The sequence below is a fragment of the Dipteris shenzhenensis genome, chromosome 13 (assembly GCF_047967505.1).
Source record: "Dipteris shenzhenensis isolate YYH24624 ecotype China chromosome 13, Dip_SZ_1.0, whole genome shotgun sequence".
Taxonomy (NCBI): Eukaryota; Viridiplantae; Streptophyta; class Polypodiopsida; order Gleicheniales; family Dipteridaceae; genus Dipteris; species Dipteris shenzhenensis.
The window spans coordinates 20,987,933-21,276,290 of record NC_141608.1 but is presented as its reverse complement, the minus strand read 5'-3'; the positions used below and the strand labels follow the sequence as shown (position 1 = coordinate 21,276,290).

At 43.9% G+C, this 288,358-nt stretch overlaps 3 protein-coding genes across 6 annotated transcripts; 2 read left to right on the top strand and 1 right to left on the bottom strand.

The window, feature by feature from the left end:
* Window positions 1-13,599: 13,599 nt before the first annotated feature.
* On the bottom strand, window positions 13,600-53,069 carry LOC147895155 (putative potassium transporter 17). 2 transcript variants are annotated; one of them, XM_087384050.1, is made up of 10 exons: window positions 52,836-53,069; window positions 52,139-52,188; window positions 51,873-51,974; window positions 35,430-35,948; window positions 16,118-16,363; window positions 15,755-15,805; window positions 15,302-15,562; window positions 15,163-15,215; window positions 14,661-15,030; window positions 13,600-14,489 (listed from the first exon to the last, which is right to left on the bottom strand). In XM_087384050.1, exons 4-10 carry the CDS (start codon window positions 35,455-35,457, stop codon window positions 13,600-13,602), a joined length of 1,899 nt encoding a protein of 632 aa, XP_087240176.1. In that variant the 5' UTR covers window positions 35,458-35,948; window positions 51,873-51,974; window positions 52,139-52,188; window positions 52,836-53,069. The 2 variants fall into 2 exon arrangements, with proteins under 2 accessions (XP_087240176.1, XP_087240177.1); XM_087384051.1 differs by lacking the exon at window positions 52,139-52,188.
* Window positions 53,070-82,726: 29,657 nt separating this feature from the next.
* Window positions 82,727-232,896, top strand: SEC8 (subunit of exocyst complex 8). Of its 3 annotated transcripts, none has more exons than XM_087383654.1 (26): window positions 82,727-83,092; window positions 88,525-88,737; window positions 88,967-89,140; window positions 126,782-126,886; window positions 145,612-145,721; window positions 149,818-150,000; window positions 152,570-152,753; window positions 173,816-173,922; window positions 175,046-175,371; window positions 175,550-175,713; window positions 176,034-176,149; window positions 187,601-187,668; window positions 208,986-209,116; window positions 209,919-209,968; window positions 210,103-210,203; window positions 210,460-210,572; window positions 211,848-211,955; window positions 212,234-212,443; window positions 212,541-212,626; window positions 230,172-230,361; window positions 230,497-230,574; window positions 230,667-230,768; window positions 230,895-230,969; window positions 231,952-232,047; window positions 232,190-232,239; window positions 232,455-232,896. In XM_087383654.1, exons 1-26 carry the CDS (start codon window positions 83,030-83,032, stop codon window positions 232,546-232,548), a joined length of 3,297 nt encoding a protein of 1,098 aa, XP_087239780.1. In that variant the 5' UTR covers window positions 82,727-83,029; the 3' UTR covers window positions 232,549-232,896. The 3 variants fall into 3 exon arrangements, 2 of the variants coding, with proteins under 2 accessions (XP_087239780.1, XP_087239779.1); XM_087383653.1 differs by having other exon boundaries at window positions 187,598-187,668; XR_015541993.1 differs by lacking the exons at window positions 230,172-230,361; window positions 230,895-230,969; window positions 231,952-232,047; window positions 232,190-232,239; window positions 232,455-232,896 and having other exon boundaries at window positions 187,598-187,668; window positions 230,667-230,699.
* Window positions 232,897-258,926: 26,030 nt separating this feature from the next.
* On the top strand, window positions 258,927-287,778 carry LOC147895153 (uridine 5'-monophosphate synthase / UMP synthase (PYRE-F) (UMPS)). Its single transcript, XM_087383655.1, has 6 exons — window positions 258,927-259,817; window positions 277,436-277,519; window positions 277,682-277,764; window positions 277,853-277,940; window positions 278,079-278,333; window positions 287,096-287,778. The coding sequence occupies exons 1-6, from the start codon at window positions 259,011-259,013 to the stop codon at window positions 287,225-287,227; spliced, it is 1,449 nt and encodes a 482-aa protein (XP_087239781.1). The 5' UTR covers window positions 258,927-259,010; the 3' UTR covers window positions 287,228-287,778.
* Window positions 287,779-288,358: the final 580 nt, after the last annotated feature.

Below are 288,358 nucleotides of genomic sequence, written 5' to 3'. Positions count from 1 at the left end.
TGAATAGTCAAGGACTTTGAAAGGGGGACCTTAATAACATTATAGGAAGAAAGGGGGAGGGGGACAGCAAGGAGGGAAAAAGAGAATAAATAAAGAGGGGATATATATATATATATATATAGAGAGAGAGAGAGAAGGGAAATAATACATATAGATATAAATTGTAGAAGAGAAGTAAGGCAGGTGAGAGCGTGAGGCAAATAAATGGAGGGGGGGGGGGGGCAAGAACTAATAAAGAAGAACTTGAGAGTCCATGTTGTGATGAATAGGTAGCACTGAGAAATGAGGTGGAATGAAAGGGTGCATCGGCGAGGTGCTACAATTGAAGCACGATGAAGACTCTGAGGAGAGGAGGTCTGCAATGGAGTTGTCCATTAATGAGAGGAGGTGCATTACAACAATGATGATGTGAAGGATGCAGATGGGTTGGAAATTACTATGCAGGCTTGCAATGGAATCGATGCAAAGCCCTATGTAGCATGTGGGGAAATTGTGTAGAGTGTAGAAGAGTGAAAGAGGCTTAGGAAGGTAGCAAGCATGGGTATGGGCGGCACGGATTAATGAGTAAGCATCAGCACAGTCGTTGTAGAGTGCAGAAGTGCAAGGTAGCATGCAGTGCGAATTGAGGGCAGGACGGTATAGGTAATCGAATGGGGAAAAGAGATTTAGGTTGAAGTGTTTGAGGTGGGGAAGGGGGGTATAAATAGTAAGTTGTGTTTTAGTCGAGAGGGAAGGGAGGGAAGGGAGAGGAGAAGTAGATTAGGAGGCAGGTAGTCGAGGAGTTTGGTAAGGATAGTTAGGGAAGGGGGAGAGACGAGCTAGTGTGTAGGGAGGTAGTTAGTCAGGTTAGGGATAGGAGTAGGTTAGCGTTCATAATAGGTTAGGCCAAAGTGGTTAGGAGATAAATTAGGAACAAATTCAAGAAGAAATCAATAAGACAGTGGTGGCGAATTTGGGTTGGGTTTGGGAGGGATTAAGAACAATTTTAGGAATAAGTAAGGAAAAGAGATTAATTAGGGAAAAGCAGGGGGGTGGGAAAGAAAATAAGAAAAAAAAGAAAATTAAGAAAAAAGGGGGAAATATCTTTAAAAGGTATAAATTAGCAAAATAGAAAGGAAAATAAAAGGGAATAAGATAATAAATAAAATTGTGAGTGTAAATAGATATGCTTAAAGAGTGTGAAATGGAATGAAAAAGTGAAAAATATAGGAGAAGGGGGAGGTAGAGGATTAAATTTCAGATATAAGAGTTTGAAAGAGAGGGAAAATTTTTTGTGGGTTTGGTAGAGTTTAATTAAGGAGAGTAATAAAAAATAGTGAATAGTTTGAGAGAGAAGGAGGAAGTGGTAAAATAAAAGGCAATTAAGGAATTTTAGGAAAAAAGAAAAAGCTTAAAGAAAAGTCTAAAAAAGAAGAGAAAAGTAAGAAATATTAAAAATTAAAAAATAGAAAATATAAGGTTAAGAAAAATAGAAATTTAAGATAAAAACAAGGAGAAAGGGAAAAGAAACAAGAAAAGAAAAAATTTGGGAGAGATAAATTAATAGGAAAGGAAAGAAGATACGAAAAAATTACAAAGGGAGGTTTAAAATGAAAAAAGAAAAATTTCCTTTAAAAACCAAGAGAAATTAGATTTTTTTTTACAAAGGGAGGTTTAGAATGAAAAAATGAAAATTTATTTTAAAAAATAAGAGAATACAAAACTTGGAAAAAATAAGGAGAAAAAGAAAAAGTTTACAAAAAATAAAAAGAAGACAAGAACTTTACAAAATTAAGAAAATAGTAAACAATAGGAAATATTAAAGAAATTTTTAAATAGGAATAGTCAAGGACTTTGAAAGGGGGATCTTAATAAATTATAGAAAGAGAGGGGGAAGGGGAAAGCAAGGAGGGAAAAAGAGAATAAATAAAGGGGGGAGATATATATGTATATATATAGAGATAAATTGTAGAAGAGAAGTAAGGCGGGTGAGAGTGTGAGGTAAATAAATTGGGGAGGGGCGGGGGGAGAACTAATAAAGGAGAACCTGAGAGTCCATGTTGTGACGAATAGGTAGCACGAAGAAATGAGGTGGAATGAAAGGGTGCATGGGAGGGGCCCTTCAACAGTCAAAGCACGATGAAGACTCTAAGGAGAGGAGATTCGTAGTGGAGCAGTCAGTCGTCAATGAGAGGAGGCGTAGTATGATCATGCTATGAAGGATGTAGACAGGCTCAAAAAGACTACACAGTGTCATAATGGAGCCAATGCAAAGCCCTATGAAGCCTATAGGGAAATTGTGTAGAGCATAGAAGAGTCAAAGAGGCTCAGGAAGTGAGCAAGCATAGGTATGGGTGTGGGGGATTAATGAGTAGGCGTCAACATAGTTGAAGAGTGTAGAAGTGCGGGGGTAGCACACAACGTGAATTGAGGGTAGGACGGTATATAACCGAATGAGGAAAAGAGCTTTAGGTTGAAGAGTTTGAGGTGGGGAAGGGGGTATAAATAGTTAGTTGTCCTTTAGTTGGGAGGGAAGGGAGAGCAGGCATCAGTTGGGAGGCAGGTAGTCGGGGAGTTTGGTAAGGATAGTCGGAGAAGGGGGAGAGACGGGCGCTTGTGTAGGGAGGTAGTTAGTTGGGTTAGGGGTAGGAGTAGGTTAGCATTAAGAATAGGTTAGGTTACAAAGTGGTTAGGGAGACTAGTTAGGAGATAAATTAGGAATAAATTGCGGAGAGAAATTTGAGAGAGGCAATTATGAATAAATTAGGAATAGATAAAAATAAAAGAAAAGGAATAAGGAAAAAAATTGGAATAAAGAAGAAGAGGTGGAAACAATAAAGGGAAATTAGAAAAAAAGGAAATAATTAGGGGGGAAGAGGAAATAAATAAGCGGGGGGGGGGATTGGGCTGGGTTTGGGAGGGATTTATAAAAATTTTAGGAACAAGTAAGGAAAAGGGATTAATCAGGGAAAATTGAGGGATATAATAAGGGAGATAAGACAAATTAGGTAAGGGAGAAATGGACAAAAGAGAGGGTTGGGGGGATGGGCAAGAAAATAAGAAAAAATAATTAAGAAATTAAGAAACAAAGGGGGAAATGTATTAAAAAGGTATAAATTAGTAAAATAAAAAGTAAAATAAAAGGGAATAATTGGAGTAAAATAAGAAATAAAATTAGGAGATAAGGAAGATAAGTAAATTACCAAGTATAGAATAAGGAAGATACAAAAATTAGAAAATAGGAAAAAATTAAAAAAATTGAAAAAGGAAATTTTAAAAAACTAAAAAAGAAGAAAAGGGAAAAAATAATAAAGGAAATTAAAGAAAATAAGAGAAAATAGGAAAAAAAGAAAAGATTAAGGGAAAAATTTAAGGAAATAAGGAGAAACTAAGGAAAATAAGAGGAAAGGGAAGTAAGAATTTTTTTTAAAAAAAAGGGGGGGAGAAGGGGGGGGGGGGAGGGGGGAAGGGAAACTAGAGAAAAAAAGAAGGAAGGGGTAGAAAGTGTGTGTGTGTGTATGTGAGGAAATCAACTTTGGTCTATGAACTGTAATCCCAAATGGTGGCATAAAGGTTGAAGCAACTATGGTCCTACAAAATTCATAGGTTTTTCTATGGAGAGTGATGCTTGGTGTTATTCCTTGTGGCCAGCTCTTGGAACACAAACATATTGCTCTTGCTATTAGTCACATATGTCTGGCTCCAAGGGAATCTTTACTTCATCTTTTTTGGCATTGCCCTGACACTCGTGACTTTTTGCTTTTTCTCCAATTGTGCCTCCGGGCTCGATTTCCTAATGGGAGGCCTTTTTGGATTTTCAGCATTAATCCATGGACGCGTAAGTTTGATCATTTTTTTGTCTAGGTTCGATATTGGGGCCTCTGGACTCTGTGGAAACAAAGAAATCACAATATCTTTGTCGATCCTACATTTTCCATGTTTCACTATTTTTGGATGTCACTTAGGCAATCTTTTTATGATTGCCTATCTGTTCATCAGATAGATTACTCAGTTTTCGTGTCTTATAATGAGATATTATGAGATTGTATGTGCATGTCTCCTCTTAGGTGACTGCTTGTAATATAAAGCTACATGGATTTCACCACACACAAAAAAGTGTGTGTGTTTGTGTGTGTGTGTGTGTGTTGCACTAGTCAAATGTGTTTGATCAACCCCTTGCTTTGTAGGAACCCAAGCTCTCATATTTTATTTCATCCAAAGGGATTACTTCAGTTGACGATGTGCTTCATGATGATGGTATTCTTTTGCCTTTTCCTTTGGTGGCTAGACGGTATGGTTTGGGAAGGCATTATTGACCCCTTTGGCACTATCTTTCTTCGATGCTTCATTGTTTTTACTGTACTCAGATCGAAGCTTATGTATCACCCCATTGATTGGAGTCTTACATCACCTCATGGATTGGACCTTACATCGCTAGGGTTCAGCTACCTGCCCTTTACACCTGCCTGATATCCATGGCTAGTTTGTATAGGGTCTTGATGCCCCCTTCTTGGATTTCGCATCATGGCAAATCACCTTTGGTCCTTCAATCATAATGCCAAATGGTGGCATAAAAGACTGCAACAATTTGGGTGTGGCAAACTTCCTCTTCGTTAATAGATTTTTCTATGGCGTATGATACTTGGTGTGATTTGTTTTGGCCAACTCTTGGCACGTAGGCATATTGCTCTTACCTTATGCCACAGCTGTTTGGCTCCCAAGGAATCCTTGCTCCGTGACTTCCTGCTGCTTCGTTTCTAGTACCTACAGGCTTGCTTTCCCACTACTTGCTTTGGCAAACATTTTTGGATCTTCGACATTCAACCACGGAAATCTCTTTAGAGAGCCTACTTCTTCCCTGTTCTACTTTTTCTATATGTCACTCAGGCAATCCTTTTATGATTGTCTGTCTGTTCATTAGATATATTACACTGTTTACAATGAATTTTTTTTATCTTGTATTTTGTTGCCCTCCACTTTGGAGATAGCCTCATGTAATATAAAAATATATGGATTTCACCTAAAAACAAATGTGCGTGTGTGTGCACGCGCCCTTGTGCATGCATGCATGCATGTGTGCACATTGCACACCTGCACGCACGTGCACACACACATACAATTTTTTTCTTAACCAAGATGGCACACACTATTAGTATCGAGGTAAGTATTTAGCCTTATTGACCTCCGTTCCCACATTGTGATTCTAGATGAACCATAAATTATACCTCTTATCTATTTTGGGCACGCCTCCCTACTAGCTCACCCTCTACATTTATGTTCCTTTCAAATACCATATTTAGTTGACCCCCTGTGCGATATATGAAGTGTGAGAATGAGATTAAAAGAATTACCTTGTCCTTGGGATAATTAAGCTAATTACCCCTAGAACCACATGCCTTCAAGGGCGATATTAGACTAACCTTGGGGATTTTTTCCAACATAGCCCAACATGCCCCTTGTTAAAAATTATTCCCCCCCCTAATACCCCCCTTAACATCATGGTCAAAGGCATAGTGCCAACAACCATTGATATCTTTGCATTGTCACATGGGTACACATCACCTTGTGGTACCCCTTAGTGGCATCGTCAGTGGTTAGCTAAGTGCTAAAATCACCTTTATTAGTAGCAAGTGATATTAGCTAGGACCCTATTTGTGCTTAAACCTATTTTAACAAGTCTCAAGGACCTAGGATCACTCCAACGGATCCTCACATCATTGTATCTTCGTTATGCCCTCACCCCCTCACATAATATCTTCCCCTAAAGGTGGGTTCAGACCACCCGCCCGCCCATGGAGGAGGAAATAGAATTGGAGGATGGCCGTTGAGTGTGGTTTGTTCACACCAGCAGCAGGCGGTCATCAATCTGCTAATTTATGTCACCAATGTGTGATTGGTGAGGAGATGGAATGGGCCAATCATGTAGCGATTGGAGGAGCTGGCCATGGAGCAAGGGTGGGCTTCATGGGCTTGATACCAATCTTTCATGTTAGTGTCCGGGCCAGCCCCTCTTATTGGGCCAAGTAGGACGTCAATCTTTCACACCTTTTGTGAGAGTGCTCTCAACGAAAGCAAGAACGGAAGAGGGAGAGAGAGAGACAGAGACAGAGAGCCACAAGTTTTGGTGGGTGCAGAACCACCCTAATCTTCTTTTTCATTCATTTATATGTGTTTGAGTATTGTACATAACCGGGGTAAAGGCACAGTGACCTTTAACCCCCACAACCTCCCACTTAAAGGACAATATGCCTTTAAGGGAGAACAACCAGTGAGCATACTATCCAATGCCCATCAATACATGACAATACTCAAACCGCTGACTAGGTAGACTCTTCGTCAGCATATATCTGTAGGGTTATCATCTGTATGAACCTTGACAAGCTCTATGCACTTGTCCTCAAGTACCTCCCTGATGAAATGGTACCTAACCTCAATGTGTTTGGTCTTTGCATGAAAGACCGGATTCCGTGCTAGTTGAATAGCACTCATGGAATCACTATGCAATGTTGGTACACTTGTATGAATCCCCAAATCTCCCACTAGCCGATCAAGCCATATAGCCTCCTTGTAACCCTCTGTGGCTGCAACATACTCAGCCTCTGTGGTAGACAAAGCAATGCACTTCTGTGCGCGAGACATCCATGACACTGCACCACCTGCAAAGGTGAACACATAACCAGAAGTGGATCTCCTACTATCCACATGCCCTGCATAGTCTGAATCTGTGTACCTAAGTACACGCATGTCTTCTTTACCAAAGCAAATGCACATCTCCTTGGTACCCTTCATGTACCTCATGATGCACTTAACTGCCTCCCAATGCCTCTTTCCTGGATTAGCCATATATCGGCTAACAACTCCCACTGCAAATGCAATGTCTGGTGTAGTAGCTATCATAACATACATAAGACTCCCAACCGCTGATGCATAAGGAACCTTGGCCATCATGGCCCTTTCCTCATCTGATTTGGGACTATCTGTATGACTTAGTTTCACATATGGAGGCAATGGAGTACTCATTGCCTTCCCCCCTTCCATATTGTACTTTTGTAACATACTCTTTTTGTGAAAGCCAAAGGAGTTTCCTACTCCGATCACGCGTGATGCACATACCAAGAATATGACCTGCATCTCCCAAATCCTTCATATCAAAGGCCTCATGCAACTTGGCCTTTAATGCATTTAGCTCATAAGTATTCTTGCTAGCTAATAGCATATCATCCACATATAGTGCCAAGATTATCAGGCTATTATTCTTAGCCCTTTTAGTGTAGAGGCAGTGATTAATTTCACTCCTTCTAAAACCCTGGGACCGAATAAAAGCATCAAACTTATGATACCATTCTCTAGGCGCTTGCTTAAGACCATAGAGACATTTCTTCAGCTTGCAAACTAAATGCTCTTTGCCCTTTTCTTCAAAGCCTTTCGGCTGCACCATGTAAATTTTCTCATGCAAATCCCCATGCAAGAAAGCTGTCTTGACATCCATCTGCATAAGCTCCATATCCTCTGATGCCACTAGTCCAAGCATGCATCTAAGTGTGGTCATCTTCACAACCGGAGAGAATATCTCATCAAGTCCACACCCTTCTCTTGTTTGAATCCTTTAGCGACCGAACGAACGGGCCTTGTACCTAGGCACATCATCACCTGTGACCTTCATTTTGTAGACCCATTTACATGGCAATGCTTTCTTTCCATGTGGCAAAGAAACCAAGTCCCAAGTCTCATTCTTCATAAGTGAACTCATCTTTGATTGCATAGCATACTCCCACTTGCATTGATCCTCGCGCATCATAGCCTCTATGTAGCAAGAAGGCTCCCCGCAATCAGTAAGCATCACATAGTCTACCCTTGGAACAAACCTATCAGGCGGTCTAAACACTCTAGATGATCTTCTCAAGGGCATTTCAGCTTGCTATCCCACTTGCATATCAGCCACATTTGGCTCATCATTTCCACCAATAGATGATCCATCATCTACCCTTGATTGTATACCTGTGGGAGTACTTGGTGGTACCATTTCTTGCACATTTGGTGCATGGACAGCTTGCTGTCTATCAACATATGTAGATGATCTTCTCAAGGGCTCATCATTTCCACCAATAGATGATCCATCATTTACCCTTGATTGTATCCTGTGGGAGTACTTGGTGGTACCATTTCTTGCACATTTGGTGCATGGACAACTTGTTGTCTATCAACATATGTAGGTGGATTCACATCCTGGAAAGTGATTCTCCTCATTTCCACATCCCTCATGGGTGCCTTATGCATCTTCTTCTCATTGAAGACTACATCATGGCTGCGTATGATCTTCTTTGCTTCTGGATCCCAGAGACGATAGCCCATCTCTCCACTTTCACCATAACCCAGAAAGATGCATTTCCTTTGGGACTTCCCCCTGAATTGTGATCTGCCCCTTTGCACATTTAAGGCTGCATCCTGCTTGTTGCCATCCATAGACTTCCGTCTAATCTCCTCGGCCAACAAGCTACCCACAACATGATCAAATTTCAGTACTCCACCAGGTGCAGAGTTACTGACAGCTGTACGAAAGGTATCCCATGAGGATGGCAATGAACATAAGAGAAATATTGCCTTAGTCTCTGCATCAAAAATCATTTTTTGAGCCTGAAGCTAGCTGAAAATAATATTGAATTCATTCAAGTGAGAAGCAATGGAGACCCCTTCTCCGCATCAAAATTCATTTTTTGAGCCTGAAGCTAGCTGAAAATAATATTGAATTCATTCAAGTGAGAAGCAATGGAGACCCCTTCCTTCATCTGCAGCTCAAATAACCTCTTCATAAGGTAAACTTTATTAGAGGCAGTTTTCTTCTCATAAGTGGCACACAGTTTCTTCCACAAATCTTTCGTAGTCTGCTCATTTACTACTATGAAATAAACTGACTCTGCAAGATGAAGTCTAATAGTAGACTTTGCTAATGCATCCAACTCATTCCAATCATTCTCAGACATATTTACAGGCTTAGCTTCCAATCCCTGCCAAGGGTTTAATCTGCTTCTTTTGAATAAGCACATCCCTTATTTCTTCTTTCTACAAAGAAAAGTTTGTCCCATCAAACTTTTTAATGCTGAAAAACTCATTTTCAAACATGGAAGAGGATGCCATGATACAAATGAAACAAAATCCCAAATGCTAGTGCCTGCAAGAGAGAATCACACCAAATACCAGGTGCACCCAAATGTGTATGCCACAATAGAGTGAAATATCACCAAAACTCAAAGCTCAAAGCATCAAAAGATGCATCTGACTCATGTGCATATACTATGCATCCATATGAGCAAATTTGGCCCAAAAGAAAATGCCAATAAGTGCTAAATGACTCAAGCATAAACACCGTCCACTGGCATATGCATCAATAATATCTCATCCAAGAGAGCATAGCACTATCAGTGCATCACCTGCAATGTGTCAAAGCTGTCTCTCAGCATAAAATAGCATCCATGTGCAAAGCGTCCATAAAAAATAGCATCCCACAAGGCAATTTGGGCCTATTAGCGCATCCAATAAGGACCGTAATGCATCCAAATGGCCTATAAATCATCCACTGCAACCCAATGCATACCACGAATGAGCACACACTGCTCAAACACACTGCTCAAACTGCAACCAGAGTGATCTGCATAAGGTATACTCAAGAAATCATAGTCCCACGGTAATGACCGCTACTGAAAATAGAACCTGAGATGCCTCAAAACATGGGCGCCATTGCATAATCGGACTCAGCAAGAAAATCTGCAAATACCTTTCTTCTACCAGAACTCCAAAATCCCAACCGATGAGTGAGAAATGGGAGTCAACACTTATCCACTGCCATGTGGTATAAATCTAAGGTTTTAAAACCTTAGAATGAAAAATGCATAACAGAGAGACGAAATCGAATACACAGAGATCTATAACTCTGAAAATCCTCCACCGAATCGCACAAGAACTAACAGGTAAGGGTTTTTGGGCGTCCGGAACGCAATGGGATGGACGGTTTTGAAAACCGTGGTCTCAATCACTAGGTCCAACACACGGACTGAAAAACGTTTTTGAAAACAGAGCTGTTTGTAAACTCCACCGGAGTGCGAATAATGAGCAACATAGAAGTTTTAGGACCTCTTGAGTCCACTGGAACTAACTGATCTGCAAATGGTTGCTCCAAACTTGAGTTCCAATACCCGGGCAAAAACGCAGAAACTGACACAGTGAGTCAGAAATCCAATGAAATGATCCCAGATTCAAGAATGAAGGTGTTTCCAAGCTCCTGAAATGAAGTGGACACCAAAAGCAAGTAATAATTGCCTCTACAAGTCAATATGGAGTCTCTGTCATCGAATGGAATAGGGAAAAGCTCAAAAAACGACTTTTTCTTTGAAAACTCTTAACAGGCTCTCAAAACCACTTCGCAAAACCAAAGTGACTTTTCCAAAGGTTCCTCCAAGGTCTCTGCATACTCGGATGCAAGTAAAGTCACCCACAAAGCTTCCCACATAGCTTCTCCTTCCTCCCACAGAGCTGCTGAGCTTCAAGCATTCACGCACGCTCAGCTAGATCACCCGGGCTCTGATACCAGTTGAGAGTGCTCTCAACGGAAGCAAGAACGGAAGAGGGAGAGAGAGAGACAGAGACAGAGAGCCACAAGTTTTGGTGGGTGCAGAACCACCCTAATCTTCTTTTTCATTCATTTATATATGTGTTTGAGTATTGTACATAACCGGGGTAAAGGCACAGTGACCTTTAACCTCCACATTTTGGAGAATGATGGCTAGGTGGTGTGAACCCAACCTAACTCGGCTCTCCCATAAGATTGGGTCCTTCTATATTTGAAATTGTCATTTCACCCTACGGCTTCTCGACAGTCGACTAGAATAGGTCTCTACACTGACAAAACTTATTTTCTTACCTACTCCAGTCGAGAATGTAGTTATTTTCTAAAGGTTATGTGTGGTGTTTCAAAATAAATAAATATATAAATATATAAATGCCGAATCTATTAACAGGGTGGTCAACCCCCAAAAAGAAAGACCTTACAAAATTTGGCCTAAAAGTATGAGCTGTGGCTCACAGCCTACGCTAGACAGCTAAAACAAACCCTGCTAGACATAGAAGAACCTTTGAGATTAGTGGGTATTTCACCTTGACAATCCCACTCATACTTCTGAGGTTCAGACTGAAAGAGTTTAGCATGATGGTTGGTCTCAACCCAATTTTTGGGTCCATCGCAAAGACCTCTTAAATTCCTACAATCCCAAACCGAAAGGAAGACAACAGCCCTAATACACGACCAACTACCCCTTAGCGTCAAAGATAGACCCAAAGAAGGATCTCCTAGCAAGGGCAATCTCCAGTTGGTGGCTCCCATAGCAAACTTAGCCATAAGCCCCGCCTGTCTAACTACTAGCTGCACCTTTCCACACTTCTTTCACCAACAGGACACAACCAGGATAGATGCCTAATCGTCTCCTCAGAACCGAAAACTTCCATGTAATGGGGACATGCTCTGACAAAGCGGTGTGGAGCAGGGCTTCCCATGCATCGGAGCTCTCATCCACCACCCCTCCTCCGAAACGTAGAATCTGTCAATTCTTTCGACCCTAAACGAGTCTCCCGTCCTTTTGTTCGACCAGGTGAACTCCTTGAGACCCTTCTCTCCCAATTCTGCACAATCAATCAGATTCAAAACAAGGTTCTCTCAAGCCAACCTCTCCCCAACACTAGGCATTCTCCTCGGATGAGAACGATTCCCATCTTCCTCGGCAAAGTTCCAATCACCACTCAACACCCAGCACCCAGTGATTGACCACCATCATTTCTTTGATCCGCTTCCAACAGGATTCCCCATCACAGGCTTGATTAGGGGCATACACGCTCGCAATTCTCAACTCACCACCTTGATTGAAACCGCCATGATCCAGCCATCGGCATCCCTAAACAGTTCCTGAGCTTGTAAAGCATTCTTCACCACCACAGCTGAGCCTCCCCTACCCCTCATTGGGTAGTTCATGAACACATCATAGCCACGCTTCTTCGAGGCAAACCACCACGCACCACACTTAATTTCTTGCAATAAAACGATGTGCGGTCTAGGCTTGCTGATCACTTCATTGCAACTTTTTTGCATGATTTTATGACACCCTCCGCTTATATTCCATGACAGAAGAGACACTGAACTCCTGGCACATCGACTCTTGCCCTTCACAATGTAATTACGGCGCCAAGACTTTGTATGCATCAGAATCGTTTTTCCTTACCATTTCCATTACCCCACGCCACATCTTTGAGCCGTTTGGTGATACTGCGGTTGGAATGATTGGCATTTTATCCTTCCCTTTCTCCTCTCCTCCAGCGAACCTGTCTTAGCATTGGCATCCGGCTTATCCACCTCTGGGACTTGAGTAGCAGATGGGTTGGCAACTTTCTCGACTCGCTCCTCCACTTTCCGATCTGCATTGAATGACTTGTCTGCATCTGGAAAGGCACCAAACCGGACCTGCTAAAAGAAGGTAAGACCATCAGGAAGACGTATTTCCACGAAGTCCACAAGATCCAAGCCCTTCTTCGTCCTGCGGGGTTGTTCGTAGCTCGTAATCCCGAAAGAGAAACTCATCAATGGACAACAAAGGACTCCAAGGGAGGACAAGTACAGAGGACCCAACAAACACAAACGACCTTCCCACCAAGTCATCTCGCAGTGCCTCATAGGAGGGGCCATCTGAGTCCAACTAACGGCGATCACAGATTTTTTTGCTAGTGACTCGAGCCAAAGGCGATAGGGGACACGATGCAAGTGAGACCCAAGAGCACAACACGACAAACTCGCTCTCAAGTAACCCCTCACATGAACACCACAGATAGCTCCTGTTGACTATATGACTTGGGCAGACAAGCCACTTCCCAGAGATTATAGAGGAGGAGAGGGACCTAGACAAATTGATAGGCTGAGCATCGACAGCGCTCTATTATTAATTTCCTTCTCTGTCAACACAACCCTTACCAGATGCAAAGCCACTGTCGGCCGAGATCATCTCTTCTATCCTTAGCCAACCAGTCATTTGTGTACTCTCGCGCAACGATAGTGCGATGTATCTCTCTATTGATATTCTTATCTGGTTTCTCCTTTTAGACATAAGCCTTGGATGTGGGTGCTTGTTTTAGTGGCTCCTCATAGACCACTGCTGAGGAGCCATGGGGAGGAGCAACGCCCCCTTGAAGCAAAGCAGGAGGGGTCCCTTCTCACTTCTTAGAGTTGAAGCAATCCTTCTCCATAGCATTCACGTTACAGACAATTGTTAAGTATGGTTTTTTTCATTTCTAGAGTTTTTAAATGCTTTTATCACCTTAGGTTGCTTTGGGTCAGTGGAGTGGAGATTTGTCCAGTAAGAGGGTTTTTTTTCCCAGAAAATTGGAAAAAAAGGTTTTAACTTTATTATGTCATGAAATGAATTAGGAATTAATCACAATACCTGAGGAAATTAGGGCTGCAGGTTTAAATAATTTACATATGCATACACCACCTTTCTTAAAGCTCAACTATGTCTCCTGGTATACTCTAAAATTTGATTAGTGGTTATGCTCTTCTAAATGTATCGACTCATTACAAAACATAAGTTATATCTCAACAAGCATGCCCACTTCCAGGAAATTCGAATGAGGTATTTTCCAAGTATCAATGCTGGACCTGCAATTGTTCATTAGGAATTGATAGATGCCTATGACAATGGTATCAGTCCAACTTGTGCTGCTGGTAGTTCTGAGTATTGTCTTCCCCAAAACAAAGACAACACCTGAATCCTTTGCATTCTCTAGCTCAGCTATATCGCCCGATGTAAAATCTTGTACGTCTCCCATACTATATTCCAACTCGTGAAGGAGCTCAGAAAACACATGGGCCATTTTAGACTCAATGTATTCTTTCAAAGTCCCAACTACCAGAATTTTGAAATCTTCTGCTTCTGTATCTATGGTATCCATGTAACCATACTGAGCTATGCATCTGTATACCCCTCTGTATTTTAAGCGACCCACCAAGAAACGTTCACTTGGTAGCACGGTCTTCACAGGTATATATCTGATAGACATAAATACAAGGACTTGATGCAAAGAGCGCACATTCTTCACATAATGGCTAACTATTGGTGGCACACCATGGAGCAAGTCACTGTAGAAAAAGCACAATCCTGGAACACGCTGAGTTCCAGTAGAGGAAATAAGAGACCCCAGGTCCTCTATACTCATCATATTTTCCACCTCAAAATCATATCTTTTACCCCTGCCATGCTTCCAACTTAGCATAATCATCACCAAAATTACGGATACTGCAAAAGGGAGCCACCCACCTTGAGGGATTTTGGTAACCACTGCTGACATATACACCCCCTCAACAAGGCCAAATACTGCCAGGAATAAGAGGACAACCACAACTGGGGTGTTCCAGATTATAAGCATAACAAGGCACATGAGGAGAGTGGTAATCAACATAACAAAGATGACCGCAACTCCTGAAAGGGGAAATTAAGCCATTAATTTATTTGATTTGTCTTCTAAACCAACATTTATCCTTGAAAAGATCTAGGATTCTTTCAATATAATTTTCAGATGTTCAATGCAGTAAGCAAGCATAGTGACTGCTGTTTCAGGAACAAGATCCCTATGAGAAAATGAGCCTTTACCAAATGCATTGCCAATTGTTGCTGAGTCCTGGAAACCAAGGGTGACAGCTATACACAGAAGCATGAGAATATAATTCACTTCAGGAGAGTAAACCTGCCCTTCCTGAGACTTAGAAGTGTGAACCAGCTTGACTCGCGGAAAATAATGAAGGGATACTGATTGCTTTATTATGGAAAAACTAGCAGAAATCAGGCCTTGACTAGCAACAATTGCAGCCAATGATGCAATGATGAACATGGGCCAATAAACAGGTGTTGGAAGGCTTTTGAAAAATGCATTTTTGTGATCTTCAGGATGCTTTATCAAATAGGCAGACTGTCCAGCATACTGCATTAGCACACTAGGATACACAAAGGCAGAAAAAGCCACCTGCAACCAGCTACAAACTTTCAGAGAGCTACTTTAGGGGCCAAAAGTGGTCACAATCCTTTGCCAAAGGTGAAGAAAATTATTCGCTGTTTGTAAGAGAAGAAAGAAATTTAGTATGAAAAACAAGCGTACTTGAATGGATAGTTTATTGAAGTGCCCCAAATCTGCAAACATGGCCTCAGCTCCTGTTGGAAGAAGAAAAGATTTGAAGATGCGAGCTTCTACTACGTGACTGTGCAAAACAGAAATCTTTGATAAGTGGGTGTGATACCTGTTACACACAGAACTGTGCCACCCAGCATATTCCAAGCATCTTTCCCTTTCCTTGAGAATAAAGTCACAATGTAGTGAGGGGAAAAGGCTTTGAAAACTCCAGGATAGTGACAAGCGACATTGTAAGCTCCGACGAGGGCCGTCGTCAATAACCATGTTGCCATTATAGGAGAGAAGAGAAAACTCACTCCAGCTGTACCTACTCTTTGTGCCAAAAAGATTGCGACAAGGATAACAACTGAAATAGCTATGACAGCAGCTGCAGTAATTAAAACAAAACCCATGATGCACACTATCAATAATCCTTTAGGAGAACACTCATTAGCTCTAATATGGTCTCTTTAGATAGAAGATAATTATCGTTAATTATTGTTATTACATGCTCCGTGAATACCAGTTTTTCCTTGTTCATCAAATCCTGAAGGTTCAAGGATTTAGTCTGCAACCTTACATTTAGTTATCAATGATGATGCAAGCTGAATCCCTTCAATGGATGACAAAACTGTATATAACATCAAGTGCAGCACAATTAGTAAACATTTCAAACACTTGTTTCTTCATCATCCAAAATAATAAAGCTTAACATCATCTTTGTCACTTAGACAGAGGGCAACATGATGCTCCAGGTAACATAATAATACTTATGTACACTCACATACATGAGAGTTCTGATTCTTTGCTTGACAAATGAAAATTTTGAGCTAACTTCACACATTCAATATCAGGGCGAAAATGAGGCAGCTTATGAATCTAATACAAAGATTTCGCTAAGTTCAAAGCTTCCTTCATATTCTATTCTGTGAAATCCACTCACCTGATATGGAAGGTGTCAAAATGCCATCACCAATCAGCATGCAGGTACCAAGCATCACCAGGAAAAGGATTAGCTTTCTTGCTACCGTGCTATTTTCAAGAAGATCCTTTGTTTTTGACTTCATACGAGCGTGTTTGCTGAAGTGTGATAAGTGTATATCAGACCTTAGGTCAGAGCGCCTTCTTCCTGAGTGTGCACCAATCTGAGCATGCTGGCAAAGTAATGAATACAGAGCAAATGTTCCACCTATTGCAGACAAGTAAATCTTGCATTAGAAGCTTTCTTAGCATTAGAGAAGTTTATGGAAAGGCACTTTTTTGGCTTGACACTAAAATCAAAGAGCTAAAGGACAAAAACCTTCAGGCTGTGGTGACAACCCTATTTACCTTTCTACAGAAAAGAATATAATAGTTGCCATACCAAATCACTTTATGCTCATTTGTCATCATGGTGTTCCTTTGGTCAGTTTGTCTGTAGGCATGTAGCTTTAGGCATTCCTACGAGACTTAATTCTTACAATGCTTTCGATAGTTTGAATTGTTAGGATTTGCAAGGCTACTTTGAATGCATGAAATTAACTTTTACACACAGCATGGAGATCAGTATATGACGAATATGATATTTCAGTTTGTCACAGCAAAGATCTTAGGTTGCAACACCCAGGTACATGTGATAATAAAATGAGAGGAAAACATAATTCTATTAGAAACTGACTTGACAGAGAATGTCGCAACTGATCGACTCAACCCTACGGGGTTTGTTGCCTTTAAATATTGTGTAAAGAATTTGTCTATGACCTCTACGGCTTCTAGAAGACTATGAGCAGCTGCTCCTACATGAAACACTAGCTGAAGATCAACAGACTCCACGTGACTCTCATCGATCTATACAAGCTTGCGGCCTAGAAGAGAAAAAATCTCGAACTTGCCTCTGTGCCTCCTACATTTGCGATCGAGGTTCCAACCTGCAAGATATTGCATATTGTTTTCGTTGCTAAGCAGCAGACACGGTTTTGTGGGTTTTCCAGATCGTTTGAAGTCGTCGGGCTTTTAAGGAGGAAGCTGCAAACCATGTTAGCAGCCGATATATCATGACGCTGGGCTTAGTTGCTTCACCGGCTTGTTTAGTTGTTCAGCCAAACTTGACCTTGCTTTCAGGGTGGTGGTTGTTAAGCAGGCTCTGTTGGCCACGACATGATTTGTTCGCTCTTGTTGGTTGCCATTCTAGGAATTGCAAAGAAGCCTATAAGGAATTTTCTATGGAGTGGACTAGATGGTACAACAGACGCTTTAGCCAGGGTATCTTGGGAGACCTTGATCCTTCCCACAAGGGAAGGGAGTCTCAATATCATAGATCCAGACTTACAATGTAGGACCTTGCTTTGCAAGATTGTGGTAAGGGGACTTATGCATGTGCAAGAGCCATGGAAACATTTCTTTATTTGCTGCATACAGTCATGTACTTCTTTGGGTGGAGACTGGATGGATAGTGTATATCTATCATGGCAAAAGAGGTCTGCAAATCAGCTTAAACGCTGCAATTTGCTGAGTAGATGGCCTAGTGATAAGCATGTTTTCCACATAAAGAATAAGAATGAGCAAATCTGCTCCATACTTTGGGACACAAAGTTTGTTGTAGTAGGGCTGTTATGAAAACCAAGATGTAACAGATGTACATGAATCATGGCATATCGCCCGAGGTGCTTACTTCAATCTATATAAGGCTGTACACAGCTGGAATACCAGACTTCCTCAAGCAAGTCACCATGAAGAAAAGCAGTCTTGAAGTCTAGTTGATACACTTCCCAATGCCTGTGAGCTGCAATAACAATGAGACAATGGATGGTAGTGATGCGTGAAGTGGGGGCAAATGTTTCTTAAAAAGTCAATGCCCTGCTACTGAGCATAGCCTTTGGCAACAAGATGGGCTTTGTAGCGGTATATGGTGCCATCAGCTCTCCATTTCAATCTGTAGGCTCACTTCGTGCCAACAGCACACAACCAGGAGGCAAGTCACACAGCTCCCACATAGCATCCCTCCATCTTTGCTGTCAAAAGCATCCTTGTGCCATAAAGGCTCCTCCATTATAAGTTGTGGCAATCAAGGCAACATCTAGAAAAATGGCCATGCTTCTGGCGTTATGCACCTCTAGTATGGGCAGCAGAAGGTTCATCCTGCTTGCTATCTTTAAGGGTATCCAATAGCCTTTTGGGACTGTTTTGTGCTGTCTAATGCAGCCCTTTCAACTACTTGCTCAACAGCATTGTCATCTTAGCATCTTGCGGAGGCGAATCAAGCTGAACATGTGCATCAGGCTGAGGCTGAGAATTGGGAGAGGTAAATTCTACAATGGCTGATCTGAATCTGTACCAGACTTAAAAAGGATCAACAATGAGTCAAAGACATCTAAGGCATTAACAGAGGCTGTTTTTGACAGTCAAGCCAAGGCAAAGCTGCTTCTCAACAAAGATAACATCTCTACTAACAATGCCTTTTCCAGTGCTAGGTTGGTACAATCTATAGCCTTTACTTTGTGAGCTAGCCAATGAAAATACACTTCACTATCTTGTCCTCCAATTTGTGCCACAGCTGAGACGGGACATGTGCATATGTTAAACAACCGAAGACCCTCATACAACCTTGTACTCCAACTTGTGCCGCAGCTGAGATGTGACATGTTGCATATGTCAAACAACCAAAGACCCTCCTATGTGAAATCACTGGCTTACGGCCTGTGCATGCCTCATAGGGAGTAATGGTCTTCAATGCCCTGGTTGGTGCTCTATTCAGCACGTAGTTGGCACAGATGATGGCATCCAACCAAAATTTGTTGGGCAAAGACTTACCCTTTAGCATATACCTAGCAAGTCCAGCTCTTCCACTCTAAAACTCATTTCGATGCTATAACTGATGTATGATGCCCCAAGCTGCTAAAACGTCAGCAACCTCACGGGACATGCACGCACCTCCCTATCAGTGCGGAATGTGAGGAGCTTGTGTCTGCTCTCATTTTCAGACATGGCAAGAAAATGCTTAAAACTAGCAAAGACATCTGACTTGGATTTCAAAGGGTAAACCCAAGTGTGCCTGGTAAAGTCGTCCAAAAAGGGTACAAAGTAAGAGTAGCCTCCAAGAGACGCTGCTTGCAGATAGGTATGAAGAGTGCCAGACTTGACCTATAAATGACAGAGATCCAACATGCAAAGTACTCCTATCACTCCTTTAGAGCGAGGTGGGCGCAGCAAGGTGATAGGATAACATGGCAGTTCTTCCAGATCATGGGCAGCAGGGACACAGTGACAACAGTAGAGATGAAGGGGCCAAATCTACTCTCATCCACACGAGATCCTAGGGATGACTACCTCCTTCTAACTGCAACTCTTTCAAGCAGAGGAGACCTCGCAGGTGCTAGCAGGCCATGAGGATATCTGGGTCTACATTGTTGTAAAAACTGAGCATTACAATTTCCCTTTATGTTCACTTTTATATTTTCCAGCCCAAGCATCCCTCTAACTATTTCAAATTTACAGTGCTCAATGGTTTTGTGAAGATATCAGTACCTACTGCTTGCAGGTGCAAAAAATTGAGGTCCTAATGCTACCACATTTTCCCTAATACTCCGCATGAGACACAAGATTTTTGACCAACATACGCAGCTGATTCTACCACAAAACACGGCTTTAGATTTCACTATGGCATCCCAATTTCTCTAAGTAGAAGCCTTGACCAAGTATCTTCACACACTACCGCAGGTGTACATTGTACTCTATTTCAATGGATGGTAATGCAATTGTTTCTTACTTTTTACTCCATGTTATTTCATCTAATTCAAGTGACAATATGCACCCTATGGTTGTTCTTCTTTCATCCACAGAAAAGTGTCATTTCTGCATTAGTAGAGCATGAAGAATGACATCTATATCTCTTCATAAGACTAGAATATATCCAATCTTACAAACTATAATGTTTTTCTAGAACAAAGGAAAGAAGGGAGTTTGTAAGCAACTCTAGACAAAACTATGAGTAAATTCCAAAATCTCTTTACGCTTGGTATAAGCCATGCCAAGATCAAACACAACATCTCTATTGATTATGAGTTTTCTCCTCTGCATATCATACATCCTATATGGCTTTTGCACCTTTGCATAATCAGTGGATATGCAGTCTGGTACATGAACATAGGCATGCAGCCAAATACTCTAGTGTTTCACCGAGGATTAACCCCTATGAATGACTCTTTTGGAGTCATATCCTTGATAGTGCTGGTAGGTGCTCGTTGAAGCAGACACACAACTAGGTACTCCCTGAAGCTTACACACAGCTGTATTTACATTTTTGGACTACAACATTTCAGGCACGTTTTTATTCCTACGTGTTACTCTTAGTGTACTCTATTACTGTCCTATTTTTCCTTGTGCTTCCTATTACTCTGTTACTCCATTTTTCCTTTCACGTACCCAATTTTGGTTAGCAGTTGGCTGTTGTATATTGCCTCTTACTTGAAAGGAAAATGAACACAAGTTGGAAGCAAGAAAGCTCGGAAAGCATACATAGATATTGTTATGTGAATATTTATTTCATGGCCTTTGTGTTGGTTTGTGGGGGTTTACTGTCATTGGTGCGGGCGGTCGTACTGGGATTTTATAAAGCCACCTATGCTAAGGAGTCCAGAGGGAGGTCATATCAATTGGGTTACTAGAACTTGCGTTATGTGATTGAATTGTGTTGGGATTGTTCAAGTCCCCAGGCAGGCTAAAGTGGTTAGATTGACGTAGGAATTAGGTCTGGTGTAAATGGAACTAAGGGAAGGGTCTTGGAGATTAGGGAATCTTGGGAGAGTTCTAGAGAGAGGTGGCAGTGGACAGTCTAGCGTTTGTCAAGGGAGTATCACTTTTCTTGGGGGAATGTTCATGGTGACTTTGCCTTGTTGTTTAGCAAGCAAAGTTCCAATGGACAAGAATGTGTTAAGAGTTCTCATGTTGCTCAAGAGGATCAAGCTTGGTCATGCCCATATACACTACTTGAGAATGAGGGTTTCCGTGCATATTCGGAGAACGAGGTGAAATGCATCTCTTGAAATGGTAAATGCATTGGATGCAACCTCTAGAATAGAGGACACATTAGTATACAACACAGAAGCCATGTCTACTCATATTGTACCTGGATTTTGTGTACCAAAGCAAGCTACACGGAGTGGTTGTGGAGTTCTGTTCGGTGATGTGTTTCATAATAGCATGTGGGCTTACTTGGATGATGTGACCAAGTTTGACAGTAGTGTTCAAGAGGAAATACTAAGGGGTGGAGTCTTGAATGGATTGTACTCAATGGAATATATGCAAAAAAACCTCCTTAAAAGAAGGAGGTGGCACTACATACAAGCTTCTACATCGATTCAGGGTGACAAAAAGGCTAGTGCACTTGCTGAGCATGCGTTGAATACTTGGAAGCTGGGGGGGAATATATATGTGAAAAGCTTATTTCATGGCTTTTGAGTTGGTTTGTGGGTTTTAGTGTCACGTGTGCAGGAGGCCGTACCAAAGTTTTATAAACCCACCTTTGCTATGGAGTCCAAAGGGAAATAGGGAGTCTTGTGGGCTTCCGAATGTGACCCGTTTCATGTCAATCGGGTTATTGGTACCCGAATTATCTAATTCAAATGCCTTGGGCATGGTCGAGACCCAATTAGATTGACGTAGAGTGGCTAGATTGATGTAGGAATTAGGTCACGTGTAAATGGAACTAAGGGAAGGGTCTAGGAGATTGGGGAATCTTGGGAAAGCTCGAGAAAGGCAGTGATGGATGTGACAGGAGACTCTGGTAGTTTGTCGGGGGGAAGATCACGTTTCTTAGGGGGATGTTTATGGTGGACAAGATCCTTGTACAATTTGAAATGGAATCAAATGGGGCTTCGTTTGTGACGAGATTGGATTTGCTCTTCCTTCTTCCACCCTTGTTGGAACAGGGAATCTCAAAAATGAAAAAGCATGTTTCAATACATATATGCATACATGCATACAACAAACCAAGACTAATGAGACTAATGTCCACTAAAGAACACATGGCACTGAATAAGGGTCCCAAGCATAGGCATTGAACTTGGGAGAGTGTTCTAGAGAAAGATCCTTAAAGGAAGAGGTCTCCAAAAAGGAGACCTAAGGATCCCTATTGTTGGGGATTGAAGAGAGATCAAGGCTCGATTGGAGTAAGCAAAGATGAGCCATTGCACGTTTACAGGTGTTGTTATAAGGTTTCTAACTTTTATGAAGTTGTAACCACCTAACATAAAGGGGCACCTTGTTGCTTATGAGCCCCTTAGCATGTGTAGTATACATTTTTTTCAATGGATTTGTAGCCTTTTAGTATTACCTTTTAAGAATATTGTATTTTCAGATAATGTTCTCTACTTTTGAAATGATATGCTAATTGGGCTCAGTTAAAAGATATGACTCATGAAAATTATCATCATTAGCTTAAAAAAAGGTTATCTTGCAAGGAATGGAGATAGGGAGAAAAACTATACCTTCACCATGATCATCAGCTTGAAGCACTATGCACACATACTTTACAACACCCACCAATGTCACGCTCCAAAAGATGATGCTCAAAATCCCTAGGTAATCTTCCTCAATAGGATTTTGAAGATTGATAGTTGGATAGACATAGAGTGGAGAAGTTCCAAGATCACCATAAATAACTCCGAGTGTTTGGAAAGCAAGCACAAGGGTTTGCCATTTTGTTTTATGAGCCTAGTCAAAGAGAATGCAAATTTAATTTTATGGTTAAATGCTATTACCCATACTAAATAACATGTTGATTATTGTTCAATCATGTTGCGGATAGTAAAACAAGAAGGCTTGATCGATTTTAGTCATACATATAATAAGTTGTTGATGGCATTTATAGAACTTTTTTGATGTGAAAATGCAATACGCCTATCCCTATTTCCAATGATATCATAATAGCACAAAGGATCATTCAATGGATTCTCATTCCATCTAAATGAATCCTCTATGGATTTAATGGATAACTATAAATATAGGGAATGCAGCAGATTATAACTTCCCCAGGGAGTGCAGTAGGTTCTCACTTCCCCAGTCCTATAATTATTAAGGCATTATTGACCATAATAATCAAGTCTTCACTAAAGAATTATGGGGCTCTTTGTAGGTGGGTCTCTTCTTGTTTTTCTAGGCTGCTTTCTCCCCACCCCAAGCATGCCAAGCCTTTTGTACCCCTTCCTATCTTGTCCCTCCTTTGACTTGGAATATCTCTTCCTCTTTTTGCATTCTCCTTGTCTTGTTCTTTTGCACACTTCCACTCAGCTATTCCGTGCACTACTTTATCCTCCCTTTCAAATTTGTTTTCCTTTCATTTGGTTAGCAACTACATATAAGCTGTCCTTTATGCTCTCACATCTGATTTCTTGTTCCAATCCCTTTCACTCTCAATGTCCTCTCCTTTTGTTTACGAGCCCCTTCATAGCATTTCTTCTCACCTTCACTTTGTCACCCCTCTCCATCTCATTTCTCTTGCTTCTAACCTCCTCCTTGCCATACCCCCCCTTCTCTTGGTCCAACCCATCTTCATTTCTTTTCCTCTTCCTCTACTAACTCTATTTCAAACTCCCTTCACTTTATTCCCCTTCCTCCTCTCACTTCATTTCTTATCAATGCGCAGTAGTTCTTTTACTCTTTGTTCTATTTGCCCTTCTCCTTTGTCTCCTCCTGTTACTTTTTTTTTATCCTTCTACTTTCTCCTTCTCTCCATTTGGTTCTTTGTCCTCTCCACTTCTCTAGCTTAAATCCATTTGGTTCTTTGTCCTCTCCACTTCTCTAGCTTAAATCCCCCATGTTTTCAATAAAGACAATATAGCTTTAATGGAAGCATATCTATACCTAACTATGGAAGTAGGTCAATTCCTTTCAAAGAATACAAGAATGTGGCTTGGAAAGATCACTAACTCTCTATGTTAGAATAGTTAATTTGATGGTCTCATGTGTACATGGATTAGTGTGTTCCAAGATAGTATACTAGGGCAAGGGAGCTAACCCTAATCCCATCCTATATCTCTAATAGATATATATTTGTAGGTCTACGTGGGATGGTCTATTTTGTGTCCTCCCTCATACCTCCAATTTCCACATGGTATCAAAGCAAAGGAGAGCGTGAGCCTTGAGATACCTTGAACCATCATCTTCTACTTTTAACATAGTCTTGAGCTTGTGACGAAGTCGTAGAGGAGAGAAGATAGAGAAAGAAGAAGAGGAAAGATAGAGAAGAGAATTGGAAAAGCTCAGATAAAACAGGCTGCAAGAGCTTAGTAAGGTCAGTCCTTGAAGACTTGACTTTGATCCTCATTGTAAGAGAGTGTCTACTCAAACATGGTCCAAGATAATACCATTTAGTCTGAACAACATCCACTCTCTACTTGAGCATGCTTTGAATATTCAAGCCTTATTGCTTCTGTTTGCTTGAGGAGAAGCCTTTGAAAATCTTTGGAGGCTAGTAGAGGCCTTTTTATTGGTTTGGGTAAACAAGTTTTGTCCATGAGGAGATGCTTAAGAAATTAGACTACTGGCGAATAAAGCCTCACAAATCATTCAAGTACGAAATGATGCCTTAAGGTTGATGTGATAAATTGTAAAAATTCTTTAAGAGGTGGTTAAATGGACCTTTTTACCATGCTTAATTTTGTGCCACGTGGGAATATGGAGATTTAGGATAGGCTCGATGGAGGGGTGACCCATGCAGTGTCATGTGGCAATCAAGAAAATTGGCATGCACCCTACAAAGTCCGTCACCGTGCCACCAACCATCACCCTCTGTCGCTAGATCACATTTGCACCTCATTTGTTGCTCTGGTGCTACCCTAGGGCTCTTTGCTTAGTCTATCCTTTGCCCAAGGATGTCACAATCCCACGCTTGTGATGTTACACACAACAACTATTCCTACTGCAGATCACGAGAGCAGCACCGACGTTAATCCACCCAGCCAAATCCTGCTGAAGCTTTTTTTTGAGCTGACAGAGAGTTACGAATCAAAAACATACGTGAAAATCACTATTCTCTTCTCTCTCTAGCTTCAACAAGCCCCATCTCCCTAGATGGATCTAGATGCCACATGTCATCATCACAGGGCCTTCCTAATGCAACATTTCACCCCTCTCTTGGGATGCATTAAAATCCTTTGCCCCTAGGCACATTCCTTGCATTAGGCCCTTAGCCTTAGATCCACCTAGTCTGGTGCTATCAACCCTCACCTAGGACCTTGACATTAATTCCCTCCCGATCATTTACATGAAGTGCAAACAAATAATTACAAACATAGATCCTTTAGGGGAAATGTCGACTGATTCTTCCGAGGTCATGCTACCTCGGCTAGAGCGTAACATTCCTTTCCTCTTCAGACATCAGCATCCTCGATGATAAAATCTGGGAACACTCTCCGCAACTGGTATACGGATTCCCAAGTCGCTTCGGATAGAGGCTGACCATGCCATGCAACCAACACCGTGGGTATCTTCCGATTTCGTATTTGCATTGTTCCTCGGTCCAGGATTCTTGTTGGTTTGCGTCTCGCATTATCCTCTATCTCCTGAAACAAAACCACACCTTCGATTAGTAAGTCACCTGTATGTAAAAATTTCTTTAAGCGCGAAACATGAAAAACCAGGTGCACCTTACACCCCTGTGGCAATTCAAATTTATAGGCTACCTTGCCTATTCTCTTTAGGATTAACCACGGCCCACAGTATCGAGGTGATAATTTAGCACACTCTCCTGAAGTCAACGACTTCGAGTGCGAAGGAACTCTGAGAAAAACTTTTTCTCCTTCCTTAAATACTCTTATAGACCGGTTTTCATCCGCCTACACCTTGGCTCTATCCATAGCCTGGCGGATATTAGCTCTTGCAAGTGCTAGCATCTCCCGCATCTGAACCACAAAGTTCGCGGCACTAGGCACTTTCTGAGTTACTCCAACTATAGTTGGATTTGCTGGTCTATAACCATAGTTCAGCTCAAACGGACTGAACCCGGTAGAGGAATGTTTCCTATCATTGTAGGCAAACTCCAACAATGGCAACCACTTGTCCCATGTATGTTGCCTCAATGACACATATGCTCTCAGCATATCCTCTAAAGTCTGGTTGACTCTCTCCATCTGACCATCCGTCTCAGGATGATCCCCACTACTCATTCCCAACTCAGTCCTTAGTGTCTCGAATACCGCTGTCCAAAAATGACCGGTAAATCTAACATCTCTGTCTAACACTATGGATCTAGGCAATCCATGCAGACGAAATATATGTCTAATAAACAAATCCGCCACTTGCGGGGCACTAACAGACTCTCTAGTTGGAATGAAGTGAGCCATCTTGGTTAGACGATCAACCACCACAAGGATAGAATCATACCCTCCTTGCATCGTAGGCAGCCCTACAATAAAGTCCATGGAAATGCTCTCCCACTTACTTAGTGGTATCTCCAAGGGCTGTAAAAGTCCGGGTGGCTTCACCCGCTCGGCCTTACTTACCTGACACGAAAAACACCGTGTCACATATTCATGAATATGCTTTTTCATCTTTGGCCAAAAGAAATCTCGCTTCACGAGATCATATGTCTTCTCGACCCCTGGATGTCCCGCACATGGGCTATCATGGCACTGTCGAATGACTCTCTGCTTGAGATCATTCTGACTAGGTACTACAACCTTGCCATTTCTTTTCAGCATACCATCCCTTATGGTATATCTTGCATAAGTTTGGCCTTTTCTGGATGCCAGGTCATCCTTTTCATTTTCCCCGGGTTTTAACACATGAGCCTTAGGCCATAAGTTATGGACAAACTCGTCCACTTTTTGAGTTTCTCTGATCTCAGTCATTAGAGCACTCTCTAATACCATGAAACTCACGTTGTGCATAATGCGAGACAACGCATCAGCAACCTTATTATCTTTTCCTCTTCGGTACCGAATCGTTAAATTAAACTCCTGCATGAGCTCTGCCCACCTAGCTTGGCGGCCCCTCAAGTCAGGCTGTTTACGAAAATGTTTCAGAGTATCATGATCCACATCCACATAAAACTCTGAACCATACAAATAATGCCTCCATGTTTTCAAAGCATGGATAACAGCATACAACTCCAATTCATGAGTTGGCCAATTCCTTTGAGAGGGAGAAAGCTTCTTGCTTTCAAAGGCTACTGGCCTTCCCTCTTGAAGGAGAACTGCTCCTACCGCAATGCCACTTGCATCGGTTTCCAGGAACAACGGTTTCTGGGGATCATCTATTTTTAACACCGGTCCTGTGACCACAGCTTGTTTTATGGTGTTAAAACTTTCTTGTTGATTCTGTCTCCAAATAAAAGGTACTTTATCTGAGGTCAGATCAGTCAATGGCGATACTATTTCGGAATATCCTTTGATATGCCTTCTATAAAATTGGACAAATCCCAAGAATGATCGCGAACGCGGTCAGACTCTGAGGGATTGGCCAAGTTAGTATCGCAGCCACTTTCTTCGGATCCATTTCTACCCCCTGTGGAGTAATTATGAACCCTAAATATTCAAGCCTAACCATACACAATATAGTTTTCTTTTTATTTACATAAAGACTAGCTTTCCTCAAAGTACTGAACACTATTCTCAAGTGTTCACGATGCTTAGCAATACTTTTACTGAACACTCGAATATCGTCAACAAAATGTACTACAAACTTTCCGATATACGGACGTAGTAAATCGTTTATAAGCATGACGAATGTCACTGGAGCATTGGTAAGTCCAAAGGGCATTACCAAAAACTCGTAATGACCAAACCTGCTTCTAAAAGCGGTTTTATGCACATCCTCGGCTCTAATCCGGATCTGATGGTAGCCACACTTAAGATCTATCTTGCTGAAAATCAAGGCTCCATGTAATGCATCTAGCAAATCATCAATCCGAGCCATCGGATACCTGTGCTTAACAGTGATATTATTCAATGCTCTGTAATCTATACAGAGGCGAAACGTATCATCCTTTTTCTTCTTTAATATCACTGGCGAAGCAAAAGGTGAGAAACTTGGTTGAATCTGCCCCAACTTGAGGTATTCTTCCATTTGTCTACGCACCTCTATCTCTTCAATGAAGCTCATTCTATAGGGAGGTCTATTTACAGGTTCTACCCCCGGCATCAGTTCAATCTTATGCTGAACTTTCCGCTCTGGAGGTAACCCATAAGGTAGTTCATCCCTAAAACATTCAGAGAACTTCTCTGATATTTCTTTAGCCAACTCGGCCATTTTCCCATCTTGGGTAGCCTCAGTGCTAGTCGATGCATCATCAATCGACTCTACCGATGCGCTATACACGGACACAGAAACTCTTTCGGAGTCCTCCGAATTTCCATGGCTGAAATCAATGGTCCTCGAGGTAAATCCTTTTCACCTCGCAAAACATATTCTACCCGTTCATCTTGAACTGGTAAATATGTTTTTTCCAATCAATGGCTGGATTTTTCCAAAAATGCCAAGCCATGCCTAGGGCTATATCTGCGTCAGCAAGTCTGGTCAATTTAAAGTCCAGCTTCTCAACATAGTCCTGAATTCGAAGTTCCAACTGGGTAACCCTTTGGTCCCATACTTCAGTTGAACTTCCGTCCGCCATCCTGACCGTATAAGCATAGTCAGATGGACTAGTTTTCAACTTGAGCCTCTTAATAAGCTTCGAGTTGATTACATTGTGTGTTGACGGTGAGTCAAACAACACAATCACATCATGACTGGCTACTTGCCCTTTCATTTTAATTAACTCGGGCTCATCGAAAACCGTATACCCCGTTGCTGCGGGCTTTGAAAGGATGTTATCAGGTGCACCGCTTACTAACTTAGTAACAGACACACTTAACAACACAGGTACTAACCTCTGAGAAGGTCCGGCTAGCTGAATCTGCATCTCTTCCGCTTTGGGACTTCCCACCATCTCCACGTCGCATTCTGAGATCACCATCTCAGCCATCCGACGATCTTTGTTACGTGGACAATCCTTCCACTAATGAGGCTGAAGGCAACCAAAACATAAGCCTTCTCTCCTCGCTTTTTTCCTTTGTTCTGGGTTTAAGGGAGACTTAGACCAAGCCCGGGCTGCCATTGGGGTTACTTTCCTCGTCACTCCAATGGTGGTACTTGGTTTAGGAGTTTCAGCTGGTTTCGCCTGCTTGGCTTGACCACTCGGCTGAGAACCACTCCCTCTACTAATCCATTTCTTTTTAAACCCAGATTTCTTCGGATACCCATACTGGGTTCTGACCTATGCAAACCCACTTGGCCTGCTGCCCTTGGCATCTTCATAGTTCAGGGCTATAGCTATTGCATCATCTAACGCGTTCGCATACTTAGCCCGAACTTCCATTTTTATTCGATAAATCAATCCAAATATGAAATCTTTCACTTGGATTGATTGAGGCAGGGGTTCATCAACCTTCATTACACTCTCTCGAAACTTACCAGTGTATTCTGCCATCGATAAATTTCCCTGACGAAGGTTCCTATATTGATCCCAAGCTCGGGATGCTTCGTCGGGAGGTAAGAAGTGTTTCCTGAATTCTCTTTTAAACCCCTCCTAGGTAGTGGATGCTATACCATCTTTTTGTTGTTTAATCCACCACTGATCCGTTGCCTCACTAAATATGTGGGTGGCCTCACGGATCTTCTTGATGTCATTTTTGATTTCACAAATGGCGAACGCCTCATCCCATTTATGTAACCAGGTCTCAATGACATCGGAACTACGGTCGTTCATCCGACCAAAATACTTTTCTGGCCTATAATTGGCAATATTTGGCACTTTAGCCTTCCTAGGCTCGACCGTATGGACACTAGACTCCGGTTCCATTGGAGCCTTTCCCTTCTCCTCTCGAGAAGGTTTGGCAGACATACTGTGTATCGCTCTCCTAAGTTCAGACTCCCCTGCATTGGCCTGTAGCTACTGCGCTAACAACTATTGCAAGGCATCCTCCAGCAATGCAATCCTGCCAGATAAGGTATGAGCTACTAGGCGCGACACCTGCTGGGTCGGCCGGACTCCTGACTCACCAGGGTCCCTCCTGGAAGCCCCTTCTTCTGCCTCCATTCAATTCAATGGATGTTTTGTTTTGTTTTGTTTTGGTTTTTTTTAAAACACCGCTAGAAAACTGTATTTACAACTGACACAATTCAGTGTACTAACACTCTGACACAATTCCCTGTACTAGGGAATTCCTGCAATCCCAGATTCACACTAATTAAGCATTTGATACAGGCATATATCTCAAACAGCGCTTTTCCCTTTCCTAGGGAAGCTCCTGCAAACTAACTCTGACTGTAGCACATAGGCATAACCTCAAGCATAATCTGTCCCTGCTACAGCATCAAAGCCTCATGCAGACTGATCACTTACGAGATCCTGTCTATGAAAGTAGAGCATCAACCGACTAAATTAAGAGAAAAAAAAAACACGGAATTGATGGAGGTCAAAGAGAGCTCCCTGGTCATCAACGATTTCGTCACAGGGTTCTTGGTTTCATGCAAATCCAGCCAACAGTCTCCCGCACTATTCAAGCCCCTGCGCTCCTGCGACCAGTCTGCAACCAAGTTCTGAATCACGGCCAGCTGCTCGTCGAATAGCGCTCCACCCTGCGTCATGCCACGTTGCACCTTGGAATCCCTCGATACGTATCTCTGTTCGTTCGTCCGTCCGTCACAGGTCAGCAATAGCCGAATCGCTCCTAGTACCTTCCCTTGGGCTCTCCGTTGATCTGGCGTCAGTCATGGGCTATCTGCGTCGAAGGGTCTCCCCATTCACGAGCTACCAGTAAGCCCACGAATAGTCCTAACACACAGCAAAATCTTGATAGCGGTGCGGGAGGACCACCAATAGCGATTCGTCATCACGGGTAGCCTCCTCCAAGTTCGTCGTCGCCCCTCAGCGTCGATCCCATCTATCCATCGCGTGGAGGTCACAAGTGGTCGAGTCGCCACACCTACGCTCCACGCCTGCTATCAATAGCTTTGCTTGAGCGTCGCTCCAGTCACAGCTTACGAGTTTTACAGGTTCCCCATAACCTCCGTAATCCTGCGTCGCTCATCCCTGAATCATCGAAGGCCTCCCGTCGACCATTGCTGGTTCTGTCGTAGACCACGATCCCTCTCTAACTCCTAACCTGGCTCTGATACCAAATGTTACACACAACAACTATTCCTACTGTAGATCACGGGAGTAGCACCGAAGTTAATCCACCCAGCTAAATTCTGCTGAAGCTTTTTTTTGAGCTAACAGAGAGTTACGAATCAAAAACATACGTGAATCACTATCTTGTGATACATGCTCTGGTTGTTTGCTTATTTCCTATTGAGCTCCACATTGCTGCTGATCTCGTTGGTGTCCCAGCTACATCTTCAATTGTGAATTGGTAATTGAATATTTTCCAGGCTTTCCCCCTTTTTTTTTGCTTATCACCGGTGAGTGCAATTCCCTCTGCCGCTTGCTAGTGGGTGCTTTTGCCGCTTACCGGTGACCGAAGCTTCTATCGGTTCCTGCGAGGGAAAAGCTTCTGCCGAGGGAAAAGCTCTAGGTTGGGTTCTTCAGCGGTTCAACTAGCTCTGCCTAGCTAAGCCTTCTAATACTAAATTCCAGGGAATCCTTTGGAAAAAGCTTCTGCCGAGGCAAAAGCCCTAGGTTGGGTTCTTCAGCGGTTCAACTAGCGATGCGATAAAACACTCAAGATGGAGGCTTAATTACTCCTCCCAGGGGAACCGCTTCCTGTTTCCTATAGGGTTCAGAGTGGGTGAGGGTGCCTCCTGATGAAGATATGGTGGAAGCCACTCTCACTCTGACTGGAACCCAACGTGGGCCAACAACAGGTAACGGATGTGCAGTTGGTGTCGGACGATGAGACGGTGCCGAAGGTGCACTCTATTAAGTACGAGAGGAAGCCGTATTAATAGACCCTGCAAAATGTGAGTATACATATTTTTGCTAGGAAATCTCTACTTTGTGAAATTCTCTCCTACAAGTGACCCCTCTCCTATAGCAATTTCCCACCTACTCTTATTTCTTTCTTCTCTTCTAGAAGGAATTCTCCCCTATAACCAATATATGTCTTAACACATACTATGGATCTTGATGAAACTATATTACGCAATTGATAAACCCAAAATGATAAATATATGAGGTTGTGATTCACATTAAGGATTCATATTGCAAATTTGGACCATGGATCCGGGTAATGAATCTGGTTGAATTAAAATTCTAGTCCTTTGTTATTGTTGTTATTTCTAGAAGTTTCATAATGCACTCAAACTTCTTTTACTATGGAATTGTGTGACCATGTGACCCAGACTAGATGACTAGAAAGCATTACCTAGATGACCCAGACTAGATGACTTGAAAGCGTGACCTAGATGACCCAGACTAGATGACTTGAAAGTGTGACCTAGATGACAAATCATGGATCTTTCTAATGGATCTAAACTTGTGGATCTGGACTGATGAACCCAAACTAATGAACCCAAATTGTATGACCTAAACAATGTGATCCGGATGTTACCACGGATCTGGATGGATAGATATGGACTGCCAGATCCAAATTAATGATCCCAGACTATGTGACTGAGACTATGTCAACCACAAATACAAACTATTGGATCTTGAGTGAGTGATCCAAACTAATGGATTTGGACTAACAGACACAGGAGGTGCCATGTGTCATATTGGGAGGTATCCCATATGCACTTTGGTACTCTAATGTCTAGTATCTAGATTATATGAGGCTGTACTTGTGTTGTGAGTCACATCACAGTAGTCAAGCTTTCTCAATGTAAGTCTTTCATTTTTAGGATGCTCTTGGACTCTTTCTTTACTCTCAACATAAATAACAAGTAGCTAGAAACTCAACACCCGCCACCTTCCCATCGCAGACCAACTCATTGTTGTTTGCATTGGATGGTGATAGGCATCAAATCCTTGCTTTGGAGTATAGCTACAATTGAAGCACCTTTCTGTTCACTTACATAAGCTCTTTTTCCAAGAATTATATTATTGAATGCCATTTTTTAATAAAAGAAAGCCTTTTGGCTTATAGAGTCACCTTTCCAACATCTATGTGACAATGCCTTGTCTTAACAAAATCCACGAACATGCTGAACGTTTTGTTAACCTTCTGTACTTGGATAGTCCTCTTGGTAGCACCTAGTTTCCAAGGGCGATTTTCTAGAACTCGAACACACACACACACACTTTGCATGTCTTCACTTGCTACTACTTTAAGTGTCTTCACTTGCTACTACTTTAAGTGTGGTAACTTGTTGCTAAGTTTCAAAATCACATATATCCAAGGCTTGAGTTCTTTTGTCGTTGTTTTGTCGTCTGGATAGTTCGTAGCTCTTGTGGAAATACTTCAATCCAAGCTCCCTCTTAGATTGTGCAACAAAATCCATGAACATGCTGAACGTTTTGTTAACCTTCTGTACTTGGATAGTCCTCTTGGTAGCACCTAGTTTCCAAGGGCGATTTTCTAGAACTCGAACACACACACACATGCTTTGCATGTCTTCACTTGCTACTACTTTAAGTGTGGTAACTTGTTGCTAAGTTTCAAAATCACATATATCCAAGGCTTGAGTTCTTTTGTCGTCGTTTTGTCGTCTGGATAGTTCGTAGCTCTTGTGGAAATACTTCAATCCAAGCTCCCTCTTAGATTGTGCAAGCCTTACCATATTGCATCTCTGTCTCCATGATTGACGACTAATCAAGGCTACTACAATGGATGAGTTCTTTGCTGCGACTTAATCAAGGCTACTACAATGGGTGAGTTCTTTGCTGCTAGTTTCTATGCTCCATTTGAGTGATTGGATAAAGGTGGTAGCCATTGTATCTTGGTCAATTTCTTTTCCTCCATTAGTCATGCCATTATCTTTCCAGATGAACTCTTGATTAAAGTGGGTTCATCATTGCACAAGATAGCAAGGGTGTCTTAGGCCTTTGTGTGGACCTCGTTTCTCATGTCTGCAAGAGGTACCATGGAGGCAAACACATATCACATGGCCTACATCATATGGTGACCAGAGGTGGTTTACAAAAGGCAAAACACAAAACATCTAACATTCTTTTTGGAGTACTACTCCAAGCAGAGAACCTCAAAATTGACAAAGTGATGATAAAAAAGCTCAAAAGATAGTGTCTTTATTTTCTTGTACCACAAGGTTTGTGACTTCATTTGTTGATTAAGTTCTCTCTTCAACCAAATTTGCCATGCTTTTCTTCTTCTCATTGCAAAACTTCTCTGAATGATTGTTCTTGCCACAATAAGTGCAAGGATTGATCTTGTAGCAATCTTTTTCAAGATGATGGGTCTTTCCACAATGCTTGCATGCCTGTGAGTTACATGGGGTGCACAAATTAGTAGATCCCATCATTATCATGTTTTGTTCTTGGTTCCATTCCAATTGTCCCTCACCTTTCCTCAATGGGGGAGTGTTAGGAAATGGAGTCAAGTTGAGTGCGTTTTATGTGTGTTTTCGTCTAATTGCATTCTTTTCTTTTCTCTTTCTCTTCCTCTTCCTACCCTACCTCCTCTCCCTACTCCTCTATGCTCCAACAGTATGCACTTGGGACTCCTATAGAACAATTTAATTTCCCAGTCTACAGCTTTGCGATTATCTTGTATTGCAATAGATTGTCACACTTGCATGCTGCGCACTCTCTCACGAGGCAGACGGCCTCCGGAGAACCCACATCTCTACATATAACACAGTACCTTCTACTCCCATTTCAAGGTATCAACCGCACAAGTCTGTTTGTGGATAATTTCAGTAGATATGATACACTGTGAAAAGCCCAAGATAAAGTATACCACATATAGGCATAACAAACCTTTAAAAGAAGGCAAGAGAGAAAAAAACTAACAATAATAAATACACCAGGACTCTGATTCTAGTACGAGAAGCATCTATCATCAAACCAGCTTTGAGAAGCACTGCTGGCTATGGCATGGATGCTTAGATGTACAATATAATATATTGTTTTCAAGATTTGGGGTGAGAAAAACTCAAAAATTTGCAGTTTTTTAATTAGCAATTGTCAATATGGTATATACGGAAGCTCCCAAAGACAGGATTGAATTATGAGACAACCAAAAGGATTAACATCTTGCAATTAACGTTTTGCACCAGGAAAGTGTCCATCTATGCTACAAACTGAGCATGGTGATGATATTATTTTTGGCATGTTATCCTTACATATAACGAAAGCACTATACAGATTTCATATCATGATTTTTTTTACAATAGCGTCATACCTTGGCAGGTGGGAAGGAAGGAGACCATCCTTTGGAAATCATATCAGAAATAGAGTGCCGGATGTTCTTTGTCAAGCTGACTCTTGTTGATACACTTGCAAGGTTGCAGCTTTCATTTTCCAGATCCTTTTTGACATTTTTGGTTATTGAAATGCCGAATTCAGCACTCGAATCCTCTTGATAGCCAGAGGTTTCATCAACAGGATCAAAGTTCTCACTGTCGATTTTCACGTACATTTACATGATGAAATTCCTCATAGTTAGGTAATATATCAGAGAACAGCTTGCCACATGAAAATTTTAGAGACTGTGACTGTGGCAGGGTATCCTGTGCCTCATCCTCATTTGTACCAATATTCCAACCATGATCGAGTGGCAAGAATGGTTCTACTAGGCTAGAGTTAGGACTCAATGGCTCGTTCTAAAAGCTATGTTAAAATCTCAGAGTATCAAGGACATAAAAGCATTGAGCTTTTACCTTTCCTGAGAGTGATTGTTTCCTGTCCCTGGCAAAATGCACTGCAAAAACCCAACAAGGAGTCATTTCCAAATAAAGCTTTATTATCACTGTTTGATTCAAATATGTGTTATTTATTGGAAAACATACCTACAGTGAACTTGCTCATAGACTTGTGCACATACAAGAACAGACAGAACACTTTCAGATCTGAGAGGGGATATGCACAGTAAAGCCACAATAGATCTCATCTATAGAAACAAGAAGTGCAAGCGCTTTATATTGGCTGTCTGCAAGTCCATCTTCCCTTTTCCAAAACCTAACCAGACCTGTCCAGTAGCCCGTACTGCTGCTGTGTCAGCCACGTGTGCTGACCAAGGTGGCACAATGGGATGTCCTAAAATAACATAAGGATCTCTTTCTGCTACCCATGTGGCAGCTATCCTTGCCCACATGGAAGCCTTAGTCCATCCCCCTACTAAAGCATCTTTTACACCCATACATGCTAAGCTGTCAAGCCCCTTTGCACTCTGCACTTTGGGCGCTCACACGTGGGGCATTGATCCTATGCTTCCAACACCCTATCTCAATGACACACCGTGGTCTAATACCCACTCTATGGAAGAAACGCTCCATCAGCTTCCCTTGCAAAAGCCATTAGGAACATGTAGAGGATGCCTTCATCATCTGGTCCATGTTCCCGTACCTTCAGCGTCTACAAGTTTTGATCCACACCATATGCGAATAGTAGGATCCTGTTTGGGTCCAATGACCTGTCCAAGTCATGAACACTCTGAAGTCTTCAAGACACTTAGGCACCAACAGGTCCATCCAGTCATCCCTCTTAGAAATTGTTGGAATATGAAGCCAAAGTGAGTCAAAAATGAGTGTACTAGGTGTCTAGGGGGTGTTTTATAGTCTAGTGAGTCCTAGACATGCCACGTGTCATATTGGGAGTTATCCCATATACACTATGGCTTTCTAGAGTCTAGTGTCACACTATATAGTGTTGTACTTGTCTTGAGTCATTCACATCAGTTAACATCAAGCTATCTATTCATGTGAGTACTTTGGTTATCATTGCTTTGCACTTGTCTCTTCATTTCCAGCTTTTCCATTTCCTTTCCATTCCGTTCCTGTGCCATCATGTGGTATCAGAGCTAGCTTTCCTCAAGGAATGAGGGGGCCTTGAAGCTCACCTCAAACCTATGGAGAGGCTAGCTCCTCCATTCCCTTAGCCTCGCCATCAACTGTCCCTTCCGCTCCAAATGCCTCGCCAATGGCCAATCCTTTAGTCAGCCCTGAAGCCTCTTCATCGACCTACAAGAAGATCGTACAGCCCACTGCAAATCAGCTGTACAGCTTGTATGGCTTGCCTGCCGTACGACCATACCTGCACCGTCTACAACTGTTCATCGCCTATCTCTTGGGCTGATCTCCTGAGTATAGGTAGCGAGGTAGGCAAAGGTTTTCTATGTGGCTGCTCTGAGTTTGCATTATGCCCACGCTTTCCTCTGCAAGCTACCCAGTTCGTGATTACCCAATTACAAGATGAGCTGCAAGCTGGAGTCTAGATTCTGATCTAATGACGTTCCTCTTTCTCTATTTGGAGCTACGCTGTTGATTTTCTTCAAACGCCATCAAAATTGTGCCATCTCCAAATCTGTTGCTCGACATTTTGTTGCGCACTATCTCCTGGATATTTTGTGATCGATTAATTCAACATAGAAATTTGATGAGTTAGCTCCCTAAAATTTTGGGGCTTTTTTGTTTCTTGCCTTCCCTTGGCATACTTGAAGCCTCTGCTATGTAAATCTTTTGGGAATTCGCAAAATCCATGTAAAATCATCATTTATTTGTATTTTGTATTTGGGGATTTTGCCACCTTAAGCAAAATTAACCCCCATTGAGGCTTCTTTCCAACATCTGGTGATTCTCCGACTGGCATTTCGAGAGTCACCATGTGAGTGCTCCATGTAGCTGCCCCATGGACTTCACCGACACATATTTTGGGGCATCCATGCCTAGTGCTTCATTGACATCGTCATTGACTCGCAGGGATGTGCACACATGTGCATTAGCTACTTGGAGGACATCTCTTACTCCTAAGAGATCTATTTTTATTATTCCTACAGCTTGATGTATTTTGGGGTCCTCTGCCCTGGGTAGTCCCCCTAAAATGATATGTATTGAGTGTTTGAATTTCATTGAGTCTAAAGGTCCTATGCCTTGGATAGTCCTCCTAAAAAGATGTATTGGTTTTCCTATTTTTTTGGTGTGTGGCTTCCTAGCATGTCTTGTTATGAAGCCAAGGGGGGATATACTATGGGAGCCATATGTATTGGCTTTGATAGGTCTATTTGTTTATCAGGCCTGGCTTGAGAGTTCTAGGATGTTGGTGCATTGGTCTCCTAGACCTTTGAGTTGGTCATGCATCCATGCATGATGAGCCTCTGAGCCATGCTAGATGAGATTTCTATGTTATGCTCACTAGACTCTGAGCCATGCTCACTTGCCATGTCTAGTTCTAGATCAGCATGCACAGTTTTGATGACCTTCATTATCATGTTCTGTTCTTGGTTCCATTCCAGTAGTCTCTCACCTTGCCTTCATGGGGGGGTGTTGGAATATGAAGCCAAAGTGAGTAAAAAAAGAGTGTACTAGGTGTCTAGGGGGTGTTTTATAGTCTAGTGAGTCCTAGACATGCCACGTGTCATATTGGGAGCTATCCCATATACACTATGGCTTTCTAGAGTCTAGTGTCACACTAAATAGTGTTGTACTTGTCTTGAGTCATTCGCATCAGTCAACATCAAGCTATCTATTCATGTAAGTACTTTGGTTATCATTGCTTTGCACTTGTCTCTTCATTTCCAGCTTTTCCATTTCCTTTCCATTCTGTTCCTGTGCCATCAGGTATGTCCTCATATCATTTTCAGCAGAGGGATCTAGAGGCCCTAAAGGTGTTTTGCAGAGAGAGAGACTTGACAATCAACCTTGGAAAGTTCAAGGTTATGATCTTCAACACCTCACCTAGAGTACTATACCAACATAGCTTCACTTACTGAGGTGAGCCAGTGGAGCTAGTGCCTCCTTACACATACTTGGGGAAGGTCTTCATAAGGCCAGTTTTTACAATGCTCCATACAGCCAGGGCATGGCACGCATGACGATCGGGAGTTTTGCCGACTAGAGAGGCAGTGCTTTCAAGCACACTTTTAGAATCCACCAACGAAGGGCTGACTTTTCGACACCCTAGTGAGGCCGACTACCATGCAACACGTGTTTATCGAGTCTAGGATGATTCGTAGTAAGCCCTCAGTCCCATCAGATAGTACAGGCAAAGTTCGCCATGATACCACTCCAAATTGATGCCATCTTTCAGACAATGATATTCCTCCACAAAATTTGGGCCTTACCCAACTGGAGATTGTTGAGACTGGTGCTAAAGTCATCCAAATGGTTAGCAGAGAGCAAGGTCAGCATAGCATGGTATGCATGCATATACACTTGGTTTGTATTCAGATGGACCGGCTTCCCCCCTTTTAGAGTAGCATGGATGCACTGGCCGAGTTGATCCCACAAGGATTAACCATATCATACGGTTAGATCTCCTCCAACTCGATACGTCTCAGCCCAAGGTGAGACAAATAGAGTGGAGAAGGGGGGAGCCATTTATACGCCCCCATTAGCCTAGGCGGTCAGCTTTGGCCGGCCAATTAACCGACCGGCTAGGTCGCTTGACCCGACCCTGGTTGGGTTGGGTTAGGATTGGTTTGACCCGACCATGCAGGTCGGTTGACCACCTGGTTGAGGGGCCTAGTTTGGGCACCCAACTTAGCCCTAGCAACCAACAGATCTAGCCTAAACAGGCCTCCTCTATCCTATCCACTCTGGGTGGACACAACCACAACAGTAGGCCTCTCTCATTTTGAGATGCTTAAGGCTAAGACTCTCTCTGTAGATCATGGTGAGCACAATGATCCAAAGAAGCAAGCCGATGAAGATGCAACAATGGCCCTCCAGCACCGCGCCTACTGGATTCACCTTGGAGAGAGCACCACTCAGCTTGGATCCTCGAACCATAATGCTGCCTTGAACAACAAACGAGATGTCCTCAGTTGTGATTTCCCATGCTAGCCTGCATTGAGTTCCAATGGGGTATAATGATCAGTGGGACACACCACGACCTGTATCCTCCGGTGAACACATCTCGTATAGGCACCTCAAACAACAAACCCCCAAAACATACTATGTCCATGGTCTCTGTAATGTCAAGCAATGAACTCCAAACTCATCTGCTCCATAGCTCCATAGCCTTGCTTTGCTTGCTAGACTTTCAAACGATTGGGGCCGTTATCAGCCCACACTCCCTCCTACATGCCCCCTTCTGATTGTGACCCGTGGGGGGACCTGGAACTAATGCTAGAAGGCTGGGGTAATCTGGAGATCCTAGGAAAAAATTGCCTTGGAGCCACCAAACTGAGTCGAAGATGTATCTGATGTGGAATCCTGGTCCTTAGATTTGCTCTGAGACTGACAACCCTTGGCCAGATTCCCTCTCTTCCCGCAAGCATAGCACTTAGACTATCCTTTCGTCTGCACTGTCACAATTGCTTCACCACGAGGAGTGACATGGAGCTTATCCTGGGAGACAAGAACTGATTCCTCCTCAAGGAGAAGGGAGCACAAGACATCAAAGTCCAACTAACTTGTTGTGACCTAGCACCTCAAAGCTTGAGAAACCATATCATAATTTGGGGGATGCTTGGTTAGGATGAGTGACGCCAACTGGAGGTCTTTGCTGAGAGCAGCACCCGTTGCCTGCAGCTGATCATAGAGGACCTTAGCCTACATCAAGAATAGCTACATGGTACTCCCTTTTAACTCGAGATTATACAATTGTCCCTGCAGATTGACAGCTTGCATCGTCAAATCCCTCACGTAGAGATCCTCCAATTTGGACCATACCTCATATGGACTGATCAGTGTCTCGACAACCATTGAAACCTCTTTTGTGATCATCCACACCAAAGTAGAATGTGCCTTTGAGTCCCGCTCCTCCCAATCCTTGAGCTCCTCCTGAAACTCATCCTCCCAGGGCAGCATCCTAGTTCTTGGGACGTTCAGGCTTCCGTTAATAGCCCTGAACAATCTCCCATAAGCCCTTGTGGATGAACCATATCTTCATATTGAGCTTCCAATGGGCGTAATTAGTGCCGCCGCGCTTATCCTCCTTACTTTACACGGGGCCCCATGAAGCTATTCCAATCTGCACACCATTCTCTGCTTGAACCTGACAAGAGCAGCCCTACTAGGTGGAAAAGAAGTGAGGGAATGTTGTTCTGCTAACGTCTCCAACACGAACCCTTGTTGCTGTCCACATCTCAGGCAGGCTGTCCAACAGGATGCCGACCAGCAGGATGTGATTGGACCTAGGGAAGCTCCACCAAACAACGTCCTTCTTATCTCCTTCAGAACGCCTTGAGCCAGGCTGCTGCAAACCCTGATCAGCACGTTGATTTGCCCTCAAATTTCCTTGGCAGGCTCCTAGGAACAGCCACTTCAGTTTGCCTTTGGGAAGGCTGTTCCTGTTACCTTAAGAATCCGTGAACAGGCTGCCAGCAAATCGCTTTGTAGATGCTCTGCACTGCTGCCTCAAGTCAGCTTGGGCAGGCTGCTCCAGATCCCCTTGAATCAAGCTTGGGTCAAGTTGCTTTGGACCAGCCGACCAGCCCTACAATCAGCAACCAGCCCTCCAAAATCTACGTAGCAATGCCTCCCATATCTATGTAAGTCTTGAGTACTCCTTGAAGAAGCAAGCATGATCAATGCCTTGATTTTACTTGGATCCGGTTCAATATCTTTTTCAGAAACCACATGTCCCAACACCTTGATGCTTGTCCTTGCCAAGTGACATTTTTTTGGATTAAGCTGTCCACCACTCTCATCCAATCTTTGAAATACTTGATCCAGCTTCTCAATATGATCCTTATCGTCAATGTAAACACAAATGATGGAGCATTCGTAAGACCAAAGCACATCCTTCGATATCTGAAGCAGCCCCAAGGGGTAATAAAAGTAGTCTTCTCCTGGTCTTCTGGAGCAATACCAATCTGAAAATAGCAAGAATACCCATCACATAGGCTGTACATCTCATGACCAGCCACCCTATCCAATATATCGTCCAAATGAGGCAAAGGATAATGATTCCTTGTAGTCAAAGCATTCAGGTTTGTAATCCACACACACCCTCCACCTACCATCTTTTTTCGGTACTATCACCACAGGGCTGTCCCAATCAGAATGTACTACAGGATATATAATGTCAGCTTTCAACAACTTAACAACTTCCTCCCTCAATACCTTTGTCTGCTCAGGATCTTCTCATCCTCTCGCTTGCATTCTCTTTGAGCCGAATCTTTAATAGGTTGGGATACTTCCTAAGCATTGCACAATACTCCTCCTCCTCTTCTACAATAAGATCGGGGTTCAGAGTTTGTTCAACCAACTCTTGAATGGACTCTTGAGTGGTCCTAGGCTGCATAAGTCTTTCTATCACTTCAAACCGCTCCTCTTCTTTATTTATTTAAAGCAGCAACTTCACCCTCTTCTTTATTTATTTACAGCAGCAACTTCACCCTCCATCTGCAGATTTTTCACACCTCCAATAAAAGCCACAACAGTCTCATCACTCTCCGAAGTGACACTACTCTCCTCATCACTAAATGACCCACTTTCTTCTTCCCTCTTTCAGCATCTGAAATTTCAGCACGAGTAACCATATCAAATTTCAACTTTCTTCCTTAAGAAGCATGTACTGTAATGGCCCTTCTTTCCAATTTTGTATTGCATCCACTTTACGCAGCCATGGCCTTCCCAAAATCAGAGGATAAGCCCCCAAACCAATAGGCATGACATGACAGTCAACTTTATAGTGAGCATTAAAAACTTCCACATCCAAACCAGCCACTATCCCCAGGCTCTTAATCTTAGCATGATTAGCCATCCGAAGACAAAAATTAGAAGGAGCTAAAACCCTCAAACCCAATTTCTCAGCACAAGCTTGTGTGATAACACAAATCTGAGCACCTCCATCAATATACACCTCCCCAAACCCCAAACATTTGAGCCAAGCCTCTACTGAAGGGCAAATATCAGGTGGTTCAGCAAGAGACAATATTTGCTAGCTTCCCTCTGAGCCATCTTCTTGTTGGGATTCACTGCATGCCGCCATTCCTTCTTCAACTTGGGACACAAACTAATCATGTTATGCTCAAGTTGAGGCAACATGACCTCGGAAGGGTCGGTCAACATTTTCCTTTAAAGGATCAATGTTTGTATTATATTTGTTTGGGCTTTACGTAAATGATCAGAAAGGAATCAAAGTCAAGGTCCTTGGTGAGGGTGATATGGCACTAGACTAGGTGAATCTAAGGCTAAGGGGTCTAAATGCATTAAATGTGCCAAGGGGCAAGTGATTTCAATGATATCCCAAGAGAGGGGTAAATGATGCATTTAGGAGGTACCCTAAAATCTAGACATGTGGCATACTAGATCTATCTAGGGAATTGGGGCTCGTTGGGATTTGGCAAGCAGGAGCTTTCATGTAAGACGGGATTATGTGAGCTTGCTACCATCGAGGTTGGCTGGGAGGAAAATATGTGCCTATGCCCGTGATTGAGAAGAAAAGTTAGGCGTTAATATATTTATACGTAATATTTTGGTATCAGAGCAGACAGGTGATTGAAAAAAAAAGAGGATATGGACGATGATGCTCTACTCATCAACTTCCGTTCGTCTGTCGTCGACTACACTCCCGTTATTCCTGATGAATTGGCTGAGTACTACCTCAGTAGAAGTGGTTTCCAGTGTCCTGACCTCAGGGTGTAAGTCAGTCTTTTTGTCTCTGACGAGCAGGCGAGGCGTTTCGGGTGCCCGGTGAGAAACTTGAAAGATTGCACGATCATTATTGGGGCTGATCCTGTAGTTCATCAGTGTTGGTGCTCACAAGGTTGTCTGCTCGCAGACGTCATCGCAGTTGTAGGATATTAGGCTTGTGTACAGTCGTAGTGTACAGTCGTAGGTTCACGAATTGTTATATTCAGGGCTGCTTGACATCGCGGGGACTACCAGTCGTTATATTTTGGTCTACAATTACTAAGGAGCAAGGACGACGAGTGAAGAGTAGTTAAGCCTAGGTCTTGTGCCTTCGTCGTGAACGTCAGTGTTGAAACGATGACTTGAAGCGAGATAAAGCATAGCGATCGTAATATTTTAGAAGAATCGTAATCAACGAATTCAAGGCTTGACTAACGGATCTGGTAGTCTGCTGAGATACGTGCATTTTGCTGTGAACGAATATTGAGAAGCTTGGTTACATTTAGTCATATCAAAAGATTAATGACTGTGTTCACGAAGGCCTACGTGGTCAGCAATAGCCAAATCGACGTCACATATATGAATTCGTTCAAGGAGTCCGACTGAGAATGATGGAGTGGTTTGCAAGAACGAGTTGATCTCTTCTTGCAGCACAAATATGACCAGGGAGCTTTCTATGCCTTCTAAGTTTTGTTGAAGTATATGATAGTTTATTTGCCTCGGTGTTTGAGTTATTTGAGATTGCAGATATTTCCCTAGTATAGGGAAAAGATATTCATCTTAGTTCTCAGTTATATTCAGTTGATGGTTATGCCTATTTAGACACCTTTTGGGGTTATGAGATTGGAAAGCAGTCTGTCTTTTAGGCGGTGATTGATTGATTGATTGATTTATTATTATTATTTTTTTTTAAACACCCATCGGCCTAAATGGAAGTAGAAGAAGAAGCTTCTAGGGTGGATCTCGTAGAGTCGGGAGTCCGGCCGACCCCGCAAGTGTCGCACCCAGCAGGCCATACGTTGTCTAGTAGAATTGCATTATTGGAGGATGCCTTCCAACAGATTTTAGCGCAACAGTTACAAGCAAATGTAGGGCAATCCGAGCTCAGGAAAATGGTACATAGTATGTCTACTAGACCATCTCGTGAAGAGAAAGGTAAAGCTCCAATGGAGCCTAAATCCAGTGTTCATACGGTCGAGCCTAGGAGGGCTAAGGTGCCTAATATTGCCAATTATAGGCCAGAGAAGTATTCTGGGCGGATGTCTAACCGTAGTTTCGATAATGATCGAATCAAGATGGAAATTCGGGCTAAGTATGCGAACACGCTTGATGAAGCAATTGCCATAGCCCTGAACTATGAGGATGCCAAAGGGAACAAACCAAGTGGGTTTGTGCAGGTTGGGACTCGGTATGAGTACCCGAAGAAACCTGGGTTTAAGAAGAAGTGGATTAGCAAAGGGAGTGCCTCACAGCCTAGTGGTCAAGCCAAGCAGGTGAAGCCAGTTGAGAACCCTAAATCAAGTACCACCATTGGAATGAAAAGAAAAGTAACACCAATGGCAGCCCGAGCTTGGTCGAAGTCTTCTTTGAACCTAGAGCAAAGAGAAAAAGCGAGGAGAGAAGGCTTGTGTTTTGGATGCCTTTAGCCTCATCAGTGGAAAGATTGTCCACGAAACAAGGATCGTCGGATGGGTGAGATGGTGATCTCAAAATGCGACGTGGAAATGGAGGGAAGTCCCGGAGCAGAACAGATGCAAATTCAACTAGCGGGATCTTCTCAAAGGTCAGTACCTGTTTGTTATGTGTGTCTGTTGCTAAGCTAGTAACTAGTGCACTTGATAACGTCTTGTCAAAGCCTGCACCAACGGGATATACAGCCTTTAACGATACAGAGTTAATTAAGATGAAAGGGCAAGTAGCCAATCATGATGTCATTGTGTTATTTGACTCAGCGTCAACGCACAATGTAATTAACTCCAAGCTTGTAAAGAGACTGAAACTAAAGACTAGTCTATCTGATTATGCATATACAATCATAATGGCAGATGGGAGTTCAACTGAAGTAAAAAGCTTGCTCACGCTGACATAGCCCTGGGTAAGGCTTGGCATTCTAGGAAGAATCCAGCCATAGAGGAAGAATCCAGCCATAGATTGGAAAAAGCACATTTATCAATTCAAAATGAATGATGTGATGTATGTCTTACGAGGTGAAAAAGATATACCTCAAGGACCGTTGGTTTCCGTAATGGAAGTTCGAAAAGCTCAAGAAGAGTTTTTGTTTCTTTGTACAGCATCGGTAGAGCCGATTGATGGTTCTTCGGCTAGCACTGATGTTACCCAAAATGGAGAGATGGCCAAGCTGGCTAATCAAATAGCAGAGGAGTTCTCTGATTGTTTTAGGGATGAGTTACCTCCAGAGCGGAATGTTCAGCATAAGATTGAACTAATCTCGAAGGCAGAACCTGTAAATAGACCTCCCTATAGGTTAAGTTTTACCGAAGAAGCTGAGGTGCGAAGGCAACTGGAAGAATACCTCAAGTTGGGGCAGATTCAACCCAGTTTCTCACCTTTTGCTTCGCCAGTGATATTTAAAAAAAAGAAAGATGATACTTTTCACCTCTGTATAGATTACAGAGCATTGAATAATATCACTATTAAGCACAGGTATCCGATGGCTCTGATCGATGATTTACTAGATGCATTACATGGGGCCATAATTTTCAATAAGATAGATCTTAAATGTGGCTACCATCAGATCTGTATTAGAGCCGAGGATGTGCATAAAACCGCTTTTAGAAGCAGGTTTGGATATTATGAGTTTTTGGTAATGCCGTTTGGACTTACCAATGCTCCAGCTACATTCGTCATGCTTATGAACGATTTACTACGTCCGTATGTCGGAAAGTTTGTAGTACATTTTATTGACGATATTCTTGTGTTCAGCAAAAGCATTGCTGAGCATCACAAACACTTAAGAATAGTGTTCAATACTTTGAGGAAAGCCAATCTTTATGTAAATAAAAAGAAAACTATACTGTGTATGATAAGACTTGAATATTTAGGATTCATTATTACTCCTGAGGGGGTAGAAATGGATCCAAAGAAAGTGGCTGCGATACTGACTTGGCCAATCCCTCAGAGTTTGACAGCTTTGCGATCATTCTTGGGATTTGTCCAATTTTATCGAAGGCATATCAAAGGATATTCCGAAATAGTATCGCCATTCACTGATCTAACCTCAAATAAAGTACCTTTTGTATGGGGACAGAATCAACATGAAAGTTTTAACACCATAAAACAAGCTCTTGGTCTCAGGACCGGTGTTAAAAATAGTTGATTCCCAGAAACTGTTTTTCCTTGAAACCGATGCAAGTGGCATTGCGGTAGGAGCAGTTCTCCTCCAAGAGGGAAGGCCAGTAGCCTTTGAAAGCAAGAAGCTTTCTCCCTCTCAACGAAATTGACCAACTCATGAATTAGATAAAGTACCTTTTGTATGGGGACAGAATCAACATGAAAGTTTTAACACCATAAAACAAGCTCTGGTCTCAGGACCGGTGTTAAAAATAGTTGATCCCCAGAAACTGTTTTTCCTTGAAACCGATGCAAGTGGCATTGCGGTAGGAGCAGTTCTTCTCCAAGAGGGAAGGCCAGTAGCCTTTGAAAGCAAGAAGCTTTCTCCCTCTCAATAAAATTGGCCAACTCATGAATTAGAGTTGTATGCTGTTATCCATGTTCTGAAAACATGGAGACATTATTTATATGGATCAGAGTTTTATGTTGATGTTGATCATGATACTCTGAAACATTTTTGTAAACAACCTGACTTGAGAGGCCGCCAAGCTAGGTGGACAGAACTCATGCATGAGTTTAACTTTACGATTCGGTACCGAAGAGGGAAGGATAATAAAGTTGCTGATGCGTTGTCACGCATTATGCATAATATGAGTTTTAGGATATTAGAAAGTGCTCTAATGACCGAGATAAGAGAACTCAAAAGGTGGACGAGTTCGTCCAGAGCCTTTGGCCTAAGGCTCTAAGGCTCATGTATTCAAACCCGGGGAAAAGGATGACCTGGCATCCAGAAAAGGTCAAACTTATGCAAGATATACCATAAGAGATGGTATGCTGAAAAGAAATGGCAAGGTAGTAGTACCTAATCAGAATGATCTCAGGCAGAGAGTCATTTAACAATGCCATGATAGCCCATGTGCGGGACATCCAGGAGTCGAGAAGACATGATCTTGTGAAGCGAGATTTCTTTTGGCCAAAGATAAAAAAGCATATTCATGAATATGTGACACGTTTTTCGTGTCAGGTAAGTAAGGCAGAGCGGGGGAAGCCACCCAGACTTTTACAACCTTTGGAAATACCACTAGGTAGGTGGGAGAGCATTTCCATGGACTTTATTGTAGGTCTGCCTACGACACAGGGTGGATACGATTCTATCCTTGTGATAGTTGATCGTCTTACCAAGATGGCTCACTTCATTCCAACCAGAGAGTTTGTTAGTGCCCCGCAAGTGGCGGATTTGTTTATCAAACATATAATTCGTTTGCATGGATTACCCAAATCCATAGTGTCAGACAGGGATGTCAAATTTACCAGTCATTTTTGGACTGCAGTGTTTGAGACACTAGCAAGAGAGGGCTGAGCTGATGCACTTTCTTACAAAAGGTGAAGTACTTATCTCGGTTCTTTCATATGCTGTTCCAAGTGTTATATCCTCTTCAACAGGTGGTGAAGCATGAGCCCTTGAGATGGACTAGTGAACGTGAGGAAGTGTTTGATGCAGTGAGGAGATGCTTGGTCATGTATCAAGTGTAAAAGCACCTGATTTTTTCAAAACATTTTCAGTCAATCCTTCAACGGGACTTGATGCACTTGGAGCTATACTTTTGCAGCAAGGAGAGGTTTCAAGGTGTATGAGACCGGTTAATTATGCTAGCCGAGTTAAGAATGAAGCTGAAAGAAAATACACAGCAGCAGCTGAATTGACCTTGGCAAGTTTGATGTATGCATGTAGGAGGTTCTGGTCATACTTGATATCTCAAAACTTTGTAGTGCTCACTAGCTGTACATTGCTTCCTCAGTTGTTGAGTAGCTCAAGTCTTCAAGATGCATGATTAAATGGGTGGCTGAATTGCAAGAATATTATTTCCCTTTTTTGGTTGAGAACTCCACCAAAGCATCACTGGCTGATTTGCTTACTTATAAAGAGGCTTCCATTCTTGTGAAGGAAGTGGAAGATTGACGTTGTCCTACGTTATCAATAGAGCCCTGGTGATTGTTTAGTACTTAGTCATCGATACTGTTGGACTCTAATATTATCGATGTTGGTTCAATCTGAATTCTTACAACATTTCTTTTGATACATGTTCTCGATGCAAATAAGTTTCGAAATCAATAGTAGAGATGCCACATGGGATGTAAGATCGAAGGATAATATTTCATATGGTTGTAGTCCATGACACAATATTATTTAAGTTGCAACCAAGCATGAGTTAAGAGCTCGTATGAGCGTAGTCTTATTCATGTATTCGTTGGCCAAATCTTTGCACATCACCAAGGCAATAATAAAACTCTATCCCTGACATTTGCAGGGAGGAAATCATTCTCGATGGACCTTGTTGACAAGAAGTTTGGAGAATGCTTTTGTGTTCCATTTTGATGGTTCATTTAAGAAAAGTTTGAATCAAGCTACGGGTGGCATTGTGGTGTATGATCCAGGAGGAAAGGAAGTTCACAAGAAGGGATTTCAGCTTGAGGCAAAGAGCAATAATGAGGCTGAATATTCATCACCACCTGAAGGGCTGCAGGTTTGTATAAGTTTGGGTATTAGAAGCCTTTCAATCAAGGGGTATGCTTTGCTGGTTGTCAAATAGATTTTGGGAGTTGGGAAGACTAAACACCTTCATTTGAAGAATTGGGTGAATGATATCAAAAGGTTAAACAGTTTGATGTTTGGACACTAGGGCATGTAGAAAGAGCTCAAAACGCATCAGCCCATGAAGCTCCCCAGGGAGTAAATGACACTCAGGTTTGTGCAGTGAAAATTCAGGAATCAGTATATAAAGGAGAGAGAGCTTGGCCAATGTTTTGTTAACAGGAAAAATTCATGCAGATGTTCCAAAGCAAAGGAGGTATAGGTTTGTGAAAGCTTGCCAACCGTATTGTATAATTGGTGATGTGATGTATATGAGAGGAGCTGATTTAATTCTCAGAAGGATTCCATGGCATGAGGAGATATGTATGGCCTTCTTTGCAAAGGGATATTCGTCATTGGTGCAGGTCTTGTTTCCCAAGAGACCTCAGGCCAAGGGGGTTTTAATGCCAGCAACACTCTGGATAGCAAAGCCGCCAACAATAGTATGTATGGGGCTTTTCTCGAATGCACAAAAGTGAAGGCACGACAAGGGGCATCTCTGTTATCACTGCCATGAGCCAGGTCATGATGAGCAGCATTTGTCCCAACTTGCATCCCCGAGCTACTGTAGCAAATCATAGCCTCCCTTCTATCAAGGCTTGCCGTATCCTTACAAATCTTACAAGCAACAGAAACTCAACAGAAGGGACAACCTAGGAGAATCCACCAGAGAAGTTCTCATATGTTACGTATGGGGCTTTTCTCGAATGCACAAAAGTGAAGGCACCACAAGGAGCATCACTGTTATCACTGCCACGAGCCAGATCATGATGAGTAGCATTGTCCCCACTTGCATCCCCTTAACTACTGTAGCAAATCATAGCCTCCCTTCTATCAAGGCTTGCCGCAGCCCTATAAATCTTATAGGCAACAGAAACTCAACAGAAGGGACAACCTAGGAGAATCCACCAGAGAAGTTCTCATGTGTTACGCACAAGCAGCAGGATATTATTCCTTTTTATGGTAGCAGTACAGAGGATTTTCTCGATGACCATGGCTTGCTAGCTCGATCACAATCACACAAGGTCTCAAGTTTTGCAGTGTGTTTGAACATGCTCAGTAACAAATCAACACTAGAGCTGTAGCAAGGTTGTTGAAATACACATCAGTGGGATGACAGAGAAGCTAGCAGCCAGTCCATCTATAACACAGCACTAGCATCTGTCTTATTAAAAATGGCAGGAGTTGAAGGACACCAAGTTAGCCAGGGATGGGATATGGTGGTATATGCCAGACAAATGGGAGACCTTCAATCAGGTGTCGCCCATTGAATCCATTGTGTCCAAACCCTCTGATCCAACAAAAGCGTCTCCAGACCTGTCCTTTGTTCTAGGTCCAACAGAAAAGGATGCCGTGGGCATTCAACAGCCTGTGGCCATCTATTTAACCACAGGGAAGCCTCAGGAGTTGCTAAGCCTCAGCCAGACTTAGATCCAGCCACAGAAAACATGACAGCAGTCCATGCAGCAGAAAACAGGGCACGTCAGCCCTCCTAGAAGGCCACACACACAGGCAAACATTGGCACCTAGATAATAAGCAGCAAATTAGGATAATCCCTTTCTCAATTGCAGAAATTAGTGATAAGCCCTCCTCTAGTGGGTGCTACTTTTAAAATGGCTGACTTGTCCCTCCTCAAGCCATTGGACAAGTTGTGCAACTATTCCAATCCCCTAAGGTACCCAGCAATTTGAGTTGGGCATACAATAAAATCCGTCTTTCTAATCCGCAAAGGGGGGCAAGAGTCACATTTTTTCAGGAGAACTGGCTGGAATAATGAGAGAGTGAGGATGACACTTTGCAAAAGAATCTGATGTACTGCTCGCTATAAACCACTCACCCCAGATTGCAACTCAAGGGACCAGCTCAAGTAGGACTGAAGAGCAAGTAGATCCCATTCAAATTACCCCATGATGCAGAAGCAAGCGCTTAGGAAGTTAAAAAGGCTAGGCTTTGCTGTGAAGTGCCTCTCTTAGTATTGTAGGTAGGTGTGACGTGAAAGTGCGTGTTTCTTGTGTTTGATGAGCATATTTTTAAAGTAAGTTATCACTTCATTTTCTATCTTCATGATTGCATTGCTAAATTCACCTGAATCGTCAAAAACTGTCACAACATGGATTGTTAAGTTAAGAAACATTGAGCTGCAATAATCAAATGAATATCTCAGAATTGAGCTGTGTATACCTCAATTGCATCCTCATTTGTTATTGTGATCTCCTTCATTGTAACCATGGAAGTTGAAAAGCATAAGGGTACACATTACACTGCATGGGACTCGACTCTTCTCTGATCCAAACATTGAGAAAAATTGCTATCAAATAAAAGACAACGCTAAGACTGGACATGGAAATGAAGATTTAGAAACAAGATTGTATCTCCTACTCAACCATTTCAGCACCTAATGAATATCAGCACTAAGTCTATGCAGCTCCACTTTTGCCGATGCTTACCATCAAATAGTCATGCACTGTCGGGGGCTACCTGTTTGCCTTTGTATTAGCTGAATCAATTTCATCATATTGTTTTTTTAATTCATGTGAGTGCCATAACGGTTTAAAAATCTAAAAGCAGCATAGTAACTGACATTCCCACCACAACCATTCCTATATAGCACCACCCTCACAAAATTTATTTGGGCTAATCCTTTGTCATAGAATTTGACCACAAATTGCCACTTAGCACAAGTAGCCTTCGTCACAGAATTTGCCCACAAATTCACTTAGCACAAGATAGCCTTTGCTAACCTTAAAGGCAATGTAAGGTGAGAAACTCAGGCACGATCCACCTAGACAATACAGAGCATCAAATCTGCATAGTGCATATGTGCAAGAAAGCCCCTCCAAATCCAAAACATCAACTGTGCTAGGACACAAAGATGGCAATCGACAACACCGATCACCATTGGCAATCACTAGCGGCAGACCACACCCACACCCCAAAACGGTCTCTCTCTCTCTCTCTCTCAACACACACACAAACACGACTATTTCATGCTGCTACCGGTGAGTGTTGAAGTAACATGAAATAACACCTTTGGATATGAAGTAAGAGCAAATATAGAACATTGCATATGAGGCTCCCCCCTCCTCTCTCTTTCTCTCTCTCTCTTTCCAAATTGTGTGCTGCAGGTACACGGAAAGAACGTACGTGCTTGTACATGTTCTTTGACAATAGACCTTGTACACACACAGTCGTGACACAATTATGGATCTTGAGTACTGTCGTTTTTGTCGTCTGGAATATTAGTCTTCACTTTGGCCGTTACATGACTCGAAGGGTATCTTGTTATCTAGCGGTACAATCTTTTGAAAGGCTAACGGACAAAAGATTAGTTAACCGTAATATATTAATCATGCGTAAGAATTCAAGCGCGATTTTGGAGCAGGGATTGCGGCAGTCGGAATGTTAACAGATCAATTTGTACGAAAACGGTCAATTTGTACGAAGGTCGGAAGGTACATTGATTACGTGACGAATGCCTTACAAGGGCACATTGCCCACATGATTACATGACCAATGCCTTGCATTGGCCAACTCGTAAGTGACCATTGCCATGGGGTGGCCGACCCCAGGTGGTAGGTCCCAACTTACACACCAGATGGAGGCTGATTGAGCTCCTGATCAATGGTAAGGGTTCCTTAATAAGAGGCAATGGTTTAATCAACCATCGACTCAGCACCAACCGACCTCACAATAGAGGCTATAAAATGAAAGCCTCTGTAGCCCATCAAAATTCACTTTCTATTGCCCTTGTGTCCTCTACTATTGCCAACATGCCATCGAAGCTTCTTCAAAAAAGCACACGGCTAGGAAGCAGCTACCATCTATTCTAATGATTAATAATACAATTTCATTCTCTCTCTCTCTCTCTCTCTCTCTCTCTCTCTCTCTCTCTATATATATATATATATATATATATATATATATCGTCTACAAAGGTGCCATTGAAGCTTCTTCTATTTACTTAAAAGAGAGAATGATGTGTCACTCAATGGGCTATGCCAGCCACTTTATGAGAGATAAGGGTAGTGTGTTTATTATTACGTTAATACTGCGCATCAATTTGCGATTTTGGGGATCTAAAACCTAGCAAATACATGTAAGATTATAAATTGGACTCATTGATGTTATCATGCTTTGTTCTCTCTCTCTCTCTCTCTCTCTCTCTCTCTCTCTCTCTCTATATATATATATATATATATATAGGGGGGGGCATATTAGGGGAGGGCCAAACCCCCTTTGAAGGACATTGTAGCCTTCAAATTTAGGACTATATTGGAGCATATCATTGTAACCAATGGGAAACATTTGGTCCATCGGGGAATTTAGTTTGAGATTTCAATGGATCAGAGAGTCGTCCCATCATGCAAGCCACGTGGTTGTCATTGCATTGCAAGCCCAGTGGCCATTTAACTGCATGCAAGCCTAGTGGCTGAGAAATGAAATTAAGTCATCCCACAAATTCAAGCCAGCAAGGTGGCCCAAGGGCCCCCACTCCAAGTAGTCCTCACCGCACCACCATTGGACTATATAGTCCTCACAATACCATCATTTAAAGCTTATTAGCTAGGCTTTTTCCACCTACTATTATGTTATATTAGTGAGCTTAATATAAGCAATTTCGTTAAATTAAAGATAACCTTAACAAGGGAGTTACATTCCCATTGGTACACATTGTGTTATGCACTAAGTGCTCTTGACTCATATATCCAAGGCTTTTTGCCTATAGAATTGGTTTATTTTATCAATCCAACATCTTTTCTTTCCAATTAAGGTCATAATGGATTCTTTTTCTCAAGACCTTTCAAACGAGTACCCATGTGCTAAAAGGTGCTTGGAAGAAAGTGCTAAAAAGTGATAGAATATGCTAAAAAGTGAAAAAGTTCTCAACAAAGTGCTCACACAATGCTCAACCAGCACAATGGTTGCAACCATCACGCTGAGTGATATTTCAATCATCGTGCTAGTCTCTTGCAAAAGAATACCACCTCTCTCTCTCTCTCTCTCTCTCTCTCTCTCTCTCTCTTCCCCCCCCCAAATTTCATAAGATGCAAATGAAAATTAACCACGATAATAGAAGTAGACACGACCAACATAGTGGCTATAACTAGCATGATGGTTCTTATTTCAACCATCATGCTTGTCTTTTGCAAAAGAATATTACCTCTCTCTCTCTCTCTCTCTCTCTCCTGCCCCCAATTTCATATTATGCAATTGAGAATTAACCAATTTACTTGACTGATCCTCAACCTTTTAGAGACAATGTTAATGTGACAATGCCACTTTTTAGTGGAACAAGTAGTTCACTAAGACTACCATTGGCCCCTCTTCCTTCTACAACTATTCATCCACTCCCCGACAAATAGCTCTCTCTCTCTTGCTTGCAAGCTTCCCCATAATTCAACAAACAATCTTCCTTGGCCCCAGGTGCATAAGGGCTTTTTCTCTGTCCCCTTCCCTAACCATGTAGTGTCGTTATATATATATATATATATATATATATATATACGCACGTACCTACCTATGTACACACATGCACACATACATACATATATACCCACACACACACATACATACACACACACATACAGACAGATAGACAGACATGCATGCATGCATGCATACCTATATATATATATATATATATATACCTTCAATAGAGAAATGAACCTTCAAAGTGAAGTGCCACTTTAGAAAAAATTTCTTGTAGTGCCCTTAAAAAGTGATGAAAAATAGCTTAACAAGAAGGATGACTTGCAAATGATCCTTCAAAGCCTTGCAGCCACAACTCCTGGTTGACTTCCAATGTGGTGGCTTGGTGGGCTCTACCTATTTGAGTGTCATGCAAACAAGTGCTCATCGACTTCCTTTTATGCACACTCCTCCACCCTTGTCTCTTGCTTCATTTTCCTGCTCCACCCTCTTTCTTGCACCTCTTGCTCCACCCTTGTCTCTTGCTCTACCCTCATCTCCACACTTCCTAATACGGTCTTAAAATGCCAAAACTCGACCCCTAGATCCTAAACCCATGCCTAAATCTAAACCTCATAGCCGTAAACCCTAACCCTTAACCGACCCTGAACACTTTAACTCAAAATCCTAAACCGTTACCTTTGTTGTCCGAATGATCTTTGTCTTTGATATAACTGTAAATGTGTGAACCATTTTAGTTTTATTTTATTCAAGTTATTATGAGGGTAGAAAGTTATTGAAATTTGGTGTTAATATGTGATTGTTTTCTGTTGGCAAACAATCCTATGGATGAGGAAAAGGTAACTCTAGAGGCGTGGGGACACAAGCAAAAGATACAAGGTTTTCTATCTCTCTAGTTTACAATCATTTTTTGCATCTATATAGAAATGCTTACTCTCACATGTGTAAACAAGATGAGAAAAGGTGCAATCTTGTGATTATCAAGAGACACGACGTGACATGTCCATGAAGTCTATCAATTTTGAAGATCTTACCAAGATACTTGCAAAGAGTGCAAAAAATTTAAAATCCTAGAAGGGCAAGGTAGGGTGGGCAAAGGTGGTTGAGGGACGCAGTCATATCGATTTTGGGAAGAGGTGGGTGGCTGATGGAGGGAAGGTAAGAAATCAACCAAAGGGGTATAGAGAAACCTGGGAGGACGAGTGCTTTATGCTATGGCTTTATCACATTCGGCTTCAGTCACATAAAGAAAACAATTCGTTAGGGTAAGAGATATCCCAACATTCCCCCCAATCCATTTTAAAACCACGTTATTATTTTCTTTACTTTCAAAAAATTAGTTTTAGAAATTCATTTAATGTGAATCTAGAAATTTGTGGCAAGATTTAGATACACCTTTCCCAATGTGCTCGAATATACACATGATAGTAAGGAATTCCCACGATTCACGCAGGTAATCTTTAAATGATGCACATTTTGAAAGGAATTTTAAGACGTAAATTATATTTTGTGAAACCAATTGAGTGTAATTCCTACACAAGGTGAACATACTAAATAATGCTTTTACATTTTGGCATTCTAGTAAAGAGTTATGTGGGAGAAAATGAAAGATTGGAAATGAAGCTTTACATGAAATTTCATCCCTTTGTGTCACATGAAGATGTTCTTACCTTAGTGGCAAGTAAAAGTTTTAATATTCTATAGGTCCTATGTTCAATTCCCATAGTACACACACACACACAAAAGCGCAACTTCTACATGCTTTGTGACTTTGTCCATTGTCTACATCATGCGTCATAGTTTACTAATGCTCGCACTCTTTCTAAATCATTACCAAAGCCTTGACATACTTGCTTTCTATTCTGCACGTCAGTCCCGGCTACACCTATGCATTTGCCTGCCTATGCATCGTGCGTGCTTCAATACACTGCATTGCAAGCTTGCAATCCACATCTTACTTGTCATATCTTGTCTTTGATTGAGGTAACCCACATAACTACAGTTTGAACTTATCGCTTGCAAGCCCACTTCTTTACTTGAAATAGTGAGTCAAACTACTGTAATACGAGCATCCTTGGAGTCGGTTAACTTGATAATTCTACAGTTGTGGACAAGCTAGATTGTGTGGATGTGGAAATTGAAAGAAGAATTGTACTCATAGGAGCCATTGTTGTCCAAGAATGACACTATATTGTGAGAGTGGCATGACATTAAAATTCAACTAGTCCATGTATTGTTGAATATAGAAGGGCAATTTCTAGACTTGTGTTGTGTACTAGAAAGTAGTTTCATTTGCAACTTTATCTTGGTAATAAACATTATTGAAAAGATGGACTTTTTGGGAGCAAGAAGCAAAAAATGTCTTCGCAATTGGGGGCATAATTGAAATACCTATGGTGCTGATATAGTCATTGATAATAACTATTATCATTGTTAATAGTACCTACGGTGCTTATATATCATTGGTAATAACTCTAATCATTATAATAGGTTACTTTGTCCTTTTGTTATCTCTCTTACCAATGCCCACACAACAAAAAGCTAAAAAGGGGGGTTTGAAATACCGATATAGAAGGGGACTTGGGGGGGAAATTTGACACAAAAAAAAGGCGAGGGGGGGGGGGATACATTAAAATGATGGCGACAGTTGGGGGTGGAGTGGTGGCTAGTGGACAGGGGCACTGGCAAAGGTAGCACGTGGCTGGCAGATGGTAGAAGGCATCATTGGTGGCATCGACATGGGGTAGGGGGGTTGTGGGGGTGCATGCATCAGCATGCGCCACGTGGGGCAGTGTGGGTCTCAAGGCTGCGCGTTGTGTATCACGCACCACGTGGGTGGCCACGCTAGGTGCTACAACCTTTAATTAAGGCAGCGGCTACTACTGCATCTGCCAAAGGCAATGGCTGATGGTGCACTTCGGCATGCACCACGTGGCCCCTAGGTGGGTGGCTACGGCCTTGAGGTGGCAGTGCCTTAATGGAATGAGAGACTTAAACGGGAAGGCGCCATGTATGTGGATGGCAGTGATAAATTTTGGGAGGGGAATGAATGCGGCAAGGGGAGGATGCCACACACGCGGGACAAATTGTGCAAAATGCAGGAGCAGGAGAGAGAGAGAGAGAGAGAGAGAGAGAGAGAGAGAGAGAGAGAGAGAGAGAGAGAGGAGAGAGGGAGAGAGGGAGAGAGGGAGGGAGGGAGGGAGGGAGGGAGGGAGGGAGGGAGAGAGAGAGAGAGAGAGAGAGAGAGAGAGAGAGAGAGAGAGAGAGAGAGAGAGAGAGAGAGAGAGAGAGAGAAATGTAATGAAGAAGAGGGAAGGAGGGACCCATGGTTCTGCTCTTGATACTCCTGGTGATGTCGACCCCTGCAACAGCTTCCACATGGCAGTTTTACACAACCAGAGGATCAAGGATTTCATACCACTTGTCATGAACTTCAATGTAGGATGCTCATGTGTGCATGATGATGCAAAAATTGAGAAGCATTGGCCTCCAAATGGGGTGGAAGGAGTGCCCACGTGACTGTACTTTTGCTAGACTTCTCCTACATGGTTAGTACAAGCCACAAGTCCACATGCATGCAAATGTTCATACCACACACCATGAATGATGTGAGAGGGTACAACCCCTCATGCCTTTTGGGATCACATTCTTTGGGCATACCCCGTTATTCTACCCTTAGCCTATGACTCTTTTATGCCTACGATTGACTAATGCAATACCCGTGCAAAATACTACCCTTTCTTAACCTCGATCTTCATAGCCCAAAAATGGCAAAAGCTATGCGATGGATTGATCAAAATGAATGCCTACGTGGTGATGACTATCTCGGCCCAAAATGATGGAAAAAATATTTGAAAAAGTTTTTCCCTATAAATCTTTGCGTGCGTGAAATCTAGGTTCAAACCAGGTGCAACTTGGCCTCCAAACGGCCAAGGTACGGGCCCTTTAGGGGCAAAAATGGGCAATTTTTTTATAAAGACCCTTCCTCTCCCCTTTTTGTTTGGGGGGGGAAGAATTGGTTAGCCTAACGTCCCTCACTACCTATGAGTTGCCCCTTTTTTTAAGGGGGGGAAGGAGGTTCGCTAACCTAACCTAACCTAAAGTAGTTAATTATAGCTCAACTAAGGGTTAATTCCCATCCTCTATCTACCCCTTTCTTTTCTCTCTACCTCTCTCCCTGTCCCTCTCTTTTTCTCCTCTCACTCTCTCTTTTCTGCCTTCACTCTCCCTCTCTCCTGACACATACTCTCTCTACATTATCTCTTCTCTCTCTCTCTCTCTCTCTCTCTCTCTCTGCATCGTGTGAAATTTTGAGGGGCGACGGTTGTTTCAATGGTTCAGCGGTGGTGGCATGATGTGGTGCGACAAATAGTGACGGAGTATGGTGGGAGTGGTGGCTTGATGTGTGCGGTGATGGCGGGCGTAGGTTATGAGGCTGATGGCGGGGGTGCATGTGGAGCAACACCGCTACGTGGGCATTCTATGATGCCTTGGGCATTGTGCCACCATGGTCGGTGCGAAAGCACTGCCGCACTACATGGGCATGCGCTCAAACACATTGCGTGCCTTGGGCGTTGTGCCACTGTGGTCGGTGCAAACGAGCATCGCTTGCGAGGGCGTGCCTTGGGCATTGCATTGGCACAACAATTCGAACGAGCTTTGGGTGGTGCTATGCCAACGGTGGATGCGAATGTGTCATCGTGCTATAGAGTTCTAAGTGAGTGGGTTAGAGGGAAGAGGGAGGGGTTAGAGAGAAGAGGAGGGGGTAGAGAGAGAGAGGGGTTAGAGAGAGAGAGGGGTTAGAGAGAAGAGAGAGGTGGGGATGAGAGGAGTTCGATGAGAGGAGTTGGATTGAGAGGGGAAGGTAGAGAGAGGTTTGGGGTGGGAGAAGTAAAGGAGAGTTAAAGAAGAGTTAGAAGGGGAACAGAGAGGTGAGCGGGTGGAGGGAGTTTAAGGGGTTGGTGGGGTGGTGAGAGAAAGTAGTGTAGAGAGTGGTGGGGTGGAGAGAGTGGTGAGAGAAAGTAGTCTAGAGAGTGTTGGGGTGGAGAGAGAAAAGGGTTGGAGAAAGAAAGGGGGTGTAGAGGGAGGTAGAGAGATGGTGGGAGGAAGGGGGATGGCGGGGTGGAGGGAGAAAAGGGGATAGAGGGAGGTAGAGAGATGGCGGGGTGGAGGGAGATGGTGGTGTAGAGAGAGGTAGAGAGATGGTGGGAGGAAGATGGATGGTGGGGTGCAGGGAGAAAAGGTAGAGAGATGGTGGTGTGGAGGGAGATGGGATGGGGAGAGGTAGGGGGATTACCTTGAGTGATGGAGGTGGAGGTGATGGAGGGGGGGGGAGTTTGATGGAAAAGTGATGGTGGAGGGGGGGATGGATGGAAAAAGGGGAGGTAGTGGGGAGGGAGATGATGGCAGGTGGAGATGGATGTGGTGGAGATGGAGGGGGGAGCTTGACGGGAAAAGCGTGGTGGTGGTGGTGGAGATGGTGACTGGGAGGTGGAGGGGATGGGGTATCGACGTTGTGAAGTTTCATAGTTTCCCCATTTAGCACAATGGGCATAGTAAAGTGGCGGCCTAGCATGTGATGGCATTTCTCCTACTTAAGATCAAATGTTTAAATGGGAGAAACTGGTGGGGAGATGGGTGGATAGGGGGATGGGAGAATGGAAAGGGTGGGAAGGATGAGGGTGGATGCGAAAGGGGAAGGATGATAGGAAGGGTGGATGGGAAGGATAGGATGGGAATCGTTGGAAGGGTGGGTAGATGGATCCAACCTCAAGGTGAAATTTCAAAATTTCAAAGGCACAGATGATGAAGATCCCTATAGTCATTTGTAGGGTTTCTTGTGTCTCTGTCACATTAATGGTGCAACAACAGACGAAGAGTATATGGATTATTTTCCATGTACCTTGATTAAAATTGGTTTAATAAGTTCCCAATTGGATACTTCCCCGATTGGGATGTAATGTGTCCGAAGTGTTCCTGCGAAGGTTCAGGCAAGAAATCAATGAAGAAGATGTTCAGACGAAGCTAAGTGAGATGAAGCAAAAGTCAACCTAACACGGTTTATTGACAATTCTAACACCTGTTCCTCCATCCAAAATTACAGTGGCCTTTTTGTTTTGGTAGAAAATTGGGATCACAACATTCATATCATCACTCTCAAAGTATTAGCCTAGCTTGTTGATAGGTATCTTCAGCAAATTTGGCTCTTCGACGAGGGCATCCACTACCTCAGTGGGCCACTTCCTCCGAGGTGACCATTTGTCCATTCATCTAACCGGAGAGATGAGGTTCCCCTTAATAGGGTGGCTATGGGCATCTTTACCTCTATGGAAAATAATGCGGCTAGCCCTGCCACATCTCGAGGCTATCCGATTGGTTCTCGGTCTTCAGACTTTGGTTCTTCAAACTTGTAAAAGGAAACAGGGACCTCATCTACAGCTTGGTGCCAAATAGGATCCTCTTCAAACATCTTATGGTGTAAGTGTGATCTTCCTGATGATGTGCTATTTAAGACTATCTCATCCACCATTTCTAGGGTAGGCGAGGGCTTGGGAGCTCTTTTTAGGGCTTGATGATTGGGATGCATGGTGTCCATGCCCTTGTTAGTCCTAAGCCACTGCTCAAATCTTTTCTTGACATTCATTGACTAATTGTTGTGCCTTTGTGAGGCATTGTTTCTCACTGGTAGATCGGGGTATTCATTTTGGCCAATTGAACTTACGTCCCTTCTACATGGCTATGCTTCACTCACCCTATCATTTTCCTTAGGCCATAGTGCAGTAGGCTACTTTAATCACAATCGCATGGCCTTTACTCTTGGATTGAGAGAGGTGGCAACTCTTTCCCTCTTAGCTTGTTTATGGAGCTCCTTACTCATGGCCTAAGATTGGGCCCTCGTGATCACATTTAATGATATTGAGGACACTTTTCCTCTTTTGATACTTAGCAGGTTAATGTGGTTATAGGGTCAGACATTCTAGATGTTCTCATGGGACAATCCTTGTATAGATGGTCTACCCCACAACCAGAACACAATGGCCTGTTTGAATTACTTATAGTTGTCTCATGGTCATGCTTTTATGGATAGCCCTTAAGAAAGTGAGGTCCCTAGCATTATAATAGGCAATCATCTGATTGGCCACTACCTTATAAGGACACTCACTTTCATGGTGTGAACTTTGAGGTGTAACACTGGATAGCTAGTTTGCAATTTACGATGTTCATATGCTTAGCTCGTTTGCATTGTGGGAGCTGTCTGGTATACTAGAATATAATGTTTGCCTTGCATGATGTAATGGCTTATGTGACTTGTTTGAAACATAGAATTTCATAAGGAGAGGAATTAGATGCTGGTATGGCATAGTCAGCATCCTCCCACTCACTTGGTGTCTCTTCAATGATAACCTCATTTATGGGAGTGATCCCTGGTAGAGGGGATTGTGGTCCTAGGTTTGGCGGTGGCAATGGTAGGTTTTGAGCCCAAATTGGACCTTGGTTGTCCAAGGGGGATCCTGGGATAGCTAGCTAGCCTTCAGCATTAACAAAGCTCATATGATTGTCTTAAACCAAGCCGATGGTTGAAATTGTTATTTTGTAATAGTTTAGGTGTTGAATTTCCACCATTTTTTCTTTAGAGCCCCATTTTGATATGTGCTAGCATACATACAAAGTGGGCTTTGGATAGCCCCTATTTTCCACCCCCTTTTGGGAGAAATTATGTTTTCTAGCCCTCTTTGGAGCCACATTTGGATGTGCACTAAAATGGGCACAGTGGCCTCAAAACAAAGGCTCTTCAGAGCCATGTTTGGATGTGTACTAAAATCGGCATGCTATCCTCAAAATAGGGGCTCTTTAGAGCCAAAATTTAATGAGCATAGTGGCTCTTTAGAGCCACATTTGCATAGTGCCCTCAAAACAAGGGCTCTTTAAAGCCACATTTGGATGCGCACTAAAACGTGCACATCCAAAACATGCTGATAGAGACCCTATTTTCCGCCCTAAGCTAGAATATCTTAAGTGCATTGATTGGCTTTCAAAGAAGGTAGTATGGGGGTGAAAAATCCACTGGCATAATCTCAAGATGTCCACAACACATTGAGGCCTAGGAAAGAATCAATATTTTTGACCTCATGGGGCTAAGGAGCAAGAGGTATGATTTTCCATTTCCACGAAACCAAACTCCACAGAGCTACGAGGACGACAATCACAAGAGGAGCTAGAGCACTTGAGGTACGGCTCTGCCTCCGGAGCGCTCTCGAGTCCGTTCGAACTAAGCTTTCTACACTGAGCACTCCGGACCAAGCTTTGTCCACATTAATGTTCCGCAGATTTGGTGGCATCTTCAAGACACACTTATTTGGGTACCCATCGATCGTTGTGGAGCAGCGAGATTTCTCTTGGTTGACCAAGCAAGTTACTTTCGCCAATGCGGGTTGCAGCTTCATTGCAATCACGTCCCTTCTCCCCTCCCGAAATTGAGGCTAAAATAATTGTAAGCATCATTCTACCATGTGTATGTTGTAGATAGAAAATAGCAAGCAAAAAGTGTGGAACAAGCAAAGACACCATAAAAGGCAGCAACAACAATGACTAGCAAAGAAACAATGCACAAACTAGCGCATCGACATCTACGACAAGTACGCAACAAGCTACTAGCAATAAGCATAGTCAAATGAGACATACGCACAACCGAGTCACAGAGGAGGATAGATTGTCAGGTGCCAACAAGTAGGTCAAGAGGGAGAATTATATATATGTGTGTGTGTGTGCCTTATGGGAAGCGCTGGGGAGTAGCTAGAATATTGATTCTCAAAGGGGCAAAGAAAAAGATTCACTGGCACAGTGCATGCACTGATGCAAGCATGGGGGGGTAGGTCTCATGGGCATTAAGTGGCAAGTAAAAGGCTTCATTATAATGAATCATAAGGTGTCTAGAACTTTGGGGATGGATCTAATGGATATAATCAAATTTCAAAAAGGAGATAGAGTGCTAGAAGTAATTAAGAAATCCAAGTAGCAAAAACTTTATCTAATTTTTTTGAAAAAAAAAAAACTTTATCTAATTCTCAACAATGGTCTAAGACTGGAGGATACAACCATCTAAGGACGTTTCGAAATTCAAAGAGAACTTAAAGATTATCATGACTCTATTGGAGTTCAGATCAAGTATTGCAAAGCCATCCTATTTATCAAAGTTATTGGGCATTGCCTATAAATTTGTTGGTTGACAAGGAAATTATCAAGCCCTCAACAACTTATCAAAGTTCTATACTCATATTTTTTCACTATTTCCCTCATAACTCAAGCAAATGGATAACTTTCTTCAAGTTGATTCTTGGAGGCTCTTCTACTCCAACAACTTCATATTTGGCAACATCCAGAAGCCATAAAACTCTTGTCACTAAGCGTGAAGAAGGTTCTCTGACATATTGATAGCATAGTAAAGTTGGTATTGCGGATCTTACCGAAGACAATTTGTAACGCTAGTAGACACTCTCAACTTGGATGGTGAGAGCACAAGAGATAAGTAAAACGATTGAGTAAATTTTATTTTATTTGCTTTTATTCCCTTTCACAAAATGGCACAACATCTCCCACCATCTCCAACGGTTCAAGAGCAAACTAATGCACTTCACCTTCAACTTTTGCAAGAGAGAGATCATCGAGAGAAATTAGAGAAAAAGCTTGAGAGAACCAAGAACAAGAAAAGAGAGACATGCAAGAGATGAGAGTACTTCAAGATCCAATTTTGAGGGAGTGATTCGCAGAGCGATTAAATCTACATTGAGAGAAAAGAAGAAAAATAAAATTAATGGAAAATCTTTTACTTTTCAAAAATATGATGGGAAGAAAGATGCCAATTTTGTTTTACCATGGATTAGCCAGCATGATGATTATTTCCAGGGTGAAAGGTTTCCTAAAAAAGACAAAATTAAATGTGTTGTTAATCATCTTGTTGACAACGCGGCACTATGGTGGAATGTGGTCAAAAATAGTAAAAGACGACCAACTACTTGGAAGGAATTGAAGAAAGACTTTCTTCCGACACAGTTGAAGTCGAAAGTCCGTCAACAATGGGATGGTTTGCATTAATTAGAAAAAGAGACTGTTGCTTTGTATATTGAGAGATTATGGCAATCTCTCATTCAACTTCAAACTATAGATAGAATTTATGAGAAAGAGCAAAAGAGGAAATTTGTATGTGGCCTTAGGGCTAAAATAAAAGCCGAGATCATGTTTAATTCTCATTCCTTGAGTTCGGCTATATCACTTGCTACAAATTGTGAAAGAAAGAACAGGATACCCAAGGATGGAGAAAAGAATAAATTTTTAAAAAAAGGGACAAGAAGTTTAAGTTCTAATTGTATTCTCGTTTTACACCATCGACCACATCTTCGAAGGATCGCGACAAATCAAAAGAAGAAAAGAAGACTGATTTGAAGAAGGGAACTTGTTTCAACTATCACAAAGAGGGACATTATGCAAATAATTGTCCAGAAAAGAAAAAGGGACCAACCGCAAAGATTAACGTAATCGACGAAGTCAAGCAAGAGGGTAACACTTCTGACTCATCAAGTAAGTTTTCTCCTTATGCCTTGTTAAAAATGAAAGGAAAAATAAATGGGAAAGAAATTGTTATTTTACATGATGATGAAAGTACACACGATTTCATTTCTAAACAATTAGTAAAAGCAATGAATCTTAAAGTTTCACCAGCGCATTATAAGGTTAAAGTTGCTTTTACTGGAACTAGATATAATTGTTTGAATGAAGTAAAAGATTTAGAATTCACTATTGATCCATACAAAGAAAAGAGAAATTTCGTAGTGGCTCCTCTAAGTGGAAAAGATATAATTTTGGGAATGTCGCGGTGACGTCAATTTAATCTTGATATTGACTATAACACTCATCAAATGTGGATCACACATAATGATAGAAGAATTTGCTTAAAGGGACAAATAAAGAATGAAATGAATCCATTGTTGAATCACACACAAGGTAAAAGGGCTTTTAGGATAGGTGAAAGATCATTTTTAGTTTCGGTTAATTCGATTACAACCACACAAATTAAATCGAATGATGATTTCAAAGATCTTATCTCACAATTTTTGGATTGTTTCTTGGACGAATTACCCCCGGGTTTACCCAAGTCTAGACCTGAAGTTCATCACATATAAATTTTACCTAGAAATTAATCTCCTTGTAGAGCTCCATATTGAGTAAACATTTTAGAACGAAAAGAGATTCAAAGACAAATAGAATAATTTCTAGAAAGGAAGTTGATTAGACAAAGTAGCTCCCCTTAAGGTGCTCCAGTCCTTTTGGTAAAAAAGAAAAATGGCACATTTAGGATGTGTGTGGACTATAGAGCACTTAATAAACTCACTATCAAGAATCGGTATCCAATTCCAAGAGTAGATGATTTACTTGACAAGTTGAGAGAAGCTAAAGTTTTTAGCAAGATTGATCTTAAATATGATTATCATCGAGTTAGAATGACAGAAGAAGATGTTTACAAAACGGCTTTTAGAATGCAAACGGGTCATTATGAGTTTTCGGTTATGCCATTTGGTTTGACTAACACTCCAGCTACTTTTAGTAGAATGATGAACTGAATCTTTCTAAAGCATCAACACTGTGTAGTAGTGTTTTTTTATGACATATTGATTTTTAGCAAGAATATTAAAGATCACAATGAACATTTGAAATTGATTATTTCTCTTTAAAAGAAAATCAATTGTACATCAATCTTGAGAAGAGCCTATTCTTTCAAGATTGTATTGAATATTTGAGTCGTATCATTTCAAGTCAAGGTATTTAAGTAGACCAAAAGAAAGTTTAATGGATTGACAAAGCCTAAAGACATACATGATCTAAGATCATTTTTAGGATTATGTAGCTACTATAGGGAATTCGTTAGGAACTTTGCTCTCTTAGCAAATCCACTAACCAATCTCCTAAAGAAAACTACAAAGTCTATTTGGACTCCAAGCCATGATAAATCATTTCAAGCTTTAAAAGAAGCTTTAGTTAAATCCCCAGTACTCTAGCTACCAGACTTCTCAGGACCCTTCTTTGTTGTCATAACTGATGCGAGTGGAACTGGGATTGGAGCTGTGCTTATGCAATACAATCATTCTATAGCATTTGAAAGTAGAAAGCTTAAGCCAGCAGAATTCAATTATAGTACCTATGACAAAGAATTGATAACAGTGGTACATGCCCTAAGAATTTGAATGCATTATTGAATGGGCTCAGAATTCTTGATCAAGATTGATCAACAAAGCATTAAACATATTCAAACACAACCATTGATTTTAGACAGACATATCAAACGGGCTTCTTTTATTCAAAGTTTTCAGTCAATGATTAAATATTACAAATATGGTTGCAGATGCATTAAGTGGAAGACCATAAATCAACAACATTTGCAACCATTCGAGGCAATGAAAATTTATTATCAAGATGACTCTAACTTCTCTGATATATGGATAGGAGAAAGGACCAAGCCCCTGACATTCAAAGAGTTTGGGCCCTTATTATTACAAGAGGAAGCCCGATAGAAGTTGTACAATGAGGAAAACAATAAAGGAGTTTTGACAAAAGGACAAGCCTGGTATGGCCAACTCCAAGACTCCAAAGGCAAGGCTAAAGACTTAGAGAAGAAAAAGAAGGTAAAATGTTTCTACTGTGAAAAGCTTGGTCACTATGCAAAGGGTTGCCGAAAGAAGAAGGCAGACCAAAAGAAAAAAAAAAAGTCAAAGAGCAAGGAGGAGCCTAAGATAAAGACTTTGCTCCACTCATGTAGCAAGTGATAATAAGGAGGCTTGGTATGTGAATAGTGGTGCCTCAAAACACATGTCCAATATGAAGGAGTGGTCCAAGACCATGAAGGGCACCCATCCCGACTCGAAGGTGACTATGGGGGTAGCCGGACATGCCTGATAAAGATTGTAGGCAATATTTCCTTCATCACCATAGTGGGATTAAAAAAGGGAATATTTTGTGTGTGGTATGTTCCAAATATTTGCTGTAAGTTAGATGGATAAGCATAAGATGCCAATACTCTTTGAAAATGGAGGTGTCATCAACACTTCCAAGGAAGATCGACAGGTGGTGGCCCAAGGTGTTAAGGAGGATGGCTTATACCGATTACATTGTTCATGGGGACCCGAGCACTCAAAGGTGTGGCATGAAAGTTTTGGTCATGTCAATTACAAAACTTTGATTGAGATGCAAAAGTCAAAGATTGTGGATGGTGGTGATCACTAGCACAGATAAAGTTTGCCAAGTTTGCTTAGAGGGCAAGCATCACCGGAAGAGATTCCCAATTATAGCTCTTGTTGTTATTACCAAGCGAATTAGTTCTTTTTGTGGTGGGCATGCTCCGTGTAAGTCATGGCATCCTTGATGACATTCTAGCTGAGAGGCATGAAGCCCATTCCCATGGCACAAGAGACCAAGGTATGCAAGGTTATAGGTTGGCAAATGCTTTTGAATTAGTGGACTTTGCATATTTCAACTTGGAAGGGCTAGGTGGATAGGATGTAGAATAGTTAGGGCTGGATGGTCACAAAAAGCTCCCATATTAAGGGACCATTGGATTTGGTCCAATTCGACATTTGTGAACCAATGTCAATAAACTCATTTGCAAGTTCAAGGTATTCTCTTCTATTTGTGTATGAATTTAGTCAGATGACTTGGGTATACTACTTGGCTAAGAAGTCTCAGGCACTTGAGAAATTTAAAGAAAGGAAGGCCAAGGTAGAGAAGGAAACATGGAAGGATGTCTAAGCATTCCACACTAACTGAGGGGGGGATTTCACCTCCATAGAGGTTGATACTTTCTACAAGAAGCATGGGATCAAGCATTAGCTTCCTTGTGCCCACACATCTTAGTAGAATGGGGTTAGTTACTGAGATAGGATTAACCATGATCACAGGGAGATATCTCTTGAAAGCTTATTTGGGTGAAGTAGTCAACACTATAGTTCACATCCTCAATAGAACCAAGACCAAGGCCATTGCAGATATGGCACCCTATGAAGCTTATCGTGGTAAGAAGGCCACTATTTCTCATTTGAGGATTTTTGGTATTGATGTGTTCGTACATGTGCATAAAGATGATAGGTCAAATTTGGATTCCAAGAGTAGGAAGTGCGTCTTTGTCGGGTAGAGTGAAGAATCTAAGGCGTACCATCTCTTTGACCTCGTGATCTTTAAGGAAGCGGCATCTAGGAAAATGAGGAGGTCATCAAAGTTCTTAGAGTTCTCGCATCCAAGTTGACCACTACAAAAATGGAGAAGATTAAAGACTCCAAGGAGCTAGAGGAAGAGCTAAATGCACTAGAGCCACTCTCGAAGTCCACTTCTGGTGAGAAGAAGTTACTGACATGATATTTGAGGACCTTGTAGTATTCTCTTGGGTCATGGATATTCCCAAGATAAGTTTTGAAGTTCAACAGTCTCGATGTAATGTCTGTACCCTCATCCAACTTTGCCATGGTGGCTCAGCTTGACGAGTTGCAGACCTTCGAGGAGGCAAAGGATATATCAGAGTGCCAAGCTGCCATGAAGGTAGAGATGCACGCTACTCTTAAAAATGACTCTTGGGACCCAGTGAATGAGCCCTATAAAAGCAGAAGGTAATTGGTACCAAGTGGGCGTAAAAGCTTAAGTTCAAGTTTGATGGGAGCTTGAAGAAGTATAAAGCCAAATAGGTGGTAAAAGGCTGCACTCAATTAGAGGACTTGACTTTAACGAGACCCCCACACAATTTGCATGGTCAGTACTTGGTAAATGATAGCATTGGCTGCCCATCATGATTGGTTCATATTTTAGATTGATGTGAAGTCAACATTCTTAAATGAAACCCTGGAGGAGGAGGTATATGTGGATCAACCACTTGGTTTTTAGGTTCCAGGGTTCGCTTAGAAAGTGTGTAAACTAAAGTAGGCATTATACGGGCTGAAATAGGCCTCGAGAGCATGGTACTAGTGTAGCAATGAGTTCTTCTCAAAGATCGTGTTGAATCCAAGTCCATCGGATGCAAATCTCTCTCTCTTTTTAGAGGGGAACAAAGGATGGTTTTGGTCCTATACTTGGACAATCTGATCCTGAAGGAGTTTGAGATGACAAGACTTGGGATCTCTCCACTACTTCCTTGGGTTTAATGTCAAGTAGAATAAGGACAACATTTTCATCTCGAAGGAGAAGTATTGTCAAGAGATACTAAAGCCATTCAAGATGGAGGACTGCAAGGAGGTTGTGACATTGATGCAGGTTGGGTAGAAGTTGAGCATTCATGACTCTTTAGATCTGATAGATGCTAGTAGGTATCCATGGTTGGTGGTGATTTGCTTTATCTAACCAACATCAGAATAGACATCTCCTTTGTCATCGGGCTCTTAGATCAAATTTCTACAAAACTTAGGGAGAACCACTCAAAGGTAGGTCTATGAGTGTTGAGGTATTTGAAGGCCTTCATTTTCAACAACATTGAATGGGCCCACAAAGTCCAAGCTCTACTTTTGGAAAGGCTTCCATGGATAAGTTGATTGTAGGGGAATTTGATCTTGGAAGGTTGGCCTTCCAACTCATTGGCACACCTCACACTCTTTGTAGTGCTTCACTACATTTGAGTAAAGCATGCTCTACCATTAATGAGTGCCATTTAATTAAGTATTGTGGGTGATGCCATTATGAAATACTTATATTATTTAGTAGATGCATGTGATGACCATTTCTTATCATGTTGGTACTATGACAGGTAGTCATGAGTATTTTGGTGTATGCCATTAGGATGCTAAGTGTTGAAGGTATTAGTATTTAATATGCGATGCAATTATTTACTAATATGCTTTGGTTTCATGGGTTCAGGTGATGCTAAGGAAGATTGAAAATATTAAGGCTCAAAGTAACATTGGTAAGCTTTGGCAATTATTGGTGGCAAACATTTGAAGTATTAAGTCATGTGCCTCACCTTGGTATATTTGGTCATATGAATTAATGACCTTGATGCAATTGTTGATTGCAATTGATAATCGGCTCGAATGCCTTTTACATTTATTGGCTTATGATCTTGGAAGAGTGGTGTTGAATCACTATGGATTAGTGCTTTATGCCATGCAAAGGCTTTTGTAATAATGGCCAAGGGCCTATTTCAAAATGTAATAAGGAAGAGTGCTCTAAAGCCTTCCCATTATTTTTGGGCGTGTATTTTGGATGTGATAGACTCAATCGTGAGTGAAGGAGTGAAGAAGAGAAAAGTACGTATTAAAGGATGTACAAGAGAAAAGGACGGCTAAAGGCAAGGACATGCTTTGGCAATGAGAGGATCAAGTATCCTTGTATTTTGGCTCATGCATTACTTTTAAAATATTATAAATACTCAAGATGTGGGATCACGAGCCACACACCTTGAGGGGGGGAATTGTACCTAGTGATTGCCTCTTGTCTTTTCATAAGTTTCCATGCAATCAATTTGGTCACACTCTTGTGGAGGAAGAAGGGGGAAGCTTAATGAAAGAGATTGGATTTTGGAGACAAGAGTATCACCTGACTTGTGTGCATAATTAGAGCTAGGGAGTTCGCATCGAGAGATGTGCCCATACATGTGTTTTGGAGCCCAACAAACCTCATTGTTCGTGCCTTTTTCATAGTCCAAGACTCCAAGAAGCTCTACTATTTTCGATGCCAACGCCTTTACATATATCCTTGCTCAGGCCTTGCAAGGTCTGCATTATATTAGAGCACGCAGCGCCGCAATCCATTGGGAACTTTGGAAAATTGGGAACATCGAATTTGAGTCAGTTGTCGCATGCTCTGCATTCACATGGAATGTCTTCTAAAGCTCATGCCCATTAAATAATCCTTGGATGTTGTGTTTGCTACCACGCCTTCATGGATTCTAAACTTTGGAGTAGTCTCTGACCTTGGGGGACTGTGTCAAGCGCCATTAGCAACTGCAGCTAGCTGCCTTTATACATAGGGAGTCTTCCCTCTGTAACTCTACGCGCCTGTGGCCCATCTACAAGTGCCTCCACCTTGGACTTCATGTGCACCCGCTACAGATTTTGCACAGTATAGGATTTGCACTCCAGTCTCCATGGACTGCCCGTGCGCCAATCGTGCATTCTTGAATTCTGGAGTAGTCTCTAACCTTGGGGCTTGGAGGACTATATTTTTGTGCACCCGTCCACACTGCGCAACTGTAGCTAGTCGCGGATCAGCTCAGGCTTGCTCCTTCTTACTTGGGAGGCTTCCAAAGCCATATATCTTCCCTCCTCAACCCTTCTTTGGCAAATTTGGAGTTTCAACATGCAAAAACAATTCACGCACGTGGGAGGAAGAGATGATAGGGAGAAACTTTTTGGCGACAAAATCACGAGCGGGGTTTTTTAGGCCTTTGGAATGGATTCCTTGGTCCATTCAGGCTATGGTGGAGTAGTTCAGGAGAACCCAATGCACTTATCGCAGGAAGACAAGCTTGAAGACGTCATGAACAAAGATAAGTGCATTTTTTCAAATGATAAGAGGGTGATTTGTCTTCTGATAAGTTATCAAAAACTCCCAAGAGCTTATCGAGTCACACCCCTCTTCTACCCCTGTCCCATATTCACTAATTCTTTCATAAGTGAATATTCAGGTTTAAGTTTTAGAGTTATTATGTGCCTTTCATCCTTGCTTGTTGATTGAGGGACATAGACACGACAAATAGATTTGAGTTAGGGAGACTATGTCAATCCTCTTGCTTGGTTGTTTGGTTTGTGATATGAAATCCACCCCAAAATGCGACAAACTGAGCTTTTGGTATAGCTTGAAGTCCTAAAGCTGGATCATTCACCTACTCATGCATGGCTTCATGATTGTCTTGTTAATGAGGTATAAGAGTACTAAGTCAAACTAATTGCCGAGGAGATAGTAAAAAGAAATTTGTACACTATACACCATCTCTAGGGCCACCATTTTGGACTTTTAGTAGCTCATTTTAGTAGAGGAGAACATTTGGCTTGCGTAGTAGATGGGAAAATCCAAGGGTTGAGCCAAAATAGACCCAATCACCATTCCATGGAAATTTTTATTCTCGTTGGGCTTTTGCATGATCAAAGACTTGATTGCCATTCCTTGTAACATCTTAAACGCTTCCATCTCACTCATTGGCCCTTTCAAATTCGTCTCTAAACTTGTCAACTGGTGTAGTGGCTTGCAGCACCCATGAAATTCTTGATGGACCATTGATAGAAGCTCAATATCCCACAAATGAACATACTTGCTTGATGTTATTCGGTTCCTTCATCTTTTGGATGGCCTCTATCTTGGATTTTTGGGTCAGTATGCCTTTGTTGTAAATTGTGTGCACCAGCAATACTCCTAAGAACACATAGAACACATACTTGTATGGGTGAAGAGAAAGCCTGATTTAACTACTTTTTTTGGAGGCACTTTAGGTGTGCTCATTTTGTCCTATAGAAAAAACAAGTTGTCTATAAAAATTGCAAGGCCTTTGTCGATGTAGTCCTGGAATGTCTCCATGATGACCCAATGAAAACATTGTTGGCATGTTCTTCAATACAAAAGGCGTGACTTTGCTTGAGTATGCCCCCCATTTGGTGGTGAACAATTTCTTTGATTGGTCTCCTTTGGCTAGCATGATCTAGTTATACCTGCTGTCTTCATCCATGAACAAATACATTTCATGACCGGCCACTTTGTCTAGAATGGTATCCATGTGAATGGTAGCAAGAATGGTTCTTTGACTATTTGCTCTTTCAATCGCTTGTAGTTAATGCAGACTTGTAGCTTGCCATTTTACCAGGTAAGATAATGATTGAAAATAAGCAATCACTTTGATCCACTTGATATATGAATCTTGCCTTGAGCAGCTATTTGATCACCTTCATGAATTACACTAGTTGGGGTTCATTCAGTATCATTGTTGCCAAATGGGTTTTGTGTTAGGAATGAGTGGATTTGGTGTTGGATTACCCTTCAGGTCTATGCATTCCAAAGTAGATACTACTTGGTACTCTTAGAAGAGCACTTATGATGAGGATTTTGGTAGGAAGCTCGTCATTTATTTGAATAATCTTTGGTTCCTAGCTCATCCCTATGCTGGTTCTGACCTTTGGTGATTCATCCTCTACCATTGATTTAGTTGATTCAGCTCACGGGTCATGCTTTACACTCCCTAGTGGCCCCTTGCCGTTTTGAAATAGTTGCTTGATGGTTGCAGTGAAGTTGAATCAAGTGCAACAAAGTTCTATTGCATATGGCCAAATGGCTATTTGCAATAGCACTTGAAGACACACCTTAGATTTCTCCCATAATTGGGATCATGACCTCTAAATCTCATAACCAACCAAATCTCTGTTTAAAACCTCTTGCTTCTTTGTTCATTTGGGGCCATACTTGGCCTTGCATCATTGTTAAGAAGCTTCCAAGTTTTGCAATTATGTAATTTATGTTCATTGAAGGCTTCCAGTTGCACCAAACATTGATCATAAGTATTTTCTTGGCCATCTATCTTTGCAATAACACCGCAAAGAGTCTAGGTTTGTAATTCAATGGAAAATGGCCTCTATCCCATATATTAATTGGGATTATGCAAAACCAATACCTACCTTATTGGTTGTTTTGTAGGCCCATAAAAGTTTTGCCAAGTGCTTATTCCAGATGTTTTTTTAGGTGTCTATAAGCTTGCCTAGTGAAATGACTACAATAATTCATTAGCTTTCTCAACTAATCCATTACATCAGGGATAACATAGTGTGGATATGATATGACCGATCTTTCCAACTTCTCAATTAATTCTTTTTTCAAAGAAGTTCCTCCATCAATGAGGATTTCCAATGGACAGACAAAGCATTCACAAACCATTGGTGAACTTATTCTTTAATGAATATGGTCCTTTAAGTGGTGAATGCTTTTTTGATTTAGCTGCTTATACAAATGGCTATCGAATCTCATAACCAAATCTCCTTCCTAGAGAAAAGAACTTTCCATCAATGCTTCCATGATCTTGTTACGCAAAATCATATTAATTTATTGTGTGATAATCTCTTTTTAATCTTAAGTGACAACTATCGCAATATGGATGGTTATTTCTTGACAATAGGCTCATTCAAACAATATCAAGCATTGAAGCTGAAGCATAAAGATTTTAGATTAGAATTAGTAAGAAACTTAAGCTTAAAGCCCTTTCTAAACGAAGAAATCCTGATCGTATGCAAACTCGTTGGTTGATAAGGTGAAGTTTGGAGCCTAAGCAAAGGATTGAAAACAACAATTTTGATAGCAATGAGCTAGACAAGTTGTTCAAAGCATGAGATGTAAGTGATATAATAGCTGAGTAGATGTGGTTGAATATTTAAGGCACCTTGTAAGTATCTCAAAAGGTGAGGAACAAAACCTTTTTTTTCTTTTTATTTAAAAAAAAGCCGAATATATTAACGGGGTGGTTAGCCCATCAAAAAGAAAAAAAGACCATTTACAAAAGTTGGCCCAAGGTGGACGCTAGTCTGGGGCCTATGCTGCAAGTAGCCATTTACCTGGCAAGGTACCAACAACAGATTTCCAAGAGGGCTTTACTGAGGACGGGCTCCTTCAGGTGCATGATTAAAATTCTATAAGATTGGCTCCAGCTAGGCACTTAATTGCTTTTGTTCGTCCTTTGAAGTCCACCTTTTTCTTGAAGATCTGAGTATTCATGAACTCCCATATGGCCAGAAGGATCGTGGCTCTGGCATATGACCATCCAACCACTAATGTCAAAGGCATTTTCGAGGGGTTTCCTACCAAGGGAATCCTCCATCTTCCTTTGAAGTTTAGTTTAGATATCAGTCTTGATTCCTTTACGGCTCGTTCGAGGTAGCGCCAAACTTCGATGGTCATAGGGTAGTTCCAGAAGAGATGGTGCACCCTCTCTGTCACCATCTCGCAGATCAGGCACTTGGGGTCGACTTGAATTCTTTTGGCTAGCTTGCCCCTCATGGGTAGCCACTGATGGATAATCTTCCAAAGCAGGAAGCTTGCTTTTTCGATTTTGCACTCCTTCCAGATTCCTCTAAATCTACATTTCCACCATGCGGGCTGACATCTTAGCATCCACTTTTTGTTGAGATGGAGTTGTTGTGGGTCATCTTCTTGTACACTGTTTTGGCCGTGATTTTATTTAGGTGTCTTGCCCACTCTCCATTGGGTCACCTTGTTCGTTAGAGAGTTTGCTATGTTGGTGGGCCAGCTTTGGGGAATCCTTTCCATTATGGCCCTCATCAGATCCATTTCACCTACATTCAGTTGGTATCTGTGCTGGATTTCCTCCATTGCCAACCAGTCCACTTTGGCATTGTTCGACACGTCTATCCATTTCCTTATTCCTTTCTATCTATAGCTGCGAGCTTTGTGAAGATCGTGTTCGACAGACAGAGTTCTGCATCTCCCCGGTGCATGACTCCATTGAATTCCTTCTTGAAGACTAGCATCACCTCTTAGACCTTGCCTTCCGGATCATTCGGCCAAACTGATGCATCCCTTCCAAGCACCTACTAGCCTTGCTATCAGCGGCAACCCACTAATTTTAATCGAAAAGAGTGATAAGAGTTTGTTGTACCAGGACAAGTCCGACCTTGCATCCCTTTCCCTTTGACAGAAAGGCTTGCACTATCTCCACCCACGGTGCTGCGCTCAAGAAGAGTTGTGGGAGCCATTTGCAGATTAGCGTTGCGTTTTTCTTGCCCATGTTAGGCAAGCTGAGCCCCCCTTGTAGTGTGGGAGCCTTCATTACCTCCCATGGAACAATGTGGAGTCGCCTTTTTCTTGTTTCTTCGGCCCACAGAAAGGATCTAAGGTTTTTTCCCACCTCCAACCATCCGCCGTTGCTGAACCCCCATAGGGTCGCCACGTAAGTTGTAGACATGACAAGAATATGCTGAATAATTAAAATGCAAGCATTCCAACCCAAGGCAATACCACACCACTTTCGTAGTTTTGCTTTTAGTTTGTCCAGGAACTAATCGAACCTTTGTTTCATCGAAACCTCCATCCCAACTCGTGCACCCAGGTACCTTACAATTCACCCTCATGGAACCTCTCGGACTTGCAAGTCTTTAAGCCACTGGGGCGGGCCGTCCAGGCTTGTGTGCAGCATGAATGATTTTTGCCAGCTACACTTGGATCCTGACGCAAAGCATAATAGCTCCATCTCTCTCATGAGCATCACCACACTTTCACTGTCTTCTTGGGAGAAGGCCAAGGTGTCATCTGTGAACATTTGTACATTGATCTGCTCGCCCGAAGGAAGGCAGATGCCCTGAAGGCTGCCTAAGCTGATGTCCACTTTGATTCTATGAATGAGTGGGATGGTATCGATGGCGAAAAGCAAAGGCGCCAGGGGGCAGCCACCGATCTTATGAGATTGAAGCACCCTACTGCCAACCCATTAATAGCAGAGACATTCCCAAAGAGGCAATTGACAATTGTGCCGAACTCTTCTCAGAACCCCAACTTGTTCATCACTTCCAAAATGTAGTCCCAGTGCACATGGTCATACACTTTGTCTAGGTCCAAGCCGACGAATGCCACCACCTTTTGCTCCATGACTAGGGCGTAGTCCACCGTTGTAGCCATGTAGCCACATTCAGGATATTCTCAAAAATATATATGCCTTTCACAAAGCCTTTCTGCTCAGTGTCCACCACCGTCATGCAAATCTCCTTAATTCGGGAGGGAGTTGCTTTGGCAATAAGCTTGTAGGAGGTATTCAGCATTGTAATTGGGTGCTAGTCCCCAACTTTAGTCCTACTTGGTTTCTCAGGAAAGAGCTTCACGATTCCAGCATTTACGTCTTTTGACAACGAGCCTTTCCTTACTACCTCGTTGGCCATGCAGGTGAGGTCATGCCCCAGTATATCCCAAAAGTTTCTATAGAACTTAGTCGTTAGCCTATGAGGGCCAGGGGATTTGTCGTCTTTGAGGCACTTCAATGCATCACCCAGCTTGTCCATGGAGAATGGCCTAGGTAGTTGCCATCTGTGATATGGGTGTACTCTATCTCCGATGCCCTCCAGGATTCTCTGCATGTTGCCTCTACATCCTTGGTCTTGTTCTGCCGACTCCCCGACTATCGTGCTCAACTTAGTCTTAAAGACCTTTGCAATGTGCCAAAACTCAGTTATGATGTTACTTTGCTGGTCGAGGACCCGATCGATCTTTTCCCTCATGTGCTTGCGTGTTACTGATTGGAAGAAAGCCTTCGAGGGGTAGTCTCCTACAACAAGCCATGTTTGTATGTGCTGATTAGTCTTGCATGGTTGGCTTCCTCCCATTACCAAGCCGCTTGGGTAATTTTTGCTTCTACTAGAACAGTGGCCAAAAATTGCATTGGGTGTCTCTGCCAGTGCTGTGCATATGCCTTTAATTCTCGTCGTCATAGCATCTTTGAGGTCCTTTCTGCCGGCTCTATTTATCTTATGCTCCGCCCTTGCTAGCAAATGTACTCTTATGACTGTTGCATCCCAGCGATCCATAGCACTCACCTGTCCAACTTTGGCTTTAGCCCATTCCTCTCTGGTCAGCCATGCAAAACTTCTTCGAGTTAAGGAGCAATTTCTTGAATTTGAATGGGACACCTGGTGCAAGGAGTGGAAAGTCCACCTCCTCGGGGCATGGTCTGAGATGCTTGAAGAAGCTAAGTGCTCCCCCCCCATCGGGCTGCAAAGCCACCACCCTTCCTCTGAGACATACATGCTGTCTAGCCTCCCCACTCTGAACTCCTCGCCCATCCTCCCATTTGACCAGGTGAAGCCCGAAAGACCTAAGGGATCTAAGGTGGCACAATCCACAAAACCGTGATTCAGGCATAAGCTGTCCCACTCTTCTCTCTCAGCCCCCGAGATGGCCGCCATCTCATGAGATCTATCTCCTTCTTCTAAGGTAAAGATCCAGTGGCTATTGAGAATTGTGAAATTTAGTTCTCTCCAACACTCAACCCGATCTTGTGACTCGTTGGGAGCATACACGCTCACTACATTGTAGACAAGCTCCCCTAGGGTGAATGAAACTCCGATTGCCCAACCTTCACCTATTCTCAACACTTCCCAAGTTGCAAGATGCCTAGTAACCAAGACCGCTGAGCCACCCTTCCCCCTAACGGGGCAGTGGCTGAACACATCATACCTAGCCGATCACACGCGAACCATCAATCATCTTGAGAACCACACTTAAGCTCTTAAAACAAAATAACAAGGGGCCTTAATTTACGAAAAACTTCTAGGCAAGCTCTCTGCTTAATCTCTTATCACAACACCCTCGAACATTCCATGACAAAATACTAATCTCCTCCCCACCTCTCAGGGACCCTCCCCGCACTCTTCTATTGCGCAATGGCCTTGTATGCATCCTTGAGGAAATTGAACCTATTCTCCCTCCTTGCATTGACGCCCCTCGCCACTTGTTTAAGCCGTTTTGACAAGCTGCGGGGTGGAGTCTTACCTTTCGCACTACCGAAACTTTTTGATGCCTTAGTCTTTTTTTCATCGTGCACTCTTTTCCTGTGGTTTGCATTCGGCATTGTTTCTTAGAGGGGCGTTGAATTTTGATGCATGCCGCCACCTTCCGTCGTCTCGTCGTCTTGCATGTCGCCTGTATCAGTTGCGTCCAATTTGTTCTCAAGTGGAACCTCGATTCTGATCAGTATCTGTGTTTCATCAACCTACTGACTTCGACTTCGATTGCAACCCTCCCCTTTCTACCCACTGTCTTCCATGGTTCCATATTTGGATGGTCTCTCGGGAAATCTTCATGCATGCGCTTTGTCTTCTCAGAGGGACCTACATGAGGGTGTCGCCTCTACCTGCAAAATTTTCGCTTTATTTCTTGTCGTCCCTCCTTCTGGGGATTTCTCGATCGCTCCTGGTACCTTGCATGCCGCTGCTATATTATCACCCTTCTCTAGACAGTTCTTTGCATAATGGCCCAGCTTCCTGCATACGAAACATGCATCCGGAAATGGTCCAAATTTGACTCATAGTGCTATTGGCATACCATTCGGAAATGCAATTTCCACGAACTCTGGGATCTCCTGGTTTCGATCTCGGAGGATCCACACCCGGCCTTTACTGTGGGAAGGTTCGAGGAGTGAGGGACCAAGAGAACCTTCCCCAACACGGTGGCCACCCTTTCCATCTTCTCCACCATCCATGAGGGAAGACCGGGAAACTCAACCCAAATTGGGCAGTCATGAAATAAGAACTCGTCAATGGAGAACACTAGGCTCCAAGCACTAGCACCAACGCTGCAACGAAGAAGAATGCGCGTCCCACCAGTTCATTTCGGATCGTCTCCGAAACGCACTGCACCAGGAAGAACCCTCTCCCCAAAATTCTAGCTGAGTAGCAGCTAGGGGGAAGATTGCATTCATAGACCATGAACTGTGCAAGTTCATCATATGATGGGACCCAACCTATAAGAAAGAGGTAGACTGCACCTTTTGCTAGCTTAGCAAGCTCGGATTTGACGTCTTCTAGCTACATCTTCTAGCTACATCTCGCATACCACTAGGTGCTTACGTTTATTCTCGAACCATGCCTTGTTAGCCACCTCCTTAGCTCTACGTGCCAGTTCAGCTTGCATGATATGATTGGCCTCGTTGTCGTCCAAATGCGAGAAGCCTCTGCTGAGTTTGTTTGCTGGGATGTCAGCATAGGAAGGCGTGCTAGGTAGCTCCTCCTCATCGTCGTCCGCGATGACCACCATCTTTGTTTCCTCCTCTTTCGAGGCTGCTTCATCGTGCCCATTCTCTCCTTCCCTATATCCAAGACACTACGTAGGTGTTTTAGGCCTCTACTTAAGTCTTCATCATGCGGGTCTGCGTGGCGGACATGCACCGGAAGGACTAGGCTCTTGATCTCTAGCCTAGCTCAACACCTCTTTCTTAGTTGAGGAACCTTTGAGGTCACCTCCAAGGCCTTACACGTAGTCTCCAACCAAGGATGTCTGATCTTAGACCATAGTCTCAAGCCCAAGGAACAAAACCTTAGACTTGCTGTCAAAGGTAAATTTGTATTTGAAGGATGATTGTGAAGGCGACATATTGGGTGCCAAGGGCAATGGGGCTTAATAAGGATGTATCAAGTGGACTTTAATCATCACTACATTCCATATAAGCAAGGAATTTTCATGCCTTGGGTTTATATGTTCATTGGGATGAGAGGGTTACATATAAAGCAGCCCAACCTAAAAGGATAAGGCTTTTACATGAGTAGGAGCACAATTCACAAATTTGGTAAGGAAGTTATCCTTATAGAGCAACTTCATTTGTTTTGATTCCAAGATGCCACTCTTAAAAAACTTTATGGCTTGTAAGTACATTTAAGAATGATAGTATCATTAAAAGATTACAAGTACCTTAAATTGTAGCTTATAAAAATTGCTTGCATGAGTTCTTGGCATGGCTAAGGATAGAAAGGGGTCCTTTTACTCGAGGTAAATGAAGGAATGTTTGCAATATATTGACTGCTCATAACAATGTTGATGACTACATTGTACAAAAGTAGAAAACTCTAAGATGTGACTTATTGAGAAGCCAAATGTCCCTTTCTAGGACACTCTATATATTAGAAGTAGGAGGGGTCATGGATGCATGTAGCAACATTAACAAGAAATATGAGATCTCTTAGAATGAGTGAAACAATAGAAGATGGGCCTCACCAAGAGGGTTGATGATCTAACGTTGGATTAAATCCTTGGCAATGATGATAAGGTAGCCATCCCAACACCTATGTATGTGTTTGGGTCCCATAGTGCCTATGATGCAAGCGCTAGAAGGTGGTTGTAAATCGCTTCTTCTAGAAGGTTGCTATAAGTAGCTTCTTCTACCTTCACGGTATGCATGCGATGTTCATAGATAAAATCAACACCCGTAGTACATAAGATCATGACTCTCTTCCCACCATTATGCCTTTAGTAGAAGAATCAACCTTGTGGCTGGCCAGTGTGTTTGAATGAGATTAGGTGGGCAAGTGTGACAAGGTTGCTATGTCAAGCCACCATTTACCAAAACGATTTTGCCATCATTATACCCATGCGACATATACCCATGCAGGGTCTTGATTTGCCAAATCAAATCCCTCTCCCCTCCCCCCACCCCCCCCCCCCCCCCCCCCCCCCCCCCCCCTCTCTTCGCCCTTTGCCTCTTGCCACCTCTTGCCTTCCCATCTTTCCCTCTCTTGCAGCCCTAAGCTCTCTCTCTCTCCCCCCCCCTCTCTCATTGGCTCTTGAAGACGCTAATACATATTTCTTTATCTAAGTGACGATTCCTATGGTAAGCGAAAAGCCAGCTTTGGGCGGGGCAGGGGGGTGGTGGGATGCCTTGAGAGCGAGAGGATCGATTCAGCGTTGGGAGGGCGGGGGAATGCCTTGCCAATGAGAGGATCGATTCAGCGGTGGGTGGGCAGGGGGTGGTAGGGAGAAGATCGATTCCGGCCAGCGGGCGATGGTAGAGGCTGGCCGCGGCACTAGTTTGTCTTGACATGTGGCGGCCACGTAAGCACACGCTCCTACCTGGCCAAAACACTTTGAGGCAGAAACTCATCGGGAGTATCTTCACGCCCATTTTGCATCACCTCCGATTTGATGCAGCAATCGCCTCTCCCACAGCTTCCTGCCTCTCTCTCCCTTCCCTTGTCCCTGCCACTTTTCTGCTCAGCCTGGCTCCCCCTTCAGAAACGCCTTGGGAGAATGATAGTCTCCTCTTGGTCAAACTCGTGCATGCCATCCCTTGCAGCGCTTTGGAGCCTTGCCCAATACGGGATTTAGTCACTTCCTGTGAAAATTTGCAGCTTTCCCTCATTGGGTGTCTGCTGCACCCTCACTGATTGGCTCTTGGCGTGCTCGTTTTGGGTTTTACATCGATGGATCTCGATGGCGATGCCGGCCAACGCAACTCTTCCTCATCGCGTGATCTGGCTAAGAAGGTAAATTACTCCCAAGCATTATCTCCTCTGTGAGTTTTAATCACGGTTTTCGAATTTACCGATCGTGGAGCTCTTAACGAACCATAAACTTGTTGTTAGTCTCCTTTGAGTATAGGGGTTTCTTTTTCTAGGAGAGGATCCAACCCGTAGATTTGCGATCAGGTACCAGGCGTAACTACGACAACTATCAGGCACTTACTTTGCTGTCTTGGGGCTGAGATTTGTTTTGCGTGTTCCTAAAGAAGAGGAAACAAGACACGCGAAAGGAGGGGGAAAACCCACATCGACAGAGTGATTCAAAAGTGGAAAGAAATTTGGCGAAAGCTGATAAGGAGAGCAGGAGGAAGGGGCAGGGGTGGCGGGATCATCAGGTGGCTGTGGTCGTAGGATCCGTGAGCTTGTCAGTAACAGAGACAAAGAAAACTGGGGGTAGGTAGTGAGCATGGTGCAATGTGATGGTCGAATGAGAGCGGTCAGTTGGTGGAAAGTAGCTGCTTGGGCTTGGTTGAAGGGGAAATGACAGGGAGGGAAGAAGGGCACGTGGCAGGCTGGACGGAGGCAAGGGAGAGGGCAGAAGGGAGAAGGTCCCGAAGGACTAACTTGCGTTAATTTTCCAACTTAGCTTATCCTCTTACCTGAATTTTCCAGGGTAGCGTAACTAATACTAATGTGCATGCGTTAATGAACTTGAGGTGAATTCGCAAATTGTAATCCAAGTTGGGGTTTTGGCATTGCATTTTTTAATGGCAAAAGTAAAAAAGGTTGGCTTTGGTTTCATGCTTATTGGATTGCTAAAATGAAACTTATTGATTTTTTAGCAAATTCGACCCATAATGTACGATTATGTACGAGGTAGAAGAAGGAATGCGCATTGAGATTATGTACGAGGTAGATGAATGGATGTTTGCAATCAGGCATTGAGTGCAATACCAATGTTGTTGACTACATTGTTCAGAGTAGAAAACTTGAAGATGTACCTTATAGAGCAGCCAACTGTCCCTTTCGAGGACACTCTGTATTTGATATTCCTATTAGAATCGGAAGGTGTATGTAGCAACATCAACCACAACTTATGTACGAGGTAGATTAAGGAAGGTTGGCAACTAGGTATTGAGATTCTGTATGAGGTAGATGAAGGAATGTTTGCAATCAGGTATTGAGATAATGTATGAGGTAGATGAAGGAATGTTTGCAATCAGGTATTGAGTACCAATACCAACGTTTTTTTTTTGGTTGGTTTGTTTGTTTGTTTTTTAAAAATAAAGCAGCCGATTGTATTAAAGGAAAAAAGAAATAAGGGGGGGTTAGTCCCTTACAAAACCCGGACAAAAATTGGCCACGAGTGGGCAACCCTCGTCCCACACAAGTTTGTTGCTTAGACCTTAAACAAAATGAATCCAATATCCCTGAGATAGGAACTTAGCAGCTCCTCCTTAGTAACCATTATAAAAGCCATGTCCCTCAGATTCTGGGTTGTTGCTGCCAGAATCGCAGATTCTTTTGACGTAGGCAGTTGCTCACGCGCAAAATTCACAGAATTCGTAGTATTCCAAATTGCCAAGCATACAGCAGCTCTTAGGTAGGGCCAGCAATATGCTCGAGTAGAAGGGCCAGCAATATGCTAGAGTAGAAGGAAAGCTCGCCACATCACCGAGCAGGGCAGCCTTCCAGCTGGAGGCTCTAAAGTTCGACATCAGCCCAACCTCTTTGATGGCACTTCCCAATTTCCACCACGTGCCTCTCGCTACTGACAGAACCACGTAAGATGCTTTAGGGACTCTATTGCCACCCCACAAAGGGGACACAACGGGCTAAGGTTGGACCATTTCTGAAGATTACCTCTAACTGGCAGAACTGAGTGGGCTATTTTCCAAAGTATGTATTCAGCTTTCCCTAGTTTGCACCCTTGCCAAATATCCCTGAATCTGTCCTTCCACCATTTGGGACCCCTTTTAATTTCCATTTTTCATTGAGACCAACCGATACAGAAAAGGGCTGGAGCAACCCTTTGTAGGCAACTTTCGCTGAAATCCTGTTCAAGCTTGTTTTACCAAAACACCATTTCTTATCCAACCACAGGGTAGAGAACATAGTATTAGTGGGCCAACCTTCATCCACCCTCTCCAGCACAATATTCAATATTCTGAACGGAGATTTAATAATGAACTTGTCCTTTTTCCTCCACTACTAGAAGAGGATAGGGAGAGAACACCATCACCTCCTCCAAAAGAGGATGATCTAGATGAGAGTTACACACAAATTGAGTATGATAACCCATGTATGGAATTACCTTCATCTCTCCTTCAAGAATCTCTTGATAGGGAGTTTTCCTTTCAAATGAAGGGAGAAATTAGTCCATCCAAGAGGTAGGCGTTGAGTTTACGCCTTTAACTCAAAATCCCATACGCGGAGATTATAATCCAAGTGCAAGAGTGAGAGGATTCCCCCGTTGATAAGCTGGTTTCTCAACTTAGCCATATGATTGAACAGTCCATTATGACAAAATTTGGGACTAAGAGAGTGCTGAATTTTGGGGATGAAGATTTAGGTACCCCCTCGAAGAGAGCCAAATTTCAACCTCGAGACTCAAGAGAGAATAGAATTCCCAAAGTATGATGGAGCAAGAGTGTTGGAAAGGTCACCTCCCCATCTGTAAGCCCCCAAATGAGGAGAGCATGGGGGAGGGAGACCTAGGGCAGGATGTGCCCAAAGAGAGATTACCTGGATGTGTGGATCTTGGACAGATCTGGAGCATTCATGGTTGGCGGGGTGTCCCAGGTAAAAGGCACGATGACATCAGTAATGTACGGAACAGTACGACGGTGCATACGTGGCTGGAAAGAGCCTGGCAGAGGGCAGAACCAGCAGGGAGAACAGGCGCTGACATGGCAGGGGATGGGGCAGCACATGGCAACCCATATGGAGGGCTGGTTGGGCTGGGCTAAGCCAGCCAACCAGGCCCTATCTAGGGCTGGCCAAGGGCTCAGCCCCTGCATAGAATCCTGGGCCAGCAAGCCCTGAAAAGAGAGCCCAAGAGGGCGATTTTGTGGGGCCAGTAAAGGGCCCTATCGGGGCTGGTTGGGCTGAGCCAACGAGGTCGGTTGGGCCAGCCAACCTGGTCTGTCCAGTCGGCCCAGATTGGGACAGACTGGTCGGGTTTCTCAGCAGGCCTTAGGGCCTATATAAGGAGAGGCTCTTGGCCTCATTCATCATCCAGCAACCAGCAGTTCCAGGGCAGAAAGGAGCAGCAGGAAGCCACCCTTTGGGCCTATATCCAAGAGGTGAGAGGGTGCTTGAAGGGCTGCAGACTTAGCCAGGAAGAGGCTGGACCTTGGCTGTCTTCTAGGGCAGCAAGGTGCTGAGATCATCATCACTTGGAGCAGCAGTTCAGGGAGCAGGAGGAGCAGCAGATCAGCCACTTGTGGGCCTCTATCCAGAAGGAGACAAGAGAGCTGTAGAGCTGCAGACCTAGCTCAGAGTGCTGCCCACCTAGGCTGGTGCAAAGACAGCAAGGTGGAAGGGATCTGGACGGAAAGTCTACAGAAGCTCGAGGTGGAGCAGGTGGGCTCGAGTTTAGAGATAGCCGGCAGATAGGAGAAGGACCTTGTAGTTAGATCAGAGGACCACACCATTGGTGGGACTTTGGATCTATCTCTTTTGTATTGTGTCCATAGTTTTGGACGGAAATATATAAGTTTTTGTGTCTTCTATATTTGGCTGGTTCATTGTCTATTGATAAGTCTGCACATCTATGTGACGCACATTAAATAAAGAAGTTTGTGATTTCACACCCCACACCACACTGTGTGAGCTCCCGGCCATTACTATAAGTCTTCCGCTGTGTGTACCCTCTGTTGGGTAATTTCTAATAGCGGATAAAATCCTTAATTGGATTCGGCATTTTGAGCTATATTTTGCGCATCAAGGTAAGACCGATCATGAGAAGCTTGCTCTTGCACATTGCATCTATAGAAGGATGCTTTAATGTGGTGGTCCTCATTACAAACGGGAAAAGAGCTTATTCTTTAATGGTCCAAGTTTGTGGAGCAACTTAAGGCCACTTTCATGCCATGCCTCCGAGGCATGAAGAAGAATTATCCTTCCGTTGGAAAAGGTTCAGGCAATTAGATTCAAGCAGGAGTAACAAGAGAAATCACTAATCCGTGATTAGTAGACATTAAAACATTATTATATATTATACACCAATGGTGTAACATGTATTTATATTTATGATGGACACCAACCATTTTGTTATGGCGGTGGATCATCTCAGTAGATAGAACTAGTCAAGCTGGAGCCACTGCTTCAGACGGCATCAAATTTGGACATGTGACACGTATTTTATTAATAAAGATGTGTGCACACGTGTCTAGGTCCTAGGGGCAATAGGAAGGGAAGGGTGCATTGAATGGTAGATGCATGGGTCATAGGATAAGGGTAGGTGTAAATGGGAAGATGGAACTTTAGTGATCTCAAGGGACATTAATGAAAGGGTATCACCCTTTCATTGTGAATCTCATGTAGCATTCTCTCTATTCACTTTGCATTCGTCCACCATCTCTCCCACCTTGCATGTAGGTCCTAAGGAGAAACAAGTACTCTCACGAGGGCGCTCTTCCCCATTGGAGGGCCATTTGGCATTCAAATTTTGCATGTATTGCACACATTCGCATTCTCGAGAAGTTTGGTTCTTCACAATGCATGTCCATTGCAAGGTGTCGCCCACCATAGAGTTTCCTTTTCAAGCGAGTGCACAAGGCAGAAAAGTGTCTGGTCGCTCTGTCTGGTCGCTCTAAGCTTTGCTTCTTCAGGGAATTCAGGCCAGTGTAGGGGTTGTGTGAGGATGTGGTTTGTTCTGCATGATAAGGGAAGCAAAGGAGAGGGAGGAAGACACCATATATTGAGATGCAGATACTTTATGCAGAAGACTTGATCGTCTGGTGCAAGTGACAAAGTTAAGACTGTATATGTCTGGTTTTATTGTCTTCTCGGTCTTCAGCTTCTTTTATGAATTTGTTCTTCTTTTCTCGCCAAGGAAAGATGCCTAAAGTGCATCTCTCTCATCCTTATAATTAATTGCATCTGTCTTTACCATATTGTTGAACTGCAAGTTTCTATGCAATACTTACTAAACTCGTATGTTGAGTGCTTATCAACATCTTTTGTTTGCCAAGGCTGTCTCTGTTTATGTGAATGCCTCTTGCTCGTTTTGGCTACTATTGATTCCTTTTCCTGAATGTTTACAAACTCGTTTAGAATGTCTCAAGCTTTTCTCTTGTTGTCTTCTTTGTTTACGTGCTTCTCTCTGCTAGTCTTCCATTTCTTTTCTTGAATATACACCAAGTCCTATTGCTTGTTTCAAGTTCCTTGTTATGATTTCTATGTACGTGGAGGCTTATTTCAAGTTTGAACTTGCTGTTGGCCTGTTTTAGGTTCTTGAAGCTGAGCTTGAAGAGATTGATGCAGTGTGGAAGCAGGATCGGTTTGATTCATTACCTCATGTTGTAGAGATTCTGACATCTCAAGTTCCAGAAGAGGCCATCCAGAGCCTTCGGGAGCAACGAGATGCTATAGAGGATATTGTTGATGATGTTGTTCGTGGTTACCATAATGGTTTCAATAAAGCCTTCCACAATTATTCACAGGTTTTTTTCACGTCTTTACTTATTGTGAAGCCCATACTGTCTAGATCTTCTATGATTGTCTTTTGGCATCTAGGGGTTTCTGCTTCAGCACCTTTAATCAGCATTTCATCTGGGGCACAGATGATGATTGACATGAGGTGGGGTTGTGGTTTGTAGTTGGTTCAGTTACAGATTTAAGCAAGCTAAGGAATAAAAAATACGCATGTTAACAAGTTGTATGCTGTCTCAGATCCTAAGAGTTTTCAGTGAATCTGCTGGAAGCATTAGTGGGTTGAAAGAGAACTTGTCTGAGGCCAGAAGGCTCATTGGAGCACGAAACAAACAGCTTCAACAGCTTTGGTACCGATCTGTCACCATTCGTCACATCATATTGCTACTCGATCAGATTGACAATGTTTCCAAGGTGAAATTCTCATGTAGATCTGAATTTTATCTTCCTAAGCATAGAAATGAGGTATTGGCTTGCTTCTTTATTGAATATTGGCTTGCATCAAGTGTAGAGGTTTTTGATCGCCAGCCAACTGGATCTGCTTTTGTATGAGATGCTGCATGGAGAAGGAATGCATATTTTTAACTATGACAGCTTGATGAGAATCCAATAAAATTACGTGTGATCTATGGCCTGCAAAGCTTGTTGTCATCTTTTGTAGCTGTGAAAAGCGAGTGATTGCAAATTTGGGTAGAAGAGTTATATCCATGCATCAAGCGCAAAATTGTGCATTTAGTGCCTATAGCCTTAGGATTTGATGGCATCAGGTGAATTTCATTGCTAACAAAGAAACTGTTTGGTTGATTGTACAGGTAACAGTAACAGGATCTATGAAAAAGCTTGTATGTGGGAATGGCTTAACATGTGAAATATCATCATGGGCTTACGTACATATATATGTAGTACGTATGTATATATAGAAAAACCAATAAAAAGCAGCTATCTGTGAGGCTCTGACTGAGAGAAACTTGCTGGCTGCTATGCAGGCTGTGCCTTGGGATCCCAGCTTGCTGCTTACGGTATCCTAGAAGGTAGTGCCAACAGCCAGGGTCGAGGGCTGTACAACCCGTGGATTCCTTCATCCATTAAAACGTAGGTCCTGCAAAGCTATGTCTTGTTGAAGTGCTCCCAAACCCCTCCGTACCCTACCCCTAGGTAGTTCTGAAGGTTATAGAAGACATCACATTGATATCGAAGAGGGTAGCAGCAGGCTGTCCTACCGGGCCCCCCATCACTAAGCTGTAGCGTGCTACTTGGATGTTCAAGTTAGTGATGCTGGCATCGTCTCTCAAACGTTGTCCTTAGGTGAAGGCTCATGTCTTTATTGTGATGGCGGGAGCGAGTCCTGATTGTCCTAGTGGATGATTCTTCTATCCTATACTTCTCAGAACATGATCATAGAGTTTTCCCAGCCGGATATATATATGTATGTGTGTGTGTGTGTGTCACTTCAGTGTGTGTGTGTGTGTGTGTGTGTGTGAGAGCGACGGAGAGAGAGTGTAGCCTGCGCCGCCTGCTCCAGCCTGCGCCGCCCGCTCCAACCTGCGCCGCCTGCTCCCCCTGTGCCGCCTTGCTCCAGTTCGCGCTGCCCTGCCCTTGCTCGTGCCACCCTGTTTCCGTTTGCTTACCCTACGCAGCCTGCTCTCTCTTCCTTTTCCTTCCTGCTTTATATCTCCTACCTTTCACTTTCTGGTCTCTTCTTTCTCCCTATGGCTTCAGACGCTGCTACGTTAACTACCTATGTGCGCAAGGAGCGCACACCAGAGGTTAAAAGACGCTGTCCTGATCTCGCTTCAGACGCCAGCATGGATTTAGAGGCCCAATATGTCTTCGACACTCTCAAGGATGACTTCCTTCAATCTCGCCAGGATTGGAGCAAGCCTGTTCCCCAGGTTACCTATAAATTGCAGCTACCATCCTTGGTGCAGCCACTTAAGAAGCTTGCCCACACTGCAGTCATTATCTTTTTTCCGGGAAAGATACCATCTGCCAATGATGTTGCGCAATGGATTCAGTCCATCCTCGGAGGCTCTTTTGTGGAGGGAGTGTACTTTGCCTCTCGTGGGTTTTATGAAGTTCACCTCACCGATGCTTTGCAGAAACAGCGTGTGCTTGAATTTTCTCCTTTGTTTTATGGCCGGCAAATGGTGCATGCTATGCCATGGTCCCCTAACAAGGACTATCAAAGTCTCATTCGGCATCATTGTCCTGTTTGGGTGGAGGTGGTTAATTTCCCAGACTATATGCGAGAGGAACTGCCCGGATTGGCTGCTGCACTGGGCCAAGTTATCTGCCCTCCTCGCCCTGCTGGGAATCGTAATAGATTCTGTATATTGTGGGACACAGATACCCCTACTCTCCCCTCCATTGCAGTGGAGGTTGAAGGTTTGCCAATGGGGCAAAAGTACTTTGAATTGAAATGGGGAATTTTCGCAGGCGCTTGTTTTTCATGCCATAAGTACGGGCATTTGGCCTCTGAATGCCCTACCGTCTTGCATCCTCCTCCAGCCACTGCCATACCTCCTCCAATGGTTCAGCCAGCTCGCAAGCAAGAGACTATTGGGTCTAAGAATCAGGATAAAAATGCCTCTAAAGCTGGAAAAGTGGCTTCACAAATCCCAGCCATATTCAAAGCCAAGGACAAAGGTAAAGAGAAAGAGAAGGCTCCTGATATTGATGGCTTTTTACAGCCCAAGCGGGTTCTCAGGCAAAGACCCCTTCAATCTCGTCACTGGGATGCATCTACTCCTACTCCAGGCCAAGCCTCTACCTCAGCCACTCCCTCGCCCTTACTCAATTGGGTTGGAGTCCTTAAAAAACATATTCCTGTCTGTGAATCTGAGGAAGGGCTATCTTTTGACCCAGGAAAGGAAGGGCTGCAGCCCATGATGGCAGATGATTAGCACTCTTTGGTTGTACATTCTTGGCCCTTTCCTTGTATATATCCTCATGCCTGATAAACTTCTCTGTGTTACTTTTAATGTACAGGGTCTCTGCAATCCCTCTAAGTGGAGATTAGTGTGGAATTATGTTCTATCCAGGCAGCCAGACATTCTCTGTTTGCAAGAACATAACCAGCATTCTATGGCAGGCCAAGTTGGCCATTTTGGGGGTTATGATATTCACTATGCAGGCACTAAGCTTTTCTCGGGTCTATGCATATTGGTCAGACATGAGCTGCAGCCCCAGCTTGCCTTTAATGACTGTGATGGCAGATGGATGGTGATTCAATGTGATGTCAATGGTGATATTTGGGAATTTGCCTCGGTTTATGCTTCACAAACTTCTGCCTCCCGAGCCTCCATGTGGCATGCTATTGCTTCTTACCCATGGCGATCTTGTGCTCTTCTTGGTGGTGACTTTAATAACTCTCCCATGTCTTCTGACAATACTACTCAAAGATCTCATATGATCCCTTATGAAAAGCAATCATGGGAAGAATTACTCACCACGACACATGCGCAAGATTTATGGACAGCCATGCCCACTGGAATTGGGGGCTACACCTACCATCATAATGCCTTTACTAACTACTGGGCTCGCCTAGATAGATGGTATTTACTGCAGGCTCAGCAATATACAGATTTCTGCCTTCATATTGAGATTGATCATTCCCTTGGTCTCTCTGACCATGCTCCTTTATGCCTGCACATTCAGTTTGGTCAGCCCTGGGATGACATGCCCTTGCATTCCATTCGGATGAAACATATCAATAAAGGCTATCTCCAGCATGCACATTTTCAACAATTGATCCGACATGCCATAATTCCCCTCGCAGCACATATCCATTATGACAGTAATTTTGCATGGCAACGCCTTGTGGACAGGCTTCAGCATGCCATACATGAATATGGGAGTCATTTTATGCTTGATTGGAGAGCTAAAGTTCGGCATGCTAAAGCAGCGGTTCAATCTTTGACTGTACTTTTTCAGATGCAGCCCCTTTCTTCCCAACAAATGGACACTCTCGCTCAGTCAAAAGCTCTTTTGCAAGCTAATGACCGACGTAAATTGGCCAAGTGGCAGGTTCGAGCAAGGATGACTCAATTTTTGGATAAAGGATGCTCCTCTAAATCCTTTTTTCGAGGGTTACATGCTTTCAGGAGAAAGACATCTTGCCTCAGAGTCCGCAAACGGGATGGGGAATGGACTCGGTCTTTCTCAGAGCTTCAACATGAATGCTTTTCTTATTTTCAGAAGCTATTTGCACCCCCTGATACTCCTTCTTTGCAAGAATTACAAGCTCGGGAGATTCTTTTGCATCAAGTGCATCCCATTATCAACCCACAGGAAGCTCTCAAACTGGATATGCCTTTCACTGATAAGGAGCTTGATGATGCCTTGTCTCATCTTAGCCCTGGTAAGGCTCCGGGGTATGATGGTCTCACAGTGGAGTTTTTCTTACACTTTTGGGAGGATCTTAAAGGTGTCATCCTACAAATGATTAATAACTCTTGGCACACAGGAGTACTCCCCTCCTCATGGAAGCATGGCATAGTTAAACTCATTCCCAAGAGGAAATTGTGTGAGCATCTTATGGATTGGAGGCCCATCACATTGATGCCTGTTATTTACAAACTCTTTGCTAAAATGCTAGTGCACCGCCTTCATCAAGTGCTCTATGAGGGCTTGCATCCTTTGCAATATGGTTTCGTCCCTCGGAGGCAGATTCATGATAATATTGGCAATGCTCTCATGGCTATTGAATATGCAAAATATTCTGAACAGGATGTTTTTATTATGCAAGTGGACTTTGCCAAAGCTTTTGACACGGTCAACTGGGACTTTATCTCACAAACAATGGCTAAGATGGGCTTCGGGCCAAAAATGGCTAATGTCATCTACTGTTTATATGCTGGCTCTACAGCCCAATGCATCCTTGGAAATCATCTTTCGCAATCTTGGTCCTTGGGTCGTTCGGTCCGGCAAGGATGTCCACTCAGTGCCCTGTTGTATGCCATTGCCACTCACCCACTTCTCTCATATTTGGATCATCTTACCGCACAAGGTCTTCTCACTGGTCTTCAGATTCCTGGAGCCCCTTCCTTTATTGCTCAGGCCTATGCAGATGATTCTTTTTTTATGCAACATAATTCTCCACAGCAGTTGAAGACTATTATGGACACTCTTTCTTCATATGGCCTGGCTGCTGGCATGAATGTTAATTTCGATAAATCTAGCCTCATACCGTTGCATTCATATGCTTGGCATACTCTTCTATGGCCTGGGCACATTATGCAGCCCTGTGATGTGGTCCGCCATCTTGGTTACCCTATTGGCTGGCACATCACTAGGAAACAACAGTTAAAATGCATTTTTGATAAGCTTCATGCCAAACTCCATTATTGGAAGCTCTCCACTTGGCCACTCCATGTTAGGCTTCGGATTGTCCAGTCGATTATTATGGCTTATGTTCAGTATTATTTGCCTTTGATGCACTGGACTTCTCAAGACATTTCTGCCTTTATGTCTCATGCCATGGAACTGTTATGGAAAACAAAGTCTTCTGCTAAAGCTCTAAGACTTATGAGGATGACAAAAGTCTGTTCCCCAAGGATGCACGGTGGATTGAATGTGCTGAATATTGCGCACCATGTCTTGGCCAGGAAAATTCCTCTTCTACTCACCTTTTTTCGTCAGAAGCAGCCATGGACTCATATGCTTGCAACCATGTGCACGTCCTTACGTACTACTGCACATGGTGCCTGGCTCACTGATTTTTGGGAGGTTATTTTGGGCAGATTTGTAGGCTCTATCCCGGGTTGCCCCTTTGCTACTTCACTTATTAGCGATTGGCAACAGGTCCTTTCGCATGCTCATTGGGCCCCTTCCGTTTTATCTCATGCCAATTCCCTTCGGCAAGAAAGTATTTATTGGAGTGCTGTTTTTGATCCTCCATTGGCCCTCCAAGAGCCGATTCGGGCATATAATCTCAGCAAATTGGGGATCAGGTGTATAAATGACGTTGTTGATGCTACTGGGCACATGCTTTCCTTCCCTCAAGCCATGGCTTCTTATCCACTAGCCATGCATCACAGGTTTATTTGGGGTAAAATTGCTGAATTACTGCAGCCTTTTCTTCCCATCCCTCCTTTATCTAACAGGGACCGATTACATGATTGGCAGTTACACCCGGTGGGCTCAAATTCTCGTCCTGTTCCTCTTCCTAACCTAACGGTCAGCACGACATACTCTCTCCTCCAGCCGTCACCATGGATTCACTTACATGCTAATTCTCTTTGGCATATGGCAAAATCGCTTGCTTGGTGGCGAAAGAATCTCCGCAATTTATGGAGAAGCAAATTGCCTCTCAAGCAAAAGCTTTTCCTATGGCGTTGTCTTACAGGAACCTTATCCGTGGGGGTCACTCTGGCTCAACGAAGGATTGCATCTGCTTCCTGTCTTCGATGCATGGCCCCTTCTGAAACGGTGTCTCATTTGTTTTGGATGTGTTCCAGCACTAAGACCTTCTTATGCAAAATTTCCATGTCGCTTCGCCTTCGTTTCCCTAACTCACCTTTTGGGAAACATTTTTGGCTTTTTGGCAGACTTCCTGCAACCCTGGTCCATTACTCCTTATTTTTGAACTGGGTCAGATATTGGGCTTTTTGGACCATCTGGCAGGATCACAACATGCGATATTTTGGGAATCCGTTCTTGCAATCTTATGAATATTTCAGACTCTCCCTACGGCAATCTATCTATGATGCTTGCTATCAAGGAGATCTTCCTCAGTCATGCCTGGAAATAGTTTTTCTTTGCTTTTGATTTCCTGTTGAGGCTCTCTGCTTTTTTGAGACCCTCATGTAAATTTTGCTGATAATATGATCATGGATTTACCAAAAAAAAAAAAAAAAAAAAAAAGTGTGTATAACCAGCATTCTATGGCAGGCCAAGTTGGCCATTTTGGGGGTTATGATATTCACTATGCAGGTACTAAGCTTTTCTCGGGTCTATGCATATTGGTCAGACATGAGCTGCAGCCCCAGCTTGCCTTTAATGACTGTGATGGCAGATGGATGGTGATTCAATGTGATGTCAATGGTGATATTTGGGAATTTGCCTCGGTTTATGCTTCACAAACTTCTGCTTCCAGAGCCTCCATGTGGCATGCTATTGCTTCTTACCCGTGGCGATCTTGTGCTCTTCTTGGTGGAGACTTTAATAACTCTCCCATGTCTTCTGACAATACTACTCAAAGATCTCATATGATCCCTTATGAAAAGCAATCATGGGAAGAATTACTCACCACGACACATGCGCAAGATTTATGGACAGCCATGCACACCGGAATAGGGGGCTACACCTATCATCATAATGCCTTTACTAACTACTGGGCTCGCCTAGATAGATGGTATTTACTGCAGGCTCAGCAATATACAGATTTCTGCCTTCATATTGAGATTGATCATTCCCTTGGTCTCTCTGACCATGCTCCTTTAGGGCTGCACATTCAGTTTGGTCAGCCCTGGGATGACATGCCCTTGCATTCCATTCGGATGAAACATATCAATAAAGGCTATCTGCAGCATGCACATTTTCAACAGTTGATCCGACATGCCATAATTCCTCTTGCAGCACATGTCCATTATGACAGTAATTTTGCATGGCAACGCCTTGTGGACAGGCTTCAGCATGCCATACATGAATATGGGAGTCATTTTATGCTTGATTGGAGAGCTAAAGTTCGGCATGCTAAAGCAGTGGTTCAATCTTTGACTGCACTTTTTCAGATGCAGCCCCTTTCTTCCCAACAAATGGACACTCTCGCTCAGTCAAAAGCTCTTTTGCAAGCTAATGACCGACGTAAATTGGCCAAGTGGCAGGTTCGGGCAAGGATGACTCAATTTTTGGATAAAGGATGCTCTTCTAAATCCTTTTTTCAAGGGTTACATGCTTTCAGGAGAAGGACATCTTGCCTCAGAGTCCGCAAACGGGATGGGGAATGGACTCGGTCTTTCTCAGAGCTTCAACATGAATGCTTTTCTTATTTTCAGAAGCTGTTTGCACCCCCTAATACTACTTCTTTGCAAGAATTACAAGCTCGGGAGACTTTTTTGCATCAAGTGCATCCCATTATCAACCCACAGGAAGCTCTCAAACTGGATATGCCTTTCACTGATAAGGAGCTTGATGATGCCTTGTCTCATCTTAGCCATGGTAAGGCTCCGGGGTATGATGGTCTCACAGTGGAGTTTTTCTTACACTTTTGGGAGGATCTTAAAAGTGTCATCCTACAAATGATTAATAACTCTTGGCACACAGGAATACTCCCCTCCTCATGGAAGCATGGCATAGTTAAACTCATTCCCAAGAGGAAATTGTGTGAGCATCTTATGGATTGGAGGCCCATCACATTGATGCCTGTTGTTTACAAACTCTTTGCTAAAATGCTAGTGCACCGTCTTCATCAAGTGCTTTATGAGGGCTTGCATCCTTTGCAATATGGTTTCGTCCCTCGGAGGCAGATTCATGATAATATTGGCAATGCTCTCATGGCTATTGAATATGCAAAATATTCTGAACAGGATGTTTTTATTATGCAAGTGGACTTTGCCAAAGCTTTTGACACGGTCAACTGGGATTTTATCTCACAAACAATGGCTAAGATGGGCTTCGGGCCTAAAATGACTAATGTCATCTACTGTTTATATGCTGGCTCTACAGCCCAATGCATCCTTGGAAATCATCTCTCGCAATCTTGGTCTTTGGGTCGTTCGGTTCGACAAGGATGTCCACTCAGTGCCCTGTTATATGCCATTGCCACTCACCCACTTCTCTCATATTTGGATCATCTTACCGCACAAGGTCTTCTTACTGGTCTTCAGATTCCTGGAGCCCCTTCCTTTATTGCTCAGGCCTATGCAGATGATTCTTTTTTTATGCAACATAATTCTCCACAGCAGTTGAAGACTATTATGGACACTCTTTCTTCATATGGCTTGGCTGCTGGCATGAATGTTAATTTCGATAAATCTAGCCTCATACCTTTACATTCATATGATTGGCATACTCTTCTATGGCCTGGGCACATTATGCAGCCCTGTGATGTGGTCCGTCATCTTGGTCACCCTATTGGCTGGCACATCACTAGGAAACAACAGTTAAAGTGGATTTTTGATAAGCTTCATGCCAAACTCCATTATTGGAAGCTCTCCACTTGGCCACTCCATGTTAGGCTCCGGATTGTCCAGTCGATTATTATGGCTTATGTTCAGTATTATTTGCCTTTGATGCACTGGACTTCTCAAGACATTTCTGCCTTTATGTCTCACGCTATGGAACTGTTATGGAAAACAAAGTCTTCTGCTAAAGCTCTAAGACTTATGAGGATGACAAAAGTCTGTTCCCCAAGGATGCACGGTGGATTGAATGTGCTGAATATTGCGCACCATGTCTTGGCCAGGAAAATTCCTCTTCTACTCACCTTTTTTCGTCAGAAGCAGCCATGGACTCATATGCTTGCAACCATGTGCACGTCCTTACGTACTACTGCACATGGTGCATGGATCACTGATTTTTGGGAGGTCATTTTGGGCAGATTTGTAGGCTCTATCCCGGGTTGCCCTTTTGCTACTTCACTTATTAGCGATTGGCAACAGGTCCTTTCGCATGCTCATTGGGCCCCTTCCGTTTTATCTCATGCCAATTCCCTTCGGCAAGAAAGTATTTATTGGAGTGCTGTTTTTGATCCTCCATTGGCCCTCCAAGAGCCGATTCGGGCCTATAATCTCAGCAAATTGGGGATCAGGTGTATAAATGACGTTGTTGATGCTACTGGTCATATGCTTTCCTTCCCTCAAGCCATGGCTTCTTATCCACTAGCCATGCATCACAGGTTTATTTGGGGAAAAATTGCTGAATTACTGCAGCCTTTTCTTCCCATCCCTCCTTTATCTAACAGGGACCGATTATATGATTGGCAGTTACACCCGGTGGGCTCAAATTCTCGTCCTGTTACTCTTCCTAACCTAATGGTTAGCACGACATACTCTTTCCTCCAGCCGTCACCATGGATTCACTTACATGCTAATTCTCTTTGGCATATGGCAAAATCACTTGCTTGGTGGCGAAAGAATCTCCGCAATTTATGGAGAAGCAAATTGCCTCTCAAGCAAAAGCTTTTCCTATGGCGTTGTCTTACAGGAACCTTATCCGTGGGGGTCACTCTGGCTCAACGAAGGATTGCATCTGCTTCTTGTCTTCGATGCATGGCCCCTTCTGAAACGGTGCCTCATTTGTTTTGGATGTGTTCCAGCACTAAGACCTTCCTATGCAAAATTTCCATGTCGCTTCGCCTTCGTTTCCCTAACTCTCCTTTTGGGAAACATTTTTGGCTTTTTGGCAGACTTCCTGCAACCCTGGTCCATTACTCTTTACTTTTGAACTGGGTCAGATATTGGGCTTTTTGGACCATATGGCAGGATCACAAGATGCGATATTTTGGGAATCCGTTCTTGCAATCCTATGAATATTTCAGACTCTCCCTACGGCAATCTATCTATGATGCTTGCCATCAAGGAGATCTTCCTCAGTCATGCCTGGAAATAGTTTTTCTTTGCTTTTGATTTCCTGTTGAGGCTCTCTGCTTTTTTGAGACCCTCATGTAAATTTTGCTGATAATATAATCATGGATTTACCAAAAAAAAAAAAAAAAAAGTGTAGATATACATACATACATACATAGACACTTTTTTTTTTAAAGTGAAAACTTTTGATTGATTATATTACAAGAGTAGCGACCTCAAAATGAGGCAGCCGAAATTACATCAGCTGAAAATCTCAGTGTATGCTAGATATACATCATGATCTATGCAGCGTGCTTGCAAGCAATCAAAGAAAGGTTGCTGCAGAGAACGCTTAAAAAAGCCAAACAAGGAAAATATAGGATCACTAAAGACTTTACAGTTCCTGTCTGTCCATAAAGTGCAGAGTGCCCAATAGCGAACCCAAACAAAGAAAAGATGAAACTCCGGTCTGGGTGGATGGAAACCAAAGAGCCAGAAAGACTTCCCAAAAGGAACAGTCGGGAATCTCGCTCGCAGGCGCTGTCGAAGAAGATCAATGAACTCACGAGAACATGGAAAAAACCAGAATAGATGAGGCATAATCTCCTGAGAACTCAAACATATGTGGCAACGAGCAGGAGCAATGTGCCTAACTGTCCAGATGGAAAAATGCTTAGAAGCACTCGCCAGAAGAAAACCTGTTGCCGAAGAGGAGTTTTGTAGGCCCAAAGCTGCTGTAATCTCTTTGTCCACCACTTGGGTCGGCGATGCATTCGCCAAATAGAATTGCCTTTCTCTGAAACCCAAGGTTGAGGCAAAATGATTTTATACAATGCAGGCACCGTAATCTGAGATAGCCTCAAAGGGCGAGAAGATGACCCTGGAGAAGTCCAAGTCCAATCCTCCAACCTGTCTTGAAGTTCCAAAGAAGGACTCAAAACAAAAGGCGAAAGCATATATGCAATTTGTTGCCACAAAGCACGATAATGAGAGCCCAAGCCATATCGTGTAGCTGCCAGAGAAAAAGGTAGCATAGAGCCATCATCACGAATAACATCAGCAACAGAAGTGATGCCCTTAAAAGAAACAAAGTAGGAACGGCAAGGTTCTTGTAAAGCCAGTGGAGATTGAAAAACCGTAGACCAGTGAATACATAGACCAGGGAAGAGTGTTCTGCTGGCTGTTACTGCAGCCCATGTAATCCCAATTCGTGTATTGATCTCTGGGGTGTTTCCGCTAGAAGAGGCACCATTCCAAGTGCGAGGGGGTGGGATTCTTCGAGCAGAAATAACCTTTCTTGGGCTCTGCCAGCCATCAGTTGAAGGTTGCTTTCCTTTGGACAAGGATTGAGTAGCAGGAGGTGAATGTGAAGTGAGATTCGCATTGGTAGCTACTGAATCTTTGCCTTTATCCTGACTCCCAGAATGCTGTCTACTGCTTTTGTTTTTGTTTGCAACTGGAGTAGGAGCATCTTTAGTGGGCATGTGGACTGGCAAGGTGACATGAGGCATTTTATGTAGGTTCAGTGGACACTGTGAAGCCATGTGTCCAAACTTTTTGCATTCAAAACAGGCCCCTGCAAATAAACCCCATTTGCACTGCCCATGTTCACATTATTCACCGTGACCGAATAAGAGTCCGGTGTGGGATTATCAATATCCCAAAGAATGCAAAATCTGTTTGAGTTGCCATTGGGCCGTGGTGGGCAGACCACTTTACCTAAAGATGTTGCAATTTTAGGCAAAAGTGAGGCCATACATTGTGGGAAGTCAACAACTTCAACCCAAACCGGGCATCTATGTCGGATTAAAGCCTGAAAGTCCCGTGTGGGAGACCATGGCAAAACATGCACCATTTGCTGCCCAAAAAAGAGAGGCGAGTGTTCCAAAAGCATTTGTCTGTGGATCTCATCCACCATGATCACCTCAAAAAAGCCCCTGGCTGCATAATGTACTTTACGAACAAAAGAGCCAGCCAATGTGCGTGTCAGCCAGTTGCCTATCTCTGCAGCAGGTGGCATCCGGCCTGGAAAAAATAATATGACTACATTCTTAGCATATTCTCTGACTGGATCCACAATTTCATCAACCTCAACCATGATGCCAACTGAGGGAACTGAGTCTTTCCATTCTTTTCTCGTATCTGCAAATCCTTCATGCATGACATCATATACTAGTTGAGCCTCAAGAGTGTCATGCACCGGGTCATGCTGACCCTCAACCTGCTTTTGCTTCTTGCAGGGAGCCGAGCGCTCCTTTTGAAACGTTTTTCCATATGAGTATTCTGCCATAACTTTGTATGAGGGGGAGCTTGGGAATAAAATATCTGTAAAGGGGTAGTGAAAACCACAGGAGTATCCACAGGAAGCCCACAAGGGAGGGGGAGGAGAGTATAGCTAGTGAGGGGAAAAGTAGAGGGAAAGGTAAGATTTTGGTGAAAAAAACAGGGCTGTTCGGGAAGACAACGAAGCAAAGAAACCTTGAAAACGACAAGAGGTGCTGGGCTGTACGGACTACGACGAGCTGTATTGAAATATACACAGGCTGCACGGGGGGAGGCTAACTGTACGGAAATACAGTGCAGGTACGTAATCGTACGGTCGTACGGACACCGTACGGCGATCATACAACGTACGGACGAATCTGCGAAGGGTACTTGGCAAGGACGAAATACCAACACCTGGCTGAAATACCGTGGACTATACACACACTCCAAGGGGCTGTACGAAAGGTTACAGAAGAGCAGCAGCAAAGGCACGCCTGTATGGAGCAGCTGAAGCGGCGCTGGGATCTGTACGGAAACTGCCGTACGATGGCTGGAGGGCACCGGACGCTGACGGGCAACGAGCTCTCACCGCTTCTCACACACACACACACGAAAACACTCTCTCACACACACACACACACACACACACACACACACACACACACACACACACATATATATGTATGTATGTACACACACACATTTTTTTGGGTGAAATCTTTGATTGATTATATTATATGAGTAGCAACCTCAAAAAAAGGTGCTACAATTACATCAATTGAAAATTTTAGTATATGCCAAAAAGACCTCATGATCTATGCAGCGGGTGTGCAAGCAATCAAAGAAAGATTGCTGCAGAGAATGCCTAAAAAAGCCAAACAGAGAGAAAGTAGGATCACCAAAGACTTTACAATTCCTATATGTTAAAGTCCATAGTGCCCAGTAGCGAACCCAAACGAAGAAAAGATGAAACTCCGGTCTGGATGGATGAAACCCAAATAGCCAGAACAACTTTCCATACGGAACAGATGGGAATCTCGCTCGCAGGTGTTGTCGAAGCAGATCAAAAAACTCACGAGAGCACGGACAATGCCAAAACAAGTGAGGCACAGTCTCCGAAGAAGCAGAACATCTATTGCAAAGTGCAGGAGCAATGTGTCGATGAGCTAATAGCTGTCCATATGGAAACACTCCCAAAAGAACTTGCCAAAAGAAAACTTGTTGCCGAAGCGGTACTTTATAGGCCCAAAGTTGCTGTAATCTTTTCCTCCACCACTTGGCTGGGCGATGCATTCGCCAAACAGAATCACCTCTCTCTCAAACCCAAGGTTGAGGCAAAAGGATTTTATACAATGCAGGTACAGTAATCTGAGATAGCCTCAAAGAACGAGAAGAGGACCCTGGAGAAGTCAAAGTCCAATCTTCCAATCGGTCTTGGAGTTCCAAAGGAGGAATTGGAACAAAGGGCGAAAGTATAGAAGTAATTTGTCGCCACAAAGGACGATAATGAGAGCCCAATCCATATGTAGTGGCTGCTAGAGAAAAGGGGAGCACAGTACCAGCATAATCTATAACATCAGCAACCGAGGTGATGCCTTTAAACGAGACAAAGTAGGAACGTCGAGGTTCCTGTAAAGCCAAGGGAGGCTGAAAGACTTTCGACCAGTGAATGCTTTTAGCTCTCAAAGAATTCCCAAGCAAAGATTTCCGTCCATTCCATTTCAAATGAGAAAGAACATGCTTCCAGTCAAGAAGCAAGCGGGAGACAAAAGGACATCCAGGCAAAGTGCCATCAGCGCAGCCAAAAAAGAAATCCCAGTGATTGAGTTGCCAATGACCAAATGCAGAAATACTGATATGAGTGACCAGAGTCCTAATCATAAGAGCCCAAGGCTGATCACCTTGCAGAAATTGCAGCAACATTTTCCCCCTGTGGGCAAGAATATGCACATGAATATTCGTGGTGTTCAATCCACCATGCATCTTGGGAGAACAAATGTGATGCATCAATAGCAGCCTGAGACTTTTTCTGCCATGTTTGGATCGCCAAAAGAGTTCCATAAAGACAGACATGAAAGATGTAAGATCCGCCTTAGTGAACATGATCAATGGCAAGTAAAATTGAATATATGCCACAAGGATGGAATGCACTATTCGAAGACGAATGTGCAAAGGCCAGGTTGCCAGTTTCCAATACTCAAGCTTTTTCTGAAGCTTAGCCAAAACCCAATCAGTTTGTTGTCGGCGAGTGAGTTCCCATCCCAAAGGGTAACCAATATGACGAACAAACTGAGTGGGTGGAATGATATCCCCGGGCCATAATAGACTATGCCAGTCTTTGGAATGCAAAGGGAGCAGCTTAGACTTCTGAAAATTAACATGAAGACCAGCTGCCAAACCATAAATAGAGAGGGCTCAGGGCCTGCATCGAGGCACCAAGATCATGGGGCGTATTCTTCGGGGTAAAGAAAGAATCATCAGCATAAGCTTTAGCAACCATGCTGCGATTAGCATCCAATTCCAAGCCATGAAGTGATCCTGTAGCCACAAGATGATCAATATATTGCAGCATAGGATGAGTAGCAATGGCATACAGTAAAGCACTGAGAGGGCATTCCTGGCGGACTGAACAACGAAGAGTCCACTCATCAGAGATATCCCCAGAGATAATGCAAGCCGCATTGCCATCTCTGTAAAGCCAGTAAATAACCTGCTGCATTTTTTGTCCAAACCCCAAAGCTCGCATAGTTTGCGGGATGAAATCCCATTGAACTGTGTCAAAGGCTTTTGCAATATCTACCTGCAAGAGTAGAACATCGTGCTGCGTGTATTTGGCATATTCAATCCCAATATAAGCATTGGCAATGTTATATGTGATATGGCGACGTGGAACAAAGCCATATTGGGAGGATGCAATCCATCATGCAAATAACCTTTAATCCGATCAACCACCATTTTGGCAATGATCTTGTAAATGACTGGCATGAGCGTGATTGGCCTCCAATCACCCAGTGAATCACATAGCTACTTTTTTGGAATCACCTTTTTCCATGACAAAGGCATCTGCTGATTTTGCCATGCTGTATTTACCATTTGTAGCAAGGTGAATTTAAGAAGATCCCAAAATGCAAGAAAAAATTCAACAGTGAGACCATCCCATCCTGGAGATTTCCATCTGCCATAGGATCTCAGTGCATCAGACAATTCCCTTTCAGTGAAGGGATGTTCAAGTTCCAAAGCCTAAGCATCAGACAGAATTGGATGAATATGCTGCAAAAGAAGCTGACGTGCAGACATGACCTGAGGAGAAAGAGTATTTAGATGCCCAAAATGAGTGGAGAAGTGCTACACACATAAATCAGCAAGCTCTGAACAAGATGTTGATGAAGAACCATTAGGCATTTGGATCCGACAGATATTGGCAGCCTGTCTTTTGTAGCGTAAACTCTTAAAAAATTGCTTGGAAGAGCAGCCTTTATCCAAAAATGCCCATTGTCTGGATCGAGTTTCCCATTTAGCAAGCTTTCTGCGATCATTAGATTGAAGAGAGAATTGAGCCTGACATAAGAGCATGCTTTCCTCTGAAGTCAAAGGGCGAAGATGAGCAAGCTCAGTCAAACTTTGACATGTAAATTTGGCATGTGCTACAGTCTCCCTTATGGCTTTTTTCCATAATCTCGAATAACGGCTTGCATTCGAGCAACAAAAGCCTGCCAGGCATAATCCAAACCAATGCGTATCTGACGAGAGAGAGGCTGAATAGCATCAGAGACCAAGGCTTTAAAGTCAACATGCTGCAGATAACTATTATTAATCAGCAAAAGCCTTCGGCAAGGCAATCTGTCGGTGGGAAATTCATGTAAGGAAAGCCTCAACCAAAGAGGAGCACGATCCGAATGTGTGAAAGGATGATCAACCCAAATTTGACAAGTAAAGGCATCACAATGCTGTGGATCAATCTGATACCATCTGTCCAAGCGTGCCCGATAAGAAGATTGAGCATTATGCTGAAAGGTATAACCTGGAAGCATGGGCTGTAATTCCTTCCATAGATCAACCAGGCGCAATTGAAGCAAAAAATCAGACCATGCCTGTGTTTCAGAAGCCAACATATGAGTGTGGCCTGAGGTGTTGTCACCCGATTGAGGGGCATTATTAAAGTCTCCACAAATGAAGGCATGTTGTTGCCATGGATAAGTATGCACGGCAGCCCAGATCAAAGCTCCAGATCAAAGCTCTATCACGAGAAGACTGGGGGGCATAAACCAATGCAAATTCAAAAATTTCCCCTTGAACAAGGCATTGAACAATAATCCATCTACCATGGCGATCATTGAGAGCCACAACAGGTTGAAGGTCGTGCTTTACCAAAAAAGCCACACCAGAAAAGGAGTGCTCTCTAGCATAGAAGATATCATAACCAGCAAAATGGCCTATTTGACCAGCATACATATTTTGATTATGCTCTTGCAAAGCAATTATATTAGGCTGCAATTGCCTGATATACATCCAGACCAGTTTCCATTTGCGATCATCACACATTCCCTGTACATTGAGAGTAACACACTTCAGATGATCAAGCATATTTACAGTTATGCAAAGCAATTATATTAGGCTGCAATTGCCTGATATACATCCAGACCAGTTTCCATTTGCGATCATCACACATTCCCTGTACATTGAGAGTAACACACTTCAGATGATCAAGCATATTTACAGTTATGGAACAGGTATGTACAGCAACTAATGGGCTGTCTATGTCTGCATTTCCACCTCGATGTCCGGGCCTCTGCCCTGGGATGAAGCATCAGCCTGAGGAGAGGACAAAAGTGCAGCAACTTCTTCTTTAGGAAACAAGGTCCGATTTGCAGTCATAGCAGCCCAGGTCAAGCCAACACCATAGTTTTCAGCAGGTGTTTTACCATGAGAGGATGCACCACTCCAAGTCCGAGAAGGCAAAGGTCGCCTGGGGGAGATCACTTTGCGAGGAGTTTGCCATCCATCAGTCAAAAATTTTTTCCCCTTCCCCTGAGGTGGAGAGGACAAAGGCACAGGAAAAGAAGCATTGCCATGTGAGACAGCCGGGGCTTTGCCTTTATTTTGAATAGAGAAAAACTGTTTGACCCCTTTGTTTTTGACCACAGAAGAGGCATTTGCATTCTTATTCAAAGGCTGAACCATTTCAGCTTGCACTGGCATCCGTGGAGCTCAGGAAGGGCATTGTGAAGCCATGTGCCCAAATCGCTTGCATTCAAAGCAAGCACTTGCAAACAGCCCCCACTTGAGCTTGTAAAAGGCACTCCCCATGGAAACATTATTCACAGTAACCGAGTATGAAGCTGGAGTGGGATGATCTGTATCCCACAAAATGCAGAAGCGATTTGAATTTCCATTGGGTCGTGGTGGACATACCACCTTACCGAGGGAAGCTGCAATTTTAGGTAGAAGAGAAGACAAGCATTGAGGAAAATCCACAACTTCTACCCAAACAGGGCAACGATGCCGAATCAATGTCTGATAATCCCGGGTGGGAGACTTGTGCAGAATATGGACCATTTGCTGGCCATAGAAAAGAGGAGAGTGCTCCAGCAAAACTTGACGGTGATAAGGAAAAAATGGAAAGACAACCAGGAATTTTGTACTTCACCACGTCAGATAGGTGAGACTTCATAGGGATCAGTTGCAATGTGGGCTCGTAGATGATGAGCTTATGAACCAGGTTCGAGAAATTCCACCATAAGGCCATCCCAGCCAGGGGACTTGTATTTGCTAAGGTGGAACAATGCATTATCAAGTTCTGTGTCAGTAAAAGGTCTCTCCAAGATAAGAGCATCATCCATTTCTACTATTCCAGAAACATATTGGAGAAATTCAGTCCTAGCATCAGTCATTTGATTTGATGGGGAACCAAGAGCGGAGAACAATTTCTGGAAATAATTTTGGCATTCATCTTGGAGATCAGAGAAAGAGTGCGTCCAAGAGCCATCGAGCTTCCTTACCCTTAGACATGAGTTTTTTTGTCGAGTAGCATGCAAGCTCTGGAAAAAGGCTGCGGATGAGCAGCCCTTATCCATGAGGGGCTTCATTCTCGCCCCCCCCCCCCCCCCCCACACACACACACACGCATGCCATCAGTTCCCCATCAGCATTAAGCTGTAGTGGAGATGATCCAAACTTGGCTTGAATGATTTGGTGGGGAATTGATGGCTTATTGTGAATCATCCATGATTACATGAGAACTTGAAGACGCTCCGTCTGAGCCCACTCTGCTTCTGAGAGATTCGCCCCCGTGCCATACATCCCAGCTGGCAGGGTCTTGGTCCGGGGGTCCTGCAAGTGAGAGTGGAAGCTCTGGCTCTCCAGCTTGTCTAACGAGGCACATTCTCTGCTGAGACAGGCCTGCATCGCTAGTCTCATTGTAATAATAGGGCCTGAAAAGAGAACCCCTAAGTATGTGTAAGATGAGATAGTCTCAACGGGCGATCCATCAAAGATTAACTGATCTCTATGCATGGCTGCTCGGGAAGTGTTGAAAATCACAACCTTGGTCTTGCGAAGGTTGACCTTCAAATCATGTGACTTACAAAAGGACTGAGATGCATCTAAATGGCTCTGAAGGCCCTCTGCAGAGGAGGATAAAAGCACCACATCATCTGCGTACAGTAAGATTTGAATCAAAGTATTAGCAAGGAAACAACCAGCCCCTTTCAAAGTGTGCATAAAAATCTCGAGCTCATCTATGTAGAGGCCAATGGTACTCATGATCTCATTTGCCCATTAGGTCCCTGTCCGGACTTTGCTTAAGACTCTTTCATAAAGTGCCATGACAGCCCAAATGATCTCTTGGTCATATCCCAACTCCTACAATCGGAGGCGGATCCTTGGTACCGTATCAAAGGCTTTGCAAAAATCTGCAAAGCAACAATAAACCCTCTGCTTTCGTGCCTTGGCTGCCTCGATGATACACCTGAATGTGAGTATATGGTCGATGGTCTCGTGATCACGCTGGCCCCTCTGCTCTAAGCCTGTGCATTCGTGCGAAACAGCTGACCTCGATGTCAAGTATTGATGCATATATCTTGGACATGACATGTCCAATCATGATAGTCCGGTAATTCTTTAGGTTGATTGGATCCCCTACCTTGTGGATAGGTGAAATGGTGTTAAGGGTCCAGGTATATGGAAAGCCAAGGCAAACATTTTCATTAAAGAGATCACTAGGATCGGGGCTAGGATATTAATCCCATATGCAATTAATTCAGTGCATAAACTCTCATGATCGTTCGCTCGGCCATTATGGAGCTTCATTATAGTGTCCTTAACAACACTCTTAGTGAAGAGAGTGTAGGAGGTGGGGCAAGGTAAGTGCATGAGGTCAAGGGTATTTGTGAGGGGGAAGGGGTACCGCCGCTCAAGGAATTTCCGCCAGAATTCTTTAGAGTTGTTACTAAACAGGATGTTTAGAAGCTCCTTCTTTCGGCGAACAAAAGCGTGCTTCTTCCGTGGCGGACCAAGCGGCGATACTCAAGCTTACACTCATCATCGTACCAACCATTGCAGGGGACGGTCCCAAGAGGTAGTTGATGCGTGGAGCGAAAAGTGTAGGGAAACGCATGGAGTGCAGCCTTGTGAGATGACTAATTGATCAAAGCTGCACGATCCTCTAGAACATGTATGAAATCTACATATGTGAGGATTGTATAGAGTCGAGTAGAGTAACTAGGACAAAGAGTGCGGTCAAAGTGTATGTCGTGGGTGTGAACGATTGGTGGTGTATGTGGTATTGCGCGACGGGGAGTAGAGCTGAGACTCGTGACATACATGCGTCATCAAAGTCGATGACATGCAGCAAGATAGAATCCTCTATCAAGAAGGACTTCTCCATGATTCTAGAAGTGAAAATGTATGGATAGAGTGTTGCATAAGGCGATGTCTCAATCTCCTCTCGGATATCTCGAGCAAAGTGGGAGGTCTCAGGCGCGAAGTAGCACATTGCAATGAACAAATTTTGGCAGTCATACGTCGGATCTGGATTCAGAGAAATCTGGGATGAATGTCTCTCCTCTCTGCCGAGATTGCCCCGAAAAGAGATGAACGATAATGTACTACCACTTCTGTTGAACCTCGTACTCCACCTGTATCCCTTGTCTCATCTATATAAGCAGTCTCCTAGGTGTGCCCGTTGACTGCAGGTAGTGGATGCTCTGGGTTCTGGTGCGTCTCTGTGTAAAAGACTATGTCTCGACTTGTATATGACTACAAGAAATCCCTTGGTCGTGACCATAAGGTACCATTACAGTTTCAAATGGTATAGGACAGGGTCTCGGTATTTTGAGTCTCACAGGCCCCATCACCCTAGGTGGGGCAAGGGGCCGGTACTCTACGGGGCTCTGTGAGGAGTCACCCATCTTGTACGACTGCCCACTTCCCCTCCTTGCGGGCCATTTCCCGTTGTTGCATCAGAGTACGCCTCTCCTCAACTTGTAAGGGTGTTAAATCCTCATCCATGGAGATTGAGGTTGCTCTCGGAGGACCGATCTACGTCGCAATGCTACTAGTCGAGCATGAGCATCATGAAATTGTATGATGAGAGGCTGCTCCTGTTGTTGCATCAGAGTACGCCTCTCCTCAACTTGTAAGGGTGTTAAATCCTCATCCATGGAGATCAAGGTTGGTCCTGTAGGACTGATCTACGTTGCAATGCTGCTAGTCGAGCATGAGCATCATGAAATTGTATGATGAGAGGCTGCTCTCGTTTAGAGTCTCTCCTCACTCGCTAGGCCTCTCAATTGAGTGCTCTGTGACCCCCAGGGTGGTCGCCACAAAAGTGGTCGCATCATCCATCGGCATAGCGGTGCGAGGTATCCCACGAACTCTTATATTGAGAGCCTTACTGGCCCTCTGCTGCTGCTCCATGAGAAAGAAAGAAAGAAAGAAAGTTTATTAAAGTCTTCGGAAGACCGATGGGTCTATGAGACTGTGAAAATCTTGATACAACTAGCTATGGTAGTGGAGCTACTAAACGAGTGTCCATACCAATACTAAATGCAAAATGCAAAAAATGCAAAAAATGCAGAATGGCAGTACTAAGTCCTAAGTACAACATAGTCATGTTGATGGTCGACTATATATCAATCTCAGCATCATCATCCCCAACAACTGCAAGATATCAGGATGGATGAGGCAGTGGAGGCATGAAGTCGGCAATAGAGTGCTGTCGGCCACTCAGAGGTGCGGTCCTGGCACGTCTCTTGGTCGTAGCTCTGCGTCTAACCAGGGCTATTGTGACCCCCGTCGGTTGGGCTCCAACTCTAAACAAGGAGGGGATGTCTCCAAGTGTGATCTGTGTGTTGACCCTCTGTCTGAGCTGTCGGGTCACGGCCTCCGAATCACGGTCATGTCGAGACCTCGTCTCGTTGGGGTCCATGTGATCTAGCTGAAAGAACTCCGTGATAGAGCTCTGAGAGGAATCAACCGAGGAAGAAGTCTGCTCCTGTCTCCGTGCTCGAAATATCCTCTCGCGGTGTCTAAGTGCCTCATGAATGAAACCTGCCAAACATCGCTGGTTTGGGTAGGATAGGAAATGGGCTAAAATCCCATAACTATCTCTGAAGAGGCAGTGGAAACGTCCTTGGATCTCATAGTACACAGGACACGTGAAGATGAAATGCTCCTCTGCCTCAACCTCCTGTATGTCACATAGTGTGCATATGCGCCGCTCCCTAGGTAGTCGCTCTGCTCTGCCCCTCTCGATGCGAAGTCTGTGTGAAGAGATCCAGAACTGCCCAAGAGAGATCCTCATCGAGTGGGGTAGGTTAATCTGTGTGTATCCTGGTGGGTCAATGAAACCCTCCGTTGTGATATGTAAGAAGTGATCTCTGTAGAAGCTAAGCTTCACTGGGAGTTCACTCGGTTCCAACCAGGTCCGAAAAGTGTGTAGCTGTAGTAGATCCTCACGGATAACCTGGTTGACCTCGTGTGATAAGAGGGGAGAGAACGGAGCATCCATGCTATACTGGAAGGGAGGTAGTCTATCCATGTGGAGCCCCAGTCGCTCAAACCATCTCTCTGTACGTGCATACCAGCACCTTTGATCTCCTCCTATTGCAAGTGCCATAGAAGAGGATAGAGCTATCCATGGTAGCCTGCTACGCCACGAGGTATAATCCCCATATTCCCTAACTTGGTACAGATATATGATGACCTGAAATGCAGCATCTAGCTGTAAAGGGGGTGACGCAAACTCAGCTTGAATGATCTGGTGAGGAACGGATGACTTACCATGAATCATCCGTGATAGCATGAGAACCTGTAGTCGCTTCACACGGGCCCACTCTGTATCCGACAAGTCTGACCCCCAACAAGGACTGTTGTACATCCCCGCTGGGCGAGCCAAGGAGTCAAAAAGCACCCCCTTGGTGCGTGGATCCTGAAAGTGTGAGCGGAAGCACTGCCTCTCGAGCCTGGCCAATGAGGCATACCCTCTACTCAAGTGTGCCTGCATCGCGGGTCTCATAGTGAAGCTCGGTTCGGAGAAGATAACCCCAAGATAAGTGTATGATGAAACTATCTCAACAGATGACCCCGCAAATGTGAACTGCTCCTGACGCATGATGGCTCGAGATGTATTGAAGATCATGACCTTGGTTTTACTCAAGTTGACCTTCAAATCATGAGACTCACAAAAGGATTGTAGTGCGTCTAGGTGTCTCTGAAGCCCCTCTGCTGAGGAAGACAAGAGAGCCACGTGATCTGTATAGAGAAAAATTTGGATCAGCGTGCCCGCAAGAGAGCAACCTACACCCCCTTGTGTCTGCATCACTGTCTCAAGCTCGTTAATGTAGAGACTAAACAAGGTTGGCGACAAAGGACACCCTTGTTTGACCCCGATGGTACTCATGATCTCGTCTGTCCACTCGGATATCCTACCTGAACTCTGCCAGAAACTCTCTCGTAAAGTGCCATGACAGCCCAAATGATCTCCTGGTCATAACCCAAGTCCTGTAGGTGCCGTATGAGGCGGGCTCTCGGGATCGTGTCAAATGCCTTGGGAAAATCCACAAAGCAACAATAAACCCTCTGCTTTCGTGACCTCGCCTCCTCGATGATACATCTGAGTGTTAGAATGTGGTCCATGGTTCCATGATCACGCCGGAATCCGGCCTGTCCTGTTGCTCTGAGTCCTCAACACTCTGCAAGTCCTTAGAGTTGTTACTAAACAAAATGTTCAGTAGCTCCTCCTCCTTTTGACGAACGAAGTCTAGTTTCTTCCTTCGTACCAGTCTCTATGGTATTCACGTAGCGTATCTGGTGCGCTTGGAAGACTGTTTTTGGTTTCGAATCTGAGTTGACGGCGTAAGGCCTTACACTCATCATCGTACTAACTATTACAGGGTACGGTTCCAGGGGTGGTGGGCGGGTGGAGCGGGTGGTGTGGGGAAAAGCGTGAATGGCAGCCTCATGTAGTGAGCGGGTGACAAGTGCAGCACCATCCTCTAAAAGGGGTATGAAGTCAATATAAGCGAGAAGTATGTACAGACGGCCAGAGTAAGAAGGTGAGTGATCCCGATCAAAGCGTATATCGTGGTAGGTGGAGTAAGCACTGAGTGGGGTGGAAGGTGCTGTGCGAAGGGAGGTGGAGATGCGAAAGAAAAGGTATGTATGATCAGCCCCTGGGGGGAGAGGTGCTACAGTGAAGTCAGTAATGCGAGATGTGAAGACAGGGGATCCCATGATGTAATCAACAACACTGGAGCCCCCCCCATGTGGAAAGCATGTGAAACCACCTGAAGCGGGCCATCTGTCAAGACCATTATAGATAATGAGATCATGTATTCTGCCTAGATCTAATAGGGCATGCCCATAGGATGAGAGTAGACCTCGTGTGTTAGCCGAAACCTGTAGCATACTTGCCTCCTCAAGGTCAACATCTGCCAGTAGAGTGGAATCATCTCTGAAATCAAGAAGTGGTACCTGATGGGCCGTTGTCCTCGCGTTGAAGTCCCCCACTAGAAGGACTTCTCCACGGCTAGAAAAGTCAAGGATGGACTGATAAAGTGCACCAAATGGGGATGTCTCATCATCACCTCGAATATCTTTGGCAAAGTGGGAGGTCTCCGGGGGGAAGTAGCAAACTTTGACAAACAGATCCTGGCGGTCCATGTGTCGTATCTGGATCCAAAGAAATGTGGAATGTGTATCTCTCTGCTCTACTGAAATGATCCCCCGAAGTGTGGATCTGAAAAGGACTGCAACTCCACCTGAACCTCGAACTCCTCCTGTACCCCTCGTGTCATCTTTGTAGGCAGACTCGCATGTTTATCCGCTGACTATTGGGAGAGGGCGCTCTGGACTCTGATGTGTCTCTGTATAGAAGACTATGTCGTGGCCTGTATAGGATTCCGAGAAGTTCCTTGGTTCTGACCATAAGGTACCATTACAGTTCCAAATGGTGCAGGACAGGGTCTCGGATATCTGAGTCTCATAGGCCCTGCTTCCCTATGTAGGGGAGGGGGTAGGTGTCCTACGGGTGCTTGTAAGAAGTCGTCGCTCTCGTACCCCTGCCCACTTCCCCTCCTTTCGGGCCTGATCTCGCTGCTGCAGCAAAGAGCGCCTCTTCTCAACCTGTAGAGGTGTGAGGTCCTCATCCATAGAGATCGTTGGCTGATCTTGAAGGACTGACCTGCGTCGTAGAGCTGAAAGTCATGCCTGAGTGTCATGAAATCGTATGATCAGGGGTTGCCTGCAGCCACATTTGACGGGGACGACTATCCACCCTGCAGGTGAGAAACCCAAATCCGTAGCACTACCTCTGTGAGGCTCTCCTTTGCATAGAAGGCATTTGGAATCCTGATACTGGCAGAGCGGCCTCTCGCTCGAGGCTCTGAAACCACCAAAACAACCGGAAAATGATCTGAAGTGGACACCCCAGTGCTGATGCATACTGTCCCACCTTTGTCCAGTGCCCAATCATCCACATAAAATCTATCTATCCGTGTGTGGATAGGCATCCTTACTCTCTTGTTTGACCAAGAAAACAGAAGAGACTGTGGCTGAGTGGTGTGAAAAGCATCATCATACCAAACATCAGTGCTCACCCGCCATGCCCTTTCTATCCTTTGCTCAGCCACACCCAGGGTAGCGGTCACGAACGTAGTCGCATCTACCATCGGTGTAGCCTGAGTGCGTGGGATCCCGCATACTGTGATGTTGAGAGCCTCACTGGCTCTCTGCTGCTGCTGCATGAGGGTAGTTGAAACGGTGACCCTTGCGGGTTCCCGTTTGGCCACGTCAACCCATCTAGAAGTCTCCTCATCTCCTCAATAGCAGATTGCATGCTCGCAATCTGTGCCTCGACCACCAGGGTACTCCCTGGGGAAGTGTGTATGGCTGTGACCTCCTGTCGGAGCTGCATGATATCCTGTCTGAGTCCCTGAATAAGACCTGCCTGCTCCTGAATGGCCCTAGCTTGCTTCTGTATGATCCTGGTTGAAGCGGACCTGCTCCCGTGCAAAGCGAGCCAGCTCCATCTCACGCTCACGAGAACTATGTATCTCTGTGAATAGGGTCTCATGGGCCTCTGGTGTGTCAGTCCATCCATGTCCATGTTGAAACTGTGGTGACTGGAGTCTGAGAACTGGACGGTGGTTGAGTGAGGAACGGAGATGACAGTGGAATGATGAGGCAGTCCCAACGGGGTGTGGGAGGGTGGGTTGACTGAGAGGGAGAGGGGAGAGTGAACCGTAATGCGGCACAGTGTATGACACCTCCAAAGTAGGGGTCATAAGCTGTACAAGAGCTGTAATAGGAGAAGAGGGAAAGGGAACAACAACTGGCGCCATGGGCATTGTGGCACCTCTACAATTATCCCATAAGCACTCTTGCTTTATGTCTTGTACTTTGGCCCATATATTCATGGGTCACATCATTGCAATCTATCTAGCTTGTGTCTTGTCTACACTCATCTACAAGGTAACTCTTTGTCTGTCTTTCAGTCTTGTTCTTATTTTACTTCTAGTTTTCTAGTTTCTAGTTCTTCCTTTTATATTCCTACACAACATCAAGCTTAAGCTTCAACTCAATGTTCAACACCAAGTTGAAGCTTGAACTCAATGTTGAACATTGAGTTGATCTAATACTCAATGTTTAACACTGAGATCGCGCTTCAACTAAATGTTTGACATCCAATTTTAACTTGATGGTGAACATCAAGTAGAAGCTTCCACCCAATATGAAGTTAACGAGCTTTCACTAGGAAGAGGTCGAGTCTTCAACTTGATGCAGCGCATCCAGCTGAAGGATAATGGTGGGTTCAAATGAGGCATATGACATTACCTCTAGTAACACACTAGCCATTGAATCAGTGTGTCCCAAGTGGATACCTTTTTTTAAATGCAGAGAGCACTAAAGGTGGGCATAGAGCCAACGGTCGCACACACATGGATTATTTGCCATCCAAGAAACCACGGAAATCCAGGATTGTTACACAAGCTTCCAAGCAAAGGAAGGCCTTATTTGCCACCTCTCTCCCTAGTGAGTTGGAAAGTAACAGCCTTCATAATCGAGCACGACAACAGCCATAGCAGCAACAACTGATTCTCCGTCAAGAGTTGCAGCAAGCTCTGGTGGGACGAATGGTAGACATCCCTTGATCTAGGAGCATATCTTCTCTATCACAGACATTAGACAAAGATGGCATCTCGTCCTGGGGAGAGGGCTGGAGTGTTGATCCCCATTAGTGGGCAGGACCAAAGGTGTTTGTCTTTCAATAGCCAAGTCCTTTGCCCCAGATGTGTTTGATCAAAGAGATCTTATGGAAGGACGGGTGGTTTGGATTGGCCTAAGGATGGGAGACTCCAGATTGGCATCCTTAATGTTTATGCACCTCTTTCTGGAGATAGATTACAGAGAGCCTCTCCAACTCATGGATTGTTGGAGGAGACTTCAATAATCTAAAGTTTAAGAATGAAAAGCACAGTGGAGCCTCCTTTTGAGCGATGCCTTCGTTTGAGCACGGTACCTTGGGAGCTTACTGGCCACCACCCTTGGCACGGGGTAGAGTTCTCTAGACTCTTGGGTAGCCCCCGCTACCCCTTAAGCTAGCAGTGGCATGTTCACGCTTGGCATTTGCTCACCTCTCTAGACAAGGTGACCCAGTGCTTGGCAACCGTGTGCACAGTGCTTGGTAGGAAGATGCTCTCTCTTGCACTCTGGGGGTACTTGGTGGCCATTTCTACGCATTGCTTGGTTGCAAAATCACGTCAAAGACTAATGGAGGGAAAGGGTCGGTGCTACAAGGGCGAAACCGTACGAAGACGGGTGAAGGAGCTTGCACATAGCGCAAATGAGAATAAATAAGCACCGGGTATATGAAAAGCCATTTGTATTAATCAATAGGACATAATCATTACAAACAGCCTGGGGCTGCACAGACCAAGACCAGCTCATGCCTTAGCTCGAGACGGAGCACTTACTCAACAACTGGATGGCTCACCAGTCACAAAGACAAAATAGCAAGGGGACGTCCTCGCTTCATTACAACGACTCACTCTTTATAGTTCAGAGGTCCCTCCTACCAGGGTTCTACTAGCCACCTTCCTATTTCCTAACTAGTAACCTCCCTGGACCGCTATCTCCTATTGGACCTTCTACTTGACAACCTGCTGCCCACCTTTCCGTCCAAAGTCTCACCGCTTGGAGAAGCCCGTCGCTTAGTTGTTCGTTGCGGCCTGGATCAAGTCCCAATTGACCAGGGGTCAACATGGCATGATGGACTGCTTGAGAGACTTAACAGATTCTAAGTTGAGGATTGGATGATGCACAAAATTGGAGCCATAACCATTTTGGCAGGGATGCCGATGTCAAATCAATCGCTGACACAGATAGCTGATTTGTATGGTTGGTTCTTCAAGTATTCAAAGAAAGTTCTTTTCTCTAGGTTTTTTAAATAAAAACACTCAGATGAAGTCAATGGAAGACAAGATGACAGCAAAAGTGGACAACAAAGTTAACAAATTACACCTTTATGCATAAATCACAGGACATAAACCAAGATCTGGTAGTTCTTTCTCTCTACGAATAGGGGGACTGCTAGATGGATGGTATTATGCAGAGAGATACACAAAAGATAAGTTCGATAGCCTCATAGAAAAGATATCCAATGTAGAATGGGATTATGTAGACATACTCGGTTCTTTAAAAGGGGCACAGGCTCTAGTTTTCTGGAAAAACAGGGCACAAAGATAAGGATTCTTTGGATATCAGAGAAGTTCAACCCACACCAGCTCAAACAAACTGTCATGGAACTCATCAAAGTGAAGGAAGCAAGGACAAAGGACAAATGGGCTGTTTACAAAGAAGGAAAAGCAGTTATCAGGAAATTCAAATCTAATCCTAAAGACTCTTAAGTCCTAAACTGATATTACGATGGTCATATTATGTCAATAATAAAAACAAATATGTTTTCATAACAACTTTGTAGATGCTGAATGGACTCCCATCAAGATGCTTCATGCATTTATGTCAATGGGATCAATAAGCTACTTACTCATCCCATAGATCTTTTTGGTCTTCCACAGAGCCACGGCGGCATTTGTTCGTCGCGCAGGGCCATGCTAGGAGACTACAGCGGACCACACATACCGACAACCATTGGCACTCCATCACAGGTTTTATGCTGCCACAACAGCCTCGCACATCGCCAACTACCTCTTAGGCTTGACATCTTCGTCGCCAGCTTTTAGATGATCACCACAGTACCGCCAGCCCCCATCCTCTCCATGAGCTCAGAGAGTTCTCTCCATGTATCTGTGTTGTTATGATTATGCCGTTGTTTTTTTGTACTCGTCATGGGTGTTGATGCCTGCTAAAGGCTCCACCCCTCAGCTCATTGTATCAGGTTTCTTTTAGTCTTATAGACCCTTCGGTCTTCTGAAGACTTCCGATGTATAAGCAGGTCTCTTTTGTCCCATAGGCCTTTAGTAGGTCTCCAGTGGACATTAATAAACTTTCTTTCTTTCTCTCTCTCTCTCTCTCTCTCTCTCTCCACACAAGGTAGTTGCATCCTTGATGCCAATTATTCGAGGAGGAAGAAACTATACCTGCCAACAAACCAAATACCTGGGGACGACAAATCAATGTTCCAAAGGCATCTAATCTGCAAAATCAGGACCAAGTTCACATGATCTAGAGGTGGAGAGGGGCAGGTGGGCAGTACCCAGGATCCCAAGGGAAGAAAGGACCTGCAAAATCTGCCCCATAGAGGAGGTGGAAAATGAGCAGCACATAATCCTAAGATGTAGAGTGTGCACACGCATCAGAGAAGGTTATGAGGACAGCAGAAATAATTTGAAAAATATGAAGGAGCAGCCAACACCCTTTGCCACCCCTATAGCCTCACCACCACCCGACTCGCCACCCCTCTAGCCACCCCCCCCCCCCCTTACATCTCCTCCTCTTCACCCCCCCCCTCACCCCCTCCCCTTTGTAACTCTCTTCCAGCCTGGGCTGCTCTACAAGATCTCTACTATGGGCTGCTCCCCAATTTAGGGGGCCCCCTGCAAAACAGGCAATTCATCAGCATTAATCCGACATGGGAAAAGGAAAGAAGGAGAAGGACAATGAAAAAGAGAAGCACAAAAAAGAGAAAAGAAGCAGTTAAAACTCGAGGATGTAAACAAGCGCTTCGACTGCAATGGGATTGGAGTGAACAGTATAACAGTACAGAAGAAATCCACCTCAACAACATATCCTTGACAGGGGGCTCAATATCGACCTCCTCTCCTACTAGCACAAATTTGTCACCAGATTCATCACGTCGACAGCAACAGACACAGGCCCACATTACTCCTCGTCCTTTCTCTCACCTCTCCCTCTCAGCCAGCCACCCCTCTCACCTCCGACTGGTATCACCTTGCCACTTCCTCCGTCATCCTCATTACCTCACCCAACTTACTCAATCACTACCGAATATTCAGCCTCACCCCCCTACGTTCATACCACAACCTTTTCAGTTCAAGATCCCTTGAGGGCCCGAGTTTCCATGAGCTGACCCAACAGATGACTGGGAGCCTCTCCTCATGGAGGTACACAGTACGAGCCCGTGAGGTGGAGCTGACCCGCGTTGCACAGGACCAGTTCCGCTTCACTCAGGATCAGGCTCGTGTTATATATAGGAGCAGGCCAGGGTTATACAAGAGCATGCTGGGCTCATGCAGGGGCTCAGACGGGACATTTTGCAGCTCCAAAAGGAGGTCACCACCTTACATACAGCCCCAAGGAGAACACCAATGGTGGAGGCATAGATTGCTAGCATGCAATTTGTAATCGAGGAGACATCCAAATGGGTGGATATGGCCAAATGGAAACCTACAAAGGCAACTGCCTCGACCACTCTCCTCCTCCTCCCCCATCTTGCACTGGATATGGCCAAAATTTAAAAAAAAAAAAAAAAAAAACCTCGCCATTTTCGTTGTTGAGTTCTTTCTTCCTCTTGGAGAGCATTGATGATACCTTCAAGAGAAGGATTATTGTGATACTTGAAGGTAGTGACAAGAGTAGCATAGGTGTCAGGTAAGCTTTTGAGAAGCACAGCAATAGCAATATCTTCGGAGATGGGGGGACTTCACTGATGCAAGCTGAGCCATAAGACTGCGAAGATAATTGACATGAGAGGCTATAGTAGCTCCCTCCTGCATATGTAGATCAAAGAATGAAATCATAAGTGCAATCTTAAGAGTTTTTAGATCGGGGTCCAAAAAGGGTATCCAAAGTGATCCATGCTTGAGAAGCAGAGTGTATGTTGGAGATGTGATGAATGTGATCATCTCCAAGACCGAGCGAGATGATAGCGTAGGCTTTGTCGTTCTTGGCAGTGGGAACATTAGCGACAACTTGCTCAATGTCGGAATCTTCGGGAGCAGCACGGTGAACAACGTCCCAAAGACCTTCTTTCATAAGATGGCACTTGATTTTTTTTTCTTTTTCCATGAAAAAGACTTCTATTAAGTAAGAACAAAAACCCGCGAGAGCAAGCTCAAAGCGGAATACATCATGAAATCATGAGGATAATAAAAAACCCCTCAGAGTGAGGTGGAAAGAAGCCAAGGCTGAGGCTGAAAGTGCCATCTCAACCCTGTAGTAGATTCAGAGAAGAAAGGAGAATCCTTCCATTCCCTGAAGAAAGAAGCCCTCCTAGCTGAGGCTGCACGGGAGTCCCCCTGCATACCCGTCCATACGGCCATCAGAGTGTGTACGATGTCTGTCCAGATACTAGCCAATGTGTGCGAGGGATGAACCTGAGTACCCTCCATAGCCTCTGTGCATCTGGCTCTCCAGATATGCTAGGCTGCTATGCTCGCTATAATCTCCCAAGAAGTATCCATAGAGGCATGTACATGTGTAAAAGGACGGTGTGGAACCACATCCAACGAGCAGAACTCAACCCGATGACAGATGGCACTTGATTTTGATTTGCCAAGTATGAAAGTTGGACCCATTGAATTTGTCGATAGACATGAGAGAATGAGAGGAAGATGCCATGTGGGAAGGTCTTACCTCTTGCTAAGATGCAAGGGCAGTGTCTATTCCCTTACAATATTGCAGAAATAAATGAAAGGAGAGATCCAAGAAGCCAGTTCTCTCACCACTTTGTCAAGGCCATAGCATGTGACAGCCCATCGAAGCAGGAGGAACCAGCAAAAAAGGGACTGTTCAGCAAACTGAAATAGGCAAAGCACAGTACCTTAATCCCAGGCAGAGGCAGAGGCGCAAAAAGGGGCGCAGTCTAGGAGGTCGAACAGATGGCGCAGATCTCCGTGAAGATGGCGCAGATCACGAACAGCAGCTGGAGAGGTGTGGCCTGTGCAGGTACAAACGTGCAGGTACGGATTCCGTACAGTCGTACGGACTGTACGGACAGTCTTCGTTCGTTGATGCAGGTGCAGGAGCGACAGCAGGAGTGGGAGCTACAGCAGGGACAAGAGCAGATCTGGCGCGCAGATCTGGCAGAGAGCGGAACTGCGCAGCAGATCTGGCAGCGCAATGGCGTGCAGATCTGGCGCGCAGATCTGGCAGAGAGAAGCGGTGGCGTGATGTGGTGGCGCAGATCTGGCAGAGAGATGGCGGGGCAGAAAGAGGTGGGCAGATCTGCAGCGGCAACCTGAACAGGAACAGTAGCTGCGTGGAGAAGACGGGCAGAAGATGAAGATGGCGACCAGCTGAGCGGGGCAGAAATCTGAGAAGAGGCGGCTATGGCTACAGCAGACTGAGGGGAGAAAAGAGGCGGCTATGGCTCTGATACCATGTAGGAATATAAAAGGAAGAACTAGAAACTAGAAAACCAGAAGTAAAATAAGAACAAGACTGAAAGACGGACAAAGAGTTACCTTGTAGATGAGTGTAGACAAGACACAAGCTAGATAGATTGCAATGATGTGACCCATGAATATATGGGCCAAAGTACAAGACATAAAGCAAGAGTGCTTATGGGATAATTGTAGAGGTGCCACATGGCACACACTCAAGACACAAAGACTAGACTAGACTTAGACAAATGTAGACTAGGGAAATAGTACACTTAGTGTGCACTTATCTCCAGCATGTTCTACCTCAAACTGAACCCTGAGCAGTTCAGCATGCCAAAGGAGATCACGGATCGTCTTGCGCGCAGGTAGCTGGAACCCTCCAGTTCCAGGCCTACCCAAAGGGCACGGCCTGGGATCAACGTGCCATGACCGAAAACTCCCTGGGCTAGCTGCTCGCACACGGAAGTACAGACACCACCACTCCTCCCCAGTGCGCCGATCGAGGGCTCCCAATAAGTGTGAGAGCGTCCAGGGAGAATCTTCCCGCATCTACGGGAGTGAGCCGCAGAAAGCTTGTGCTCCTGGAGCAGAAGTACATCCAAACGACCAATCACTGCTGGCTGAAGTTCCTGTCTCAAAATGAGCTTCCTAGGACCACGGGTGCCAGAAGAGTGAAACCCGTTCACATTCCAGGATACGAGGTGTAGGCTCATGGTGAGGACTGGGAGGCTGCGAACAACTGTCTGCTCGCGGTCGAAGTCAAAGAAGAAGCTGACATTTCGGAGTGGAGGCGCTGACGCTTATGAGAAGGTTTGGAGGGGGAGGCGGGGTCGTCCTGCCCGTTCTTCAACACCTTCAGCAAAGGCGAGAGGCCTTTGGTGCCATGAGCGAAAGCTTTCTCGAGCCAGCTCGAGATCTCTGAAGTAGTCATCCCGTAGAAGGCTCGGAGTTTCTGAGGAGTCCAGGCTCTGACATCCTGGGGGAGGGGCCAAGACAGGGGGGGCCTGAGGATCACAATCAGTTTGAAGCGTTTGGCGGCGCAACGCCACCGCAGGCGCACGTCACCCTCGGACCACTGAGTCTCGAGAAGCTGCCCACCGGACGGGCCTATCCAGGAGCAAACTTGAGCGTGCGTCTGCTCACTGAGAGCCTCCCAGACCGAGTCGTCTGTCCAAGTCTCGGTGCCGTCGCTGAGGAACGTGAAAGCAAAGCTAGGGCCATCCCTAGGGGCCAAGGCGGCTATCTTCCCATCCGCCCCTTTGCGGAGCAGGAAGATACTGATGTCGAGGCAAGCAGGGAAGGTCCCGAGGTCGGCCACATCCAAGTAGTCCCAAGGGCCAGATCTGTAAAAGTCGCGAGGAAGCTCTCTCTCCTGAAGCTGAGGCCCATCAGAGTCTGCCACTGAGGGGCTAGCGGACAGAGAAGCTTGCTCCAGTGGTGGTGTAGACTCAGGGTGTCCTGCCAGTGGAGGGGGAGGGGGAGGAGGCTGGGGGATAGGCGACTCAGACTCCTCGGAGGCGACTAGCGGAGGAGGAGGAGGAGGGGGAGCGGGGGCTGCCCTCGGCTGAGGAGCCGTCGGTGCAGCTAACACTGCAGGAGAGCTGAGAGAGGCGGGGGGGGTGGGGATGCATCTGGAACTGGGGCTGAGAAGGAGGAGGAGGAGACTGAGGAGGAAGAGGTGGGGGCTGAAGCTGCGGGTCGGGAGAAGTGGGGTGCAGCTGGGGGAGGGGCTGGGACTGAGTGGAAAGAGGCTGGGGAACGGAAGAGAGGGGGACCTGAGGCTGTGAAGGGCGGGCTACCGTCGAAGAAGAAGCTCTCCCAGGTCCCTGGGGCGGCTGCCTGTCAAGTCTCTGAGGTGCTGCTGCAGGTTGGGTAACCTCTGCCTCCTTGCCTTTATCAGAAATCTTCTTGTTCTTTCCTCTTTTCCTTCTAACCTCAGTCCAACCGCGAGCTAACTCTGGACCGGACTCCGGCTGCCTCTGCTCCTCCTGACGTGGCTGCATGGAGGGGGGGGAGGGGGCGGAGAGGGAGGGGGCGGGGGAGGCCGAGAAGAGCTGGCGAATCATGGACAAACAGCCGCCAGGTGCCCAAAGCCGTGACACCTCAAGCACTGGCCTGGCTGTCCGGTGACTACCATGCTCTGGGTGATGCTGCCGGCATCTGTCACGATCTCGATCACTGTAGGGAGAGTCGCAGGATCCGCCACAGCCACACGGATTCGGGGGCTCCTGCCGTAGTCACCGCATTGGCGAAAGTGTCGTGCATAACCCAGCCAAAGTGGGAGCCCAGGTCCCTGACAATCGGCCGCAGCTCAGTAGCAAGACCTGGAAAAACTAGCATCACTGGATGGCGAGGTATACGGAACCGAACATCAAAATCCGCTGCGTTGAATCCACGGTACCACGGGACTATCATGATAATCTTTCCATCCACCGACGCGGGGGAGCCAGCAATGAGGTTGCTTGCAGCTTTCGCATTGGAGAGTTTGATCCAGAAGATGCCCCTTCCCATAAGGGCCACCTCCTCAATATGGCCGTCCTCTAGCATGAGAGTGGACTGGAGCCAGTCCCTGATGGCTGATCTGGAGGGGGAATGTCCAATGACTCTGCCATAAACAGAGGTAAGGGCAAAGTCGTTGGCAACCTCTTGAACGCGAGATGATTGTTGCTCTGTCAGGATGACGCGGTAGGCATCTGGAGAGGGAGGGTCCGATTGGGCCTCCGGTTCCGGGCAGGGAGCCACCATACCGCCAAGACAAACTGCGAGGCTTCTGATAAAGAAGAGGCTGCCACCGAGAAAAAGGGGGATAGATGCGGGAGGGTGGAGCCTGGGTGTGAAGAAGACGGGTGCGGAGGCGAAAAGCGGGAAGGATGGAGGGCGGAGGGCGGAGGAAGCGGGACGGGAGGCCGGGAAGCGGAGGTGGCGCGGGATGGAGGAGTGAGGACGGAGAGCGGGTGAGGTGAGGAGGCGGGAGCGGGAGCGGGGGAGAGGCGGAGCGGGGCGGGAGGGCGGGATGGGGGCGGGGTGGAAGGGCGGGGCGGAAGGGACGGGGTGGAGCGAAAGGGCGGGGGGGCGGGGTGGAAGGGCGGGGGTGGAGCGGAAGGGCGGAGGGGCGGGAGGGGGCGGGGGCGGTGTGGCGAGGGGCGGGGGGGCAAAGCGGGGGGGCGGGGGAGGAGCGGAGTGGGCGGCGGGGAGGGTGGAGCGGGGGGGCGAGGGGGGGTGGGCGTAGCGAGGGGGGGCGGTGTGAAGCGGGGGTGAGGCGGAGGTGCGAGGGGGTGAGGGCGGAGAGGCAGCGGCGAGGGGGTGAGGCGGAGGTGCGAGGGGTTGAGGCGGAGGTGCGAGGGGTTGAGGCGGAGGTGCGAGGGGGTGAGGGCGGAGAGGCAGGGAGTGAAGCGGGGGTGAGGCGGAGGTGCGAGGGGGGCGCGGCGGCAGCGGCGAGGTGAGGCGGCGGGTGAGGGGGGTGAGGGCGGAGAGGCAGGGGGTGGGGGTGGTCGAGACGAGGAGGAGCTAAGGGAGGTAGAGGTGCGGGAGGGGAGGGGGAGGCTCGCAGGAGCTCACCAACAAAGTTGATTGGAAGATTGTTTTTTTGGGGTAAGAGCTGTTATAGACGAGTAGGAATGTCTTTTTGTGGGGGTTGCAGTGCAAGGTCTTGGAATGTTCCATTTTGATGTCTTTGTTTTGGTGTTGACTCTTTAGCTGGATGTTAACCCATGAGTTGGGCAGGAAGGCTTAACTCAGCTCAGAGTAACGGAAAGAAAGGAGGTCGCCCCATTCTCGTCCTTTCTAAAATCTATAGAAGGTGCTGGAGTATGGGAGACATGATGTTGGCAACTGGGAGAGGCAAGGGGAGGGAAAAGGTTCTCATTTTGTAAGTTTGGAAGGTTCAACCTACACCTAGGCTCACTTTTTTCCATCCTCCAACACATCCCATTAAGAATCTCTCATCCAAAGATCCAGCAACTAATGGAGAGTAGAACTTCTCCCCTGCATGTGTTCAGCTTTACGAGATTCTTTCCTGCACAAGGGAGCATTTTGTCGCTGTAGTACCAAACTGAGTTTCAGATCGTCATCTGAGATTATCGGAGATTTTAGAAGGGTTCTCAAATAATCTTTCAGATTGTGAGATTTGATCCCGTGTTACAAAAATGAGGTGCTGATATACTCCCCATGTGTCTATTATGTTGAAATTCCTGACGGATGCTTTAGGCACTCCCTTTCCATGGCATGAATCTTTCATTTACTTAACTATTTTGCTCCCGAAAAGGACTCTCTTTTCATGGCAACGATGTTTTATGCACTCCTCTCTTTTGCTGTCATATACTTATCTGTTTTGCAGGCTACTTTGGCTTCACACAAGATTAATTTCCCTTTTTCGTTCCTGCCTTAGTTCTTTCACCCTAGGAAATAGCTTATGCAGGAGGAGTGGATTTCTGAAAATCTTTGGCTCTCATTTTAATTCTGTTTGTGTCATTGGTTTTTGGCCCTTTTTTCTTTGGATTTGTTTCAAAATGCTTGTACTTACAACTTCATCAGGGGCACCTGAATGGTGAACTTTGCTCCTTTCTAAGATTCAAATTTAACAAGTGTCATTGTAATGTCAGATTCACGAATCACAAGTCTTCTTCATATTTTCTTTGAGACCTATAAAAAACATACAACTATGACATTGTTTGTCTACAAATGCATTCTCTCTCTTTATCATTGAATTGAGTCTTGCACCACGGAACAAACAGATAGTTTACTTTTTACATACTTAATTCTGTCCAGGTGGGATTTTTGATTATTCATTCAGAGGGAGACATTCTCATGTGATTGTGGTTCTCTTTGTGGCATAATTGTGCTTGTATATGTGCTCTCTTTATCACAGTCACTCTTATAGGATCTCAAACTGCTCGATTTTATCACGATTGTATTGTATGTAGGGACAGGCATGCTATGGCTTTTTGTTTTAAAAACCCGATGCTATGATTTCTACACAGGTTCCTGGCCGGATTGAGAAATTGATCGCTGAGAAGCGGTATTATGCTGCTGTGCAGCTTTATTTGCAATCAACAAGCTCGCTTGATCGTGAAGGCATTGAGGGGGTGAGTCTTAGGCTTCAGTATGGTGATAATTTTTTGGCTTGATTAGTGGAAGAAACGTATGTTCTATCTAAATGCTTAAATTTTTTCCTTCTCTTTCGTTTTCTCTTTTCTTGTCAATGTAGAAATTTGGACTTCAGAACAACAAAAATCTGAGTTTGTACGATTGGATATATTCTAGTCTTACAAAGGGGTGTGTGTGTGTGGAGGGAGGGAGAGAGAGAGAGAGAGAGAGAGAGAGAGAGAGTTTAGTAAAGTTTGCTAAAGATTGATGGGTCTATAAGACTGAAGAAAAACTTGATACAATGGGCAAAAGGGTGGAGCTATTAAGCGAGCATTCTAACCCATGCTAGAAAATTGTGTAGACATAGTCAGCGATTTCATAGCACATGTCCATCAAAATCATATACAGCCATCCTGGAATCCTCCTCCTCATGTGGAGACACAATCTGATCCAATACAATACAATAGGCATATAGAACATCAAGCGGTACCCAACGGTAGACTAGGCTGTGTAGGCAAGAAGCCCGTAATGGATCGTTGTTTGCTATTTGGATGAGTAACCTGTTGTGTCCTCTTGGCCGCTACCCGACGTCTGACAAGCGCCACTGTAACAACGATTGGCTGCACCCCAGGTCTGAATATGGAGGAGAGGTTAGTGAGTGCGATACCTGTGTCTATCCTCTGTCGGGTGTGCCGTGTCTCGGTCTCAGGGTCTCTCCCTCGCTACCCCCTCTGCTACCCCTCGCTACCCCCTCGCTACCCCCTGCGCTACCCCTTGCGCTACCTCTCTCCCGCTACCCCCTGCTCTCCCCCCTGCGCTCCCCCTGCGCGACCCCCTACTGTCTCCTTGTGCTACCCCTTGCTCTCTCTCTCTCTCTCTCCCGCTACCGCCTGCTCTCTCTGCTACCCCCTCACTACCGCCTCCGGTACCCCTCTGTACCCCCTCTGTACCCCCTCCGCTACCCCTCGCTACCCCTTGTGCTACCCCCTGCTCTCTCTCCCGCTACCCCTTGCTCTCTTTGCTACCCCCTCGCTACCCCCTCCGCTACCCCTCCGTACCCCCTCGCTACCCCTGCGCTACCCCCTGCTCTCTCTCTTTCTCTCTCCCGCTACCCCCTACTCTCTCTGCTACCCCCTCGCTACCCCCTCCGCTACCCCTCCGTACCCCTCGCTACCCCTCTGCTACCCCCCCGCTACCCCCTCGCTACCCCTCTCTCCCTCCCGCTACCCCCTCGCTACCCCCCCGCTACCCCTCTGCTACGCCCTCTGCTACCCCCCCCCCCCCCCCAAACACCCTCTGCTACCCCCGCTACCCCTCGCTCAGCGCCCCCCCTCCTCTCGTTTAAAAAATAAAAATAAATTTATATTAAAAAAAAAGAAAGGTCGGAGCTGCAAGCGGGGGTTCTCCAACAGCTCCGACCTACTGCAATTCGTTCTTTACCCGCTGCTGCCTCCCCCATAATGAAGGGAACAGGGGGATGAGGACAGGGGACTAGGCGGGAGACCCTTCGGTCCAAATTTGCATACGTGTGGAGATGGGAAAGGGGAACAGTGACAAGGTGAAAACACAAAAGCAACTCAATGTGGAGGACTTCAACAAACGCAGCAACCAGAGTGGTTTGACAGTAGACAGCATTGCGGCCCAGAAGAAAGGGGCCCACCCAAAGCCCCATGCCGCTGACCACATCCTCGACCTCTATGGTTACCACCACTATTTCACCACCATCATCTACGCCACCTCTCTCCTCCCCCTATCCTGCATCATCATCACAGGTCTCCTCTCCAGTAGCCTCACCACTGGCCCCACCGGCCATGGCTCCACAGTACTTTCCCCTCGTATCACCTCTACCTCTCAGTCAGCCACCCTTCATCACCTCGTCCGGCCTCGCTACTCCTACATACCACTCCTCCGCCCAGATCATGCTGTCCCCACCCTTAGTACAACCTCAGCAGCCCACCTTCATTCCAACCCCTCTCGAGATCCAGTTCCCACCTGGACCATGACATCTTAGGCCCCCACCAGATGCTTGGGACTCCCTATTGGCTGAGATACGCAGCATCTGGGCCTGTCAGGTAGAGCTGACACATCACACCCAGGAGGAGGCCTGATACACCCAGGAGCAGGCCCGCATTATACACGAGCAAGGCACCCTTATCCAGGGACTCAAGCACGACATCACACAGCTTCGAGAGGAGCTCGGGACCCTCAGAGCAACGCCTGGAGGGACCCCAGTCACAGAGATGGAGGCACAGATAGCCACGATACAGTCGGCTATAGCAGAGACGACTAGATGGGTGGACGTGGCGAAACGGGAGCCCGCAAAGGCAACTGTTTCAGCCGCCATACAGGAGCAGCAGTAGAGGGCTTCGAAGGCCCTCAACATCTGGATACGAGGGATCACGCGATACCGATAGTCAGTGGCTACACATGGGAGTCAGCCTTGAGGGATGAGACGAGGGATACAGGAGGAGTCCGAGGATCAGGCGGGGTCGCAGTATTGTACAGGTCTTCCCTCGCTGGAGCCATCTCCATTGAGAGGAAGGACGTACACTCCCAATTCATGTGGATCCGGATCCGACGCATAGACACTCGTGACCTTGCATAGCAATATGCTACTTCCCGCCAGACACATCCCACTTCGCCAGAGTGGCACGAGAGGAGACATCGCCATATGCACCCTTACATCAGGATATCCCTGACATTTCAGCCCGCGGGAAGTTCTCCTTGTTGGGGACTTCAACGCCAGGATGAGCACGCGCCAGGCACCACTCCTGGACTTCCTAGACGACTCTATCATGCTACCAGACATGGACCTAGACGGAGCAGGTATGACCAGGATCTCATCGGACCAACACGGGCCTGTTACACCATAGGGACACGCGCTCCTTGATCTGGGCAGGATGCATGATCTCATCATCTACAACGGGCTTGACCTATGGCTCTCCTCAGGTGGCTTTACTTGCTTCCCACACGGGGGGGGGGGGGGCACTAGTGTAGTAGATTACATCATGGGATCCCCTACCTTCACTTCATGTAATACCAACTTCCACCACTCCCTCCAGGAGTTGATCACACATACCTATTCTTACTTTCCTAATTACATCCACTAAGGGCAACTCTGGAGTTTCCGAAGCACTTGGTCACGCGAACCACCTCCTAGACTCTTGTTAGGCTCCATTGCGCTTAGGAAAATAACTCTTCCTAGTACTTGCAACAATTAATTAAAGCGCACCACCATGGTATCCATTAATTGTTAGCGCTTTGCATGCAAATAACACACTGTGGACTAATTCTAGTCACGGTGGGCGTCCCCACTGAACACATGTGCACACATAACAAATATAAAAAAATATATTTATTCTCTGGTTGACCGAAGTGAACGCTTTTGATCATAATTAAGGGGCTTTGACCAAGGGTCGAGGCACCTTAATTATAGTCAAGTCTCTCCAACCGAAGTTGGCACATCTTGGTTAACCGTAGTTAACCCTCTTGGCATATGCCAAGTCTCGTTGACTGACGTCAACACTCTCTAACCGTAGTCAGCTTTGTGGTTCTCTGCTTAACTGGAGTTAACCCTCTTGGTAATCAACCAAGTCTCCCCGATCGAAGTCAGGCTTACTTTGATAAGATTCAAGTACCTTTGACCGGTCACTTCTTTGACCATAAATAACACATGAAAACTCTTTAATTATGATAAGATAAATGGTCAACTGTACTTTGACTTAGGATATTTACATTGTGGTGACAATTACCAAGCAATCTGAGAGAAAAAGACTGCAATTTTGGCAAAAGCCTTGAATTTTGGAGAGGGCGAATGTGCCCAAAGAGGATAAAATTTAGGAAAAGCCCCAAATTTCAAGTGTGCAAGACAATGCGGCTGAAAATCTGAACCAATGTGACCCAAAACCAAACCAAATGCTGTGAAGCTGGTTGGAATGTCTGCAAACCAATTCTTCCAAATGGTAGAAGCTCGTGATCTGCAAAAAAAGGCCGTACAAGCTGCACTTACAGCAGAGATTGAAGCGGATCTGTCAGAAAATGTCGTGGACGCAGGTTACAACTGACAGTGATACTGTAGGATTGTATTGACAGATCTAATGTGGATGAAGGTTGTGACTGGTAGCAATTCCGTACGACTTCACGGATAGACCTGAAATGAAGGCATTTACAATCACGACTGGTCATGGCTGCAAGTTGAGGTCTCCTCAGGAAATGGCAATCCAAAGACTAATAAAGGAAGTTGCATTGTTAGTCGCAGGGAGTGCTGGAGAAGCTTACACAGGTCGCGAGGGCTTGAAGCAAGCTCGTGGGGGCTTCTTCAAAATGCTGGCATGAGTCGAAAATGTAGGTAGGAGAGGCGCTTGGTCTTGCGGAAGTCAAATCGCCAACTTGGACTAATGTTCGAAGTACAAATGAAGCCGCTCCCACCCTTACTTCATTGTGTATTGGGTTGGCTCCCATTTCACCCGTGGCGTTTACCTCTGCGAGAGTGATTAAGGCTGAAGCTGGAGCATGGGAGGAGGTATGTCGGAGCAAGAAACCTTGCTTTGATACCACTGTTGGTTGCAGGCATCAATGGAATCAAGCTGGAATAAACAACAAGCTGAAGGAACTTAGTATACTTGCAAATGGTTTGTAGAAAGTACACGAGTGGCCGATATATGGCCCCAAAGTCAAGTGGTTGACTAGGACTAGTCCTAACTAGCCTACAAGGCCATACCAAGGCTAAGCGCTAACAGGGAGTGACCTTGTGCCCAATCACGTCCTTTTGGCAATGGATTGATATATAGCCTCATGCTGGTTTTCACAGGCAATGCATGGGACAATGTCACGGGGATGTGAAAAATGATGTAAAGTACTTTGTAACTCAACCCACGCTTAACTCGGGGTTAATCATGGTTAAGTCGAGTAATGGTTTGGCCGTGAGGGATTGGTTAGAGGAAGTGCACGCTTCCTAGAAGTCCCTAGGGACAAAATCTAGGTGCACCACTAGGTCCTAGGGGCAAGGCAAAGGCACTAGAGAGGGGTTCCGAAAGGTGGGCCTAAGGACAACCAACGTTGTCCTTGGTCAGGTGGGTTAGAGATTTAATAAAGGGCCAAGCGTCGTGCATGTAGGTGCATGCCCTTCTCCCACCTACCATCTCTCTTCCCACCCTCCTGGAGCATTCTAGGCCTAGTAGAAGCATTCTGGACAGATTTCAACACCAAGCTCAGCTTCTTCCCTGCTTTTTCTGCTGCTCTAGCTTGTTCTTCAGCTCTTACACGCTTTTTGAGGCAGCCCAATTGTTGGCACGCATCTCGAGACAATGTATGGTTGTTGACGTTCTTTTTGAGGCAAGTACGTCGATGTAGTTTGTACATCCGTACGGACTACATGGACAGGCTTTTGTGGATTGTGCGGACTGCCAGGACACAGATTTTGAGGCACAGATCCCGAGGTCAAGGCTTTGGTAGATCTGCAAGCCGGTGTCCTCTTCAGCCCATTTCTTGCCTCCTTTCGCTCTCTCTCTTCATTTCTCTCATCTCCCTGAAGTTGGAAGTCACCTACACCTTGCTGGGAGCTTGGTTAGGGGATAGGTGCGAGGACTAAGCTCACCCCTCTGCCATGGACAGGGGGTATTTGGATTTGGACTTCCATTTGTTTGCTTTTCTTGCTTTGAAGCATTTTGTAGTGCATGTGTGGTGTTTTGTAGTCCTTTCTAGTTTCTCTCAGGTCCTAGCAAGCACCCAGAGGCAAGGGTGTTCTTGGGGAAAGACTGAAGGACAGTGTGGATGCTTGTGATAGCCTTGAGGCTTCTTTAAGCACGGTTTGTTTGTGGTTTGGATGCCTGAATGCCTCTCAGTTGGGACAGTTCAGAAGTGGATGCCTAAGATTGCCTTGCTATTGGGATTCTAGTGGTGCACTTGGTTTAGATGCCTAGAAGACAGACATAGGATTTGCAGAGAGGAACAGTGTAGGGGTGAGCCCTTGGTGTAAAGCATTTCCAATTTAGAAGCATTGAATAAATACAGAAAGGGGCGCCCAAGGCATTTGGGGTCAGTGGGCGTATTGTGTACTGTTTTCACTGAGCAGGGGCATTCTAGCCTCACCATTGTTGTTGTTGAGTGATTGAAGTGGCTGAAGCTTGCATTGTGGCTCTTTATGAGGTTTATGATCAAGTAGACGAAGATTGCTACCCTTTAGTTTGTTGAAGGCCGGCTACAGGCAGCTCAAGGCTTGGGGTACAAGCTTTTGTGGGCAGGATTGGATGGTAACAGGAACACTAGAGAGGGCATTTGTCACTACTGCAAGAAGCCAAGTCATTACATTGGTGAATGCAAGAAGCGAATAGCTAAAGAGAAGAAAAAGGATTCAGGTTTGGCTGTGTCAGAGGCATCAGCTCCTAATGCACATGATGGAAGGGATGTTACAGCCAACTTTGTGAAAGAGCACTATGCCTTTTTGTCTTGCATTTCAGATTTTCCAGTGGCTAGTCCAGATACTACAGCCACTCTTGAGGATGAGCCGTATGCTTTCTTGACTTGCAGCTATGACCCTTCAAAGGATGTATTCTCTTTCAGTGTCAATGAGACACTGAATACTTGGTGTTTTGATAGTGGTGCTTCCAAGCACATCACTTCAAGGAAGAGTCTTTTCGCATATCTGCATGCACCACCTGCTAAAAAGGTGACATGTGCAAACAATTCTTCTTATTTAGTGTGTGGAGTGGGTGACATCATACTCACCTCCACGAATGGCACAGATTTCAGAATTACAGATGTTCTTTATGTGCCAGGTATAAAGAAGAATTCACTTTCAGTGTCCTCTCTCAATTGAGGAGGATTTCAGGTCATATTTGATGCTGCTAAGTGTGCAGTCCGAGACAAAGAGAATGACTATGCTTTGATGTTGTCTGGCACTTTGTATTGGGGTCTTTTTCAGGTTGACATTTATGAGAAAAGATCCGATCTTGCACTTTCAATGAGCACTCCCACTGATGTGATGCAGAATGTGGAGTTATGGCATGCCAGATATGGGCACATGAGCTATGAGAGCTTGATGACACTTCAGAAGCATGTGATGGTTGATGCATTGCCTCCTTTGGAGTCACCTCCTCCTCATGCATGTGAGGGAGGGGAGGGGAGGAGAGGGGGGGGGGAGCAAGGAAGAGCCGGGGGGGAGAGGAGGGGACGGGGGGGGACGTGCAGGCAGCAGCACGGGGGAGTAGGCTGCAGTGGGGGGGGGAGCAGCAGCAGGCGCGGGGGGGGAGCAGACTGCAGCGCAGGGGGGGGAGGCTGCAGCAGGTAGGAGGGAGGGGCAGCTCGCAGGGGAGAGGGCGGCACGGGGGAAAGGAGGGGGCAGCGAGGAGGGAAGGGAGGGGGCAGCGAGGACGGGAGCAGGAGGAGCAGCAGGAGCGGGGAGAGGAGCAGCAGCAGGGAGGAGGAGCAGCAGGAGGGAAGGGAGGAGCGAGGAGGGGAGCAGGAGGAGCAGTAGGAGGAGTGGGGAGCAGCAAGAGGAGCAGGGAGAGGAGGGGAGCAGGAGGAGCGGGGAGCAGCAGCGTCGAAAAAAATTCCTCTCATTTTCAACCATGGCCACAAAGTGTTTGAAATGCATAAACAAATCTGATTTTTTCTCCAGACCATAGACCCAAGTATAATTGGTGTAGTCATCTATGAATGTAACATGATAGAGATAACCACCAAAAGCAGGTGTCATCATGGGACCGCAGACATCACTGTGTATGAGCTGTAATTTACGAGTAGCTCTAACTGCACCATCCTTTTTAAAAGGAAATCTATGAATCTTGCCAAGGATCTCCTCCACTTCTCCTCGGCGCTTCCTCAGGACCTCGCCCCCCACCTCAAGGATGTTCGTTTGTTGGGACGGGGTTTCTTTCAGGTGTGCCTAGATTCCCCAGACGTCACGAGAGACCTGCTACAGGCCGGGTTTCTACTTCTAGGCTACAGGAGGATTTTTTTGTTTCCTTTTCAACTGGGATTTGACCTAGTTGAAGAGGACAAGCAAGGAGTTTCTGTTTTCATCAGGTTCCCTAGTCTTCCCTCAGTTTATCACCGGCTTCTTTCAGTTATTGGCGAGAGGTTTGGTGTGGTAGCAGAGATCCCCCCTCTCCCTAGCGAGCCCTCTTCGGCTGCTGAGGCGGTCAGGATGGATGGGGTACCCAGGGTTAGGGTCATTGTCCAGGACCCCAATATTTCAGATGACCACATCATGCTACAGCGAGTCGATGGGTCTTTCGTCCGCCAGAGATTTGAGGTTGTAGGTCGGTAGGACAAGTGCAGGATTTGCAGATCCTCGGGGCACTTCGCCAGAGATTGGCCAAAGAAGAAAAAGAGGCTCAGAAAGCAACCAGCTTGTACTAGCTTACGACAGAGAGCAGGAGCAGGACCTACCGCTCCACAGACATGGCCTCAGACATGGGCTTCCCCCCTCCCAGGGCTACTCAAGTCCCTTCTGCACCCCGTACCACCTCTGGTCCGTGGTGGGTTCCGATCGCGGTTAGGCCCTCTACTTTAGTTTACACCTCCACCTCTTCGGAGGCTATCCCCTTGGAGCCTTGGGAGGAGACTAGTGTTCACGAGCGTTGTTCGACTCCATCCTTGGATCATGCTGTATCTTCCTCAGCAGCCCAGGTTGTTGGCACCTCGTCCGCACCACTTTTTGATTAGGATCCAGTACAGGTGCCTCCCTCTTTGGACAGAGGGAAGGAGGTCTTACATTCTCTTCCTGCTTCTGTAGGAATCCTTCGTACCCCCTCCCCAGGATTGGCTCAGCGGAACTCATTTTTCGCTTTGGAGGACCTCTCTAGCCTCCCAGATGATGATTTTGTACCCTCTACTTTTGGAGAGCCAGTTATCGGCATCCCTCTTGAGAGATCCTTCTCTCTCTCACCTGTGGACTTTCCTTCCCTTGGACCTCGTGTATATGGCACGAGGTCTGCTCCGGTAGAGGTTTCTTTTTCCGCCACCAGGTCGGGTAAGGTATTCCAACCCACTTCCTCTCGCCGATGAGGATAGCCAGTTGGAATATACAGGGATTGGGCGGCATTCCTCATTGCCGTGGCAGACAGTTGATCAGGAATCAGCTTCATCCAGGTGTTTCAGGTGGTTCCCTAGACATTCTTTTTCTTCAGGAACACAAACTGGATGTCAGAGATTGCTCCAAGTCAGGTAAGGTACTCTCAGGCCGGACTTTTTGGCTTCTTGCCTTGGGAACCAGAGGAGATACATGCATTTCAGTTTTAGATTCTATTCTCCCTCTGGTCATTGGACACGATACCATAACCCCCTCCAGGACCCAGTGGGTTTTACTTCTGATTGACGGACGTAAGGTTAACCTCTATGCTCTGAACAACAGAGAGGACCGTGTTTTGTTTTAGAAAGAGTTGCTCTCGTGGACTGACAATGCGGATTCGTGGATTATTAGAGGTGACTTCAACATGGTTGAGGCACCTTCTGATAAGAAAGGGGACAGAGAAGGTGGTATCCACTCCCTTGAGAGAGCAGCCTGGGATGCCTTCTTGTTCAGGTTTAGTGGCAGAGATGTTTGGTCAGATGATGCATTTCTTATTCAGTCTCAGTCACTTTTGTTTTCCTGGTCGAACCATAGGGTGCAGATGCCTATCCATGCTCGGATTGACAGATTCTACGTGGGTGACTGGGCTCTTGATAGAGGGGGAACAGTTTGCATTGCACCCAACGTTTCCACTTCAGGCCATTTTTCGGTAATTTTGTCCATCTCAGAGCCTCATCTGAGAGGACGGTCTCACAGTATCAGGATCCCTGACGCCTTATACACGGATGAGACTCTCACAGAGGCAGTGTTGGAGATCTGGGTTTCTCATATGCAGGGGGGGTGGCTGGTCCTTCACATGTGGCCACAACACTTGCTAGTATCAGCGACTTTTATCACTCCGTTGCCAGTGCTCGGCGAGGTGAGGTACTTAGGTGAGAGATCGGTATCCGCCGGCAGTTGGCAATGTTACAGAGGGAGGAGCAGAAACGACCATCAGATGCTTGGATACTGGAGCGCCTTGCTGCGGCAAGGGCTCACTTGCAGACCTTGCTTGATTAGAGAGCAGAGTATGCCTTCCATGCACGGGAGTCCTTTTGGATACAGATGGGAGGGAGAGTCAATAAACACTTTTTCTCTACACTTGGTCCCAGACATAGTAGAGAGAGTGTCATGCAGCTTATTGACTTTGACGGCGTTTTGCAGTCCCATCCGGAGACCGTCATGCACTTAGCGACAGCTCTCTTTGCCTCCCTACTTTCCGCAGATTCGAACTCACAGGCCAGAGAGGTGGCTAGAGATGAAGTTTGGCAGAGTTTACCTGTGTTGGTCACCCCAGAGATGTTATGCTCACTTGATGCACGAATTACCAACACATAATTCAAGACTGCTCTCTCTGCCCTTCATAAGGGCAAATGCCCTGGTTCTGATGGTCTTGCTCCTCCTTTTTTTATAGCCTTTTGGGATATGATAGGTGACCGTATTACTTCAGCCCTGCAGGGCATTTGGGACTCGGGTGAGATGCCTGACTCACTGACCGAGGGACTCATTCACCTTATCTCGAAAGGTGGCAACAGGAATTTTGTATCCCATTGGAGACCCATCACTCTTTTGGGCACTCTTTACTAAATCCTTGCCAAGGCAATCAGCATCCGATTACAGCCCTTTCTTCCAGACCTCATCCATGATACTCAGGCAGGCTTTGTGCATGGCAGGAGCATTTTTGATAATATCTTTTCCTTTTGGGAAGCCACAGAGTGGGTTATGCAGAGTGGGCAGAGGCTGGCAGTTCTACTTCTGGACTTCGAGAAAGCCTATGACAGAGTAGATTGGGGTTTTCTTGAGGGCACTCTTCTATGGTTTGGATTTTGAGATGCTTGGATTAGAGGGGTGGCCTCCCTTTATAGATCAGCCCACAGCCAGGTTTTGATTGTAGGGGTAAGGGGTGAGAGGTTTCAGATTTCCAGATCAGTTCGTCAGGGATGCCCTTTAGCCCCCTTCCTCTTTCTTTTTGTGGCAGAAGCTATGAGTATCTGCCTTAGATCTCAGGCTGAGCTTTTTGGGCTGAGATTGCCCTTGAGACAGGAGCAGGAGCTTCTTGACTGTGAGTTGGCTGATGACACTGCTATTTTTATTGAGGCCTCTTCGCAGTCACTTCATTCTTTTCGGACAGCCTTGGATGTTTTTTGCTCAGCTGCAGGGGCACACATTAACTGGCATAAATCCTTTGGCTTTTGGATCAGTGATGAGGACACTCCAGGCTGGGGAGTTGACATTGGCTTTTCCTGGATTTAGAGGGGTGTCTCATCAGGTATTTGGGATGCCAGGTAGGATTGGGCATCTCTCTAGCACTGCAGTTTGCCCCAGTACTAGAAAGTATAAGGAAAAATCTCCTTTTCTGGAGCTCTGCCAAACTCGACCTTGCATCTAGAGTTGTGGTAGTGAACCAGGTTCTCTTGGCCACCTCCTGGTTTGTGTGTTCTTGCTGGTGCCGATCTAGGGATTGCATCACTCAGCTCATCAGGCCAGTCAGGAATTTTTTATGGAGTGGACTTGATGGCACAGCAGATATTGCAGCAAGGGTGGCCTGGGAGACCATTATTCTCCCTACATGTGAAGGGGGCCTTAATGTCATTGACCCGGACTTGCAGTGTAGGGCATTGCTTTGTAAGGTGGTGGTGAGGGGACTCATGCCTGGGCAGGAACCTTGGAAGGATTTCTTTTTTGGACGCATTCAGGCTTGCACACAAACCTTGGGAGATGATTGGGTGGACAGCCCTCGCTGGATTTTCACTTCCGCCCCTCTCAGATCTCCTACCTCTCCTCTCATGACTGCCATCCTGAAAGCTTGGGGGAGCTTCAAGAACACCTTCGAAGGATTCCACCTTCTACCGTCGAAGAGATTGATAGGTAGCTGATCATTTGGAATGATAGTATTCTTGAGGAGCATGCTAGACTACTGGGCACTTCCCATTACATGCAGTGGTCTAAATGGGAGAGAGGCCCCGCCTACACCGTAGGCACTTGGAAAGATTTTATCAGGCTACCTGAGGATCAGAGACTGCAGTCCGTGAGTCACCTCAGAGGGGTAGCACGCAAGACTCAGCAGATAGGTGCAGCCATCCCGGTGGAATGGACACTTGAGTTGCCTATTACTTCCACCACTTGGATGGGGGCTTTTTCGAGGACATCAGTTCCTTTACAGGTGATCGCTCTCCGAGGTCTCGGGGAAGACGCACTGGTCTTTGACGTTGGGGATGGAGGTTTACTCTCTACATCCAAGGATGGCATTCTTCTTGAGGTTGCCTTTTAGCCTATTAGGATTGCTGGTTTTGTGGACCATGGAGCGGGCTTGCAGTGGTACTTAGACCCCGACCCTCTGCTCTTGGCCTTGGGATCCTGGAGGTTGTGGTTATATGGAGTGTACCTATCAGGTGCTTGCAGTGGGACCCAGGAGAGTGGGATTGGATAGATCATGGGCACCGAGAGAGGGGGATTCCCTTCTTTCGTTTCACGGTTGGTAATGCCAGGAGATTTCAGCTGAACAGTAGGGGTTGGATTCCCTCCAGAGCCCCCTATTGGGAAAGCTTCTTCATCACCGCAGATTTGCGTAGAAATTTCTGGAGGAGGCTCTGGAAATCCCTTAGAAATAGAAAGATCACTCTTTTCTTTCGGCTTTCTATTCATGGAGGGATTGTAGTGAACCTGTGGAGATCACGATTTTTGGCTGATCCCACTTGTCCTCGATGTCATTCTGCAGAGGAGTCAGTGCGACATTGCCTTTGGGACTGCAGTCAGGCGAGGACTGTTTGGAAAGGGGTTGCTCGGATACTCAGCATCTTTCATACTTCCCCTTTCTTCATGACTTGGGGGCTCGGTCGCATGGTTATCCCTTACCGGGCCCCAGGTGTTTTATGAGGGTGAGCCTTCTTCTTGGGCACTCTCGGTCCGCCGGCAGGTGATAGAGCCCTGCTCTCTTCAAGATGTACCACTTACTCCTTTCAAAGCTTCTCATGCTTCAGTGGACACCTCTTGGGAGATTTTGGCTAGCATTTCCTCTTGGCACATTTGGAGAGCCAGATGTACTGAGGCCTTGGATGGCACCCAGATACACCCATCACAGGTGTCCACGGGTATTTGGACTGACACGGTTCACACTTTGATAGCCATATGGGCTAGCATGCAGGGCCCTTCATGGGCAGCCTCTTCTAGAAGGACTATATTATTTCGAGTTTGGAGGGGTTCTCCCTTTTTCTCGGAGGTTTCTACCGGATTGAGATGGCACTATCAGCCTCAATCCTTTCTTTTTTGGCTCATGAGCTTTTCGTGCATTGCATGATGTATCCCGTATGGAGCTTGCTCTAACGGTTTTTCTTTAATACTTAATAGAAGTCTCTTTTTGCCCAAAAAAAAAAAAAAAAGAGACAGGACTCAAGGTGTAGACACTTCGCGCTGACAGAGGGGGGGAGTATATGTCTCATGAATTTGAGGCATTTTTGAAGGAGAACGGCATCACGCATCAGCTTACAGTGAGGCTTACACCTCAGTAAAATGGCAAAGTTGAGCGCAAAAATCACTCTTTCATGGAGATGGACAGATGCATGCTTACTAGTAAGAAGTTGCCTCACAGATTTTGGTTGGAAGGCCTCATGTGTGCCAATTATGTTTTGAATCGGGCTCGCACAAAGGCTTTAAAGACAATCACTACCTATGAGGCTTGGTGTGGGAGAAAGCCTTCTCACTTCAGAGTTTTTGGTTGTGTTGCATATGCCCACGTGCCTGTTTTTGACATAAGTTGTCACATAAGGCACTTGAAGTGTATCTTTGTTGGGTATAGTGCACAAAGCAAAGGCTATCGTCTCTACATCCTTGCCTCTCACACGATTTTTGTGAGTAGAGATGTTTGGACATAAGTTGTTAGATAAGGCACTTAAGTGTATCTTCGTTAGGTATAGTGCACAAAGCAAAGGCTGTCATCTCTACAATCCTGCCTCTCATAAGATTTTTGTGAGTAGAGATGTTATTTTTTCAGAGAATTCAGCACATACACATGCTGAATTTACTATTCCAACTTCTTCAGATGATGTTTTTGAGGGGATCCTTCCTATAGCTTTTGGTCCCCCAAGTGAGGCTCATGCTGAAAATGAGAATTTACAGCAACCTCCTCCTGATCCACATGCCCTGATTCAGCCACATGCTGATTTTGTTCCTGCACAAGGTGTGGATGAAGTTGTCAGGCAAGAGATTCAAGAGATACATGCAGCCCAAAGAGTTCCGAACTGGTTGATACTGACTCCTAGGGAGAGTAGGCTTGAGGCACCTTTGCTTGGCAGGACTCGTAGTGCAGTAAGGCACGCAGGGGGGGCGCTCTTTCCGTTGAGACAGCTTATGCAGGTACTCTTCTTGATGAAGAAGAACCTAACTCTGTTGAAGAAGCCAAGGATAATGTGCATTGGATGCATGCCATGCACGATGAATTGTAGTCCATTAAGAAAAATCAGACTTGGGATGTTGTGGATCTGCCACCAGGGAAACATGCCATTGGTACCAAATGGGTATTCAAAGTGAAACGGAAGCTAGATGGGTCCATTGATAGGTACAAGGCACGGTTGGTTGCCAAAGGCTATGCACAGAAGAAAAAGGGCATTAGATTATGAGGAGACTTTTGCTCCTGTAGGATCGTTGAATGAAAGAGCGAGTGTAAGGTACAAAGAGTCGAAAGAAACACTCGTCATGTCAATCTTGAGTAGTGTGTAAAAACAAAGTACATAGTACTTGTACCTATACCTAGGACTAAGTGTCCTAGGTGTCACATAGGACTAAGTGTCCTATGTGGCATAAAAGACACACTATAAACTAAGTGCCTGTACCAATGCCTACAAGGCACATACCAGGGCCTATAGGGCATCACTAGAACTGGGAGAAGACGTACCTACAAACCCCCCTCCATGGTATGGGCTGAAGTATTCTGGAAACGTCTCACAATACCTAGTATTTTCTGATCATGGTGGCACATGTTCATCCAAAAGGATATAGCCACCTATGAATGTACAAGGTATGTCAGATCATGTAACAAAGGGAACCAAGTGTAAAGCCTGGCGGAAGACTTCGAACTTGGGACAAGGAAGTGCCTTTGTAAACAGATTTGCTATGTTGTCCTCTATGGGAAGATAGGACAACTCTATGTCTCTTGCTGACAACCGCTCCCGAACATAACGATAGTGAACTTCAATATGCTTGGTACGCGCATGAAACACAGGGTTACGCGCAATGGCCAAAGCACTCTAGCTGTGAGTGTAGACCATAGTGGAGGATGTCTGGCGAATACCAAGATCTGTAACTGACTGTCGAAGCTAGACACACTCAACTGTAGCGGTGAAAGCTGCCCTGTACTCAGCCTCACAGCTAGATGTGGCAACTGTTGGTTGCTTCTTGCTAAGCCAAGAGATACATGAATTGCCAAGCAAAAAACAATTGCCAGTATGTGACACTCTGGTGTCGGAACATCTTGCCCAGTCACTATCCGTGTAAGCATGCATGGTAAGTGAGCCCTGATCACCATAGAAGAGGGCTAAATTCTGAGTGCCTTTGAGATATCTGAAAACTCTCTTCATTGCTTGCCAATGCTGTGAACTGGGCATGTGCATGAATTTGCTGAGCTGAGATACTGCATACTGTAAGTTAGGTCTGGTGTGACATAAATAAATAAGGCATCCAACAGCCTGCTGATAAAGAGTGATATCACATGGTGGGCTCCCATCATGAGCTGAGAATTTGAAGCCAGGGTCCACTGGAGTAGAGATTGGCTTGCAATCCTCGAACTGAAAATGATCAAGGAGCTGTCCAATATACTTGGACTGTGACATCATGATACCCCCCTCAACATGAGCAAACTGAATGCCCAAATAATAGTGGAGTTGTCCCATGTCTGACATTTCAAAAACCTGCTGCAAATCAGCCTTGAAAGCTGCAATATGCCAAGTATCTGGGCCTGTGATGAGCATATCATCCACATATAAAATAAGCACTAGAAAATCAGATCCACTCCCACGGACATAAAGAGTGGGTTTTGTGGGGCTATTCTGAAAACCAAGGGATAGTAAGTGTGCATGAATTTTGGCATACCATGCCCTGGGTGCCTACTTCAAACCATAAAGGGCTTTTCTAACCTGGCATACCTTGTTTTCAGAATTAACAACCTCAAAGCCAAGAGGTTGTGTGACATAGACTTCTTCCTGTGGATCCCCATGAAGAAAAGCGGTCTTGATGTCAAGTTGGTGCACTTGCCAATGGTGATGGGCTGCAATGGCAATGACACACCTAATGGTAGTAATCCTGGATGTGGGAGCAAATGTCTCCTCAAAGTCAATGGGCATACCCTTTTGCAACAAGACGGGCTTTGTGTCGATCTATGCTGCCATCAGATTTCCTTTTTAATTTGTAGACCCACCTTGTACCAATGGCATGCTTCCGGGAGGGAGATCTACTAATTCCCATGTGTCATTTTTGGCAATGGATTGTAACTCAGCTCTCATTGCATTCATCCACTCTTTGCTGTCAAAAGCATCTTTATGGCACAGAGGCTCTTCATTGCTAGCTGTAGCAAGGAGTGCAAACTCAAGAAAGGGACCATGCATCTGTCTATTCCCTGATCTTGTCTGGGCAGCAAAAGGCTGATCTTGTTTGCTGTCCCTCAATGTATCAAGAAGCCATATGGGAACTTGCCTTTGTTGTCTATTGACAGCTCTTTCTTCAATCACTGCATCATGGATAGTGGGATCATTTTGTGCTGGAAGAGAAACCTGCAAATCAGCATGGGTTAGTGGCTGATCATTGCTTGTTGGAGGGCCTGTAGGAGGCTCATGTTGCTGGTCAAAGTCCTCTTCTGAGGAAGGTAGAGGTAACCAAGATTCAAAGGCATCAAACATGTCAACTTTTGGCTTAGATTTGCAGTCCACGAGAGGAGAAGCCGAATGTTCAGCAAAGATTACATCCCTACTGACAATAATCTTCCGTATTTGGTCGGTATAACCTATATCCTCTGCTCTCCTGGCCGTAACCAATAAATATGCATTTGATTGCCTTGTCATCAAGATTATGTCTCAGCTGAGATGGTACATGAACATATGCAAGAGACCCAAAAACTCTCATGTGTGAAAGTGAAGGCTTCCTGCCTTTCCATGCTTCATAAGGTGTAACAGTCTTCAAAGGTGATCTATTCAACACATAGTTGGCACACATTACTGCATCAAGCCAAAATTTATTGGGCAAAGACTTGGCCTTAAGCATGCATCTGGCCATCTCCATAGTAGACATGTTCTTCCTTTCTGGAACAGGATTATGCTGAGGAGTGTAAGGAGTAGTGCATGAGTGAACAATGCCCTGCGAAGACAAAAATGCATCAAACTCCATTGACATATACTCTCCCCCCCTATCTGTGTTGAGGGTGACAAGCTTGCATCTTGATTCATTCTCAACCATGTTCAGCCACCTCTGAAAGCATAAGAACACTTAAGATTTGACTTTTAAAGGATATACCCAGCAATATCTCATAAAATATTTGTACCCTCCAATGGAAGTTGTCTTCATTGGGCCACATACATCATTGTGTACTAGCTGCAATTTCCTTTGTGAGAGTTTTGGACAATTCTCTTGAAAAGGAAACCGATGCATCTTACCCAAAAGACAACCCTCACACACATGTTTGGAAACTGTGTGAGTTTGAGGTACATCATTAGCCATTTGCTGTGAATGTAGCTTTGCAAGAGCTCTATAATTGAGATGACCCATTCTCTCATGCCAAAGATGAGTTTCAGCAAGCTGTGAATCTGAAATAGCAAATGCTTCAATAGAAAGTGCAGCTGAGTGATGATCAAGGTGATAAAGCCCCTTTTGCAAAGTGCCAGTGAGAACTATGGCATTGTCATCACGAAGATCATAAACTAGGCATCTGTAGCCATCAAAACTCACTCTGAAACCTGAAGTGGCAATTGCTGAAATTGAAATCAAGTTGACTTCAATTTCAGGCACAAAAAGAACATTTGTCAAAGTGACAGGATGGCTTGAAATGGACATGAGCTGCACATCTCCAATTCCTTTTACAGCATATGAAGCATTGTTAGCACATGTGACAGTCCCCCCTCGAGGTGCATCAGCTAAAGAATGAAACAAGTGTCTACAAGATGTGACGTGCTTGGAAGCACCACTATTAAAATACCAAGACTGAGCATCATTAGCAGTAAAGAGTGCATCAGCTTTGGAGGGATCAAATGAGCAATGGACAACCCATGCCCAATCATCCTGGAGAGCATGTGCATGTGAAGCATTTGCTGGCTCATGGGATTTAATAGCATGTGAGGTATTAATTGTCAATCCTGCTTTCTTTTTCTCCGAAGCAATGCGCTTCTTGCATTCTGAAATGTCATGTCCAGGCTTGTGACAATAGTTGCATCTTTTCTTTGAAGCCTTGCCTCTCTCGTTTTAGTTATCTTGTCTCCTCGCCCCTTTCCTTACACTCATCGTTTGTTTTGAAAATCACCACAATGACCCCCATGTTTGTGGATTTTTTTTGGGGAGACTTACTAATGTTACAATGGCATCATATGTGAGGAGGAGTTGCTCATGTCTTTTGTAGTAGAAGTTTACTTTTCATAAGGTTTAGGAGGCTTGGTCTAGTCAAGGCTTGAGGTGACAAACATTCTTGTATCATGGCAGGTTGGAGCTCTGCAAGATGTTCGTTCAGACCTCTCAAAGTTACGGGGTACTCTATTTTTTAAAATCGTCGATGATCTACATCTACATCTCTACAACAAGGGGGACTACAGGTATCATGACTACATCATTTTAGAGTTTGCAATTCACCTAGATTTAAATGTGATTTTGCAGCTTCTTATTCTAGAATCTAAATTTGCATGTGTAAAGTCAATAATTTTATAGTGTGTGATTGTGTGGCCCTTCTGCTAATGATGTACTTGGAGGAGATTGCACATGATGAATTCTTGAATATTTGCAAGATTGAAAGTGATCCTTTGCTATAGAAAAGTCAATGTATTAATACTACATAGCTGTATTTTCCAACCAGTCCTATTTCATATTTTAGGGTTTGTGTCGAAACTAACGAGTACACAATTCTTTTGTGTTCTGTTCTTGGCACATTTGTTTGGCTGCATCTGATTTCTTGTCTTTAAACGATATTTATTGGAAGGCCAAATAGATATCTTTGTGTTTCTTGTCCTTTTTGGCCTGCCCTTTGGGTAGGTCTAAGTGGAGGTTGTTCTCTAAGAAGCTAAAATTTAGAATTTTCTTTTTGTGAAAGTCCTAGATTTTATGATTGGTCCAACTCCCCACTTTCTATTTCTTTCCCTTGAAATGCTCCACCTTTTTCTTCCCCCCCCCTCTCTGTCTCTCCTTCCTTTATCTCCCGTAGTCTTTCTACACATTATCTCCAGTGTATTCTTTTTCGCTTTTGCAGGCCTTATGAATGATTAAATATCATTCACCTTGTTTAATTTCTCGAGCAAAGAACTTTCTATTATTACTTAAAAAAACTAACCATACAAATCAGCAATCCATGAGGTGCTGATTGTGGGCAATAAAGAGATAAAAGTGGCTGTCTAAACAACCATCCCGTTTCCACAGAACCCAGTACACTGCGTAGGCAATCTATGCAAAAGGAGCTAATGACCAGGGAGGGAGACTATACATCCAGTGAATCCCTTGCTCTATAAATACATAAAAGGTACATGCAGTCCAAGCCTTGCAGAAATGCTCTCGCCTTTTGGCAGCTGCTTTGGATCTTGATGTTGTGGTGCACATGGTGTAGATGATATCGTGCCAGATGTTGGTGAGAGTGGCTGCTAGATGGTCTTGGTGACCAAGCTGTTAGAAATGGACCAACAGAGGGTACACACAGCAGAAGATTGATAGAATAGCCCAGGATCTCACAGAGTGTGTGTGTCGGTGGAATTCACAAACTTCTTTACTCAATGTGCTTCACATAGATGTCTTGTGCAAACTAGCAAATAGACAGTGAACCAAGCTAGATATAGAATCCACCAAAAGAATATATTTCCGTCCAAAGCTATGGACATAATACAAAAGATAGATCCAAAGTCCCATCAGAATGCGGTCCTTTGATTTTACCAAAAGGTTCTCCTTCTATCGGCTGGGACCTCTAGATCTCTGAGTCCGTGTGTATGTAGACTCTCTGTCCAACGATCTCAGCACCTTGCTCTGCCGTGGTAAACAGCCTAGGGTTCCGGCCCAAATATTTAAAACACCCTCTTGTAGTCACAATGTCACAATGTACAATGTAAACATCAATCACCAAATGGATATAAGTTTATGGCTTTGCAAAGCCTCAAACCTTTGACAAGGTAATGCTTTGGTGCCAGTGTGGGGCAGAAGACCAAACTAATGTCCTATGCATGTAGCCGCTTCCTAATATGGTGATAATGATGATAATGAATTTCACTGTGTTTTGTACGAGCATGAAACATAGGATTCTGTGCCACAACAATGGCACCTTGAATGTTAGTGAGAATTGGATAGGCTTCTCCAATGATGCATGAAGATCACCGAACAAACACCTCAACCAAATACACTTAACTGCGGTTGTGAAGGCTGCCTTGTACTCAGTTTCACATGCTGAGGTAGCCACCGTAGACTGCCAAGAAATACACGAGTGCCCAAGAAAGGAATATTTATCACTAGTGGATTGTAGAGTATCAAAATCACCAGCCCGATCCGAATCGCCGTAAGCATGTTAGCAAAAGTAAGCCCCCTTGGGAAATAGCAAACCAAGAACATGGGTGGCATGCAAATATCAAAACACATGCGTCACAGCCTGCCAATGTGAAGGTTTCGGGCTGTGCATAAACCTGCTCAACTAGGACACTACATATTGAATGTCAGGACTTATGTTGCATGAATAAACAAGGGATTCCACAACTTGGCTGTAAATAGAGGTACCCAAAGGTTCACTGGCATTGTGAACAAACAGGTTAAGGCCCGACTCCATAAGAGTAGAGATGGGCTTGCAATTCTGGAATTTGAACCGTTCTAGGAGCTTACCAATATACTGGACTACGACAGCCCAATACCGCTATGATCCTGTATAAATTGGATGCCCCAATAGTAGTGAAGCAACCGCAGATCTGACATCTCAAATGTCTACTGTAATTCAGCCTTAAGATCTGCATTTGTTGCAGCATTAGTATCAGTGTGAGCAGTATGTCATCGACATAGAGAACAATGATGAACATACAAGGGGCTCTCACGTGGACTATTATGCATTCCCTGGCTGGTAAAAAAGGCATCTATCTTTGCATATCAAGCTCGAGGAGCTTGCTTTTAACCATAGAAGGCCTTTCTCAGCTTGCATACTTTGGCTTCCTTGCTAGGTTCTACAAATCCAATGGGCTGAGAAACATAGACCTCCTCCTGAAGGTCCCCATCCAAGAATGCAGTCTTGATGCTGAGCTGATGGATCTTCCATCCATGAAATGCGGCCTATACAACCACACACCCAAGTGTGGTGTTTCTTGATGTATTCGATCTCCACTTGCATTGTTTGCATCCAATGCACATTGTCTTGTGCACCATCAAAACACTTAGGCTCATCTGGATTCTGCCTCAAGTATGCTGCTCACCCAAGCGGACTCACAGTAATGGGCATCGTCAGTGTCTTCAGTGCCACTCCATGTATGGCTATGAAGTGGTGCAGAAAGCTTGCTGTCCTCAAGAGTGCGGAGCAGCCGACGTGGTAGTGATCTTGCTTCCTGCACTACTATACTTTCACATGCTATGGCATCATCAATCTCTTCTTGAGAAATAGGATCAGCCATAGGCTGAACCCATTGGAGGATGTTGCTGCAAATTCTGATTTTCCACTGGCATATCAGGTGAAACATCAAGCTCTAGCGCCAAGCTCACTTGAATGTGGCCACCTTCTAGCGCCAAGCTTGCTTGGATCCAATCATGAATGTGGCTCCTCATAGGCGTGAGGCAAACAATATGGCCTACTAGTGCTCTGTCCTGAGGGGGCTGCATGGCATTCTTCACCTGCTATTTGTCCTTCAGGGAAAGTACAAGCCGAATGGCTGTGGGAGCGAGGGAGCTTCCATGCGAACCCCTCTTGCTAGACCAAGGGTCACCACCAAGATTTTCTTTTCCCAGAGTCAAGAAACAAAGCACTGTGTCTGCAAGCCTGAAGGGGAGGGTGGAAAAAAAGAAAAGGGGGGGGGGGGGGACTAAGTGACATGGAGGGGAAGAGGGGAAAAAGGTGGTTTTGGGGGGGGGCGCAGGGACAGATACAACCGAAAGGACCAGCTAGAGGGGCTCAATCAAAAAAGGCCTTAAGCTTCCCCCACAACAGGTCAGCCCGTTGGAATGAAGCGAGTAGGGCCAAAATACCAAGGCGCAGCACTTCGAGGGAGAGAAGCCTTTAGAGGGCTGTTGTCAGGGCCCAAAAAAAACCAGTTCAGGGAGGGGGGGGACTGCTACCAGTGGGTCGCAGCAAGAGAGGTGGGGGGGGGGGGGGGGCGCGAGCAGCAGCTGGCAAGTGCAAGCGGCATGTGAAAAGTGAGGAAGACCAAGAGCCGGGGGGGGGGTGTGGCAGAAGGAAGCAGGGAGGGGAGCAGAGAGAAACTGGGGTTGGGTTGGGGGGGGGGTGCAGAGGAGAAGGAGAAAGGAGGAATGGGTGCAGGTGGAATTGGAAAGTGGGGTAGGAGAAGGAAGGGGGAAGAAGAGAGGGGCGAACAAAGTGAGGGTAGGAGGGGGCTGCAGTGTACATGAACAGGGAGAGCCTCTTGTGTGTGTTTCTTGTTGTTTGCCTATTTCCCTCCAAAAATGTTTAAGAAATATCGACGATGATGAGCTGCATTTTCTGACATAAGACTTTGTTTAAATGTTTTCCTGCAGTGTGAAGCGGTTTCCTGAGGGTGAGACAGATGACGATATATCCAGCATCCCAATAGCAAATGTGCCTGCTTCTAACAGTATGCATCCTGTATCACGGAGGACAAGAACAATGCGAAGGAATGATCAGCTGGAAGGCCGCATTAGCAATGATGGGTCCTACCATCCCGGCTCAACAGATGGAGGGTAATTCCACTGAACAGTTTTATTATGGGGTATTGAAGTGAGGAGAGGGACATTGATTGCCATAAATTAAAGACTTGAATGAGGTTCCAGGCAGATTTTTGCTTCTGTGATTTTTTTCGCTCCATGAATGTTGAGTTTGCAGGTGCACAAATGTTCTGGAAGCACAAACAATAATAAAGAATGTAAATGAGGTCCAAAAGCCAATGGAATAAGAAATGTCTTCTCTCAGCGCATTCAAGGATAGTCTTCACTATCAAACTACCCAGTGATGTTTTTTTGCTTTACTGTTAGACTGGGAGAAACCAAATTAAATGAAACTGATATGGATTGCATTCTGATAAGCCTTTTTGTAAGTGCTTGCCTTTGTCATGACTTGACGTGATCCTTCACCCACTGAGTCTGACAGAAGCAAAATACGACAACCATTGTATAAATGCATGATCATGTCAGTGTGTGACAGCAGATATCGATACATTGGGCTACATGCATTGATGTGAGTGGTGGGATGTCACTGTAGCTTTTCCCTATTATGGTGATGCAGTACATAGCTTTCAACATTCTGGGTGAGTGTCAGGAGGCTGCATATTTTGTTTTGCTTTCATGGGATGCATTTTGGCATGTTTGTGGATTTCTCTAGATGTATGTCTGACACTGTATTTGCATCAGAGTCCATAAATGTGTTCGCAATGTTCTCTGAGTCTATAAATGTGTATGTGATGTCCTGTTCAGAGTATTCTAGCTAGTCTTCAATGTGATACTATGCAATCATGCTGATATTAAATATGTGCTCAGGCTCACCTGCATAAGCGAGCAAATCGTATCCAGTATTGTATTGATGCTTCCAAGAGCCTCGGATTAGCCTTTGTGTTGATGGTTCCCTTTTTGGCTTAAGGTATGGTAGCCTTTGTCACGGTTGAGTCTGACAGAAACTCAGTACGAAGACCTGTGTATAAATGTATGTGTGGGTTTGTTTGTGTTTTTTAATGTGTGAGAGCATATGTTTACACTATGGTCTACACCCACCATTGGGCGCTGGTGAGGTCAGTGGTGATGCCATAGTAGCGAGTCCCTGCTATGTGTCATGACGTTTATGGTTGTCTTTTCTATGAGTGACTGTCATGAGATTAAAACTGCACTATGTGGTGTTTTTAGAGGATGAGTTTCGGCATGTTCCTGGGTTCATCTAGACAATTATAAGGTATGATAATTAATCCCCTCCCCCCTTTTCTCCCCCGTCTCTTTCCCCTTCCCTTGGAGTATGAATGAGGCAAAAAACCATGATTTAGTGACGGGATAAGAATGTCTTCTCTCATAGCATTCAAGACTAGTCTTCGGTTACAACTACCCAATGTTTTTTATGCTTAACTGTTAGGTTGGGAGAAACTAAAATGAAAATATTATCATCTTGGCAGGCAGTTGTAGCTTAGGTTAAGTGAATGTGGCTTGCATTTTGATTAGCCTTTCCCTTAATTGCTAGCCTTTGCATGTCGGAGTCTACCCTTTACCTCTGGAATTTTGACAGAAACAAAATACAAAGACCTTTGTGTAAATGGATGCTCATGTTCAGTTTGGGGGTGTGAAAATATGTGTGCATGTGTGTTAGCTGATTTTTAATCGTCATGATTTTGATTGTTATATCTTAAGCAAAAAGAGAATCATCAACCGAAAGGCAATAAAATTTCAAGTGGAAAAGAGCGAATTATGCAAATACAGCCTAAGCACGTACTTAATATCAGCATCACTGCCACCACCCAAGAAAAAGAAAGAAGGAAAGAAAGAAAGAACAGTAAACACTACTCTCTTTAATATATTATCTCAACTGATGTTTAACTTAAGATGCCTGTTTGCTGGCTATGCTCTCCTAGTCCCCCGTCATGGAGCATGCCTTAGTGTGAAGGTTAGATTTATGGGTGTGATAATAGGCACTAATATCCTTACAGGTTGTTCTCACGGCAATTTTATAGAAGTTGCAGCTAAGTTAATGAGTTGTACTAGCCAGACAGAAGGGTAAACTTTGAGGACTGTGCCCCAAGTAAGGCAAAAATTGAGGTGAAGGCATAAAAGGTGTTTAATGCAGTGTGCCTCATGAACAATGTCACTATATAGTAATAGAAAAGTGCATGAGTAAGTGGCAGTTTTGGATAGAGTGTGTCTCATGCAGGGTATTTTGAAGAAATCAATCTTGAAATTCCTTGCCTTTTGGTAAGAATGATTGGCCAGTGCTAATGTGCTTTAGGTGCATATATCTTGTTCATTTCAATTCTATTCGGCATATTTTTGTATAATTTGCTGGCCTTCTCTTGGTCGAAGGATATCATTGGACGCTTGGTCTCTATTGAGAACTTCCAAGTTGAGAGGATACAATCAATTTAGATTCTAAGAATTTGGAAGGAGTTAAAAAAATGGCTGTCTCAAGTCACTCCTCCATGGTGAAAGTGCGCTGTCATACGTTTAGCATCATTTGCAGTGAATTTATAAGCTTAGTAATAGGGTACAAGCTGATTTCTATTTGTAATACTTGTGATTGCCAAGTATAATCTTTATTTTGATGTTTTGTTGAATGTTTCAGCTCATCTGCAGACGGTAGGGAAGATGAAGGTTTCCATGCTGGAGACAACCTTGACGGTAGCCTATTAGAGGGTGTCACTCGTATAGATAACAATGGAAAAGAGCATCAAGGCGATGAAGGGACAGCCTGGTCTAGACGTGGATTGCCTGATTGGCTTGCTGAGTCCACTCCAAATGAGTTTATTGTATGGACCTGCACTATCTTTTATGGAAGCCTGAGTTTTTGAGCTTCAAACTTCCAGCATTAGTTACTAATTAGAGTGCTCTGTTAATTCCAATGTTGCATTCTCTTAGCAAGTAAATAGTGTCAGTATAAAAACTCTAATGTTGCCTTTTCAGTATTAACAAAGGGAATGCATTTGTATGTTTGTAGTGCCTGCAGTTCCTTAATATATTAAAGATAGTTTCATGTGATTATTATATAGTAAAGTATAGTATAGACTGTAGAGGGGGAAAATTTTTAAATGTGTCATCCCTAAGGGAAAGTTTTGAAGATAATTGTCAGAGTATTATCACTGTAGCAAACATGCTTTCTATTTGCATCTCTCAGTTCACTACATTGGTGCTTGAATTTGATGGACTCCCTGAGGATGTCAAGCTACATGACTTCATATCAACTTTGATTCCCATGTGAATGTGTGATATTTCAGAGCCAAGCGCCCGACCAAGATGGGTTACGTACTTCCAAGGTTGGTTTGACAAAATTTTAACCAACAACTATATTATGACCACAATTCGGGTAGAATGCAGTTGTCTAAGGGTTGGTGCCCAATATAACGACAAATTGGAGGCCAATCTTTTATGAGATTACTTGCGTGTGTGTGTGCGTGTGTCCACACATACATACACACATACATGTGTGTGTGTGTGAGAGAGAGAGAGGTATGTGTGTGTGTGTGTGTGTGAAGCTCCCGTTGCTGGACGCGCGTCCGCCTGCTGTTTCCCTACGCGCATCTGCCCGTGTGCATCTAACTTCTGCGCATCTGTCTGCGCCCACCAAGCCTGCCCGCTCTGCCCCTGCGACCTTCAGAAGCTCCCCTCAGTTACGTCGCCCCGCTCTTGCTCGCCTGCTTTAGCTGCTGCCGTCCGCCCCTTCTTGCCATCCACTTTCCTCCCTGTTGCTGTGTATCACCCGTCCATAACTGTGCATAATCCCTGCTGCCCTCTTTCGCTTCATCAATTCTGCCCTGCTCATCTCCATGGAGGACCATATTAAAAGCTATTCTTGGAAGGACTTGTCTCGGGACCCCAAAAGACAGCAAGTTGAATTCTCTACCTCAGCCTCTGAAGATGCTCACTATGTTTTCGACATGCTCAAGGATGAATTCCACCACAGCCGGAAGGAGTGGGCCAAACCTCCCCCGGCCCTTAAGTATAAGCTGAAGCTGCCCTCATTGGTTACTCCTCTCCGGAAGTTCTCTCAGCAAGCAGTTATCATTTTCTTCCGTGGGAAGTTACCTTCTGCAAATGATGTGGCTCAGTGGGTTCAGGCTTTGTTGGGAGGTTGCTTTGTTGAAGGAGTATATTTTTCTTCTCGAGGTTTTTATGAAGTGCACTTTTTGGATGCCTCATATTGTCAGCAGATTGGAGATGTCTCCTCTATTCTATGGCAGACAAATGGTGCATGTCATGCCATGGTCGCCAAATAAGGATTTTCTGGATTATATGAGGGCTGAGCTACCAAGTCTGGCAGCTACTTTGGGCCAAGTTGTATGCCCACCCCGTCCTTCGGGTAATCGAAATCGGTTTTGTGTTCTTTGGGATACAGATCACCCAACCCCTCCTTCCATTGTGGTAGAGGTGGAAGATGTTCCTTTGGGCGAAAAATATTTTGACTTGAAATGGGGAGTATTTGCAGGTGCTTGTTTTACTTGTCATAAATTTGGCCATCTAGCTTCACAGTGTCTTGCAATACTGCATCAGCTCCCACCTACATCTATTGCTCCAGAAAATACTACCCCTCCAACTTATGGTCCAGGGCCTAAGGCTACGCCCAAGTTGGGTGATGTGGCATCTAAATCTGTTCTTCCCAAAGAAAGTGTGGTCCAGGCTTCAGCCAAGCAAAAGGATAAGGGAAAGGGCAAAATTTCAGAATCTAATGCCTCTCCCCAGGGTGCCTGGCAGCAACCCAAAAAGGTATTTGCGCTTAAGCCACGACCGTTACAATCTCGGCATTGGGATGCCTCTACTTCCACCCCTGGTCAGGCCTCTACCCTTGCTGATAGCCTGACTTCTCGACTGTGGGTTGATGTGCTCAAGAAGGGCATTCTTGTATGTGACAATGATGAGGATGATAGAGCTATTGATCCAGGAGGCCAGGTGGATGTCGATGTCATGGCTGAGGCCTGACAGCTTATACTTTTACTATGTTTCTTGGTTTTTGCTGGTTATGACATCTTTTATGCTGGTACAATGCACTTTTCCGGGGTATGCATGCTGGTGAAACATGATATGCAGCCCACGGTTGCTCACGACGACCCCCAGGGTCGATGGATGGTAATCAGATGCATCTGTCATGCCGATCTTTATGAAATAGCATCGGTTTATGCCTCTGAAACTTCTGTGACAAGAGCTCAAATGTGGGCCTCCCTCAAGCAATATCCATGGCTGTCTAATGCTTTTTTGTGTGGAGACTTTAATAACTCGCCTACCATGCAAGACAACACCACTCATTGTTCTCACATGATCCCCACTGAGCTTCGACATTGGGAGGATATGCTTTCTTTCTTGCATGCAGAAGATTTATGGCTCTCAACAAGGGATAGAGATATGGGTTATACATATCGTCACAATGCTTTTACTCATTACTGGGCTCGACTTGACAGATGGTATTTGTTGCATGCTCAGCAGTATGCTAGTTTCACATGTGCATTATGGGTTAATCATTCTCTCTTGCTATCTGATCACTTTCCAGTATGCTTGACATTATCTATAGCACGTGTGACAGATGATATGTCCTTTTTTGGTCGTCGCCTACTCCATGTTAATAGTGCTTATTTGCTTCATCAACAATTTCAGAACATGGTGAGAGTGGCTGTCCGCCCCCTCCTCTTACATGCTCAGGAGGACATGGATTTTGCTTGGATCAGTCTTGCCCATCGCTTGCAGGCTGTTATTCAAGATTATGGACGGAGTCACATGGAAAACCTCAGGCTTAAGCTGAAATGGGCTCAATCTCACAAGCAAAAAATGGATGTAATCAGCTGTTATAGGCAGCTCACCTCCTCTGAACAGGATTCTTGCGCTTATGCGGTTCATATCTTCCATCAAAATGATCTTCTTAAATTAAAGAAGTGGCAAATCCGAGCTCGCATGAAACCTCTTTTGCATAAAGGCTGCTCCTCCAAGGCCTTCTTCAAAAGCCTGCATGCGGATAGGCGAAAGGAAGATATTTGCAGGATCAGGCAAGATGATGGCACCTGGACCACCTCCAAATCAGAATTGGAATTGCAATGCTCTAGTCATTTCCATCATCTCTTTTCTCCTCAGCCTGATTATTCTATGCAAGTGAACGCAGCTAGGTCTCAATTTCTTATGCATGTTCAGCCTATATTGTCTCGGGAACAGGCTCATGCATTGGAGCAGCCATTTATGCTCAATGAACTAGATGATGCTTTGAGTCATTTATGTAAAGGTAGCTCTCCTGGTTGGGATGGATTGACTATTGAATTTTTCTGTGCATTTTCAATCATGCTTGGGCAGAACAATCTCTTCCCCCTTCTTGGAAACATGGCCTTGTCAAATTGATCCCCAAAAAAAGGTTGTGTGAGACAATGGCTGATTGGCGGCCCATATCTGTTATGCCAGTCATTTACAAACTCATTGCCAAGATGATTGCCCTTAGGGTTCGATTTGTCTTGCAAGCAGGACTTCATCCCAAGCAGTATGGGTTTGTTCCCAGAAGGCAGATTACTGACAATATCTCCAATGTTTTGCTTGCAATTGAGTATGCCAAATATTCTAAACAAGATGTTCTCATTCTGCAAGTGGACATTGCGAAAGCATTTGATACTGTCCATTGGGATTTTATTTCTCAGACTATGCATAAATTGGGATTTGGCCCTCGGCTCGTCCATGTTATTTACTGGTTGTATTCTCATGCCATTGCACAGTGTCTGCTTGGTAGTGGGTTGTCAAGGACATGGACTATGACCCGTTTAGTGAGACAGGGATGCCCTCTTAGTTCTCTACTGTATGCCATTGCTACTCATCCGTTATTGTTGCATATGGACCATCTTGCAGATACAGGACAGCTTTATGGCTTGCAAATTCCAGGGGCACAGCCGTTTCTTGCACAGGCATATGCTGATGATTCATATTTCATGCCCAGGAATTCTCAAAGTGACCTCTTTCATTTGATGCATACTTTGAATGATTTTGGCATAGCTGCTGGACTGCATATCAACTTTCAGAAATCGAATCTTCTAGCATTGAAAGAAGCTGATTGGCATGCACTTATCTGGCCAAGCCACATTATTTCTTCCCATACCATTGTGAGGCATTTAGGGTATCCCATTGGCTGGAATATTACCCCTCAACAACAGCTCAAGTGGGTGCTTCAAAAGATTAACAAGAAGCTGGAATACTGGCACTTGTCAACTTGGCCTCTACATGTTCGACTTCGGATAGTATAATCTATCATTATGGCATATGTGCAATTTTATTTGCCTCTTCTTCACTGGTGTTTTAAGCATTTGGCTTCCTATATGTCCCAGGCTATGGAGATATTTTGGAAAAGCAAATCTCACAAAAAGGCTTTGCGACTACTTCCCATGCAGTCTGTTTGTTCTCCTAAGACTCATGGCGGACTGAATATTCTCAATCATCAGTTTCATATGTTGGCAAGAAAGAGCACTATGATTGCTGATTTCTTTCAGCAAAAACAGCCATGGGCTGTTATGTTACCAGTTATGTGTGGAAACATGAAGTCCCATGCATATGGGCATTGGATTACAGATCACTGGGAAGCAGTCATGACCACATTTCAGGGGAGAATTCCTGGCTGTCCTGTTTCTACTGCTTTTATTCATGATTGGAAGAGAATTCTTTCTTATGCTAAATGGTCAGGTGCTTCCTCCCATCATGGTAACTCTCTTCGTTTGGAAAGTATCCATTGGAGCAAGGTGTTTGAATCGCCTCTTGCTTTATAGGCACCTATTAAAGCATATAATCTTATGAAATTGGGCATAAGATTTGTCGGAGATGTGGTGGATCAACATGGTTATGTGCTTTCATTTCCACAAGCTTGCAGGACATTCCCCTTGGGTCTGCATCATAGGCCCATTTGGAGAATACTTACAACTATGTTGCAGCCATTTGTTCCTGTTCCTCCGCTGTTTGTACAGGACAGATTACTGGACTGGAATCTGAGTTCCTTGTCTCCTGCTACCTGTTCACTTTCAATGCATAATTTGACATCCTTGATGGTCTACAGATTTCTTCTTCCACCGCCATGGATTGATAAGCATGCCAACACTCTTTGGAATTTGGATAGGCCTTTATCTTGGTGGCAATCAAAACTTAGGAAAATTTGGAAAGCTAAATTGCCATTGAAACAGAGGCTTTTATTTTGGAGATGTATAGTGGGAGCTTTTTCCATTGGGGTGAAATTGGAAGCACGTCGTATTGCTTCCTCTTCCTGCCCCCGTTGCTCTCATCACCGTGAGACAGTTCCCCATTTGTTATGGTCTTACCCGCACTCTCGAATATTGATCACTCATGTCTCTCATTTGCTGCGGCTTCGGTTTCCCTCTATCAGATTCGGGAAACTCTTCTAGATGTTTGGATGCTCAGATGTCTCCATTCCTCCTTTTCTTTCAGTGGGCTTGCTTTTGGGTACTATGGACTATTTGGACACAGAGATTGCATTTTAGGATGGGACAACAATTTCCTCGGGCATATGCTTTCTTCAGAATGTCCCTCAAGCAATCTTTATATGATAGTTATGTTGCAAGGGACTTGGATGCTACTAGCCTTGTTGGAAATGTCCCCTTTATTTTTTGGTCGTCAAATGGTGCACATCATGCCTTGGTCTCGCATCATTGCTCTGTATGGGTTGAAGTGGTTGATTTTCCAGATTACATGAGAACAGAGCTTCGTGGCTTAGCGATGACATTGGAACAAGTGATCTGTCTCCCTCGTCCCACAGGTAATAAAAATCGTTTTTGCATCTTATGGGATACTGATAGACCAACCCCTCCTTCTATTGCAGTTGAGATTGAGGGTGTTAATTTGGGAACGAAATATTTCACTCTGAAATGGGGCATTTTTGCTGGAGCTTGTTTCTCTTGTCACAAGTTTGGGCACCTAGCTTTTGAGTGTCACTCTATCCTTCATCCGCCTCCTCCAGCTGCCATTCCTCCGCCATCTAATAAAGGAGGTTAGAAGACATATGTGGAATAGATTGAAGCCAAAGGAGCAAAGCCTTCAGTTCAGACAGGGAGCCAAGCCAATTCAGCTCAAAACAAGGATAAAGGAAAAAGCAAGCTAGTGCAAAATAATTCATCTTCTCACGAGGGTTGGCAGACTGCAAAGAAGACAATGCCTCTCAAACAAAGACCTCTCCAATCTCGTAATTGGGATGCTTCTGCTCCTTCTCCTGGTCAACCATCTACCTCTTCGGACAGCCCCATCTCAAAGGCATGGGTTAATGCAGTCAAGAAGGGTATTCCGCTTTGTGAAGAAGATGATCTAGTCAGGGAATTGGATTCTGAGGGTCAGCAAGACCCTGAGGCAATGGCAGAGGCCTGATGCCTCCCTTTCTTTTTGAGGACTGCTCATTTCTTATACATATGTTCATGCGTGCTTCTCTTAAATGTGTTTCTTATAATATATAGGGCCTCTGCAACCCGAATAAATGGAGGCTCCGTTGGCACTATATAAATAAAACTCATCCAGATGTTGTGTGTCTGCAAGAGCATAATCAGCATTCTTTTGCTGGCCAGCATGGGTTCTTTTCAGGATATGATATATTTTATGCAGGATCTGATCAATTCTCTGGGCTGTGCATTCTAGCCAGACATGATTTGCAGCCCTGGGTAGCATATAATGATCTTTGTGGCCGATGGATGATTATCCAATGTATGATCAATGGAGAGATTTTTGAAATTGGTTCCTTGTATGCCTCTCAAACTTCAGCTTCTAGAGCTCAAATGTGGGACTCCATAAAGCAATATCCTTGGTCCACAAATGCTACACTTTGTGGTGACTTCAATAATTCTCCTCAGTGGTAGGACAATACCACACATAAATCCCATATGTTGCCCTCTGAAATTCAGCAATGGGAACATATGATTTCATCACTTCGTACCGCTGATTTATGGACAGCAACTCACCCTTGAGTTTTGGGATTTACATATCATCATAATGCTTTTGTAGAATATTGGGCCAGGCTTGATAGATGGTATCTTATTCATGCTCAGCAATATGATGATCATACATGTCAAATGTGGACTGACTATTCTCAACAACTATCTGATCACACTCCACTTTGGCTGAACTTTTCATTTGGCATGCCTCTGGATGACATGCAGCTCTCTTCAGTCAGACACTTACAGGTCAATCAATTATATCTTTCTCATGAAAAATTCCAGCAAATGATTCGATTGGCTTGCAGAGTTTATGCAACGTCTTATTTCTGTCAATACCTGCCCTATCATTTTACATAAGCTTAGTCAAGTTAGGCGTTTTATAGATGATTTATTTGTACTAGATGTTCCTAACTTTTAAGACTTTATGTACAAAGACGCTAGAGCTTTTAGAGAAGGAATCTATCCTCGTGACTCTTGTGAACTGAACTGCACTTCAAGAGGGGATTCTTGTGTTTTCTTAGATCTTAGACTTTCTCAATCTACCATAGGATTAGAGGTTGATATATACGATAAACGTGAACAACCTGAATATAGTGGTTTACACATTATAAAAATGCCTCACATTGACTCAAACATTTCTGATTTGGCAAAATATGGAGTCATTTCTTCCCAATTCCATAGATTTTCCCGCCTTTGTACAGCTAAGGAGTCTTTTATCACTCAATGCAGAAATTTGATCACTTTACTATTACACAAGAGGTATAATCCAAGGAAAATAATGAAAAAAGTTCGCACATTCTTAGATATGAAGTCTTTTATCTATGGTGTTTCGGCCTTAGGTTTGTTTATGAACATAAGCTGAAAACAAAAAGCGGGGAGCTGAATAGCCCGTTTTTCTTTTAGTTTCAAAAGAGAGTTTGTTTGAGTATACTTGTGCTTTCTAAGTTAGAAATGTATTTTTGCCTCTTTGCAGAAATGAGACATAGGTGTAAAGGGCCATTTAGCTTTTTATGTTTTAAATAAGAGAGAGAGAGAGAGAGAGCGAGAGAGAGAGAGAGAGAGAGAGAGTTTCTAGTTTTTTGGAAGTTTTTGTTTCTTGACTTGCTTGTTTATTTTTGCTTAAGTCACCTGCTTCGTTTCTTCTTTATTTCTTGTTTTCATTCTCTTTTGTTTATTTGACGTATTTTAGTAAGCACTGGGTTTGCCTAAGAGACTCCGCGGGTCTTTAGAAACCCAGTATAGTTGCTTATGCGTGGGCACTGATGACGACATAAGTGTTGCTTTGCTTGCTAAGTATGTCTTTCTTTTGTTTTTCATAAAAGTTTGTGTTTACCTCTTTTTTCTTCTCTTTCATTTTCTCTTTTATTTTCTTTGTAGATTTTTGATCTTTAGAACAACAAAAATTCTAAATTTGTATGATTGGACTTATTCTAGTCTTACAAAGGTATATATATATATTGAATTGGATGAAGCCCTTAAACATTTGGGTAAACATAAATCCCCTGGTTGGGATGGTTTGACGGTTGAATTTTTTGTAGCCTTCTGGGCTGAATTGAAGGGTCCAATCTTGAAGCTCGTTAATGTAGCGTGGTAGCGTCAGCATCTTCCTTCAGCTTGGAAGCATGGTCTGGTTAAGCTTGTGCCCAAAAAATCCCTATGTGAGACTATGGATGACTGGAGGTCCATCACTTTGATGCTTGTTATATATAAACTTATCGCTAAAATGTTGGCTCATCGGATAAAGGATATCCTTCATGATGGACTTCATCCCAGGCAATATGGTTTTGTTCCAAGAAGGAATATACATGATACTATCTCCAATACCCTCATCGCAATGGAATATGCAAAATATTCAGCTCAAGATGTTTTGGTCATGCAGGTGGATGTGGCAAAGGCATTTGATACGGTACAGTGGGATTATGTCTCTCAAATCATGTCTAAACTTGGTTTTGGGCCAAAGCTAGTTAATGTCATATATTGGCTTTACTCAGATTCCACTGCTCAATGCTTTATAGGGAATTAATTGTCTGAGTCTTGGACTCTGGAACGATGAGTTTGACAGGGATGCCGTCTCAGTGCTTTGCTCTATGCTATTGCTTCACATCCTTTGCTTCTTTATATGGATCATCTGGTTGATACTGGATAGTTAGTGGGGCTTCAGATTCCTGGCTCACGGCCTTTCATTGCATGGATCATCTGGTTGATACTGGATAGTTAGTGGGGCTTTAGATTCCTGGCTCACGGCCTTTCATTGCACAGGCTTATGCAGATGATTCATTCTTCATTCCAAAGAATAGTCCTCTGGAGCTTCGCTTATTGATGGATACCCTTTTTGATTTTGGGTTGGCAGCTGGTCTAAAAATTAATTTTCAGAAATCAAAACTCTTGCCTCTCAAGCATTGCGACTGGCATGCTATCCTTTGGCCCGGCCAGATTATTCATCCGGAAAACATAGTAAGACATTTGGGTTATCCAATTGGCTGGAAAATCAGAAATAAGCAACAAATGTCTTGGGTATTTAACAAAATTCAGGACAAATTAGAATATTGGAAGATCTCCACTTGGCCTTTGCATGTTCGGCTTCGAATTGTCCAGTCCATTGTTTTAGCTTATGTCCAGTTTTACCTTCCTTTATTACATTGGTCATCTCGAGATCTCTCTTCTTTTATGTCTCAAGCCATGGAGATTTTTTGGAAAACTAATCTTCATAAAAAAGCTTTAAGGTTGCTCAAAATGGAATTGCTTTGCTCACCAAGAATGCATGGTGGTTTGAATATTATAAACATCAAATTTCATGTGTTGGCAAGAAAGATCACTATGCTCAAGACTTTTTCTCAGCAAGAGCAGCCTTGGTCTATCATGTTGGCATTTTTGTGTCGCCAGATGCGCACAAATGCTTATGGACATTGGCTAGTTGATCCATCGGAAGTAGTACTTGGCAAGTTTCAAGGTAAAATCCCTGGTTGTCCATTTTCAATTGCCCTGATTCAGAGGATTGGAAGAAAGTGCTCTCTCGCATAAAATGGTCTCCCCATCCTGCTTCTTCTCTAGCATTATCTCTGGCCTGTGAATCAGGATCTGCAGGTAGAAGCGAGGCATAGTAATCTGAAGCAATCTGCATGATGGCATCTGGATGTGTCTGAAGGATTTTGTTTGAGTCAACAAGCTGCGAAACACTCTCTCTACTATGTCTAGGACCGAGAGTAGAGAAGAATTGCTTGTTGACTCTACCTCCGATCTGCGTCCAGAAAGACTCTGGCGTGAAAGGCATACTCTGCTCTCTGATCTAAAAGTGTCTGTTGATGAGCCCTTTCTGCAACATGGCGCTCCTGAATCCAAGCATCTGTAGGTTGTTTGTACTCTTCTCTCTGAAGAGCTGCCAGCTGCTGTCGAATGGCAATCTCTCGCTTGCGAATCTCATCTCTCCTGATACTAGCAACAGAATGATAGAAGCTGCTAATGTCAGTGAGAAAGAGAAAAAGAAAGAAAGAAAGTTTATTAAAGTCTTCGGAAGACCGATGGGTCTATGAGACTGTGAAAATCCTGATACAACGAGCTGTGGTAGTGGAGCTACTAAACGAGCATCCATACCAATGCAAAATGCAAAATGCAAAAAATGCAGAATGGCCATGTCAATGCTCGACTATATATCAATCTCAGCATCATCATCAATATCATCATCATCCCTAGTAACAACAAGATATCAGGATGGATGAGGCAGTGGAGGCATGAAGTCGGCAATAGAGTGTTGTCGGCCACTCAGAGGTGCGGTCCTGGCACGTCTCCTGGTCGTAGCTCTGCGTCTAACCAGGGCTACTGTGACCCTCGTCGGTCGGGTGCTAACTCTAAACAAGGAGGGGATGTCTCCAAGTGTGATCTGTGAAGTCTGTGTGAAGAGACCCGGAACTGCCCAAGAGAGATCCTCATCGAGTGGGGTAGGTGAATCTGTGTGTATCTTGGTGGGTCAATGAAACCCTCCGCTGTGATATGTAAGAAGTGATCTTTGTAGAAGCTAAGCTTCACTGGGAGTTCACTCAGTGCCAGCCAGGTCCGAAAAGTGTGTAGCTGTAGTAGATCCTCACGGATAACTTGGTTGACCTCGTGTGATAAGAGGGGAGAGAACGGAGCATCCATGCTATACTGGAAGGGAGGTAGTCTATCCATGTGGAGCCCCAGTCGCTCTAACCATCTCTCTGTACGTGCATACTAGCACCTCTAATCTCCTCCTGCTGCAAGTGTCATAGAAGAGGATAGAGCTATCCATGGTATCCTGCTACGCCCCGAGGTATAATCCCCATATTCTCTAACTCGGTACAGATATGTGATGACCTGAAATGCAGCATCTAGCTGTAAAAGGGGGTGACCCAAACTCAGCCTGAATGATCTGGTGAGGAACGTATGACTTACCACGAATCATCCGTGATAGCATGAGAACCTGTAGCCGCTCCACACGAGCCCACTCTGGATCCGGCAAGTCTGGCCCCAAACACGGACTGTCGTACATCCCCGTTGGGCGAGCCAAGGAGTCAAAAAGCATCCCCTTGGTGCGTGGATCTTGAAAGTGTGAGCGGAAGCAGTGCCTCTCTAGCCTGGCCAATGAGGCATACCCTCTACTCAAGCGTGCCGGCATCACGGGTCTCATAGTGAAGCTCGGTCCGGAGAAGATAACCCCAAGATAAGTGTATGATAAAATTATCTCAACAGATGACCCTGCAAATGTGAATTGCTCCTGACGCATGATGGCTCAAGATGTATTGAAGATCATGACCTTGGTTTTACCCAGGTTGACCTTCAAATCATGAGACTCACAAAAGGACTGTAGTGCATCTAGGTGTCTCTGAAGCCCGTCTGCTGAGGAAGACAAGAGAGCCACGTCATCTGCATAGAGCAAAATCTGGATCAGCGTGCCCGCAAGAGAGCAACCTACACCCCCTTGTGTCTGCATCACTGTCTCAAGCTCGTCAATGTAGAGGCCAAACAAGGTAGGCGACAAAGGACACCCTTGTTTGACCCCGATGGTACTCATGATCTCGTCTGTCCACCCGGATCCTACTTGAACTCTGCCAGAAACTCTCTCGTAAAGTGCCATGACAGCCCAAATGATCTCCTGGTCATAAGCCAAGTCGTGTAGGCGTCGTATGAGGCGGGCTCTCGGGACCGTGTCAAATGCCTTGCGAGAATCCACAAAGCAACAATAAACCCTCTGCTTCCGTGACCTCGCCTCCTCGATGATACATTTGAGCGTCAGAATGTGGTCCATGGTTCCATGATCACGTCGGAATCCGGCCTGTCCTGCTGCTTTGAGTCCTCGACACTCTGCAAGTCTGCTAACATTAATCTTGGACATGACATGTCCAATCATAATGGTCCTGTGGTTCTCCGGGCTCATGGGATCCCCTGCCTTGTGGATGGGTGAGATAGTGTTAATGGTCCAAGTGCGTGGAAATCCCAAACAAACCGCTTCATTAAAAAGCTTTGCTAAGATCGGGGCTAGGAGGTTAATCCCATATGCAATGAACTCAGTGCATAGTCCCTCATGATCCTTCGCTCGGCCATTATGAAACTTCATTACAGCATCCTTTACCCCTCCCCTCTAGTGAAGAGGGTGCACGATGTGGGACGAGGCATGTGTGAGAGGCTAGGGACTGGCTGATTTGGGATGTCATAAAGTGTGTGTGCATAATCAAACCAGATTTGGGTGTCAGTGTGTGGCGGAGGGGACCGTCCTTCTAGAAATCTCCGCCAAAAGTCCTTAGAGTTGTTACTAAACAAAATGTTCAGTAGCTCCTCCTCGTTTTGACGAACGAAGTCTAGTTTCTTCCTCCGTACCAGTCTCTACGGTATTCACGTAGCGTATCTGGTGCGCTCGGAAGACTGTTTTTGGTTTCGAATCTGAGTTGACGGCGTAAGGCCCTACACTCATCATCCTACCAACTATTACAGGGTACGGTTCCAGGGGGTGGTGGGCGGGTGGAGCGGGTGGTGTGGGAAAAAGCGTGAATGGCAACCTCATGTAGTGAGTGGGTGACAAGGATAGCGTGATCCTCTAAAAGGGGTATGAAGTAAATATAAGCGAGAAGTATGTACAGACGGCTAGAGTAAGAAGGTGAGTGATCCCGATCAAAGCGTATATCGTGGTAGGTGGAGTAAGCACTTAGTGGGGTGGAAGGTGCTGTGCGAAGGGAGGTGGAGATGCGAAAGAAAAGGTATGTATGATCAGCCCCTGGGGGGAGAGGTGCTACAGTGAAGTCAGTAATGCGAGATGTGAAGACAGGGGATCCCATGATGTAATCAACAACATTGGAGCCCCCCCCATGTGGATAATGAGATCATGTATTCTGCCTAGGTCTAATAGGGCTTGCCCAGAGGATGAGAGTGGACCTCGCGTGTCAGCCGAAAGCCGTAGCATACCTGCCTCCTCAAGCTCAACATCTGCCAGTAGAGTGGAATCATCTCTGAAATCAATAAGTGGTAATTGACGGGCCCTTGTCCTCGCGTTGAAGTCCCCCACTAGAAGGACTTCTCCACGGCTAGAAAAGTCAACGATGGATTGATAAAGGGCAGCAAATGGGTCTCCGGGGGGAATTAGCAAATTGTGACAAACAGATCCTGGCTGTCCTTGTGTCGTATCCGGGTCTCCGGGGGGAATTAGCAAATTGCGACAAACAGATCCTGGCTGTCCTTGTGTCGTATCCGGATCCAAAGAAATCTGGAATGTGTATCTCTCTGCTCTACTGAAATGATCCCCTGAAGTGTGGATCTGAAAAGGACTGCAACTCCATCTGAACCTCGAACTCCTCTTGTACCCCTCGTCTCATCTCTGTAGGCAGACTCCCATGTATATCCGCTGACTATTGGGAGAGGGCGCTCTGGACTCTGATGTGTCTCTGTATAGAAGACTATGTCGTGGCGTGTATATGATTCCGAGAAGTTCCCTAGTTCTCACCATAAGGTACCATTACAGTTCCAAATGGTGCAAGACAGGGTTTCGAATATCTGAGTCCCGCTTCCCTATGTAGGGGAGGGGGAAGGTGTCCTACGGGGGCCTGTAAGAAGGCGTCCCTCTCATACCACTGCCCACTTCCCCTCCTTTCGGGCTTGATCCCGTTGTTGCAGCAAAGAGCGCCTCTCCTCAATCTGTAGAGGTGTGAGGTTCTCATCCATAGAGATCGCTTGCTGATCTTGAAGGACTGACCTGCGTCGTAGAGCTGAAAGTCGTGCATGAGTGTCATGAAATCGTATGATCAGGGGTCGCCTGCAGCCACATTTGACGGTGACGACTATCCACCCTGTAGGTGAGAAACCCAAATCTGTAGCACTATCTCTGTGAGGCCCTCCTTTGCATAGAAGGCATTTGGAATCCTGATACTGGTAGAGCAGCCTCTTGCCTGAGTCTCTGAAACCACCAAAAGAACCGGAAAATGATCTGAAGTGGACACCCCAGTGCTGATGCATACTGTCCCACCTCTGTCCAGTGCCCAATCATTCACATAAAATCTATCTATCTGTGCGTGGATAGGCATCCTTACTCTCCTGTTCGACCAAGAAAACAGAAGAGACTGTGGCTGAGTGTGAAAAGCGTCATCATACCAAACATCTCTGCCCACCCGCCATGCCCTCTCTATCCTGTGCTCAGCCACACCTAGGGTAGCGGTCATGAAGGCAGTCGCATCTACCATCGGTGTAGCCTCAGTGCGTCGGATCCCGCGTACTCTGATGTTGAGAGCCTCATTGGCTCTGTGCTGCTGTTCCATGAGGGTAGCTAAAACGGTGACCCTTGCGGGTTCCCGTTTGGCCACGTCAACCTATCTGGAAGTCTTCTCAATAGCAGATTGCATGCTCGCAATCTGTGCCTCGACCAGCGGGGTACTCCCTGGGGCAGTGTGTATGGCTGTGACCTCCTCTCGGAGCTGCATGATATCCTGTCTGAGTCCTTGAATAAGACCCGCCTGCTTGGCCCTAGCCTTCTCCTGTATGATGCGGCTCTGCTCCTGGTTGAAGTGGACCTACTCTCGTGCGAATCGAGCCAGCTCCATCTCACGCTCACGAAAACTATGTATCTTCGTGAGTAGGGTCTCATGGGCCTCTGGTGTGTCAGTCCACCCATGTCCATGCTGAAACTGTGGTGACTGGCATGAAAGAGTGGGAATGAGTCCGAAAACTGGACGATGGCTGAGTGAGGAACGGGGATGACAGTGGAATGGATGAGGCAGTCCCAACGGGGTGTGGGAGGGTGGGCTGACTGAGAGGGAGAGGGGAGAGTGAAGTGTAATGCGGCACAGTGTATGACACCTCCGAAGTAGGGGTCATAAGCACAGTGTATGACACCTCCTTTTAGTAAGTTGACTTATATTTCTTTTTGTTCACTCTAACTTAAATATAACATATCTTTTTGTCCCTATAAGGGTATATATTAAGTATCAATTCGAAACCTATCCGTTTCGTCCGACAACACGAAACGAAACGAAATGAAACCTGTTGAGATGGCAAAACAGACGAAACGTTTCTTGTAACTATGGTGCATAAAGGTTAAGAAAGCCAACCTTACGCCCACCAATCTGCAAAATAACCCACAGTGCTCAGGAGGGGACTGTGACTCCATGTCCAATGACCAATGGGAGCATCGAAGAAGAGATAGAAATGGAAATGCCTCCCCTGATGCCCAAGGCAGGTGACGAAAAAGTATGGCTAGAAAGAAGCTTACCTGACTTGGTACAATCTTTATCATCTAGCTTATGCTCTTGGAGCATAAGGATATCAATGGGGCCACCTGAAACACGTGGATGGGGTTGGTTATGGATCAACTGCCTACGGCGGCGATGAGGTATACCACCGAGGCCCTGAACGTTCCAACTAACGATCCTCATTGACGGGAGGAGGAGGCCGGGTGAAAGACCCTACTTGACGTGGTGGTGGAGAAAATCCTCTCCTGTGAAAGAGACCTCATGTCAAGCGGAGGGAAATCAACTGGTGAAAGAAAACCCACTCTAGCAGAGGGGGAAGCCCTGTCCAACGGAATCCCAATAACCGGCTCCCCGAGGGTAGAAGGTACAAACTCCTCATCTGTCTCAAACTCTGTCAAATGTGCCAGTACTGCAAAAGAGTTCCTATAGGAGGGAACTGCCATAGAGTGCGAAGAATCCTTGCACCTGAGGGAGAAGGAGAAAAACCCCCCTTACCTCTATCAAGAGGTGAAGTGTGACTAACAGAGGGAGGGGGCTGATCAGGAACATTAGTGATAGGACCTGAATAAATGGGTTGCTCCTCTTGATGAGTAGGTGGGGGGACTAGGGCAACCACATGTACGCCTGTAAATGCAGGAATATCACCTGCTTGTAACTGCGAATGGTTCGAGGTGCCTCGTATAGGTGGTGGAGTGTCAGTAACCCTCACAGGTATCCAACGGGGTACTAATCGTACTATGCGCTCTGAAGAAGAGGATCGAGGTCTAGGGGCTGGTCCCGAAGGTCCTAGGCGAGAAGGGGGGGGCTCTAGTAGCATGTGTAGAAGAAGTAGGACGAGGAGGCGGAATAAACCGTTTGGGGCTTTTCTTTTTCCTTGGGCAATCCCTAACGAAGTGCCCAAGGGTCCTGCAAATCCTACACTGATCCTGTCTACCAGCAACCTCGACTCTCTGTCGAAAAAAGGAACCATCTGGTCGCTGAAGCATAATGTGATCATATGTAATATCAGGGTCAGAGACGATGACCTTGACTCGTGGCACCCCATCCGATCTGACAGCCTCTGCCGCTGAAGAGGGCATGCCAGGTAGGAGGGGGATCTTTGTGACCAACCCAAAAGTGGCTCCTATGGACGGTAAGAGTCGATGGTAAACCTGAGGAAGGCCAGGGAATCTGATGAAAAGTGAGGTAACCCTGCTATCTTCCTCTACTAGATCGAAACCCAAAGTGAAGGGTGTCAAAAAGATCCTCTTGGAGCTCAATGCCAAAGGACTAGCCTTGAGTACTGAACCTGCTGATTCTGGAGAATCAAAGACCACTTGGAAGAACCCTCGTCCAAGCAGACGAACATCGGTGAGGTGCCTTGCGAGGTCTCCAAGTAAAGCCGAAAGCATCCAATCCCTAGCTTTGTAAGGACAGCTTTGTAAGGACACTGCGGCTGCCCCGACAGCCACAAGCAGTGAGTCGAGGCACATATACTACAGCTCATAAGGAGATTGAGGCCATAGCAAGAGCAAGGAGTAGTGGACCAGCACACAGCCGGCTATTGTAGAGACTTCCAGATGGGTGGACATTGCGAAACAGGAGCTTGTGAAGGCCATACGATCATGAAGTAGCACCAGAAGCATGTAACATTAGAGTCCAGGGCCTCCCTCATACTTTCACCACTCCCATTAATAATGTGATCAGTTTGTGGCTTCCACCCTGGGAGTCTTGGAGCATAGGATTAAGTGTGCCTAGCCATAAGATTGGACCCCACCCAAGAGCAATGTCTTATAAGGACAATTTGGCTCACCTTGTAGCACAACGCAAGTGTACAGCTCTATGGCATCATCCACATAACTATTTTTAAACCCGAAAAAAATGACTTCCACTAAGTATGAGCAAAACCCCACGAGAGCAAGCGCAAAGGGGAAATACATCATGCAATGCATGAGAAAAAACACTCCTCAGAAAGAGGTGGAAAATGACATCATCGGGGTGCGTGGATCGGGAGGAGTAATAGTACTTTATACATCATCTCTCGTTAGGATGGTCTCCATGGAAAGGCATGACACGCATTCTAGATTCTTGTTGATTTAGATCAGACGTGTATTGATAGAACCTCTTCATCGCGATTGCTACTTCCCCCTGAGACCTCACATTTGCTAGAGACCTACGTGAGGAGGTTGAGACTTCACCATACGTAGCTGTGCACCCGGACATCTTGGATTTCTCAAGTAGCAAAGAAGTTATCCTTGTTTGTAGACCCAACACAGGAATGGCATGCGTTAGGTATCACATTTGGATTTCCACGATGACTCTATCTTATTACCAGATGTTGATCTAGGTGAGGTGGGAATGTCACGAGTTTTTGTAGTGCTTTGATAACATCTTACGGGCATGCGTTCTTGGACATGGACATGATACATGATCTTGCCCTATTTATAATGGTTTCGACGGATGGCCTTCTTCGGCTTTTCACTTATTTTTCACATCCGGAGGGTGGTGGGAGCTCTAGCGTAGTTGACTATCTCATGGGATCCCTTGTCTTCCCCCTTGCACATCACCGACTTCTCGGTCTTGCCACTTCTTTAGTGATCTCTACATGAGGCCCTAGACCCCTTAACAAGCACTCCTTGTTCGACTTGCTGACGGCCTCTCAATGCTGTGCAATAGCTGGTACGATGATGGTGTAAGGCTCTATGCGGTCAACTTGGATTTGAGGCTAAGCATCACCTTCTGAGTAAGACCGATGCAGTATGCAAGTATTGCCATCTAGTCCATCGGAAGATGTAGGATTTTAGTCGCCAGAACAAGGAGTTAATTAACAACTCTTGGGCCTTTTGGTGGAAATTTTCAAGCGACAATCCCCCTCTTTTCTCACGGCGGACACCAATCTATGGCACTCTTATGCTCGCACACTGTACAATGTTTATCACCAGCCATCGGGATTAGGGAGGTAGCTAATGGGGAACCTGCACTTCCCAAATTCTCGTACCCTAGAAATTGAAAGACATGTTTATGTTTTTGTGTGTGTTTTTGTATGTCAGGCTAGGGATTGTTCAATCCGTTCTTATGGCATACATTCAGTTTTATTTGCCCTTGATCATGTTCAACAAAGGGCATCTTGTAGCCTTCATCACTCTGGTTATGGAAGCCTTTTGGTGCTCTAAACATCGCAAAAAAAGCTTACGGTTACTTTCGGTGCAACATTTATGTTCTCCCAAGATGCATGGATGACTTAATATCCTAATTTTCATGTACATATTCTTGCTTATAAAGGCAAAATGATGCTGCAATTTATGCAGGGTTCTCAGCCATGGGCTGCCATGATGCGTCATTTGCTCTCTCAACTTACTACCCCTGCCTTTGGTTATTGGCAGCCCACTCCCTGGGACTTTATTTTAGGTTCGCCAAAATGTTGATCGACTGGAAACATGTTCTATCTCACTTGGAATGGAATGGCAGGGATTCTTTAGAGGGCAATTCTTTACGTTCTGAAAGCATACATTGGTCGAGAGCATTTTCACCTTCATTGGCTTTGCGTGAGTCTCGACGTTCATATTTTCTGAGTATTAAGGGGATCCATTCTGTTGCAGATGTGATTCATGATGATGGGATCCCTCTTTCTTTTCCTCAGCTGCTGCAAAATTCAGTCTTGGCATGTATTACCGTCCTGTTTGGTATCTTATTACTTATATGCTTCAACCTTATATTCCAATACCTCCTTTGGAAATTCAGGATCGGCTTCATGATTGGACACTTCATTTGCTAGGGTTTGCATGTCGTCCCTTGAAGCTGTCTCACATAAAAATTTCTTCTTTGTATAAGGTTCTTCAGCCCTTGCCTTGGGTTTCGCCATAGGCAAACAACCTTTGGCGTATAAATCGTCCCGCAAAATGGTGGCGACGAAGATTGCGCGGGATTTGAAAATCTAAAATTCCTCTTCGACCGTAGGTTTTTCTCTGGAGAATATTGCTAGGAGTTCTTCCATCTGGACAGTTTTTGTCATGCAGACATTTTTCTCCGCCTGTTTGTCACAGATGCTTGGCTCCACAAGAGTCAGTGCCTCATCTTCTTTGGCGTTGCTCTCATACTCGTGACTTTTTGGGATTGCCCCGCCAGCGTTTACAAACCGGATTTCCCAGTGCAGCTTTTGGAAAATCTTTGTGGTTATTTGGCACCCACATCGGCAGGGTTTTGATTTGTTTTTTGTATGGGTTGGGTATTGGGCACTATGGACTCTCTGGAAAGATAGAAATCATAGAGTCTTTGGTGATCCCTTTTCCCCCCAATACTCCTTCTTCAGGCACTCTTTGTAGCAATCTTTTTTTGATTGCTTGCAAACATGGACTTTTGATCATGATGTATATTTGTCATATCTTGAAATCTTCTCTTGATGTACTTGAACACATCCTGTTTTGGGATTGTGACTCTGTAATATAAAAAGTAACTATTTTCACAAAAAAAAAAAGGAAGTGTGTGTGTGTGTGTGAGAAAATCGGCATCAGGGAGCTAGCTAAGGGGGAACTTGCACTTTCCAAAGTCATGATGAAGGACTTCAGCTTGTCAATGTATAGGCCAAACAAGGTCGGTGATAGTGGAAAACATTGGTTGACCCGGTTGTTTAAAAGCTTCTTTTGATTTTGATTGGATTAGAAGTATTCTCTGCTGTGCTCAACCAGAAAGGCATGCAACCCACAAAAAATAATGGATTAAACAATGTATACCTGTTGTAACAAAACACAAACTTTATGATGCAAGTAGGCTGTAAATGAGAAGCTGTCAAGTATGAGATGAGCCCTACGGAGATTTTTTGTTTGGAAAGAGATCACTTGTAAAATTGATGGGTTTAGTTCAGAAGTTCTATGACAGGAACTAGAGTGCTCCTAAGATAATAAAGGGTCCCAGTTCTAATAGTGGAGAAGTGCTTTAGTAAGAGAGACACTATGACTAGTTGCATGAAATCAAACTTTTAGTTCAAGCGTATTGGTTCTCTGAGATAACGCGGCCAAGTTCTGTTCATCTTGTTTGGAAGAGAATTGTTCAGTATATCGCTAGAATGTGTCTGTAAAATTATAGATGCTATATGGAGGTAGTTCTAGTGCTTTTCATCTGTTTGAATGCTGTTAAAGTTCATCATACATTCCAGGGCTGGTCTTCCTACCTCATTGAGAGGATGTTTAACAATCCCATAGATCTTGCAACTGTTTTATTTTAAAACGTACGTTGTCTTTAGAAAACCTCTCAATTTGTCGTTTTTCCTCTCCTCAGGAACTGATGACTAAAAGTGAAGCTCCATTGCATATTAAGTACCTACAAACCATGGTAGAATGCCTTGGGCTTCTTGGAAAGGTGGCAGCAGCTGGGGCAATAATAAGGTATTATTTAATCCGATTGTTTTCTATGGTTGTTATGACTTGTGCTGTTCTTTGTCGCTTGAAATGTTTTGATTGCCTTTCTCCCAATCTTTCCTACTATGGTCGCTCCCCCATTTGCCCCTTCAACCTTGTTTGTCCGTGTGGTTGATTTGGAATTATGCACACTTATGCTCGGAATTGAAAGCTAGGTGCAAAAGCTTCTGTGTAGCTGTAATGAAATCAATTGTTTGCATGAGATTAGATCTCATGGTTTGTAAAGATTCAAATACATTTGGAGGATAAATTTTGCTGCTTGCTTTAGTTTATTCAACATTCATGTTAGAGGGGATTTTGTTTGTCAGGAGACACTGAGCACGGACATTTGAAGTGTATGCCTGCATTGTGAGAACAATAGCTCTGATTTGATTAGTTCCATTCAGCTGGGGTGTGTGATGGGAAACATCAAATTGAGTTTTCCTTCACCAGTTGGTCACTGGTGCAAGCTGTCATTATACTTATTGTCATGTCCTTCATGTGCCCAAAACCTGAGAGACTTTCTCTAACATTTTTATGACAAGAATGACATGGTGGTAATTGCATCAGATTAATGTGCTAGGTTTTGGCTTTAGTCTGCTGGTGCACCGATGTAGAGTCTTTGATATTCAGCAGGTGGGTCTGCACATGAACTCACCCATATCAAAAAAAAAATATATTTTTACATGTGACATTTACCAGGGTCCAGCATCCAAAGTGCTGGGAACATAGGTAGTGATGCCAAACCATGTACATGTATGATGTGTATGACAGAGTCCTTGTTTGCAGCTTGCGAGTGGTGAACTTAAGACTAGGGGTGTTATTAACTGCCAAGCATAATGCTTTAATGCTTATGCTTGGGCACTGATGACGACATAAGTGTTGCTTTGCTTGTTAAGTATGTCTTTCTTTTTGTTACCTCTTTTTTCTTCTCTTTCGTTTTCTTTCTTTTATTTTCTGTGTAGTTTTTTGGACTTTAGAACAAAAAATCTAAATTTGTATAATTGGATATATTCTAGTCTTACAAAGGTATATATATGTTCTTGAGTCATTATTCTTTTGGGCTGTAGCTGGCTGAATATCTGATCACAGTTGACTTTAATTTTGACAGTCAGAAATTGAGACCTACAATCCATGAACTGATGACAGCAGAGATCAAAGCTCGTGCTGCAGCAATCGAGGCCTCTAGGCCTCGGCTTGATCAGGTGTCAAAGACAGTCTCTGCTGGCTCAAAATTAAGCAGGACTGTTGATGGAGTAGGAGCACTTTCGAAACAAAAATATTCACAGAATGGTCATTGGTTGAGAAGGAGTCTGACAATGGGGACTCCTGTGGCAACAGGCCATGTGGCTGCTTCCATGGGTCCTCTGGGCATGGGGCAAACAGCTGCCCAAGAGCTTTTAGAGTGTATATTGGGACTGGTGACTCAAGTTTTAGGTGAGGGTCTGTGGAATTGCTTTACCATTTTGTCCCTAACTTTTAGGAGTGACACTTATACTAGCCTTGGGTGCCTCCTTATGATCCTACTGTTGTTGCAGTTAACACTAATTTAGCTAGGCATTTTGTTACTGAATTCTTGGATCATCACTTAAATTGTTTCATGCAACATGTGCAGAAAATCATGTCATTGTAGGTGAGATGATGGAAGCTAAGTCTGCAAGTCAAGATGATGCAAGTTCTCCTAGGAGAGGGAATGGAGACCTGAGCTGGAATGCTGATACCGACATAGCGCGCTCAACCGGAGGATATAGCTTGTCATTTTCTTTGACTGTTATACAGGTTGGAATTGGGGAGGAATAAAAGTGTTGAACTAATGCTCAATAGACTTTTGAAAAAGAACGCTGCATTGAAAAAGAACGTGTGTCAAAGATCCTGTCAGGTAGTAAATAATATGAAACATTAGTGTCTGCCTCTTTCTGTCTTAAGTGTCTGTTTACTTCAGATTTTGTGTCCCTTTCAAAAGGACGTAAAGGAGAAATGTATTGATGTTTTCTAGAAAGCCACTATATATGCAACTCTGGCATTTACATTTGCTACAACAGGCAGTCTTTGCCAACGTCTGCTAGTCATGCTGGCATATTATTTTGTCTTTCTTGCAGAGTGAATGCCAACAGCTCATATGTGACATTCTTCGAGCCACTCCAGATGCTGCCACTGCAGATGCTGCAGTACAAACTGCAAGGCTCGCAAGCAAGTTACCTGGTAAAGGTTCCAGGTAATTATCAGAAGAATGTTAGTGATTTGGTATGATTATAGCATTGTTTCTGGCAGAAATTGTCTGAGCTGCTAATCTGATGTGGTATCTGTGTTTGAAGTTCTTCAACCTGCTTCTGGTCTCTTTATTTATGTTGGAAGGCTTCATGAATATCCTTCTTGATGGAACATGAGAACGAATCGCCATTAGAAACATAGGGTAAAAGGATGTGCTTTGATGCTTGAAATTCTGAGTTTGTGGTATGTTATCAAAGGATGAAAATAAGACTCTATGTTGTGTTTGTGTGCATTATTTTAGTAATCTAACTTGCTGTGGTTTCCTTGAAACGTTGAAAGACTTCTTAATGAAAGTAAAGACAAGTTCTGATTGCAACCTAAATTGTTTGTGAATTTTGCTATCCCATATCCTTAACTAAATGATTTTAATAACAAGGGCAAGGTAGCATCATTTTTTTGTTCACTTGACTTTCCTTTTCTCCAAAGGAGAAGGAAGAAAGAAAGAAAGTTTATTAAAGTCTTCGGAAGACCAATGGGTCTATGAGACTGTGAGAAACCTGATACAAGCCAGCTGAAAGGGTGGAGCTACTAAACGAGAATCCACACCCATACAAAAAGTAAAAATGCTAAATAGTCATATCAAAATAATAGTCATCTACAACATCACTATCATCAACATCATCATCAGAGCAACTATCATCATAATACAAAGTGAAATATGCTTCAAGGTCATTGTGGTCCCTCCTCATAGCATGAAATCAGAGATAGAGTGCTGCCAGCCGCCTGTGGATGCAATCTTGTGCTGTCTCCTGGTCACAGCTCTACGTTTAACAAGGGCGACAATCACCCCTGTCAGTAGCGCCCCACTCTGAACATGGAGGAAAAGTCCCCAAGCGTAATCTGTGCATCAACCCTCTGCCTGATCTGCCATGTCACTAGCTCTGGGTCCCAATCATGTCTAGGGTCTGTTAGGGGGGAGCCTGTGCTGTCCAGCTGGAAGAACCCTACGGCTCAAGAAGCGTGGTCTGTACAGGCTGTCGTGGGGCTTCTATTTATGTGCCATTTTTATCTGATGCTTTCATTTGAGGACACGCAATGTGTAGGGTCTGGCAGGCTTGCCGCAATGAGAAAATAAGCCACATATGAGGCATTGTCCTTGGAGTAATGCCTTCTCCATGTAAGGCAAGACTTATTCTTCTATTCTCTGAAAGCTCATCTGAAATTTGTACCGAAACCTGATGCAAGAGTATTCAGACTGTTATCTGTGGTCTCTTGCACAATGCCAAATCAATATGGGGAGAGATATGTAGCTTGCTTTCTATGTTGTGACCTCCTTGATTACTCTTTGATATTAAAGAAGGGAAATTTAAAAAGTATTGTACGATTTGAAGAGTGGGAAAAAAAGGGTGTAATTTGTGGGAAAGGGTAGGCGAAAAAATGAATACAGGTCATACGCATTGCTTATAGGATAGCCTGCATTGAGAGTGCTTCTTTCAAATATGATGATATAACTCTGGATTGATGGTTGGAAAGCCTGTTAGAGAGCTGTCATTTGGTATACATATTGTATTTTCCCATACACGCATGTCACTAGGAGATGCATTCAAGATTATGGGTTTTGGTCCACCAGCCATCATATAAACACCCTCTGTAACTCCTCATTCTAACATTTATAACTTTGGGGATTAGTATATTTCTTCAATTTGAAATTACGCTACAATTTTAAGGCTTCATGTGATCCTAATTGGCATCAGGGTCACGTTCTCACACTTGTGAAACTTAGTTTTATTTTCTTTTTTTCCCATAAAAAGAACCACTTATACTATGGTTGCAGAATATCTTTTTAGTGATGAGCAATCCACACGGGATCTAACAAAAGGCAGAGCCCAGTTGTTTGCGGCCTGCTTCTCAGGACACTACGTAAGGACCTAGGGTAACCTGCAACAGGGTCTACCAGCTAGCGTGGTGGAGTACACGATAAATAGTTTTCCTCATCTGTGAGAATACACTACGATGCCTAGTTGGGCTCTCCACTTTCAATAAGAACAAGAACAGAGAATTGCAGTCTTGTGAGGTAACTGCAGGCTTTTATTGGACTATACATCTAGCAACTCTTTGATCTGTGAGAAGACACCCGTGATGCCTAGTTTGGCTCTTCTGTAGCAGTAAAAGCAAAAACGCAGAATTTCAACAAGCAGTTATGTGTGTGAGGAAGGACTAAGCCCTAGTCCCCTGAAGCACACATTGTGAAAAGAGTTGTAGCAAATGAAGCAAAATTCAGCATGGTGATTTTATAGAAGCAACACTTATATATTAATATAAAATCTCGGCAAAAGTTTATTGCACAAGTTTTTTTAGTCTCACAATATTGATAGAACATAGTACGCTTTTATGTCTTTTTTCATTTGAAATCTGAAATAAAAGATGTAAATCCTCGTGAAATTTCAAAATTTTTTGGCACAAAAGTTTCACATCCTAGCGAATGTTTTCATTAGGACATACAAACTTTTGATGCCAATATAAAATTCCCGGTTATCAATGAAACCAGCATGAAAAAATCATCAATGAAGTTGAGTTGTTTCTTGGTCGTAAACTGTGAAAGACAGCCCAGTATTGAAAGAGATTTGGGTGAAGCTGTGATTGCAGACTCTGTAAACTGCAAAACAATTGCATTAAAAGGCTAAAAATTCGCAAAGCTACAAAAACAACAGCATGTGTCGTAAACAAAAGTCCAATGAGGCTGTGAAAATCACGATTTCAGGAGGGATGGAGTGACAGAAACACACATGAAGTGTTCGGGTGCTTTACATATGCTCATGTGCCAAAAGATCAAAGAAAAAACTTGATGGAAAAGCTCTAAAGTGTATTTTGATGGGTTATAGTGTCCAAACCAAGGCTTCAAAAGAAGATAGTGATAAGCAAAATTATAATTTTTGCAGAGAATGGAACACATTCGATCGAGGAGTAATGGAGTGACAAAAACACACATGAAGTGTTTGGGTGTTTTACATATGCTCATGTGCCAAAAGATCAAAGAAAAAACTTGATGGCAAAGGTCTCAAGTGTATTTTCATGGGTTATGGTGTCAAACCAAGGCTTCAAAAGAAGATAGTGATAAGCAAAGTTATAATTTTTGCAGAGAATGGAACACATTCGATGGAGGACTAATGAGATTCTCTTTGATATTTATTTAGGCGTTTGGAATGCAGCTACTTTGGATGCTCAAAACAGTCAGCTATTAATGATGATGATGATGATAGGTTTTGAAAATATGCAGAGTGGTATTTCAGATTAGGTGGAATTGATTTCATGGGATGAAGAAAGTGATGGGCAGCAATTGAAAAGACACCTAAAAAGCCAGGTCAGCTCCCTAGATAGGATTTGAACAACCTGGAGGAAATCAAATAGGAGGAAATGCCTAGGAACAGCCATACAAGAGTCACCAGCTAAGTAAGAAAGGGGGTTAATTTCAACAAACCCATCATGTGCAACATATTGGAAGGAAACAAGCCAAGAATCTTGGATAGAATAGAAGAAGGGGGGGGGAGGGGGAGGGGAGGATAAGAGTAGTGGTTGGGTGCTATGCAGTCCTAGTATCATTCCATTAATTATGAAGCATACAAATGGGATTTGCCAGACTGCTGGCCTCAGACCAAGAATTTTGCAAATGTGTCCACAGGAATCAAAGACATGGACTGCAGCATAGAAAAATAGAAGGCAAAGCTGGTTGCTTGAGGCTACTCATAGGAAGTAGGCATTGACATTTGGCAGAGCTACATCATTGTTGGAGTTGTGATTGCATTGGTAGCCTAGCATGGGTGGATGCCTCATCAAATGGATGTGAACTAGCCTTCTTGAAGGGTGATCTCAATAGGTTTTGTAAGAAATGTAGATCAAAGCAAGCAGCTGATCATTTCAATGTATGGGCTTTATTATGTCTTGGGTAGTCTTTGTACGCATACAATGCGGTATCATATGGCATCGTACAGTTGCACCATTCTTTAGGTTTGTATGCTTGGTGCCATTCCTCACTTTTGACTGCTGGCCTCAGACCAAGAATTTTGCAAATGTGTCCACAGGAATCAAAGACATGGACTGCAGCATAGAAAAATAGAAGGCAAAGCTGGTTGCTTGAGGCTACTCATAGGAAGTAGGCATTGACATTCGGCAGAGCTACATCATTGTTGGAGTTGTGATTGCATTGGTAGCCTCGCATGGGTGGATGCCTCATCAAATGGATGTGAACTAGCCTTCTTGAAGGGTGATCTCAATAGGTTTTGTAAGAAATGTAGATCAAAGCAAGCAGCTGATCATTTCAATGTATGGGCTTTATTATGTCTTGGGTAGTCTTTGTACGCATACAATGCGGTATCATATGGCATCGTACAGTTGCACCATTCTTTAGGTTTGTATGCTTGGTGCCATTCCTCACTTTTGCTGCTAGTCTGGCTTCCGCCTCTATGCCTCTCCTCTCCCTTGGCTCTCATGCTCCTGTCCTCTCCTGTCCCAAGGCTCTCCACTCCCAAAGTACTCCACTCCCTTCTGGTGCCTTCACTCCGAAGGATGTCGGGGATTGGGTCTCCCCATCCTCCACTCAGCCCCCTTGCTTCAGCCAAAGTCTTCCCCTTCTTTCTGCCCTCTTTCAGCTAAGCCCCATTCCACACATTGCACAATAGTTTGTGGAGCGTGAGGGATTCTGGGCTATGGGGCAGGCAGGCTTTCGGGCATATCAGGACCGCATTTTCACCCCGAGAGCTCTCATTGAGGAGGCTTGACCACGCAATCAACATTTGATAGAGTGCCATGAGCTAAACTATTTCGACGACTACTGGATCTAGGATATAGTCAGGACATCATTTGGGCAGTCCAAACACTAAATGCGCGGATATTAGGTAGAGTAAGGACTTCGACTTGGTTGTTAGAGATCATGAGCACTATTGGGGTCAACCAAGGTTGTCCTTTGTCAGGAACCTTGTTTGGCCTATACATTGACAAACTCAAGTTCTTCATCACGACATTCGGAGGAGCAAGTTCACCCTTAGTGGTTTCCTGATCGCGATTCTAATATTTCAGATGACGTGGTTCTACTCTCTTCATCAATCGAGGGTCTCCAACAGCATAAGTCTTTTTCTGAGACATATAATTTGAAGGTCAACTTGGGTAAACCAAGGTTATGAGCTTGAACGCATCCCGGGCAGCTGCACATCGAGTGGAGTTTACCTTTGATGGGGCAGGAGGGAAGATTGTTGCATGCTATATACACCTAGGGATTCTCTTCTCGGGCCTGATATTTGTTAGAAACACCTAGACCCTTGGCTAGTTTCTCCACATAGCAGAAAGAGAAAATGGATAAGGTGTGTGCAACGGAAGAATCTTTAAGAGGGAAGAAGGGAGTGCTTTAATTCAAACTTCAACTTTTAGTGTCTACAAGAGAGGACTGACCAGCACCAATTTCATCAATAGACAACAATAGAACATTCCAAAATGTCTTAGAATATATTGCACAAAATGTGAGCCAAACACTTTTAGAAAAATCTTTACTAGAGATCCCGAGATATGCAGCCACCCCTTGCCCTGGATGGGCTATGGTGAGCATAAACATTGGTCGTACTTCTATCCTTGCACTACTTAGGTTTCGTGCTCCTCAATGAGGTTTAGTGACCATCCATAGTGTGAGCTCCTTAGACGGCACGCTCTTTGCAGACGTGCTCTCCTATTGGCTGCAAATATGCAGCAGGATCTGCCCCAGTGCGAATATGCACCAGGATCTGCCCCAAAAAGTGAGGGCTGCTTCCACCCTTTATCCTGTGCTCATAAAGCACACCATCACTTTGTCACCAAATACTATAGGTTTTGGTGTGAAAAAAATGCAAGTGCAAGCATTCTGTGTTATGGAGACGTCTATAAGTACATATGTGTTGCGCCACACACTTAAATAGGATGAAAAAAGGGGATTAAGAGTTGCGTCGTAGGAGGATGCATACGAGATCTTATATGAGTATGCAAATTAGTTTAATAATGATTTCCCCTTGTTTATTGGTGCTCCTCATGATCATGATGATGTCTAGGAGATAGAGATTATTGCCATTGACACTCTAGAGGGTAGTATCTTTGCTACTTCTCATCATATTGATATGGAAGAGAGGCCACAAAATGTTGCGGGTGCGTAACACAAAACACAAAGGACTTCGTCTTGGACAATCTTGAGCTGGTAGAAAGAGAGAGAGAGAGAGAGAGAGAGAGAGAGAGAGAGAGAGAGCGCATAGCGGAGTTTGAGGTTGGTAAGAATTATGGATTATGATCTCGCATTCAATGTTTTGCACACATGTTAATGGAATAAATTGATCAAGGTAGTTGCAGAGGTGGGATCAATAAGAGATTGTACTGAATTGCAATATAAGAAGATGCACACAACAATGCTTGATAAACAGATGGAAAGAATCAAGGTTGCACTTCAGCCTTTCAGGGAATGCAGCATACTTTGTAATGCATGGAGTGGTGTTAAGAAGCTGAGCATTATTACTATCCTTGCCTCCTCGTGTTTAGACATACGCTTCTTGTCAGAGATGACATAGAAGTTAGTCTATAAACACATTGTGCAACCATCATAGAAGTGGGCCCAGGAACGTGGTCCATAAATTTTCAGATAATGCTTCCAATTGCAAGCGGATGGTAGAGATTTTAGATAAGGAGTTTCCTTCCATAGTATGGACCCCTTGTACTTCATATGGCCTTGACTTATCGATTGAGGACATAGGAAAAGCTTGATTGGGTGCACACTACCATAGGGAGGCTAGTAATATTGTGGTATTCTGTAGGAGAAAGCCCAAGGCATTTGGACCCAGTGGTATTTCACCAGCGGATACATTGGGAACAGCTGTAGGGACACATCTGCTCTTCATGTGCAGTTGTCTCTCCTTGAGACCTCATTGTTGCAGCATATATAAGCCATTGTGACTACTTTGAGGCCACTATTTGTGATGCTGCGTGTGACAGACATGGAGAAATGCACCCTGGTCTTTTATGCCACTTGATGCAAAGGGTAGGCACAGAGCTGGACAAATGTACCTACCTTTCTATATCTAGGTGATTATATGCTCGTTTGGGAGGGACTAAAAAGAAATCGTTTAGACTTCACATGCAGTTGTAGCTTGAATGAAGAGAGTTTTTTGGACTACTTTTGGATTAGCCTTCTTTTTTAGTGCTAGCCTTTGTCATGGCTAAGTCTTTTCTTCACCTCCGGAGTGCGACAGAAAATCAGTACGAAGACTTTGTATAAATGGATGCTCAAGTATGTGTGGGTGTGTGCATTTGTATGTGTGAGAGCATATTTTTGTACTATGTTCTACAACCTTTGTTGGGCGATGATGACGTCCGTGGGGATGTCATAGTAGCTAGTCCCTGCTATGCGTGATGGAGTTTATGGTTTTCAATCTTATGAGTGACTATCGTGAGATTGAAACTGCACTATGTTGTGTTTTTTGAGGATGAGTTTGGGAATGTTCGTGGATTCATCTAGGTTTATGTATTAGTGATGTAGTTTGAAAGTCTTAAGGCTTAATTGAAAACTTAAAGCTTATATGTTATAACTTATACGTAATGAAATGCTTGTGTACTATGTAGGATGGCTGAGATCAAGGCTATTATGCAAGGAAGCTCAGTGTTTATCAGTTGTCTAGTCCATGGCACGGCTGCTCTTTTCCATTAACTTCATAAATCTCTTATTCTATTGATGGATAGCTAGCTTCAGTGTCATCAAAAAACGCGTTTCGGGGCACCGAAACGCGAAGAAACGTTTCTAGACGAAACGTTTCTAGACGAAACGTTTCTTAGAAACGTCCGAAACAGGCAGTTAGGGCGAAACGTCTGGCTGTCAAAAAATCCGCCGCGACAGGTTTCTTTCTGAATTTGGCCGTCGTTTTCATTTTTTTGCTCCTCTCCCGCGCCGCTCCATTGCTTGCCTTGCTCCTAGTGCCTACCATCTACTCTACCCTCTACTCTACCTTCTACTCTACCCTCTACTCTCCTCTACTCTGTACTCTCTACTCTACCCTACTCTACTCTATCCTCTACTCTAGTCTCTACGGTCTATCCTCTACTTTCCTCTACGGTCTACCCTCTACCCTCTACTCGACCCTACCCTCTACTCTACTCTACTCTACTCTACCCTCTACTCTACCCTCTACTCTCCTCTAGCCTCTACTCTCCACTCTACCCTCTACTCTAGAGTCTAGATTCTACCCTCTACGGTCTACCCTCTACAATCTACTCTACTCTACTCTCTACTCCCATACCATGGCCTCAAGACGTGCTGGTGGACCGAGTGAAAGCACAAAACGGGATGTATGGCAGGATACCGTTTTTATAAAGAGATATGGCACATCTGGCACGAGGAGGTCAGTATGCAAGTTTTGTGGTGATACTTTGATGGGATCTGCCCCTCGAGTTCGAGCACATTTTTTATGGATCGGAGGCCAGGGTAAGAGTGCTTGCCATGCCATTCTAGAGGGGATCTTCTTGGCATATGGAAATACCTCATTCAAATTTGCTGAGATTCGATCCCTCCTCCATCCCATGATCACAGATCAAGTTCTTCAAGCTAATGTGTTGGTTGAGCAGCAGAAGTTGGGCATAGAGGCAACCGTCACTCTCACATCATCCCAGTCAGATACTGGGAATGTGGAGTGTTCTTACTCACAGTAGGAGGGGCATGGGTATACTCCATCTACATTGACATCACAAGTTCATGGGAGTGCCTCTACTCAGCCTCTCTACATGGCACCACTCCATCGGCATCCGTATCAGTTGGGCTGTCCACTATGCCATTAACTCCTCCACGGCCTCCTGTCAAGAGGCCGCGTGGTCCAGCAGCTATCACTCCGAGAGTTACTCCTATACAGGCTTCTTGGGCAGAATGTCTGAAGCAAGAGGCTGCAATTGCAGAGGAGTAGTTTTTCTACGCTTGCAATATTCCCTTCAATGTTACAAGGACTCCTGCCTACAAGAAGTTTTATCATGCACTTGTAGTTGCTGGTAGAGCATGAGCATCATCCCTTACACCTGCTAGTTCTGAGACTCTGTGCACCACACGTTTGAAGAAGCAGGTGGGATTAATCAAGAAAGACATGGAGGGATTCAAGGAAGCTTGGAGTCGGTATGGATGCACCATAGTCTCCGATGGATGGAGTGACACAAAGAGGAGACACATGATTAATATCTTGGTCACTAGTTGTGTGGGAAGCATATTCTTGAGGGTGGTTGATGTCTCACATGCCGGCCTTCACATCACCGGAGAGTGGATTTGGGGTCATATTGAGGCAGCCATCAAGGAGGTTGGTGAGGACAATGTGGTGCAAGTCATCACCGATAATGGCTCCAACTGCAAGAGAATGGGAAGTCTTCTTGAGGAGAAGTATCCCAAGATAGTATGGACACCTTGTGCCTCACACTCTCTTGATTTGATGATGGAGGATATTGGAAAGCTGCCTTGGGTGTCTAGTGTCGTGAGAATTGACTTCTTTATGCTTTGTAAACTATGTCAGGTTGAGCGTGGAGCAGCTCAATAGGTTGGTATATGTCAATGCCAACCTACGTCTACTTGAGAAGTACATGTCTGCAGATGGTACCGATAGCATCGAGTGGAAGCCCAAGCAAGTCAATCCTGACAAGATCAAGCTAAAACCTGCGACATGTCCATCATCCAACACAGTCGAGAGAATGATGATGCTTACGAGTTCCAACGGCAGGATATGCTTCGATTCCGACGTCAGACACGTTCGATGGCTTGAGCTCGTGCACCACGAGTACGTGCTGCTACTGTTGCAGAGGATATAGCGACAGCCCAGATTCGTGGTTATCAATGTCGAGCACGAGCCTCACGAGGGGGATCACAGGTATGTGTTCTTGCATCATCATCCCGAGGACGTCGAGGCAGAGATGAGCCAGAGGAGGAGGTGGCATTGGTAGACAGTACGGACTCAGAGGACTCAGATCAGTTGCGAGCCCCTACTTGGTTCGAGGGTGGCACTTCCTCTTCCTCCACAGAGGATGTAGATCCATCTGCTGATTCCAGTGCTGATGATGACAGTGATGAGGCAGCAGATCTTGGAGAGGGCAGCGGTCCCTAGCTCTAGAGAGTCGAGTCGAGACTAGACTCTAGAGTGTATTGTGTACACTGCAGTTGTTAGCAGCTGGCTTGTAGGCGACGGGATTTGATTATGTATACAGTTTATACCATACAGTTACCAGTATATCATTATGGCATGATACATGTATGATGTAAACAGTAACACATAATACATTTTGTTATATTTTGAATATTGAATCTTGAATCTTGAATCTTGAAATTTGATTCTGAAATTTGAATTATAAAGTTCAAAGTTTATTGTTTGAACTATGGGCCATGGCATATGCTAGCAGCCATATGCACTTGCAACTAATTAGTTAATAGTAATTTGTAAACTGGAAGATCTATGTCTTTGTAAACCTCAATCTATAGGCTGCGCGACGCATCTTTTTACTCTTTCAACTGTGTAATATGTATGCATTGTGTGCACAATATGGATATCTGAGAGCTCTTTTGAGAGAGAGAGAGAGAGAGAGAGAGAGAGAGAGAGAGAATCTGAAGACAATTATTTATGAAGTATATATAACTTCTATAAAATATAGTATTTTTAGGCGTTTCTAGACGAAACGCCTGTAAAAATCTAGAAACGTTTCTTGTGACACTGGCCAGCTTGCAGAATGAAATATAGATGAAGAGCTTCTCACTTATATTAATGGGCGTGGACCAGCCTTCTCCAGCCACTTTAAAGAATCATAAGCGATTTAACAACTTACCATTCTGAAATACTGCATGATTTATATATCTTCAAAACCAAAGTGAATGGCAAATAGCTTTTCTTGACAGTGATTGATTTGAGTATTACAACTAATCAACCAATTGATAGTCATAATGAATTGTTTCACCTTTCAGAGAAATGGTTTGTTTAGATAGCAGAGAGCATTTTAAATATTATTTTTAATGATTGAGCAGAGGGGGCAATTTACAAAAGGTCTTGTTTGAACACCCCCTTGTATCTGCTGAGATGCTCTCAGCTGCCATGAGTCACATCTTTGAAGTTTGTTGCCCAAACTGTGTTATGTGTGTGGACATAGAAGCCCGTAGCTTGAAACATCTTGCTTTTGATGATCGAGGGTCTTCATGCATATGAAAAAAGGTTTGCAGCTTCACAAATCCAATAAATCTTTTATGTCCTTTTTAAAGCTCAGCTGAAATGTGAACTTGATATAGTAGTCACTATGTCACATGCAGCATCACAGTTCTTTGTCTTTTACAAATAATTGTTCATGGTTCTCACTTTCATAATACATGAAAGTTTAGAAAGAAATATGTGGTTCTGTGGTCTGAAATGTGTTTTCTGGTCTAATATCTGGTGTGTCTTGATTGCAGCAGCAATGGAGCTCTAGAAGAGGGATTGTCTTTTGCTTTTCGTTTCACAGACACAGTCTTCTCTGCTACTGGTACTTCTTTAGCTGTTACTTCTTTGCATTTTCTCTGTTATTGATATGAAGAATAGACCACCACAATGCCAAGCATTCTACTATGCTCATTCAGAGCCGTGCTTTGTTTGAGCTTATGTCCGCCGCAGAAGAATTTTACCAAATTTAAATGCAACAATTAATGCAGGTTGACTATCATGTCTTATCCAAATGCTTTTGATGTTATTTATAAATGATATAGTTGTGAGCCCTCGGATTGCCAGGGCAGTGTGCTGCTGCTGTCCTTCAGGTTGTTTTCTCATAATAACTCTTTTGGCTCTGATATTGTAGGCTAGGGCAAGCAATGGAAGCTCAAAAATGAAGGAGAGAGGACAAAAAACGAGACGCTGTAATGAATTGCTACAAAACTAGAGAGTGGAGGCTCAAGAGAGAGCCAATATAACAAAACCCTAGGGCTAAGTTGAAGGAAATGGAGAGAGTGAGAGCTAGAGAGAGTGAGAGAGTCGAAAGCTAGGAAGCTGTAGTTGCAAAATAGAGTGTAAAGAGTACAACAAAAAGTGAGTAGGATAAGGTTTTGTCATAGTGACAAAACCTTAGTAGTCACTAACCATAGTTAGTGAACTAACTGCAGTTAGGGGGAAAAACCTCTAAATTGAGGGAAAAGTGCCCCTAACTAACTTATTATATTACATTGGTCACTGCTGAATTATATCTATAATTCCAACACCCCCGTGCAGTGCCAATGTCATGTACAAGGCTGATCAATCACCAAACGGATATAAGTTCAGGGCACTGCGAAATGCCTCAAACTTCTCACGTGGTAGCGCTTTGGTGAGAATATCTGCAACGTTGTCATGTGTAGACACAAAGATCATACTGATCTCTCCTGCATGCAACTTCTCTTTGACGTAGTGATAGTGAACCTCAATGTGCTTCGTGCGAGCATGAAACACTGGATTCTTTGCCACTGCAATGGCACTCTGACTATCAGTGAGAATTGGAGAAGGACCCTCCAAAGACAGATGAAGATCAGCAAATAAACGTCTCAGCCAGACACATTCAACTGTTGCTGTGAAAGCTGCCCTGTACTCAGCTTCACATGATGAGGTAGCCACTGTAGATTGTTTCTTGCTCAGCCATGAAATGCAAGATTTTCCCAAAAAGAAACAATTGCCACTAGTGGACTGCCTAGTGTCATAATCACCAGCCCAATCTGAATCACTGTAGGCATGCATCTGCAAGTCACCCCCCCTGGGAAATAGTAAGCCAAAAGACTTGGTGCCTTGCAAATAACGGAAGATGCGCTTAACTGCCTGCCAATGCATAGTTTTGGGGCTGTGCATGTACCTGCTCACCTGAGATACTGCAAACTGAATATCAGGCCTAGTATTGCAGAGATATATGAGGCATCCAACAGCTTGACTGTAAAGTGTGGCATCAACTGATTCTCCTCCATCATGCATTGTGAGTTTCAGCCCCGGTTCCATAGGAGTAGATATGGGCTTACACTCTTGCATGTTAAATCTGTCCAAAAGTTTCTGAACATACTTGGACTGAGACATAACAGTGCCACGTCTCTCATGAGAGAACTGGATCCCCAAATAAAAGTGAAGCAGTCCCAAATCTGACATATCAAAGTGGGTCTGCAAATCAGTTTTGAAATCTGCAATTTTGTCCTCATTGGACCCTGTGAGCAGTAAGTCATCAACATAAAGAAGGATGACTAATATTTCCCCCCCATCCATCTTGATGTAGAGGGTGCTCTCAGTAGGACTATTGTGCAGCCCCTTGCTGGTCAAAAAGGCATGTATCTTGGCATACCATGCACGAGGGGCCTGTTTCAGCCCATATAAAGCTTTATTAAGCTTGCAGACTTGAAGTGCATTTGCTGTAATTCCAAAACCCGGAGGTGGTTTGACATACACCTCTTCCAGCAAGTCCCCATTTAAGAAGGCTGTTTTGATGTCCAACTGATGAACATTCCACTCAAAATGTGCAGCCATTGCAATTACTGATCGGATGGTAGTCATCCGGGATGTAGGAGCAAAAGTCTCCTCATAATCTATGCCCTTTTTCTGAGCATAGCCTTTAGCAACCAGCCTGGCTTTATATCTGTCAATGGAGCCATCTGGCTTCCGTTTGACTTTAAATACCCATCGTGTGCCAATAGCATGTTTACCCTGTGGCAAGTCCACAACATCCCAAGTCTGATTTTTTTCAATGGACTGCAACTCATCGTGCATGGCATTCATCCAATGCACATTACCTTGTGCCTCTTCAAATGTGGCAGGCTCCTCTTCATCAAGGAGAGTACCTGCATATGCTGATTCCACTGAATTAGCACCTTCCATGTGCCTTGCTGCACTGCGAGTCCTGCCAGGTAACGGAGCATCAAGTTTACTCTCCCGGAGAGTCTGTAACAGCCAGTTTGGGACTGTTTTTGCTGCATGTATGTCTGCAATTTCTTGCTGTACCACTTGTTCCACTTCCTGTGGAGGAGGCATGACATCCCGTGGCGGAACTGAAGCATTTGAAGGTTGCTGTAAATTCTGATTTGGATCAGAAAAATCAGCAGGGGAACCCAAAGCAATGGGTAGCAACCCTTGAAAGACATCTTCTAAAGGTGAAGGCATTTGAAAATCAGCCTGAGTGTGAGCTGAATTTTCAGAAAATATCACATCTCTACTTACAATGATTTTGCGTGTAGCAGGATTGTAGAGACGATACCCCTTGCTTTCTGCACTGTATCCAACAAATATGCATTTGATGGCTTTATCTGACAGTTTGTGCCTAAATTCAACTGGCACATGTGCATAGGCAAGGCATCCAAAGACTCGGAAGTGATCCACTGAAGGCTTCCTGTCATTCCAGACCTCAAAAGGAGTTTTTGTTTTTAAAGCCTTAGTGGGAGCCCTGTTCAAAATGTAATTGGCACACATCAAACCCTCTAACGAGAATTTATGAGGCATGTGTTTGCTTTTCAGCATACATCTGTCCATCTCCATGAGGGTTCTATTTTTCCTCTCAGCTTTGCCATTTTGCTGAGGGGTCAGCCTGACTGTGAGCTGATGCACAATACCCTTTTGTTTGAGGAAAGCATCAAATTCTGCAGATAGGTATTCCCCACCTCTATCCGTGCGTAATGTCTGTATCTTGAGCCCGGTTTCATTTTCAACCATGGCTGAAAAATGTTTAAACACTGTGAACACTTCAGATTTCTTTTTCAGCCCATAAACCCAAGTAAAATTGGAGTAGTCATCAATAAATGTGACAAAGTAGAGATGACCACCCAATGACGGAGTCCTCATGGAACCACAGACATCACTGTGTATAAGCTGTAATTTGCGAACAGCTTTAACTGAACCATCCTTCTTGAAGGGAAATCTATGCATTTTACCTAAAATGCACCCTTCACAGGCATGTGGAGGAGGTATCTCAAGAGGTGGCAGTGCATCAACCATTGAAAATTTCTGAAGTGTCATTAAGCTGTTGTAATGCATGTGGCCATATCTGGCATGCCATAATTCTGCATTTTGCATGGCAACTGTAGGGGTAGAAATTGCCAAAGCATGAGCTGCTCTTTTCTGAAAAATATCAAGCTGAAAAAGCCCACGCAGTAGAGTACCAGATAACATTAAGGCATAGTTAGCTTCCCTGTCCCGGACAGCACATTTGTCATCCTCAAAGATGACCTGATATCCCCCTCTGTTAAGAGTGGACACTGAAAGGAGATTTTTGGTTATGCCAGGCACATATAAGACATCAGAAAGTCTGAAAATTGAGTTATCAATTGCAGTGAGCTCAACTTCTCCTGTGCCACGTACTGAATATGAGGAGTTGTTGGCACAAGTGACTTTCTTACCAACAGGAGGTGGATGTAAGGAAGTAAAGAGACACTTCCTCGAAGTGATGTGCTTGGATGCACCGCTGTCAAAATACCATGTGTTCAGTGTTTCATCAACACTGAAAGCAGATGCATCTGAAGGAGAGTCAAAACTGCAAGTCAAAAATGCATATGTATCATCACTGCAAGAAGCTGTACTATCCCGAGCATCTGGAACAGCCAACCTAGAATCAGAAATGCAAGATAAAAAGGCATAATCTTGACCAACAAAGTTGGCTGCAGCATCCCCACTGTCAGATGCACAAGGGGCTGAATCTGAAACAGCCATTCCTGAGCTGTTTTTCTTTTCCTTTGCAATCCTTTTCCTGCATTCTGCTATGTGATGACCTGGCTTTTTGCAGTAGTGACAAAAACCCTTCTTTTTGGGCTTGCTTGCATCACTTTTAGCCTTTTGTGAAGGCTGTCCTGACCCACTGGAAGGCTGATTTGCTGCTGTTTTTGCCTGTCCCTTTGTTTTTTATTTGAATTTTGAGAGCATGGCTTGTTCACCTGCACGTGAAGCCAAATTTTTCCTGGTCTGCTCTTCCTGAAGCAGAAGTCCTATCAACTCATGAAAAGAAAGAGGATTTGCACCCCCCCTCAATGATAAATTCAGCGAAGTGTGAAAGCTGAGATAAGACTCAGGAAGAGAGTTCAGAGTGGTTGTAATCATCTCTGAATCAGGAATAATTTCATCTATATTTAACAACTGCTCTCTGAGATCCTGTAGCTTAGTGAGGTGGGCTGACATGGAGTCACCCTCCTCCATATGTGTATTGCTCAACTCTCTTTTTAAAAAAGATACCCTGGCATCATTCCGTGCTGCATACATGCTTTCCAAAATATCCCACGCTGCCCTGGAGGTCTTACACGACCGGATATGCGGAATGATTGATCTTTTCACTGAAAGAGAGATGCATGACAAGGCTAAGGCATCCCGTGAATCCCATCTCTTTTGCTCAGGAGTATTGACTGTAGCTGCACCAACAACTTGTCCTGCAGCTGCACCTTGTGCACGACCTCTTCCACCTCCTTGCTGAGGAGGGGTAGCAGGTGCAATATCTGCTGGTCGGATTTCATCTCCATTGACATAATCCCATAAATTGCGAGAAATCAGAATATTACGTACCATGAAACTCCAGAGGGAGTAGTTGGTACCATCCAATTTGTCTTCCTGTGAAAGACCACCGAACTGGAACTCATTCTGATTTTGATGGGCCATATCTGAGAAAGAGATTGAAGCAGATACAAAGCTGAATTCCCTTACTGGGAATAAAATGCACAACTCCCAAAAAACACACCCAAGCACGGGCTGTATATGCAACTTAGATTTCTGCACTTGAGCTGTCAGAAATCTGTCCAAGCATAAAACACTCTCCAAAATCTGCCAAAAGTGTTCCAAACACTCCAAGAAAGGCAGTATGTACTGAATACTCCAAAAAATGCTCTCCAAACACAAAAGCCCCAATTTGTGGCTAGAAATTGCAGCCAGAAAGGGGTAAAAATGCTAAAAGCCCCAAATCTGCAATTTTAATACAAAAGCCCCAAATTTCAGACTATATCTCCAATTTTTCTCCAGATGTAGCTCCAAAATTGCACAATGATTGCAATGTCTGCAATATGCAAAATGCCTCAAATATACTCCCAAACAACTGAACCAAACTATGGTTTTGTGCAAGATGTGCCTGCCAAAGAACACCTGTGGCTAAATGCAACCTGTGAAAATCTGCAAGTACAGATTTGAAAATGCAGAAATGCACACAAATCTGTAAAGAGTGCAGGAGGTACGGTACAGTACTAACTGTACGGTGGTACGGTACGGTACAGACTGTACGGTACAGATTGTACGGTCAGTACGACTGTACGGTACAGATGGCGATGTACGGCGCGGTACGGACGGCGCTGTACGAAATACTGCTCAGGTATGATGACCCGTACTGTGCTGTACGGCGATCTGTACGACACAGTACGGCGATCTGGACGGAGCAACGTCGATATGTACGGCAACCTGTACGGGAGCAGTACGGATGTTTTACGGGAGCTGTACGGAGGTATTGCGAGAGCTGTACGACACTATGCGTCAGGATTCCGTACAGTCGTACGGACTGTACGGACAGATTGGAGCGGGCTGGAGCTGGAGGAAGGGCGCTGGTACGAGAAGGAGCAGAGGGCTCAAAGGCCTAGAACCTGCTCTGATACCAAATGAAGGAAATGGAGAGAGTGAGAGCTAGAGAGAGTGAGAGAGTCGAAAGCTAGGAAGCTGTAGTTGCAAAATAGAGTGTAAAGAGTACAACAAAAAGTGAGTAGGATAAGGTTTTGTCATAGTGACAAAACCTTAGTAGTCACTAACCATAGTTAGTGAACTAACTGCAGTTAGGGGGAAAAACCTCTAAATTGAGGGAAAAGTGCCCCTAACTAACTTATTATATTACATTGGTCACTGCTGAATTATATCTATAATTCCAACATAAGTGCCCTACCTAGACTAAGTGCCCTAACTGTCCCTAGGCCAAAACCCTAGGGGGGTAAAGATCCTAGACAAAGTGCCCTTATTGGACTAAGTGTCCTAAGAGTCTTAAGTAGTACATGTACTAACTGTACCAACTGACCTAACTGACTGTAGCTAGGTCTACATGGCACATACCAAGGAATGAGTGGCACCTATGGACTGGCGGAGGCTGCTGTAAATTCTGAGTTTCAGCGGGGGAACCAAATGCTATAGGAAGCATCCCCTCAAACACATCATCTGAAGAGGCCGGAATCTGAAATTCAGCATTTGTATGTGCAGAATTTTCAGAGAATATGACATCTCTAGCAAGATTGTAGAAACGATAGCCTTTGCTTTGTGAACTATATCCCACGAAAATGCATTTTAGTGCCTTATCTGACAACTTGTGTCTGAACTCCACAGGCACGTGGGCATATGCTACACAACCAAAAACTCTGAAATAGTCCACTAAAGGCTTTCTCCCATGCCATGCCTCACTGTAAGCCTCATTGTCAGCTGATGCATAATGCCTTTTTCTTTCAGAAATGTCTCAAATTCATGAGACATATATTCCCCCCCTCGATCTGTGTGAAGTGTCTGCACCTTGAGTCCTGTCTCATTTTCAAGCAGAGCCACAAAGTGTTTGAAATGCATAAACACTTTTGATTTTGCCTTGAGACCATAGACCCAAGTGTAGTTGGTAAAGTCATCTATGAATGTAACAAAATATAGATAACCCCCAAAAGCAGGTGTCCTCATGGGACCGCAGACATCACTGTGAATAAGCTGCAATTTTCTTGTAGCTTTCACTGCACTATCCTTCTTGAAGGGAAGCCTATGCTTTTTGCCAAGAATGCAACCTTCACATGCATGAGGAGGAGGCAACTCCAAAGGAGGTAATGCATCAACCATATCATGCCTCTGAAGTGTCATTAAGCTGCCATAGCTCATGTGCCCATACCTAGCATGCCATAACTCCGCATTGTGCATTGCAACAGTGGGAGTGCTAACTGATAATGCAAGATGGGATCTTTTTTCATATAAATCAAGCTGAAAAAGACCCCGATACAAAGTGCCAGACAATCTCAAAGCATATTCATATTCTTTGTCTCTGACTGCACACTTGTCATCATAAGAAACAACTTGAAATCCTGCTCTATTGAGTGAGGACACTGAAAGCAAATTCTTCTTTATACCTGGCACATAGAGTACATCTGAAATTCTGAAATTTGTGTTATGAGTGGATGTGAGAATAATGTCTCCCACTCCACACACTGAATAAGAAAAATATTTGCACAAGTTACCTTCTTCTTGATGGGTGAAGATTGCAGAGTTAGAAACAGATTTTTCTTGGAAGTGATGTGCTTTGAAGCACCACTATCAAAATACCAAGTATGTAGTGTCTCATCAACACTGAAAGAGCATTCATCCTTTGAAGGATCGTAACCGCAAGTCAAAAAAGCATATCGGTCATCATTATTAGTGGCTATAGTATCTGAACTACCCACTGAAAAATCTGAAGCGCAAGACAAAAAGGCATAGTGCTCTTCAACCAAGTTGGCTGCAACATCTCCTCCATCATGGCAATGTGGACCTGATGCATCTGATACAGCCATACCAGAATCCCTTTTCTTTTCTTTGGCTATGCGCTTCTTGCACTCTCCAATATAATGACCTGGCTTCTTGCAATAATGATAGATGCCCTTCTTTTTCTGCTTGTTTGTATCACCCTGTGTCTTATAAGAAGGCTGTCCAGAATCAGCTTTATGCTGATGTGTGGGCTGATGGACATGTGGCTTTTGCTGCCCTTTACCCTTGGGCTTGAACTTAGAGAGCATAGCAAGCTCGCCAGCCCGGGTTGCCCTTTTTTTGCGTGTTTGTTCCTCCTTCAACAGAAGTCCTACCAACTCGTGAAAGGAGAGAGGATTGTTGCCCCCCCTCAATGACAAATTCAGCAAGGTGTGGAAACTGAGATAGGACTCAGGAAGAGAGTTCAAAGTGGTGGAGATCATCTCTGAATCCGGAATGACTTCATCAATGTTCAGCAATCGTGCCCTGAGATCCTGAAGCTTTGTGAGGTGAGAATTCATGGAATCTCCCTCCTCCATATGTGTATGGGAAAGTTCTCGCTTCAAAAAGGAAACCGTGGCATCGTTCCTTGCTGCAAACATACTCTCAAGTATTACCCAAGCTGCCGTAGATGTCTTGCATGACCCAATATGAGGTATAATGAACCTCTTGATAGAGAGAGAAATTACTGAAAGAGCTTGTGCATCTCTAGAGTCCCATCTTTTCTGCTCTGTTGTGGGAGCTCCTGGAGCGCTGCTCCAATCACCTCTGCTGTATTTGTACCTCTACCCCTGCCTCGAGCTGTAGGAGTGACAGGTATAGGCGTTGTATCTGGTCTTTCTTCATCTCCATTGATATATCCCAAAGATTTCTGCCAACTAAGATATTGCGAACCATGAAACTCCACAAGGAGTAGTTGGTGCCATCCAACTTATCCTCATGTGTGAGAACCCCGAACACCTCATTTGAGTTGTTCTGAGCCATTTTCACCAGATAATCTCAGAAAAAAATACAGCAGATAGACCATGTGAAATCCCTCCCTGGGATATAAAATGCACAAGTAAAGTCTGCAAAGAATAATATGCCCATAGTGACAAATACTGTCACAACCTATCAAAGGCTCAAAATGCACCACACTGCTCTGCTCAATGCCCCAAAAATCTGCAAATAGAATCTGCAAAAAGTGGCAAAAGTGTGCAATTTGACTTGGACTGAGTCCAAAACTGTTTGCAAACTTCCAAAATGCCCTTTTACCTGCAAAATTGCAACCCCAATGCAAAAGCCCCAATTTCTTGTGGGAAATTGCATACAAAAGAGGACAAATGTTCTAAAAGCCCCAAATTTTGCACAAATTGCACTCTGCCTGCAAAAGCCCCAAATTTCACTGCAGTGTAATTGCAAAAGCCCCAATTTCTTGGACAACGTGCAACCCAACTGCAATGTCTGCCCACAAATACATAATGCCCCAAATTCTGTGCAAGATCTAAGCCAAACAATGGCTATCTGCAAACAATGACTGCCAAAAAACCAACTGCTAGAGTACCTGCTAGAATTAAACTTGCACAGAAGTGCAGATGCCCATGAAAGGTACAAGGGCCTGCAAAATGTACGGAAATCCGTATTGTGTACGGATTTGCAGCAACAGTATGGATGGTGCAGTCGATTGTACGGACGCCTGACGCAGCTTGTACGGACGACTGAGGACTGCTAATGCACAACTGTGCGGACGACTGGCATTCCGTACGATTGTACGGTAGATACTTATGGAGCAGATACCTATACAGACAGCAGAAGCAGGTAGTATGGGCTGCTGTTGCTGTACGGAGGTACGGACGGGACAGGTACATAATAGTACGAAAGGTTGTCAGGCACCTGCAGATTTCTACGGCGTAGACTTGTACGGTGCTGAAGCTGATGCAGATTGTACGGACGGTGTAGCGGAAGGCTGTAAGGTCTAGGAGCACAGGTTGTACGGCAAAGTGTACGACACCTAGAGGCTAGTGCGCAGGTTGAGCTACGTGAGCTTGGGAGTTGAAGTAGAAGATGTGGGAGCTAGTCCAGAAAGCAGGATCTCAGGATCTAAGAGCACTCTCACACACGGACAATGGCAGAAGTCTGGGGAGAGAAGCAGATGCTCTGATACCAATTGTTAGACAAGAGAGTGTGAGAGCAAAAGAGCTGAACGTAGTGCTTGCAATAGAAGAAGTGACTAATACAAGAAGTGGGATGGGTTTTGTCTAAGTGACAAAACCTTATCCTTCACTAACCGTAGTTAGTGAACTAACTATGGTTAGGGGGAAAAACCTCTAAATGAGGGAAAAGTGCTCTAACCTACTTATTACATTACATTGGTCACTGCTAAATTATAATAATAGTTCTAATAGTGAAGTGTGGAGAGGCTATGTAGAGACTGGAGCATAACTGAGGCGGCAACAAGGAGAAGCTTGAGAGCTTGAGCAGAATTAGGGTTAGGGTAGAACAGACTAGGGCAGGGCCGACCTGCTCTGATACCATTTTAGAAACATGGTGAAAGGAGAGAAAGAGAAGACAAGGGTGTGAGGAAATAGTACTCAAATGAAGACATAATGAAAATTGTGTATAATATCAAATGAACTATAAGCCTTAAATAGGCTACACACTCACACACTAGCACCAAGTGCATATGGGATTTAGTCCCATAGTGACACGTGGCACTCACACATGACTCACATGAACTAGTACTAGATCTCCTAGTACAACACATCACATCATACCAACACTCTTTGACTATGATATCTCCAACATGGACTCCATAGCAGAGGTGAACTCACAAAACAACACACCACAGCCTCCTACACAGTGTCATTAAACCTCACTAACCGCCCCTAGTAGCAACAAAATAAAATTTCAGATAACAATACCTATGAACCAAATAAAGCTTGTGTGAGGCACCAACTCTCCCATCCTTGGGAAATGCAGAACGGTGCATCTTACCAAGCAAACAAGGTTTACAAACATGGTTTGAAAGCACATACATGTTGGGAAGATCAACAACCATACCATGCTTATGTAACTTCACCAAAGCCCCAAAGTTGAGGTGTCCAAACCTCCTGTATAGGAGGCAAAGTACCTGTGGTAGAAGATGCAGCTGCTCCAGAGTAGCATTAGATCCATCACCTGATGAGCGTTAAACAGTATCTGTAGCACCAGAGGCGGTAGGTGTAGCACTAGAAGCTGTATTGTGTGTAGGCTTGACCTTAGAGCCTGAAACTATGTGGCAAAAATTCTTGGCAACCAATACATGCCCCATCATGTATGCCCATATGGGGTAATTTGTGCCATGAAGCTTGTCCTTAGCCCCAAGCTTCCCAAACAAATCATCCTTGCTGCTAGTCATGGTGCTGAAATTCAAGGCAAATGCACCAACTGGCAAGGCAAATGAGAGGAAGGCAACCTCTGAAAATCAAGTGACTAAAATTCTGCGCAAGCTTGAAAGCTTTTCACTGCAAAAGACTCTGTTGTCTCAAAGTGTACGTGTTGCAAAAATTCCCCAAAAGGCAACACAAGGCCTTCCAAGGCAACAGGGGGCCTTTCCAAAATGCAAATGAAGCAGAAATCTGAAAGAATCACTGCGTCAAAGGCTTACCCAATGGTGTAGCTCGAAAATATAATGGGGAAAAGGCTCCAGATATGAGTAGAGGGTTTCACTCTTGAGAGAGAGATGAAAAATACAGCAAATGGCAATTAGGGATGCCAAAAGAGGGCTGGAAATCAGATTTACAGCAAGAGTAAGTGTTCCCACGAGATGGAGAACACTTCGAAGTGAGAGGAGGGTGATCAATGGAGAGGAACTCACAGCCCGAGAAAGGTAAAGCCAAATGAGAAGGAAAGGGCTCAAGGAGAGGCCTATGGATAACTTCAGCAAGCTCCGAATGTCTTCTAAGACCGGCATGCAGCACAAGACAGCAAGAAAACACCTTTGAACTGCTAGCATGAGGTTCAATGCAAGTTTGAAAGGTAAAAAATGCATTGAAATTGCTTGGAAATTGTCTGTATGGATGGTACGAAAATCCGTACAGGCCGCACCCTTAGTTAATGACTCCGTACAGCTTTTATGGTGCCCGTGACAGGTCTATACAGGTCCGCACCAGCATTTATGACACTGTATGTAAGAAATCCTAGATTTACTATATTTATACATGTGCTAAGGAACAGAAAGGAGACTGAAATAGCAAAGAACAAGGAATAATTGTATTGCTTGAGTGTCTGTAGTGTCTGTAGTGTATCATCCATACAATTGGGCCTCTCTTATATAGAGAGTGAAGAGTCACACATGAAAAGGTGTGTACTCCAAAGTGTATGTGCATGAAGAGGTGTGTACCCCTTGTGAAGGGTGTGACCCTTGATGAGAGGGTACATTACAATAGGAGTGTCTCTTCAATAGAATGTCTCTTGTGAAGGGTTGTGCCTCATAGGAAGTGTCCCGTCGAAAGGGCATACCCTTCCACAAGTGCCCATTCATCAAACCATCCATAAGTCTAGATATAGAGAAAGGAATACGTCACAGATCGTGACATCCCCTCCCACTCAAAATAAGACCCTGGTGGAGATAACGAACTGATGTAAAAAATATCACGGTAAATTCTGAAAATACTGCTGTAAAATGTCAGGGTACTGCTGTAAGTCTTCATCAGATTGCCAAGTAGCGTCGGAGTCGTCCAGATCTCACCAAAGAACAAGGAATTCTGTGATAAGTCGATGTCGAGTCTCTTGCTGTCGATGGTCCAGAATACGCTCAGGAATAAGGAGAACATAATCATCTTCGATTTCTGGGACATAATCACCTGCAAAAGGAATTGCTTCATCGCCTGGAATGTACGTCTTTAGCCAAGAAATATGAAATGTCGGATGGATTTTACCCCATGATGGTGGTAATTCCAATTTGTAACTTAAAGGTGAATTTTTGTTGACGATCCGGAAAGGTCCATAGTATCTTAGTCGCAACTTAGGAAACACAGACTTAACCGTCTTATAGCGATGTGGGGCTACAAATAATAGCACCATGTCACCAGTGTGAAATTCCAGGTGACGTCTATGTTTGTTGGCAGACCGTTGATACCGCTCTTGCGCTTTTCGCATATGATCTCTGACTTGGAGTAGAATGTCTTGCATTTCTTGAACCAGTTGATCAGCTAGGGCCACTCGATGTTGAAGTACAAAATTCGTTGGTACAATCGGAGTGTGTCCATAAGCTGCTTGGAATGGAGTCATGCTGATGGCACTATGGAAAGAGTTATTATAAGCAAACTCAAGGAATGGTAGATACTCTTCCCAAGTTGCTAGGCATGACTGAATATAATGTCGAAGCATTTCTTCCAGAACTTGGTTGACTCTTTCAATCTGGCCATCTGATTCTAGGTGGTAGGCTGAATTGAACAGTAGAGTTGTTCCCAAAGATTCGAACAGTGAAATCCAAAAGTGACAGGTAAACTTAGGATCTCTGTCGGATATGATATTCTTGGGCAATCCATGGTGTCGGAAGATGTGTTGTATGAAGAGTTTGGCGATGTCCGGAGCCTGTGCACTGCTTTTGCAAGCAACAAAGTGTGCCATTTTGGACAATCGATCAACAATTACCATAATCTGAGTGTTACCTCTGGAGGATCGTGGTAGTGTTGTAATGAAATCCATGGAAATACTTTCCCACCTTTCAGTTGGAACTGGAAGAGGCTGAAGAAGTCCTGCTGGAAGTCGTCGGCTTGCTTTCATTTGTTGACAAGATAAGCAAGATGTAACTATTTTGATGATGTCACTTTTCATCTGAGGCTAGTAGTATGTTGCACTGAGTAACCTATAAGTCTTATTGATGCCTGGATGGGCAACATAAGGAACTACATGATGCTCTTTTAACAAAAGACGTCGAACATCCTTGTCATGTGGTACACAGACGCGATCTTGATAATACAGAAGGTCGTCTGTATAAGAATAGGATGAGAAAATCTTCTGTTCGGAAGTCGAAGGTTGATCTTTTGAAAGAACTTGTACTGCTGTGCCGAAGTCTTTATCATTGAAATACTTCCCTTTGAATGAATTCGGAACATCCACAGATAATGTAGAGATTACCATAGCTGATGCTAGAGTTAACCTGCTGAGTGCATCTGCAACTACATTGCGTAGTCCTGGAATGTACTCAATGGTCATGTGAAAGTTGGCCAGAAACTCAACCCAGCGTGCTTGTCAAGCGTTCATGGCTGGCTGAGTAAAGATATACTTTAAAGAGTGATGGTCTGTCTTGACCACCGACTCGGCTCCGATGAGATAATGTTTCCAAGAGCGATAAGCATGTACAACGGCAAGAAACTCCTTATCATAAACCGGGTATCGGGGTTTGGATATCGGAATGTTTATGGCTATTAAAGGCAATAACACTGCCTTCTTGCATCAAGACTGCTTCTATAGCGATGTCGGAAGCGTCGGTCATGACCTCAAATGGAAGGTTTGGGTCAGCAATAGCCATAACTGGTGTGGTAGTGAGTGCTTGCTTGAGTTGTTAGAAACTATACTCTATTTCGAGAAGCCACTGAAAAACTGCTGTGCTTTTCAATAATTTGAACATAGGAGCTGCGATTTCGGAAAACTGATAGACCTTTGTATGGTAGAAGTTTGCCAATCCGAGAAAAGAGCGGACATCATGAACATTCTTAGGAGTAGGCCAGTTTCGGATTACCTTGACCTTCTTGGGATCCACAGAGATGCTTTGAGCTGAAATAACATGTCCCAAATATTCGAGCTGGGTCTTGAAGAACTCACTCTTCTCAATGTTGATGTAGAGAGAATTTGCGCGGAGAACTTCAAAAACTTGGTGAAGATGTTGTTTATGCTCATGTAGGGATCTACTGAAAACGAGGATGTCATCGAGGTAAACAATGACGAACTTATCGAGGAAAGGTCTGAAGATGTTGTTCATTAGTGTCATGAATGTGACCGGGGCATTGTTTAACCCAAAAGGCATGACCAAACATTCATAGTGTCCATACTTTGTTCGAAAAGCTGTCTTGTACTCATCGCCTTCTCGTATGCGAATTTGATGATAACCTAAACGAAGATCAATCTTTGAGAATTGTGTTGCGTGTAGAAGTTGATCGAAGAGGTCATCGATGCGAGGCAATGGATACTTGTTTTTGATAGTGAGCTTGTTGAGGGCTCGGTAGTCGATGCAGAGGCGCATTGACTTATTCTTTTTTTCCACAAGTAGTACAGGAGATCCGAAAGGGCTGCGACTGGGCCGAATGTGACCTTTGTCAAGTAGTTCGGTCACCTGTCTTTGGATTTCTTCATTTTGAGTGTAAGAAACCCGATAAGGAGGTTTGGACGGTGGATTATTGCTGGGGATAAGTTCGATTGGGTGATCCACTGGTCGTCGAGGTGGTAACTGCTTTGGCAATTCCTGTGGAAAAATACCCAGGTAGGGCTGGAAAAAAGGTTGGTTGAGGTATTCAGGAGGATCCTTTCTTGGTGTCTCCTCTATTGCCGTAACCAACAGAAGTAAAGTCTTTACTTGACGTTTACGAACCCACTTCTTTACTTGTAGGGTAGAGGCAACTGGGGTTGAAGGAGAGTCCCTAGAACCAGTTAGCTCAATAAGTTTTCCCTGGTGGACAAACTGGATAGTATGGTTGCGAAAATTGATTGATGGATCATAGTCGTAGAGCCATTGTTGTCCAAGTATGACATCATACCGAGAAAGAGGCATGATGTCGAAGTTCAACTTGTCCGTATAATGTTGGATGCGAAAAGACAAGTTTTTGATCCTGGTGTTGCACAAGAAGGTAGTTCCATTTGCGAGTTCAATCTGATAGTCCATGAGACTAGGACTGGTAGTCAACCGAAGTTTATTGACCATAGAACTAGCTAGGAAGTTATGAGAGCAGCCACCGTCGATGAGGATAGTGACCGTTGTTCCACGAATCGATCCTTGAACACAAAGTACTTGAGTGGCCAGGGAAGGTTCATGGTTGCTGGCAAGGCTCAGGTGGATGGTATTTGCCATTCGAACAGCTTTGCCTTTCTTGTCTTTGCTTAGGGTAGCATCTTCTGTTTGGGAAGTGCTAGGTTCCATATTGGAATTTTGTTTTGGTCGCTTGGGACAATCGAACCATCTATGGTCGCATGTACAGATGGTACAAAGTCCTTTTGTGCTGGAGTTGTTCTTCTTGTCAGTGGCCGCACCTTTATGTTGGGGATGACGGTAATGACTTTGTGAAGAAGAAGAGGCGCGATCCTTGGAGGGGTGCTTCTGTTGGAATCCAGCATATGATTTCTGAGACTTGTGGGGATCTTGAGACTGTCGCTAATCTTGATTACCCGAGTTTTTTCTAAATCTGGGGTTATCTTGAGGGCGAGCACCTTTGGCCATAGTAGAGTTTTGTGTTCTATTAGCACTCTGCTTCCCTGTGTTTTGGAAATTTGTAATGCGCTCTGCGTAAGCAATAGCGCTAGTTGTGGTGGTGATGTTTGCTTGGAGGACATCAATGCGTAACGAGGGGTTTAGGCCTGAGATGAAAGCATGAAGGCAATCATCATCAGTTAAACCATCAATCTCTAGCACCAATGTGGTGAACTGAGAGATGTAGGAAGACATGGAGCTTGTTTGCTCCAACCGTCGGAGTTTTGAACGTGCTTGCAAGTCCGCATTGGCAAGTATGAACTGCTTACGGAGCACGTGTTCAAAACGTTCCAAGGTTAACACACTTTTGCCATCCTTTAAGCATCTTTGCCACCATAGGAAAGCTGTATCCTTAAGGAGGGAGGCTGCCAAGGCAGTCTTTTTGCCTTCAGTGAGGTCAACAGTATCAAAGTACATGCGCAATTTTGCGAGCCATTGGTCAACTGTTCGGCGATTGCGTTGACCAGTGTAGGCTTCCGGAAGTTTAATGTCAAGTCTTTTAGTTTTGGAAGCTTGGAGTAAGCGGTAGAGGGCACGGAGTTCGGTGTTTTCTACCTCTGGTGGGAAGGAGTCCACATAGTCGTTTGGTTGCGTCACGTCATCCTCTGTATGTGTGGTGCTGCGAGAATCTTGGAGTTGTTGGACTTTCTGGACCAAGTCGGAGATGCTGTCCTGAAGCTGGGAAATTTGAAGTTGAAGTAGTGCTTCGCCTTGTAAGTTGACTTCAGGGGTCTTTTTTGGACTTGAGTCGCTTATCTCTGGAGAGGCTGCACGCGAGCGTTGCGACATATCTGAGGTCCTTGTGAGAAAAGCACGAACATGCGCTCTAGTTTGTGCCATTCCTGGAAGAAGATTCGGGCTGCTCCCTAAGGTTGCTCATGTTGGAGGGGGTAGGAGAAGCAGGATGGAACCAGCCGTGGAAATCTGGTAAAGGAGGTCCTGTCTGAGGTAACACTGGTGATGCCGAAATGGGTGTTACTGCTCATGAGAGTACAGGGGTAGGTTGCAGAGTCCACGGATCTGAGAAGGGATAAGGAGCTGTTGTCGGAAGTGTAGGATATCCAGGAGAAGGAGTGCCTTCAGAGTGTAAATACTGTCTTGGGGAAGGTACAACCTGTATAGGAGGATATGTGGGAGCTGAAGGAGGTGGAGAGTACCTTGGAGATGCTGAAGCTGAGGGGTAAAAATCTCTCCAAAGACTCACAACAAACTCGTGAGGAATATCGGGTTCTGGGTATCTACGTGTCTCGTGGAACACAACCTGGACTGTGCTGAGGAAGTAATGTAACTGAGGTGCCTCACGCAGAAGGTTTAGGATGTGGTCCAAATCACTAGGAGGGCACGTGACACAGAAGACCCAAGATGCTAAAGCTCCGAAATGGGCTGGTTGTGCAATCTGAACACGATATTGTGTGGTAGCTGATGCCTGAGATGTCCTTGAAGGGACGGGTGAATTACCAGGGGTTTCCATGCTTTAAGGAAGTGGCTTTCGCTGTAATTTGATAATAAGCATCAAATGACAATATGAAAGAGAATCCTTAGAAGTAGAATGGAAAGAATCCACCTGGCATAGATTTAATCTGCCAATTAGTTGCGTAGAAAAGGCCTGCAGATCACTGTCCGGAGGTCCATGTCGCAGTCCTTGCCAACCCACGTGGTTGTGTGAACCAGAAATAGGTGCCTGGTAGACTGTCGAGGTAGATAGGGGCGTGCGCAGAGGCTGGGTGCAGAAAAGGCAGATTTCATGGAACCAATCACGCTTTTCCTGCGTTGAAATCGAGGCAAATACCGGTGGGTTGCGAGGAGCAGATCTGGGCCTGGCTGGTCAGGATTGGACGGCAGCAACAGGGCGCTTTTCACAGGCTGTCTGCATCGCGATAGAGGGGCTGAACCATTGCTGAGCAAAGGCAGGTATGGTGGCTGGCGAAAAAAGGGGGGGGGGGGGGGGGAGGCTGCGTATGGCGAAACAGGCTGCTGGCTACCAAGGGCTGATTCGCGGCAGCATGGGCAGGGGATCTGGCGTTGCAGGACCGGCAGGAACCCAGGGCAGCAAATTGGCAGGGGGGGGGTCTGCATATGGCGTGGAGACATGGTGGATCCTGCGTGACCAAAATCCGTATGGTCAAGGGAGGCGAGCCTGCGTGAGAGAAATCCATACGGGCGTCAAATGGATCGTCCTTTTTCGTTTGTGGCTGCCTAGGTTGGGTGGTTGCCAAAAATTAAAGTGTGGGTTTAATTAACCCGTGGGTAGTCTAGGGTAAGACCTAAGGTATGGGGCTGGATTTTTTCTTTTTAGCCCCTCTAGGTACCCTTTTATATAAGGTGCTTGGTGCCAAAAGGTGTGTCTATTCGAAGGGGTGTGACCCTTGGAATAGGTGTACCTTTTTTAGGTACCCTTTTATATAAGGTGCTTGGTGCCAAAAGGTGTGTCTATTCGAAGGGGTGTGACCCTTGGAATAGGTGTACCTTTTCATGAAGGGGTGTGACCCTGTTTTCAAAAGGGGTGTCCCCACATGAAGCGGTGTGTTCTTTTTTCCACGATGGGGTGTGTCCCTTGGGTGAGGAGTCAAAACTCTTCATCAAAAGGTGTGTCCGATGGTGAAAAAGGTGTCTCCCTTGGTTTTGGGATAGCCCAAGCACATGAAAAGACACGATTTTTGTCGTGTCCATTCACATCAACTCGTGATGTGTGGGAGATGGAGAGGCCATTGATGACTTTAGGCAGGGTTGGCGCTAAAAATTTTTACGCTCATTCTCTCCATCTCTTCCATGCACAATGTGCACGGATATCCTTCTAGCGGAAAGAGATGTATCAGATAGGCGCCAGAAGGTGGGGGGCATTTCCTAGGCAGGAGCGAAATTTGCTCTGATACCACTGTAAGAAATCCTAGATTTACTATATTTAGAAATGTGCTAAGGAACAGAAAGGAGACTGAAATAGCAGAGAACAAGGAATAATTGTATTGCTTGAGTGTCTGTAGTGTTTGTAGTGTATCATCCATACAATTGGGCCTCTCTTATATAGAGAGTGAAGAGTCACACATGAAAAGGTGTGTACTCCAAAGTGTATGTGCATGAAGAGGTGTGTACCCCTTGTGAAGGGTGTGACCCTTTGATGAGAGGGTACATTACAATAGGAGTGTCTCTTCAATAGAATGTCTCTTGTGAAGGGTTGTGCCTCATAGGAAGTGTCCTGTCGAAAGGGCATACCCTTCCACAAGTGCCCATTCATCAAACCATCCATAAGTCTGGATATAGAGAAAGGAATACGTCATAGATCATGACACCGTACAGGCTATCAATGTGTCCGTACAGTTTCGAAAATGCAATAAATGATGTCAGTTCTATTCTCGTACAGTTGTACAGAATCCGTACAGCTGTACAGAATCCATACAGCAGGAAAACGCCACATGTGTGTGGCCGCTGCAGCAGAAAATGCTTCGAAATGCTCTGAAAATGCACCTCCTTCACAGCAAGTGCTCCAAAATGCAATTTTCATGTGCCAAATGCGAAGTTCTCGGGATGGAAAATCTTGGAGAGGCCATAGATGCTCACGGGTGTGTAGAAAACGAGCAGACCAGCAAGAATGGGCTCAAGAGGCTGCCAAACAGCTTGGAAAAGCTGTCAATGGCTGAGGGAATGGATTCCCAACCTGCTGTGATATCACTGTAGGCTAGGGCAAGCAATGGAAGCTCAAAAATGAAGAAGAGAAGACAAAAAACGAGATGTTGTAATGAATTGCTGCAAAACTAGAGAGTGGAGGCTCAAGAGAGAGCCAACATAACAAAACCCTAGGGCTAAGTGCCCTAACTGGACTAAGTGTCCTAACTGTCCTATGTGGTACATGTACTAACTGTACCAACTGACCTAATTGACTGTAACTAGGCCTACAAGGCATGTACCAAGGAATGAGTGGCACCTATGGATAGCCCATAGAATGGCCTACAGATACCATGTGAGAGAGTTCCCATGCATGTAATGCACAACAGCTGAAGCAATCTTTAACCAAGAATAGTTCACACATGAGAGATGGATAGAAAGACAATGTAGATTTGTATAAACACAGCCTGATCCATCTGACGGAAGTCTAAAGCTCCTCAGCTCTCGTTTGCTAGATGTCATTAGCCTTCCTTGCACAACTTCTGAGATGGGAGCTGAAGTAACAATGTGTCAGAATGCACAATGCCTAAATACTCTCGCGCTTTTCAAGCTATGAAGAGGGGGGAGTTACTTGTGAATGCGATCTAGATTGAGAGTGCAACTCACTTGTATATTCCATGCAATGGGCAACAACCGACCTGAGCTGATGACAAACCTTGACGCTATGGGGATTTGATGCCAAACTTGCATGCTTTTTTGGCTGTAATATTTTCTACTCATTTGAGAATGAGGGGATGAGAGAGATGATGGTTGCTATTGAAAGAGCTTCTCAAGCTAATCATCTTGGTTTCTAACAATTAAAAACTTTAGCAACGGAGAGATAAAGCTAAGATTGGCGAAAGTGGATGTGGCGGTGACTTATGGCACCTTGTGGCATCGAAAATGGTTTATGTTGTAGTTAAACACTCCATGGCCATGGTTACATTGTAAATATCTTGTCAGGGGAGTGTTTTGTCCGATTGGCTCATCTTGTTTACTTCTCTTTCATTTCCAAGTTTGGGATCCCGTTGTAGACACAAGGTGGTGATCGCATTGAAAATCTTGCTATGAATGAGAATAGTTGTGGCTACTGTTGTGTGACCATGCATTTAGATACATGCATGAATTTTTGCTCACGTTGTCTGCTAAGGCAGAAGAAATTAAGGGTGGGTACTCATCATAGAAAAAAGCCTTGTGTAATGTGCCTTTTTTAATTGATGCATATGGTGCTTCCATGTTTCAAAGGTGTTGAAAGTATTGCATGTAAATCCTGTGCAACTATTGTGTGAATATGTATTTTAATTGGAATGCTTTGCTGGTGACATATGGATCAGGTGGGGATGGCATACGGCAGGTGCACAGCAGGAGAAACACACCTGGTGCCCAGGAAGGTTATGGAACTGGCGCAGTTCTTTCGGAAAGGGGGATTTACTTGATTGCAGCAGTATACAGACCCATTCTTCAGGTAAGATCTAATGTATGGTTGGGTTTTTTTATAGGTTTGGGTTTTCTTGTAAAAAATTTACAAGCTTGGAATACTGATGGTGAGTATAATTTGGTCTACTTCTGGCATGCTGATATTGAAATAATTTTTTCTTTTTCTAGTGATGTGTGACCTCGTCAGCTATCATTTCTAAGCTTTTCACTCAGATTCGCCATTTTGGAGGGACGAAAATAAATGCTGTCGTCTTAACAAGCAGTTGTAGCTTGGGATAACCGTCCCATTTTTTAGAAGAAGCTTCACGTCTATTTTTATAACCCTTCTTCTTAAATGCTGGCCTTCATCACAATTGAGGGAGTTATAAGCGAAACTCCATATGAAGACCTTTCTATAAATGAATGCTTATGTGTGTGTGGGTATGTGGATATGAGCATGTGTGGGAGTATATGTTGTAATATAAAGTTACATAGATTTCACCCCTAAAAAAAGGGAGTATATGTTTAAACGTTATACAGTAGTCTACACCCAATGTTTGGCACGGTGTGTGGTTAAAATTGCATGATTTGATTTGTTTTTATTGAAAAATGGGGTCCTTGGATTCATTTAACACATAGTCACGAAGGTCTTTCATTCTTTGCAGAGTACGACATAACATAATGCATACATGGTCTCCTTATTTAGAAGTAAATCCTTTTATTTTTTAACAGAAATCCAGAGTGTTCATAACACATAATCACGAGGATATTTGGTGCTTTCTGCAGAGATTACAAATTAATGCATTTCTCCTTTTTCAGAAGTTGTTCCTTGATTTCTTTCCTTGGCTTAGTTTACAGATGAAGTGTTGCAGATTCTACCTCCAAAGTACACACAATTAGGGTAAGTCTGATCTTATTGTTTACAGTTGTACTTTCTTGGATACTTTTTGTTTACTGTAAATTTAGCACTCAGGTGAGGGCATTCTTCCATGTAATCTGTGAAGATTATACTACATTCATATCTCTGGAATGCAGGAATGATGGGCTTCAAAGTTTTGTTGAGAACTTTGTGAAGGACCAGTTTCTACCTCCAGTCCGGGTGGACTATCGAAATCGTGTACAGGATGCTCTTGCAAGTGAGTGTTTTTCAATAACGAAGGTTTGTGTCAGACTAAACCCAGATAGAAGGGTTCTTTTTAGAATGTTTCAAAGTGTAGGTGCTCTACTGCTTAAATTCTTCTAGTTTAGGGCCATATTGCAATTCATCATTCAGTTTATTATCTGGTTTTCTCTGGTAAAACTGGCAGAACATTCTTTATAGTACAAGTGCCAAATTTTATGTATATAGCTACTTTCAATTGGGCCATCTAATTTGTAGATGATGTTTTATAGGCCCTGCTGCCTTTCGTCCGAAGGCTCGTGCAGGGTCTCCGTATGAATCGTCAATAGAGAAAGGAAGACCAGTATTGCAGGGACCTTTAGCAGCAAGCTTTCTTGCCAATGAGGTAAAGATTATCATTTTGGGGAATTCATGGACATTCAGTTTCGTGTTGAAGGGTCACTTGTAATCATCAATTGAACATAGATTTGGGAACTTCTGCTCTCAGGAAACAGTATCCTATCTTTATATATGCTGGTGTAAGGCTTATTGTACAAAAGGTTGCATGTGGAAGCCAATTTCCTATGGATCTAATTGTGTAACTATTAATACATTGAAGCAGCTGTGTGGATCATAGTTGTAAAGTGCATTCTATGCATGATGTAGTTTATAACCTTGTGGGTGATATGTTGAGGTTAATAGCTGTAGTCTTTGTGTCACTTTTAGAGAGAGAGAGAGAGAGAGAGAGAGAGAGAGGTGTATTAACGTCTTCGGGAGCCTCGCGGGCCTATGAGACACGGTACAATAAAAAAAGTAGTAACTCGTACGAGCCGCTATGGGTCTCTCTATGTCGTCATATCTCCATCAGATAGAGGCCAATGCAGACCAGTGGATAACCAGAAGAGAGGCCCGAAACCCTGTCTCTCTTGAACGAGACATAAGAAATGTTGCTTTGTCTCTCTCTCCCCCCCAAAGTGCATAGTTGGCCTACAAGGACTCCTGAAGACGTTAATACAACTCTGTGTGTGTGTGTGTGTGTGGGGCAAATACGCCTCGAATAAGGTTTAAAGAAGGTCTTGCTGCGATTACACAATCATTAGCCGTTGCATATTACATTCTCGTAATCCCATGGTCCTCTAACCATGCTAGATTAAGTCTAGTAATCCAAGGGTTAGCGTCTAGGTACATTACACCTGCATGCTGAGCCGTAGATTATTCCTTAAAGAACACACTACAGAGTCCTTTATACATGAAATTCAGTGTAAAGAATTGCAGCTGAGCTGTTGATTATTACTTAAAGAACACACTATAGAGTCCTTTATACATGAAAATCATTGTAAAGAATTGCATGACCACATTGAAACACATTTCTTGTCTAACTGTTGCTTTTCATTATATGAACTTTCCCTTGAGATTCAAGAAGCATACATATCTATGATGGATTGTGAGGAGTGTTTTATTTTGTAAGCACTCTATTCTGATGAAAATCAAGCCTTTGTTGCAAAACTATTTAGCATGGTTGTATATTATGAGCATAATCATTAGAATGTGCACACAGTGTTAATACGTATGTTTCATGTCTCGTATTTTTCATATTTCTCATGAAAGAGAAGGCATATTCACAGCAGCTTGATTCAGTTGATGACTTGCAACTCAGACGAGGGACTATTGTGTTTGCTAGGTAGTAAGCTGGGCGAAAGCAATGCCAAAGTATGCTGGGGATTGCGTTGAGGTGGCACAAGCTCTTTTAGAAAGGACTTTGGAGCGTTGTCGTGCTGCCTATACAGAGGTACATGAGGGAACATAGATGTTTTTTCCTTGTATACACTTACTAACCAAGTTATTCATCTGGGAGACTAGGATTTCTTTTCTCATTTCAATCTCTTAGTTTCTGCTTATGGATGTTATTTCTGTTGATATCTATGAAGCATATTCACTGGTACTTTATGAATTTTTGCCACTTAGGTTTTTGTGTAGGGACACACTTTCTGCAACACTTAGAATGAACCATCTCTGTGCTAGAAAAAAAACTCAGAAATTTCAAGTTGCATTGGTTCTGTTTTCCAGGCAGTGCTGGGGAGTCTTAGCTCTAGTGTTGTTGGAAGGTCAGACGTGGAGAACTTGATGAGACAAGAGTCAGCAAGCGCACTGTTGGATGCTTCATATTTAATGCAACTTGGAAAAAACGTTTCTGTGGAGGAGCCTCTTGATGCTGATGGTCTGGAGGTCGAAATGGAGATAAACAATCTCTTACTGAGTTACCGACCTCTAAAACAGGTGAAATAGTCTTGACAGCAAGCTCTGTCTCCTCTAGGGTAGTGGTCTTTCAAGCTGTCTAGTCATTGAAGTATTTTCCATTATCCATGGTGTACAGGACCAGCTCATAAAGGATGATCACAAACTCATTTTGATGGCAGCATTGAGTGACTCTTTGGAGTATGTTTCAGAGTCCATTGAAAAGTATGTAAGCATCATCTGACTTGTTATCAGATCTGCTCATCAGGACCATAGGACACAATGTTGCTGCAAAATCCAAGGATGACACAAATATGTTAAAAAATAAATAAAATGAAAATTGGAATTCCATGAGCACCGATGATATAAGAGCTTACATTATGTTGGTTTATGACTGAATATGAAGAAAAAGAAGAAGGATGCATTGTCATCCATATATATATAAATTATATATATATATATATATATATATATATATATAGAGAGAGAGAGAGAGAGAGAGAGAGAGAGAGAGATGATCTGATATGATTGTATTAAAGTCCACGTGAGACCCTTCAGGATCTATGGGAGTAGCGATCATTATTAACTAATAGTGATCCCTTTACATCCAGTGAGAGAAAAATCTTACAGACTTATCATGTAGTGAGTACTTGTTGGGCTAGCTTGTGAGCTAGAACCAGTACCTTGTTGCGATATTCCAAAATCTCTTTAAAGTAGCTTCCTAGCTTTTTGGCTGGCTGCTCCAGCAGATTTTTAGATCTCTGCTTCTCCCATAGCCTTCTCTGATGTGCACGTATGCTCTACATCTCAGGAGTACATGCTGCTCATTTTCTACCTCTCCCGTGGGGCAGATTTTTTCCTTTGTGGGGAGCTTGGGTCTTGCCCATCTACCCCTCTCTACCTCGAGATCATGTGAGGTAGTCCTGATTTTGCAGATTAGATGTCTTTTAGACGTTGATATGTCTTCCCCGAGGTATTTCTGCATTCCATAGCTGTCCATTGAGTTAACTTCTTGCTTAGAAAACTGCATTTTTGTTCCTGATAGTTTATGTATCATTTTCTGCATCACAATCTTTCTTATTTCACATGCATCTTCTGGTATATGAGCGGTAGTTATACCCCATGATTCCATCCACTTCGACCCCTCTCTATACCAACTTGTGACTTGTGTAGCTTCCATCGCTCCTGTCGGTGTCCATGTTCTCAACTTTGTTGAGGTTAGCCATGAAATTGACACAATGCTTCCCCTTCTAGAGGTATCATACCTGTTTCGGCCAGCAGGATGGGGCAGGGTGTTTGTGCCTTAATCCCTAACTCCCCTATTGGGAATCGTTTATGTAAAGTTTCTAGTCTTTCCCAATGCCCCAACTCTGAACAAGGAAGGAATATCCCCAAGTGTAATATGTGCATCCACCCTCTGTTTGAGCTGTCTTGTCACTGGCTCTGTGTCACGATCATGACGGGGCCTCATGGTATGGGAGTACGCACGGTCTGGCTGGAAGAAAGCAATGATTGAGCTCTGAGAAGAGTCTATCAAGGAGGTGTGCTCCTGTGCCTGTGATCGAAGTAGATGCTCCCGGTGTCTGACTGCCTCGTGAATGAAGGCGGCTAGGCACCTTTGGTATGGAAGGAGAGAGAGCGGGACAATATCCTAGAACTATCTCTGAAGAGGTAATAGAAGCGTCCTTGAATCTCATAGTATACTAGGCATTTGAAAATGAAATGCTCCTTCGACTCAATTTCCTGTGTGTCGCATAATGTACATAAGCACCTCTCCTTGGGCAAACTCTCAGCCTTGCCACTCTCAATGCGAAGTCTATGTGAAGAGACCCCAAACTGCCCAATAGAGATCCTCAATGAGTGGGGTAGGTGGATCTATGTATATCTTGGTGGGTCGATAAAACCCTCCATTGTGATATATATATATATATATATATATATATAGAGAGAGAGAGAGAGAGAGTTTATTAAAGTCTTCGAAAGAACGATGTGTCTATGAGACCATGAAAAGGCCTGATACAAAGAAGTTATGTGGGTGGAGCTACTGAACGAGCATCCACTCCAATGTAGAATGCAAGTGATAAATGTTGAATGCTACATAGTCATGTCAGAATGATGATCGTCTACACAACTCTAACATCCTCATCATCAGAGCATCAAGGGGGATGAGATAGTGAGGGCATAAAGTCAGAGATAGAGTGCCGGCGGCTGTCTGCGGATGTGGTCGTATGTCGTCTCCTGGTCGTAGCTTTGCATCTGATGTAGATGGGGCCTCTCTCCCATTTAGACCACTGCATGTAGAAAGGTGCTGCATACACAATCGGTCTCACTAGTGTGTTGAAAAGCCAACCCTTCGTCGGAGGGTCTTGGAAGTGTGCCTGGAAGCATCGCTTCTCTAGTCGGGCCAGAGCACCCCGCCTTCGTGTGAGTCGTGTTGTACCTGCATGGTCATTGTGAAATCTGGTCCAATGAAATCTGGTCCAAGTATGTGTAAGACTGCACTATCTCAACTGGCTTGTCTCAAGATGTGGAACTATTGCGACGGGCTATTGCTCAGGAGGTGTTGAAGATCATAACCTTGGTTTTCCGAAGGTTAACTGTCAAGCTCTCTCTCCAACAAGACCACTTGTAATGAAACTACGAACAGCTATGGGCAGGTCCACTCTCATGAGCATGAGGGCAACCCTGAAAGGGACCATAGTATTTTTGGATGACGATCTCACGCTGTTGCAGCTGGAGCATCGGAGAGAAGGGATGATACGGGTTATGGCAGCAAGAGAGGCAGGGAAATGGGCTGCCTACAGAGATGGCAGAGTGATTATTCGAGAAAGAGTCGACAGAGGTGACAAGGGAGAAGGGGAGAAGGAAGAGGGTGAACTATGACGGTGCCAGAGCCTGGAGAAGAGTGCACAAAACAAGCTGAGTATGGCTGTATGCAACTGAAATGGCACACTTTGGTCCGACCCAGGTGGCTTCTTGGAGACATACACAGGCAGAGACATCATCTTCTACACTGAGACACATGAGAGCCTAGAGAGAGGGCTGCCCATAGTGACAGGGTACACCTGGGAGTCTGCTCATAGGAAAGAAATGAGGAGAGATAGTGGGGTGCGAGGCTCTAGAGGAGTAGCTACCCTTTTCAAAACACACTTGAGACCACTCATATCTGTGGTACGGGGAGAGGAACATGCACGTCACATGTGGATACGAGTGCAGCCACTAGATGCCTGACCTATCTTCATTGCAATATGCTATTTCCCCCGCACACGTCATCATATGCCCATGATATCACTATAGAGGGGCACATCCCTTATGAGACGATACATGAGGATATCATAGAGTTCTCCAGACAAGGAGACACCCTCCTTCTAGGAGTCAGTCAGAGGTAGGGTCCGTGTCCCAGGCGGCCTATCAAATTGGGTCGAGAGCACCATTGGAGTGAAGCAAGGCTGCCCTCTCTCACCGACTCTTTTTGGACTCTACATTGATGAGATCACATCTTTCATAGATCGCCTAGGTGGTGATGGCTCATCACTAGGGGATCTCCTCATACATATATTGTTATATGCTGGTGATATAGTCCTTATATCCTCTTCAATGGAGGAACTACAAAGAGATCTGGAGGCTTTAGAGGTGTTTTGTAGAGAGAGAGATCTGATGGTCAACCTTGGGAAAACTAAGGTTATGATCTTCAACACCTCAGGAGCAGTGACTAACTGACTCACTTTCACCTATCGTGGTGAATCAGTGGAGATAGTGCAGTCATACACATATTTGGGAGCAGTCTTCACATTACCCATCTTCACGATGAAACATGCAGCCCAGGCACGACTCACAGTGCGGCCGACCGTCATGTATGTAGCACCTTTCTGGGGGTGCGTTGGAGGAGCTTCGAGCGGCTACAGGTGACGATGGGATCCAGGATGATCCGATGTAAGCCCTCGGTTCCACATGAGATAGTACAGGCAGAGTTCGCCATGACACCTCTCCAGGCTGATGCCATCTTTCAGACAGTGACTTTCATCCATAGGGTGTGGGACTTACCCCATTGGAGACTTCTGAGGTTGGTCCTAGAGTCATCCAAACAACTCACAGAGAGCGGGGTAGACACATGGTATGCATGCATATCTACATGGCTTGCCAGGCACGGTATCCAGATGGATCGGCTTCCCCCCTTTCAGTACAGCATGGATGCACCTCCTGAGTTGATCTCGCGAGATGAGATCAACCGTATTATACAGTTAGACCTCCTTCAGCTTCACACATCCCAGACTTGGGGGAAGGACCAAGAACTCCCCACCAAGACCCAGTTCTATCGCGACCACTTCCTGAGAGTATAAGAGGAGGGATTTATTATCAAACCTTAGTATCTCGAGGATAGAGGAGTATCTCATGCACTGAGGATTGCCATTGGTTAGATGCGGGTTTCATCCCATCAGCTGAGGATTGAGGCAGGGAGAGCAGCGGATATACCTAGAGAGCAACAGATCTGTACGCTATGTATGTTGGGGGCGGTTGAGACGGAGGAGCACTTTCTTTGTGTTTGCCCAGCCTACTATGAGATTCGAGGACGCTACCACTGCCTCTACCTAGAGGGGAATGGCTTCGGTCCTTTGTCATGACTGATCCATTTCCATGACCAGGTCTGTATCGGACTCTATGTGATGGAGATGCGGTGACACAGGGCGGTGCTTCTACGACAAATCAGAGAGCAGCAAGGGGTGGTCAGACCACTATAGGACAGAGGATGTTCGGACACAGCGGCACGTCACAGACTTGTATACATTTGAGTCAGCCCCCGGACACAGTGGAGTGGAGGTAGAGGAGCTAGCCGATATGAGAGCAGTTTGGATGAGCAGCCGGCACAGTACCGCTGAGAGAGGGACGCAGAGGCCACATGTGCGACAGAGAGCCCCCAGAGTACGTTCTATTGAGGTCCGACCTATCACAGCTTTCCTCAGAGGAGACTGATAGAGATGAGGATCACTCTAGACATATCCCAAAGAGTCTAGAGAGCGAGGAGACCGCGCCCCCCACCGCAGTGTGAGACAGCTCGACAGACGTAGATACGAGATATTTTTGCAGCCCACTAGAGAGCCATCAGTGTACGAGGCTTCGGTTTCGTCTCAACGCTTGGATAGATTGATTGATATGATATGATTATGATTATGATTATGATTTTATTAGCATAGATTAGTACTCAGCAAGAGTCCTAGTGTACCCTTTACTCCAGCCCACTGAGGCTTGTATGAGTTCGCTTTTTTGTGCACTTTGTCCCGTAGGCCCGCGAGGTCTCCCGTGGACGCTAATATATCTTTCTTTCTTTTCTTTCTTTCTTTCTCTGCGGAACATCTCCATCGCCTCTAGATGTTTCTGCAATCCCTCTGATGATGATGATATGATGACCATGTCATCTGCGTACAACAGTATCTGCACCATGAAGTCAGCCAGGAGTGAACCTTCTCCACCTAGGTGGTCTACAGAGGAAGTGATCTCATCGGTATAGAGTGCAAAGAGGGTCGGTGAGAGGGGGAGACTTGTTTCACTCCGATATTGCTCTCAACCCAATCCGATAGACCTCCTGGGGCACGTACCCTTCCTCTGACGGACTTATATAGACTCATGACCCCCCAGATCATGATCTCAGGGAGCTGCAGCTCCTGTAATCTCTTGATCAGGCGAGAACGTGGGACAGTATCAAATGCCTCACAAAAGTCTACGAAGTATGTGTAGACTTTCTGATCCCTCGACTTTGCCTCCTCAATGATAGCCCTCAAGGTGAAAATGTGGTCCCGGGTGGAGTGCCGTCTCCGAAAACCTGCTTGTCCAAGAGTCCGCTGCCTATGATCCTTTGTGTGACTGCTAATCTCCCTCTCTAGTACCGACCCATATATCTTAGCCAGAGTGTGGCCAATCATAACTACTTAAAGAAGTTAAAGAAGAGCAGCCCGTACATTTTGTACAGGTTACGAGAGAGAGAGAGAGAGAGAGAGAGAGAGATTAATTAACATCCGTAGGAGGCCTTGTGGGCCTATGGGACAAAGTACGGAATCAAGTAACTCATAAAGACCACTGTGGGCCGGGGCAAAGGGCTCGCTAAGGTCCTTGCTGAGTACTAAAATGCTATACTAGTACAAAATAGCAAAAAAAGTAGCAAAATAGCATGAGGGTGGCATGCAAATATCAAGTGCTCAGAGCTAGAGTCCCAAGTCCCAAGTGCATGAACCGGCTCCACGTATCTAGGCTCCACGGTGGCTCTTTGATGAGATGCAAAGAGCTCACGTATCTGCATATGTCAGGCTGTCTCCCGTGGTGGGAGGGAGGGAGGGAGATCCGGTAACCTCTATCGGTTGCGATTTGGTCCTGAACATTGATGGGATGTCCCCAAATGTGATTTGGAGGTCCGTCCTCTGTGGAGTGTGGCGTGTCATTGGCTCTAGATCTCCACCTCACCGACCGCCTGTGATATGAATATGGTGATCAATGTGGTCTGGTTGGAAGAAATGAGTTTGCCCGTAGGTCCTCCCTGTCTCTGCAATTTGAGTAAGCGCTCTCTGTGTCTAACTGCCTCGTGGATTAAGGTGGCCAAGCATCTCTGATTTGGGTGAGTGAGGAAACAAGAGAGGAGTTCGAAGCTATTTCTGAAGAGACAATGAAAGCGGCCTCGCATCTCATAGTACACAGGGCATCTGAAGAGGAAGTGCTTCTCGGACTCAATCTCTTGTAGGCCACGCAAGGCACATATGCACATTGGGAACTCCCTCAACTCGCCCACTTTCTTTGTGGAGTCCATGTGACAACACGGAACTGTCCAATAGAGATCCTCAGCAGTGTGGGAGGTGGATTCGGGTATACCTTGGGGGATCAATAAAGCCCTCATCGGATATGTGCAGGCAATGATCACTGTAGAAGTTGAGCTTCACTGGGAGCTCACTCGAAGTCTTGAATGTGTGTAGCTGTAGAAGTCCTCGCGTATGACTTGGTTGACCTCGTGGCATCCAAGTGGGAGAAAGGGCGCATTAATGCTGTATTGGACGGGGGTAATTTGTCCACGTGGAGTCCCTAGCCCATCTGCATCCAAGAGATCTGAACCCCAACAAGGGCTGCTATACATACGTGCTACGGACCAAGGAGTTGAAAAAGAGGGCCTTGGTCCGAGGGTCCTGAAAGTGTGAGCGGAAGCACTTCTCTCTAGGTGGGCTAGCGAAGCATATCCTCTGTTCAGATGGGCCTGCATGGCCGGTCTCATCGTGAAAATAGGACCAAAGAAGAGGACTCCTAAATAAGTGTATGATTAGACAATCTCAATTGGTGATCCATCAAAAGTGAATCGCTCTCTATGCATAGCTGCTTGGGATGTGTTGAAGATCATCAGCTTGGTTTTACCAAGGTTAACCTTGAAATCATGCGACTCACAGAATGTTTGTAACACATCTAGGTGTCTCTAGATGCTCCCTATAGAAGAAGATAATAGCACCACGTCATCTGCATACAACATGATCTGAATCAAGGAACCAGTGAGAGCATCCAGCCACGCCTAGTGTCTCCATAGATGTCTTGAGCTCATCGATGTAGAGGCCAAGCATGGTTGGCGATAGTGGGCATCCCTGTTTGACCCCAATAGTGCTCATGATATTCTCTTTCCATCCAGCTCCTGTCCGGGGACTCTATTTGAAACCTCTCAAAGAGTGCCATAACAGCTCACATAATGTATCCTAGCTCCGGTGGTCGTCCAATAAGGTGGGCCCTTGGTACTGTATCAAAGGCTTTGCGGAAATCCACAAAGTTGCAAGCCTCTGTCTCCATGCCTTTGCCCCCTCAATGACACTCCTAAGTGTGAGTATGTGATCCATGGTCCCATGGTCACGTCGAAAATCGGCTTGCCCCTCTACCTTGAGCCCTTGCATCTTTGCGAATTGGCTGACCTCTGTATCAAGTACTGATGCATATGTCTTAGACATGACATGTCCGATCATGATGGTTAGATAGTTTTCTAGGATCATGGGATCCCCTACCTTGTGAAAGAAAGAAAGAAAGAAAGTCTATTAACGTCCATTGGAGACCAAAAGGTCTATGGGACAGCAAGAAACCCTCTAGTACATCTGCTTTAGGGAGGGCACATGGCAGCTCCCATGGAGTGCAAAAAGCAACCCATATTATTTAGGTACCTACATGATAATCTAGAAGAGTAAACGGCCATACATCAGTTTAAGACTGAGAGTCTTTTGGTTTTGATTTAAACTCTCTGATTAGTGCTACGCCTTCATGGTAAGCTGCCCAGTTTCCATCCTTTCTAGCAGCCCTTACTTTAGCTAATTCAGTTGCCTTAATCTTGAGTTGAGCTTGTGTAAGCTTTTGTGCTATCCATACTTTGGTGCCCTTCAACTTGTAAGATTGTCGAAGAAGCTTGAGCCGCATATCTTTTGACTTCAGAATCCAGAGTAAGGATTGCATGACCTCTATAGTGCAAAATAGAAGCTGGCTTGGAGTCGTCATCATCCTGCTCATCATCATTCATCCATTCACCCATTCAATGTTGGGCAAGCTTGCTTTGATCTTTGTCAATATTTCACACACTGTGTCCTCCTCTTTGTACCAATCTTCTGGGAGCTCTCCTATTCTAATCTTTAGTGCATTATCACATCTAGCTTCGTGTTCTTTAATCTCTACTTGAATATCAAACTTGCTTTGTTGTCCACTTCCACAATCATTTCCTTCTTAGCAGTTTGTACTTCAGTGTGAACAATATCTTTGACTGGAGAGACTGTTGGGATATTTGTGATCAAGGGCTTGCTAGGTGCATGTGTGCATCCACTAGCAGTCATATGGTTGTGTATGTGTGTGTAGAAGAGGCACACTTAGTGCCATAGACCATGACACATGTGATGATGTAATGCAAAGGCCCCCACATGGGGTGTGCCTATGATTGTGGAGTTCCTATGATTTAGGAGCTACCTCCATTGATGTAGGAGAGGTGCCATTGATTTAGGACACTCTCTCTCCATTTCTATAAAAGAGGGACTTCCCTCTCACAATGAAAAGAACACCCATTGCTACATCTTTTGTGTTCTCACTCCTCTTGCCACAATGCATCTATTCTCCCCCACGTTCCAACATTTGGTATCACAGCCATGATCCTCCTTGAGCTTTTAGACTCCTAGGATGCCACCTCATCATCTTCTTCAACCTTCTTCCATATCTCTCCCATTTTTTTCAATTCTGCCTGAATCTTGCAGCATCAATTTCTCTAGATCGAACCGTTAACTTTCAAAATGCTTTTGGCTCCAGCTTCCCCATGCTAGGGTGCACCTCTTCACCGTTGGGATTGACGGAATTTTACTATGAGCAGTCGTGTCGCTTCATTCTTCGCTCGTCAATCTAGCTCAAAATTTCGCCTGTTGGGGGACAATTTTGCAAAACCCTCTTAGTCATAGTTAGACAACACTATGAGCTTGCTGCTGATGAAATTTGAGCACCAATGCTTGCTGGAATAAGGAGAAAACATCAAAAAATCAGTCGGAATAGGTGCATCTCTCCACAGTGACACAACACGAAATTTCACCATTCCTCTTTGCTGGAAGTAGCCCTCAATAAGAGCTTCCATTTGCCTTTGAAAGCCCTCTCAAAGCTTTTATCTTCAACTTCAATTGAACCCTCCAACTTCAGATTGTTCAATTTTGGGGTAACAGTGATATCTGCTTCCAATATGAACCATTGAATATGGTTAAGTGCTAGAAAGTTTCATTATTATCTCAGTTATCTTTGGTCTTTTGGATGTTTGATCATTGAAAGTGATGTGAGCCATTTTTTGTTAGAATTATTATTATAATTCAGCAGTGACCAATGTAATGTAATAAGTAGGTTAGGGGCACTTTTCCCTCATTCAGAGGTTTTTCCCCCTAACCACAGTTAGTTCACTAACTCCGGTTAGTGAAGGATAAGGTTTTGTCACTTAGACAAAACCCATCCCACTACTTGTATTAGTCACTTCTTCTATTGCAAGTACTACGTTCAGCTCTCTTGCTTCCTGCTCTCTCACTCTCTCTTTATGTAACATTTGGTATCAGAGCGAGATCCAGCTTTTTGCTTCCTAGCCCGCAAGCTCCCTGCTCCTTGCTCGCAAGACCTTCCTGCTTCAAGCTCCCTGCTCCCGTTCGTACAATTTGTACGGATTGATTCCGTACAGCAGCCCACACTTTAGTTCTCGAGGTGCCGAACACCCTGTGCCATACGTACTTGCAACGCCATCAGGTCTATACAGTGGTACAAGCGCACGGAGCTCCCGTAGTCCGTACATCTGCCGTACAGTCGCCGTACATCGCTGTACTAGTTCTGTACATTTGTAGTACGACGACCATACTTGCACGTGTGGACCGTCATACTGCTTCCGTACACCTTACGTACAACGCCGTACTGTTGTGGTACACTATGCCGCACATCCGTACACAGGCATCTGCACACAGACATCCGTACCTGACTGCGTTAGTTGTCCATACTCCGTACAGCTACAATCCGTACAGGTTTCTGCAAATCCGTACACGTACGGATTTTCGTACATTTTGCAGGCCCTTGTACTTTTGGTTGGCATCCGCACTTTTGTGCAGGTTATATTCTTGCAGGTACTCGAGCAATTGTTTTCTGGCAGGCATTATCTGCAAATAGCCATTGTTTGGCTTAGATCTTGGAGAGAATTAGGAGCATTCTGTATTTGTGGATGGATACTGCAGTTGGGTTGCAGGTCATCCAAGAAATTGGGACTTTTGCAATTACACTGCAATTTTGCAGTGAAATTTGGGGCTTTTGCAGGCAAACTGCAATTTGTGCAACATTTGGGGCTTTCAGACCATTTTCCCTCTTTTGTATGCAATTTCCCACAAGAAATTGGGGCTTTTGCATTTGGGTTGCAATTTTGCAGGTAAAAGGGCATTTTGGAAGTTTGCAAACAGTTTTGGACTCAGTACGAGTCAAATTGCAGACTTTTGCCACCTTTTGCAGATTCTATTTGCAGATTTTTGGGCATTGAGCAGAGCATTGTGGTGCATTTTGAGCCTTAGATAGGCTGTGACAATATTTGTCACTGAGGGAAGATTTTCTTCGGCAGATTTTATTTGTGCATCTTACATCCCAGGAAGGGACTTTACTTGTTGAGTTTGCTGTATTTCTGAGTTGATCTAGCAAAAATGGCACAAAATAACTCAAATGAGGTGTTCGGGGTTCTCACACAAGAGGATAAGTTGGATGGCACGAACTACTCCTTGTGGAGTTTCATGGTTCACAATATCTTAGTTGGCAGAAATCTTTGGGATTATGTCAATGGAGATGAAGAAAGACCAGATACAACGCCTATACCTGTCACTCCTACAGCTGGAGGCAGGGGTAGAGGTACAAATACAGCACAGGTGATTGGAGCAGCCTCTCCAGGAGCTCCCACAGCAGAGCAGAAAAGATGGTACTCTAGAGATGCACAAGCTCTTTCAGTAATTTCTCTTTCTGTCAAGAGGTTCATTATACCTCATATTCGGTCATGCAAGACATGTTTGCAGCAAGAAACGATGCCAGAGTCTCCTTTCTGAAGCGAGAACTTTCCCATACACATATGGAGGAGGGAGATTCCATGAATTCTCACCTCACGAAGCTTCAAGATCTCAGGGAAGAATTGCTGAACATTGATGAAGTCATTCCAGATTCAGAGATGATCTCCACCACTCTGAACTCTCTTCCTGAGTCCTATCTCGGTTTCCACACCTCGCTGAATTTGTCATTGAGGGGGGGCAGCAATCCTCTCTCCTTTCACGAGTTGGTAGGACTTCTGTTGCAGGAGGAACAAACACGCAGAAATATGGCAACCCGGGCTGGCGAGCATGCTATGCTCTCCAAGTTCAAGCCCAAGGGTAAAGGGCAGCATAAGCCACATGCCAATCAGCCGACAGATTAGCATAAAGCTGATTCTGGACAGCCTTCTTATAAGGCACAGGGTGATACAAACAAGCAGAAAAAGAAGGGCATCTGTCATTATTGCAAGAAGCCAGCTCATTATATTGGAGAGTGCAAGAAGCGCATAGCCAAACAAAAGAAAAGGGATTCCGGTATGGCAGTATCAGATGCATCAGGTCCACATTGCCATGATGGAGGAGATGTTGTAGCCAACTTGGTTGAAGAGCACTATGCCTTTTTGACTTGCACTTCAGATTTTTCAGTGGGTAGTTCAGATACTACAGCCACTAATCATGATGACCCATATGCTTTTTTGACTTGCAGTTACGATCCTTCAAAGGATGAATGCTCTTTTATTGTTGATGAAACACTACATACTTAGTATTTTGATAGTGGTGCTTTAAAGCACATCACTTCCAAGAAAACTATGTTTGTAACTTTGCATTCTTCACCCACCAAGAAGAAGGTAACTTGTGCAAATAATTCTTCTCATTCAGTGTGTGGAGTGGGAGACATTATTCTCACATCCACTGATGGCAGAGATTTCAGAATTTCAGAATTTCAGATGTACTCTATGTGCGAGGTATAAAGAAGAATTTGCTTTCAGTGTCCTCACTCAATAGAGGAGGATTTCAGGTTGGTTTTTATGATGACAAGTGTGCAATCAGAGACAAAGAAAATGAATATTCTTTGAGGTTGTCTGGCACTTTGTATCGGGGTCTTTTTCAGCTTGATTTATATGAAATTAGATCCCATCTTGCATTATCAGTTAGCACTCCCACTGTTGCGATGCACAATGCGGAGTTTTTGCATGCCCGGTATGGGCACATGAGCTATGGCAGCTTAATGACACTTCAGAGGCATGATATGGTTGATGCATTACCTCCTTTGGAGTCGCCTCCTCCTCATGCATGTGAAGGTTGCATTCTTGGCAAAATGCATAGGCTTCCCTTCAAGAAGGATGGTGCAGTAAAAGCTACAAGAAAATTGCAGCTTATTCACAGTGATGTCTGCGGTCCCATGAGGACACCTGCTTTTGGGGGTTATCTCTATTTTGTTACATTCATAGATGACTTTACCGATTACACTTGGGTCTATGGTCTCAAGGCAAAATCAGAAGTGTTTATGCATTTCAAACACTTTGTGGCTATGTCTACGGTCCCATGAGGACACCTGCTTTTGGGGGTTATCCCTATTTTGTTACATCTATAGATGACTTTACCAATTACACTTGGGTCTATGGTCTCAAGGCAAAATCAGAAGTGTTTATGCATTTTAAACACTTTGTGGCTATGGTTGAAAATGAGACAGGACTCAAGGTGCATACACATCGCACAGATCGAGAGGGGGACGCACAGATCGAGAGGGGGAGTACATGTCTCATGAATTTGAGACATTTCTAAAAGAAAAAGGCATTATGCATCAGCTTACAGTGAGGCTTACACCTCAATAGAATGGCAAAGCTGAGCGGAAGAATCGCACCACCATGGAAATGGATAGATGCATGCTCACAAGTAAGAAGTTGCCTCACAGGTTTTGGTTGAAAGGCCTCATGTGTGCCAACTATATTTTAAATCGGGCTCCTACAAAGGCTTTGAAGACAATCACTCCCTATGAGGCATGGCATGGGAGAAAGCCTTCAATGGACCACTTCAGAGTTTTTGGTTGTGTTGCATATGCCCACGCTCCTGTGGAGTCCAGACACAAGTTGTCAGATAAGGCACTAAAATGCATTTTTGTGGGATATAGTTCACAAAGCAAAGGCTATCGTCGTTTAGTATGGACGCTCGTTTAGTAGCTCCACTACCACAGCTCGTTGTATCAGGATTTTCACAGTCTCATAGACCCATCGGTCTTCCGAAGACTTTAATAAACTTTCTTTCTTTCTTTCTTTCTACAATCCTACTACACGCAAGATTTTTGTCAGTAGAGATGTCGTATTCTCTGAAAATTCTGCACATACAATGCTGAATTTCAGATTCCGGCCTTTTCAGATGATGTGTTTGAGGGGATGCTTCCTATAGCATTTGGTTCCCCCGCTGAGAATCAGAATTTACAGCTCCACAAGTACAGATTCAGCCCCCAGCTGAATTGGTACAACCTCAGGGTGTGGATGAAGTTGTCAGGCAAGAAATTCAAGAGATACACGCAGCCAAAACAGTCCCGCATTGGTTGCTTCGGACTCTCAAGGAGAGTAGGCTTGAAGCTCCATGGCCTGGCAGAACTCATAGTGCAGTAAGGCACATGGAGGGAGCTCATTTAGTTGAATCAACTTATGCAGGTACTCTTCTTGATGAGGAGGAGCCTGAGACATTTGAAGAAGCAAAAGATAATGTGCATTGGATGAATGCCATGCACGATGAGTTGCAGTCCATTCATAAAAATCAGACTTGGGATGTTTGGATTTGCGACCAGGTAACAATGCCATAGGTACACGGTGGGTTTTCAAAGTCAAAAGAAAGCCAGATGGGTCCATTGATCGGTACAAGGCAAGGCTGGTTGCAAAAGGATATGCGCAGAATAAGGGCATAGATTATGAGGAGACTTTTGCTCCTACATCCAGGATGACAACCATCAGGTCAGTTATAGCCATGGTTGCAAATTTTGAATGGAATGTTCATCAGTTGGACATTAAAACAGCTTTCCATAATGGGGACTTGTTGGAAGAGGTTTATGTTAAACAACCTCCGGGCTTTGAAATTTCAGGAAATGCACTTTAGGTATGCAAGTTGAATAAAGCTTTGTATGGGCTGAAACAAGCCCCACATGCATGGTATGCCAAAATTGATGCCTTTCTGACCTGCAAGGGGCTGCATAATAGTCCAACTGAGAGCACCCTCTACATCAAGAAGGATGGGGGGGATATTCTGGTCATCATTCTTTATGTAGATGACATGCTGCTCACCGGATCAAATGAGGAAGTAATTGCAGATTTCAAGGCCCAATTGAAAGCTACATTTGATATGTTAGACTTGGGCTTGTTACATTTCTTTTTGGGGATCCAGTTTATTCAAGAGAAACGTGGCATTGTTATGTCTCAATCCAAGTATGTTCAAAAGCTCTTGGACAGATTCAACATGCATGATTGCAAGCCTATGTCCACTCCCATGGAGCCGGGGCTGAATCTTACAATGCATGATGCGGGTGAATCAATTGATGTCACACTCTTTGTCACGCTGTTGGATGCCTCATTTATCTCTGCAATACACGACCTAATATCAGTTTTCAGTTTCTCAGGTGAGCAGGTATATGCACAGCCCAAAGATTATGCATTGGCAGGCTGTAAAACGCATCTTCCGTTACTTGCAAGGTTCAAAGTCTTTTGGCTTGATGTTTCCCAGGGGGGGTGACTTGCAAATGCATGCTTACAGTGACTCAGATTGGGCTGAAGACTATGATACTAGGCTGTCCACAAGTGGGAATTGTTTCTTTTTAGGACATGCTTGCATTTCTTGGTTGAGTAAGAAACAGTCTACAGTGGCTACCTCCTCATGTGAAGCTGAGTACAGGGCAGCTTTCACAGCGACAGTTGAATGTGTTTGGCTGAGTCGTTTATTTGCTGATCTTCATCTTTCATTGGAGGGTCCTTCTCCAATTCTCACTGATAGTCAGAGTGCTATAGCAGTGGCAAAGAATCCTGTGTTTCATGCTCGCACGAAGCACATTGAGGTTCACTATCACTATGTTAGAGAGAAGTTGCATGCAGGAGAGATCAGTATGATCTATGTGTCAACACATGACAATGTTGCAGACATCTTCACCAAAGCACTTCCACGTGAAAAGTTTGAGGCATTTCGCAGTGCCTTGAACTTATCTTCTTTTGATGATTGATCATTTCCTTGTACATGACATTGGCACTGCAAGGGGGTGTTAGAATTATTATTATAATTCAGCAATGACCAATGTAATGTAATAAGTAGGTTAGGGGCACTTTTCCCTCATTTAAAGGTTTTTCCCCCTAACCACAATTAGCTCACTAACTACGGTTAGTGAAGGATAAGGTTTTGTCACTTAGACAAAACCCATCCCACTTCTTGTATTGCAAGCACTATGTTCAGCTCTCTTGCTCTCACACTCTCTTTTTGTAATAGAATGCTCCATAGTTTCTAGGGAACGGCGTTTTGACACCTAGAACGTCTGGAACACCGTTCCTAAAAGCAAGGCTGAACCATAACACCCTTGGAACGCCACCCCAAGTTTCAAATGGGTATTCTAGAGCTTATATGGAAAGTTTCAAGCTTTTAAAATGTTAGTTTCTTTCATGTTCTAGCATAGTTTATGTTATAGACGTGTTGTGTATGACGTGGCGTTCCGGTTCGTTCCCCCTTCCCAAAACGTTCCCATTCCGATACCCAAATTTCCAGAACGTTCCCGTTCCTTGGTAACCATGGAATGCACACGTGCTGGCTGCACCAGCAAAAGGACAACTGTTTCACAAGCCAATACTTGGCTAGGCAAATGCAGCCTGAATATATCAGTTATGAAGTGACACAGTGAATTGTTTGAACAGTACCAATGCAGAATCAAATCTTCCCCAATCTGGATTAAATCTGTGAGTTTAGAGCATCAATGCACCTTGAAACCAGGTCGGCCACCTTCAAATCAGAGGCAACCTGATAAGTACAGCAAGTACACACAAAATACAGCAAGTGCAGAAAGAGTACAGCAGGTACAGCAGTGAAGACTGCTGCGAAACACCTACAAATGTAATGCTTGATAAGCACAAGTATCTGCTCCGACTCAGGCCCAGATTTCACCTGCAGAAACCCCAAGAACATTCGCCTAGTAGGTGGCTGTAAGTTTCCTCTACTTGGGGCACCCTTCGATTCTCGAAGATGATTTCATAGAGGACAGGTATTGAACTGCGAAATATAAGGGGCACATGAGGGTATCGAACTGCGAAATATTGGAGGACCACCTTTGATCTTACGCTTTAATAGTCTAGATGTGGCATGTGTGTGTATGTGTGTGTGTGATGTGCATTCTCTTGGTGACCTCCTTTGGCCCAGTTAGAAGTTTTTTACTACCGTTTTTAGTTTTGAGTAGCAATAACATCTATGAATGTTTAATTTTTCTAATGAATACTACTTTGTTTTAAAAAGTGTGTGTGTGTGTACATGCATGCACGTGTGCACCATCTCCTTCCACATTTGTACTCTTTGGGATGACCTCACATTACATACGTCACGACTCATGGTATATGTCTGCATCCAACGGGCATGGGATCTCTCGATCCTGACCATATGGCATTAAAATGGCATTATGTAAAGAGAGTTTTCTTCACCTGATGGAGGTTGGTTTCACTCATGCCTTGTATAGTATTTGTAGGTCACCTTTTGCATGCAGTATGGGTAGCATGCACCTTTAGTATGTGTATTCTTATTCAGTTTCAGTTTCGGTGTTACCTCAGACCTGTAGCTCTCCTATTGGTCTCATGATGCATTTCCAGTTTTGTCCTTAGGCCATACTTCTGTAAATCATAATGTAATGGGATCTTCACCTCTTCTTGATATAGAATGACGAGCCTAAAAAAGCTTTTAATAGGCCCCAGGGGCTGAGGAAGTTTTTCTGACGGCTGTTTTTTGCATAGGCGAAGTAGACAGGCTAGGCTTGAGCTAGCTAGCAAAACAAAGTCAGGAGCATGTTTCTTTTCCTTTACTATCTGGTTGTTTTTCTTTTCTTTTCTTTTTTCTGCGGGAAAACCCAGGGCTTCCGTTTGCCTTGAGAAACTTGCAATCAGTTCCTAATAGTAGACCAATTTATCTCAATTTATGTTGTGAATGTACTGAGACACAGCCTGTGTGTAACCATTGGTATGTGTGCATGGATGGTTCAGATTAGGGCAGAGAAGATCTCCATCCTCACCCAATCATCAGGACTCCAAACATTTTCATCACCACCGCCGCACTAGCAGCGCCCTTACGACAAGCCTTGCTGTACTCGCCGATAAATATCGTTCTCTTAGTGGTGAATGCTTGCGTACTCTTCGTATAGAAATGCAGCTAGGGGCAATCTACCATTTACAGGTTTGATAAGATCCTTTCGTGGTGTAAACCAAATACAAGGTGCTGTGAAGGTCGCTTTCAAGTGTTCATCTCCATATTTAATCATGTTTGGCCTCAGACAAAAAAGCATTTAGCATTGCAATTTTCTTGTAGCAGAATATGAGTGCGCGGGAATACACAACGGATCAGGATGCAGAGGAACCAGAAGATTTCGTGATCTCTCTCACCATGCAGGTGCTTGATTGATCGGAAATGAGTGCTTTCTGCTTTTTTCCAGCAGTATGTGTTGGTGGTTTCTTCTAATGGGGGGTATGATGTGTTTTCAGATAACAAGACTTGATGAAGAGATGATGCCTTACATTCCGGAGCATAAGAGAAACTACATTTTTGGAGGCATTTGTGGTGTTGTAGCTACTTTCTTTATGAAAGTGAGAGAGAATATGTTCTGTGTCCAGATATTAGTTTTTGGCTATGGTGAAAGCTCCAGTCTTACCATATAGTGTTTTTAAACTAATTGACTGTAACAAAAGTGGTTTGCTCATTCTTTATCTCAGGCATTGCACGATATGAGCACAATAAACTTGTTTGGTGTCCGGCAGATCTGCCGAAATTGTATCGCTGTGGAACAGGTATTTGTCTTCCCAATCATGTTTGATGGCTTTACACTTGAATGTATGGCTCAAACGATGTACATGCTGAACATCCTAAGATTTAGGAGTTGCACACTTTATTACATGCAATCTGCTCCAAAATCTTCAATTTGAACATACAGTGGCACTATTTGTGAGGGTGAAGATAGCTTGTGAATGCAAAATGGATGGTTTTAACCTCGGGCAGTATTCCCATGTGTTCAACTCCTGTATGACTCTCTGGGCTCTTTTGACAACAAGATGAGAGTCAAATCTTCGTCATTATCTTTGGCAAATTGACCAACTATTCTACTCTCAATCTCTGAAGGCAGTCCTTAGACGGATGTTGAATTGTGTGAGGAACAATGATGGAGCAGCTACTAAAGCATGTATGCACACTATGTTTGAATACTCGTTGCTCACTGCCTGATGGGTGAGAGTCCTAAAAGAATTGTTGCTGGAGAAAACTAGCCTCAAATGGGATCCTTCTTCATGATTCATGCACCCTGCCCCCCTCCTCTCTCCTCTTCCGTTCTTTGGACATCCGTGCATTTTCCAAATCACTAGCAGCGTAGTGTTACTCTTGGCTGTTGGCGCAACCATAGCTCTCAATGTAAATGCATCATGTTATTGTTGTCATTCAGCATACACCGCCACACCCTTCTCCCTCTTTTTTGACAGCTTCCTGAGTTTGGATTTGGCTCAAAAGGGGGCTGCTAGAATGAATTTCCTTGACCAGAGCGAGGTGAACAAAGCAGCATTGTTTGAAGTCATGAAGCTAGTGTTTGTTTAAAAACCTAGGAACATCCCTAAGTATGAGTTCGAAAGACTCTTATGCTGCTTATTTTAACTTATCTTGAACCTTAGGACATACAAATGTTGGAGAATGAACTAGCTTTTTCCATTTGAAATTAAATTTTCTTTAGTGAGCAATATCCCCCCCCAATCCCCTTTACCAACATTGTTTTCTGGAGTGGCTTAGGCTCTTGCTGCATTGTCTTCAAGCAACAGTGAGATGGTTCAGCAACGGCTGAATCGGGTTCGGAACTATTATGAGCTGTTGAATCTGCCATTTGAGGTGAGAAGTAATATCAATTCTGCTACTTTACCTGGCGCCTGACATTTATTGCTACGTTTAGCAGTGTCCGTCAGTCGTAGGCTGGATGCTTGGTTCTTCGACTTACCCGCACTTTACTAACATTCGTCTTATTGTTTTACAGGCTTTGATAGCATTCGTATCAGAACATTACATCCTCTATAGTTTTTCAGAGTATGGTCTTATCCTCTACAGTTCCTTTTTTTGTTCAGATAGTCCATGGAAACTTGGTCTGTCAATTCTTTTTTTGGCAGAGCTCTAGCATATGCCCCTCTATTATGGGAAAAAGCTGTTGACATTCTTATCATACGATAGTAACAAGAGTTGTTAGTTGGTCTTACTATTGTCAGTTTCAGACTCAGGGATCTATTGTCTTTGTGTTACTGCAGGTTTTCCAGTCTACTGAGAGTCAGTGTTCCAGGCAGGGAAGTACCCCTGGATGCAGTGCAAAGAGTGGGGAAAATCTTAGCCCCTGGATCGTAACCCAATTTATTGAATGTTGGTACCAAAATTGAGCTTATGGTGTTCTTTATGTTTTTCTTCTTTAGGCGATTGCACTGACGGTGTTTTTTGCAACACCCGAGTGATTATATTCTTTATTGTACAGCTGTCAAAATGTGTACATAAGAGGCTTTTCAGTGCATCATATTTTTAAAATGATCGAAGTATCATAGCAGCAACATTGATGTCATCATCATACTTCAATTCTTTTATCTATTAAATCCAATCCTATGTAGCAAGTGGTTGGAAAGTTGTCCCCTTTGAGGTGGATCTATCATGCCAGATAAGAAGTGCCTTTTAAAAATTGTTTAATATTTTGCACTCATTGCTTTTTTGTAATGTATGTAGTTTTAAAGGACACAAACATGTTCATCAAGCTTATAATAGCTCATAAATTCTATGTGCCTAAACTGCTTTTTCTTTTCTCACATGGCTTGTATTTCAGTATGAGTTCATAGGTAAGTCTCACTTGGGATGTAGGAGAGGTGACTTATATAAATTAATATATATTATTTTGAAGCAATTGTCTACAGAGAACTTGGAATCTCTATAATCTTGCATTGCAATGATTTCTAGTAGTTCGACACCTAGTCTTCACCCTTTGTATTTTAATAAGCATGGGAACTGCATGTGTTTTGTGTAAGCGTGTGTGTGGGCTTGAGGGTACGTGTATGTCCATAGTAGTTAGCAAAAGCCTAGGAGTGTTGATATTCCAAAAAAGTTATAATGGCATGGATGAAAGTTAGTAGTGTATCCCTATCATAACAGAGCCAATAGTGTTACATTTAATGTCCATCCCATTTGTCTTCAGTATACATCTAAATTGATAGCATGTGTTAGCTTAAAGATTTTAGTTTTCCAAAGTTATCCATCTTTGGATGATGAAATACAAGTGATTACTATCAAATAAGAAAGAAAAAGGTTGTGTGAGTCATTGTGGATGGCGGTTTTGGAGTCACAAATCATATTTGTAGCAGTTGTGAATAAATTGCAGTTGAATATTATGAAGCACTCTCCATTTCAGGCATGTTAAAGACAGTAGGTATTCTTTCTAATGTTGTTCTTACTATTGGTGGTAGTCATTACACAATGAGTTTATTGGTTATTCCAATGGAAGAGAATGCCTATCCCTTATTGTTGGGAAGACCCTATTTGTAAGGGCCAAGGTGTTACATGATTAGGGAACTGAGTTGATGATATAAAAATTGGAGATAAGGAAATACAGATTCTATTCAATCCAACTAAGGTAATAAAAGTTATAGGCCTCACGATCTTGAAGTCAAGGACGAGTTTCCATAAGATGTTGAAGCTAGATGGACCTTCAGATCCTATGAGTTGTAGAGCTTGATATATTCTAGAATATTTGTTGACCTAAAACAACAAATTAAGGAAGTCAGGATTGCTACACAACATCTATATCCTAGTAATTTCATTGAAGATGTCACTAGAGAGAGAAATTACTGAGCCCCAGCGCACAATGACTCGGTTAGGTTCTGAACCATAAATTAAGGAAGATAAGATTGCTACACAACAATATTTATATGCCAGTAATTTCATTGAGGATGTCATTGGGGAGAGAGAAATTACTGATCCCCAACTCAAAATCACTCAGTTAGGTTCTAATTAGCTATTCCTAGAGCCAACTCAGGAATTGGGATTATATTAGGAAACCATAAGAGTGGTCGTCAATGCTTATGTGATTGATAGGTATTTGCACAAAGTCAAGAATCTAGTTATGCAATATAAGGATGTTTTTGCTTGGAGTTATATAGATTTCAAGGGAAAGCCAACCAAAATTTGCTAGCATAGAAGTCCCTTGGTACTCGATGTTAAATCTATTAGGCAATAGAGGGATACATAATGAACCCAAATTATGCCAAACAAATTAAGGCCGAGCTAGATAAGCTCATTCAAGCAGGATTAATCTATTCTATTGATAGAGTGATTAGTTATTTCCTATTGTGGTGGGTCCTAAGAAAAATGGAAACTCCAAGTTTGTGTGGATTATAGGAAGCTAAATGCTCATATTACTTTTCCTATCCCATTTATAGATAGTATACTTAACTAGGTTGCATGACATGAGATGTTCGTTCATGGATGGTTACAGTGGCTAAAATCAAATTTTTATTGCATCAGAAGATCAAGGAAGAATTCCTTTATCGTTGATTGTGCATGCTACTAAAGTTATGCTCTTTGGACTCAGAAATGGTCCATCTACCTTTTAGAGATTTATGGTTGAAACTTTCAAAGACTACTTGACCAAGTTGATCTTTGTGTTTACTCGACTATCTCCTATCATTTAAAATATTTGGATAAAGTCTTTGATAGGTGCAACTATGTTGGTATTTCCTTAAATCTAGTAAAGAGTATCTTTTGTGTCCGAGTTGGTTTTCGAATTGGCCATGTAATATCCAAGGATGGAATAAGGACGGAACCTGGAAAAATTATAGCTATAGAATCCATGCTTGAACCAAGTTTGAATGAATTAAGGCCTCTTGTTGGGTTTATGAGTTTCTACAGACATTTCATTCAAGATTTTGCTAAGATAGCTTCCCCATTGTACGAGCTCACAAAGAAAGATGTAAAGTTTTAGTGGACACTCCAGTTGTCTACTGCATTTCATGATGGGATGTCAGTTTTCATGTTCTTGTGGATGCTTTTGGATATGTCATTGAGATTATTTTAGCTCAACCAGAGGGTAAATTGGATTATTTTATTTACTACACTAGTAGACTGATGACTGAGCTAGAGTGCAATTATAGTGCAATTGAAACATGAACCATGGGTATGGTATGAAGTGTTTAGTAATTATGACATTATTTATTGGGCAATAAGTCCATATTTTATGCAGATCATCAGACATTATTATATCTTATCAACAAAATTATCATTTAGGCAGATTAGTTCGATGGATGCTCTTATTATAGGAATTTAATTTTTAGATTGTTCATAAATTTGGCAAATCACATGCAAGAGTTGATTTTTAATCTCGTCTACCACATCACACAATCAAGTCCGGAGTCACTGTTGAGCTTCGTGATGGTAATCTTTTTGCTATTGATTTCAACGAGACTAAATATCATGATTTGTTACAATCTCTCTCTCAAGATACACTTCTTGTGCAAATGTTGAAAAAAAAGCAGCAAGAGCTTGTTGTTAAGGCTTAGAAGTATAGCTGTATGGTGGTTAGTTATAGTTCTAATGTGCCGATGGTGTCCTATAAAGGTGGGTTTAACCACACGAGTGCACCATTGTACTTGCATAAAGTCTTGCTAGAGGTCATTTGGAAGTGATCTTATAGCCAATGGGATGCACATGCCTTAGTGTGACGCTTGTCAGTGCATTGGGCGAACGATCCCCCATGATCATATGCCTTTGCAACCAAGTGAGCCTTGGGAAGCTTTCCAGCGTTGAAGCCTTGATTTCGTTGGTCCTTTCAAAACAACTAGAAATTGGAATAAGTATGCTATTGTAACTATTGATTATGCTACTAAACGAGCTAAGGCAAAAGTCGATAGAGATATCTTCGCCTACAACGAAATTTATCTTTGAGAATATTATCTGCAGATATTGTAGTTTCATTGAGTTTGTTTTTGGGGATACCAAATTACATGCATCATTATTAGGCTTGAAATATTGACCAAAGAATTCATTTTTGTTCATTAGGTAGCTACTACATTCTATCCTCGGTGTAATGGACAGGCCGAGTCCACCAATTTTTTCTCAAATTGGTTCTTATTACAAAGACTATTATATTGATGGGGATACCAAATTACATGCATAATTATGGACTTAGCAAACTGCTTCTAAGGTCAGGACCAATCTCACTCCATGCCATATGGCGTTTGCCATTGTCCCAGTTGAATCTCTTGTTTTGAGTTTGCGCGTGGTTGCAGAATAGCATTTTGGTGAACCTAAAGCGGTCCATTAGTGATTGGAGCAGCTTACTAAATTGGATGAATTACTATTACGAGCTAAATGGACACATCATGTAATTCAAAGAAGAAGAAAGGCTTGGAATGACATGTATATCATGCCCAATATTTTGAAAAAGGGTATGCTTATGTCATTATACAATGCAAGGGATGGTAAGATGAAGCCTAATTTCAAATTTGGTTGGGATGGTCCATACAAATTGGTGGAAGTTCATGATAATGGTATTGTTGAATTGGTTGATCTAGAAGGCAAAGCTATTTTTGTGTTGATATATTGGACCTGAGACAAGTTTGCCGAGTGCCACAATGAGTTTGGTCACAATGGATAGTCCACAATGGGCTTAAGCGAGTGTCAAGTGGCACCGAGTGGCACTAATCATGAGAGCTACAATGAGTGGGTTCCGATTGAGGAGTCACATTGGAAACTTGAACAGGTAGTGAATCATCACCAACAACGAGTCACTAGCTCATGCAACACTTCATGCTACATTGTCCATCCTCTGCACTCTTCATCTTTGTGCTCATAGCTATCCTCACAAACTTCACTATCATACTATTCGTGCCATTGTTGCCTTCTCGATTCTCGACATCATGAGTATGGATTCTTCTATAGCTAGTAGGGTTGAAAGAGCCACAAAGAACCAACAAGTGGCTTTGCAAGTATAGGGACCCTACCCAATCGAGCGTCCCGAAGGTGTTGAAGCATAATAAACTGCTGGGTATGGCAAATATGCATTCATGTGGATCCCCGAGGTGGCGCAGGAGCTCCTCAACTCCTATGAAGCGTACGCACAACAATAGCATACAGGGATGAAGGATCCACCTAGTAGATAAGTGGCTTTATGTAGAGATTTTCATATCGACCCCAATGCCAATTTGGTCACTTAAAGAAAGAGCAGCAAGCAACTGCGCGACCGGCAGCTCAAGGACAATACTTTTCATCAATCGCAAGGGGAACCTCAACAGTTACAAGTTTTTGATGGAGTATATTAGTCTAAAGAAGAGTCCTAGATATATTCCAAGGAAGTTCATGGCCAAGGCTCTCACAACATACAAACATAAGGTGCAAGTCCATTGGTTGGAAATATTCACTGACACTTTCAATAAGCAACTGAAGGGTGTTTGTGTGGCACACCTAGCTCATTGTAAGCTTGGAACACACATAGCCATAAGCTTAAGTCAGGAGTAGTAGGGTGGTGGGGCATCCTCGATTAGAGGGTCTGACCTCGAGGTTGCTGCTCACCGGCACAACATGTGGCTTGTGAGAATCTTCCACAGGAACAGATAAAGAAGTGGCTATAGATGAAGATCAAAGAGCTAGCTTTACAATGGAGGAATTGGAGGTAATTGTCATTGGAGCATGTTTAGGGCCCTTACCTCCCCTAGTCTCGAGTTTCATTTGCAAAACTCGCTCCACCACTACCGGAAGAGTCACATTTTGATACTGGAGAAAATCTATATGATGAGTACACTTAAATAATTCTAGAACATTGTAGAGCACTTATTCGAGTGACACCCCCTCAACCATTATGCTTTATAGAGAAAGAATGGGTGGATATGTTTGCCCACAACATATGGTTCTAGCAAGCATTTTTGGATCGTAACTATGATCCCCTCTAGGAGGTGGCAACATACAAGTGGGCTACCAATGCATTCAATAATAAGGTGCTCACTGTGGAATACAAGCAGCCATGGTATTTTGCCACAATGCAGTGCTATTGCACACCATCTGATCAACACTGCACCCCCGAGTATATCCTAGTTGCCCGCATATTTTACCCAACTTCTCACACTAGTAGAATAGCTACTCAGCAATGCACTTGTGGAGCTGGAGGTGCACTTTCATTACATCAAACAGCTCTGCTAACCCTCTTATGAGAAGTGGCTCAAAACTAATAGTCGTGTGGTGTGCTAATATAACACGATGTTTGAGTCTCAATTTTGGATGCACCCTAACCTCAATGAGTTAGTACGCACATGGATTATGCATGGGAAGTGGCCCCATCAATCTCTCCAACTGACATTTGAGGAATATATCCATGGCCTCCAGAGTCCCTAAGCTACCATCGTGAAATCGATTGGTAGATTCTTGGTGTCTTCCCATGGGCAACTCCACCATAGGCCACACCACTGACCGAAGCCCCTGAAGAGCCTATTGAAGGATGATAGAAGAGCTGATGTGGCAAAGGTCATGAGTGGCCACTCTAAAGAGGACTTTCCTCCTCTCAAGTAGCTATCAGCAGCACCATGCCCCTCCTAAGAAATTCCATCAACACACCTCTAGCTGAAGACACCAGTTGGGGGAACACTCCTTCGAGCAATTACTAGAGCATGTAACTCAAGATTATCTATGAGGACACAGCTCAAGATAAGTCAAGGCCAGTATTAATCTCTAGGTAGGGAGGGTTTGGGATGGATTAACTCAGCAGCTCGCACGGAAGCCAACTTGAAAGCAATGAAGTATTCAATCAGTGCTGACTGTAAAGAGAGGGAATCTCCACAGATTCAAGAGGAATACATGGAGCCAATAGTAGTAGCGAATGCTGGAATGTGGTCCACCTCGAGAGAGAAATAGAATTAGAAAACAGTGAGCTCACCTTTGATGTAGTCGGTGAAGCTCCTACTTAGACATCCAATTACAAATACTGCATTTTTGTGTGTTGCATGTCGAGATGTGGCTCATTAATAATTTGCTTTACTTGCACATTATATATGTATGGAATAAGAAACTAGAAGAGAGAGTGGCATCATGTAAATCAAGGGTCAAAACTTCTCTCTTGAGCATGGGTCTATATGGAGGGAATGTAAAGCTATCCAAAGATAGAGAACTCTTAGGAAAATCAAGAAATCTTCAAAACAAAGTGTCCATGGGAGGCTCAAAGCATGAAGGTTTTGGTCCAATCATGGAAAATTTTGATTAAATAGGCAGTGGAATTATTGGAAAGAGTTATGCGATTTGCACCACTAATTTAGAAGTTGATCGTCATGTGAGAACCTTGAGAGTATGTGTTTTGAAAGAATTGGATAACATGGTAAATATCTTGAGAAATCCTTTCATAAATGATGAGGATGTGGAACTGTATAAAGTCATCATGAAAGAGTTCATTGAAGACAAATGTCTAGAGTAAAATTTGGAAGAACTGAGACAAGGAAGGATGACAAGGGACAATGTGTGCAAGATAATGAAGATGACGAAGATCTATTGGTAACAAAGGTTCTTGGTATTGCTTTAGGATTTGGAACTATATACTCCAAACATAATAGAGTGAGGGAAAGAATGCAACAAGAAAATCTTGTGGATGTGAGTAATTATGACATACATATCATTAAGATTCACAGACCACTAATTAATGAGGCCAATAGAACGAGACTATTAGAAGTCTGTGCACCTTACCCTTTGTATGTGCATGACCTAAAGACTAGGATGAAGATAAATCCATTAGCCAGTTTTTTTCCATTTATTGTAATCATTCAGCCATTCGAATGTCCGATGAAGGGTTACTTTAATCCTTGTCGAGTGGATCAATATGATTACTATAGCATTGGTGATGGTCACTCTGCACAAGCAAAAAGAGAACTATTACTTGAGTATTCTAAGTCTCATATTTTAAGAATTATGACTGTTAGATCTATGTACATGTTACCATTGTGGAGGTAAACCTCTTGGACCATAACAACAACAATAACTATAGAATGACTATGATGTCCATTCAATGCATCGGATTTTTCCATAATGAGTATGTGGATTGGATTGCAAAAAATGGTAAATTTTCCACTAAATTGAGGAAAATTTATTCCTTGGAAATTGGATTGGTATGTATTTGATGAAAGTAAGGCTTTCTGAGGCCTTACAAAAATATGGCAATTTCTTCTAGATGGCATTTAGAAATGGTCTACTTTGGGAATTAGTGGACCAAATCTTTACCTTGTAGGACATGAAAGAATTGAAAGGTTAGAAGAAGGTCATCTAGTGAGATGATCTAAATGTGTCCTAAACAGGAGAAGAGAGGAAGGTAGATGTATCTCTTAAGTCCATTCCAAATTATATGAAAATATCTTATTGGAAGTTAATGCAAGGGATTGGTGATGAGAAGGTAATAAATTTTGTTTTATCCATCATTATTACCAAGGATGTTTCACTCAATGAAATGGCAAATGAGTTCTACGAGTGAGTATTTCTTAAAGATTGTATTTAACTTTAATGTTGAAATACTTTTCAAAGATATTAATTTATCAACAATATTATGACATGTATCTTGGTGAGAATAGGCACAAGACTTACATGAAAATTAAGAACAAATGATGTTCCACTTAAACTGCTTGTCATGGGAGGAGGTTAGATAGAACTAAACTGTCATGATCACGAAGCAATTCTACCATTCCTTCAAGAATATTGTAAGTGTCATTTAACATGTTATAGTTTCATTGTTGATAATTATATATCCTTCCATTATCTTTCCATGTAGCTTATCCTTGCTTTTTCTTGATACTATATAATAATGCTAGTGTAATATTTTCTTTGGTTATTTATGTTATTCTCCTTAGAAAACAAGTTCTAGAGCAAATATAGTAGAGGTTCCATGTCCTGCCAATTTTATTTTCCATATATTAAATATGCAAAGTTTGAAAATGAGAGCAAACCTGCCAAGAAGTGGGCATCCTCTTGATCCTCTCTTGGATGGTGTCTTTAATATTGATATTGGGCATGGTTGTGACAAGACCGCAAAATAGAATTACATATTTTGCATAGCTATTAGCTAACATTCCATTTGGCTATAAACTAAAGTGATAAACCTTTGATCAAGCCCATTTACTATGCTCAACTAATAAAATGCTCCAAAATTTTAAACAGGTGACAATAGCCCCACTTGGAGGATCTTAATATTGCATTCTACAAAGCAATCATCTGTAGCCACAAAGGTCATCATGCAAGCAACGCATGTACTTGAATTGATGTGATGGTAAGCATCCCTATCCCTAGCATATTTTTCTATAATATTTTTTTCATATATGGATTGATTATATTACTGGGGAAGATTTGTGCTTTTGATTACAAATGCCTTCGTAAACAATTGGTCGACCTACTTGTTCTTCGGTGCATCCTAGTAGACTTTTCGATGCAGTTGCATGAACTCTTCCAAAAACTACAGTTTGACATCAATACATTCCAAGGTGCTATTTGCAAACACTTGACGGCTTGCTGCCAATCTTCTTGACAAATCTTTGGAACTAACGTGAAAGTTTAAGGGTCTAATATCTCCATTGATAATCCATTTATAGTATTGAATTTAGCTATAGAATTGCAAAAAGTGCCCTAAAATGGAGGTTGCTAATCTTGTAGAGAAAGAGACATTTCTTGGACTTGCATGGGATGGTTGTGGCAAAATATTTTTGTGATAGATAAGATATGTGAGTGATAAGTGAAAAAATGAGAGAGCAGCTGATACATGAGTGACAGGATAGTAACTACAAAAGGGAAAGGTAGAGAAGTTTTGTGATGTACTAGAGAGAATCAAAGCGAAACATCGGACTTGGGTGTAAATACATATTGGAAAAGAAGATGGAAGGAGTGGTAAGTTACAATTTGAATGCAAAGTAATCATGCTAGAACATTTGGAGCATTACATTACCATGGGTAGCAAAACGGAAGGAGTGTTTAGTTAGTTGCATGCAAGGTAATCATGCTAGAACATTTGGACTACTATACTAAATTTTAACAAAATGAAAATATGGTTTTGTTGTGCTACTAATTCTATCCCCTATATGCTAAAAAGCATAAAAAGCATGTCACCTTTCCATGCTAAGACCCAGCTTGTTTATGTAGTAAGAAGCTAGTTTGGTTAGAGTAATGTTACTAGAGCATAGTTGCCAATAGTTCAATAACAATTCAAATTTTCTAGTGGCGCTCCATGTGACTCGACACTTGGGAGTGATTGAAACCACAAAGGTCATGCCACATCCCCTTTTGCTTTTTAGACTTGGTGCATGCACACTATAGCACATGGAGTGTGCACTTGTGTGATTGAGTTTCATTACTCAATGCCACACCCCCAACCTATTTTTTTACTCCATTCTTTGCACCCCTATTCCTTGTGCCTTTCTTCTCCATAAAAAATTCCAAGGTCAATGATAATCCATTTGTGAAAAGTAACTATACCCTTGGATGTTAGCCTTAGCATAAATTTTCTTTCCCCATGGCACTTTGATTGCTCGTATTGTAGCATTAACTCACATCCTATCAATGGCTCTACTAGAAATACTACTTGTCCAAGCCCCAATTAGCTCATAATTTGTAAATCATGATCATGAGGTGATCATTGACTTGACTCATAGCATGATAGAGCTCATACTATTACGAGCTCATCCTCATGTGTATTAGGAAGGAGGGTTAAAGTATCCATCTACCATACACCAAATCTATTTGTTGACTCCATCCTGTATGCCCCTCTTCATTGTGCCTTGCTTACCTATTAAAACTCTCCAAGGTCAATCATACTCCGTTCTCAAAAAGTAATAATATCCTTGGATGTTGGCCTTAGTACACATATTGTTCTCTGGCCTGTGGCACTGTGATTGCTATATTGTAACATATCCTATCAATGATTCTATGAAAAAGACTCTTTTCCCAAGCCCCAAGCTCATGTTAGCTCATAATTTGTAAACTCTGATCATTGATTTGACTAATGACATGATGTGGCTCAGACTTTGTTGTCTCATCCTCATTGGCTTAGGAGAAGGAGAATTAAAGTTTGCATGTATCAACTCTTGCATGGCCTCATAATTGATATTTTCATCATTAATCTCCTTATTTTCACTTTCAGGCATGAGATTTTCCTTTTGTAGAATGTGCCTCCCTTCGGAGAGAGATATAGTTCATTGTTAACTAGGATTCATGAGGGTGGTATTCATAGAAAAAGTTTCATCATGCTCATCATAGATTTCTCTTTCACAAAGATACTATGCTCTTATTTGCTTGCCTCCGAATCTGATGAACTTAAAGGTGTCTATAAAAAAGCAACATAATGTTAGCACCTGATTTCAACCATCTAGTTAGGCTAGGTTCACATCGAGCGATGGCCATCCCTTCTAAACTACAAGCAAGATGGATGGCCACTAGGCTTGTTGTTCACACAGTGCGATAGCCATCTTTCGACCGACATGTTGATCAAATGGCTCATGTGTGTACAATTTGTGGGATAGTGTGGGGTAGCCAAATCCCTATAGGTTGCCCAACATTTTTTGCTTGAGTTGTCTACAATGTTTAAAGTGCATGCTCTTCATTGGCCCATCTAGGATGGTAGCCCTTCACATATCATTTCAAAGGATGGCGACCGCCTACTGTGAACCCAATCTTATGCTACCATTAAAATCCAACCCCTATGCATGATGCATGTGGTAGGAAAGCTTATGCTTCCTTCTCAAAATTATAGTATAGTAAGCCCTATACATGGTGAGACTACTTGTGATATTGTAGAAGAGGGATGGTCCAAAAGGGGAGGGAGAGATTGTTCACACATCTAATTATACCCTCAATAATTTTGAGTTGTACATGCACTCGCTTCCTCTTAATGTGGGTGCTTGCAATAACCAAGTAGAGGCATCATTGGATGAGAAGATATGAAGCTTATCTTTGGGTTAACAACTATCAGGATGATAGACTTTCAACAATTTTCTATTTCTTTTTTATGTCAAGTTCCTTAGAATTCAAAGAAGATATCACTTTCCACTTAAATCACTCACATTATTGATTGAGTTACAAAGTGCAAACGAAAAGGTGACTTCACTTCATCGGAGTTGTAGATGGGAATTCAAGTGTAAAAGAACCAAAGTAGAGCTAACGAGCATAAATTTGGATCACCTGATCCCCTCCCCGATCTTCACACCACCCCACCCTAATACCCCACTCACAACAGTCTTCACTCACCTGCCTAGGTGGTACATATGTTTGGGCATACTACTTGAGACTAAGGGTGGTAGGCCAGTGTCTAGAGTGGTGGTCAAACCCACATCCTCCCCCTCCAACACACACATATTTCCCTCTATTAAAATTATGTATAACATAGTGCACAAGCATCTCGAATACATAGCTTATCCTTCCCCTTTGACAATTTTGCAACCATGTGGGATAAATCTTTGACAGCCTCTGTAGGCATGAGCTAATTGTTGCTACTCTAGTATGCCTTTGATGATTTGCATCATTCAACACAACAAGCACCATTATCAAGAATTTATTTTTGTGTTCCAGAGCCTTAGCCATCAAAAATGAAAGTGTTATGGCACGTTTTTCATGTAAACCCAAGAGTGTAGAAATCCTTTCCACACCTGTGTAGCTCATATAATTGAGAACTTGAAGGCTGTATCTAGTGGAAGGCTTTTATTTAACTAAGAAAGCATGATCTCAGTAATCTTCTTGTTAATAGCCATTGAGCATGTTGACGGATCTGGCCCACCCAAATCATACAGGTTTTGAGCTGCAAATGGCTCAAGATCGAGGTATCCTACAGATTTTGAGCTTGATATGACTCAGGATCGAGGTAGTCTCACCGGGATCTTCCAAATTGGCAAGGATAACACAAGAGCCATTTGTATCCCATATATTGATAACACAAGAGCCATTTGAAGACAAAGAGGAGGTTGAGAGAATTAGCATATGCCTTGGCATCGTATGGGCCCAAGTGGTTGTAGCAAAAGAGAAAAGAGAGAGAGAGGTTCAAGGAATAGAGTTGGTCCTCCTTTCAAAAGGTGAGAAGTATAAAAGGCCAAATGGTTGGCTTTGGTCTTCATGAGCTATTTGAGTTGTGATAGTCAAGCCCCCCTTGTTGGCTTGCATTGGAAAGTTGTTATTAAAGAAGCCTAGAGGAATGCCATGGGCTAAGAGCTAGGATATTTCTATAAGGGTAGACCATTCATGTAAAACTTGGTATCAAAGATCTCTAAGAGTTACTCATCATAGGTAGACGAGAGTCTCTCGACACTAGGTAAGATCCAGGGTGGTTGAAAGCTACCAATTAATTAGGTGAGGATGTCGTAGCACAAGGATGATAAGTTCGAGTGTCAAAAGCTAACTGAGCCACAGCTTGACACAAAAGAACAAGCTAGGAAATGGAAGAAAGCAACTTGAAGTAGAGGAGTCTTTCTTGGAAGAAAGATGAGAAAAAGCTGGACCCCCGGTGTGGCCATCTAATCCTAACCTGACAATTGGGTCACTCTCAATCTGTTTACGCAAACTCAAGAGGATAGATATGCATGAGCTCGAAGACCTTGCTATTGATGGGATTCCAAGAAGTAGTGTTCGCCTTTTGAATGCTCTATGCTCGAGAAATGCTTTGGACTCCCATTATAGTTTTGAAGGTGCATAACTTTCCACAAGGGGACCCGCCTTATGCGAAATTGTAGATGCCATGATCACAAATGCAAATCTAGATACTATATCAAGCAATGACCCAAAGTCTAACAGATATTTGTTTGCATATCTTTCTCTTCTTGTAGCAAGGGGCATTTTCAAGATAGTCCAATTGGTCTTCTTTATGGGGCCCTATTTATTAATGCTCTGGAAAGAATCTAAAGAAAATGGTTTTTTGGACCCAACAAGGATCAATACAGGAATGATAAAATTAATACCAAAAGGGGGTCCAAAGGATGAACTCAAGAATTGGCGACCACTGACAATGCTGAACTACAGTTACAATTTTTTTGTGAAAGCACTCGCCATTAAACTATGGCCAAAAATTCAGGTGTGGATTAGAGAGGAACAAAAGGGATTCATACATGGTAGGCATATTTTGGAAGCCATCCTAACTCTTTGGGAAGGGCTCGAACTTGCAAAAGACACCCAGCAGGACATTTGTTTCCTAAAAGTGGACTTTGAGAAAGCCTACGATAGAATGGAATGGGGATTTATTCTGTCGTCATTAAAGGACATGGCGATTGGGCTAGTCTTTACCTCATTTGTAGATCTCCTATTATGTCAGGCCAGAGGGAAAATAGAGATCAATTGTAAAGTTTCTCTATCCTTCTCTCTAAAGAGACCATTAGACAAGGTTTCCCTCTAGCTCTACTTCTATTTGCTATAGCGGCAGACACCTTGGGATGGTTAGTAAATAATGGTCTAGTCACTGGTAACATCAAAGGGATCCAAGTAGAAGACAGTAGACAAATCATTTGTTAACAATTTGCAGACGATAACAATCTAACACCCAACAATGATGAGCACTCTGTTAGAAACACTTTGGAATGACTTAATGTCTTGTGTCTAGCTTTAGGGTCCAGAATTAACCATGAAAAAATTAGAATTTTTGGCAAGAGGGGCCCGCCGCCTCACTTTTTTATCTCAATAAAGGCTGTAAGGAAATTAAAAAAGGAGAAGTCTTTAGACTCTTAGGCATCCCCATGGGCTTCGGATGCTCAATGAAAGACAGATGGGATTGGGTGATTGATCGACTCAAAGACAAGATAGACATATGGCAAGGTCTCCAATCAATGCTAGCCAAAAGGAAATTTGTGATAAACCACTACATCCATGCTTTATCTCCTGTTGGGCTCCTACAAGAAAGATTTTGGTCCAAATTAATAGACTTTTCAGAACTTTTCTATGGGGAGGAGATGCAAACCAGGTAAAGTGGACTTTCTGTATGATGCCAAAAGAACTAGGAGATCTAGGGATAATAGATGTGGGAAAATCTTCTGCTAGGTTTATGGGACAGTGGATCTTAAAAGCGTTGAAGATCCAAGCTCAACTTGATACTTAGAAATATCAAAAGAGTCAAGCTTCACAGGTGCAAACACTGGCAAAACATCCCGGTGGGTATGGTTCTTTTTGGCAGAGAAGAATGTGTTGCTAAAGGATTCGACCTGTGGAAGGGTATGTGGGTAGCTTGGGAATCAATGAGACACTACATTAGAGATGGAAGGGGTTTTCAAGGAAGACCAGCAACTTCTATGCGAAGGATTCAATTTGGTGGTTTTCAAGGAAGACTAGCAACTTCTGTGCGCAGGATTCAATTTGGTTTTCTCTGATTTGGCCAAAAGAAATATTACGAGATGAGACTATCAAAGATGCTCTGAGACTCAACAAGAAAGGAATTCGTATTTGGGAGGACATGTGGAACAGAGAGCGAGGGGATTGGCTGGATAACATAACTTTGATGATCAGGTTTCAACTTAACAGATTTGATGTGTTGCTACTATAGGAGAGATAGAGACTATGGACCAAGGACTCTCTCTGCCATGGATGGGTGGAAGATTGCAACCCTCTACTATAGAATCTAGATGAGCAGGTCAAAATTAGTTACACCTGGTCCCTATTTGGGTTGAAGGACAAGAGGAACTGATCAAAAAGCTCAATTTGAAGTGGCGCAGAAGAGATTCAGAAGAGGTGTGGACCAGAAGATTTGCAAAAGTTTGGGTTAAGGATATCCCTAAGAAATAGTCATGCTTGCTTTGGCTAATTCTGCAGCAAGGAGTTTTGATAGCCAAGCGAGCATTAAGAATCGGTCAAGGAGACGAATTCTACAAATGGTGCTACAGAGATTTTGAAGACATTCCTCACCTCTTCCTCAACTATAGTTTCTCTAGATCTCTGTGGGATACGGTGTACAAACGTCTCGCCTTTTTTCCATTTAATTACATATATCTGTTGCTAGGAGACACTCTGAGTAGAGCCCTGTCAAACTAGAATGTCATTCGTAGTTTTGCTATTTGGACCATTTGGGTTCAAAGGTGCATAAAGTTTTTAACAATGTTCATGTGGATGCTAATGAGGTTTTACTGAATCTATGGATGAACACAGGAACGAGGTGAAAACCTCCAGAAGATCAAACAACTCTATCTGCAGGTGCAAGAGCGTTTCAAGGAGGAAAATATGGCTAAAGACAAAGTTGTACTTCTGGCGTAGATGCAAGCCCTGGTGGACAAGGAGACACCAGAAGACGAGGGCCCTAGTTATGTGCTTCAGCAACAATTCCAAGTAGTTGCCCTCCAAACACCCACCGCAGCCAATTTGTTCACTCATCCCCATAGCTCCCCGTAGACTCTCCCCATTCATTCTACCCCTGCTCCTATTGAGAGACCAACTTCGACTCATTTTTTGGTGTACAATTGCTCAATGCAAGCTCCCCGTAATCTTGTATCCCCTCCTTCCACGCAACAAGCTTTCAAAAGACTAATGTCCAGGTCCCCGACCCATCAAGTGCCACGTACAAGGTTCTGCATGAAGAGACGACCTCTCCTGAACCCACTTCTAAACGTTGCTGGAAGAGGCAAAATGATTCATGACGACTGCTCAGTGTTCCTTCTTATAGCTACTCTGTTACAGAGCCACCACTTTTAGTTTCTACAATGGTCACCTTGATGGCTTTGTTAGCTATAGCATTTCAGCTGACACGTAGTAGCAGAATTTTAGTACTTTGGATATCTGGTTAAATATTCCCTCTATTGTATCTCACAAGGGTATGTTCCGAGAAGTTGTATAACTTGACATTTTGATATTATTAATATAAACCCTCATTTTTGGGGGGAAAAAAACAATCGATCCCATGGCCCTTATGAGGTACTCTATGCCATTAATGATTTGACATACAAGCTTGCACTTCCACCATAAGTGACTTTTTATGTCTCTCTTTTAAGGTGTTTTCATGTTGGTAGCCAATTCGGTTAGAAAGTCCCCCCATCATTTAAAGATGTAAGGCTAGCACATGAACCAAAGGCTATTTTGTAGTACCAAATTTTGTGGGTTTGAGTCAAGTCCTATGTCAAGTTTAGGGATAGGTTGATGATTGAATGCCAATGGGTCCCCCAAGCATTCATGATTGAATGGAATTGGTCACTTGTCATTGACTTCTATTATCTATAACTCCCTATGATGTGTCCATTGTAAATATACTTTGTGTGTACTAATATTGTCCCACCTTGACTTATTGCACTCGTCATTGTAAGCCCCCCATTATGAGGAGAAGGCAAAATTTTTGAAGTTGAGATCAGCATGTGCAGCCACTCATTCAAGGCATTCTTGAATTGAGGATAGGGTTTTGGGTGCATTTATGGCCACTCATTCATGTCAACCTTGTTTAAAGTTAGGATTTTGGGCTAAAACTCTCATGCTTGACATAGAGCTCAAGCTCTCTCGAGGTGAGGTGAGTATATGGGAGTTCTCGAGTCAGTTTTGATTGTTGCCAATATTTGCATGCCCTTTCATAATAAAGTTTCACTTCCTTTGATATTTAGTGTCCCTTTGGTGCCTACTGTTGAGAATGCACGCATGCGTACTCTCCTTTTTCCCCCTTCTCTTTTTTCCCTCTTCTTATTCTCTCTTTCCCCCTTCTCTCTTTCCCCCTCATCTCTTTTCCCTTCTCTCTTTCCTTTCCCTCTTATTCTCTATTTCCTTTCCCTCTTATTCTCTTATGCTTATGCTTCTCTCATTCCCCCTTCTCTCTTTCCCCCTTCTCTCATATGCATGAGCTTATTTGAGCAAGCAAGGAGAGATTTTCCTGAAGGAAAAGAGGTAGTGTGCACCCTACTATAGGTCAATCAATCGCCATCATGCAACCTTGCATGTAGACACATATGCTACACCCTCCTTTCCCTTCAAGTAATTAACTGATTTTAGCATATTTCTTAAGTTAGGGTACATGCTGGCGCCAATCTTACGTGCATTTTGGGAGATAGTGGAATGTGAAGTTTTGTATTTTTGTGCCTCTAGCCTCTATCTATAGCATGCATAGATGCATAGAAGTGTACGTGCCATTTTTAGAGAGATAGATAGAGATTATGTGTGTATGTGTTAACACCTCTAGCTACGGGTTTTTTGTGTGTGTGTGTGTGTGTTGAGATGTGCATTTCGAGAGATAATGTCGTTAGTCATTTGATAAACCCTCCCCCTCCCCCCCCCCCCCTCTCTCTCTCTCTCTCTCTCTCTCTCTCTCTAGCTATGGTTTTGTGTGTGTGTGTGTGTGTGTGTGTGTGTGTTGAGATAGATAGAGATTATGTGTGTATGTGTTAACACCTCTAGCTACGGGTTTTTTTGTGTGTGTGTGTGTTGAGATGTGCATTTCGAGAGATAATGTCGTTAGTCATTTGATAAACCCTCCCCCTCCCCCCTCCCTCCCCTCTCTCTCTCTCTCTCTCTCTCTCTCTCTCTCTCTAGCTATGGTTTTGTGTATGTGTGTGTGTGTGTTGTGTGTGTGTGTATGTGTTAACACCTCTAGCTACGGGCTTTTTTTTGTGTAGCTACGGGTTTTTTTTTGTGTGTGTGTGTGTTGAGATGTGCATTTTGAGAGATAGTGTCATTAAAAGATAATGGAGATGAAAGAAAATGAAGATAATGGAGGAACGAAAGAAGGTAGATTTGAGCAAGCAAGGAGAGATTTTCCTAAAGGAAAAGAGGTAGTGTGCACCCTACTATAGGTCAATCAATCGCCATCGTGCAACCTTGCATGTAGACACATATGCTACACCCTCCTTTCCCTTCAAGTAATTAACTGATTTTAGCATATTCCTTAAGTTAGGGTACATGCTGGCGCCAATCTTACGTGCATTTTTGGGAGATAGTGGCATGTGAAGTTTTGTATTTTTGTGCCTCTAGCCTCTATCTATAGCATGCATAGAAGTGTACATGTTAACACCTCTAGCTACGGGTTTTTTTTGTGTGTGTGTGTGTTGAGATGTGCATTTTGAGAGATAGTGTCGTTAGTCATTTGATAAACCCTCCCCCTCCCCTCTCTCTCTCTCTCTCTCTCTCTAGCTATGGTTTTTGTGTGTGTCTGTGTGTTGAGATACACATTTCTAGAGGCAGTGGTGTTAGTCATTTGATAAACCCCTCGCCCCCCCCTCTCTCTCTCTCTGTCTCGCATTCACAAATCTTGCATGGCGCTCACATTCACACACAAATGTAAAAACATAACGTTTATAATCCTTACAAGCTATATGTATATCTAATCAATTGTGTGTGTGTGTGTGTGTGTGTGTGTGCGTGTGTGTGTGTGTGTGTGTGTTGTGTGTGTGTGTGTGTGATAACACCTCTAGCTACGGGTTTTTGTGTGTGTGTGTGTGTGTTGAGATGTGCATTTCGAGAGATAGTGTCGTTAGTCATTTGATAATGGAGGCGAGAGAGAGAGAGAGAGAGAGAGAGAGAGAGAGAGAGAGAGAGAGAGAGAGAGAGAGATTTAGAAGCTACGTTTTTAAAATCATCCAAACCATTATGATCTTATGGTTTCTAGATGATTATATTATTGAGACGTGCCATTTTTAGAGAGATAGAGAGAGATTATGTGTGTATATGTTAACACCTCTAGCTACAGGTTTTTTTTTGTGTGTGTGTGTGTTGAGATGTGCATTTCGAGAGATAGTGTCGTTAGTCATTTGATAAACCCTCCCCCTCTCCTCTCTCTCTCTCTCTCTCTCTCTCTCTCTCTCTCTCTCTCTCTCTCTCTCTCTCTCTCTCTCTCTAGCTATGGTTTTTTTTGTGTGTGTGTGTGTGTGTGTGTGTGTGTTGAGATACACATTTCCAGAGGCAGTGGCGTTAGTCATTTGATAAACCCCTCGCCCCCCCCCCTCTCTCTCTCTCTCTCTCGCATTCACAAATCTTGCATGGCGCTCACATTCACACACAAATGTAAAAACATAACATTTTTAGTCCTTACAAGCTATATGTATATCTAATCAATTATGTGTGTGTGTGTGTGTGTATAGTTCATGCAATGGGTTCTGGACATTGGCAATGGGATAAATAGATGTACAAAAGAAGATACTGTTGTGATTCCATCGCATATGCTTTTAGAGACAAAGTCCATGGAAGGCCTCATTAGATGGGTGTCTCGAGGGCTTGCAACTATTTTGGACTATGCACCATACTTTCGAGAGCGTGCTATTCTTGCACCTCGAAACATTGAGGTTGATGCAATTAATGCTACGGCATTGAAGGCAATGCCCGGTGAGGAAAGGGAGTACCTAAGTGCAGACTCAGTGGACAACTTTGGCTGGGATACTATGAATGTGTGTGGACACGAATTTTCTATCGAGGGCAAAATGGGGACTACACGTACACCTTTGCCAGCATTGTTGACAGCCCTTTGCGTCTGAGTAAGTACTCTAAAGAATGAGTTGGGTTTTACCAACATACATGTATAAAAGTTTTATGGCTCAATAATTATAGTTTCTAAATTGTCTTTCTATGTGATGCTGGTCTAGATACGATTGCTGGTACTCCGTTGTATGTTCGTAGCCACGGTGGATGCGGCGGACATGGTGGACGTAGACTGAATGGCCGTCGCAGGCTTTTCCCTGCAGTACATGGCCGCTAGCCTTTTCCCTTAGGGATGTTTGTGTGTGTATTGTAGATTTGGTATGTTCAGTTATGACTTTATTTTGCGACTGTGTAGTTGGATATATCAGTCAGTTCTTTGATGTAGCTATTGCATGTTCAGACATGTGACTGCACTTTTGGATGTGATATTTTTTGAAGTACTCTGTCATAGAGATTCAGGGTTTCTAATGAATCTCCACATCCACAATCCTTTGGATGGATGAGTCCATTTGGTATAATACGCTGTCCTGGCTTACCGGCTTCATAGGGATGATGGACCACAGACCATCACTGTTCGTTGGCTGGGATACTATGAATGTGTGTGGACACGAATTTTCTATCGAGGGCAAAATGGGGACTACACGTATACCTTTGCCAGCATTGTTGACAGCCCTTTGCGTCTGAGTAAGTACTCTAAAGAATGAGTTGGGTTTTACCAACATACATGTATAAAAGTTTATGGCTCAATAATTATAGTTTCTAAATTGTCTTTTTATGTGATGTTGGTCCAGATACGATTGTGGGTACTCCGTTGTATGTTCGTAGCCACGGTGGACGTGGCAGATGTGGCGGACGTAGATTGAATGGCTGTCGCAGGCTTTTCCCTACAGTACATGGCCGCAGACTTTTCCCTTAGGGATGTTTGTGTGTGTATTGTAGATTTTGTATGTTCAGTTATGACTTTATTTTGCGGCTGTGTAGTTGGATATATCAATCAGTTCTTCAGGCGTTTCCCTATAGTACATGGCCGCAGACTTTCCCCTTTAGGGATGTTTGTGTGTCTATTGTAGATTTTGTATGTTCAGTTATGACTTTGTATGTGGATGTGTATTTGGACATATCAATGAGTTCTCTGGTTTCACTTTCGGATGTAATATTTTGAAGTACTATGTCATAGACATTTTTTTAGGTTAGAATATGTCGCTGGTTTCAGACATTTTAGCATCTTGAGACCCGACGGAGCGGGTCGCTAGCCCATCGTAGATGGGTCAAGTTACTCGAAAGAGTTTCACACGAAAGTGTTAGAAGCTAAAATCATTATTGGTACCAATGCTGCTGATAGAACGGTTATTTGAAGGATAACATTCATTCCGACCAACCTTAACTTCCATTCGACATGAGGAGATGGCAATTTCCTATCTGATTAGCATTAAACATGACAATCAATAAGTCACAGGGCCAAACATTGTCTGTTTTGGGGGCTGTACTTGGCGACACCGGTATTTAGTCATGGCCATCAATGCGTGGCATTTTCACATATCTGAGCATCAAATGCTGGGATCTCTAGAGAGCGCGCAACTGTTGTTGGATTTGCTTGAGCTGGAGAGCTACCTTGGGTAAGAACCGTGTACATTGTTTGTTGCTCTATTTTTGTTAAAACAAAAGTTTTTATTTGAGTGGGAAAACATGCTATTGTTTGTCTTTTAGGACTGTTCCTGATTCAAGGTTTCTAATGAATCTCCATGCCCACAATCCTTTAGATGGACGAGTCCATATGGGATATTACGCGGTCCTAGATTGCCGGCTCAATAATTATAGTTCCCAATTTATCTTTCTGTGTGATGCTGGCCCATATACGAATGTTGGTACCCCATTGTATTTTCATAACTGCGGTGGATGTGGCAAATGTCGCAGGTCTTTCTGTGTAACACATGGTCGCAGACTTTTCCCTCAGGGATGTTTGTGTGTCTATTGTAGATTTTGTATGTTCAGTTATGACTTTATTTGCAGCTGTGTATTTGGATATATCAATCAGTTGTTTGATGTAGCTATTGCATGTTCATACATGTGATTGCACTGTTGGATGTGATATTTTTGAAGTACTCTGTCATAGAGAAATTTTTTTTTGGACATGGCGGATGTGGAGTACATGGTCGGCGCAGGCTTTTTCCCTATAGTACATGGCCGCAGACTTTTTCCCTTTTAGGGATGTTTGTGTGTCTATTTTAGATTTTGTATATTCAGTTATGACTTTGTTTGCGGATGTGTATTTGGAAAGAGTTTCACAGGAAAGTGTTAGAAGCTGAAATCATTACGGGTACCAATGCTGGTGATAGAACGTTTATTTGAAGGATAACATTCATTTCGACCAACCTTAAAATCCCATTCCACATGAGGAGATGGCAATTTCCTATCCGATTTGGCATTTGGCATGACAATCAATAAGCCACAGGGCCAAACATCGTTTGTTTTGGGGCTGTACTTGGTGACACCGGTATTCAATCATGGCCAACTATACGTGGCATTTTCACATATCCGAGCATCAAACGCTGTTACTTAAGGTTTTCATTTTGCAGAGTGCGTCTAATGCTAGGGGCGAGGAGATGGATAATACTTCTACCACAAATGTTGTGTACAAGGAAGTTTTGCAATTGGCAACAGCAAGAGCCTAGGACTATGACATTGCTCTTTCAAACCCTCTTGAGGCCTTCTTGGGTGGCAAATTTTCATTTCGGTAATCTTTGTATAGCTTTTTTAAAACTTCTTTCAATATTCCAACTGTCATAGGTCTTCGAGAATGTTGGCTATTTACAGAAATATGAACTGAGACGTAATATTTCATGACGTTGTCCTTGATAATGTTTGGATTTCATGTTTCATTTGAGTCATGGGTTTGCAATATACTACAACCTATTTTCTCTTCAAGTCTATTGTTTTTTTCCAGTATATGTAGATCGACACGTGCATTCTTTTTTTGCAATGCGATAGGATGTCTAGGCAGTTCACGTTTGTCATCGAAAACAGGAGCGCAGGTGCAAGGTACATAGCTGCTTGACAACCACGTTTTATGTTGACATGTTTAATAGTATAGTCACTCACTTTTAGAAAAATGCAGATCTTGCGAGCTGGGGATCTCGGGCTGGGGATCTCTGGAGAGCGCACAACTGTTGTTGGATTTGCTTGAGCTGGAGAGCTACCTTGGGTAAGGATCGTGTACATTGTTTGTTGCTTTATTTTTTTGTTAAAACAAAAGGTTTTTTTTTCGATTATATGTGAGTGGGAAAACATGCTATTGTTTGTCTTTTAGGACTATTCTTGATTTAAGGTTTCTAATGAATCTCCACATCCACAACTCTTTGGATGGATGAGTCCATTTGGGATATTACGCTGTCCTGGCTTGCTGGGTTCATAGGGATGATGGACCACATACCATCATTGTTCGCTGGCTGGGATACAGAAGAATGTGTGGGGACACGAATTTTCTATCGAGGGCAAAATGGGGACTACACGTACACCTATGTGAGCATTGTTGACAGCCCTTTGCGTATGAGTAAGTACTCTAAAGAATGAGTTGGGTTTTACCAACATACATGTATAAAAGTTTTATGGCTCAATAATTATAGTTCCTCAATTATCTTTCTATGTGATGCTGGGCTAGATACGATTGCTGGTACTCCGTTGTATGTTCGTAGCCGTGGTGGACACGACAGATGTGGTGGACGTGAAGTGAATGGCCGTCGCAAGCTTTTCCGTGCAGTACATGGCCGTAGACTTTTCCCTTAGGGATGTTTGTGTGTCTATTGTAGATTTTGTATGTTCAGTTATGACTTTATTTGTGGCTGTGTATTTGGATATATCAATCAGTTCTTTGATGTAGCTATTGCATGTTCAGACATGTGACTGCACTTTTGGATGTGATATTTTGAAGTACTCTGTCTTACAGAAATTTTTTTTTGGACATGGTGAATGTGGAGTACATGGCTGACGCAAGCTTTTCCCTATAGTACATGGCTGCAGACTTTTCCCTTTAGGGATGTTTGTGTGTCTATTGTAGATTTTGTATGTTCAGTTATGACATTGTGTGCGGATGTGTATTTGGACATATCAATGAGTTCTCTGATTTCACTTTCGGATGTAATATTTTGAAGTACTATGTCGTAGACATTTTTTTTGGTTAGAATATGTTGCTGGTTTCAGACATTTTAGCATCTTGAGACCCGGCGGAGCGGGTCGCTAGCCCGTCATAGATGGGTCAGGTTACTCGTTATATCTAAGAAGACGCTATTCCCTTTGGCTAACAACCCAATAGTCATACTCTTGCTACATAAAGTGTAATATAATTCATTTGGTACATCCTTGAGGGGACTCCACTTGGTAGAAAGTACAATCATGTTGTGTGGGAGCAACTCAAGTCACTATAATGTTTACCTTTATATTCAAAAAGACACCACTCCGTCTCTCCCTCCATCCCCCACCTCCTTGAGAGCACACTCACTCACTCAGTTTCGGGCTCTAAAAGGGTGCCCTTTAGTGCTCACAACTCCCTGGAGTGCTCTATAGGGGCATTCTTTAGTGCAGCATTCCCTCCTTGCCACTCACACGCAAGGTCAATGCACGTGAGGCCACTTATGTGAGGTTGGTGGCTCATTTTACAAGTTCGCACAGTTTACAAGGCATAAGTGAAGCGCCTTTGGTGTCAAGAATGGCACCTCCATTTTGGAGGTTTCAAAACTCAGCACACCAGAGCGCCATTTTTCTGGAAGCTAATTAGAATCTGGCATGTGGCACTGTTGTTGGGCTGAGTTGCCTTTAATGCTTCAGATCTTGATGGGCAAGCCAATCAAAGTGGCACAACTCTCCCTGCACAGCTCCCTGCAAATATTCAAAGATGTCCTGCAATCCTCCATTAAATGCTTGAAACTCCTTGAGTAGATTTTGGTGTGTGAACGAAACGACTCTCTTGAACAACTCCACATTCTTTTGCGTGTGTGCACTAAGCCTCACAAACACAACCCATTGTGTTTGGAGCTATGGTTGTGCCTCCTTCCCACTCTCTCTCTCTCTCTCACACACACACACACACACACACATACACGAACACACTTACACACACATGAACACACTTATACACACACACACCCACACGCACACTTACATTTTTTTGGTTGTAAAACTACACACACACACATTTTTTGGGTTGTAAAACTTCACACACACACACACACACACACACACACACACACAACCCTTTGTGCCTACTAAGTAGAACTCTGTAGAGCATAATCTTTCATTCACCTTATATATCACTACTCCCTTTCCCCCCTCTCTACTCACTCACACATGGTGGCAATGTATACATAGAAGGATGGACATTGGTTGGGGGAAGTACTACCAGCTTGAGAATGATTGCAGGCACACCGACACTAGGAACTGGAAAATTCGAAATATATTGTTTGATGCATATGTAGTGCAGACAGTATTATATGGAGTGGAAGTATGGGGAGGCAACATTTCAGCCTCTACATGGAATGATATTGAGAAAATGCAAAAAGCTTTCCTAAGGAGACACCTTGGTGTCAAACCCACTACTCCATACTCAATACTTCTGTTGGAAATGGGAAGGAGACCGATTGAATTTCATGCATTGATCAGAGTTATGCAATACCTAATAGAGGTGTAGCAAATGCAACCTGATAGGCTACCTTATCAAGCATGGAATGCCAGCACAAAGCTTCAAAAGAACTACAAAAGTAAGGTCATTTGCACAGGATGGGCAACTGACATAAGAAAATGGTTCAGTAGATGGAAAGTGGAAGCATATTTGATCATGCCGCTTGAAAAGGTCAACATGCAAGAGTTTCAACTATCTTTACTGAGCACTTTGCGGAATCACTGGTTGACAAGTGAAAAGAGGGTAAAGCTGGAATATTACCAAGACAACATAAATCCCACATGTTGGTCTACATACATGTCCATAGAGACTCATGCTCAGTCTTATATTAGCACACCTATCCCCCTTCTATATCGCAGAAACATCGCCAGGTTCCGTACCAGATCTCATACATTTGCCATTGAGCAGGGAGCTTGGATACACCAACCTAGACATGCTAGTGTCTGTACCTTTTGTGACATGCAGACAGTTGAGACAGAGGCACATGTAGCTCTACAGTGCCCCCGATATGCACATATCAGGGAGGACTACCAGCAGATACCAAGGGACTCCGCTTAGTTGACATCAGTTCTCTCCACTGCCTCTCTGGCAGCATTGGGATCTTTTGTCACTCGTCTGTTTACCTCTCGTGAGGAACTCATAGACTCCTCACCCCTCTCCTTGAGGTGACTCTTTTTACATTGCATCCAGACGGGTCCCATGGGTCATTTCTGGCCCCCCCAGGACGCTAATAAATTCTACTACTCAAACTCAGTTTTTGGGTGAAGCTACTCACTCACACTCACGGAGACAACCCTGTGTGTGGTGTGAGCTTGCAGCTATGGTAGTCTCTGAGCTTGATAGCTTAGTGTTAGCGTTGCACAAAGCTGAGGCCGTCAAGTTCGGCAGCTTCAAACTCAAGAGCGGCATCTTCTCGCCCATCTACATCGATCTTCGTGTCATCGTCTCTTTTCCCTCCCTCCTCAGAGATGTCTCCGACACCATCTGGTCCAAAATCTCTTCCCTCCCCTTCGATGTCATCTGTGGTGTCCCTTACACCGCCTTGCCCATCGCCACGTCCATCTCCCTCTCCCACTCCGTCCCCATGGTCATGCGCCGTAAGGAAATCAAGGACTATGGCACCGGTAAAGCCATCGAAGGCTCCTTCCAGCCCGGCCACACTTGCTTGGTCATCGAGGACTTGGTCACCAGTGGAGCCTCCGTCTTGGAGACCGTTTCTCCTCTTACCTCCGCTGGTTTGAAGGTCCGTGACGCTGTCGTGCTCATCGATAGACAGCAAGGAGGTGCCTCCAATCTGGAGCAGAATGGGATCAAGTTGCATGCGGCTCTCAGTTTGACGGACATGGTGGAGGTTCTCCTCAGACACGGGAAGCTCACTGAGGACATAGCCACCTCAGTGCAACAGTTTCTTGCCGAGAACCAGACTTCGTTACCTCCTGCTAACCCACCGCCAGCTCCCATCTCCACCCCGGTTGTAAGGCGGAGGCTTCCATATGGCGAGCGAGCTCTGCTTGCTCAAAACCCAACAGGAAAAAGATTGCTGGAGGTGATAGAACGTAAAAGAAGTAATCTTTCGCTAGCCGCAGATGTAAACACCGCAGAGGAGCTCCTTGCTATTGCCGATAAGGTATTTGTCCGTTCGCAATTTGATATTCTGCGTCATGTTTTTATGATCCTGTAGATTCTCTTATGATTGCTCTCTGTGTGTGTGAGAGAGAGAGAGAGAGAGAGAGAGAGAGAGAGAGAGAGAGATCACGGATGAGGTAATGAGGGCTATGACCTTAACGTGAGACCAACAGGTTCCCAGTTTTATGTTCTAAACAGGGGTATGATTAGCTAGGTTTATACAATCTTGGGATTCAGTAAGGGACTTCCAGTGTGCGGATGTGGATGTTTGAAAGTAAGCTTCCATCAGGTTGTTTGAACTTTGTTTGCGTTGGTGGTCTCGTATGGACGTATGGATGGTTTATGGAGGTGTAGAGAATAGGTTGAGAGTCATTCCGATGGGAATCCACAGGTTTGATTTGGGACGCTTGTCATGAGAAACTGAACTTTGTGGGACACCCTACTTTGGTGTCCATCCTAAAAATGTTAGGGCTTAGTGGCATACGTGTTGGCAATCAGACTAAATTCAATGAAATAAGCAAAGCAACTACCAAGCAAGTTGATACAATTTGTGTGTATGTCATTTGGAAAGAGATGCGATATGTCAGCACATTTACCTTGGTCGCACAACTCTCATCCCAAAGGTTAAATAATGCAAGCCAAGCATAACATAGGTCGCAATGCCTTACTAGAGAAGAGCCAAGTAGGGGAAGAAAAGTGTGTTGCTACATGGTTCTCAATTGTCATGGCACAAATTCCAAGTACGCAGAGGTAATCAATCCAAATAGCTGCCAGTGAGTGATACGTCCCACCTATTCCGTGGGAGCACCATGCTACTGCCAAATGTGAGAAGCAATGTGTGGATCATCTAGGACCCTTATGAAGGGCAGAAGTGCATATGAGGAAAAACACCACAGCCCAACGAGTACTTAAATTTGGGAGTAGTCAAATGATAGAATGCATGCGGTCTAATGTCTAGGGTGTTGTGTATGCCATATTAGAGTCAAAAACACACAAGACAAGACGCCACCCTCAGTAGGCTGGTATATTTTTTGAGTAGAAAAATCAAACTTAGAGTCCAAAACTAACCCTAGATAGCAGCATTAGATGGATAGATCTAATTATGATAAACCAAGGATGAAATCAAGGATTGATTGGAGAACTGCAGGAGTTCTCCAATTGTCTATTTTTATCAGGGTCTTTAATCTTTGACCGACAAGATAAAAAGTTGAGTCCATGAATACATGGCATTAATCAGCCATTGAATCTTTGACCTACAAGATAAAAAGTTGAGTCCATGAATACATGGCATAAATGAACAAGCAATGTGGCACAATACAGTGATAGATGATAGATGCACCTCAGTGTTTGACACGTAGCACTATGTCTATAGTGCCCACCTACGGTGTGGGCTTGTGACATGGAGAAACATGCAAGATAAGATGACGGCTATTTAACAGAGAATGTTTAGAATGGACATGAAAGAGATCAAAACATACAAGATAAGGCAACATACTCAATAGGCCTACAGGATATGCAAGAAGGTAGACCAAACTTAAATCTAGAACCAACCCTAGACCATTGGATAGATCTAAAATCACTGGTGAAATCAGGGATTAAAACTAGAGAAGTGCTGACCATTAACAATGTTTTCAACGTCTTTAATTCTAGGACCAACATGAGAATTAAAAGCTTAGTCCATTAGCAGGAGACTTGGTACACGTCATCAATCAGCCATTGACAGGTGGCATATGTCAGCAAGTGACATGTGGTACAATCCAGATGGCAGCCACATGACAAGTAGCATAAGTCATCATGGAACACATGGCAAGTGACACAAGACATGTGACAAATAGCACTTCTCAAAACTTGGCATATTGCAGTACGTCATTACAAAACAGAGGGCAACATGAAGAAGATGGCCCTAACATGAGAGCTTGGGAGAGCAATAATTCCAAGAGAGGAGAAGAGCCTTATCCAACTTCATTGTTAGATTTCCATTCTTGACCGCACTTTAAATCTGTGACTTCATTCAAACAAAGGTATAGCTGCTTATGCTTGGGCACTGATGACGATTTTAAAAAAACAATTGCTACCTCATTTATCTTCTCTTTTGTTCTCTCTTTTATTTTCTTTGTAGAATTTGGACTTTACAACAACAAAAAATCTAAATTTGTACGATTGGATAGATTCTAGTCTCACAAAGTTATATATAAAGGTTTAGGGTCTCAAGTCCCTAGCTCCAAAACACACACACACACACACACACACACACACACACACACACACACACACACACAATTGTTCGCCGTAGGCACACACATATACTGCTTACATCAGTGGAAGGAGTTCCAACTGCTAGAGGTCATCTCCTGATGTCACTGTAGAGAGAAAGGGCCTTGCTTGTGGGTGTGCCCGCCCAGTGAGAGGCTAGCGTAGATGAGCAAGGGCCTGTGCTGTGGGTGTGCCTGCCACCCGTGAGGATAGGTGTTCTCCCCGTGTTGACCCGTATTCATGCCATAGCGGCTGGCAATGTGGAGGCTGCTGTTCAGATCCTTCTTGGGGCCTGATGTGCTGCCGCGTGGCAGCCCCTTTGAGGCGCTTAGGGAGTTGGCTCCCTTGTGAGCAGGTCGGCTGGAGGGCAGAGGGCTGTGCAGATCCTGGTGGAGGTTGGCTCCTGAGCCTAGCTGGTCGGCTGGCAGGTCCATGCCTTACAGCCTTGTGCAGCCCTTTGTAGGCTGCTGCTGGGTCCGCCACCTAGCAGGCTGGTCGGCCAGCATGCCTTGGCCCCTACCCGACTAGGGAGGGGCTGGGGGGTTATATATAGGGCCCCCCCGGCCCTCTTTGCAGCATCTTGTAGAGCAGCAGTTCAGCTCATTCCAGGGCCTGGCAGAGGAGCAGACCCAGCCCAGTCTTGCACCTGTGGAGCATGGTGGTGGAGCATTTCATCCACTCCCTTGTGCTCCCTTCCACGTGGTGGTTGAGCTGTGTGTTCCAAGCTCTCGAGCAGCCCGTTTTTTCTGTGGTTTTCCCCCATACATAGCGGGGTTTTCTCCAGAGATCACTTGCAGTTCTCTTGTGCCTCTCTCTCTCTCCTCCTCAGTGTGTGTCTGTGAGGCTCTCTCTCTCTCTCTCTCTCTCTCTCTCTCTCAGTATTAGAGCCATAGTTGGCTTGAGACCCAAGAAGCGGAGGGAGTGTTGAGCCTACACACAGAGAGGAGGATTAGGATGCTGTAGAAAATACCCAACAGAGGGTACACGCAGCGGAAGACTTATAGTAATGCCCAGGAGCTCACACAGTGTGCTGTGTATAGAGAAACGATAGGGTTTGCAGTGGAGCGATCAAAAATAGACAATACTCAGACACAACTGAAGAACGGAACTCAGAAAACATAGTGCCTGTCGGTAATATGACAAACTGAATACAAGAACCTCAAGCCGTTGTGTCTCAAGGACTGTGGCTGAGGTGAATCAGAAAGATGATTCTATGCAGAGAAACAATAGAAAAGATAGCAGCAGAGGGAGCGTAACGCAGTCCTTTGTGTATCTCGATGATGATGAAGGGCTGGAGCTGCCCTAGGAAATGGCTGAAAACCAGCATGCTCTGAGGAAGGAACCTTGAGGCTATCTGGAATAGCAACATGATGAAGAAAAGGAGCAGATCTGGGGCAGAAGGAGCAGATCTGGAGTAGAGGAGCAGAAGGGGCAGATCTGGAGCAGGAGGGGACAGATCTGGAGCAGAGGAGCAGAAGGGACAGATCTGGAGCAGAGGGGACAGATCTGGAGCAGAGGAGCAAAAGGGGCAAATTTGGAGCAGGAGGGGACAGATCTGGAGCAGGAGGGGCTGCAGCAAAGGATGGAGGGGTGAGGAGCAGCTGCAGGTCCTGTCCTGTCACTGAGAGTGTGGGGGCTAGTGCCTTTATAGGCCTGACCTAGCTGGTCGGCCAGCTGGTCGGTGGGCCTGCCAGCTGGTCAGTGAACTTGCCAGCTGGTCGGTGGGCCTGCTAGTTGGTCGGCCAGTTCTGGTCGGCCAGACCCCTGCTGGCTGACCTTTTGGCTGGCCTGCAGACTGGTTTGTTTGCCCTAGAAATTGGGGATTGCTAGTTGCTTAACACCCCCTCTCAATTGCCAATTTGGAGGAGTAGACATCGTGTGCTTGGAGCTTCGTGTAGGGATGTCGACGGTGGTGGTGGCTATACCCGTGAAATGCCCAAGAGATGATCACAAGAGGAGTGCCCTTGCAAGGGAATTGTTCACTTCCTCAAGTGCCTGAGTTACACGTATGATCAGCAGAAATAAGAACACTGTGAAGCTCGAGAGAATAAGGGGAAAAGCAAAGGTAAAGAACAAATATGTCGTAGCAGCACTGATAATCCAGAGATGGTAGAATTTCACCAAAGGAAGAGGTTGGAGCTGAACAGTGATCCAGTGTGTGCCCGATCTTGAACCTCGGGAGAGAGGAGTGTATCCTCGCTTCCATGAATGTAAGAAGAATTCGAAACAACAGTCATCAAGACACATCTAAACAGAAAGGGTCCCACCTAGGGAGAACTTGTAGATCCTGGAAGTCGATGCCGATGGAGATCTGGTAGAGGTGAAGGATCATGACCTCCTTGTTCGAAGGAATGGGGGGTGTCAAGCTTGAAACCGAAAAGGGAGGGAGGGATGGGTGTAGAAGATGGAGGTAAGAAAGGGAGGGAGGGATGGGAGTTCTGAAAGGGAGGGAGGAATGGAGTTCAGAAAGGGAGGGAGGGATGGAGTTCTCTCCCTTAGTGCGCAGCGGAATGAAGAGGAAACTGATATGTTCATAGGACTGATGCTCCCCGTACCTATGGCCTCCTTGAAGAAGCAGGATCTTTAGATCACCAGAGATCTGGGGTCTTTAGATCACCATGGCTCTGATACCATATAGAGAAACGATAGGGTTTGCAGTGGAGCGATAAAAAATAGACAATACTCAGACACAACTGAAGAACGGAACTCAGAAAATATAGTGCCTGTCGGTAATATGAAAAACTGAATACAAGAACCTCAAGCCGTTGTGTCTCAAGGACTGTGGCTGAGGTGAATCAGAAAGATGATTCTATGTAGAGAAACAGTAGAAAAGATAGCAGCAGAGGGAGCGTAATGCAGTCCTCTGTGTAGCTCGATGATGATGAAGATGATGAAGGGCTGGAGCTGCCCTAGGAAATGGCTGAAAACCAGCATGCTCTGAGGAAGGAACCTTGAGGCTATCTGGAATAGCAACATGATGAAGAAAAGGAGCAGATCTGGGGCAGAAGGAGCAGATCTGGAGTAGAGGAGCAGAAGGGGCAGATCTGGAGCAGAGGAGCAGAAGGGACAGATTTGGAGCAGAGGGGACAGATCTGGAGCAGAGGAGCAGAAGGGGCAAATCTGGAGCAGGAGGGGACAGATCTGGAGCAGGAGGGGCTGCAGCAAAGGATGGAAGAGGTGAGGAGCAGCTGCAGGTCCTGTCCTGTCACTGAGAGTGTGGGGGCTAGTGCCTTTATAGGCCTGACCTAGCTGGTCGGCCAGCTGGTCGGTGGGCCTGCTAGCTGGTCGGCCAGTTCTGGTTGGCCAGACCCCTGCTGGCTGACCTTTTGGCTGGCCTGCAGACTGGTTTGTTTGCCCTAGAAATTGGGGATTGCTAGTTGCTTAACACGGTGTGGGTGTGGAATCACAAACTTCTTTACTTATGTGCATTCAATAGATGTGCAGACTCATCAATAGACAATGAACCGGCTAGATAGAGAAACCACCAAAATATATTTTTCCGTCCAAAACTATGGACACAATACTAAAGAAATAGATCCAGAGTCCCACCAATGATGTGGTCCTCTGATCTTACCACAAGGTCCTTCTCCTATCTGCTGGCTATCTCTAGACTCGAGCCCACGTGCTCCACCTCGAGCATCTGTAGACTTTCCGTCCAGTGTGTTCTTCTCCACCTTACTGCCTGTGAATCAGCCTAGGTGGGCAGCCCCTGCCAAGCTTTGTCTGCAGCACACAAGTCCCTGTTCCACTGCTCCAACCTGCTTGTGAATGGCTGCTCCAGAAGGTGATGATCTCAGCACCTTGCTGCCCTAGAAGACAGCCAAGGTCCAGCCTCTAGGAACTCAGTCTGCAGCTCACCTTCAACTCTCCTTCACCCCTAGTGTGAGGACCAAGGGAGTGGCTCCTGGCTGCTCCTGTCTGCTCCACTTTCTGCTGGATGTTGGATATGAAATGAGGCCTGAGGCCTCTCCTTTTATAGGCCCAGGGGCCTGTCATAAAAACCGACCAGTCTGCCCTGACTGGGCCCACTGGACAGACTAGGTTGGCTGGCCCAACCGACCTGGTTGGCTCAGCCCAACCAGCCCTTATATGGCTGCTGCTAGGCTCCCCTTTTCTGCTGCTGGAGACCCTGCTGCAGGCTGTATACCTGCCCATAGACCCCCACTATACTGCGCCTTGCTGCAGCCCTTTTCTGGTGCCTTCCGTACACTGCCCTGCAGCAGCCCGTACAGATCCGTACAGCTTTGTACCCTGCTCCGTACACATGCTGATGTCAGTGCGCCTTTCATAGGGTCCTGCTGCAGTCCATTGAGTGCCTCATGCCAGGCCTGATCCAAGACACTGTGTCCCCGCCATCTTCCTGCACATGAGCTGCTCCTGATGCAACCTTTCATCCTTGGGATACCCCACCAACCATGAATGCTCCAGATCTGTCCGAGATCCACACATCCATGTTATCTCTTTTTGGGCACATCCTGCCCTAGGTCTCCCTCCCCCACACTCTCCTTATTTGGGGGCTTACAGATGGGGAGGTGACCTTTCCAACAGAAGGTACATTGGGTTGTCAGCCCCTTCATCCTATTCTTTCGCCGCCTTGTTTCTTCAACCCTTAGTTCCCTTCTATCCTATCCATCTTCTCTTTCAGTTCATCATCCTCTTCACTCTGACATGGTGACTTTGTCCGAGATGGCAGAGAACAAGACTAGAATTCTAGTGTCGCCCACTTTCTCGGTTGACCGGCAGTAGGATGGGCTCAATTATGGCGTTTGGTGGGTGATGATGGAATCTGTGTTACAATCATACGACATGGCAGATTTTGTCTTGATAGGTGTTGCTCGACCAAATCCCCTAGTAGAGGACCTTTGCATCTTGGCTCAGAAGGAGGCCGATACTTTGTCCCAGCTATGCGGCCATGTTAATGCCAGGGTAAGATAATTCATCTTTTTGAATTGTACTCCTTAGGTGATTAATCATGTGAAGCACATGATAGTGGCCAAAAGTATATGGGAGCATTTAGCGTCCATTTTAACCGAACCTCTCCCATGAAGAGGCTATATAGGCCCCCCCTGAGCCCTCTTTGTTGCATCTTGTGGAGCAGCAGTTCAGCTCATTCCAAGGCCTGGTAGAGGAGCAGAGCCAGCCCAGTCTTGCACCTGTGGAGCAGTTCATCCACTCCCTTGTGCTCCCTTCCACGTGGTTGTTGAGCTGTGTGTTCCGAGCTCTCGAGCAGCCCGTTGTTTCCATGGTTTTCTCCCAGATGTAGCAGGGTTTTCTCCAGAGATCACTGGCAGTTCTCTTGTGCCTTTCTCTCTCTCTCCTTCTCAGTGTGTGTGTGTGAGCTATATCTCTCTCTCTTCCGTTCATTTCCGCTGCACTTCTCACACCAACTTCCCCTCTAATGCCATCATGTGGCACACCATGATAAGGATTGCACAGTCGTTTTCAATACATACAAGACTACTGCAGTTGTCCTGTCCAAAGGTTCAATGCTTCATGCATACATGCTCCTCTTGCAACTTATAGAGGATTCCATTCTGTTTGTTGTGCGATGTGCTTACAATACTTGCATCCCGGGGTTTCTTGCAATCCCATGCAAAATGGCCAATCTCTTCACAAGTGTGACACTTCGCGACTAATGGATCTTTCAAGAATTCATGAGCTTCACTGTGACTCTTCTTACAGTAGCAATGCGCTGTCAGACTGCTTGTTACTTCGTTTTGATGCTGCCTATTACTGCTAAGCCGCTTTGCTGCCCTTGTGCTTTGCTACTCTTTGCCTTTGCTGTGCTTTTGTTGGCTGCTTGCTTCAACAATTGTGCTTCTTCGCTGCTTTGTTGCTCTATTGGTTCCTTTGCTACAAGCGTATGGCTTTAAACTGCTAACGCTTTGCTTTGCCTCTGATGCTGCAAGTCACTGGTTGTTGCACTCGCGTTTCCTGCTCCTGGCATCTGCTGTGCTGCTGTGCTTCTTGCTTTGCTGCCAGTGCTGCTGCTAGCTTTGTGTTTTGTGCTGCTGGCTGCTAATGCTTTGTTCTGGCCACTGCTTGTGCCCTGCTTGCTTGTTGCTACACTCATAGATTGCTAGGCTTCTGTTCTGCATTGTTTCGGGCTATTGCTAGATGCTTTCCTCTTAGATTTGTTTGGCTGAATATCTGTGTGCATTCTCTCTGTATCTAAAGTGTCCTCTTTATAAGCACATGGATTGAGTTGGCATGACAGTTTTTTGTTGTGAGATCTCAAGACCTTTTTTTATTCAGTTGCGTGGGGTTGGCTGTAGCAAGCAATCCTTTTTTCTAATATGCATAATGCTAAGTCGGATGAAACCCTAGGGTTAGGTCTAGATGTGCATGTGCTCTGTCTAGAATCTAGGAGAACTTTCAAAAGATAAGTGGTTCAAGAGATTAATCTGCCTCACAAAAATAACAATAAGTAATCTCATTGTGACCTCACTACCCAAACATCATTGCTCAACTTCAAGGCTAGTATGAAGGTATAGGAACTAATTGAAGGGTGTAAAAACCCTAGTGGATATGGAAATCATGCAAATCTGCAAAGCATCTCCTTCTTGTACAGCATGCTGAGTCTGTTGGAAAGGTCACCTCCCCATCTGTAAGCCCCCATATGAGGAGAGCGTGGGGGAGGGAGACCTAGGCCAAACTTGTGGAAGGAGCAGATGGCGGGGACAGCAAGTCTTGGATCTTATCTGGCAGGAGGTCAGTCAGGAGCAGTAGACATGGCGCGGGATTGCACAGATAAAGGCGCCTATGTGTAGGGCATCTGTGTGCAGATGGACAGCCTCCAACAGAGCCTACAGGTGGCGCAACCATGGAAGGGAGCAACAGCCCCTGGGTCGGCCATTGGCTGAGGCTGGTGGGTCTGGTTGGTGCCAGCAAATCAGGCCTGGAGATGGGCTGGCCAGGGGGGCTGAATCCCTGGAACAAAGGCTGCAAAAGGGCCTACAGAAGACCCTTCTATAGGGCCTAGAGAAGACCCTTATATAGGATCCTGGTTGGGCTGGTAGGGGCAGCCAACCAGGTCGGTTTTAGGGCAGACAGAAATTCGGCCATTTAGGGGTCTGCCGGTCCTAGGCCCTAGGCCTCACAATTCATTCAACAGCTCAGCCATCAGAGGAGCAGCAGGTGCAGCTACACTCACACCCTCAAGCCTACATCTAGGAGGCAGAGGAGACTAGGAGTTGCTGCAGACAGTTTATCTAGGGCTGGACCTTGGCTGTCTTCTAGGGCAGCAAGGTCTGTGGATCTTTGGACGGAAAGTCTACTTATGCTCGAGGTAGAGCACGCGGGCTTGAGTCTAGAGATAGCGAGCAGATAGGAGAAGTACCTTGTGGTAAGATCAGAGGACCACACCATTCTCTCTTTTGTATTGTGTCCATAGCTTTGGACGGAAATATATTATTTTGGTGGTTTCTCTATCTGGTTGGTTCATTGTCTAATGATGAGTCTGCACATCTATTCTATGCACATAAGTTGAAGAGTTTGTGATTCCACACCCCACACCATATTGTGTGAGCTCCTGGGCATTACTATCAGTCTTCCATTGTGTGTACCCTCTGTTGGGTCATTTCTAACAGAGTCTGCCCTTCACCACTAGAGTGTTGACCGAAACTCAGTTCAAAGACCTTTGTATAAATGGATGCTCAAGTATGTGTGGGTGTGTGGATATGTATGTATGAGAGCATATGTTTATACTATGGTCTACACCCGCTGTTGGGCGTTGATGATGTCAGTGGGGATGTTATAGTAGCTAGTCTTTGCTATGTGTGAGTTTATGGTTTTCAACCTTATGAGTGACTATCATGAGATTGAAATGGCACTATGCGCTGTATTTTTTGGGGATGCGTTTGGGCATGTTCCTCGATTCATGTCTACACACACACACACACACACACACACATACAATACATCTTGGAAAACTTCTATTTTGAGGATTTGAATCTAAATAAGCTCCATCATATGCAATTTAAAACTTCATTGGATCGCTTCTTAAAACTAAAAGCTTCCTTTCAAAGCAAATAACTCTATCTAAATAAGGAACTCTTGATTTCTTTTTTTACTTCTTCCTCTTGTGACAAGGTAGGCTTGAATGTAATTTTGAAATGTCTTGAAGTAATGGATTCTCTCCCTCATTATGTGAAAAGACACACACACTTTTTTTTTTGTGGTGAAACCAGTAACTATAAAATTAACATGAAATCAATGTACATGACATTAGACTCCAAAAGACAGCCTAATGAAAGAACTCAAAAACAATGAGAAAACACTTCAAGGCTAGTAGCATCCAAGTGCCTCGCAGCATAACTATTATATAAAGATTGCTTGAGGGACATTCTGAAGAAAGCATATGCCTGAGGAAACTGTTGTTCCATCCTAAAATGCAATCTCTGTGTCCAAATAGTCCATAGTACCCAAAAGCGAGCCCAGTGAAAGAAAAGAAGGAATGGAGACAACTGAGATGAGAAGCATCCAAACATCCAGAAGAGTTTCCCGAATCTGATAGAGGGAAACCGAAGCCGCAGCAAATGAGAGACATGAGTGATCAATATTCGAGAGTGTGGGCAAGACCATAACAAATGGGGAACTGTCTGACGGTGATGAGAGCAACGGGGGCAGGAAGAGGAAGCAATACGACGTGCTTCCAATTTCACCCCAATGGAAAAAGCTCCCACTATACATCTCCAAAAGAAAAGCCTCTGTTTCAATGGCAATCTAGCTTTCCAAATTTTCTTGAGTTTTGATTGCCACCAAGATAAAGGCCTACCCAAATTCCAAAGAGTGTTGGCATGCTTATCAATCCATGGCGGTGGAAGAAGAAATCTGTAGACCATCGAGGATGTCAAATTATGCATTGAAAGTGAACAGGTAGCAGGAGACAAGGAAGTCAGATTCCAGTCCAGTAATCTGTCCTGTACAAACAGCGGAGGAAGAGGAACAAATGGCTGCAACATAGTTGTAAGTCTTCTCCAAATGGGCCTATGATGCAGACCCAAGGGGAATGTCCTACAAGCTTGTGGAAATGAAAGCACATAACCATGTTGATCCACTACATCTTCGACAAATCTTATGCCCAATTTCATAAGATGATATGCTTTAATAGGTGCATGTAAAGCAAGAGGCGATTCAAACACCTTGCTCCAATGGATGCTTTCCAAACAAAGAGAGTTACCATGATGGGAGGAAGCACCTGACCATTTAGCGTATAAGAGAATTCTCTTCCAATCATGAATAAAAGCAGTAGAAACAGGACAGCTAGGAATTTTTCCGTGAAATGTGGTCATGACTGCTTCCCAGTGATCTGTAATCCAATGCCCATATGCATGGGACTTCATGTTTCCACACATAGGTGCTAACATAATAGTCCATGGCTATAGGCTGAACATGCATAAGAAATTGAGACTTAGCTGCATTCACTTGCATCGAATAATCAGGCTGAGGAGAAAAGAGATGCTGGAAATGACTAGAGCATTGCGATTCCAAATCTGATTTGGAGGTGGTCCAGGTGCCATCATCCTGCCTGATCCTACAAATATCCTTCTTTTGCCTATTCGCATGTAGGCTTTTAAAGGCGGCCTTGGAGGAGCAGCCCTTATCCAAAAGGGGTTTCATGCGAGCTCGGATTTGCCACTTCTTTAATTTGCTAAGATCATTTTGATGGATGATATGAACCGCATAAGCGCAAGAATCCTGTTCAGAGGAGGTGAGCTGCCTATAAGAGCTGATTACATTCATTTGTTGCTTGTGAGATTGAGCCCATTTCAGCTTAAGCCTGAGGTTTTCCATGTGACTCCGTCCATAATCTTGAATAATAGCTTGCAAGCGATGGGCAAGATTGATCCAAGCAAAATCCATGTCCTCCTGAGCATGTAAGAGGAGGGGGCGGACAGCCACTTTCACCATGTTCTGAAATTGTTGATGAAGCAAATAAGCACTATTAACATGGAGTAGGCGACGACCAAAAAAGGCATAACATCTGTCAAACGTGCTATAGATAATGTCAAGCATACTGGAAAGTGATCAGATAGCAAGAGGGAATGATCAACCCATAATGCCCATGTGAAACTAGCATATTGCTGAGCATGCAACAAATACCATCTGTCAAGTCGAGCCTAGTAATGAGTAAAAGCATTGTGACGGTATGTATAACCCATATCTCTATCCCTTGTTGAGAGCCATAAATCTTCTGCATGCAAGAAAGAAAGCGTATCCTCCCAATGTCGAAGCTCAGTGGGGATCATGTGAGAACGATGAGTGGTGTTGTCTTGCATGGCAGGCGAGTTATTAAAGTCTCCACACAAAAAAGCATTAGACAGCCATGGATATTGCTTGGGGGAGGCCCACATTTGAGCTCTTGTCGCAGAAGTTTGAGAGGCATAAACCGATGCTATTGCATCTGATTACCATCCATCGACCCTGGGGGTCATTGTGAGCAACCGTGGGCCGCATATCATGTTTCACCAGCATGCATACCCCGGAAAAGTGCATTGTACCAGCATAAAAGATGTCATAACCAGCAAAGTGGCCTTGCTGGCCAGCCAAGAAGTGTTGGTTGTGTTCCTGTAAGGAAATTACATCGGGGTGCATTCTATGTACATAGTGCCAAAAAAGTCTCCACTTATTGACATTGCAAAGACCTTGAACATTGTATGTAATGCAAGTAATTGAAGCAGACATAGAAGATATGTACAGTCGAACCAAGAAACATAGTAAAGGTATAAGCTATCAGGCCTCAGCCATGACATCGACGTCCACCTGGCCTCTTGGATCAGTAGCTCTATCATCCTCATCATTGTCACATACAGGAATGCCCTTCTTGAGCACATCAACCCACAGTGGAGAAGTCAAGCTATCAGCATGGGTAGAGGCCTGACCAGGGGTGGAAGCAGAGGCATCCTAATGCCGAGATTGTAACGGTCGTGGCTTAAGCGCAAATACCTTTTTGGGTTGCTGGCAGGCACCTTGGGGAGAGGCTTTAGATTCTGAAATTTTGCCCTTTCCCTTACCCTTTTGCTTGGCTGAAACGTGGACCACACTTTCTTTGGGAAGAATAGATTTAGATGTCACATCACCCAACTTGCTAGGTGTAGCCTTAGGCCCTGGACCATAAGTTGGAGGGGTAGTATTTTCTGGAGCAACAGCTGTAGGTGGGAGCTGATGCAGTATTGCAGGACACTGTGAAGCTAGATGGCCAAATTTATGACAAGTAAAACAAGCACCTGCAAATACTCCCCATTTCAAGTCAAAATATTTTTCGCCCAAGGGAACATCTTCCACCTCTACCGCAATGGAAGGAGGGGTTGGGTGATCTGTATCCCAAAGAACACAAAACCGATTTCGATTACCGGAAGGACGGGGTGGGCATACAACTTGCCCCAAAGTGGCTACTAGACTTGGTAGCTCAGCCCTCATATAATCCGGAAAATCCACTACCTCAACCCATACTGGGCAGTGATGTCGAATGAGATCGTGATAATCCTTATTTGGTGACCATGGCATGACATGAATCATTTGTCTGCCATAGAATAGAGGAGACATCTCCAATATCTGCTGACAATATGAGGCATCCAAAAAGTGCACTTCATAAAAACGTTGAGAAGCAAAATATACTCCTTCAACAAAGCAACCTCCCAACAAAGCCTGAACCCACTGAGCCACATCATTTGCAGAAGGTAACTTCCCAGGGAAGAAAATGATAACTGCTTGCTGAGAGAACTTCCGGAGAGGAGTAACCAATGAGGGCAGCTTCAGCTTATACTTAAGGGCCGGGGGAGGTTTGGCCCACTCCTTGTGGTGGAATTCATCCTTGAGCATGTTGAAAACATAGTGAGCATCTTTAGAGGCTGAGGTAGAGAATTAGACTTGCTGTCTTTTGGGGTCCCGGGACAAGTCCTTCCGAGAATAGCTTTCAATATGGTTCTCCATGGAGGTGAGCAGGGCAGAATTGATGAAGCGAAAGAGGGCAGCAGGGATTATGCACAGTTATGGACGGGTGATACACAGCAACGGGAAGGAAAGCAGATGGCAAGAAGGGGCGGACGGCAGCAGCTAAAGCAGGCGAGCTAGAGCGGGGCGACGTAACTGAGGGGAGCTTTTGAAGGTCGCAGGGGCAGAGCAGGCAGGCTTGGTGGGCGCAGGCAGATGCGCAGAAGGTAGATGCACACGGGCAGATGCGCGCAGGGAAATAGTAGGCGGACGCGCATCCAGCAACAGGAGCTTCGTCTATCTCCGCGGGCAGCAGCAGTGGCTCCGTTGACTCTCCACACACTCTCTATCTCCGCGGGCTACAGCTGCAGCTTTGTCGACTCTCTCACACACACCAAAAAGACACACACACACACACACACACACACACACACACACACACACACAAAATACACCTTGGAAAACTTCTCTTTTGAGGATTTGAATCTAAATAAGCTCTATTATATACAACTTAAAACTTCGTTTGGTTGCTTCCTAAAACTAAAAGCTTTCTTTCAAAGCAAAGAACTCTATCTAAATAAGGAACTCTTGATTTCTTTTTTTACTTCTCCCTCTTTTGACAAGGTGCTTGAATGCAATTTTAAATGTCCTAAAGTAATGAATTCTCTCCCTCATTATGTGAGAAGAATTTGGAAGCATCTAGTGGTAGCTTGGAAGCATGTAAAAACTTTAGGACAAAAGGCTTTCAACTATGGAGAGATAGGTAAAAGGCTTTCAGAGCATTCAAAATCTTCGATCCTAAGAGAATCTTGCTGTTGTAAAAGTGAGATATTCCAAAGTTTATTGATGTTGATTTAGGACATGTAGTTACAACTGATACTTCTTAAGAGACCTTTTCATGAAAGGCACAAAATTTCGATTGTACCCTTTTAAAGAGTCTTGCCTTTTTAAAGCTATTGATAAGGGAATCTCAAATTTTGCCTTGCAAATAGAAGAAAGTTTAGGAGTTCAAAATATCTTATCAGAATGGAAAGTGAAGATTTTGCATAAAGTTGCTTTGAAACTAGAAGAAGTCCCTTTTGTTAATTGCTGAGAGCAAAGTAACCATCCTTCTAAGGAAGATGAAACTCTTCTTCGAAAATTCCATAGGAAATTTGCCATTTCTTATATGGACAAATGTTCCAATAACTTTGTTTTTATTTGCAAAAAGTTTTACTTAGAATGTCTTTGAGAGAATTGAACTCGTTTGCCAAAACTTACGTTCCTGCCTTAGTTTCTCAAAAGGATTTGGTCTCAAAACACGAGAGTTTTTGCAAGTCTTCTGGGTTTGTTTGCGATTTAAGTATCCCTTTTCTCTGTGCTATCACAAAACTCCAAAAAAGCCAAGATTTATTGCAGCTGCTTGTGAGACTACTTTGACGGATGTCTCTAAATGGCTAAGCTACTGCTTAAAAGCCATGTTGCCTAGTGTCCATGAACTTTGGAGGGACTTATTAAAGGAGGCAGATGTCCCCTCGTATTGAAGCTGGCTTTTAAATGACTTTGTAGGAGTGATTCCTGTTGTAAAATTTTTAAATTCCTCTCGAAGCATTCAGGAAAAAGAGTCTCCTATTCTACTTCAAACCTATGATTTTACTACGCTTACATAAAGATCGAGCTGGAAGATCTCAAGTTTAGAATGAAAAAGCTAGTGGCTGAAGTTTTCAAGCTGAGATTTGACAAAGAGAGATGCAAAGTGCTAAAAGTTGAGAAAACAGCTTTATGTTTTTGTGGCTAAATAATAAAGATCATGACATTGATTCTAGAAAGAAAAGATACACAAAGGAGTAAGACTTAGCCAAGTTAGGCGTTTAATAGATGATTTGTTTGTACGAGATGTCCTTGACTTTCAAGACTTCATGTATAAAGACGCTTGTGCTTTTGGAGAAGGAATCTATCCTCGTGACTCTTGTGAACTGAACTGCACTTCAAGAGGGGATTCTTGTGTTTTCTTAGATCTTAGACTTTCTCAATCTTCCGTAGGATTAGAGGTTGATATATATGATAAACGTGAACAACCTGAATATAGTGGTTTACAAATTATAAAAATGCCTCACATTTACTCAAACATTTCTGATTTGGCAAAATATGGAGTCATTTCTTCCAAATTACATAGATTTTCCCGCCTTTGGAGTCTTTCATCACTCAATGTTAATTTGATCACTTTACTAATTACACAAGAATATAATTCAAGAAAATAATGAAAAAGGTACGCGCAATCTTAGATATGAAGTGTTTTATCTATGGTGTATCGACCTTAGGCATGTTTAGAATGATTGAACATAAGCTGAAAACAAAAAGTGGGGAGCTGAATAGCCTGTTTTTCTTTTGGTTTTAAAAGAGAGTTTGATTGAGTATGCATGTGCTTTCTAAGTTAGGAATGCAGTTTTGCATTTTTGTAGGAAGTGGTACATAAGTGTAAGGGGTCCATTTAGTTTTTTATGTTTTAAATAAGAGAGAGAGAGAGAGAGAGAGAGAGAGAGAGAGAGAGAGAGAGAGAGATTTTATTCCTGTTTTTTGGAAGATTTTGTTTCTTGGTTTTCTTGTTTACTTTTGCTTAGTCACCTTCTTCCTTTCTTCTTTATTTCTTGTTTTCTTTCTCTTTTGTTTATTTGACATATTTTAGTAAGCACTGGGTTAGCCCAAGAGACTCCGTGGGTCTTTAGAAACTCAGTATAGCTGCTTATGCTTGGGCACTGATGACGACATAAGTGTTGCTTTGCTTGCTAAGTATGTCTTCCTTTTGTTTTTCAAAAAGTTTTTGTTACCCCTTTTTTCTTCTCTTTCATTTTCTCTTTTATTTCCATTGTAGATTTTTGGAATTTAAAACAACAAAAAATCTAAATTTGTATGATTGGATATATTCTAGTCTTACAAAGGTGTATATATGTGTGTGTGTGTGTGTGTATGCTGATCATCTAAGACCAGGTGAAGGGTGATCTGGTAAACTGAATAAGCCCTACGGTTGAGATAATTCCACTTAGTGTGGAATCCACCTCATGCATGAGCTTCAACACCCGGTCACTTACGGTGACTAGTTGAGCAGTAAAAGTGCCAACTGTGGTGTAGGATGTCTTAGACAAAAGCTGCACCTAGCAATCACATCTATCATGCATACTTGTATGCCTATTGCTTGTTCTTTCAAAAGAGACGTCGAATGTGCTGATTTTTAGGATATGATATGACTAGAGGTCTGAATGATGTCCATCTTTGTCCTGTCTTTACTTAGCATTCGTTCTGATCTTGTGAGCAATTAATTTCTAAGAGAGAGGAAACAGAGCACAAGCTTTGAATCCTCCATTTTGTAGTTGTGAAAAAAACAAGATTTTGTATTGCGGGTACTTAGGGGTTTGTAAATCTTGCTTACAGTAAGCCATGCTTGTAAATCTGCAGGTTGGTCCTGAGATATGTCTTTTGAAGACCCATGTGGACATTTATCCTGATTTCACGGCAGATTTTGGTGCAAAGCTCAGATTGGTACACACGGCTCTTTTGTATCACAGTTTAGGTCACGGTTTCAAGAAATTTGATGTCTCTCAACACTGTATTGGAGTTGATTTGCTGGCATAGTGGTGCCACCTGTGAGAATAAAAGTTATCACTATATTCTAATAGAAAATTAGACTGTTGTATCTTTCAGATTGCAGAAAAACATGACTTTTTGATATTTGAAGACCGCAAATTTGCAGATATTGGAAACACGGTAACCATGCAATATGAAGGGTATGTCTTTGAAGAACTTGTGCTGTGTTTTCTGGGGTTTTACGCAGCTTCGATTGTGTGGTGTCTGAGACAATGTTAATTTGTGCAGGGGGATTTTTAAAATTGTTGAGTGGGCAGACATTGTAAATGCTCATGTAATTCCAGGGCCTGGAATTGTAGATGGATTGAAATTGAAAGTAGGTGCATTTATTTACATGATCTAATTTTCTGAAAAGTGATTCCTGCTATTATTAGACGGTATGCTTTGCTCTTCTATTGAAGACACAGGAATGGCTGTGGCTGCATAGATAATTGACAAAGGTCTTTGCTGATAGGGTTTGCCACACAATCGTGGGTTAATACTTTTGGCAGAAATGAGCTCAAGTGGAACATTGGCAAAGGGTGACTACACAGCTGCAGCCGCACAGATTGCTTCAGATCATCTTGATTTTGTGATTGGCTTCATATCTATCAATCCCGCAGCGTGGCCGATGGGGCCTGGGAACCCAGCCTTGATACACATGACTCCTGGGGTGCAGATAGGTGGAGGAGGAGACTCTTTGGGGCAGCAATACAATGCTCCTGATTATGTAAGTTTATCTTTATGTTCCCTATAAAATTTTATATTTCGAATTCTATATATAGCAACTTAAAACTCTCAGCTCACAATCAAATTCTGGAGAATTTATCCATAGAATCCCGAGCTGGGACCCTTTTTACAAAGAGCTGCTTTACGGTAAATATCACGATTTACCCTAGGATAGCTGCTTCTTGTAGTCGTAAGAGCTCACCAGCATTCCACATTTGCAGCATCCTGCTGCACATTGCTGCAATTTTCTGTTTCTTGTGTGCTTGTAACATGCTTGTATCGGTACAAAACATTGGAAATGCACAGTATAGTTTAGTTAAAAGGAATTTACCAACCAAGAACACAATTTCTATTTTCTCAAAAGTCAGTGGAAGTGTTTTGTAAGGCCATAAAGTATTGCCAGAGTTTGCTAACTAGATTATTTAGTTTGCTCCTTTTTTTCGTGTTTTTGGGTAGAGGAAACATGCGTCAGCAAGTCAATGAGTGCTCACTATTGTTGGAAAAATGACTGACCTTCAGCCTTGAAGGCAGTCGTGGCGGTGACATGTTGAAAGCTTGATAGCTTACCCCAATATCTAGAAGGGGCAAATGGATACTTGCCATAAAGTGGCAAGGTTTAGGGCCTACCCAATATCTAGAAGGGACAATGGGTATGGTCAAGGAAGGTCCTTCTCCCTTGGCCTGGGGGGTGGGGAGAAGGGGGGGGGGGGGATTGAGATCCAAGAAGAGTGGCTAGGCAGCAGGGTTTGGGGCCTGCATGGGTGGCCAAGCAGCATCCTAAGATGGCTACAGGTGGCATTTTTCATGGCATGCATGATTTCGTAAAATGTTATTCAAGCCCGTGGCTTCTGGAATGGCATCTGCATTCTGCTAAGGAGGCAAGGAGGAAGGTCTCGCTCAAGGATCTGAGTAGCAGAGTGGCTGCATGATAGCAGTACTTGTGATGTGACTTGCACTAGCAAAACTTCAAACATACAGGCAGCAATATGGACAGCCAAAATGCCATGTAATACTTGTGTCGTGTCTCTAGAATCACATAGATGATAGGCTACACGTGTGCTGCTCTGAAATTTTTTCGCTTCTCTGGCTCTGTTGTGTGTGCACATCACTAGGTCAAGAAGACAATGGGCACAAGGCCCCTTTTAACGTGAGGGTGTGGTCTGTCCCCCGGCCCCTATATTAGGTGGACTCGTTTGTGCATGACCAACCCTAAGGGGGGGGGGGGGGAGTTAGTACTCACTATAGGGCTTACGGCTTTTGTCCTAAACAGCCCCCTTTTAATTCATTCTTGCAACTTCAATTCAGTATTGCTCCACGTTTGCGCTCCACTCCATCTCCATTTCTCACATCTGTTTCCCAATCCTTGCCCAAGGATCAAGGACGCTAGAATCTTCAATTTTGTTGCGAAGAACAACCCATTTTTGACAGCCGGCAACATTTTTTTCATCAGGGCAGCTACTCTAGATCAGTTCGTCTCTTTTGGGAGTGTTTTTGGAGTTGGTCGACTGGTTGTGAGGCATTTTTGCTGTTCTAGGTTTTCTGCAACCTTTTTTGATCAGGCTGCCTCTATTTCTAAAGATTTCAAAGGGTTTTCTCTAGTTTTTGAGGCTTTTTGCAGATGTTCTGGAGTTGAAAGGTGTGCAATTGCTGCTCTCCATCCTTTGCTACAGTTTCGAGCTTTTTGGGAGGTGTTTTCACCGTTTGCAGCTGAATCTTTTGAAACCTAGATAGCAGCTTATGCTTGGGTACCTATGAGAACATAAGCATAGCTTGTTTATTAAGCTATTTTTATCTTTGATTTTTCTCCTTTATTCACAATTTTGTTTAAAGTCGCTTACAAACTCTCTTCTTTCCTTTGTTCTTTCTCTTGTTTTAAAAAAGGCTAATTTGTAAGATTGGATAATTCTAGTCTCATGATATATGTTTATGGAGGTGTTTTCATAGTTTGCAGACTGTTTTGACCCATTTTTCCAGTTTTGGGCCTGTTACAGAAACCTTTCTGCAGATTTCAGGATTTGTGCAAGTATCTGGAGTAGTATATACAGTTGCGCCTGTGCTGGTGCTTCATTTGGAAGCATTTCAGCCGACTTTTTACTGTTTTTGAGAGCTGTTTTGCATTTTGAAGCTGTACAGGTCAACTCTGACCAATTGTAGGCTATGGGGTTTTTGTTACAGGCAAAGATGCCTGTTCCGGCAGTCATTGATCTTGGTACACCTAAGCAAGGAGGTACTTGTTCCGTCCATAACAGGACTAACAAGGGCTAGCCTTAACCAAAGCCAAGGTCATTCTAACCTAGGATCTTGGATAGGTAGAGCGTGGTGTTACTTGAGGTTAGAAATAACCTAGGGTTGTGGCTAGAGCTAGCATGGATGAGGTTTAGATACCATAGATTTAGCTAGCCTTTCAAAGGCTTGGCTAAATAGAGCTAGCCTATGAATGGCAAGGCCAATCTAGGCATGGCTGAGCTAAACATAGCAAAGCGTGGCTCCGAAGTAACTACAACTACTTTGGGCATGCATGCTGAAGTTAAGGGTCATTGCTAAAGATAGTCAGGGCCTAGTCCATAGATGGACTAGAGGCTCAGTATCAGGGATCTTGAGGAGTGCTCTCCTTGGGACATAGACTTGTTGGCTTGTGAGCTGAACCTAGAGGAAAGGCACGTGGTATGGCTCTTCATGGTGGTCTAGACCTCAGGCTCAAAGGTGGCTCGATGTATGGGAGGTGAGCTGCTAGCTCCAACCCTTACGGGTTGTTTGTGGTGCGTTCCGCGGTTCTTGTGAGGCGAGCTTTCACATAAAATCACAATTTGAAATTGGAAAAGAAAGTTTCTTTTTTCCAAATAGAGTTCTTTACAATGGAAATGCTTCTGGTAAGAAGAAAGATGTACTGTGAAACCAGCCTTCAGATAAACTAAAGGGCAGTGAATAAATATTCACCAGCAAGAACCATTATTTCAGCCACTTAGAAATTCACTTCAGTAACACAGAACCCACAATGGGGAGCTAGATTGCTCCTGCTCTGAAACCAGACACCCGCTTGGCCCCAAACCTTGGCTCCCCTTTCTTTATTTCTTTATTTCTTTATTTCTTTATTTTCAGTAGGCCAAGTTACAGCAAGGCTAGATGCCTTTGCACCTGTCCAAACACAATCTCAACACTAGCAGGCACAAGCAACCTGCTAGTCAGCCAATTCCTGGCTCAAAAAGGCATCCAAATCCAGTGCAGGGTCCATGCCAACGGTTGCAAAAATACCATCAACAGCTACAAGGCAGAATCACGCTCTTCCTAGATGTCCAAGCATCAATCCCTTAGACACATAAAGTTTGGACACAGTCCGGAGCTGTTACTAGCAGCTCATCTCAGCCACACAGCTCTCGTAGGCTGTCACTAGTGCCAAAGCTTTGCTGCCCTCTTGGGGATACTCTAGCTCATAGAGAAAAGAAGGCGACTCTCCATGGAAATTTTTTGATAGAGAATTCTGGAAGCGATTCCCTACTATCCAGAGCTAGCACGCAACACCAGACCTAGCAACTGGCCTTGGATGAAAACGAATCAATCTAGAGGTTCTTTGACAGGCATGTGAGTCAATCTGGCTACTCTTGGTTGAAGACGAATACACCTGGCAGCTCCCCAATTGATAGCGATTCAGTTCTTGAGGCTCTTGGTAGTAGGCGATATCTTCTGGAGGCTCCTTGGCTGCAGACAAATCTTCTGGAGGCTCCCTGGCTGCAGACGAATCAGTTTTCGAGCTTCTGGTAGTAGGCAATTTTTTATGGAGGCTCCTTGGCTGTAGTTGAATTCTTCTAGAGGCTCCCTGGGTGCATGCCAATTCGTTTTGGAGCTTCAAGCAGCCCCGTCAATGCAAGGTGATTTGTTAGAACAGCCTTGGGGCACTCTTCTAGCGTGTGACTTGCCACTCTCTCTCTTCTTGTGGTCCAGAAAACTGCCTCAAAGAAAAATTCAACTTTTCTACTTGCTCCCTAAGCTAGCTTGTCAAAATGTGGCCCATGGGTCTATATTTAGCGGTGGCATTTTTATCCCTCTTTCGCCCTTTAGCTCCTTGCCTAGGCCCATGGAACTAATACATTGGATTAGCCAGTTTTACAATTCTAATCAATGAGAGGCAAAGGTATTTAAATTTCACAGGTCTAGAAAATCCATGTCCCCGTGACATACCACCCCGCGACCTTGTGCTCTATCTCTTGTATCTCCATCACAATCACAATCACAATCACAATCACAATCACAATCACAATCATCATCATCACAGCGATTTCATTCTCAATCACAGTTGGAAGTAGAAAACAATTCTCAATCTCGGACTCAAAATTTTCTTGTGGAACCTCGGTCTCAATCTTGATTTGAGTCTTTCTCAATTCACCATGAAATTTGCGTGCGCTTCTTTGAAAATATGTGTGTGGAGAGTGATTGTTCTTCTCCGAAAGTCCATCTTTTTGAAGTGCGAACTTTTCCCAAAACAGCCCCACTTTCCAAAAATAAAGCTATCACTGCCTTGATTTAGCAAACTCTTTTGCGAAATTTAGAAATAATAAAAAGGACAACTTCTGACCGTCTTTCGATTTCGTACAACTTTGGTCTAATCTCTTTTTGCCAAAATTTACCATCTTAGGCCTCAAATCTACGTCTTAGAAGTTTGAACAGAAATCCAAGCAGAGAAATCAGTCCAAAGTGGTTTTCCCTGATCTTCAGAGAATCTTTTCACCATTCAAACAGTTGGACCATCTAAATTATGAAGTATCAAAACTGTAGGGTGCTGGAAAGTCTACAACTCTCACATACATGCTTTTTCCAACATGTATCATTTTCCCATACATATTTATCTTGAAATAATGGTCAATATCAATATTCAGATGAAAAAAATGCAAAAAATGTGTAAAGAACAGAATAGAGAAGCAAAACAGAGTGCAGTGAGTCCTGGAGTGTATGGAAAGTTACATTGAGTAGCTTATCATCTCAGGGGCAAGGGAAGATTTTGCATATTGGACAGCCGGTTCAAGCAGTGATTTGTTTGAAGAAATTGACCGAAGCGTAACATTGCTAGCACCTACAATTATTGCCTTGTCTGTTAAGAGGTTTATGATACCTCATATCTGTTTCTCTAGGATTTCCAAGCAAGCTTGGGACACCTTGGAGAATATGTATCAGGCGAGGAAGGAGGCCATGGTCTCTTTCTTAAAAGGACAGCTTGACAATGCCAAGATGTTGAAGGGTGACTCAATGTCAAATCATTTGACTAAGACTCAAGATCTTAGAGAACAACTGCTAAACATTGATAAAGTTATACGTGATGGTTAACTTACATCTACAACTTTGAATTCTTTGCCCGATGCTGTTTTGAATTAGCCCATAGGGGCAATATAGTTCCACTTACTTTTTAGGAGCTTGTGGGGCTGTTATTGCAGGAAGAACTGACAATGAAAAAATATGTATGTTGACGTGTATACAAGCTTTGTTGGCCAAAGGCAAAAACAAGCCTCATTTGGCAAAAGTGTGTCTTGTGCCCACAATTTTCCATACCTCGTAAAGGGATTTTGGAGGGTTTTGTTGTTATTAGTTATCAATTGATGAGACTGATTCAAATGTCCTATATGTGCCAAGGATTAAGAAGAATCTATTTTCTGTGTCCTCTTTTGGGGAAAGAGGCTTTGTTGTCATTTTTTAACCTTGTAAAGGTAGTTGGGAGGATTTTGTTGCTCTCAGTTGATGGGACTGATTTATGCCTTTTAGATTCCCTATATGTGCCAAGGATTAAGAAGAGTCTTCTTTTTGTGTCCTCTTTTGGGAAAAGAGGCTGTGTTGTCATTTTTGAAGATGATAAGTACATTGTCAAGGATAGAGAAAAGGAGTATCAGGTAGACTACAAGCAGTTTAGTATGTCTACTGCTTATGCATTGCAGAAATGAAAAATGCAGAATTATGGCATGCAAGGTAACGGCCATTCAAATTGTGGCAGTTTGCATGTGTTGCAGAGACATGGATGGTACAGGAGATGCCTTCTTAGGAGACTCCCCCTAGGCATGTCTGTGAAGGGTGCATAGTGGGAAAAATGTATTTCCTAGAGATGATTTGTTAGAGCTACAGCTCATACAGAGTCAGATGTATACAGTTACTTGGGTTGTGTTTGAAAGGTTGCTTCCACCAGCAGTTGAAGGCACTTCTGAGCAACCAGTAGATGATCAGAATATTCAGCATGCACATGCTGATGCACAATATCCTTAAGATGCTCCAGATCAGGTCCAGGATCAGTCTATCACACATGAGGATGTGCAAGAGGTCAGACAGGAGAGGGCTGCTCTAGATGGCTGTTGCAAACTGGGCAAGACAGCAGACTTCAGTAGGACAAGGGCTGGCTCAAGAGGGACATGTGGAGCAAACTTTGCTGATCCAGCTGGGTGAGTTCACTGGATGAACCAAGCCGTTTTGAGGATGCTCAAGACAGTGAGCATTGGATCAGCAGGGCCGAGCATTTAGAATTGGAATCTATCATCAAGAACAATACATGGGAATTGGTGGGTTTGCCCATAGGGAAGAAAGCTATTGGGAGAAAATGGAAGAAAGCTATTGGGAGAAAATGGGTGTACAAAATCAAAAGAAAATTTGATGGTACGATTGACAGGTACAAAGCAAGGTTGGTTCATTTGGGTGGAAAGTACATCATTTAGATATAAAAACAGCGGGAACTTGTAGGAGATGCCTGGTGAGGAACATAAAGTATGTAGTACTGAAAGGCACATTATGGGATGAAACAAGCCCCACTTAGTATGAGAAAATTCATACATTTTTTACCAATCAGGGTCTTCGGAATAGCCAGCTGAGAGTACAAAAAGGTCAAGAAGGATTTGTTGATGGTCATCCTGTATGTGGATGATATCTCCCAAGCACAAATGAAGAGAAAATTGCAGAATTCAATGATGATCTTAAAGCTTCATTTGAGATATTTGATCTGGGGCTGTTACTCTTTTGTTTAGGCAATCAGTTTATGCAAACATATGAAGGCATTGTGCTCAAACAGTCAAAATACATTCAGGGACTGTTATGAAGGTTCAATTTTCAGGACTACAAGCATATTTCAACTCCATGGAGCCAGGGTTGAGGCTGTCCATTCAGATGCAAGTGAACCTTTTGATGTTGATGTATGCAGTCAGGCTGTTGGTTGCCTTATTTATCTCTGCAGTACCCATCTGCATATTCAACATCCAAGTTGAGCAGTATATGCACAGCCCAAAGATGCAAACATTAGTTAGCTGTAAAGCGTGTTTTCAGATACTTGCAGGGTTCTCGATCTCTTGGTCTGGTCTAAACTTGGGGGGATGACTCTGACTTCAAATTGGGCTGGCCATTGTCTTGTGAAGCTGAGTACAGGGAAACCTTCACATAACAAATTGATGTGTATGGCTTATGAGATTGATGGCAGATCTTCGTGGTGGTTTGTAGCCATCTACACCTGTTATTCAAAATGCTATTGTGGTGGCACAAAATCTTGTGTTTCATGGACACACAAAACACATTGAGATCCATTATCATTATTATGTCGGAGAGAGGTTACATGTAGGAGAGATCAGTTTGATTTACTGTCCTACTTGCAGACCTTTTCACCAATGCCTTATCTAAAGAAAAGTTTGAAGCTTTTGCAAATCTTTGCGCTTCCATTTGGTGATTGAAATCATTCCTTGTATAGTAGGACATGTCACTGTAGTATTGTAATAGTTAAGGTAGTGGCCAATGTATTAAGTAGTTACGAGCATTGGGGCATGTTTTCCTTCTTAGATTTCCCCCTTAACCATAGTTAGTGGTTGAGTTTGTTTGATCTCACCCTAGGTTTACCTAGAGTTTTAGGCGCCCTTGTTCTTCATTCTTGCAACTTCAATGCAGGATTGCTCCACGTTTTTGCTCTACACTTCATCTCCATGTCTCACACACACAACGCCCAATCCATGTGGCTATCTGGCACCTCCTTGCTCTACTTCCTTGACGTGGCCTACCAACCTGTTTGTGAGCCTGGCCAACCAATGTCCTGTTTGTGTGCATGGCCGAAATGGCTGACCAGTCCCAGGGCTATACAGCCCCAAGCAGTCCTCATTTATGGCTTCTTTTCTTCAGCCTCAGCTCTGCTCACTTATGGGGCACCCATCCCTTCATGCTGGGCCGCGTATATAGCCGACATGCTCCTGGTTATTTTGCCCATGTAGCAGCCAAGGCTGCGGCTCACATGGGATTACACATTGGTGCTGAGATCTCCCCTAAAGGCAGCGCTCTCTCTTGATGCAGGTGTCCTTCCCCCCTGTCCTTGTATGGAGGCTCACAGGTGGGACACCGACCGCATCTACGCCAACACCTCATCCTTGACCAGTGACACTGTCGCACAGACAAGGTCCTCATTACTATATAGACGAGACAATTGGAAGCCTGCCCCTCAATGGTTGCAAGTGAAGAGAGGCTCTCACAACATGCTGTGGGTTTTTGGGGGCACAGAGAGCTAGGAGGGGCTTTTGAGCAGTGGGGTCTTGGAACCCTTGGATGTTCTGTTGGGGTGCTAGTCACTGCCACCTCCAGGTGGTGCGGCATCAGTCATAGGGGTGCATGAATTCTGGGTTTTTTGTGGTTTTTGAGAGTCAGGTTCTCATTCTGAAGGTGAGCACATTTGTTTAAATCTAATACATTCTTTATTTGATTTCAAATGAGTTATGGTTCCATAAATTAGTATGTTTCATCATTTGGCATTTGCTTGTGTGTTCTGTCCAGGTAATCGGTGAGAGGTCCAGCGATGTTATAATTGTAGGACGAGGTATTCTCAAAGCAAAGGATCCTTTGTTAGCAGCTCGTGATTATCGTCTGGCAGGCTGGGCAGCATATGAGCGGAGTCTCAAGTTTTAGGGATGAGTTCAGAGTTGCTGTGCACTTTTAATAATCCTCTTTGTATCTGTCACTTTTCACTCATGTGCTGTCCCTTTCGTGTTTGAGATTGTAATAGGTATAAATGCGATATGATACACTAGAACGTTATTATTTATGAGCATTGATCCTTGTGTCAATCTCCCTTGATGTGATTTAAGAAGTGATTTGACAGTCTGATGCTTCAGTGTTGGACTGTTATACACATGAGCCAGATGCTAGCAGGACATGGATGTCTTTGAGGCGGCTATTAGCTAATAGTGAGGTCTGAGAAAATGCCTGCATCTCCAAGTATACTGTCTCAAAAATTGTTGAATTCCAAGGAGATCTTCTGCAATAGTTTGCTTTGAAACTACAGATTCATGCTCTTCTAAAAAAGTGGCTCAGTTAAATTGTTTCAATAACTCCAAATAAATAACAGTTCTCCACTCACCAAAAGTTGTATAAAAGTCACAAAGAAATTGACTTCCTGTGTCCACGCTACAAAAGTTGCATCTCCAGTCAACATAAACACCCAGATTGTTTGAAAGTCTCATTTTAACCCATGTGATGCGTTTCAGCCCTGCGACATGAAATAGACCCCATTAATGCTCTAAATTAAGCTTGATTTCAACTTTCATGAGCTGCATTCAAAGCCCCTATTCCTTGTGATTATGGAGACTTCATTTGAATTTGCATTAACGTGTCCATTGTTGCCATCTAGTCCTCTCTCTCTCTCTCTCTCTCTCTCTCTCTCTCTCTCTCTCTCTCTTACGCACACACACGCACGCAGGCACACGCACACACACGTAGACACACATGCGCGCACGCGCACGTGCACGTGTGCATGCTCACGCTCACCATATTAAATTTGATTACATGGCATAGGTTTTTTTTTTTCCATTTTTTAAAAAATTAGAAAGATAGGTATTTGGCTCAGTACGGGCTCTCAACTAAGTGGTTTGTTAAATTGGGTTTGGTTCATCTCTCTCTCTCTCTCTCTCTCTCTCTCTCTCTCTCTCTCTCTCTCTCGCTTGGATAGAGTTAGATCTTTAGCTAGCCAAAGATCTCTTTTATTGCTAATTGCTTACTATGTCTTTAAGAGAATCTAGTATTGCATTAAGAAGTTGCTTT

What these genes read in the sequence shown, in the direction of transcription:
- LOC147895153 (XM_087383655.1), top strand. Translation starts at nt 259,011, where the DNA reads ATGGTAGTCTCTGAGCTTGATAGCTTAGTGTTAGCGTTGCACAAAGCT. An exon ending in TTGGTGCAAAGCTCAGATTG is followed by an intron (nt 277,520 to 277,681) that starts GTACACACGGCT and finishes TGTATCTTTCAG; the next exon opens with ATTGCAGAAAAACATGACTT. An exon ending in GTAACCATGCAATATGAAGG is followed by an intron (nt 277,765 to 277,852) that starts GTATGTCTTTGA and finishes TAATTTGTGCAG; the next exon opens with GGGGATTTTTAAAATTGTTG.
- LOC147895155 (XM_087384050.1), bottom strand. Translation starts at nt 35,457, where the DNA reads ATGGTCTCCTTCCTTCCCACCTGCCAAG. An exon ending in ATCATCATTGATAACTAAAT is followed by an intron (nt 15,563 to 15,754) that starts GTAAGGTTGCAG and finishes TAATTACTGCAG; the next exon opens with CTGCTGTCATAGCTATTTCA. An exon ending in AACAATTGGCAATGCATTTG is followed by an intron (nt 14,490 to 14,660) that starts GTAAAGGCTCAT and finishes TTCCCCTTTCAG; the next exon opens with GAGTTGCGGTCATCTTTGTT.
- SEC8 (XM_087383653.1), top strand. Translation starts at nt 83,030, where the DNA reads ATGGATCTCGATGGCGATGCCGGCCAACGCAACTCTTCCTCATCGCGT. An exon ending in CACAGTCTTCTCTGCTACTG is followed by an intron (nt 187,669 to 208,985) that starts GTACTTCTTTAG and finishes CATATGGATCAG; the next exon opens with GTGGGGATGGCATACGGCAG. An exon ending in CCAAAGTACACACAATTAGG is followed by an intron (nt 209,969 to 210,102) that starts GTAAGTCTGATC and finishes TCTGGAATGCAG; the next exon opens with GAATGATGGGCTTCAAAGTT.